The sequence below is a fragment of the Pseudophryne corroboree genome, chromosome 1 (assembly GCF_028390025.1).
Source record: "Pseudophryne corroboree isolate aPseCor3 chromosome 1, aPseCor3.hap2, whole genome shotgun sequence".
Taxonomy (NCBI): domain Eukaryota; kingdom Metazoa; phylum Chordata; class Amphibia; order Anura; family Myobatrachidae; genus Pseudophryne; species Pseudophryne corroboree.
In genome coordinates this window covers 349,499,909-349,782,267 of record NC_086444.1, presented here as the reverse complement: position 1 = coordinate 349,782,267, position 282,359 = coordinate 349,499,909, and the positions used below count along the sequence as shown (strand labels likewise).

The window sequence follows — 282,359 nt, the reverse complement described above, 5'->3', positions numbered from 1 at the left end:
TATATATAATAATAATAATAATAATAATAAAATAAGTTAAAAAAACGAGATTTATGGTAAGAACTTACCATTGTTAAATCTCTGCAAGGTACACCGGGCTCCACAGGGAATGACATTGGGGTGTAGAGTAGGATCTTGATCCGAGACACCAACAGGCTCAAAGCTTTGACTGTTCCCAGAATGCATAGCGCCGCCTCCTCTATAACCCCGCCTCCATGCACAGGAGCTCAGTTTTTGTTAACCAGTCCAATACAGTAGCAGGCAAAAGAGACGACAACTGTTAGTAGCCACATACACCACATTCTCACGACAGGAGAAAGTGTTAGCGGCTACTGCCATACCAATCCAAAGAAGCTAAGTGCATCAGGGTGGGCGCCCTGTGGAGCCCAGTGTACCTCGCAGAAAGAGATTTAACAATGGTGAGATTTATGGTAAGAACTTGTTTTCTGCTGCGGAGTACACTGGGCTACACAGGGAATGACATTGGGGATGTCCTAAAGCAGTTCCTTATGGGAGGGGTCGCACTGTAGCGGGCACAAGAACCTGGCGTCCAAAGGAAGCATCCTGGGAGACGGATGTATCGAAGGCATAGAACCTTATGAACGTGTTCACTGAGGACCATGTAGCCACCTTGCACAATTGTTCAAGGGTCGCACCACGGCGGGCTGCCCAAGAAGGTCCAACAGACCGAGTAGAATGGGCCTTAATAGTAGCAGGAGCTGGACGACCAGTCTGTACATAAGCATGTGCAATCACCATTCTAATCCATCTGGCCAAGGTCTGCTTGTGAGCAGGCCAGCCACATTTGTGAATACCAAACAGTACAAAGAGAGAATCAGACTTCCTGATAGGAGCTGTCCTCTTCACATAGATACAGAGAGCCCGTACCACATCCAAAGATTACTCTTTGGAAGACAATTCAGGAGAGGCAAAGGCCGGAACCACAATCTCCTGATTAAGGTGGAAATAAGACACCGGGGCGTGTTCTAAGAACTGCCCGGTCACAGTGAAAAATCAGATATGGTGACTTACAGGGCAAAGCACCCAAATCCAACACCCGTCTGGCAGAGGCAATAGCCAGCAGAAACAACAGCTTAAGAGAAAGCCACTTAAGGTCTGCCGATTCCAGAGGCTCAAACAGAGACCCTTGCAACGCCTCCAGAACCACCGACAAGTCCCAAGGAGGCACTGGCGGGACGTAAGGAGGTTGAATCCGCAACACACCCTGAGTAAATGTATGAACATCAGGCAAAGTTGAAATTTTTCTCTGGAACCAAACCAACAAGGCAGAAATATGAACCTTCATGGAGGCCAAACGAAGGCCCAAGTCCAGGCCCTGTTGTAGAAAGGCCAAAAGTTTGGCCATACTAAACTTGTAAGCGTCATGATTGTTAGATGCGCACCAAGCAAAGTAAGAATTCCAGACCCTATGGTAAATCCAAGCAGAAGCCGGTTTCCGGGCCTTCAACGTGGTTTGAATGACTGACTCAGAAAATCCTTTGGCCCTTAAGACGGAAGCTTCAAGAGCCACATCGTCAAAGCCAATCGGGCTAAATCCTGATATACACAGGGGCCCTGAACGAGGAGATCTGGGCGCTGCGGAAGTAGAAGGGGACGCTCTATCGAGAGACCCTGAAGGTCTGAGAACCAATGCCGTCTGGGCCATGCTGGAGTGATCATTCCAGCGCTCCTGGATCTAAATACGTGTATATAGATAAATAGATAGATAGATACACACACATACACTCCTGTACTTATGGGCGGCACTCAACAGATTTCAAAGAAGTATGCACATACGCATAAATAACTTAACGTTTCAGATGCTTTAATATTGCATCTTTAATATTGGATCTTTCCTTGAAAGATGCAACATTAAAGCATCTGAAACGTTAATAAGCTATTTCTGCATATGTGCATACTTCTTTGGAATCTGTTGAGTGCCGCCCATAAGTACAGGGGAATCTTTGGAAAGGTAAATTCCAAGAAAGGCATGTATGTTTGTATGTGTGTATGTGTGTGTGTGTGTGTGTGTGTGTATGTGTGTGTGTATGTGTATATATATATATATATATATATATATACAGCAAGCGTGGCACTCCAAGTGACTTGGTCAATAAAAGCTCTTAGACAGGCAGATGCCTGTCTAAGAGCTTTTATTGACCAAGTCACTTGGAGTGCCACGCTTGCTGTTTACGGAGGCACCCGTTATTACGGAGGCACCCGGTGCAGCTATGAGGTTACAGGAGAGCCGGATCCATGGGACTATATATATATATATATATATATATATATATATATATATATATACACACACACATCCATGGAAATAATTAGCAGAACTCAGGGACTTCCAATTATAATAACAATAATTTTATTTATATAGCGCTCTTTCTCCAATAGGATTCAAGGCGCTTAACAGATACATAGCATAATATAGTACAGAAAATAATGAAGTACAGAACAGCTTTTCATAAAATATAGAAGCATGGAGATAAAGGGGCATTTATGGGAATGCTTGAGTAAAAAGGAAAGTCTTGAGTCTATTTTTGAAGGATTCTGTAGTTGGGGCCTCTCGCACTGTGCGGGGAAGTGAGTTCCATAGAGTCGGAGCCGCATGACTAAAAGCTCGACCCCAGATGATTTACGGGAAATTCTAGATACTGCTAAAAGTCCTTCATCTACAGATCACAGTAATCGAGTGGGGCAGTATGGGGCCAGTAGCTTCTTCAGGTTACCTTGGGCCCTGGTCATGTAGTGCTTTGAAACTCAGTAAGCCAATCTTGAATATGATTCGCCATCTTACAGGCAGCCAGTGAAGGGAGTAGAGTATGGGTGTTATGTGGCTAGAACGGGGCTGGTCGGTTAACAGCCTGGCAGCTGTGTTTTGCACCAGCTGTAAGCGGTGCAATTATTTTGCTGGGAGACCAAGGTAGAGGGCATTACAGAAGTCTAATCGAGATGATACAAATGCATGGATGACTTTTGGCAGATCATCTGAGGGAATTAAGTGCTTGATTCTACTATGTTCCTCAGGTGAAAGAATGAGGATTTGATTATGGCTGATATCTGATGTTTAAGTGTCAAGCCACCATCCAGGACAACGCCAAGATTCCGTACACGATCAGTGGTTTGTAATTCTGAATCCCCGAGTGTAAGTCCAGTTGGTTGGCTATGCTGCAGTCTTGTCCTTTGATGTTGCGGTCCCATCATAAGGACCTCTGTTTTATCCGGGTTCAATCGCAGCCAACTGGCACTCATCCACTCCTGGAGTTCGCTAGACAGCCATTTAGGGTTGCTATTGGGTTATCAGTGCCAGGAGCAAAGGGCAAGTACAGTTGGGTATCATCTGCATAGCATTGGTAGACTAGCCCAATGTGAGAAATAATTTTTTTTTAAAGTGTCACATATCAAAAAGCCAACGTTTCGGGCCTCGTTGCCCCTTTGCCAAGGTTGTTCACAGCTTGACAAAGGAGCCACGAACCCCGAAATGTTGGCTTTTTTATATGTGACACTTTTTAAATAGATTATTTTTCACATTGGAAGTCCCTGGGTTCTGCTAATTATTTCCATGCATGTAAGTTCTCACTTGCAGAGGGTACTGGGGCAAAGTTGCCATTACTAAGTGAAGTGACGAACCATCTTCTATAATATATATATACACACACACACACATATATCATGCATGTGGGATGCAGTTCTTCTAGGGAGGGCACCAGAGCAAGTATGCTCCACAGGGGTGCAGTGAGTGCCAGATTCTTTGTATGGTTTATATGTAATATATATTCACCACATTACTCTTTTGGCAGCTTATTGTGGCTATTTACAGGCAGCTGACACCTCTCAGGTACTAGAAAGGCGCAGCTGCTGTAGAACCTCTCGCATGAATGACAGCCAGCTGAGGTGCGAAGCACTGACCTTAGTTGTCCCCCTGGCTAAAGCTGTGGCTCAGGATGAGTGAAGACGGGCGGCGGATGTTGCCCTTGAAGATTCACCCGTGCACGGGGCAGGCTGCCGGTCTTGGACTCCCTGATGCCGCCGTCTGTCATGGTGTGTAGATCAGCTGGAGTTTGGGAAAGCCCTTGCTGTCCCGGATGAAGTGCGGCTCCTGGTCATGGCGTCCTCTACTGACTCTGGCAGCTCCCCGACCGGCTTGCAATCCCAGCAGAGAAAGCGGATCTTCTCAAGTTCTCCCCAGTCCCCACTAGTGATCAGGTCAGGGAAAGGGCGTGAGGGAGCGAGCGATGCAGCAGGGGATGCGGGGACTGGCACCGGACAAGTGGCTCCATCCTGGCCTGGCATGGGTGAGCATGGAGCGGGAAGTGCAGCACAGATCACAGCCTTGAACCATCATTTGGTGGTTAAACTCAGCACCGCCTTTCAAGAGCCGGCACCCATAGGCAGCTGCCTAGTGGTGGCTCCAGCCCTGGGAGTAGAATGTAAAAAAGAAAGAGGATTAGAAGTTAGAAGTGATGGTGGGGGGAAGACACAGGCAAAGAAGTTGGGGGGAGAAACAACAGAGAGGCTTAGAAGTAGAGATGTGCGGCTGGCACTTTTTGTGTTTTGGATTTGGTTCTAATTCCACTTTCATGTTTTGGTTTTGGCTTGGTTTTGCCAAATCCACCCTTTCATGTTTTGGTTTTGGATCTGGATAATTTTTGAAAAAAACATAAAAACGGCTAAAATCACAGAATTTTGGGGTAATTTTGATCCTACGGTATTATTAACCTCAATAACATTCATTTCCACTCATTTCCAGTCTATTCTGAACACCTCACAATATTGTTTTTAGGCCAAAAAGTTGCACCAAGGTTGCTGGATGACTAAGCTAAGTGACACAAGTGGACAACACAAACACCTGGCCCATCTTGGAGTGGCACTGCAGTGTCAGACAGGAGGGCAGATATAAACAAAAAGGCCCCAAAGGGCACCTCATGCAAAGATGTAGAAGAGGTGCAATGAGGTAGCTGTATGACTAAGCCAAGCGACACAAACAATTGGCCCATCTAGGAGTGGCACTGCAGTGGCAGACAGGGGGGCAGATATAAATAAAAGGCCCCAAACAACACCTCATGCAAAGATGTAGAAGAGGTGCAATGAGGTAGCTGTCAGACTAAGCCAAGCGACACAAACAAATCCCAGTAGAATTATACAGCAATATTACTGGAATTATATGGCAGTACCACTGGACATATACGGCAGTATCACTGGAATTATATGGCAGTACCACTGGACATATACTGAAGTGTCAGACAGGATGGCACTTTAAAAAAAATAGTCCCCAAACAGCACATGATGCAAAGAGAAAAAGAGGTGCAAGATGGAATTGTCCTTGGGCCCTCCCACCCACCCTTATTTTGTATAAACAGGACAAGCACACTTTAACAAACCAATCACTTCAGCGACAGGGTCTGCCACACAACTGTGGCTGAAATGACTGGTTTGTTTGGGCCCCCACCAAAAAAGAAGCAATCAATCTCTCCTTGCACAAATTGTCTCTATAGAGGCAAGATGTCGACCTCATCCTCCAATTCCTCACCCCTTTCACTGTGTACATCCCCCTCCTCACAGAGTATTAATTCGTCCCCACTGGAATCCACCATCACAGGTCCCTGTGTACTTTCCAGAGACAATTGCTGGTAAAGATCTTCCTTGAGGAATTTATATTTCATTTTGATTAACATCATCTCCACATTTTGTGGAAGTAACCTCCTACACCAATCGCTGACAAGGTTACCGGCTGCACTCTAAACACTCTTTCGGAGTACACACTGGAGGGGGGGCAACTTAGGTAAAATAAAGCCAGTTTGTGCAAGGGCATCCAAATTGCATCTTTTTTTCCGGCCAGTATACGTACGGACTGTCTGACATGCCTACTTGGATGCTGTCACTCATATAATCCACCATTCTTTCAATGGTGACAGAATCATATGCAGTGACAGTAGACATGTCAGTAATCGTTGGCAGGTCCTTCAGTCTGGACCAGATGTCAGCTTTCGCTCCTGACTGCCCTGCATTACTGCCAGCGGGTGGGCTAGGAAATCTTATCCTTTTGCTTGCAGCCCCAGTGGTGGGAGAAATTGAAGGAGGAGCTGTTCACGGGTCACATTCCACTTGAGTTGACAATTTACTCACCAGCAGGTCTTTGCACCTCTGCACACTTGTGTCTGCCGGAAAGAGAGATACAACGTAGGCTTTAAACCTAGGATTGAGCATGGTGGCCAAAATGTAGTGCTCTGATTTCAACAGATTTGTTCTCCCTTGAATCCTGGCAAAGCAAATGAAGGGCTTCATCCACAAGTCCCACATACTTAGCGGAATCACTCCATCTTGGCTCCTCCTTTAATTTCTCCAGCTGCTTCTGCAAAAGCCTGATGAGGGGAATGACCTGACTCAAGCTGGCAGTGTCTGAACTGACTTCACGTGTGGCAAGTTCAAAGGGTTGGAGAATCTTGCACAAGATGGAAATCATTCTCCACTGCGCTTGAGTCAGGTGCATTCCCCCTCCTTTGCCTATATCGTGGGCGGATGTATAGGCTTTAATGGCCTTTTGCTGCTCCTCCATCATCTGAAGCATATAGAGTGTTGAATTCCACCTCGTTACCACCTCTTGCTTCAGTTGATGGCAGGGCAGGTTCAGGAGTGTTTGCTGGTGCTCCAGTCTTCGGCACATAGTGGCAAAATTTCAAAAGTGGCCCGCAATTTTTCGGGCCACCGACCGCATCTCCTGTACACCCCTGTAATTTTTCATAAAATTCTACACCACTAAATTAATTGTATGTGCAAAACATGGGACATGCTGGAATTTGCCCAGTTGTAATGCATGCACAATATTCGTGGCATTGTCCGATATCACAAATCCCCAGGAGAGTCTAAGTGGGGTAAGCCAATGCGCGATGATGTACCTCAGTTTCCGTAAGAGGTTGTCAGCAGGGTGCCTCTTACGGAAAGCAGTGATACACAGCGTAGCCTGCCTAGAAACGAGTTTGGATTTGTGAGATGCTGCTACTGGTTCCACTGCTGCTTTTGTTGCTGCTGGAGGCAATACATCTACCCAGTGGGCTGTCACAGTCATATAGTCCTTAGTCTGCCCTGTTCCACTTGTCCGTGGTTAAGTGGACAGTGGGTACAACTGCATTTTGTAGGACATGGGAGGACACTTTTTCTGACATCTCTGTACATTCTCGGTATCGCCTGCTTAGTGAAGTGGAACCTAGATGGGATTTGGTACTGGGGACACAATACCTCCATCAATTGTCTAAATCCCACTGCACTAATGGCGGATACCGGTTGCACGTCTAACACCAACATAAGTGTCAAGGCCTCAGTTATCCACTTTGCCGACTTCCCCTCTGGGATGACAATCGACTCCCAGCAGCAACAACAGCAGTGGCAGCAACAGCAGGCGTACCACTCAAGGATCCTCTGGAGGAATCCTGGTTAGGAGAGGACGCGTCAGTCTTGCCAGGGACATGGACTGCAGGACTACTGACATTCATGGCTGAGGAGGCAGTTGACGTTGAGGGAGTTGGTGGTGTGGCTTGCAGGATCTTGGGTACAAGAGGAAGAAAGGATTTAGGTGTCAGTGGACTGCTTACGCTCTTACCCAAAGTTTCACAACTTGACACTGACTTCTGATGAATGCGCTGCAGGTGACGTATAAGGGAGGATGTTCCTAGGTGGTTAACAGCCTTACCCCTACTTATTACAGATTGACAGAGGCAACACACGGCTTGACACCTGTTGTCCGGATTTGTGGAGAAATAATTCCACACCGAAGAGGTGGCTTTTTTTGGTATTTTGCCCAGGCATCACAATGGGCTTCTTCATCCCATGGACAACAGGTGTCTCCCCCGGTGCCTCATTTAAACAAACCACATCACCATCAGAATCCTCATCGTCAACGTCCTCAGCACCAGCAACACCCATATCCTCATCCTAGTGTACTTCAACAGTGACGTCTTCAATTTGAATATCAGAAACTGGACTGTGGGTGCTCCTTCCAGCACTTGCAGGGGGCGTGCAAATGGTGGAAGGAGCCACCTCTTCCCGTCCAGTGTTGGGAAGGTCAGGCATCGCAACCGCCGACACACTTGGACTCTCCTTGGGGATTTGTGATACCATCTCAGAATGCACAGTTCTTTTCTGTGCTTTTTCCAGCTTTACTCTTTTAATTTTTCTAGCGGGAGGATGAGGGCTTCCATCGTCATGCGAAGCTGAACCACTAGTCATGAACATAGGCCAGGGCCTTAGCTGTTCCTTGCCACTCCGTGTCGTAAATGGCATATTGGCAAGTTTACGTTTCTCCTCAGACCATGTTAAAAAAAAATTGGGGATCTTTTTACTGAACTTTGGCTTTTTGGATTTTACATGCCCTCTACTATCACATTGGGCATCGGCCTTGGCAGACGACGTTGATGGCATTTCATCGTCAATCTATATCATGGCTAGTGGCAGCAGCTTCAGCACTAGGATGAAGTAGTTCTTGATCTTTTCCTATTTTAACCTCCAAATTTTTGTTCTCCATTATTTTTCTGGAGTTATATAACACAATATGCATAACAGGAGCACTGGACATATGGTAGCTAAGGTTACCACTGTGACTGGTCACTGGAATGACTGATGGCTGATGCACAGGACACTACTACTGGTCTGATGCAGGACCATACAGCAACACTGTAAGGGACTTATTATTATACAGCAGCACTGGACATATGGCAGCAGAGAATACCACTGTGGCTGGTCACTGGAATGACTGATGGCTGATGCACAGGACACTACCACTGGTCTGATGCAGGACAACACAGCAACACTGTAAGGGACTTTTTTTATTATTATACAACAGCACTGGACATATGGCAGCAGAGGATACCACTGTGACTGAACACTGGAATGGCTGATGCACAGGACACTACCACTGGTCTGATGCAGGACAACACAGCAACACTGTAAGGGACTTATTTTTATTATTATTATTATTATTATTACTGTTATACAGCAGCACTGAACATATGGCAGCAGAGGATACCACTGTGACTGGTCACTGGAATGACTGATGGCTGATGCACAGGACACTACCACTGGTCTGATGCAGGACAACACAGCAACACTGTAAGGGACTTGTTATTATACAGCAGTACTGGACATATGGCAGCAGTGGATACTACTGTGACTGGTCACTGGAATGACTGATGGCTGATGCACAGGACACTACCACTGGTCTGATGCAGGACAACACAGCAACACTGTAAGGGACTTGTTATTATTATACAGCAGCACTGGACATATGGCAGCAGATGATACCACTGTGACTGGTCACTGGAATGGCTGATGCACAGGACACTACCACTGGTCTGATGCAGGACAACACAGCAACACTGTAAGGGACTTGTTATTATTATACAGCAGCACTGGACATATGGCAGTAGAGGATACCACTGTGACTGGTCACTGGAATGACTGATGGCTGATGCACAGGACACTACCAATGGACTGATGCAGCACAATACACCACCACTGAACTGATGCTGCACAACACAGCACCCTATACAGCAGCACTGGACATATGGCAGCAGAGGAGACCACCACTGTGACTGGACTGATGCAGCACAATACACCACCACTGAACTGATGCAGCACAACACAGCACCCTATACATATACAGCAGCACTGGACATATGGCAGCAAGAGGACACAACTACTGTGACTGGACAGATGCAGCACAAGACACGGACACTGAGGACACAGAGAACGGAGACACGTCCTCTCTGTACACTCCCCAATGCCGGAGTGAAAATGGCGGCGACGCTCGGCTCCTTATATGGAATCCAAACCCCGCTAGAATCCGACAGTGGGTTGATGACATTTTGCCTCGTTCTGGTTTCCGAGTCAGGTAGGAAAACCCGAGCCTGACTCGAATCCGGGCTCGGAGTGTGAAGTCCGGTAGGGTTCGGTTCTCTGGGAACCAAACCCGCTCACCTCTACTTAGAAATGGGAGGGAGACCCTAAGAGAGGCATAGAAGTGTATGGGGGAAGACACAGAGAGAGACACAGAATGAAGGAGGGGGGGGGGATCACACATAAAATAGAATCTAATTAACCGCAAATCATCGCAGCAGAGACCGCACATTATGGCAGCCCGAATTCACACAAAAGTGCTTATTGCCCCACAGGGTAGCAAGCAATTCTGTGCTAATTCAGGCAGAATCCAAGCCAGATTCGGGTACAGTTAGTGGTGTTTAAATGCCGCGGCAACATCACTTCACACTCTTCGCGGCTAATTGAATTGACCCCATAGAATGCAGGGGACGGGGGGACAGAATGTAGTGGGGAAGGCTGTTTTACACACAGTGAAAGGGATGGTGAGAGACACAGAAGAAAACATAGGAAGACACGGGGGAGGTGATGGTGTGTTGAGCGATGATGCAGGGGGAGGTGATGGTGTGCTGAGAGAAGGTGCAGGGGGAAATGATGGTGTGTTGAGAGACGACAGGGGGAGATGATCGTGTGCTGAGCAACAACGCAGGGGGTGGTGATGGTATGCTGAGTGACAACACGGGAATGTGATGGTGTGCTGAGAGAAGATGAAGGGAGAGATGATGGTGTGCTGAGAAACAATGCAGGGGGAGATGATGGTGTGCTGAGAGATGACGCAGGGGGAGGTGATGGTGTGCTGAGAGATGACGCAGGAGGAGATGATGGTATGCTGAGCAACGACACAGGGGGTGGTGATGGTGTGCTGAGCAACAACGCAGGGGGAGATCATGGTGTCCTGAGAGATGACGCAGAGGTGGTGATGGTGTCCTGAGAGATGACACAGGGGGAGGTGATGGTGTGCTGAGCAACGACGCAGGGAGTGGTGATGGTATGCTGAGCAACGACAGAGGGGAGGGTGATGGTGTGTTAAGAGAAGATGCAGGGAGAGATGATGGTGTGGTGAGAAACAATGCAGGGGGAGATGGCGCAGGAGGAGATGATGGTGTGCTGAGAGAAGACGCAGGGGGAGGTGATGGTGTGCTGAGAGATGACGCAGGAGGAGATGATGGTATGCTGAGCGATGACGCAGGGGGTGTGATGGTGTGCTGAGCAACAATGCAGGGGGAGGTGATGGTGTGCTGAGAAGACGCAGGGGGAGATCATGGTGTCCTGAGAGACGACGCAGAGGTGGTGATTGTTATGATTCCAGCACTCTGGTCTGAGGAGATCTTATTGCAAGGACCGGAGCACTGGAACGTAATGCTGGGAAAGGGGAATGGAAAGGGAATAGCCCCTGGCGCCCTATCTCCGTTGTCTCGCCCGTGCTGTCAGTACACTCTTGCGAGACTATGGTTGCTTGAGCCCATGGCAGCCGCGTTTGAAGGGCGGATTACGTCTGCCCAACTTCGATGCCCCCTCAGGTCTTAATGAGAGACAAAGAGTGTACCGAGACAGGGTGATAACAAGGGGCCCTCTTACTGAAACAACCAAAAGCCAGGGGCTACTAACTAGCCTAAAACTAAATGTATGTGCGGTTTGCCGCCAAAGGAAAAGAACAACAAAGGAAATGCTGACCACACGCCCACACAATACTTTTGTGTACCGGCGGTGACAGCATAAGCAGAACCCTCTGCAAAACACCAGTGACAGAAATAATAATGGAATACAGCGGCCTAGGCCGACGGACGCGGCAGAGCCGCTACTCACGGAACCAGTACGAATACTGGCAAACAGACAGGAACTCCCAATGCTGCTGACACAGACTCTTAGAACTGGAGGACAGGCAGAATCCCAAACGAAAGACCGGTGGACACCAAGAAGCCAGAAACTTGACCAGGCACAGGCAAAGGCACTGGACCTCAGGACAGGAACGCCTCACGGCAGGACACGGGATCAGACATAGGAATCGACACAGGGACTGACACAGGAATCGACACAGGAAGCTCAGGAACTAGCAGGAACCAAGCTCAGAACTCAAGAAGACTGGATACCCAGAAATATCACCAGCATCTGTGAATTGCAGTCAGCCAGCATATAACAGAGAGGCCTAATTAATAATCTCATGCAGCTGCCCTGTTGCATGACTCCAAACTGACAAGATGCAATTAGCAGCCAGGTGAGGCTGAACACATGGGAACAAGCTGCAATTACACAGACTCACCAGCGGCAGCAGACAAGAGTATTCTAAAACAGAGCAACAGGAAATCCTGGCATGCAAGACAACTTTATAAACATAATATAGGAATGAACCACTACCTGTGGTTCATAACAGTATCCCCTCCTTAAGGGTGAGCTCCGAGCACCCCATGACACCCACGGGGAACATGAACAGAAGTATAACATAAAATACATAACCAAAATGCAAAAATGGAAATGAGCCACAGCCGTGGCTCATAACATTACCCCCCCCTTGAGGAGGGGTCAAAGGACCCCAAAATACAGACTATCCAAAACAAGGGATACACAAAAAAAAAAACTGACACACTGGTCTAACAGACACAAAAACAGAAACAAGCTGCAACCACAGCTTGTAACAGTGCCCTCCCCCTGACGGTGGCCACTGGACACAAGATAAAGGGGGGGAAAAAAATTTTTTTTTATATCAAGGCAAGAGTCAAAAATTATTTCTTTTTCTTCTTCTTCTTTTTACAAAGCTGTTTAGGTCTGACCAAGGTAATTCCCCAAACATTGTCTGAACTGATGGTACCACCCAGCAAGGCTGCGTTCAAATCAGAGACAGGTTTCTTACCCTTGGGAGCTGAACTTTCTGGCAAAGTACTATTATTAGAAGAAGAAGAAGAAGTCAGAAAAGCACATCCTGCAGTCAAAACAACGGGCTGGGACTCTTGTGCCGAGTTTACAGTATTTGGTGGACTCTCAGCAGACAAGACGGGTGACTTAGAGGAACCTGAACCAATTTCTTTGGAACCATATCTTTTAATAATTGCATCACTGAATGCTGGGGGATCCTGAAGAATGGGATCTTCAGCTTTCATTAGGCTGGTCGCCCACTCAAAAGGCTCTCCTCTAAAAGAATAAATCAGATAAAGCACAAGGTTCTCTGAAGTGATGCCCAGAAATGGTCTAGACAACATAATAATGTAATAGTGTTTGTAAAGCGCCAGAAAATGGGCTAAGTCCCCATCAAAGATTATGGATGTTGAGATATCAGAGTCAGGATCTGTTTCCTTCCCATCTGACTGACTGGAGTGCTTTGCTAGGACCTGGTCACTATTGACCTTACTCGAGGCTGAGACTCTCTGAACTCCACCCGGGGCAGTGACTTTCTGAACCCCACCCGGGGCAGTGACTTTCTGAACCCCACCCGGGGCAATGACTTTCTGAACCCCACCCGGGGCAGTGACTTTCTGAACCCCACCCGGGGCAGTGGCCTCCGGGAACCCCGCTGGGGCAGTGGCCTCCGGGAACCCCGCTGGGGCAGTGGCCTCCGGGAACCCCGCTGGGGCAGTGGCCTCCGATTCTTTTACTGGGACCGAGCAGTCGGCCTCCCCCACTGGGACCGAGCCATCGGCCTCCCTCTCTGAGTTGATAATTATCGAAACTTCTCCCGGGACTATGACTTCCGGAACTTTTGCTGAAGCTATAACCTTCAGCACCTCCACTAATGCTACACCTCTTAAGTTCTTTCCTGGGGAAGCGACCTCTAGACCCTTCTTAGAGGTTGCGTCTCTCGAGACCCCACTTGGGGATATTACTTCAAAGATCCCTTCTGGGGTTTTGCTTCTCGAGTTCCCTTCTAGAACTATGGTTTCAGATACCCTTTCTGGGGTTGCGCTCTTCAAGTCCCTACCTGGAGTAACAGCTTCTGAGACCCCTTCTGGTATGGAAACCTGAGCTAAAATATTTGATGTCCCTCTATAAGCTAGAGCATCGGGTACCGCACCAGCACTCTGGGCATCGGGTAACGCTCCAGCACTCTGGGCATCGGGTACCGCTCCAGCACTCTGGGCATCGGGTACCGCACCAAGATCCTGAGCATCGGGCACCACTCCAGGAACCTGGGCAACGGGCACCACTCCAGGAACCTGGGCAACGGGCACCACTCCAGGAACCTGGGCAACGGGCACCACTCCAGGAACCTGGGCAACGGGCACCACTCCAGGAACCTGGGCAACGGGCACCACTCCAGGACCCTGGGCATCGGGCACCACTCCAGGACCCTGGGCATCGGGCACCACTCCAGGAACCTGGGCATCGGGCACCACTCCAGGGGCTTGCAACTCTGCTTCAACAGGAACCTCAAGAGAGGAGAGAAACATTATCTTTTGATTCCTAAATCTATAATGGGGCTCCCTTGCCCAAGGACCCCAATTATAGGACAGAGAGCTTTTTAGTGTGGGTTGTGTGACAAGAACCTCTGCCACAGTAGAGACAGGAGTAGGTCTTGTATCCTGACTCAACTTGGCCAGAGGGCAAGACTCGTCACCACACTTTGGCTTGCGCAACTCACAGGTCTGCAGATAGTGGCCTAAACCCCCACAATATAGGCATAAGTTTAAGTTTCTGCGACGCAGACGCTCCTCTTCTGAGAGCCTGGGCCGCAGAAAACTTTTAAACCTTTTCTCTTCAATTAAACCAGAGGATTCTCTTGTCACCATACTGTGAACAAGAGTCTCTTTAGAGATAGATGTACTCTCAACGACTTCTGGCAAGATTTTAGTCAGAAGGTTTTGCAGTTGCTTTAGGGATTGCTGCAAAACTTCTAGTCGCTCTGGTCTCAAAGCACTGAAAACAGAGTTCAGGGCTGCGAGAGATGCCTGCAGGGCTTGCATAGTAGACATAGGAGGATTTAAAACTAGGCAGGACTAGACAAGGCAGGACTACATTTTTGCTAAACAAAACAAGACTTTTTATTTATTTATTTTAAACACCGGACTGGATTTTTTTTTTTTTTTTAAACACCGGACTGGATTCTAAACACCGGACTGGATTCTAAACACCAGACTGGATTCTAAACACCGGACTGGATTCTAAACACCGGACTGGATTCTAGACTAGACACTGGACTGGGCCAAAAAAGAAAAAAAAGTTTTATTTATTTTTTGTGGTATGGCTGGTGATAATGTTATGATTCCAGCACTCTGGTCTGAGGAGATCTTATTGCAAGGACCAGAGCACTGGAACGTAATGCTGGGAAAGGGGAATGGAAAGGGAATAGCCCCTGGCGCCCTATCTCCGTTGTCTCGCCCGTGCTGTCAGTACACTCTTGCGAGACTATGGTTGCTTGAGCCCATGGCAGCCGCGTTTGAAGGGCGGATTACGTCTGTCCAACTTCGATGCCCCCTCAGGTCTTAATGAGAGACAGAGAGTGTACCGAGACAGGGTGATAACAAGGGGCCCTCTTACTGAAACAACCAAAAGCCAGGGGCTACTAACTAGCCTAAAACTAAATGTATGTGCGGTTTGCTGCCAAAGGAAAAGAACAACAAAGGAAATGCTGACCACACGCCCACACAATACTTTTGTGTACCGGCGGTGACAGCATAAGCAGAACCCTCTGCAAAACACCAGTGACAGAAATAATAATGGAATACAGCGGCCTAGGCCGACGGACGCGGCAGAGCCGCTACTCACGGAACCGGTACGAATACTGGCAAACGGACAGGAACTCCCAATGCTGCTGACACAGACTCTTAGAACTGGAGGACAGGCAGAATCCCAAACGAAAGACCGGTGGACACCAAGAAGCCAGAAACTTGACCAGGCACAGGCAAAGGCACTGGACCTCAGGACAGGAACGCCTCATGGCAGGACACGGGATCAGACATAGGAATCGACACAGGAATCCACACAGGAAGCTCAGGAACTAGCAGGAACCAAGCTCAGAACTCAAGAAGACTGGATACCCAGAAATATCACCAGCATCTGTGAATTGCAGTCAGCCAGCATATAACAGAGAGGCCTAATTAATAATCTCATGCAGCTGCCCTGTTGCATGACTCCAAACTGACAAGATGCAATTAGAAGCCAGGTGAGGCTGAACACATGGGAACAAGCTGCAATTACACAGACTCACCAGCGGCAGCAGACAAGAGTATTCTAAAACAGAGCAACAGGAAATCCTGGCATGCAAGACAACTTTATAAACATAAAATAGGAATGAACCACTACCTGTGGTTCATAACAGTATCCCCTCCTTAAGGGTGAGCTCCGAGCACCCCATGACACCCACGGGGAACATGAACAGAAGTATAACATAAAATACATAACCAAAATGCAAAAATGGAAATGAGCCACAGCCGTGGCTCATAACAGTGATGGTGTCCTTAGAGACAACACAGGGGGAGGTGATGGTGTCCTGAGAGACGACGCAGGGGGAGGTGATGGTGTGCTGAGCGACGATGCAGGGGAAGTGATGGTGTGCTGAGCGACGACGCAGGTGGAGGTGATGGTGTGTTGAGCGATGACGCAGGGGGAGGTGATGGGATGCTGAGCGATGATGCAGGGGGAGGTGATGGTGTGCTGAGCGATGACGCAGGGGATTTGATGGTTTGCTGAGAGATGACGCATGGGTATGTGACAGTGTACTGAGATACGCATGGAGGAGATGATGGTGTGGCTGAGAGATGCAGGGGGGAGATGATGGTGTGGCTGAGAGACACAGGGGGCAGGAGTCTGGCTGAGCCGCTGTTGTATTGGGATGACCTTATTGATATTCCTACACAAACAGGCATCTTTCAGGCAATGTGATATCCTACAGGAATATTGAGTACTGGCTGAAGACGCCCTCTTCCCAGGGAGGATACATTTCTTCAGAGGTTCCACAATGTGAGAAACCATCATATAGGTAAGCTGCATATGGAATGGAAATAAATGTTCCCAGAGTGATGAGAAATGGGTGGCGTGTCATGTCCCCATTTTCAATGGCCATGCCCCTTCACGTATGTGGCCATACCCATTTTTTGACACACGCAAATTATTTATTGTGTAAATGGTGTGTGCGGGTGTGTGTGTGTGTGGGGGGGGGGGCATTCACACGGAGTGATCGCTGCTTAAAATCTAAGCAATCTAGTCAGATTGCTTAGATTTTAAGCAGCGACCGCTCCGTGAGTACCCCCTTAGAGTTAACGAGCCATAAATAAATACATTCAGGGAAGTGCAATCTTCATGCAGTTTTAAGGGAGAGACATGCATGAGATAAAGATTGGCAAAACAAATGATTATATATTGCTAGGTAACTAAATCCCAGCACCTGCTCATTCAAGCGAATCTGTTGATTATCACCTGCTCTCTGTAGACATTAGATAATTTAATCGCTGCAGGGAAGAAATCAAGAAGGATGTTCGCAAACCTCTCCTCCTACAGCTACTTAAAATCCCCATTAAATGTTGCATTAAACATGACTTGTGACAGGTGGGGTAAAGTTACAGCCACAATTTGTCCTTTTCTTCCCTGTTCAACATTAGCACACCTGTACAGATTAGATTTATACCTTTTGTGCAATGTTAGTGTGCAACATTCGATGCAGTAGTACAGGCATAGGAGTGCATTGTTATTTTGTAGACCTGAATCAATACCCTAACAGGTCATATTTTTGTGATTCTTTTTTTTTATGCAATCAGTGTTTATTGAAACAAAACATTTAAGTACAAAAAGTCCCAAAATGCTAGCATTCCACTTTGCTGCATAAATGAGGCACAAACATAAAACAATGACAATAAAAAGATAGAAAGAGAAATATAAGGAAAGTGAAGAGATAGAAAGATCCAAGAGAGGAAGAAAGAGAGGATAGAAGACATCTGTGTTATCTAAGGGGTCATAGCAGGGGGAAAGAGTAGCTACAGCAGCATATGAAGGGATTTCTGAAGTCTTCTTAAGGCGTAGCCAAGTGTACAAGGTGGTAGTGACGTCAGAGGAGGATAATTTCGAGGAGGATGGAAGGTCTTCCATTGTCATGTATCGGTTTATTCTCTGGAACCACTGAGAAATAGGAGGCAGAGTCGAGGATCTCCAAAAGCACGTATGGTTGCCCTCGCAACATTCATCAGAAGTTGGAGCCATGATTTGTTAAACTCTGAAATGGGCATGACCATAAAATTAAGCAGCCAAAACTCTGGACTATCTGGCAAGGGAAGACCGGTGATTATCATTGATTACCTTCTCATTGTCTGCCAGGATTCGGTCAATTCTGGGTAGAGCCACCAGATATAGAGTGGAGCGCTCTGTGACTGTACCGCCAACAGACTAGATCAGGTAAGTTTGAGAACATCTGGTGAATATGCACTGGGCACCGATACCACCTGGTCAGAACTTTGTATTAAGTTTCTAAAACTTGGATGGAGGAAGAGCTAGCAAATATATATTTGAGACCAATGGTCATACGACAAGTTGCTCACTAATTCCGTATGCACGTTTTTGTTTTTTTTAACTTGAGTAATTTTTTTTATTTTCTTTTTCAAGGAAATCAAAAAGAACATATAAAAAAGAAAAAAAACACAAAAACACACAATGAATAAACATATACAATCCATGTCACAATGTCATATAGATATCAATAAAGAGTGCCATGTTTATATCAATACACAAGGGTTTTGTGGTCTTTAATCTCGCATATAGTAATATCAATCAGAGAGTTGAGCTGGAGTCGCCGTAGCTAGACGGGAGGTGTTCCACCTGTCCCACTTATTGAGATAATGGGGCAGGGTCCCTCTAGACCTATGTGTAAACCTTTCGTGTCCAGATACCTCATTTACCAGAGCCCGCCAGTTGTATAGGTTAGGAGGGGAGACAGCAAACCAGTTATGTGCTATAATCACCTTCGCTAAGGTAGTCAAGCAAAGAATATATTTATAAAGTACCGGACAGTAGGATTCCTCTAAATCTAGGGCAAACATACACAATTTAGGAGAGAAGGGGGGTAACATCGGTTCAGTAATTAGTATGTCTGACCAAATCACTTCCCAGAAAGCATACACAGTTGGGCATAACCATAATAATTGCCAGAAATTAGCTCCAGAGGCACCACACTTTGGGCAAGTATCATTAGGCCGCAGCCCCGTTTTAAAAGAGAGACTGGGGTTCTATACGACCTATGAAGAATAAAAAAGAAGACTTGTTGATATCTGATACATGGAGTAGTATACTTAAGAGAGCACACAACACCTGGAGCCACTGGTCATCTTCAAGTGGACCTATGTCCTGCTCCCATTTGAGTTTAATCGGGTCAAAAACATTCAGGCAAATGTGGTCATTAAGGCTAGCATATAAAGTGGAAACTTGATGCCTCGTACGCAGGTCCATAACCAATTCTTTAATTGGCGAATTAGAAATGGTCGGAGGCGAAACCCCAAATTGTGCCTGCACTGCATGACGGAGCTGTAGGTGACGATAAAAAGATTTATTGGATATATCAAGCTTCTCCCACGGTTGAGCAAAACATTTTAAAACACCATTATCATATAGCTGTGAAATTGTTGTAAGGCCCGCACCGATCCATATATTATCTTGTGTGAGAGGCAATAGTTCCCTATATGTGGTGTTAAACCAAAGTGGCGTATCTGAATCTGCATCCTTCCAGTCATAAACAGAGTGAGTCAGTCGCCATACAAGTAGCGACTGGCGGAGTAGAAGGGGAAGACCAGCAGTAGAAGAGGCAGAAAGAAGGAACTGAACAGGGGAGACGTGAGACCCCACACACTCGGCAAAGAATCTCTCAAACGTGGGACTATCCCTGTTTAAAATCCAATTGGACAAATGCACAAGTTGAGCAGCCAGATAATAAGTGCGCATATTAGGAAAACCCAACCCTCCATCAGATTTAGGGGGTCATACCGAGAAGATCGTAGCTCTGCTAAATTTAGCACAGCTGCGATCATTCACAATGACATGTGGGGGGACACCCAGCACAGGGCTATCCCGCTCCGCATGTCAGTACCACCCCCCCCCCCCCCCCACAGAAGTGCAAAGGCATCACACAGCGGCGATACCTTTGCACTTCATGAGTAGCTCCCGAACAGCGCAGCTTTAGCGTGCTGTCCGGGAGCTACTCGTCGCTCCCTGGCCTGCAGCGGCTGCGTGTGATGTCACTGCCGCTGCAGCCCGCCCCCCCTGTTCAGCCTGGCCACGCCTGCATTGGCTGGACCGCACCCACGAAATGGCGGCCAAACGCAGCCATTCCACACCCACCCCCCGCCCAACGACCGCCTCTGCCTGTCAATCAGGCAGAGGCGATCATAGCGTCTCGACGGCCTTCGCCCGTCTGGCATGCGCCGGTGCACATGCGCAGTTCAGACCCGATCGCACTGCTGCGATAAACTGCAGCGTGTGATCAGGTCAGAATGACCCCCCTAGGGTTGCCCTGAGATCCTTCACCAGAGCTCTCAGGGCAACCCTAGGTGTCTTGTTACCCCAAACAAATGAAGAGAGTACACTATCAATGCCAGAGAATACCTTTTTAGTGATATAAACAGGAGAATGTTGTAATAGGTAAAGAAATTTCGGTTGGATCATCATTTTAATTATATTAATGCGACCCATGACAGTAAGAGGGAGCTTCATCCATACATGGACCCGACGCTTCAAATCCTCCGTGACCTGGTCTATGTTATGATGTAGAAAAGTTGTGACATCAGGAGTGATCCAGACACCAAGATATCGGAAGCGGAGAGTCCACTGCAGTGAGCAAACAATAGGCAATAGGTCAGGGATAATACCAGATAAGGGAAGGCTATGATATTTATTCCAATTGATAGACAAGCCAGAATAGAAGCCAAATGTGTCAACAATATTCAGGAGGGAGTGCAGGGAAACGTTGGCATCAATGAGAAACAAAAGCATATCATCAGCATATAATGCGATAACATCCTCATGTCCATCAATAGTAATTCCCCTAACATCAGGGGACATCCTAAAAAAAAACTCACCAGTGGTTCTACAGCTAGGGCAATGAGGGCAGGGGACAACTGGCAGCCCTGTCTAGTACCACAATACAAAGCAAAGGGGGACGTAACAAAACCATTGACAGATAGTCGAGCCATAGGAGAGCAGTAAGGCAATTGCAACCATCGTATAAATTTGGGGCCAAAAGCAAATTTCCTAAGAACTTCCCATAAATAATCCCATTCCACGGAGTCGAAGGCCTTAGCTGCGTCCAAGGAAACCACCACGGCATCCGATCCCGATTGATCCCCCCTCTGCAGATGACAAAACAGCCGTCTCAAGTTTTGTAGGGTAGACTTGCCTGGCATAAACCCTGTCTGGTTATCATGAATAATTGATGTTATAACGGTATTAAGTCGAATTGCCAAAATTTTGGCCAAAATTTTTACCTCAGTGGATAACAAAGATTATTGGGCGGTAGGAGTCTGGGACCATAGGGTCTTTACCTGGCTTAAGGATCACTGCAATAAGTGCTTTTGACATAGAAAGGAGCAAACAACCACCTTCAAGTAGAGCATTAAAAAGATTTAGAAGATAAGGGCCAAAATATTCGCGATACTGTTTATAGACCTCAACAGGTATACCGTCATTACCTGAGGCTTTCTTATTGGGGAAGGAGGCAATAGCCGCCTAAACCTCCTCAAGAAAGTTTACCACTATCGAGAAAATCAATAGCTTGTTGTGATAATTGGGGCAAATCAATACCAGAGAGGTACTGCTGCAATTTACCTAAGGTATAAGTGCTTCTAGAAGTATATAACGAGGGGTAAAAGGACTGGAAAACTCAGGGGTAGTATAGACTATTGCGCCTTGGGGGTCACAAATCTTTTGAATGGATCCTCCAGCTCTCTCCTCCCGTGCCAGAAAAGCTAAATAACTACCGCCTGTGTCCGACTGTGAATAGAGGGCATGTTGTGAGAAAAGCAATTTACGTTTGGATTTATCTAATAAGTGGTCAGACCAGACTTCCTCGCCATATCCCACTTCCAGCAGTCTCAAAAGGTTCTGGTACAAAGATAAACAGATTCACTTTGGGAACAGGCAAGCTCCAGGCGTGATTCCTCTTCCCTGCTAGATTTTTTAACAGAAGCAATGCGTTGTATAAAAGAGCCCCTCAGTGAAGCCTTAAATGCATCGTGTTTATTAAGTAGGTCTAAACAGGTTATATTATGTGTTTCGAAGCCCGTCCACTCATGAACCAGGGTGTCATGATCAGTCAGCAATGTCAACCAAAAGGGGTTTAGCTTTCACATTTTGGCTCCACATGCAGGTATCGTATCCAGGACCACCAGCAAGGGCGAGTGGTCTGAGATCCCCCTCTGTAAATATTGGACATCAACTATTCTAGGGGTGAGATCAGGGGAACCCAAGGCCAAATCTATCCTTGAAAAGGTATGAAAACTAGCTGAGTTGCAAGAGTATTGTAACTGCAGAGGGTGTCTAAATCTCCAGACATCTATGAGCTCAAGTTCAGTAACCAACCAAAGGCATAGGGGAAGGGGAAATAGAGGGTAAAGAAGGTGGACGCTCAGACCACCTATCTAAACCTTGATAAAGCTAATTATTTATCTTGAACCTAAGCTATATACTTATTAAAGACAACATACGCAATAGGCGCACGAGGTGCCGTAATGGTACGCACTTAGCGTAGCAGACGCTAGGCCGTGGTCGAGACGCACGAGCGGCACGTTCGCTCACGGCTTACGCTTGGTATCGAGCACTCTATAGGCGGCCCGAGTACCGTAATGCTACGCTAATAGCGTAGCAGACACTGTACCGCGAGAGCGGGATACGAGCGGCGCTGACGCTCACTGATTTACACACAGACAACCTTGTTACAACACACAATAAGGGTATGCTTATACTGTAAACCTTAGTACTGTAATATTATCACAATGTAACGCTGATTAACCTTTATGATATGAAAGCTGTTTGAGCGACTGAGACGCTCAAAAACCCTTTATACTAACTAGTGAAACACACACTCATTGCTAAGGTTCCAACACCTTTACTGACGATATTTAGTACGTAAAAAGGGGAAAACAGATACAGTTCATACACTACAGACCTGACATTAATACCTAAACACAATAACTAAGCTGAAATACAAACACTAGCAAACGAATGTAAATACAAATAAACAGAAAGAGGATAAATGGCAAACACTTATAGGTTAGCTACAAAAGAACAATTGCATACATACAGAGTAACGAAATGGCCACAGAGAAAAACTTACACACTTGGGAATGAATCGCATGCGCTATCTGGAAACCAGCTCTCAGTCATCACGGGGAAAACCTTTTGGAGAGAAGTGAGGCTGGTCTGGCTATGGGGGTCTTTATATATACAACATACTGTACAATACAATGGGCCCTACAATCTCATTGTTCATTGGACACAGGAATGTCTCTCTGCACTATGACAAAAGGTCATAGGTGGATTTGAACAGGTGGGCTGTGACTATTTCAAACTGCTCAGATGGGAGGTATCTTCAAGATTCCCGCCGCATGGATAATGAACCGCAAATACAGTAAATGTCCTTAACCTACTCATAGACATAACTATACGCAGGAGCGATTAATCTCTACCTAACCAGCACCGGATTGTTTCTAATAAAATACTCTTCAGTTAGGTACCAGACACCACTGTTCAACCTTTGTCAGACCCTTTGTATCGTGAAAAGAGGAATTCCCAGGTCCCTGAACCATTTACACTAAACATACTTGCAGACATTATTAAGGGGATTAATATCTACAAAACACATTATATTGGTTAAATATGTAGCGATCGAGTCGCTCGCTAGTCGCACACAAACTCTACCGTAAATGCACATCCCCACGCGCAGGCGTCGTGGGAGCGTCCCTTACGCAACCTGAGGGGATGCGTATGCACGGGGGAGTGGGTGCATGAGCAGCGGGCATGTGCATTGGGGTTAGTACATGGCGATGAGAATAACAATATTTTTCGACTTTGACAGTTCACCCTTTGGCAGTCACCAATAACTGCCACTTCCTAAACAATTCAAACAGAAAAATATATGTCATCATGTAAATACCTTTTTATGATTGGGTAAAGGGAGGAGAGGAGAAGGTGGGAAAGATATGACCTAGTGAGATAGTAAAGCATGTGTGTATGAATCCATGTCTGAGGGGTCATGTCTCATCGTGCCGTACGTGTTTTAAAGCAAGCTTCGAGGTATTGCGAAGTATACATTTGAATCCTTCTTATCCCGTATTAAGGGTCTGTGGATGGGCTGTCAAACTCTACCGAGCTCTTTTCGGCTTTTGGTTGCAACAAATGGGGTGCACATTAGTTGATGATACATGAGGGGGGGGGGGAGTATGTGGATGCTAATATGTGAGAATCACCTGTCGACTATGTGGGATACTACCTGGAGGTTGTAGAGATGAAAATAAGAAACAAGCGTTATAAATGCAGTCATATAACTATGTGAGTTGTAGTATACAGTCGCCGATTGAGGTCTTGTTGATGTCTTGTCTGATGTACGTGTTGTCTGATGTCTCGCGGTGCTTTTGCTGTAAGTGGTGAACAAAAGCTTTTCCAGTGTCCATAAAATTACAGTCTCTAAAGTATTGGGTTTCCAGTAGATAGTTAAAGTTACTAAAAGTATTGGGTGTCTGTGACATAGTTCATCAATGGTCTGTATAAAAGAGGTTGTCATATTCTTCTTCCAAGTGGATGTCCTTGTACCTTGGAGGAAAACAAAGGAGAAACGGGTGAAAGAAACGGACCGTGGAATCACATTTTCATCACAACATTGTCTCTATCGTTGGGTCGTAAATTAAACCAACTGGTATTACAGTGTCCTCGCTCCTCAGACTCATCACTCTGGTACTACGTTTACACTTCATTAAAGTCCGAACGCATCTAAATATCAGACCAATCAATATGACGACTCCCAGAATACACAAGAGAAATTTCCCTACATCCATGATAATGCCTTGGGCCCATTCTCCTAAACCAGAGAACCAATTTCGTGGGTTCAACCATGACACCCAGCTGGTCAGTTCATTACCCACAGCAGCGAGAGTAAGATTATGCCTCCTTCGAAACTCCCACTTTAATTGCAAAATGTCATCCATCTTTTGGTCAATGACCTCGGCCGGGTCCTCAGTGCTGTTTGTAATATACGTGCAGCACTTTACACCATACTGAGTTGCTAGGGTAACACAATACCCGCCTGTCATTGCTGTGAAGTAATTGAGAATCATCCTATGCTGAACCAGCTCTGTTTTGTAGGCTCGTAGCTCTCTCCCAGTATACCTGAACGTGTCGTCATACATTTCGGTGATATTGTCTATCAGGTTCGCAAGTGCGTTTATATACCTAAAGTTTATCACTCCTCTGGCGGTACGAGTGATATCCAACGCGAGTAGGAATTGAATCCCGGTGGATTCATGGATCAGATCAGAGGCCGGATGCTCTGTCCTCTCTATCAGGTGCCTTTTAACAACGTGCTCGTAATGAGTGTGAGTATAAGGAGCTTGGGAACCGCGGTGAATGTCTTTCATTTTGTCATGGGATACAGTCATTACTTCAGGCAGTACCTTTCCAATGTAACACAATCCCTCTGAGTTTGGGGCGAGCCACTTATACGCCTTCCTCCCGCATATGAAATATGCATCATCGGGGAGAACATATGGGACGGAGTATGACATAACCATGTTACAAACTTTCCATGTGAAATCTCCTAACCCTAATTCTCCCATCTGTCTAGTGCACGTATCCGGTTGTACGATATGTGCACAGTATCCTGGTGATACTTCTCCAACTCGCATGGTCCTACTTCCTAGAGTGTACCTATACCGGAAATATTTTCCACTGTTGGCTATCTGGCGTATAAGCTCTGAATCTATGGGCATTCTATCGGCTCTATGTGAAAATGTCATGGTTTGATTACTCCATGACACTTCCCAATTTCCCGGCTTTCGGGGATTGGAAATGTTAAAGCATACTAAGGACCTATCTACATGATATTGGTGGAGCTTCAAACTAGGAGGACTAGAAATATTAAATCTCTTGTCCACCGGTCTCCCACCACTTAACTCAAGTACCTCTCCTGTCGTTAAGGGGAATGGTACTAGTCCTGAGTTGCTATGACCTTGAGGTACTTGAGAGCACACCCAGCAGTCTGTCTGGTTTAACACTTTACCCACTAATGAGTGATAGTCACTCAATGGATGCCGGTCCATATTGATATTGAAACTGGACTGACATTCCTTGATGCAACCGTCCTCAACTATGTTGTTACAATTCCTACAGATACAATTCTCTTCAGCTAACAATCCTTCACAATGTCTATTAATAACATGGCTACCAGATCGTTTTCTGATACTCACCTTTACTCGGTGATTGTGTTGCTCTTGGAATTCTACACCTCCATCCTGATCATCAGAATCCATTCCAGATCCTTTCTCGACCTCACTGGTACTCTCACCGAAACAGACTGCTCTGGTCAACAACAGGGTCAACAGGAAAATCCGGAACACAGTCTCTTGGGGCAAGTCCATCTTAGAGGAGGGAAAGGAGAGAAATAAGAAAGGGGAAGGAGAATAGGAGGGAGATGGGAACTGGAGAAAATAACAAAAGGGAAAAAGAAATCTTGGCTCGACAACTGCCTCCGATCTTATTGTTTTCAGTGCTCAGGTGCCGTCTCAACCTTCCTGAAACAGACACTCTAACGATACAATTTCCTCTACCGTCTGTTCTTTGTCACGGGACCTCTCTGGGTCAGCGACCTTCTTACAGTGAGACGAATGGACCCAAGTCTCCCTCTCAGCAACCTTCAATGCTGTTGTGCTGGTTAATAAGACTTGATATGGTCCTTCCCATCTGTCAATAAGGCAACCTGAGCGTAGAAAATTCCGTATCATTACATAATCCCCAGGTTCAATGTCATGACAATTACTGTCTGGCAGATCAGGAATCACCAACTTTAGATTATCATTCTGATTCCTCAATTGCTTACTCATCTTAACCAAATATTTTACGGTTACTTCATTGTTACACTTCAAATCATCCTGGGGGTTAATCATAACATGGGGTTGTCGACCAAACAGAATTTCAAAGGGGGACAGGTTAAGAGGGGACCTGGGAGTTGTTCTGATGCTATATAGTACAAGTGGCAAAGCTTCTGGCCATAACAATCCTGTTTCAGCCATCACTTTGCTTAACTTGTTTTTAATAGTGCTGTTTACTCTTTCCACTTTCGCACTCGCCTGGGGGGCGGTACGGAGTATGCAGCTTACTATTAATTCCCATTAACTTACACATTGCTTGAAAGACGTCACCTGTAAAATGGGTACCCCTATCACTTTCAATGATTCTAGGGATAGCATACCTGCACACAAATTCCTGCACAATTTTCTTTGCAGTAAACACAGCGGTATTTGTGGCCGCTGGAAATGCTTCAACCCAATTTGAGAACACGTCAATACAGACCAATACATACTTTAAATTTCTACAAGGTGGTAATTGTATGAAATCAATTTGTATTACCTGAAAAGGACCATCTGTAGGAGGGATATGGGATGGCTCTGTTGGTATTGCTTTTCCAATATTCTTCCTCAGGCAGGTGAGACATGTCATTGCTCTTTTACCCGCATGGGAAGAAAATCCTGGGGCGCACCAATAAGCTCTTACCAACTTACACATCCCTTCTTTGCCTAGATGAGTCAGCCCATGTGCCGCTTCCGCTAGACTTGGAAGGTATGCTCTGGGTGCCACTGGCTTACCCTGTCCATCTGTCCAGAGTCCTGAGGACTCCTGGCCATATCCTTTTGACCTCCAGACTGCCTTCTCTTGTGGTGAACACAAATGTTGCATTTCAGACAATTTCTGTGTGTTGACAGTATTGAATACCATCAGTTGTGTGATGTCTGTCTGTATGGGGGTACTGGCTGCTGATTTAGCAGCTTCGTCTGCTCGGCTGTTACCAAGTGATATCGGGTCTTGGCTATACGTGTGAGCTTTACACTTGATAACAGCCACTCTGTCGGGTTCCTGTATCGCTGTTAGGAGTCTTTTGATGTGGGCTGCATGCGCTACGGGTGTGCCAGCTGCCGTCATGAAATTTCTGAGGCGCCATAGGGCCCCGAAATCATGGACTACTCCAAAGGCATATCTAGAATCCGTGTAGATATTGGCCGCTTTACCTTTAGCCAATTCGCATGCTCTGGTTAGGGCAACCAGCTCAGCAACTTGTGCTGAGTGTGGTGGGCCTAGCGGTTCCGCTTCTATGATACCTTGGTCATCTACAACTGCGTATCCAGTACACAAGTCTCCCGAGTCCGTCTGTCTGTGACAACTACCGTCAGTGTAGAAAGTAAAATCTACATCTTCCAGTGGATTGTCACTGATGTCAGGCCTTGCCGTGAAATTTTGGGTCAAATATTCCATACAATCATGTGAGTCAGTGTCTATACTAAATCCTCCTTCGCCATCACTCTCATCCCCCACCCTTTGTGCCTGTCCAGGCACACCTGGGAGATATGTTGCAGGATTTAATGCGCTGCATCTCCTTATGTTGATGTTTACCGGGGCCATTAGTGCTAATTCCCACCTTGTAAACCGTGCGGATGAGACGTGTCTGGTTTGGGCCGAATTCAGTAAAGCTGACACTGCATGAGGTGTATGAATTGTGAGGTTGTGTCCTAGCACTACATCTTCGCTTTTACTTACTAGCAATGCTATCGCTGCAACACTTCGCAAGCATGTGGGGAGGGATCGCGCTACCGTGTCTAGCTGAGCGCTATAGTAGGCTACCGGCCTGCTGGCATCACCATGTTTCTGGGTTAAGACACCTGCCGCGCACCCAGCACTCTCTGTTCCGTACAGCTCAAAGGGTTTCCCATAATCTGGCATACCTAATGCTGGTGCCTGCGTTAGGCACTGTTTAAGTCTTTCAAATGCCATCTCAGACTCGTCTGTGTGCGAAATCCGATCTGGTTTGTTTGATGAGACCATCTCCTGCAAAGGTAGGGCTAGTATGGAAAACCCTGGGATCCAGTTACGGCAATACCCACACATTCCTAAGAATGTTCTAATCTGTTGCTGGGTTTGTGGCAGAGTAATGTCATGAATTGCTTGAATTCTATCAGCGGTGAGGTGTCTCAGTCCTTGTGTCAGACAGTGTCCCAAATATTTTACCTTGGTCTGGCATAATTGTAACTTATCTTTGGAAACCTTGTGTCCTGTGTCTGAAAGATGAAACAGAAGCTGTTTCGTATCTCTCAAGGACGATTCCAGTGAATCAGAACACAGCAGTAAGTCATCTACATACTGTATTAATACTGATCCGCTCTCAGGTTGAAAAGACTGTAAACAATCATGCAAGGCCTGCGAGAAAATACTTGGACTGTCAATGAAACCTTGTGGTAAATGAGTCCAGGTGTACTGAACTCCTCTGTATGTGAATGCGAATAAGTATTGACTGTCAGGGTGCAGAGGTACCGAGAAGAAAGCGGAGCAGAGGTCAATCACAGTGAAAAATTTGGCAGTGGGAGGGATCTGCATAAGGATGACAGCTGGATTTGGCACTACGGGGAATTGACTTTCAACTATTTTGTTGATGCCCCTTAGATCCTGCACTAGTCTGTAACCCCTCCCCCCACTCTTTTTAACAGGGAAGATGGGACTATTGGCAGTGCTGGACGTCCTTACCAGAATGCCCTGTTGTAGCAAGCGTTCTATTACAGGGTAAACTCCTAACTCCACCTCTGGCTTCAGAGGATATTGTGGGATTTTTGGAGCTATCCTACCATCTTTTACTTGAACTACTACAGGAGCTACATTTGCCATCAATCCAGTGTCTTGTCCATCCTTGGTCCAAAGTGATTCCGGTATCTGGGAAATCATTTCCTCTACCTTGGACGGACATCTATCCGTAACAGCAGTATGCGTCATTAACCTTTGTGGGGTATCTAACATATCCTGCACTTCCTGAGCGTGATTTTCAGGTATATCTAAAAACACACCTTCAGGAGTACAATATATGACACATCCCATTTTGCACAGTAAATCTCTCCCAAGTAGATTAGTCGGGGCCGATGCAGCCAGCAAAAAGGAATGCTTGGTATGCAAAGGCCCTATCGTAATCTCTGCAGGTTTGCTTAAAGGATAGTGCTGTACTACTCCTGTTACTCCCATGGCTGGAATTGTTTTACCAGTGGTTCTCATGCCCACGGTCGAATTTATCACTGACTTGGCCGCCCCCGTATCTACAAGGAAAGGTAGAGATCTACCAGCTACATCAATTGTGACCTCGGGTTCACTTCCAAGGTTCGCAATCAATTTCACTGGCTGCAAACTACAGGTGTGGCCCCACCCCTATGGTGTGTGGTGACCTCCCTGCATTGCGCTGGCAGCTATTACCTGTGGAGGGGGTAAATGGGAATTGTCAGAGACTTGCCAGTCTCTTCTTGGGGGATACCTTCTTGTTTCCCCTGCGTGTGGCTCATAACTCCATCTCTGCGGTCCTTGATCCCAATTTCGTGTGTCATGTCGTTGTCTAGGGGTTTGATATGATTTTTGTGTATTTTTCAATCTAAAGTCTCGTGCAAAATGTCCCTCTTTGTGACAGTAATAACAAGTTACCACATTTGATTTACCCACAGGGGTCTGGGGCTTATGCTGAGGTGGCCTTGTTGTAAGGGCTTGTATGCTTACTGCCATCAGCTTATCGCCCTGTGACTCCCTGTGCCTCGTGATGTTCCGATCATGATCAATAGCGGCCTCTCTCAAAGTAGCCACTGACAAACCTCGCCAACATGGTTGGGTGGTCTGTACCCTCGTCCTCAATACTTCCTTTAAACCATCCATTAACACAGAAACTGCTACTTCTCTATGATTCACATTTGTCTTAATGTCTTCTATCCCTGTATACTTAGCCATTTCCTGCAGTGCCCGATGGAAATAATCAGCAGCTGTTTCTCCCTCCTTTTGTCTTATGGAGAAAATTTTGTTCCACTTGACAACAGCTGGGAAATATGCTCCTAACTGCAGGTTTATGCGTTTTACATTCTCCTGATTGTACTCATCAGTGAGGGGCATTTCTTCATCTAACCCACAATCTGTGACAAATCTCATAGAGTCAATGTTGGGGGGCAAACATGCCCTCAACACTGTTTGCCAATCTTTGTTATTGGGTTCTGGGGAGTTACCCAGTTCTCTAATGAACTTTTGACATGCAACTAGATCTTTCCTCGGATCAGGGAATTCAGACATAATTGCTCTTAATTCTGTCCGGGAAAAGGGGCAGTGCATCGCAATGTTTCTGACGGGAGTGACTCCCGAAGCGTCAGTTTTCCCATTTGGGACCGCAATTACCCTGACAGGATTAAGTTCAATAACATCCCTCTGGGTTGATTCTACAATATGTGTTGTAACTGTTTCTGCGTAGTGTATTGTGCCGTACTTACCTGCCGACACGACCTCACCTGTCCCTCCACTAGTGGCCTTTACTACTTCTCTTACTGGTTGGGCTGTGCCCACTGTAGTCTCTGCTATGGTGGCTGCTAGAGAGAGTGCCGATATTGTGGTAGGTTCATCTTCCTGCTCGCAATCCTGAGGGAAGTTTAAAACGGGGTACAACTTGCATGTGTTAGTATTAGTATCGATACAATTGTCTACATTACTATTAACATTTATACATTTATTAAGTGCACGTTTATCATATACCAGTGTGCTATTCTCTGCAGCCATTTTCTCTCCTGTTATGTATGGTGGGGGTGCGGTGGCTATCAGTTTCCTGACAGAATTTGTACCAGCCGCTTGAGCCAATCCTCTTTGTATATCTCCTTCTTGTTGCCATAATTGTAAATAATCATAATGTCTGATCCGCTGCTTGCCAGATTTAATTAGACATATCCTTCTCCTTAAATTTTGTAACACCTCAGGACTAAAACTGCCTACTCGTGGGAACTTTTCCCCATCATGCACAGTCATTCGTTCCCACTCATTGCATAATACTTCTGAGTGTGATCCATATTTCTCACACATTATGTACCTCGCTGACCCGGCTGGGCGCGGAATATCATCAACCTGAACCTTGGTTGATCGCCCCTTACTTGAGCAACTGGCCCCCATTATTTGCAGGTGTTGCCTTCTCAGCGAACCCTTACAAAAAACCAAGTTCCCAGAGGTAAGGCGACGGTGAAAGTTTACCGAGTACCTTCACACACTCTCGCCCACGTCGACCAATATGCCCACACGCTGCCTTAGCGCTGGCGTACTCAACCCAGGGCCCCTGCAACCTGAACCTCTATTTACTGGGACGTGTGGGTGTGATCCGCAGAGCACTTACCCTTCCCAGTAAATATCAGTTGCTGGAGAATTCCTGAGTGATCAGCGAACCTCCCTTAAAATAAAAAAACCTACACAAATCACGTTAGAATGTACAAGTAGCGTTTATGATCCCACAGTAAATCTTAGTGGGTATCAAGGTAACAAACTACTGCACACACTTATGTGCGGTACAGTCGCACTGTGTATAAATAACTATTATTTATACGCCTTACGACCAGCGGAATCGATAATTGCGGCTGCGAATTCCTTTCAGCCAGAGCGTAATGGCCTATATGGGTATTGCACCAACCCTCCCGGGGTTGTGCCTCTTGACTCTATCTCTAGCGGACTTCCTAGTCTGCTGTACCTGGACCTCCTGGTCTGTATCTACAGTAGACTTCCTAGTCTGCTGTACTTCTAATGCTCTTATTTCAATATTAACAAGGGATGCCTCCCAAGCCACCACGTGCTATCACTTTCACGGATGTACCTCACGAGAACTCGACTTCCGGGGGTTCCAACCAAAATGAGAAACTTATATATATATATACACACTCTTTCACCTCATATACTCTTTACTTTTTCTGTACAGAAAATTCCTTTCACTCAGGTAACACAGGCTAGTCCCAGAGGAGTTGCAACTAGAGAAGGATTAAAATTTTGGACACTGAGATTAATTTGCGCTATTATCGCGTTGCTTCCGTATCGCCTTACTAAAACAATGCTATCGTGTGATTTGTATTAAGTGGGCGTACCTGTACGCTCCGTTGCGTAATATACGCTACGTGTGTAGGCCTTTGCGTCGCGTACACTTGTCCCGCCTTTTGTTAGGGACACGTGTACGCAGGCCAGACACGTCCGCAGTAACACAAATAACACGCTTCTATAAATGTAAACGATATTTAACTATAATCGCTTACTGCACATCACACAGTATTCCACTGTAGCAACCTTTAATTAGGCCAGGCTATGTGTGTGCCTTACAATTATTCCCTTTAAGTATTTAATCTTGCGTTTAACTAAAATAGCAACAAATTTTTCTCAGCACGTTATCAAATGCAAATGGCAAACAGGAAGGAGATATGTGAAAAATACACAAATGAAAAGTATGCAATTTGTATCAGTACAGAAATTTAAACCAGGTTTAAAATACAATAGCTTACCGTTCTTACCTTCCGGTTCCGGATTCCACCAGCATCCCAACAAACCAAGAGAATCAGACGCAGACGCTCATCTGATCAGCACTACGAGATACTACCTATTCGTCCTTTGCTGATCGATAAAGTCTGCGTGTCTTCGCCTGACTGCGGATATGAGGTGGACCGGACTAGCCCCCAATTGATAAAGCTAATTATTTATCTTGAACCTAAGCTATATACTTATTAAAGACAACATACGCAATAGGCGCACGAGGTGCCGTAATGGTACGCACTTAGCGTAGCAGACGCTAGGCCGTGGTCGAGACGCACGAGCGGCACATTCGCTCACGGCTTACGCTTGGTATTGAGCACGCTATAGGTGGCCCGAGTACCGTAATGCTACGCTAATAGCGTAGCAGACGCTGTACCGCGAGAGCGGGATACGAGCGGCGCTGACACTCACTGATTTACACACAGACAACCTTGTAACAACACACTATAAAGGTATGCTTATTTTGTAAACCTTAGTACTGTAATATTATCACAATGTAACGCTGATTAACCTTTATGATATTGTCAAAGTCGAAAAATATCGTTATTCTCGTGCCTTGTACTAACCCCATGCGCTTTCCCGCTGCACGTGCACATTCTCTCCCGTGCGTGCGCATATTCGCAGTTGCGTGACGGCGCCTCCACGGACATGCGCTCAAGCGCGTGGTATGTGCATTTACGGTAGAGTTTGTGTGCGTCTGGCGGGCGACTCAGTTGTCACATAGTTAATCCAAATAGTGTATTTTGTAGGTTATGGTCTCCTTAATAATATCAGTAAGTTTGTTTAGTGTAACTGGTTCATGGACAGAGAGATCCCTCTTTACATGATACGAAGGGTCAGACAGGTTTTGAGCAGTGGTGTTTTGTATGCAAATGTATATTATTGGTAACATTCCGGTGTTGGTTTGAAAGAGATTAATCGCTCGTGCGAATAGTTATGGTTATAAGAAGTTTATGGACATTTACTGTATTAGCAGTTCATTATCCATGCGGCGGGAATCCTGAGATTCCCTTCCACCTGAGCAGTATGAAATAGTCGCAGCCCACCTGTTTGAATCAACCTATGACCTTTTGTTATAATGTGAAGACAGATTCCTGTGTCCAATGAACAATGAGATTGTAGGCCCCTTTGTAGTGTACTGTATGCAGTGTATATAAGGCAGCCAGTTTGGGCCAGCTCAGTCTACTCTCCACAAAAGGTTTTCATCACTGACTAACTATGGAGCTGGTGACCAGGACTGCGCAGCGATCATTCCCCAGTGTGTAAGTTTTTCTCTGTAACCAACTTGTTCTCTGTTTGTATTTGCCATACTCTCTCTCTCTCTCTCTCTCTGTTATTGTTACGCTGTTGTATATTGTATATGTGTAGTTATTATGTTTAGATATTGATGTTAGTCTGTAGTGTATAAGATGATAACTGTATTTTCCCTTTTTACATAACTAAATCTCGTTAGTAAAGGTTTTGGAACCTTAGCAAGGTATTGTGTGTTTATTACATCACTGAGGGTATTCGGAGCGTCTCAATCGCTCAAGCGGCTTTTATATAATAGAGGTTAATTAGCATTGCATTGTGTTCACATTACAAAACCAAGGTTTACAGTATAGGCTCAGCCTTTCATTGTGTTGCATACAAGGTTTACTGTGTGTCATCCTGTGAGCGTCTGCGCCGCTCGTGTTCCTCTTGTGGGCACAGCGTCCGCTACGCTAGTAGCGTAGCATTACGTTACTCGGACCGCCTATAGCGTGCTCGATACCCAGCGTAAGCCGTGAGCAAACGTGCCGCTCGTGCGTCTCGACCACGGCCTAGCGTCTGCTACGAACACAAGCAGACTTTATCTGTCAGCAAAGGGCGGGAAGGCATATCCCTTTGTATCCGTGTTGGTGGTGAGGGATACGGTAGTGCTGACTAGATAAGCGTCTGCATCGCTATGCTTGAGGAGTGCTGGTGGAATCCGGAACCGGAGGGTAAGAACAGTACGCTATTGTCTTTTAAAACTGTTTTATTTCTGTTTGCTACGCATTGCGTACGCAACACACGCACACACCTGCTTTTTGTCATTTGTGTAATTTCACATCTCGCTTTCCTGTTTGCCATTTATCATTGATAACGTGCTGAGAAAGATTTGTTGCTATTGGTAGTTAAAAGTAAAATTAATACGTAAGGGAGTAATTTGTAAAACACGCACACGGCTTGCCTAAGATACAAGGAAGTTCTGTGTGGTGCTTGGTAGATGATTACAGTTAAAGATCATTTACATTGATATAAACGTGTTACTTGTGTTACTGTGGACGTGTCTGGCCTGTGTACACGTGTCCCTAACAAAGGGCGGGACAAGCGTACGCGATGCAAGGGCTGACGCATGTAGCGTATATTACGCAACGGAGCGTATGGGTACGCCCACGTAATACAAATCACACGATAGTATTGTTTTAGTAGGCGATACGGAAGCAACGCGATAATAGCGCAAGTCAATCTCAGTGTCCTAAATTTTAGCGTAAATAATCCTCTAGTTGTAACTCCTTTCGGGACTAGACTGCGATACTGAATGAAAGGGATTTCTGCGCAGAAACGAAAGTAAAGAGTATATGAGGTGAAAGAGTGTGTATACATATATATAAGTTTCTCATTTTTGGGTGGAACCACAGGAAATCGAGTTCTCTTGAGGTACATACGTGAAAGTGACAGCGCGGTGGCTTGGGAGGCATCCCTTATTAAACATATTAAAATAAGAGCATTAGAGTATAGCGGACCAGGAGGTCCAGAGACAGACCAGAAGGTCTAGGTACAGTGGACTAGGAAGTCCGCTACAGATAGAGTCAAGAAGCACAACACCAGGAGGGTTGGTGCAATACCCATATAGGCCATTAAGCTCTGGCTGAAGGAATTCGCAGCCACAATTTTCGATTCCACTGGTCGTTCCGCACACAAGATTAGTTGCTTATGTGCAGAACGATTATACCGCATGTAATTGTGTGCATTAGTTAGTAACTTGACCCAGTACCATTTGCGTACGCTAGAGGGGTCATAAACGCTATTTGTACATTCTAACGTGATTTGTGTAATTTTTTTTATTTTAAGGGAGGTTCGCTGGTCACTCAGGAATTCTCCAGCAACTGATGTTTACTGGGAAGGGTTAAGTGCTCTTCGGAACACACCCACACGTTCCAGTAAATAGAGGTTCAGGTCGCAGGGGCCCTAGGTTGAGTACGCCAGCGCTAAGGCAGTGTGTGGGCGTATTGGTCGACGTGGGCGAGTGAGTGGAGGTACTCTGTAAACTTTCACCGTCAGCCTACCCCGGACATCTTGGTTTTTGTAAGGGTTCGCTGAAGACCCTGATTTGAAGGTCAGAGGTAGTGAAAGCAACACCTGCAAAGATGGGGGCCAGTTGTTCAGGAAGGGGTGATCAACTCTGGTCCAGGTTGATTTAGTAAACCGGCCAATCGGGTCGGCAAGGTATATCATGTGTGAGAAATACGGTTCACACACAGAGGTTTTGTGCGATGAATGGGAAAGAATGACTGTGCATGATGGGGAAAAGTTCCCACGGGTAGGCAGTTTTAGCCCCGAGGTGTTGCAAAATCTAAGGAGAAGGATATGTCTCATTAAATCTGCAAAGAGACGGATCAAACATTATGATTATTTACAATTATGGCAACAGGAAGGTGAAATACAGAGAGGATTGGCTCAAGCGGCTGGATCTAACCCTATCAGAAAACTGATAGCCACCGCACCACCACCACCATACATAACGGGAGAGAAAGTGGTTACAGAGAATGGCACACTGGTGTATGATAAACATGCACTTAGTAACTGTATAGATGTTAAGAATAATGTAACTAAGATTGTTGATGCTAATACTAACTCGTGCAAGCTGTACCCTGTTTTAAACTTTCCCCAGAATTGTGACCAAGAGGATGAACCCACAACAATATCGGCACTCTCTCTAGCAGCCACCATAGCAGAAACAACAGTGGGCACGTCCCAACCAGTAAGAGCAGTATCAAAGGACCCTAGTGGAGGGACAGGTGAGATCGTATCAACTGGTAAGTACGGCACTGTACACTATGCTGAAACCATTACACCACATGTTGTAGAATCTACTCAGAATGATGTTATTGAACTTAATCCCGTTAGGGTAATTGCAGTACCAAATGGGAAAACTGACACTTCAGGAGTCACTCCTGTCAGAAACATTGCCATGCACTGCCCCTTTTCCCGAACGGAATTAAGATCAATGGTGTCTGAATTCCCTGATCCTAGGAAAGATCTAGTTGCAAGCCAGAAGTACATTAGAGAGCTAGGACATACTGTGGAGCCCAATAACAAAGATTGGCGGACATTGCTGAGGGCATGTTTACCCTCCAATGTCGACTCAGCGAGTTTTATAACTGACTGTAGACTAGACGAAGAAGTACCCCTTACTGAGGAGTACAATCAAGATAATGTGAAAAGAATTAACTTGCAGCTAGGAGTATATTTCCCAGCTGTTGCTAAATGGAACAAAATTTTCTCCATCAAGCAAAAGGAGGGAGAAACAGCTGCTGATTATTTTCATCGGGCACTACAGGAAATTTCTAAGTATACAGGGATAGAAGACATGAAGACAAATGTGAATCATAGAGAAGTAGCAGTATCTGTGTTAATGGATGGTTTAAAGGAAGTATTGAGGACGAGGGTACAGACCACCCAACCATGTTGGCGAGGTTTGTCGGTGGCTACTTTGAGAGAGGCCACTATTGATCATGATCGGAACATCACCAGACACAGGGAGTCGCAGAGTGATAAGCTGATGGCTGTAAGTATACAGGCCCTTACCACAAGGCCAACTCAGCATAAGTCTCAGACCCCTGTGGGTAAGTCAAATGTGGTAACTTGTTATTACTGTCATAAAGAGGGACATTTTGCACGAGACTGTAGATTGAAAAGTGCACCAAAATCATATCAACCCCCTAGACAATGACATGACACACGAAATTGGGATCAAGGACCGCAGAGACGGAGTTATGAGCCACACGCAGGGGAAACAAAAAGGTATCCCCCAAGAAGAGACTGGCAAGTCTCAGATAGTTCCCATTTACCCCCTTCACAGGTAATAGCTGCCAGCGCAATGCAGGGAGGTCACCACATACAATAGGGGTGGGGCCACACCTGTAGTCTGCAGCCAGTGAAATTAATTGCGAGCCTTGGAAGTGAACCCGAGGTCACAATTGATGTAGCTGGTAAATCTCTAAATTTCCTTGTAGATACGGGGGCGGCCAAGTCAGTGATAAATTCGACAGTGGGCATGAGAACCACTGGTAAAACAATTCCAGCCATGGGAGTAACAGGAGTAGTACAACACTACCCTTTAAGCAAACCTGCAGAGATTACGATAGGGCCTTTGCATACCAAGCATTCTTTTCTGCTGGCTGCATCGGCTCCGACTAATCTCCTAGGGAGAGATTTACTGTGCAAAATGGGATGTGTCATATATTGTACTCCTGAAGGTGTGTTCTTGGACATACCCAAAAACCACGCTCAGGAAGTGCAGGATATGCTAGATTCCCCAACAAGATTAATGTCACACACTGTTGTTGTAAATAGGTGTCCGTCCAAGGTAGAGGAAATGATTTCCCAGATACCAGAATCACTTTGGACCAAGGATGGACAAGACACTGGATTAATGGCAAACGTAGCCCCAGTAGTTGTACAAGTAAAAGATGGTAGGATAGCTCCAAAAATCCCACAATACCCTCTGAAGCCAGAGGTGGAGTTAGGAGTTTTCCCTGTAATAGAGCGCTTGCTTCAACAGGGCATTCTGGTAAGGACGTCCAGCACTGCCAATAGTCCCATCTTCCCTGTTAAAAAGAGTGGGGGGAGGGGTTACAGATTAGTGCAGGATCTAAGAGGGATCAACAAAATAGTTGAGAGTCAATTCCCCGTAGTGCCAAATCCAGCTGTCATCCTTATGCAAATCCCTCCCACTGCCAAATTTTTCACTGTGATTGACCTCTGCTCCGCCTTCTTCTCGGTACCTCTGCACCCTGACAGTCAATACTTATTCGCATTTACATACAGAGGAGTTCAGTACACCTGGACTCGATTACCACAAGGTTTCATTGACAGTCCAAGTATTTTCTCGCAGGCCTTGCATGATTGTTTACAGTCTTTTCAACCTGAGAGTGGATCAATATTAATACAGTACGTGGATGACCTACTGCTGTGTTCAGATTCACTGGAATCATCTCTGAGAGATACGAAACAACTCCTGTTTCATCTTTCAGACACCGGACACAAGGTTTCCAAAGACAAGTTACAATTATGCCAGACCAAGGTAAAATACTTGGGACACTGTCTGACACAAGGACTGAGACACCTCACCGCTGATAGAATTCAAGCAATTCGTGACATGACCCTGCCACAAACCCAGCAACAGATTAGAACGTTTTTAGGAATGTGTGGGTATTGCCGTAACTGGATCCCAGGTTTTTCCATACTGGCCTTGCCTTTACAGGAGATGGTCTCCTCAAACAAACCTGATCGGATTTCGCACACAGACGAGTCTGAGATGGCATTTGAGAGACTTAAACAGTGCCTAACGCAGGCACCAGCATTAGGCATGCCAGATTATGGAAAACCCTTTGAGATGTACGGAACAGAGAGTGCTGGGTGCGCGGCAGGTGTCTTAACCCAGAAGCATGGTGATGCCAGCAGGCCGGTAGCCTACTATAGCGCTCAGCTAGACACGATAGCGCAATCCCTCCCCACATGCTTGCGAAGTGTTGCAGCAATAGCATTGCTAGTAAGTAAAAGCGAAGATGTAGTGCTAGGACACAACCTCACAATTCATACACCACATGCAGTGTCAGCTTTACTGAATTCGGCCCAAACCAGACACGTCTCATCAGCACGGTTTACAAGATGGGAATTGGCGTTGATGGCCCCCGTAAACATCACCATAAGGAGATGCAGCGCACTAAATCCTGCAACATATCTCCCAGGTGTGCCTGGACAGGCACAAAGGGTGGAGGATGAGAGTGATGGTGAAGGAGGATTTAGTAAGGAAAATGACACACATGATTGTATGGAATATTTGGCCCAAAATTTCACGGCAAGGCCTGACATCAGTGACAACCCACTGGAAGATGTAGATTTTACTTTCTACACTGACGGCAGTTGTCACAGACAGACGGACTCGGGAGACTTGTGTACTGGATACGCAGTCGTAGATGACCAAGGTACCATAGAAGCGGAACCCCTAGGCCCACCACACTCAGCACAAGTTGCTGAACTGGTTGCTCTAACCAGAGCATGCGAACTGGCTAAAGGCAAGTCAGCCAATATCTACACAGATTCTAGGTACGCCTTCGGAGTAGTCCATGATTTCGGGGCCCTATGGCGTCTCAGAAATTTCATGACGGCAGCTGGCACACCCGTAGCACATGCAGCCCACATCAAAAGACTTCTAACAGCGATACAGGAACCCGACAGAGTGGCTGTTATCAAGTGTAAAGCTCACACGTATAGCCAAGACCCGGTATCACTTGGTAACAGCCGAGCAGACTAAGCTGCTAAATCAGCAGCCAGTAACCCCATACAGACAGACAGCACACAACTGATGGTATTTAATACTGTAAACACACAGAAATTATATGAAATGCAAGATTTGTGTTCACCACAAGAAAAGGCAGTTTGGAGGTCAAAAGGATATGGCCAGGAGTCCTCAGGACTCTGGACAGATGGACAGGGTAAGCCAGTGGCACCCAGAGCATACCTTCCATGTCTAGCGGAAGCGGCACATGGACTGACTCATCTAGGCAAAGAAGGAATGTGTAAGTTGGTAAGAGCTTATTAGTGCGCCCCAGGATTTTCTTCCCATGCGGGTAAAAGAGCAATGACATGTCTCACCTGCTTGAGGAAGAATATCGGAAAGGCAATACCAACAGAGCCATCCCATATCCCTCCTACAGATGGTCCTTTCCAGGTAATACAAATTGATTTCATACAATTGCCACCTTGTAGAAATTTAAAATATGTATTGGTTTGTATTGATGTGTTCTCAAATTGGGTTGAAGCATTTCCCGCGGCCACAAATACCGCTGTGTTTACTGCAAAGAAAAATGTGCAGGAATTTGTGTGTAGGTACGGTATCCCTAGAATCATTGAGAGTGATAGGGGTACCCATTTTACAGGTGAAGTTTTTCAAGCAATGTGTAAGTTGATGGGAATTAATAGTAAGCTGCACACTCCGTACCGCCCCCAGGCGAGTGCGAAAGTGGAAAGAGTAAACAGCACTATTAAAAACAAATTAAGCAAGGTAATGGCTGAAACAGGATTGTTGTGGCCCGAAGCTTTGCCAATCGTATTATACAGCATCAGAACAACTCCCAGGTCCCCTCTTAATCTGTCTCCTTTTGAAATTCTGTTTGGTCGACAACCCCATGTTATGATTAACCCCCAGGATGATTTGAAATGTAACAATGAAGTCACTGTAAAGTATTTAGTTAAGATGAGTAAGCAATTGAGGAATCAGAATGATAATCTAAAGTTGGTGATTCCTGATTTGCCAGACAGTAATTGTCATGACATTGAACCTGGGGATTATGTAATGATACGGAATTTTCTACGCTCAGGTTGCCTTATAGACAGATGGGAAGGACCATATCAAGTCTTATTGACCAGCACGACAGCATTGAAGGTTGCCGAGAGAGAGACTTGGGTCCATTCGTCTCATTGTAAAAAGGTTGCTGACCCAGAGAGGTCCCGTGATAAAGAACAGACGGTAGAGGTTGTATCACTAGAGTGTCTGTTCCGGGAAGGTTGAGACGACACCTGAGCGCTGAGAATAATAAGACCGGAGGCGTTTGTCGAGCCAGATTTCTTTTTCCCTTTTGTTATTTTCTCCAGTTCCCATCTCCCTCCTATTCTCCTTCCCCCTTCTTATTTTTCTCCTTTTCCTCCTATAAGATGGACTTGCCCCAAGAGACTGTGATCCGGATTTTCCTGTTGACCATGATGTTGACCAGAGCAGTCTGTTTCGGTGAGAGTACCATGGAGGTCGAGAAAGGATCTGGAATGGGTTCTGATGACCAGGATGGAGGCGTAGTTTTCCAAGAGCAACATAATCACCGAGTAAAGGCGAGTATCAGAAAACGATCTGGTAGCATTGACAATAGAAGGAATTGTGAAGGATTGTTAGCTGAAGAGAACTGCATCTGTAGGCATTGTGACAATATAGTTGAGGATGGGTGCATCAAGAAATGTCAGTCCAGTTTTAATGTCCACATGGACCGGCATCCATTGAGTGACTATCACTCCTTAGTGGGTAAAGTGTTAAACCAGACAGACTGTTGGGTATGCTCTCAAGTACCTCAAGGTCATAGCAAATCAGGACTAGTACCATTCCCTTTAACTGTAGGAGAGGTACTTGAGTTAAGTGGTGGGAGGCCGGTGGACAAGAGGTTTAATATCTCTAGTCCTCCTAGTTTGAAGCTCCACCAGTATCATGTGGATAAGTCCTTAGTATGCTTTAACATTTCCAATCCCCGAAAGCCGGGAAATTGGGAAGTGTCATGGAGTAATCAAACCATGACATTTTCATATAGAGCCGATAGAATGCCCATAGACACAGAGCTTATACGCCAGATCGCCAACAGTGGAAAATATTTCCGGTATAGGTATACTCTAGGAAGTAGGACCATGCGAGTTGGAGAAGTATCACCAGGATACTGTGCACATATCGTACAACCTGATACGTGTACTAGACAGATGGGAGAGTTAGGGTTAGGAGATTTCACATGGAAAATTTGTAACATGGTAATGTCATACTCCGTCCCATATGTTCTCCCCGATGATGCATATTTCATATGCGGGAGAAAGGCGTATAAGTGGCTTGACCCAAACTCAGAGGGATTGTGTTACATTGGAAAAGTACTGCCTGAAGTAATGACTGTATCCCATAACAGAATGAAAGACATTCACCGCGGTGCCCAAGCTCCTTATACTCACACTCATTACGAGCACGTCGTTAAAAGGCACCTGATAGAGAGGACAGAGCTCTCGGCCTCTGATCTGATCCATGAATCCACCGGGATTCAATTCTTACTCGCGTTAGATATCACTCGTACTGCCAGAGGAGTGATAAATTATAAATATACATCTGCGCTAGCGAACTTGTTAGACAATATCACCGAAATGTATGACGACACGTTCAGGTACACTGGGAAAGAGTTACAAGCCTACAAAACAGAACTGGTTCAGCATAGGATGATTCTCAATTATCTCACAGCAGTGACAGGCGGGTATTGCGTTACCCTAGCAACTCAATATGGTGTAAAGTGCTGCACGTATATTACAAACAGCACTGAGGACCCGGCCGAGGTCATAGACCAAAAGATGGATGACATTTTGCAATTGAAGTGGGAGTTTCGAAGGAAACACAATCTCACACTCGCTGCTGTGGGTAATGAGCTGACTAGTTGGGTGTCATGGTTGAACCCACGAAATTGGTTCTCTGGTTTAGGAGAATGGGCCCAAGGTATTATAATGGACGTAGGGAAATTTCTCTTGTGTATTCTGGGAGTCGTCATATTGGTTGGCCTGATATTTAGATGCGTTCGGGCTTTAACGAAGTGTAAAGGTAGTACCAGAGTGATGAGTCTGAGGAGCGAGGACACTGTAATAACAACAACTAATTTGATTTATGACCCAATGTTGTGATGAAAATGTGATTCCACGGTCCGTTTCTTTCACCCGTTTCTCCTTTGTTTTCCTCCAAGGTACAAAGACATCCGCTTGGAAGAAGAATTTGACAACCTCTTTTATACAGACCATTGATGAACTATGCCACAAGCCCCCCAATATCCCTAGTGACTTTAACTTTTACGATAGCCCAATACTTTAGAGACTGTAAATTTATGGACAATGGAACAGCTTTTGCTCGCTATTTATAGCAAAAGCACCGAGAGACATCAGACAACATGTACATCCGACAAGACATCAGACAAGACCTCAATTGGCGACTGTTTTTTTAAACTCACATAGTTTACGACTGCATTTATAGCGAGTGTTTCTTATCTTCAGCTCTACAACCTCCAGGTAGTATCTCATATAGTCGACAGGTGATTCTCACATATTAGCATTCACATGTTCCCCCCCTTCATGTATCATCAACTAAATGTGCTCCCCCATTTGTTGCAACCAAAAGCCGAAAAGAGCTAGGTAGAGTTTGACAGCCCATCCACAGACCCTTGATACGGGATAAGAAGGATTCAAATGTATACTTCGCAATACCTCGAAGCTTGATTTAAAACACGTACGGCACGATGATACATGACCCCTCAAACATGGATTTCATACACACATGCTTTTACTATCTCACTAGGTCATACTTTTCCTACCTTCTCCTCTCCTCCCCTTACCCAATCATAAAAAAGGTGTTTACATGATGACATATATTTTTCTGTTTTGTTTAGGAAGTGGCAGTTATTGGTGACTGCCAAAGGGTGGACTGTCAAAGTCGAAAAATATCGTTCTTCTTATGCCTTGTACTAACCCCATGCGCTTGCCCGCTGCACGTGCACATTCTCTCCCATGCGTGCGCATATTCGCAGTTGCGTGACGGCGCCTCCACGGACATGCGCTCAAGCGCGTGGTATGTGCATTTACGGTAGAGTTTGTGTGCATCTGGCGGGTGACTCAATTGTCACATAGTTAATCCAAATAGTGTATTTTGTAGGTTATGGTCTCCTTAATAATATCAGTAAGTTTGTTTAGTGTAACTGGTTCATGGACAGAGAGATCCCTCTTTACATGATACGAAGGGTCAGACAGGTTTTGAGCAGTGGTGTTTGGTATGCAACGGTAGAGTATATTATTGGTAACATTCCGGTGTTGGTTTGAAAGAGATTAATCGCTCGTGCGAATAGTTATGGTTATAAGAAGTTTATGGACATTTACTGTATTTGCAGTTCATTATCCATGCGGCGGGAATCTTGAGATTCCCTCCCACCTGAGCAGTATGAAATAGTCGCAGCCCACCTGTTTGAATCAACCTATGACCTTTTGTTATAATGTGAAGACAGATTCCTGTGTCCAATGAACAATGAGATTGTAGGCCCCTTTGTAGTGTACTGTATGCACTGTATATAAAGCAGCCAGTTTGGGCCAGCTCAGTCTACTCTCCACAAAAGGTTTTCATCACTGACTAACTTGAGATCTGGTGACCAGGACTGCGCAGCGATCATTCCCCAGTGTGTAAGTTTTTCTCTGTAACCAACTTGTTCTCTGTTTGTATTTGCCATACTCTCTCTCTCTCTCTCTCTCTCTCTCTGTTATTGTTACGCTGTTGTATATTGTATATGTGTAGTTATTATGTTTAGATATTGATGTTAGTCTGTAGTGTATAAGATGTTAACTGTATTTTCCCTTTTTACATAACTAAATCTCGTTAGTAAAGGTTTTGGAACCTTAGCAAGGTATTGTGTGTTTATTACATCACTGAGGGTATTCGGAGCGTCTCAATCGCTCAAGCGGCTTTTATATAATAGAGGTTAATTAGCATTGCATTGTGTTCACATTACAAAACCAAGGTTTACAGTATAGGCTCAGCCTTTCATTGTGTTGCATACAAGGTTTACTGTGTGTCATCCTGTGAGCGTCTGCGCCGCTCGTGTTCCTCTTGTGGGCACAGCGTCCGCTACGCTAGTAGCGTAGCATTACGGTACTCGGACCGCCTATAGCGTGCTCGATACCCAGCGTAAGCCGTGAGCGAACGTGCCGCTCGTGCGTCTCGACCACGGCCTAGCGTCTGCTACATTAAGTGCGTACCCTTACGGTACCCCGTACGCCCATTGCGTACTGAGTCTCTTACCAATATATAGTGAATGTTATAAGATAAATATTTAGCTTTATCAAATAAAGCGACTGTTTGAGCGACTGAGACGCTCAAAAACCCTTTATACTAACTAGTGAAACACACACTCCTTGCTAAGGTTCCAACACCTTTACTGACGATATTTAGTACGTAAAAAGGGGAAAACAGATACAGTTCATACACTACAGACCTGACATTAATACCTAAACACAATAAATAAGCTGAAATACAAACACTAGCAAACGATTGTAAATACAAATAAACAGAAAGAGGATAAATGGCAAACACTTATAGGTTAGCTACAAAAGAACAATTGCATACATACAGAGTAACGAAATTGCCACAGAGAAAAACTTACACACTTGGGAATGAATCGCATGCGCTATCTGGAAACCAGCTCTCAGTCATCACGGGGAAAACCTTTTGGAGAGAAGTGAGGCTGGTCTGGCTATGGGGGTCTTTATGTACACAACATACTGTACAATACAATGGGCCCTACAATCTCATTGTTCATTGGACACAGGAATGTCTCTCTGCACTATGACAAAAGGTCATAGGTGGATTTGAATAGGTGGGCTGTGACTATTTCAAACTGCTCAGATGGGAGGTATCTTCAAGATTCCCGCCGCATGGATAATGAACCGCAAATACAGTAAATGTCCTTAACCTACTCATAGACATAACTATACGCAGGAGTGATTAATCTCTACCTAACCAGCACCGGATTGTTTCTAATAAAATACTCTTCAGTTAGGTACCAGACACCACTGTTCAACCTTTGTCAGACCCTTTGTATCGTGAAAAGAGGAATTCCCAGGTCCCTGAACCATTTACACTAAACATACTTGCAGACATTATTAAGGGGATTAATATCTACAAAACACATTATATTGGTTAAATATGTAGCGATCGAGTCGCTCGCTAGTCGCACACAAACTCTACCGTAAATGCATATCCCCACTCGCAGGCGACGTGGGAGCGTCCCTTACGCAACCTGAGGGGATGCGTACGCACGGGGGAGTGGGTGCACGAGCAGCGGGCATGTGCATTGGGGTTAGTACACGGCGATGAGAATAACGATATTTTTCGACTTTGACAACCTTTATCCAAAACATTATTAAAATCACCTAAGCAGAGGATCGGCACTGAGGGAGAGGTAGCAATAAATGCCATAGCATGACAAAGTACCTCATTATTGTAGGGGGGGGGGGGGCATAGACAGCAAGTATATGGAGAAGTGTGCGATTAACATAAGCCCTGAGGAAGATATACCTACCATATTGGTCAATTTGATTATGGACCAAGTGAAAACTGACCGACTTCCTTATCAGCATTAGTGAAAAAGGTGGAATGATATGACAGACCAACCCAAGGCTTCCTGAGAACTAAGGTCCTAGTACCAAACAAATGGGTTTCAGAAAGACATATAATATCTGCTCTATACTTCTGTAACTGAGACAAAACGAGAGCATGCTTTTTGCGGTCATTCAGGCCCCTCACATTCCAGCCGAGTATGTGTATAGAGGCACACAGTAAAGAGGAACCTGTATTGGAGAAAAGGAAAAACAAAAAGGGCCCTGATGGCATCCCTCCAGCAAACAAATATAACATAGAGAAACCACAAAATATACATAGTGGAATATGGAATCACATGGCAGTTCAAGAAAAAAAAAAAAAAAATAACACAGTGATAAAGCTAAATATTTATCTTACTTAAAAACCCTTTAAGAGGCCTAAGAACACTGTACGCTATTTACGTCTGGAGTACCATAAGGGTACGCACGTTGCGTAACAATCGCTTAGCCGTAGTCGAGACGCTCAAGCGTTACGTTCGCTCACGACCAAGAGATCACAGGCAGGCACGCTATAGGCTGCCGACTAGATAAAGCCAAATATGTATCCTATATATCACACTATAAAGAGGTTAAGAAACACTGTGCGCAACTGGCGCACGAGGTACCGTAGGGGTACGCTCTTAGCGTAGCGGACGCTGTATCGGGAGCGAGCCGCTCGAGCGACACAAACGCTCGCGAGAATACGCTGTTGGTATCGGGCACACTTATAGGTGAGCGACTACCGTAATGCTACGCTATCAGCGTAGCGGACGCTCGAGACCACGAGGAGATCACGAGCGGCGCAGACGCTCACAATGTTGAACCTTTATATTTAAACCATAAACAATGTATCATACAGGAAAACCTTTGTGTAGTGATAGAGTGTAGATGCAACACAGTGTAACCTTATTAACTTAAAAGCTGTTCGAGCGTCACCGACGCTCTGAGAATACTTATCACTATAAGAAATACACCAATACCGGGCTTAGGGTCTAACGCCTTATATGAATGTTATACTTGAAAAAGAATAATACAGTACAAGTCATACACTACAATATAACATAGACTAACTAACCAGATAACTACACAGGAAATACAATACAATACAATTACGTTTTAAAGGAAAATAAGAGAGAAAGAGGAGGAGAGAGAGAGAGAGAGAGAGAGAGAGATATGGCTCACCATAACAATAAAGACAATATGATTGCGGAGAAAACTTACGCACAAAGGGGAACGATCGCATGCGCCTCTGGACATCCAGCTCCTGATTATCAGCAATGAGAACCGTTGAAGAGTTCTATTGTCTATTTATGCCCCACACACAATACAATTCAATGGTCCCTACAATCTCATTGTTCATTGGACACAGGAATTCGTCTTCGCACCATAACAAAAGGTCATAGGTTGATTCATACAGGTGGGCTGTGTCTACTTCCAACTGCTCAGGTGGGTGGGAAACTAGGTTTCCCGCCGCATGGATAAGTAAGTGCAAATAATAGTAAATGGTCATAAACTTCTTATGTCCATAACTATTCGCACGAGCGATTAATTCGCTTCAAACCAACACCGGAATATTGCTAATTAAATACTCTTCCGATGGATACTAAACACCACTGTATGACCCATGTCTGACCCTTCGTATCAAACAAAGAGGGATCCCTCTGTCCATGAACATGCTATATTAACTAAACTTTCAGAATCTATCAAGGGGACCATGATCTATAAAATACATTATATGGTGAAAATATATAACGATTGAGTCGCACGCTGAGCGCACAGAAACTCTACCGTAAATGCGCATACCGTGCGCCTGCGGGTGCCCGCAACAGCGAGTATGCGCACGCACGGGAGAGCGCACGCATGCGCAGCGCGGACCTGTATGAGGTGCAAATATGGCAGTGTGCATAGTGATATTTTTCTGACTTTGACAGTCCACCTTTTGGCAGTCAACGATAACTGCCACTTCCTAAAACATTTCAAAACGAGAAAAATATATGTCAGGTGTAAATACATTTCCATGGTTGGGTAAGGGAGGAGAGAAGAAGGTGTGAAAAGGGTATGACCTAGTGAAATAGCAGAAGCATGTGTGTATGAATCCATGTTTGGGGGGTCATGTATCATCGTGCCGTACGTGTTGTAAATCAAGCTTCGAGGTATTGCGAAGTATACATTTGAATTCCTTCTTATCCCGCAGTACGGGTCTGTGGATGGGCTGTCAAACTTTACCGAGCTCTTTTCGGATTTTGGTTGCACCAAAATGGGGGAGCACATTTTAGTTGATGATACATGAATGGGGAAATATGTGATTGCTGATATCTGTGCCTGTATTCCCTATCGACTATGTGTGTCATTACCTGAAGGTTGTAGAGATGAAGATAAAGAACACTTATGGTAAATGCAGTGGTATTCTATGTCAGGTAAATGAACATTTGTCGGTTGAAGTCTTGTTCGGTGTCTGTTGAATGCCGTCTTCTTTGTGCTTTTGCCCAAAAGGTGCAAGCAAAAAGCTTTGTCAATGTCCATAGACTTACAAAAGTGTTGGGCTAGCGTAATTTTAAAATTTCTAGGGAAACTGGGGGTCTATGGCATAGTTCATCAAATATCTGTGTATAAGGTTGTCAAAACTTCTTCTCTAATCCATCCGTTGTCTGTATACAGGATCATCAAATTTCTTGTCCAAGTGGGTCTTTTTATCTTGGGGAGAACGGAAAAACAGGTGAAAGAAACGGACCGTATAATCGCATTTTCATCACATCATTGTTTCTACCGTTGGGTCATAAATCAAATCCATTGGAATTACAATTTCCTCACTCCTTAAACTCATTACCCTAGTACTTCGTTTGCACTTCATTAAAGCCTGACCGCATCTAAATATCAAGCCAATCGTTATGACAACACCTAAGATACATAGGAGAAACTTCCCTACATCCATTATGACTCCTTGAGCCCATTCTCCTAACCCAGAGAACCAATTTCGCGGGTTCAACCATGACACCCAACCAGTCAGCTCATTACCCACAGCAGCAAGAGTGAGATTGTGTCTCCTGCGAAATTCCCACTTTAATTGAAGAATATCGTCCATCTTTTGGTCTATGACCTCGACCGGGTCCTCGGTACTATTCGTAATATATGTGCAGCATTTCACGCCGTACTGCGTTGCCAGTGTGACACAATATCCGCCTGTCACTGCCGTGAGATAATTGAGAATCATTCTATGCTGAACCAGTTCTGTTTTATAAGCTTGAAGTTCTCTTCCAGTATACCTGAACGTGTCATCATACATTTCTGTGATATTGTCTAACAAATTTGCGAGCGCAGATATGTATTTATAATTCAACACTCCTCTGGCGGTGCGAGTGATGTCTAACGCAAGCAGAAACTGAATCCCGGTGGATTCATGGATCAGATCAGAGGCCGGATGCTCTGTCCTTTCTGTCAGTTGCCTTTTAACTACGTGCTCGTAGTGGGTGTGAGTATAAGGAGCTTGGGCAACACGGTGTATATCTTTCATTTTGGCATGTGATACAGTCATTACCTCAGGCAGTACTTTTCCAATATAACACAATCCTTCAGAGTTTGGGGCAAGCCACTTATACGCCTTCCTCCCGCATATGAAATATGCATCATCGGGGAGAACATATGGGACGGAGTAGGACATAACCATATTACACATCTTCCATGTGAAATCTCCTAACCCTAATTCTCCCATCTGTCTAGTACACGTACCAGTTTGTACGATATGTGCACAGTATCCTGGTGATACCTCTCCAACTCTCATAATCCTACTTCCTAGGGTATACCTATATCGGAAAGATTTTTCTCTACTGGCTATGTGGCGTATAAGCTCTGTATCAGTCGGCATTCTATCTGCTCTATATGAAAAGGTCATGGTTTGGTTACTCCATGACACTTCCCAATTTCCCGGCTTTCGGGGATTGGTAATGTTAAAACATATTAGGGATCTATCCACATGATATTGGTGGAGCTTCAAACTAGGAGGACTGGAGATATTAAACCTCCTGTCCACCGGCCTCCCACCCTTTAGCTCAAGTACCTCCCCTACCGTTAAAGGAAATGGTACTAGCCCTGATTTGCTATGACCTTGAGGTACTTGAGAGCATACCCAACAATCTGTTTGATTTAACACACTACCCACTAAGGAGTGATAGTCACTCAATGGATGCCGGTCCATGTGGATATTAAAACTGGACTGACATTTCTTGATGCACCCATCTTCTACTACACTGTCACAGAGTCTACAGATACAGTTCTCTTTTCAGCTAACAATGTTTACAAATAACATGGCTGCTAGATCGTTTCCGGTACTCGCCTTTGCTTGGTGGTTGTGTTGCTATTGGAAATTTACACCTCCGTCTCAGTCATCGGAACCTTTCTGGATCCTTTCTCGACCTCCATGGTACTCTCACCGAAACAGACTGCTCTGGTCAACATCAGGGTCAACAGGAAAATCCATATCACAGTCTCTTGTGGCAAGTCCATCTTACAGGAGGAGAAAAGAAGAAATTTGTAATGGGGGTACAGGAAAACAGTTTGAGGGGGAGAGAAACTTGTTACGATAATAAGTTCTCTAGTCTTGTTGTTCTTCTTTTTCTGCTGTCATCTCAAAGGTGCTGTCTCTCAGTCTTCCAAACGAACATTCTGGTGATGCAATATTCCTTCCCAACCAGCGATCTTTCTGTAAGGAGCAAAAATCTTGCATTACCATTTGTCTAACTGATGTGTGACATACCATCTTTAAAACATGAAAACATGAGTGAGAAGAGAGAGAAAACAAAAAAAAACAAAGAAAGAGAGAACAATTCATATGCATATATATTACATAAATCAACCAACAATAAACAACAACAGGAAAAAAACATTTTTCAAACACTTTAAAACATTGTCAGATCATCAGGCTGTCATATCTACATGTCCAATGGTTTCCTTGCGCAGTCCCTCCCACCAGCACCTCCATACTCCACCCTCTGTATCTGGCCAGGATACATTGATGTGGGTAGGTCATGCTGGGGTTTGGTAGACTTCTGCAAAGACCAAGCAGACATGCAATGTTTGAGTCCTACCAATAATCGTCAGAGATGGGGAGAGAAAAAGAAACATTTCACAAATACATTTACAACGTTTCACCCGGTCATTCCTGTGTCTTCAGGGAATGACCTCCCAATTTGTTAACCATATCCTCAGGCTTACCATCAGTCCTAATGATCACCTTTCCTGACTATATATTATGGGTGTGGCCCAAAATTCTTCCTATATGATCCCTGATTATAATTTGGTGTGTTATAATTTTGCTCATTTCCTTGTCTAGGGGGTCTGACTTTATGTGGGCTGTTGCAGTTGCTGGCATAATGCCCTTCTCTTTTACAAAGATAACAAACCCTGGGTTTCCTCCAAGTGTCAATGAACTGAGGTCTTGGTTGATTTGATGCCTCCTCAAACGCTCGGATGCTCATCACCATCAACCGTTTTCCCTGTACTTCCCTGCTTCCTTGGATATCATGGTTTTGTTGTCTAGGGGGGCGATATGACTTTTGTATTTCTCTTGATCTACAATCTCTTGCAAAGTGTCCCTTTTTATGACAATTGTAACAGACTTCCACATTTGAATTTCTCGCAGGGGTTTGGGGCTTATGCTGGGGTGGTCTTGTGGTTAGGGCCTGTATACTTGCGGCCATTAACTTGTCACTTTGTGACTCCCTGTGTCTGGTGATATTTCGATCATGATCAATAGCGGCCTCTCTTAATGCGGCCACTGAGATATTTCTCCAGTTTGGGTTGGTGGTCTGTACCCTTGTTCTCAATACCTCCTTTAAACCATTCATTAATACCTTAACCGCTATTTCTCTATGCTGTGCGCATGTTTTGATGTCTGTGATCCCAGTGTTCCTAGCCATTACTTGCAGTGCTCGATTGAAATAATTGGAAATACTTTCCCCTTCGTTTTGTCTTATGGAGAAAATTTCATTCCACTTGACAACGGCAGGGAAATATACTTCCAACTGTCGGTTTATCTGCTTAATACATTCCTGATTGTGTTCCTTCGTTTGAGGTACTTCTGTGTCTAATTGACAATCAGTAATAAATTTCGCAGAGTCAACACCGGAGGGCAAACATGCCCTCAGCACTGTCCGCCAATCTTTGTTGGTGGGTTCTGTTGAGTTTCCTAGTTCTTTAATGAACCTTTGACATGCGACTAGATTTTTCCTAGGATCAGGAAATTCAGACATAATTGATCTCAATTCGGTCCGGGACCAGGGACAGCGCATTGCACTGTCCTGGACGGGAATGGTTCCCTGATTTGTCAGTCTTCCCATTGGGGACTGTGATCACCCTGACAGGACTAAACTCAATTACATCACCTTGTTTTGGTCTTACAATATGGGGTACATTTGTTTGTGCGTGATATAAAACATTGTACGTACCTGTGGACACAACCTCACCTGACCCTCCGTTAGGGGGTTTGATTATTGCCTTTACCGATTTGGTCGCGTCCACCTGGATGTCTTGTGTGATGGCTGCTGGAAGAGGTGCCGACATCGTGTTGGGCTCACTTTCTTGTTTGTATTCCTGAGGGAAGTTTGACATGGGGTGCGACTTGCACGGGTTAACATTTGTAATTTTTACACTTTCATTTTCATAAACATTGTTACATTTTACACTTTCATTCTTAATACTGTTACTAAGTGCATTTTTATCGTACAACATTGTGCCTTTCTCCGCAACCATAATCCTCTCCATTGCCATATCTCTCCTCCCAAGATGAGAGTCACATATGTCAGTTAACTCTCTTTGCATTTCACTTTCCTGTTGCCATAATTTTAAACAATCATAATGTTTGATCCGTCTCTTTGCTGGTTTAATAAGACCTATCCTTCTCCTTAGATTTAGTAACACTTCTGGGCTAAAGCTACCTACTCTTGGGAATTTCTCCCCTTCATGTACAGTCATTCTCTCCCATTCATCACATAAAACCTCTGTGTGTGAACCGTATTTTTCACACATTACATACCTTGCCGACCCGATTGGTCGGTTTACTAAATCAACCCGAACCGAGGTTGATCGCCCCCTACCTGAACAACTGGCCCCCATAACTTGCAGGTGTTGCTTTTCTTCAGCGAACCCTTACAAAAACCAAGATGTCCGGGGCAGGCCGGCGGCGAAGTTTACCGAGTACTCCACTCACTCCTCGCCCACGTTGGCCAGTACTGCAATCACTGTATCCAGAGCTGTTGTACCCAACCTAGGGCCCCTGTGAACCTTTATTTACTGGGGCGTGTTTCCCCAGCAAGTATCGGTTGTTGGATAGTTCCTGAGTGACCAGCGAACTTCCCTTAAAATAAAAAAATTTCACAAATCACGTTAAAATGTACAAATAGCGTTTATGACCCCTCTAGTGTACACAAATGGTACTGGGTCAAATTACTAACTAATGCACACAATTACGTGCGGTACAATCGTTCAGCACATAAGCAACTAATCTTATGTGCGGAGCGACTAGTGGAATCGAAAATTACTGCTGCGAATTCCTTCAGCCAGAGCTTTATGGCCTATATGGGTTCCGCACCAACCCTTCTTGGTGTTGTGCTACTCGTCTCTATAGCGGACTTCTTAGTCTGCTGTAACTGGACCTCCTGGTCTTGTTATAAGACCTCCTGGTCTGTTCTGGACCTCTCTTATGGTCTGTGCTACAGTATGACCTCCTGGTCTGCTATACTCTAATGCTCAAATTTTATGTTTAACCAGGGATGCCTCCCTAGCCACCATGCACGTCACTTACATGTATGTACCTCACGAGAACTCGATGATTTCTTGTGGTTCAACCTCAAAAGTTGTAGAATTTATATACTTGCAAACACTCACTCACCACATGTACACTTTTGTTTCTATGTCTATTTCTGCGCAGAAATTTTCTTTAGACCAGATGTGTTGTAAATTTGGAGAAGGATCTGTTAGTCTAAATTTCGGACACTAAAAATAGACTTGCGCTATTTATCGCGTTGCCACCTCTTCGCCTGCTAAAATATAACACTAGCGTGTGATTTGAGTTACGTGGGCGTACCCGGACGCTCCGTTGCGTAATTTACGCTGCGTGCGTCGGCCTTTGCGTACGCGAGTCTCAGCCCTTTGTTAGAGACACGTGTACACAAAGCCAATGTCCACCGTAACATAACTAACACGTTTATCAATGTAGATGATCCTCGATCATCTACCGAGCACCACACCAATCTCTCCTTGTACCTTTAGGTAGAGCTGCGTGTGCGCTTTACAATTTATCCCTTAATATATTACTTTTACACTTTAACTATGAAATAGCGACAAATCTCTTTTAGCACGTTTATCAATTATAAAATGGCAAACAGGAGAGTGATATGAAAATACACGAAAAAGAAATGCAGATATGCGTGTGTGCGTACGCAAGATAGAAATAAACAGTTTTAAAAGACACTAGCGTGTTGTTCTTACCTCCGGTTCCGGATTCCCTCAGCACCCTTTACTAAGCGAAGCAGACGCTTATCCCGTCAGCACTGCTAAGAATATGATCTCCCGCCCTTTGCTGATGGATAATGTCTGCTGAAATTACCTAGCAGAGATATGTGAAGGACGGACGAGCCGCCAATTGATAAAGCTAAATATTTATCTTACTTAAAAACCCTTTAAGAGGCCTAAGAACACTGTACGCTATTTACGTCTGGAGTACCGTAAGGGTACGCACGTTGCGTAACAATCGCTCAGCCGTAGTCGAGACGCTCAAGCGTTACGTTCGCTCACGACCAAGAGATCACAGGCAGGCACGCTATAGGCTGCCGACTAGATAAAGCCAAATATGTATCCTATATATCACACTATAAAGAGGTTAAGAAACACTGTGCGCAACTGGCGCACGAGGTACCGTAGGGGTACGCTCTTAGCGTAGCGGACGCTGTATCGGGAGCGAGCCGCTCGAGCGACACAAACGCTCGCGAGAATACGCTGTTGGTATCGGGCACACTTATAGGTGAGCGACTACCGTAATGCTACGCTATCAGCGTAGCGGACGCTCGAGACCACGAGGAGATCACGAGCGGCGCAGACGCTCACAATGTTGAACCTTTATATTTAAACCATAAACAATGTATCATACAGGAAAACCTTTGTGTAGTGATAGAGTGTAGATGCAACACAGTGTAACCTTATTAACTTAAAAGCTGTTCGAGCGTCACCGACGCTCTGAGAATACTTATCACTATAAGAAATACACCAATACCGGGCTTAGGGTCTAACGCCTTATATGAATGTTATACTTGAAAAAGAATAATACAGTACAAGTCATACACTACAATATAACATAGACTAACTAACCAGATAACTACACAGGAAATACAATACAATACAATTACGTTTTAAAGGAAAATAAGAGAGAAAGAGGAGGAGAGAGAGAGAGAGAGAGATATGGCTCACCATAACAATAAAGACAATATGATTGCGGAGAAAACTTACGCACAAAGGGGAACGATCGCATGCGCCTCTGGACATCCAGCTCCCGATTATCAGCAATGAGAACCGTTGAAGAGTGAGCTGGATGTGATCGACTTGTCTATTTATGCCCCACACACAATACAATTCAATGGTCCCTACAATCTCATTGTTCATTGGACACAGGAATTCGTCTTCGCACCATAACAAAAGGTCATAGGTTGATTCATACAGGTGGGCTGTGTCTACTTCCAACTGCTCAGGTGGGTGGGAAACTAGGTTTCCCGCCGCATGGATAAGTAAGTGCAAATAATAGTAAATGGTCATAAACTTCTTATGTCCATAACTATTCGCACGAGCGATTAATTCGCTTCAAACCAACACCGGAATATTGCTAATTAAATACTCTTCCGATGGATACTAAACACCACTGTATGACCCATGTCTGACCCTTCGTATCAAACAAAGAGGGATCCCTCTGTCCATGAACATGCTATATTAACTAAACTTTCAGAATCTATCAAGGGGACCATGATCTATAAAATACATTATATGGTGAAAATATATAACGATTGAGTCGCACGCTGGGCGCACAGAAACTCTACCGTAAATGCGCATACCGTGCGCCTGCGGGTGCCCGCAACAGCGAGTATGCGCACGCACGGGAGAGCGCACGCATGCGCAGCGCGGACCTGTATGAGGTGCAAATATGGCAGTGTGCATAGTGATATTTTTCAGACTTTGACAACAGTGACACAGGTATTAATATACAAACAAGAACAAAAATAATCACAAAACAGCCCAACCAGCCCCCACCTTGTATATCCATTACAACCTAGATACACTTGGCTCCCCAAAACAATCTTAACTAAAGCTAAAAAACTATAGCAGCCCCGGGGAATGGGTGTGGTATTTAAAGTCGACAGTAACTAGGTCGACAATGTCTAGGTCGACCACTATTGGTTGACAGTAACTAGGTCGACAGGGTGTCTAGGTCAACAGGGTCTTTAGGTCGACAGGTCAAAAGGTCGACATGAGTTTTTCATGTTATTTTGGTGTCGTTTTCTTCGTAGAGTGACCGGGAACCCCGATTAGTGCACCGCTTCGCTCGCCATGCTTCGGGCATGGTGCCTTCGCTCCGCTACCGCTTCGCTCGGCACAGATTACCGTTCCAATCGTAGTCCACGTGGATCGTTAAGTATGAAAAGGTTTAAAAAAAGAAAAAAATTGTGAAAAACTCATGTCGACCTTTTGACCTGTCGACCTAGAACATGTCGACCTAAAGACCCTGTCGACCTAGACACCCTGTCGACCTAGTTACTGTCGACCAATAGTGGTCGACCTAGTTACTGTCGACTTTCAGTCCGGATCCCCCGGGGAATAGAGACAAACGATACCTCTATAAAAAGCTATATCCTAACATTCAGCTCCAAAAACTAAAACAACATCAGTGGCGCACCCAGGGGGGGTTTCCGAGCACCCAGAAACCCCCCTCCACTAAAAAACAAACATTTTTTATTTATTTATTTTTATTAGCTGCATGAGTATTATTAATGGCTGTCTAGCGTCCTCTGCAGTCTGCTGTCTTCCTGGTGGCACTTGTAAGTGCAATAAAAGTTTACTTTATTTTAATTATAGTACATATACAGGTTGAGTATCCCATATCCAAATATTCCGAAATACGGAATATTCCGAAATACGGACTTTTTTGAGTGAGTGAGATAGTGAAATCTTTGTTTTCTGTGGCTCAATGTACTCAAACTTTGTTTAATACACAAAGTTATTAAAAATATTGTATTAAATGACCTTCAGGCTGTTTGTATAAGGTGTATATGAAACATAAATGAATTGTGTGTATGTACACACTTTGTTTAATGCACAAAGTTATTAAAAATATTGGCTAAAATTTCCTTCAGGCTGTGTGTATAAGGTGTACATGTAACATAAATGCATTCTGTGCTTAGACTTAGGTCCCATCGCCATGATATCTCATTATGGTATGCAATTATTCCAAAATACGGAAAAATCCGACATCCAAAATACCTCTGGTCCCAAGCATTTTGGATATGGGATACTCAACCTGTATATCCATGTGCATACATATATACACGTGTATGTACATACATATAAACACACACACACATATGATATATATACATGTGTATATATACGTGAACAGTATGTGTATATATATATATATATATATGCATGTTTAAGATGCTATGTATATGTGTATATGTATGAGTGTGTGTGTGTATATATATATATATATATATATATATATATACACGGTATATATATGTGTAGATATATATATACACACACACACACACACACACACACACACAGACACACTAGTTTTACGGACCCAGCATATACTGGGTCACCTCAGTCCCCACCCCCGTGATTGGCTCCACCCAGTTCTGGAAACCCCCCCATGCAAATCCTGCGTTTGCTACTGAACATCCACGCTGTATGAACAATGAAAAAAGGTACATAGCTGTGAGAAGGAACCCAACATATATTGTAACTCCTGAGAGAGAAAGCAAAGAAAAATCAACTAATCGGGGGCGTGGCCTGTCAGCCTAAGCAGCAGGACATGTTTCAGGTGGGCTCCTGCAAATCCTAACTATATACAGGATTTATTGCCCCATCCCTGCCAGGCTGTGCCTCTGTATCATCCTGGTTGCACCTGGAGAACCCCCTACACACTGCGGGTCTTCCCCTGTCCCGCCTGAGGTGACCCAGCGTGGCCTGTACATTGTGGCCTATTCAGCCTCTGGAGCCGAGGAGTGGAGTATGTGTGGCGGACGGCCGGGAGAACCAGGGACGCCGAGTAGCCTGCACTCCCGGCTTGAAGAACCCAGCTAGCTGGCTCACACCCCCTCAACAAGCATTACATGACCCTGGACGTAGGGAGCCGGAGGGCGCGAAGCAGCGGCGGGGGAAGACGCCGCCTGAGTCCTGTGTAGCGGCGATCGGGTGGATGGACAGCGCGACTTCCGGCCGGCGCTTCCCAGCGGGCGGGTGCCTTCCGCCTCTGTACGGAGGGGAACCAGTATACCTCCGCCCCGCGGCCTCAGTCTCCCCAGTGCCCTGGATCCTGCACCGGTACCTGGGACAGCCGGCCACAACAGCAGAGGAGAGGCAGTGTACATAGGAAGAGAGGTGAGAGGGGGGCTATATTTGCGGGCATTTGCTCCTACGCCAGCTGGGCCCTTCCCCCCACCTCCCACAGTACCCACTGCTATGCATCTCCGGCACCCCATACCAGCGGGGCATTCCTGTTCGGCGAGGGACGGATAGTGGAAAATTCAGGGGTGTACGATCCCACATCAGTCTTAGCTGCCACCTGGTGGATACTTTTAGTAATAACAGGAGATTTTGCCTCAACTGCATCATTATCTATACTACCCGTTGTATACGTAGGAATCTCCATCTCTACAGCTGCTGAGTTTGTGACCTTGGAAATTTCCTGCTGACTTCAACGGCTGCTGATTTTGATGTACGCAGGCTTCACCATGCAGGTGATCCGTCAACATCGTATGTGAACATTTACTACGCCCCTTCCACTCCAAAATCATATATACAGTAACATTCTGATGTAACGTCTATTGCCTATCCCCATAATTACCCACGTGTGCTTGAATACAACATAGTTCACCAGTGTGATTTGATATACACATACACTACCGGTGATAATGCCGCCCAAACGGCAGAAGGATCTGGCTGGAGTCCCTCCCGTTAATTTCTTTAAACCGCACTCTCCTCCGCGTACGAATAAGAACACTTCCTCTACCGACAAAACCCACAAGCTATCTGCTTTGAGCTCTCCCTTTGAGCCCTCTCATACAACTTCGACTACTCAGGGCGGTCTGGGAGATGATGCCCCGCTAACGATCGGATCAATGAAACAGCTGTTGGCCTACTTTAAAGCGGATATTTCAGCGGACTTCAGATCAGCGCTGCAGGTTTGCCAACAATCCATAGATGAAGTAGGTCAACGCACTGACCAGTTGGAAACCAAATTGGAAGAAGTGGTTGCATCCCACAACGGGCTTATTACCCTACACGATGATATGCAGTCAGAAATCACTAAACTCCGCGCTAAAATTGGAGACCTTGAGGATAGGTAGCGCAGGGACAATATCATAATATGGGGTATCCCGGAATCTGTTTCAGCGACTGACCTGCTTGAGTTCGTCACGGGCATATCTACCAAGTTGCTCCCGACGGTTACGATAACAGACTTTTTTTAGATCGAATTCACCGTTTCCCTAAATCCAAAAATGCCCCAAAAGATGCCCCAAGAGACACTATAATGCGGTTTCATTATTACCATATCAAAGAGGTGGTGCTGCGTGCAGCTCGCCTGTCAGACTCCTCCGAAGACATCCTAGGTGATCTCCAGCTATACGTGATTTATCCACTGCCGTGTTGGCATCCCGTCGTTCCTTTTACTGGTGACCAAGGCTTTGAGGAAGGCTGACATTCCCTATCGCTGGGGATTCCCAACCAAACTAATCATCAGGAGGAATGGGGCCACGAATGCAGTCTCCACGCCGGTGGCCGGCTCCCAATTTCTCCGTTCCTGGAATTTGGAGGACGATTCTTCTGTAAAGGCCACAGATTATAAAATCTCTCCCAATTGGACTACTAAAACTCATCCTCCGTGATGGCAGAATGCGACGTGTATTAGTGACGTTGTAGCTCAGCCCTGACATCCATTACAGTCGTATGTTTTGCTACTTTACTTCATATACTGCACATTCTACTCGCATATTTTATCTACATATGTTATGTGTTTATTTTAATTTCAATATGCTGATAGGTGTGTGATCGGCCACATGGCTGATTTACCTGTCTCTACCTATTAGGTATGTGTTCACTGGTGTTTCTTATGTTTTTTCTTTCTTGTCTTTCTGGAGTGTTCTATATTACTGTTTGCTCTATTGTTGTTTATATCAGATCCGCGGTCTAAGTTATATTGTTTAATTAATATTCAATCAGCCCGACAGGTGCGGGCGCTATAGTTATAGCCTGATTTGGACCGTGGAGTCTTTCTGATTTCGGAGTGTAGGGGGTGGCTATTCTGGCCACTACCTTCTATGTGCCGCTATGTTAGGCGGCCCCAAGTTGCGCCAGCGAGGCGCTCGACCTATTTTTCCCTTCCTTTTTCTTTTGTTTTTACCATTTTCCGTCCCCTTACGTCCCCCCCCCCCCCCCTCACATTGCAATGTGTATAGCAAATGTTTTGTTCTCAGGTCCACATATTCAAATCAGTCCTGTGTTCCAGCTTTCTCTCCTCTACCCACAAAATGGTTAATGTAATATCCCTAAATGTTAAAGGCCTTAACTCCCCAAATAAACGGTGGCTTGCTTTATGTCATTTTGCCAAACTTAAGGCACAAGTGATTGCCTTGCAGGAAACTCACTTTATGCCGTCCTCCCCCCTTCGGTTTTCGAACCACAATTTCCCAAGCTGTTACACGTCAAACAGGCCTAAGAAAAAGGCTGGAGTGGCATTTTTATTCTCCCGCTCGTGTAATTTTGTGTTGGATAAAAAATTCACTGATGCTGATGGCCGCTTCCTGATTCTTACTGGGACGTTGAATGACAAACCGGTAACATTGGCGGCGGTTTATGTCCCTAATATCAAGCAAACTACATTTATTAGGAAATTCTGTACTACCCTCCAATCTTGCCTCAGTGGAGCATTATTATTAGTGGGAGATTTTAATTTGGTCTTAGACCCACGTTTAGATAAGTCGTCTACCCGACGACCCCTTCAAACCCTTCCGACTCTGGATCATTCCCAAACATTTAGACGCATATTAGATGAGTATGGCCTGTATGACGTTTGGAGGGCATGAAATCCTAACTGTAGAGATTACACCTTCTATTCCCAAGTCCACGGATCATTCTCCAGGATTGACTTGGCGCTGTCAGACAAATGGACGTTACAACAAATAAAGCGGGCCGATATATTGCCAGACCCTTGGTCGGACCATTCAGCCTTAAAATTACGTTGGGATTTGACTTTCCATCAGTCTTCCCCTCGACCGTGGCGCCTTGGCGAGTACCTCCTCATGGATAAAGAAGCCAAATCATGTATCTCTCAAGCCTTATCCTCCTACCTAGAATGTAATGATCCAGCTGACACATCTGTGTTTAACAACTGGTGTGCACTAAAGGCGGTAGTTAGGGGCTCAGTTATCCAAGCGGCAGCTCGACACCGAAAGCTGTTGCGAAAGCAACAAGAGGACGTAGAAGCACGCTTAGCAGACCTGGAACATAGACTCAAATCCTCCCCCGATAATAAATCACTCTATTGGGAGCTACTCCACATTAGGGAAGAATGGAATATCCTAACCCTGAAAGAGGTACATAAGAACCTCTTTAGGCTGAAACAAAAATTCTATACCCACGGGGATAGGGCGGGACGAATGTTAGCCAGGAAGCTGAGAGGCAAAATGGCAACTGAGAGAGTTAAGGAGGTTTTTAATGCTAAAGGCTTGAAAGTCTCTGACCCTTCGCACATAGCCAATGCCTTCGCAGAGTACTATTCAGCCCTATATAATCTCAGCTCGGACCCTTCTACCCCGCAACCAACTAGTATTGAGATTGACGCTTTTTTTAGTAAACTGAATTTGCCCACCTTAGATCCCCAATCCCTTCAACTGATGGAACACCCCTGGACCTTAGAGGAGATTAGTCGAGTAATTGATGGCCTCCCATCAGATAAAGCCCCTGGCCCAGATGGCTTCAGGAACATTTTTTTTTCATCAATGTTTTAGAGATACCCTGGTCCCAGTCTTGAGGATGGTTTTTGATGAAGCTACGTCAACTGGCTCGTTTCCATCGGAAATGCTGGAAGCCAGAATAGTAGCTTTCCCCAAACCTGGTAAGAACTCAGTAATGCTATCTAAGTAACGCCCTATAGCTCTCTTAAATTCAGTCGTTATAATTTACGCAAAATGAATAGCTAATAGATTAAATCCGCTATTACCATCCCTTATTAACCAAGACCAAGTGGGCTTTGTTCGGAATCGCCAAGCTCCCGATAACACCAGGAGGATTATAGATCTGTTGGACGCCTTCTCCGAATCGGTGGATCCTCTTTTGTTACTTTCATTGGATGCGGAGAAGGCGTTCGACAGATTACACTGGGGCTATCTGAAAGCAGTTTTGATAAAATTTGATATTTCTGGTAGGGCCCTATCCTCAATTACTGCACTCTACTTTGTTCCTTCAGCTAGAGTATTTATAAATGGTATGCTCTCTCCCATATTTACAATTTCTAACGGTACTCGCCAGGGTTGCCCGCTATCCCCTTTGGTTTTTGTTTTGGCCGTAGAACCCTTGGCGGAGGCTATCCGCATTAATCCCAGGGTGAGGTGAGAGGTCCTGCTTTGTTTGGTCATATGTACAAGATATGTCTCTTTGCGGATGATGTCCTTCTCACCATTGCCGAACCTCACGATTCTCTCCGGGCCCTCCACGACGCCTTGCAGGCCTACTCTTTGGTCTCTTATTACAAACTCAATGCGTCTAAAACAGAAGCGCTCCAGATTAACTCCTCCGCTGCCCTTCTCGATCAATTGAAGTCTCAATATACTTATGCCTGGCAAGTGGATTGCCTGAACTACTGAGGCATCCGTATTTCCCCTAAAGTTTTGGATCTTATTGGCTGTAATTATCCCCCCCCCCCCTTTTGACTAAACTAACAATGTTAACGAAAGACTGGATGTTATATAACATATCGTGGTTGGGTCGCATAGCAGCTTTGAAGATGGTCCTGCTCCCCAAACTGCTTTATCTATTTAGGACTATCCCATCCTATTATCTAATGCCTTATTGACCAAATTTAATTCTGTATTAATCCGATATGTGTGGAGAGGCAAAAAAACAAGACTAGCTCGTAACATTTTGTCTTTACCGAAATCGAGGGGTGGTTTAGCTTTTCCCGATTTACATTTATACCAGATAGCGTGTATTTTGGCCCCATTGGGAGTGTGGAATGAGACAGATGCTCCTAAAATATGGGTCTCCTTGGAAAGGGGCCTCTTATCTCCTCTCCCTTTATCTAGTGTCTTAGGAATGCCCGTTACTGAGAGGTCGAATCTATTTTTGAGATCGGCTGTGGTGCAATCCACACGTAAATCTTGGCTGACCTTGGTAGGGTTGTTACCGGAAATCTCTCTCCCCCTGCTAGACTTTCCACTGGAAGGAGTGGTGGGTCTAGTTCCGAATTCATCATTTCGCTTGTGGGTTTCCCAGGGGGTTAGGACTCTTCAAGATGTAACGGAAGGGGGTACTTTAATGTCATATGCCCAACTGCAATCTAAGTTTTCTCTCCCCAAGGGAGATTTCTATTAATATCTTCAGCTCCGACACTGGCTGCAGAGTGTACCTATGCCACATGGCAGATTACTACCGATCCCCAAATATGTTCACTCCCTGATTGTGAGAACTAACCGCAAAAGGTACAGTCTCCAGATGGTATGCCCTTCTCAATTGCCCCCCCTCCCAGACTAAACTTAAGTCTCAGGTGAAGTGGGAATCCGACCTGAATAGTGTCCTGACAGAGGATGATTGGCATTTTATATTTGACTCCTGTTTTCATTTGTCTAAATGTGTATCACACATAGAACAGTTTTATAAATTAATACATCGCCAAAATTTCACACCGGCCTTCCTCCATTCCATATGGCCAACTACCTCTAATGATTGCTGGCGCTTATGTGGTAACGTTGGGATGCTCATGCACGTGTTTTGGTTACGCCCTTCAGTCTCGACCCTTTGGTATCATGTTTTTGACCTCATCTCTAAGATTGTGGGCTTTCCAATATCTCCCCAACCTACATTAGCCCTACTACACCTCTTTCCCAGGTATATCCCTCATCACACTAGATATGTCTTAGGCCACATTCTATCCACCACAAAGTCGCTATTGGCACGCAATTGGCGCTCCCAGGTGATACCCACGGTTTCTGCTATTGAAGCCGCTGTTCAGTCTCATTTTGAGTTAGAGATGGCGGGCGTAATTTTTACTTCAGGAAACGCCAAGCAAACCGCGAAATGGGCGGTATGGTGTGAATATAGGAAGACACAGCCGCCTTGAAACCATTTACCCTACCTCGATAGTATACTTCCAATCTGGAAGTTGTAAGTCCCTGGTCATACCATCCTTGTTTATAGTAAAATGACGCTTCGGAGAGGTCCCCTAGAGTATTTTGATTTGCCAATTTTGGGACAGTTAGCCTTTGTTACTCCCAGATAAGGTATCTCCTTTAGGAATAGATATATGTAATTTCCGCGCTCAATGTACAAAGCTGCTCCAATTATAAAAGAACTATAAAAGAAGGGGTATAGGAGCGCTAATGTCAGTTAAATGTGTATACCTGCAAAGTCAAAAATGGGTTAAAAACAATTGTATGAGCAATTTATTTGACACTACTGCACTGCAGAATGTTTACACTCTTTATAGAGTATTTGTATTGGAAACCGGGTTGCCGGTATGGAGATGTGTTAACGTCCGAGTTCCATATCCTTGCGGGCGGGAGTTGGGTGCCCTAGCTGTCTGTCCCTATCCTACCTTCCTCTCCCGCGGCACTGGTCACTCGTTCTCACAGTCTTTCTCCTTTCCTAGCGTTCTGCACGATACCAGAAGTGCTCGTTCCATGACTTCCGGTGCGGCGTGTATCCGGTTCCCAGCATCCAACGCGTTTCATGACATTGCACTTTGTCAAGAATCCTTGACAAAGTGCAGCGTCACAAAACCCGTTGGATGCTGGGAACCGGATACACGCCGCACCGGAAGTCACGGAACGAGCACTTCCGGTATCGTGCAGAACGCTAGGAAAGGAGAAAGACTGTGAGAACGAGTGACCAGTGCCACGGGAGAGGAAGGTAGGATAGGGACAGACAGCTAGGGCACCCCCCTCCCGCCCGCAAGGATATGGAACTCGGACGTTAACACATCTCCATACCGGCAACCCGGTTTCCAATACAAATACTTTATAAAGAGTGTAAACATTCTGCAGTGCAGTAGTGTCAAATAAATTGCTCATACAATGGTTTTTAACCCATTTTTTACTTTGCTGGTATACACATTTAACTGACATTAGCGCTCCTATACCCCTTCTTTTATATCTCCTTTAGGAGATGATATCCATTGTATATTGTACACAATTGCCCCTTGTGGTGTAGATTAATATGAAGTATCGAATTATTGCTAAGAACTCTATTTATCTGTATTGTCATAATGCAAAGTCTGCTCCCTTTCCCCTCCCTTTTTTATTTCTGTAATTCCCCCCCCCCCCCCAATTTATTTGAAAACTAATAAAAATTAATCTTGAAAGAAAAATCAACTAATCAAACAACCGTCCTCAATGAGGGGCACGAGGTCTGCGGTCCAGCTAGGCCTCCACTTCCTGAGGGGTGTTAAAGAAGTGTGTAGAGCCATCATGCACAACCCGTAAGTGTGCCGGAAACAACATGGAGTACTGCAGCAGTCGGTCACGAAGCTTTCTCTTCACGTGAAGAAACTGCGCACGGGACTTTTGGACATCCACAGCGAAATCTGGATAAACAGATATAACTTGGCTGTCAAACTTTAAAGGCCCCTGAGTGCGGGCCAGCCGAAGGACCGTATCCCAGTCTTTGTAGTGTAGAAAACGGGCTATGAAAGTTACGTGGAGGTGCACCCGGGGGAGGAGCCCTAGCGGGCAGACAGTGCGCTCTTTCCACAGAGAACTGAGGACTTAAGTCAACATGTTGAAACAATTGAACGAGCCATTTCTCAAGGAATGATTCCGGAGAAGAGCCTTCCGCTCTTTCCGGGAGGCCAACAAAACGCACATTATTACGGCGAAGCCTTCCTTCAATGTCAGACAGTTTCGCTTTTACTGCCGACATCTGGGTAGTGAGACTGGAAACCTATCTTTAAGAGGATTGGCGAGGTCTTCCAAATCTGAGATACGGTGCTCGGCTTCCCCCACCCGTTCACATATTTTTTTGCATATCATGTCTGATCAGGGTAATATCCACCTGCACTTGGCCTATTTTGTCCATAACTCGCTGTTCAGACGTAGATATGGCCAGAAGAATCTGTTGCGTTGACTGGGAAGTGTCATCAGCCTGAGGAGGATTCCCTTAAGGTGAAGGAGGGCACAGGGGAGCAGCACCTTGGGAAGGTCAAGAGGAGGATTGAGAATCCCTCGCAAATTTTTCAAGCTTGGAAGCCACAGCAGTATTGCCCCCATGCACCATAAGGCAGTATGAGAGTAGCAGAGTAGGCAGGTAGAAGCAGTAATAAATAAAACAGAAGTCAGGTGTTGGAACACACTCCAGTGTAGTTAGGAGGTACTTAAATCAGGGATACAGCAAAGGGGAGTACAGGGTAATACAGTCCCTAAAATAAATGGTGACCAAATGGAGAGAGAGTGTGCGCTCACCACAATCTGCATGGATCCCAGGCTTCCACTGACAAGGTAGTGCAGGGAGTGCGTCAGTACAGGCAGGCAGAGATTCCCAGCAGGCGCAGCCAATTGATTGCAGAGCCCTTTCCTGAAAGTGAGCAGCAGCTCCCAGTGTATGGCGGCCCCCGGCCCGCCGATCACAGCGTGCGGTAGTATAGAGCAGCGGAGAGCAGGAGCGGCAAAGGCAGCGGGTATCGCGCTGGAGAGAAGCTCCGGTGTAGCGCGCTGCTAGCCTCCACTCACAACCCCCAAGATGGCACCACACTTCCGGCCAGCATTACAGATCCCCAAAGTTTCCAGCGGCTGCACCAGGCTAGGTAACACGGTGGGAGACCTCTCAAAACGAGCAGGAGAGGATGCCAGGCAGGGTGAGCAGCGCCAGGGACGTCCAACAGCGGGGAGTACAGGATAAATGTAGGATGTTAGACGAAGCTCTGTCACCTAGCTCACTACAGCATGCTCGGCCAAGCCCCTGTATTCAAGGTTTTACGTAAGAGGGTAGACCAGTAGTTAGGGCCTCTAGACATAATTGGTATAATATAAACAAGATGCCTGGGGTCTCTGACAAGTACAGCTGTTCACATTTAGTTGGGGTCTTTAGGCGTGGAAAGAGAAAAAGGAATGTGGTAGTTGCAGATAGTCCCAAAACGACCAAGGTGGAATATGATAAGTCTGTTAAAGATCTGTAAAGGATCGTAATCCCGTTTTAGAATCTAAGGCCCAAATGTATTAAGACTTAAAAAGTGTGTCGAAGTCAAAAATATTACATAAAAAGAACATACAAACTACACACATTATAAGTCGCTATACTTGCAAATACGCGCAGCAAGCACAGCAATATATGGTAACACACGCATTTACACGGACATGCCACAGAGATGGATTAGACACTTATTTCATGCAGTACATAATTATAATAATATCAAGCGCCAGACATCATGATGATTTAAAATGATATAATGAAGTAATGTCATGTATGTGTATTATTTGAACGAAGCAAGATAGACCTGTCATATTTACTATTAAAGCAACCAGATTAATGTGTAGATTCATTTGATACTTGTTATTAAGTTGTAGGACATTGCAACAAATAATTATGATTAAATGTATAAAAGCTAAAATCACTTTTATTAGAACAATAGATATTCCAAACAGGTAGTGGACAGGAAGCTCAGGCCAGCCCCTTTGGACATCCCCAAGGCTGAACCTGATTAGCATATACAAAGATACTAGTGACTCATCATGAATGAGTAAGTTCCCTTCCCCAAAAACTAGATAACACATTGCTGATCACACAGGAGCACAGTTCCTGTTTTGGTCTCAGCGTAAGATGGAGGCCCAGCATGATTTTAGAGAGAGAGAGAGACATAAGCATTGAGGGAATGGTATTGTATTGCTGGCCTGTAACTGTATGTAACTGTAACTGTATGTATTAACTGCTTACTGTATGAGTTGTAACTATAGGTATACTGTACATTGTAATATATTGAATCCATATCCTTTTAATAACAAATATATACATCAATGAGCTTTGGAACTCAGATAATGTGTGGGTGTATTGTTTTCTCTTATGGGATGCAGTGTTTTGCGATGTACAGCGCACTTTTATCGTATATGGTAATAAGATGCGCCTGGCGTCTGCAATATATATTAGAGCGGGCATTTTAAATATTTGTGAGAAAGCAATTTGGCATTCACAGATGAGGGCTCTTACGGGATATCAGGGTCTTAATAATGCACTGTACATTACAAAAGCGGCTGTAATCGACCGGCTCCGATGGACGCATCGCGACGCTGATGAAAATAACATCCACGTGTATTGTTGTGATATCAGTAAGCCAATGATATGAAATTTCAAGGGACAATGCGTTTCTCATAATATTTAAGATGCTAAAATGTATTTTTATTGTTGCAAAACAAAGTTCAAATAAGTCATATTGTGTTTGATTCAGATTGGATTGTTTATCTGTTAAGTAGGGTTAAAAGTACATTTATAAGTTGCTGCATAGCCTTGATATAGTTTTTTTTTAACTCAGGCCTAAAATAACTTCTGGTGCTTGTATAATGTGTGATTTCTTTGTGACAAAGGAAGCCGCATGGTCTGTCCTCCATTTTGGACTAACCACATGGCCTGTCCACCATTTTGTGTAAACCTCATGGATGTGGAAGGGGGAGGAGCAGTGGCCATTTTAGGAAGGTCATTTTCTAAATAGCTGATTTTCAGTCTGCTCAGAAAAATCAGTTTCCTTGGTCACATCAAACACCATTTATGAGTTACCAATGCATTTATTTAACCCATGCCATAGTCAATTACAAATAGCTTCAATTGGGCCTAGTGAGAGTAAATGGTGAGATAAATGCTTGGCAAAAAAAAAAATTGCACACAGATAGAAAAAGGAAAGAAAGGGTTTTTTTTTTCTCTTTTTCCTTCCAAGACTTGTAGAATCTGCTTACTAGGGAAGATAGCCATTGAAATGCAAATTAACCTGTGTAACTGCTTTTTTTTTAGCAGTGGAAAAGCAAATAGCTTTGATATGCAAATAAGAGGTAAGGTGTCTCATAGGAGACCAGTGAATGGTACATATATATAATATTATTATAATTATGTGTATATTTATATCAGTGTATGTTCTGCAAGATAGCTATCCAATCTGAATCATATCATTTAAATTATTGATTATTGCTAGAGTCATTATAGATCTGTGTGAAATAGGATACATTTGTTGCTATATAGGTAAATTTGAAATAACAGTATTTTAAGGAAGTAAGTGTAAAGACACAAACACAGGTCTGCATAAAAGTTTATACAGAACAAGTTGTGTCTAGTGGGCAATAGTAATTAGTATTGTTCACATTTATACTTAGAACTGTGTGATTTGTTTTATTGCAGATGCAGGGTTTTGTACACGTGTCTCGGACAAAGTAAAGGACTGCAACCAATTCTGGGTAGTCCACAAGTGCTACTGATCCAGATGAAACAAAGTTCTTAATAAATTCTTTCTAGATAATTCTCTTATCCTTAAGGGTGGAGACGACACAATTGATGTCCAATTGGTGACAACCTTCTTATCGTTTGCACCTCTGAACTGACCTCCTCTTAGTGGGGGATATTCATCAAAAGGTTTCTTTTACGCAACCCTTGGTACATCTGATCCTTAAAATCTCACTCTCCCTCAGAAAGGACGCTCACCTTACATATATGCCCTATGTGTCTTGACAGGTTTCTTTCCTTTACTTTGTTCTATTCTTCATATGACACCTTGCATACATACATTTGGAGCAGACCCTCTCCCATAAGCACAACGCTCATCTTAAAATAAGGCCTTTATATGCCTTGAAAGGTTTCTTTTCTCCATGTGATTCCAGGATTCTCTTTAGGATAATTGATAATCCTCATACAATTGATGTGACGAATGCCCAAAGTTCATCAAAAAGGTATCAAACAATTTATTTCCAATGGAACATAAAACACATGCCATAAAAATCATAAAAATACATAAGTTAAAAAAATAGCCCTCATCATGGTGGCCAAGGGTTTAACCCACAATATATCCCTCAGAGACTGACAGGGAATGATATAATTTCCCTACTTAGAGCAACGGATTACAAAAATTACTCCAAAAAATCCCGGGATTTAAAACACATAGGGGTATATGCAATTTCAGGCGAATTGCGGCATTTTTTTGCCCGTTTTTAAATTCAACACAATTCAACCATCGAATTCCGGCCGGCGGGTGCAGGAATTCGACATATTCAGTAAAAAACGGATTCGACAGTCCCGCTGTCGAAAAACGGACCAATTGACGGACAAGTGTGTCCTGGATTCGACTTTTCGGACGGCACAAAAATCGTTAAAAAACCTGAAAAAAAATTGCGTGGGGTCCCCTCTCCTAAGCATAACCAGCCTCGGGCTCTTTGAGCCGGTCCTGGTTGGAAAAATACCGGGGGAAAATGAACAGGGGATCCCCCGTATTTTTAGAACCAGCACCGGGCTCTGCGTCCGGTCCTGGTGCAAAAAATACGGGGGACAAAAAGCGTAGGGGTCCCCCATATTTTTTGAACCAGCACCGGGCTCCACTAGCTGGGGAGATAATGCCACAGCCGGGGGACACTTTTATACCGGTCCCTGCGGCCGTGGCATTAAATACCCAACTAGTCACCCCTGGCCGGGGTACCCTGGAGGAGTAGGGACCCCTTAAATCAAGGGGTCCCACCTCCAGCCACCCAAGGGCCAGGGGTGAAGCCCGAGGCTGTCCTCCCCATCCAAGGGCTGCGGATGGGGGGCTGATAGCCATGTGTAAAAATGAAATAATATTGTTTTTTTGCAGAAGAACTACAAGTCCCAGCAAGCCTCCCCGCAAGCTGGTACTTGGAGAACCACAAGTACCAGCATGCAGGGGGAAACGGGCCTGCTGGTACCTGTAGTTTTTCTGCAAAAAAATACCCAAATAAAAACAGGACACGCACACCATGAAAGTACAACTTTATTACACACATGCCGACACACACATACTTACCTATGTTCACACGCCGACCTCTGTCCACTTCTCCAAGTAGAATCCGGGGTACCTGTAAATAAAATTATACTCACCTAAATCCAGTGTCCTGTTCTTTTTTTGTAATCCACGTACTTGGCAAAACAAACAAACCGCATTTACCCGATCCACACGGACTGAAAGGGGTCCCATGTTTACACATGGGACCCCTTTCCCTGAATGCTGAGACCCCCCCATGACTCCTGTCACAGAGGGTCCCTTCAGGCAATCAGGGAGCGCCACGTCGTGGCACTCTCCTGATTGCCTATGCACGTCTGAGCTGGCAGACAGCGCATCGCAAAGCCTCTCCATAATCTTCAATGGTGGGAACTTTGCGGTCAGCGGTGAGGTCACCCGCGGTCAGCGGTTGACCGCGGGTAACCTCACCGCTGACCGCAAAGTTCCCACCATTGAATATAATGGAGGGGCTGTACGATGCGCTGTCTGCCAGCTCAGACGCGCATAGGCAATCAGGAGAGTGCCACGATGTGGTGCTCCCTGATTGCCTGAAGGGACCCTCTGTGACAGGAGTCACGGGGGGTCTCAGCATTCGGGGAAAGGGGTCCCGTGTGTAAACATGGGACCCCTTTCAGTCTGTGTGGATCGGGTATGCGGTTTGTTTTTTTGCCAAGTACGTGGATTACAAAAACAGGACAGGACACACTGGATTTAGGTGAGTATAATTTTATTTTCAGGTACCCCGGATTCTACATGGAGAAGTGGACAGAGGTCGGCGTGTGAACATAGGTAAGTATGTGTGTGTCGGCATGTGTGTAATAAAGTTGTACTTTCATGGTGTGCGTGTCCTGTTTTTATTTGGGTATTTTTTTGCAGAAGAACTACAGGTACCAGCGGGCCCGTTTCCCCCCCGCATGCTGGTACTTGTGGTTCTCCAGGTACCAGATTGCGGGGGAGGCTTGCTGGGACTTGTAGTTCTGCAAAAAAACAATGGCCCTCATTCCGAGTTGATCGGTCGCAAGGCGAATTTAGCAGAGTTACACACGCTAAGCCGCCGCCTACTGGGAGTGAATCTTAGCTTCTTAAAATTGCGACCGATGTATTCGCAATAATGCGATTACTAACTACTTAGCAGTTTCAGAGTAGCTCCAGACTTACTCTGCCTGTGCGATCATTTCAGTGCTTGTCGTTCCTGGTTGACGTCACAAACACACCCAGCGTTCGCCCAGGCACTCCCACCGTTTCTCCGGCCACTCCTGCGTTTTTTCCGGAAACGGTAGCGTTTTCAGCCACACGCCCCTGAAACGCCGTGTTTCCGCCCAGTAACACCCATTTCCTGTCAATCACATTACGATCGCCGGAGCGAAGAAAAAGCCGTGAGTAAAAATACTTTCTTCATAGTAAAGTTACTTGGCGCAGTCGCAGTGCGAACATTGCGCATGCGTACTAAGCGGATTTTCACTGCGATGCGATGAAAAATACCGAGCGAACAACTCGGAATGAGGGCCAATATTCTTTCATTTTTACACATGGCTATCAGCCCCCCATCCACAGCTCTTGGATGGGGGGGGACAGCCTCGGGCTTCACCCCTGGCCCTTGGGTGGCTGGAGGGGAGGGACCCCTTGATTTATGGGGTCACCACTCCTCCAGGGTACCCCGGCCAGGGGTGACTAGTTGGGTATTTAATGCCACGGCCGCAGGGACCGGTATAAAAGTGTCCCCCGGCTGTGGCATTATCTCCCCAGCTAGTGGAGCCCGGTGCTGGTTAAAAAAATACGGGGGACCCCTACGCTTTTTGTCCCCCATATTTTTTGCACCAGGACCGGACGCAGAGCCCGGTGCTGGTTCTAAAAATACGGGGGATCCCCTGTCCATTTTTGCCCCGTACTTTTACAACCAGGTTCGGCTCAAAGAGCCCGAGGCTGGTTATGTTTAGGAGGGGGGACCCCATGCTTTTTTTTTTCCAGAATTTTAACCCATTCCCACCCCTTCCCACTGAAAACCATGCTCTCTCAATTTTAGTCAGTTAAAAAAAAAATATTTTAAAAAATATATAAATAATAGTTGAAAATCCTAATAGACAAACCAAGTACCTAATCCCTTCTAATATAAATAGATATGCTATTAGCAATAAAAAAAAACACAAAAAAAACATGTTTTAAATTTTTTTATTAGATTCCGCCAGCAAAGTGAGGCGGAATGAAATTGACGAATTTACTTTCGAAAAGCACTGTTGTTGAATCGACATTTTTCAATTGAATATACTTTTGTCGAAAAGCCACATTTTTACCATTGCAGACATGTCGAATTTCAAAAAGTCGAATCTGAAAAATCCGTTTTTTGTCGAAATGTACTGTATTGCATTGTCGAATTTTTTTTTTTTGTCGAAAATTCCCTGTTTTTCGACATTTTCGGCAATTCGACCGCAATTGCATATACCCCATAGAAGGGACCAAGGGACATATAGTAAGGAATCATAAGCCATATAGAAAACACAGATTCGGTTAATGGGAAGAACAAAATAAATGCAACATTACCCTTTGACAAAACTTGCTGGGGTTAAGATGGGGCCTCTAAACTTTTGCTTCTTTTTCCTAGCAGAAATGGCCCCTGATTAACTTAATTTTGTTAGATATGATATACATATACTATGCTCCCGCTCAGGAAGTACAAAGTATGTTAGACACCCACGAAGACTAATGTCGCATTCTACTGTTCTAGATGCATGTCCATCACAGGTAGAGGAAATTATCTCACAGATACCGGGATCCCTATGAACTTAGGATGGACACGACACTAGATTGATGGCTGGGATAGTCCCAATAGCGATACGACAAACACAGATTTTTTTTTTAAGGGGAGCAGTAGACCAAGTAGAGAATCACTTCCCTGTAGTGCCCAATCCAGTTGTCAAATTTTTATAAAATCTTCTTCACCTCTACAAACTCATCTGTCACCAACCTCTATTCTGTTTCTCTACAGTTTCCTCTTCATCTTTTGCGTTCACACAGGGTGGTACAATACATGGACCCAAGTACAGTTCAAACTCCACATGCCTAGGTCCTTCAGAGTTCTGCCCAAACCCAGTATATCTCAACAGCACGATGACACCAGTATTACTGCAGTGTGCCTTGTCATGCAAAAAGGGTGGAGAATGGGAATACTGGTGAAGGGAAATTTTGTATAGACACTGATATGCCTGTTGGTGAATGGCAAACCTGACATTTTCTTTTTCATTTTCTTCTTCTTTCTCTCCTCTAGAGATGTTTATTTTTTCTTTTTTTTTCTTTTTTTTTGAGTTATGCTCATGGTACTCTACATTGCAAACACACAATAGTAAATTAAAATGAAAAAAATTGTGTTCCCTACAGGAGAAGGCAGTCTGGAGGACAAAGGGGTATGGCCAGGAGTCCTCAGGACTGTGGACAGGTGGACACGGTAAGCCAGTAGCCCCCAGAGCATACCTTCCAAGTCTAGCTGAGGTGGCACACGGTCTGACTCATCTAGGCAAAGAGGGTATGTGCAGGCTGATGAGAGCCTACTGGTGTGCGCCAGGATTCTATTCTCATGCAGGTAAGAGAGCAATGACCTGTCTTGCTTGCTTGAGGAAGAATATTGGTAAAGCAATACCAATAGAGCCATCCCATATCCCTCCTGCAGACGGATCTTTTCAGGAAATGCAAATCGACTTCGTACAGTTAACACCCTTTAGGAATTATTGTTATGTATTGGTGTGCACTGATGTTTTCTCAAACTGGGTAGAGGAATTTCCTGCCGCCACGGATGCTGCTGTGTTTACCGCAAAGAAAAATTGTGCAGAAATTTGTGTGTAGATAATGGTACCCCTAGAAGTAGGAGCAAAGCTTGAAATTGTACTATTGTGATCATAGATACTGCCACTAGTATTATGTAGCTTCGGAACCACTCCCAGATCTTCACTTAACGAATCACCCTCTTCGAAATTTGTTTAGTTTTGGTTTTGGTATTTGTGTTTTTTTGGTTGTTTTTGGAAGACAACCTCATGTCATGATTGATCCGCACAATGATCAGAAATACACCAATGAGGTGACAGTACAGTACCTTATTGAGATGAGCCAGCATTTGAGAACTTGACAAAAGAACTTGAAACTGTTGATTGCTGGTATGCCAAATACTAACTGTCTTGATTGTGAACCAAGAGACTGTGTGATTGTTCTTACGCTCAGGTTGCCTAGTAGACAGGTGGGAAGGACAATACCAAGTTTTGTTGACAGCACTATCCCAGTGAAAGTAGCCGAGAGAGAGACTTGGGTCCGCGATTCCCATTACAGGAAAGTCGGTAGTCCGGAAGAAACTCGTAAATGGAGTGAGATCGCAAAAGTATCACCAGAGACTCTGTTCCGTGAAGACTGAGAGGCGGCACTGTTGAACACTACCTGAGCGTACTAAAGGATTGCAGAAAGACCAGTCATTGTAATTGATTTGTTATGAACAAGAGTTGTTTTGTACTATTTCTCTTTTCTCTCTTTCCCGCTGACAAACATTTTCTTTCAGGATATTCTATTTTTGCAAGGTTTTTTTTTTCTATGAGGAGTCGAGTGTGGGACTGGAACTGGTTCTGGAGGAAGGAGTGATTTCCTTATAGGATCCCAGGATTAGCCGATCAGTTTGTTAAAGTCAGAGAAAAATCAAAGTTCTAGTAGTTATGGAGTTCAGAGGTAATCAGGAACAATCAGACAATGGCTATTCACACATTGCAGATAAAGAGCTCATTAATATATGTGGAAGAAAGGTTTATGAGTGGCTCTCCCCGAACTCCGAAGGTTTATGTTATTTAGGAAGAACACTACTTATAACCCTTGTTCAATTATTAAACAGACCTAGCATACGTTCCAGAAATGGAAACAATGTTCACAAAATGATAGGAATATGTAGATCATGAAAATTTTATATGTTACTGTCACAATTTGTTTGTGTCTTCTTCATCTACCCAGCAGAGCCTCAATCGAATACAAACATCAGTGTACAAAGACGTAGGTACATGTATGTGTGAAATGTTCGTCGCAAATCAGACATTATAGGCCAAAGCACTGTCCCAGCATACTCTATAGGTTGAATGCTGTCCCACACCCAACCAGTGGTCCCGTGACCACCGAGTGCATATAGAGGATGTCTCGTCCTCCTCCCTGTCTTCCCGAAATATAGCCAAGAGTCTGATTTGTGAAATGCATACATACTTGTGTCTAGGTCACCGATTATTGTATGAAATATTTTTTTTTTTTTCTTATGTGAATAATTGATGGCAGTTATTGTTTGCTGCCAAAGGGTGGACTGTCGAAGTCAAAAATATTACATAAAAAGAACATACAAACTACACACATTATAAGTAGCTATACTTGCAAATACGCGCAGCAAGCACAGCAATATATGGTAACACACGCATTTACACGGACATGCCACAGAGATGGATTCGACACTTATTTCATGCAGTACATAATTATAATAATATCAAGCGCCAGACATCATGATGATTTAAAATTATATAATGAAGTAATGTCATGTATGTGTATTATTTGAATAAAGCAAGATAGACCTGTCATATTTACTATTAAAGCAACCAGATTAATGTGTAGATTCATTTGATACTTGTTATTAAGTTGTAGGACATTGCAACAAATAATTATGATTAAATGTATAAAAGCTAATATCACTTTTATTAGAACAATAGATATTCCAAACAGGTAGTGGATAGGAAGCTCAGGCCAGCCCCTTTGGATGTCCCCAAGGCTGAACCTGATTAGCATATACAAAGAGACTAGTGACTCATCATGAATGAGTAAGTTCCCTCCCCAAAAAACTAGATAACACATTGCTGATCACACAGGAGCTCAGTTCCTGTTTTGGTCTCAGCGTAAGATGGAGTCCCAGCATGATTTTAGAGAGAGAGAGACATAAGCATTGAGAGAATGGTATTGTATTGCTGGCCTGTAACTGTATGTAACTGTAACTGTATGTAACTGTATGTATTAACTGCTTACTGTATGAGTTGTAACTATAGGTATACTGTACATTGTAATATATTGAATCCATATCCTTTTAATAACTAATATATACATCAATGAGCTTTGGAACTCCGACAATGTGTGGGTGTATTGTTTTCTCTTATGGGATGCAGTGTTTTGCTATGTACAGCACACTTTTATCGTATATGGTAATAAGATGCACCTGGCGTCTGCAATATATATTAGAGCGGGCATTTTAAATATTTGTGAGAAAGCAATTTGGCATTCACAAGTGATAGGGTGGAGATGGATAAAGAGTGATAAATGACCAGCCAATGAGCTTCCTAACTACTATGTAGGTTGGCAGGTCATTTAACACTCTTTATCAGTCTCCACTCTATCTCTTGTTAAGGCCTAATACATTTGGGCCTTAATGAGATATGGGAGAAACACCTGCTGAGGACCAACTTAATAGGGAGGAGGTTGAGAGGCCTGGGGGAAAATCAGGATTGCCAAAGAGAGGCATGGGCTGCAAGATTCCGGGGCTAAATGAGATATGATTTCTAAACAATTGAGAGTGGAACCCGATGTGGGATGTGAAAGGCGGGGACATTTAGTAACACAGGAAAGAATAGATGGTGGGATATTAGTGGCAGGATTCACAATAAATGTCAATTGTGTAACTGCAGGCAATCTGGACATCTCAACTAGTCTAGCTACATTTACCGAATTGTAATAACTAAAAAGTGGGGAAACTGAAGGCCCCCTCTAGTATGGCTCTGGATCAAAACTGCCTGAGATAGTAAAAATCTGCCAGACCCCCAAAGAAAACGTCTTATCAGGCCTTGAAGTGTTCTAAAAAAGGAGGTTGGGATCAAAATTGGCAATGCTTCCAAGAGGTAAAGAGCCTTGAGTAAAATGTTAATTTTTATAGTATTGATCCTATCTATCCAGAAAAGCTTCAAAAGCCACCATTTGTGAAAATTTGATATAAACCTTGTAAGAGGAGGGACGAAATTGAGTTGAAATAAATAACTAGTATTCGGGCATAAAAGGACCCCCAAGTATTTAAGATGGGATGCCAAAGGAACTGAAAAGAATCGTTAAGGCCAATTACAGTACTCTCAGCGGTTGAGATGTTTAGGCAACTGATTTAGCATAGTTTATCTTAAAATTAGAGGCTGAATCTGTGAAACACATGCATAGGAGCAGGAAGAGTAGTCACAGGTTCAGAGATCGTAGCAAGGAGATCTTCAGATGCCGTGCAGCCCCACAGCAATAAGGTGGTGATAGGAGGGGGGGGGGGTGCAGCGACTGCAGTGTTCCCTTCTGCAGCCAGTCATCCAGAGGGGAAAATGATCACTTCGTGAAAAATTACTTTGCAAAAAGTCAATTTTTTTTGAGTGATAATATTAAGTTGGGGCCATAATGAGTCATGGAAAAACAGTGAGAGAATGCAATGCAATGAGAATTTAAAACTAAACATTCTAATTGCACAATTTTTTCATGATGAATATGCTCCAATGATAAAAGTTCTCTGCACCACTGAGAACAGTGTAGATATTGTGACATTCATCAAACTCCGAAAATGCTTTATTTTCGGAGTTTGAAAGTGAAACTATTCACCATGCTGAGATAGTGAACAGCCCCCGAATCTCATCACAAGCTACTGTTTACATGGCAGCTTGTGTAGCAGAGGGGGGCCACGGCTGGAGTGGACCTCTGCAGCCCCACCAATTAGAAGATGGGGGGCCCGCGGGAAATTGTGCTTACCTCTGGAGCTAGGCAGCGAGTCACAGTGCCGGCATTGGACACCAGCTGCAGCACTCACCTCTGGAACTGGGCAGCGGGAGGAGACCCTGGCTGCAGAGCTCACCTCTGGAGCTGGGCAGCGGGGGTCACAGTGCTGACAGGGGAAGTGGGAGGAGACCCTAGCTGCATTGCTCACCTGTGGAGCTGGGCAGCGGGTGTCAAAGTTCCGGCGGAGGAAATGGGAGGAGACCCCGGCGGTGGTGCTCACCTCTGGAGCTGGACAGTTGGTGTCACAGTTCCACCGGAGGAAATGGGTGGAGACCCCGGCTGTGGTGCTCACCTCTGAAGCGGGGCAGAGGGGATCACAGTGCTGGCGGGGGGAGTAAGAGGAGACCCTGGCTGCAGCGTACACCTGCAGGGGGAAACATAGGAGACACGGCTGCAGCTCTCACCTCTGGAGCTGTGCAGTGAGTCACAGTCTCACGCTTCCGAAAAATAGTTTTTCGGAAGTGATAATAAGAATTTACTTACCGATAATTCTATTTCTCGTAGTCCGTAGTGGATGCTGGGGACTCCGTCAGGACCATGGGGAATAGCGGCTACGCAGGAGACAGGGCACAAAAATAAAGCTTTAGGATTAGGTGGTGTGTACTGGCTCCTCCCCCTATGACCCTCCTCCAAGCCTCAGTTAGGATACTGTGCCCGGACGAGCGTACACAATAAGGAAGGATATTGAATCCCGGGTAAGACTCATACCAGCCACACCAATCACACCGTATAACTTGTGATCTGAACCCAGTTAACAGTATGACAAACGTAGGAGCCTCTGAACAGACGGCTCACAACAATAACAACCCGAATTTGTTTGTAACAATAACTATGTACAAGTATTGCAGACAATCCGCACTTGGGATGGGCGCCCAGCATCCACTACGGACTACGAGAAATAGAATTATCGGTAAGTAAATTCTTATTTTCTCTAACGTCCTAAGTGGATGCTGGGGACTCCGTCAGGACCATGGGGATTATACCAAAGCTCCCAAACGGGCGGGAGAGTGCGGATGACTCTACAGCACCGAATGAGAGAACTCAAGGTCCTCCTCAGCCAGGGTATCAAATTTGTAGAATTTTGCAAACGTGTTTGCCCCTGACCAAGTAGCAGCTCGGCAGAGTTGTAATGCCGAGACCCCCCGGGCAGCCGCCCAGGATGAGCCCACTTTCCTTGTGGAATGGGCCTTGACAGATTTAGGTTGTGGCAAGCCTGCCACAGAATGTGCAAGTTGAATTGTGCTACAAATCCAACGAGCAATCGTCTGCTTAGAAGCAGGAGCACCCATCTTGTTGGGTGCATACAATATAAACAGTGAGTCAGACTTTCTGACTCCCGCCGTTCTTGAAATATATATTTTCAATGCCCGGACCACGTCCAACAACTTGGAATCCTCCAAATCGTTGGTAGCCGCAGGCACCAAAATAGGCTGGTTCAGGTGAAACGCTGACACCACCTTAGGCAGAAAATGAGGACGCGTCCGCAGTTCTGCCCTGTCCGTATGGAAAATCAGATATGGGCTCTTATATGATAAAGCCGCCAATTCTGATACTCTCCTGGCTGAAGCCAGGGCCAGTAGCATGGTTACTTTCCATGTAAGATACTTCAACTCCACCGATTTGAGCGGCTCAAACCAATGGGATTTGAGAAAATCCAAGACTACATTAAGATCCCACGGTGCCACTGGGGGCACAACCGGGGGCTGTATATGTAGTACTCCTTTTACAAAAGTCTGGACTTCAGGAACTGAAGCCAATTCTTTCTGGAAGAAAATCGACAGGGCCGAAATTTGAACCTTAATGGACCCCAATTTGAGGCCCATAGACAATCCTGTTTGCAGGAAATGTAGGAATCGACCCAGTTGAAATTCCTCCGTGGGGGCCTTCCTGGCCTCACACCACGCAACATATTTTCTCCAAATGCGGTGATAATGTTGTGCAGTCACCTCCTTCCTGGCTTTTACCAGTGTAGGAATGACCTCTTCCGGAATGCCTTTTTCCCTTAGAATTCGGCGTTCAACCGCCATGCCGTCAAACGCAGCCGCGGTAAGTCTTGGAATAGACACGGTCCTTGCTGCAGCAGGTCCCGTCTTAGAGGTAGAGGCCACGGATCCTCCGTGAGCATCTCTTGAAGTTCCGGGTACCAAGTTCTTCTTGGCCAATCCGGAGCCACTAGTATCGTTCTTACTCCCTTTTGCCGTATAATTCTCAGTACTTTTGGTATGAGAGGCAGAGGAGGGAACACATACACTGACTGGAACACCCACGGTGTTACCAGAGCGTCCACAGCTATTGCCTGAGGGTCTCTTGACCTGGCGCAATACCTGTCCAGTTTTTTGTTGAGGCGGGACGCCATCATATCCACCATTGGTTTTTCCCAACGGTTCACAATCATGTGGAAGACTTCTGGATGAAGTCCCCACTCTCCCGGGTGTAGATCGTGTCTGCTGAGGAAGTCTGCTTCCCAGTTGTCTACTCCCGGAATGAATACTGCTGACAGTGCTATCACATGATCTTCCGCCCAGCGAAGAATCCTTGCAGCTTCTGCCATTGCTGTCCTGCTTCTTGTGCCGCCCTGTCTGTTTACGTGGGCGACTGCCGTGATGTTGTCCGACTGGATCAACACCGGCTGACCCTGAAGCAGGGGTTTTGCCAGACTTAGAGCATTGTAAATCGCTCTTAGCTCCAGTATATTTATGTGAAGAGACATCTCCAGGCTTGACCATACTCCCTGGAAGTTTCTTCCCTGTGTGACCGCTCCCCAGCCTCTCAGACTGGCATCCGTGGTCACCAGGACCCAGTCCTGTATGCCGAATCTGCGGCCCTCTAACAGATGAGCACTCTGCAACCACCACAGAAGAGACACCCTTGTCCGTGGCGATAAGGTTATCCGCTGATGCATCTGCAGATGTGATCCGGACCATTTGTCCAGCAGATCCCACTGAAAAGTTCGTGCGTGGAATCTGCCGAATGGAATCGCTTCGTAAGAAGCCACCATCTTTCCCAGGACTCTTGTGCATTGATGCACAGACACTTTCCCTGGTTTTAGGAGGTTCCTGACAAGTTCGGATAACTCCCTGGCTTTCTCCTCCGGAAGAAACACCTTTTTCTGAACCGTGTCCAGAATCATTCCCAGGAACAGCAGACGTGTCGTCGGGGTCAACTGAGATTTTGGAAAATTCAGAATCCACCCGTGTTGTTGCAGCACTAGTCGGGTTAGTGCTACTCCGTCCTCCAGCTGTTCTCTGGACCTTGCCCTTATCAGGAGATCGTCCAAGTAAGGGATAATTAATACGCCTCTTCTTCGCAGAAGAATCATCATTTCGGCCATTACCTTGTTAAAGACCTGAGGTGCCGTGGACAATCCAAACGGCAGCGTCTGAAACTGATAATGACAGTTTTGCACCACGAACCTGAGGTACCCTTGATGTGAAGGGCAAATTGGGACATGCAGGTAAGCATCCTTTATGTCCAGGGACACCATAAAGTCCCCTTCTTCCAGATTCGCTATCACTGCTCTGAGTGACTCCATCTTGAACTTGAATTTTTGTATGTACAGGTTCAAAGATTTCAGATTTAGAATAGGTCTTACCGAGCCGTCCGGCTTCGGTACCACAAATAGCGTGGAGTAATACCCCTTTCCCTGTTGTAGGAGGGGTACCTTGACTATCACCTGCTGAGAAAACAGCTTGTGAATGGCTTCCAATACCGTCGCCCTGTCTGAGGGAGACGTTGGCAAAGCAGACTTTAGGAACCTGCGAGGGGGAGACTTCTCGAATTCCAACCTGTAACCCTGAGATACTACCTGCAGGATCCAGGGGTCCACCTGTGAGCAAGCCCACTGTGCGCTGAAATTCTTGAGTCGACCCCCCACCGCTCCTGAGTCCGCTTGTAAGGCCCCAGCGTCATGCTGAGGGCTTTGCAGAACCCTGAGAGGGCTTCTGTTCCTGGGCAGGGGCTGCTTGCTGCCCTCTCTTACCCCTTCCTCTGCCCCGAGGCAGATATGACTGTCCTTTTGTCCGCTTGTTCTTATAGGACCGAAAGGACTGCGGCTGAAAAGACGGTGTCTTTTTCTGTTGGGAGGGGGTCTGAGGTAAAAAGGTGGATTTTCCGTCAGTTGCCGTGGCCACCAGATCCGATAGACCGACGCCAAATAATTCCTCCCCTTTATACGGCAATACTTCCATATGTCGTTTGGAATCCGCATCACCTGACCACTGTCGCGTCCATAAACTCCTTCTGGCAGATATGGACATCGCATTTACTCTCGATGCCAGAGTGCAAATATCTCTCTGAGCATCTCGCATATAAAGGAAAGCATCCTTTAATTGCTCTATAGTCAATAAAATACTGTCCCTATCCAGGGTATCAATATTTTCAGTCAGAGAATCCAACCAGACGACCCCAGCAATGCACATCCAGGCTGAGGCGATGGCTGGTCGCAGTATAACACCAGTATGTGTGTATATACTTTTTAGGGTAGTTTCCAGTCTCCTATCAGCTGGATCCCTGAGGGCGGCCGTATCAGGAGACGGTAACGCCACTTGTTTTGATAAGCGTGTGAGCGCCTTATCCACCCTAGGGGGTGTTTCCCAGCGCGCCCTAACCTCTGGCGGGAAAGGGTATAATGCTAATAACTTTTTTGAAATTAGCACTTTTCTATCTGGGTTAACCCACGCTTCATCACATACATCATTTAATTCCTCTGATTCAGGAAAAACTACAGGTAGTTTTTTCACCCCCCACATAATACCCCTTTTTGTGGTACTTGCAGTATCAGAGATATGCAAAGCCTCCTTCATTGCCGTGATCATATAACGTTTGGCCCTACTTGAAAATACGTTTGTTTCATCACCGTCGACACTAGATTCAGTGTCTGTGTCTGGGTCTGTGTCGACCGACTGAGGTAAAGGGCGCTTTACAGCCCCTGACGGTGTCTGAGACGCCTGGGCAGGTACTAACTGGTTTGCCGGCCGTCTCATGTCGTCAACTGATTTTTGTAATGTGCTGACATTATCACGTAATTCCATAAACAAAGCCATCCATTCCGGTGTCGACTCCCTGGGGGGTGACATCACCATTATCGGCAATTGCTCTGCCTCCACACCAACATCGTCCTCATACATGTCGACACACACGTACCGACACACAGCAGACACACAGGGAATGCTCTTATCGAAGACAGGACCCCACTAGCCCTTTGGGGAGACAGAGGGAGAGTTTGCCAGCACACACCCAAGCGCTATAATATATATGGGAACAACCTTATATAAGTGTTGTTCCTTATAGCAGCTTAAATATATCAAAATATCGCCAAAAAATGCCCCCCCTCTCTGTTTTACCCTGTTTCTGTAGTGCAGTGCAGGGGAGAGTCCTGGGAGCCTTCCTCACAGCGGAGCTGAGCAGGAAAATGGCGCTGTGTGCTGAGGAGAATAAGCCCCACCCCCTATTTCGGCGGGCTTTTCTCCCGGAGTTTTAGATATCTGGCATGAGTTAAATACATACATATAGCCTCAATGGCTATATGTGATGTATTCTTTTGCCATAAAGGTATTAAATATTGCTGCCCAGGGCGCCCCCAGCAGCGACCTGCACCCTCCGTGACCGCTTGGTGTGAAGTGTGTGACAACAATGGCGCACAGCTGCAGTGCTGTGCGCTACCTTCATGAAGACTGAAGAGCCTTCTGCCGCCTGTTTCCGGACCTTCAATCTTCAGCATCTGTAAGGGGGGTCGGCGGCGCGGCTCCGGGACGAACCCCAGGGTGAGACCTGTGTTCCGACTCCCTCTGGAGCTAATGGTGTCCAGTAGCCTAAGAATCCAATCCATCCTGCACGCAAGTGAGTTGAAATTCTCTCCCCTAAGTCCCTCGATGCAGTGAGCCTGTTGCCAGCAGGACTCACTGAAAATAAAAAACCTAAAAACTTTTTCTAAGCAGCTCTTTAGGAGAGCCACCTAGATTGCACCCTGCTCGGACGGGCACAAAAACCTAACTGAGGCTTGGAGGAGGGTCATAGGGGGAGGAGCCAGTACACACCACCTAATCCTAAAGCTTTATTTTTGTGCCCTGTCTCCTGCGGAGCCGCTATTCCCCATGGTCCTGACGGAGTCCCCAGCATCCACTTAGGACGTTAGAGAAAATTGTATTACGGGGGCATAATGAATTTAAAAAAAAAATGAGAAATGTTGGAATGAGAACTGAAAATTAAAGTTTCTAATTTCACAATTTTGTCAAAATGAATATGCCCCTAGAACACAGGAAATGCAGGAACAATCACGTGATGAGAGACAAGATGGCTGCACCTATGCTGTACTGGGCCTAGTCACACAGTAAAACTGGGAACAGAGGCAATGCAGTAAGTGGCATGCACAGAGTAATCCAGGAGACATGGCATGCAGACAGCATACCAGTGCATGCCAGGATGCAATATGAATGAGGTGAGCTTAACCAAGATGAGCTGAACGTAACATAAATGCACTGGGAGTATTTGTAGCATACAGTAGTGTCAGGAGGATGTTTGCCATGTAAAGCAGTAGTCACACTCCTGGCCGCGGGAGGGTTAGGGTTAGTTTACTTGCTCACTCTTGTCGGGATTTTGGCAGTCAGGATGCCGATGTCGGTATTCTGACCACCGCATCCTCACTGCCTGTATCCCATACCCAACCTGGTAAATGTAGATTTCAGCTAGGGCAATACTGGAATGCTGGGGTCATAGAGCAGTGGAAATGATTAGGGGTAAGGAGAAGTCCCAGTGGAACAGGCAATTCCAGACCCACAGGAAGAGGTACAGCCAGGGTGCAGGGCTGTAGAAAGTTGTGCCGGGCCTTGATACTTTTTGAGGGGCATGTCCTAACCATGGGTGGTGTGGCCACTCTCCCTTAGATAAAAAAAAGTAATTAGTGCGACGCTGCACGCTGAAAAGGGAAGGGGGGGGGGGGTGTTATGAGCCCCCCAGCCAGGGTAAAAGGGTGATCCGCAGGTTGCTGCTTGGCTGCTGCTGCTGCGACAGGTAAGGGAGTGGTGGCGACAGGCCCTCCCAACAACCTGATCCCGGGTAAATAATACCTGCCTTCCCCTCTCTCCAGCAGCCTTGCAAGGGGTAAGCAGGCAAAAGCCTAGGAACTCCAACCGGATTTAATGCTGGGGAAGGTGACAAGCTGACAGAAGGGTCCCACACTCCGGGAGTCACTTCCAGTGGTTGAGGATTCTGAATGCCATGGGCCACTGCAACAGACTGCCAACGTCTGGAAAACAATCCCCTTGGGTACAGGGCAGTAGCAGAGGCCAGGGAGTCCACGGAAAATTGCTATTCACTGCTACGCACACTTACCACTAGGGGCAAAAAAGTATTTTTGATGAAGGGGAACTAGCCTGTTCGTACTAAGGGGCCCATTTATCATAGATCGCATATTCAATGCGATCTGGCCAGGATCGCATTGCAATATGCAATCACATCGAACGGATGTATTAATCAGCAACCGCAGGGACAAGGGCTCCGAAAGGAGCCAGTCCCGGCAACGTACTGTGACGGCTACCAGGGTTCTGCGCATGCAGCCAGACGACACTGCACAACAGTCATTTCTCGGAGAGGGTTCCTGGAGAACCCTCTGCTGACCAGCTATGTCATTTTTAGATGGCGGTAACTGCGGGATCCCATATTGGGAATGTTTTGCATTTTGGATATTGGTTAATTGGGCCGCATTGCATCATTCAGGTTTCTATAGGGGATTCGACTGCGAGCTGCACTGTAGGGATCATAGCAGGTATCAAAGATACTACATTTAGGTCATACCTAGGGGGAATGCAAGTGGGCACAAGGTTTAGTGAGGTAAAAAACCTTGCGCCCAATTTTGGATTACAGCGGGTATGTGTGCTCCCGATACCCGTGGTATCTAATTTTAAAAAATGGTTGCAGGGTTTTCAGTGCTGAAAACTATGCTGTGTGTGAAAAAATAAAAATAAAAAGATATATATATACTCACCTATCTGGTGCTCTCTGGTGGTCTCCCCTCCATCTTGCCACTGAGGAGGGGCTTGCTGGGAATCCCAGGGGCTGCTGGGAGGCTCCATGGGTGCTGGAAATAGCTGCAAATGTGCAATAATAAATGCAGTGGCGAAACTTGTGCGTTGTGGGCCCAGGTGCAAAAATGGAATTTGGGACCCCTCCTTCACCCTAACCCAAGTTCACAATATGCCACACGGCAACGGGTGACAGGGAGAGGCAGAGTGTGACAGCAGAAGTCAGGAGGAGGCAGAGATTAACAGAGAGGCAGATGGTGACAAAGGAAGGCAGAGGGTAACACCGAAAGGCAGGGGAGGCAGAGGGTGACAGCAGAAGGTTACAGTGGAGGCAGTGGGTGACAGGGAAAAGCAGTGGGTGACAAGCACGATGTCCTGCATAATACAGAGAACAGGGGGCATGTACCTTGGTGGGTGCAGGAGCACAACAGCCTCTGCTGTTTGTGACAGGGAACCACCCCTAGTGCTTTCCTCAGTTTGGCACTCTGTTAGGCTGACTCTGACAGTGCCAGTTACATTAGTAGTGAGATACCTTTTATTCACAGACAGCAGTGAATCAGAAATAATGTACAGCTGTCTGTTAAAGGCAGTAAGTGGCTGTGAACATCAGTACAGATAGGTGGCAGGACTCCTCTATAAGTCCGGGAAGCACAAGGTCAGATATGCCTCCCTGAGGTAAGGGGCAGGTCCCTCAAGCAGTGGGCCCATCCTACTCTCTGCACTGGGCCATTCATCCGACATTGCTCAGACTGGTCTGCATGGAAAGAAGGCCAGGAGAGAAATCATTGCTGGTCTAGGCAGCAGTGGGCCCCTTAGTCCTGGTTAGTTTGTTTTCATATGCAGGACTTTGCCACTGGCTAAAAAGATCCTTACGGTGAAGAGGGAAAAACAAACAAACAAACAAACAAACAAACAAACAAACAAACAAACCTTGTTTGTCGAGAGTTGGCTAGATCCCCTTCAAACGCAGGTCCTTTAGGCAAAGGGGAAAAGCCTGATTTTTGTATACAGGTGAAACTCAGAAAATTAGAATATCGTGCAAAAGTTCATCTATTTCAGTAATTCAACTTAAAAGGTGAAACTAATATATGATATAGACTCATTACATGCATTTTTTCTCTAACGTCCTAGTGGATGCTGGGGACTCTGTAAGGACCATGGGGAATAGACGGGCTCCGCAGGAGACAGGGCACTTTAAGAAAGAATTTGGATACTGGTGTGCTCTGGCTCCTCCCTCTATGTCCCTCCTCCAGACGTCAGTTTGAATCTGTGCCCGGACGAGCTGGGTGCTACTTAGTGAGCTCTCCTGAGCTTGCTAAAAAGAAAGTATTTTGTTAGTTTTTTTTATTTTCAGAGAGATCTGCAACAGACTCTCTGCTACGTGGGACTGAGGGGAGAGAAGCAGCCCTACTCTCTGAAGATAGGTCCTGCTTCTTAGGCTACTGGACACCATTAGCTCCAGAGGGATCGTACGCAGGATCGCACCCTTGGTCGTCCGATCCCGGAGCCGCGCCGCCGCCCCCCTCGCAGAGCCGGAAGACAGAAGCCGGTGACAGAAGCAAGAAGACTTCGAAATCGGCGGCAGAAGACTCCAGTCTTCATTAGAGATGAGCGGGTTCGGTTTCTCTGAATCCGAACCCGCCAGAACTTCATGTTTTTTTTCACGGGTCCGAGCGACTCGGATCTTCCCGCCTTGCTCGGTTAACCCGAGCGCGCCCGAACGTCATCATGACGCTGTCGGATTCTCGCGAGGCTCGGATTCTATCGCGAGACTCGGATTCTATATAAGGAGCCGCGCGTCGCCGCCATTTTCACACGTGCATTGAGATTGATAGGGAGAGGACGTGGCTGGCGTCCTCTCCGTTTAGAATAGATTAGAGAGACACTTGATTTACTAATTTTGGGGAGCATTAGGAGTACTCAGTACAGTGCAGAGTTTTGCTGATAGTGACCACCAGTTTTATTTATAATCCGTTCTCTGCCTGAAAAAAGCGATACACAGCACACAGTGACTCAGTCACATACCATATCTGTGTGCACTGCTCAGGCTCAGGCCAGTGTGCTGCATCATCTATTATCTATATATAATATTATATATATCTGTCTGACTGCTCAGCTCACACAGCTTATAATTGTGGGGGAGACTGGGGAGCACTACTGCAGTGCCAGTTATAGGTTATAGCAGGAGCCAGGAGTACATAATATATTATATAGTGAGTGACCACCAGACACACAGTGCAGTTTATTTAATATATCCGTTCTCTGCCTGAAAAAAGCGATACACACAGTGACTCAGTCAGTCACATACCATATCTGTGTGCACTGCTCAGGCTCAGGCCAGTGTGCTGCATCATCTATATAATATATATTATATATCTGTCTGACTGCTCAGCTCACACAGCTTATAATTGTGGGGGAGACTGGGGAGCACTACTGCAGTGCCAGTTATAGGTTATAGCAGGAGCCAGGAGTACATAATATTATATTAAAACAGTGCACACTTTTGCTGCAGGAGTGCCACTGCCAGTGTGACTAGTGACCAGTGACCTGACCACCAGTATATATAATATTAGTAGTATACTATCTCTTTATCAACCAGTCTATATTAGCAGCAGACACAGTACAGTGCGGTAGTTCACGGCTGTGGCTACCTCTGTGTCGGCACTCGGCAGCCCGTCCATAATTGTATATACCACCTAACCGTGGTTTTTTTTTCTTTCTTTATACATACATACTAGTTACGAGTATACTATCTCTTTATCAACCAGTCTATATATTAGCAGCAGACACAGTACAGTGCGGTAGTTCACGGCTGTGGCTACCTCTGTGTCGGCACTCGGCAGCCCGTCCATAATTGTATATACCACCTAACCGTGGTTTTTTTTTCTTTCTTTATACATACATACTAGTTACGAGTATACTATCTCTTTATCAACCAGTCTATATATTAGCAGCAGACACAGTACAGTGCGGTAGTTCACGGCTGTGGCTACCTCTGTGTCGGCACTCGGCAGCCCGTCCATAATTGTATATACCACCTAACCGTGGTTTTTTTTTCTTTCTTTATACATACATACTAGTTACGAGTATACTATCTCTTTATCAACCAGTCTATATATTAGCAGCAGACACAGTACAGTGCGGTAGTTCACGGCTGTGGCTACCTCTGTGTCGGCACTCGGCAGCCCGTCCATAATTGTATATACCACCTAACCGTGGTTTTTTTTTCTTTCTTTATACATACATACTAGTTACGAGTATACTATCTCTTTATCAACCAGTCTATATATTAGCAGCAGACACAGTACAGTGCGGTAGTTTACGGCTGTGGCTACCTCTGTGTCGGCACTCGGCAGCCCGTCCATAATTGTATATACCACCTAACCGTGGTTTTTTTTTCTTTCTTTATACATACATACTAGTTACGAGTATACTATCTCTTTATCAACCAGTCTATATATTAGCAGCAGACACAGTACAGTGCGGTAGTTCACGGCTGTGGCTACCTCTGTGTCGGCACTCGGCAGCCCGTCCATAATTGTATATACCACCTAACCGTGTTTTTTTTTTCTTTCTTTATACATACATACTAGTTACGAGTATACTATCTCTTTATCAACCAGTCTATATATTAGCAGCAGACACAGTACAGTGCGGTAGTTCACGGCTGTGGCTACCTCTGTGTCGGCACTCGGCAGCCCGTCCATAATTGTATATACCACCTAACCGTGGTTTTTTTTTCTTTCTTTATACATACATACTAGTTACGAGTATACTATCTCTTTATCAACCAGTCTATATATTAGCAGCAGACACAGTACAGTGCGGTAGTTCACGGCTGTGGCTACCTCTGTGTCGGCACTCGGCAGCCCGTCCATAATTGTATATACCACCTAACCGTGGTTTTTTTTTCTTTCTTTATACATACATACTAGTTACGAGTATACTATCTCTTTATCAACCAGTCTATATATTAGCAGCAGACACAGTACAGTGCGGTAGTTCACGGCTGTGGCTACCTCTGTGCCGGCACTCGGCAGCCCGTCCATAATTGTATATACCACCTAACCGTGGTTTTTTTTTCTTTCTTTATACATACATACTAGTTACGAGTATACTATCTCTTTATCAACCAGTCTATATATTAGCAGCAGACACAGTACAGTGCGGTAGTTCACGGCTGTGGCTACCTCTGTGTCGGCACTCGGCAGCCCGTCCATAATTGTATATACCACCTAACCGTGGTTTTTTTTTCTTTCTTTATACATACATACTAGTTACGAGTATACTATCTCTTTATCAACCAGTCTATATATTAGCAGCAGACACAGTACAGTGCGGTAGTTCACGGCTGTGGCTACCTCTGTGTCGGCACTCGGCAGCCCGTCCATAATTGTATATACCACCTAACCGTGGTTTTTTTTTTCTTTCTTTATACATACATACTAGTTACGAGTATACTATCTCTTTATCAACCAGTCTATATATTAGCAGCAGACACAGTACAGTGCGGTAGTTCACGGCTGTGGCTACCTCTGTGTCGGCACTCGGCAGCCCGTCCATAATTGTATATACCACCTAACCGTGGTTTTTTTTTTCTTTCTTTATACATACATACTAGTTACGAGTATACTATCTCTTTATCAACCAGTCTATATATTAGCAGCAGACACAGTACAGTGCGGTAGTTCACGGCTGTGGCTACCTCTGTGTCGGCACTCGGCAGCCCGTCCATAATTGTATACTAGTATCCAATCCATCCATCTCCATTGTTTACCTGAGGTGCCTTTTAGTTGTGCCTATTAAAATATGGAGAACAAAAATGTTGAGGTTCCAAAATTAGGGAAAGATCAAGATCCACTTCCACCTCGTGCTGAAGCTGCTGCCACTAGTCATGGCCGAGACGATGAAATGCCAGCAACGTCGTCTGCCAAGGCCGATGCCCAATGGCATAGTACAGAGCATGTCAAAACCAAAACACCAAATATCAGTAAAAAAAGGACTCCAAAACCTAAAATAAAATTGTCGGAGGAGAAGCGTAAACTTGCCAATATGCCATTTACCACACGGAGTGGCAAGGAACGGCTGAGGCCCTGGCCTATGTTCATGGCTAGTGGTTCAGCTTCACATGAGGATGGAAGCACTCAGCCTCTCGCTAGAAAACTGAAAAGACTCAAGCTGGCAAAAGCACCGCAAAGAACTGTGCGTTCTTTGAAATCCCAAATCCACAAGGAGAGTCCAATTGTGTCGGTTGCGATGCCTGACCTTCCCAACACTGGACGTGAAGAGCATGCGCCTTCCACCATTTGCACGCCCCCTGCAAGTGCTGGAAGGAGCACCCGCAGTCCAGTTCCTGATAGTCAGATTGAAGATGTCAGTGTTGAAGTACACCAGGATGAGGAGGATATGGGTGTTGCTGGCGCTGGGGAGGAAATTGACCAGGAGGATTCTGATGGTGAGGTGGTTTGTTTAAGTCAGGCACCCGGGGAGACACCTGTTGTCCGTGGGAGGAATATGGCCGTTGACATGCCAGGTGAAAATACCAAAAAAATCAGCTCTTCGGTGTGGAGGTATTTCACCAGAAATGCGGACAACAGGTGTCAAGCCGTGTGTTCCCTTTGTCAAGCTGTAATAAGTAGGGGTAAGGACGTTAACCACCTCGGAACATCCTCCCTTATACGTCACCTGCAGCGCATTCATAATAAGTCAGTGACAAGTTCAAAAACTTTGGGTGACAGCGGAAGCAGTCCACTGACCAGTAAATCCCTTCCTCTTGTAACCAAGCTCACGCAAACCACCCCACCAACTCCCTCAGTGTCAATTTCCTCCTTCCCCAGGAATGCCAATAGTCCTGCAGGCCATGTCACTGGCAATTCTGACGAGTCCTCTCCTGCCTGGGATTCCTCCGATGCATCCTTGCGTGTAACGCCTACTGCTGCTGGCGCTGCTGTTGTTGCCGCTGGGAGTCGATGGTCATCCCAGAGGGGAAGTCGTAAGCCCACTTGTACTACTTCCAGTAAGCAATTGACTGTTCAACAGTCCTTTGCGAGGAAGATGAAATATCACAGCAGTCATCCTACTGCAAAGCGGATAACTGAGTCCTTGACAACTATGTTGGTGTTAGACGTGCGTCCGGTATCCGCCGTTAGTTCACAGGGAACTAGACAATTTATTGAGGCAGTGTGCCCCCGTTACCAAATACCATCTAGGTTCCACTTCTCTAGGCAGGCGATACCGAGAATGTACACGGACGTCAGAAAAAGACTCACCAGTGTCCTAAAAAATGCAGTTGTACCCAATGTCCACTTAACCACGGACATGTGGACAAGTGGAGCAGGGCAGGGTCAGGACTATATGACTGTGACAGCCCACTGGGTAGATGTATGGACTCCCGCCGCAAGAACAGCAGCGGCGGCACCAGTAGCAGCATCTCGCAAACGCCAACTCTTTCCTAGGCAGGCTACGCTTTGTATCACCGCTTTCCAGAATACGCACACAGCTGAAAACCTCTTACGGCAACTGAGGAAGATCATCGCGGAATGGCTTACCCCAATTGGACTCTCCTGTGGATTTGTGGCATCGGACAACGCCAGCAATATTGTGTGTGCATTAAATATGGGCAAATTCCAGCACGTCCCATGTTTTGCACATACCTTGAATTTGGTGGTGCAGAATTTTTTAAAAAACGACAGGGGCGTGCAAGAGATGCTGTCGGTGGCCAGAAGAATTGCGGGACACTTTCGGCGTACAGGCACCACGTACAGAAGACTGGAGCACCACCAAAAACTACTGAACCTGCCCTGCCATCATCTGAAGCAAGAAGTGGTAACGAGGTGGAATTCAACCCTCTATATGCTTCAGAGGTTGGAGGAGCAGCAAAAGGCCATTCAAGCCTATACAATTGAGCACGATATAGTAGGTGGAATGCACCTGTCTCAAGTGCAGTGGAGAATGATTTCAACGTTGTGCAAGGTTCTGATGCCCTTTGAACTTGCCACACGTGAAGTCAGTTCAGACACTGCCAGCCTGAGTCAGGTCATTCCCCTCATCAGGCTTTTGCAGAAGAAGCTGGAGGCATTGAAGAAGGAGCTAAAAGGGAGCGATTCCGCTAGGCATGTGGGACTTGTGGATGCAGCCCTTAATTCGCTTAACAAGGATTCACGGGTGGTCAATCTGTTGAAATCAGAGCACTACATTTTGGCCACCGTGCTCGATCCTAGATTTAAAGCCTACCTTGGATCTCTCTTTCCGGCAGACACAGGTCTGCTGGGGTTGAAAGACCTGCTGGTGACAAAATTGTCAAGTCAAGCGGAACGTGACCTGTCAACATCTCCTCCTTCACATTCTCCCGCAACTGGGGGTGCGAGGAAAAGGCTCAGAATTCCGAGCCCACCCGCTGGCGGTGATGCAGGGCAGTCTGGAGCGACTGCTGATGCTGACATCTGGTCCGGACTGAAGGACCTGACAACGATTACGGACATGTCGTCTACTGTCACTGCATATGATTCTCTCAACATTGATAGAATGGTGGAGGATTATATGAGTGACCGCATCCAAGTAGGCACGTCACACAGTCCGTACTTATACTGGCAGGAAAAAGAGGCAATTTGGAGGCCCTTGCACAAACTGGCTTTATTCTACCTAAGTTGCCCTCCCACAAGTGTGTACTCCGAAAGAGTGTTTAGTGCCGCCGCTCACCTTGTCAGCAATCGGCGTACGAGGTTACATCCAGAAAATGTGGAGAAGATGATGTTCATTAAAATGAATTATAATCAATTCCTCCGCGGAGACATTGACCAGCAGCAATTGCCTCCACAAAGTACACAGGGAGCTGAGATGGTGGATTCCAGTGGGGATGAATTGATAATCTGTGAGGAGGGGGATGTACACGGTGATATATCGGAGGGTGAAGATGAGGTGGACATCTTGCCTCTGTAGAGCCAGTTTGTGCAAGGAGAGATTAATTGCTTCTTTTTTTGGGGGGGTCCAAACCAACCCGTCATATCAGTCACAGTCGTGTGGCAGACCCTGTCACTGAAATGATGGGTTGGTTAAAGTGTGCATGTCCTGTTTTGTTTATACAACATAAGGGTGGGTGGGAGGGCCCAAGGACAATTCCATCTTGCACCTCTTTTTTCTTTTCTTTTTCTTTGCATCATGTGCTGATTGGGGAGGGTTTTTTGGAAGGGACATCCTGCGTGACACTGCAGTGACACTCCTAGATGGGCCCGGTGTTTGTGTCGGCCACTAGGGTCGCTAATCTTACTCACACAGTCAGCTACCTCATTGCGCCTCTTTTTTTCTTTGCGTCATGTGCTGTTTGGGGAGGGTTTTTTGGAAGGGCCATCCTGCGTGACACTGCAGTGCCACTCCTAGATGGGCCCGGTGTTTGTGTCGGCCACTAGGGTCGCTAATCTTACTCACACAGCTACCTCATTGCGCCTCTTTTTTTCTTTGCGTCATGTGCTGTTTGGGGAGGGTTTTTTGGAAGGGACATCCTGCGTGACACTGCAGTGCCACTCCTAGATGGGCCCGGTGTTTGTGTCGGCCACTAGGGTCGCTAATCTTACTCACACAGCTACCTCATTGCGCCTCTTTTTTTCTTTGCGTCATGTGCTGTTTGGGGAGGGTTTTTTGGAAGGGACATCCTGCGTGACACTGCAGTGCCACTCCTAGATGGGCCCGGTGTTTGTGTCGGCCACTAGGGTCGCTTATCTTACTCACACAGCGACCTCGGTGCAAATTTTAGGACTAAAAATAATATTGTGAGGTGTGAGGTATTCAGAATAGACTGAAAATGAGTGTAAATTATGGTTTTTGAGGTTAATAATACTTTGGGATCAAAATGACCCCCAAATTCTATGATTTAAGCTGTTTTTTAGTGTTTTTTGAAAAAAACACCCGAATCCAAAACACACCCGAATCCGACAAAAAAAATTCGGTGAGGTTTTGCCAAAACGCGTTCGAACCCAAAACACGGCCGCGGAACCGAACCCAAAACCAAAACACAAAACCCGAAAAATTTCAGGCGCTCATCTCTAGTCTTCATATGAGGTAGCGCACAGCACTGCAGCTGTGCGCCATTGCTCCCACACTTAACCCACATACTCCGGTCACTGTAGGGTGCAGGGGGGGGGCGCCCTGAGCAGCAATTAGAGACCTCTTGGCAAAAGTGGGCATATATACAGTTGGGCACTGTATATATGCATGGGCCCCCGCCATATTTTTACACAAAAACGCGGGACAGAAGCCCGCCACTGAGGGGGCGGGGCTTCTTCCTCAGCACTCACCAGCGCCATTTTCTCTCCACAGCTCCGCTGAGAGGAAGCTCCCCAGGCTCTCCCCTGCAGAATCACGGTAGAAGAGGGTAAAAAGAGAGGGGGGGGGGGGGGCACATAAATTTGGCGCAAAAACAGTATATACAGCAGCTACTGGGTTAACACTAAGTTACTGTGTGATTCCTGGGACATATAGCGCTGGGGTGTGTGCTGGCATACTCTCTGTCTCTCCAAAGGGCCTTGTGGGGGAACTGTCTTCAAATAGAGCATCCCCTGTGTGTGTGGTGTGTCGGTACGTGTGTGTCGACATGTCTGAGGTAAAAGGCTGCCCTAAGGAGGAGATAGAGCAAATATGTGTGTGTGAGGATGTCTCCGTCGACAACGCCGACACCTGTTTGGATATGTGTAATTAAGTGCTAAGGTGAATTTATTGCACAAAAGATTAGAGAACCGACAGGAAATCTACCCATGTCTGTCCCTATGTCGCAGAGACCTTCAGAGTCTCTCAATGCTCACTATCCAAAATAATAAACACTGATATCGACACGGAGGTTGACTCCAGTGTCGACTACGATAATGCAAAGTTACAGCCAAAATGGCAGAAAAGTATTCATTATATGATTATTGTAATAAAAGATGATTTGCATATCACTGATGACTCATCTGTCCCTGACACAAGCGTACACATGTTTAAGGGGAAGAAAGCTGAGGTAAATTTCCCTCCTCTCATGATGAAAAAGAGCGGGAATCTCCAGACAAGAGACTGCAGTTTCCCACAAAGAATTCTCAGGCAGTATCCTTTCCCCACTAGGGCCAGGAAAGGATGGGAATCTTCCCCTAGGGTGTCATGTTTGCCCAAAAGGTAGCCCTGACGTAACAGCTATTCTCAGGGATCCTGCAGATAGCGTGCACATTCTGGTACACTACTCAGACCGGCGATTGTGTCGGCATGGGTTTATAGCGCTGTGGCAGCGTGGACAGGTACCTTATCAGCAGATATTGAGACCCTAGTATGTAGATATATATATATATATATGTATATATAGAGATATATATATATTAAAGATGCTGTCTTAAGATATATATATATATATATATATATATATATAAAACATGCCCAAAGAGACATGAGTATACTGGGTCCTAGAGTCAAAGCTATGTCGATTTCTGCTTGACGTGTCCAGTAGAATATGCAATGGACAGATGATGCCGACTTAAGAGGCATATGGAAGGCTGAGGATTGTGTGGAGAAGGGTTCTCGGACCTGGTCTCCACAGCTATAGCTGGTAATTCTGATATTTTGCCTTATATTCCTGCACAACCTAGGAAAGCACGACATTATCAAATGCAGCCTTTCGAACAAAGAAACAAGAAAGTCCGAGGTGCGTCCTTTCTTGCCAGAGGCGGGGGCAGAGGAAAGAAGCTGCACAACACAGCTAGTTCCCAGGAACAGAAGTCCTCCCCGGCCTCTACAAAAATCCACCGCATGTCGCTGGGGCTCCACAGGTGGAGCTAGGCCCGGTGGGGGCACGCCTTCGTAAGTTCAGCCACAAGTGGGTTCACTCCCTGTTAGATCCCTGGGCAATAGATATTGTGTCTCAGGGATACAAGCTGGACTTTGAGAAGATGCCCCCTCACCGACGGCCCTGCCGGCTTCCCCCCACGAGAGGGAAACAGTGGTAACTGCAATTCACAAATTGTATCTTCAACAGGTGGTGGTCAAGGTTCTCCTCCTTCAACAAGGAGGGGGTTATTATTCGACCATGTGGTAGTCCCGAAACCGGACGGTTCGGTCAGACCCATATTGAATTTAAAATTCATGAACATATACCTGGAAAGGTTCAAGTTCAAGATGGAATCGCTAAGAGCGTTCATTGCAAGCCTGAAAGGGGGAGATTTTATGGTGACTCGGGACATAAAGGATGCATACCTTCATGTCCACATTTATCCACCTCATCAGGCGTACCTCAGAATTGCGGTACGGGATTGTCATTACCAATTTCAGACGTTGCCGTTTGGTCTCTCCATGGCCCCGAGAATGTTCACCAAGGTAATGGCGGAAATGATGGTGCTCCTGCGGAAGCAAGGTGTCACTATTATCACGTACTTGGACGATCTCCTCATAAAAGCGAGATCAAGAGAGCAGTGGCTGAACAGAGTATCACTTTCTCTGGAAGTGTAACGGCAACACGGCTGGATTCTATATATTCCAAAGTCGCAGTTGGTTCCTACAGCTCATCTGCCTCTCCTAGGCATGATCCTAGACACAGACCAGAAAAGGGTTTATCTCCCGATAGAGAGAGCTCGTGACACTGGTCAGGAATCTATTAAAACCAAAACAGGTGTCAGTGCATCACTGCACTCGAGTCCTGGGAAGGATGGTGGCATCATACGAGGCCATTCCCTTCGGCAGGTTCCATGCGAGGACCTTCCAATGGGACTTACTGGACAAGTGGTCCGGATCACATCTTCAGATGCATCGGTTAATCACCCTATCCCCCAGGGCCATGGTGTCTCTCCTGTGGTGGCTGTAGAGTGCTCATCTTCTCGAAGGTCGCAGATTCGGCATTCAGGACTGGGTCCTGGTCACCACGGATGCAAGCCTCCGAGGGTGGGGGGCAGTCACATAGGGAAGAAATTTCCAAGGGCTGTGGTCAAGTCAGGAGACTTGCCTTCACATCAACATCCTGGAACTAAGGGCCATATACAACGCCCTACGTCAAGCGGAGTCCCTGCTTCGCGACCAACCGGTTCTGATTCAGTCAGACAACATCACCGCAGTGGCTCATGTAAACCGCCAAGGCGGCACAAGGAGCAGGGTGGCGATGGTAGAAGCCACCAGAATTCTTCGCTGGGCGGAGAATCACGTAAGAGCACTGTCAGCAGTGTTCATTCTGGGAGTGGACAACTGGGAAGCAGACTTCCTCAGCAGGCACGACCTCCACCCGGGAGAGTGGGGACTTCATCAAGAAGTCTTCACGCAGATTGCAAGGCGGTGGGAACTGCCACAGGTGGATATGATGGCATCCCGCCTCAACAAAAAGCTACAGAGATATTGCGCCAGGTCAAGAGACCCTCAGGCGATAGCTGTAGACGCACTAGTGACACCGTGGGTGTTCCAGTCGATTTATGTATTTCCTCCTCTTCCTCTCATACCAAAGGTGCTGAGAATCATAAGGAAAAGAGGAGTGAGAACAATACTCATTGTTCCGGATTGGCCAAGAAGGACTTGGTATCCGGATCTGCAAGAAATGCTCACAGAGGACCCATGGCCTCTGCCTCTAAGACAGGACTTGTTGCAACAGGGGCCCTGTCTGTTCCAAGACTTACCGTGGCTGCGTTTGACGGCATGGCGGTTGGACGCCGGTTCCTAGAAGAAAAAGGCATTCCGGATGAGGTTATTCCTACGCTGATGAAGGCTAGGAAGGACGTGACGGCTAAACATTATCACCGTATATGGTGAAAATATGTTGCTTGGTGTGAGGCCAGGAATGCCCCTACGGAGAAATTCCAGCTGGGCCGTTTCCTTCACTTCCTACAGTCGGGAGTGACTTTGGGCCTGAAATTGGGTTCCATTAAGGTCCAGATTTCGGCTCTATCCATTTTTCTTTCAAAAAGAACTGGCTTCTCTTCCTGAAGTCCAGACGTTTGTAAAGGGAGTGCTGCATAGTCAGCCCCCTTTTGTGCCTCCTGTGGCACCTTGGGATCTTAACGTGGTGTTGAGTAGGGACGTGCGGTGAGCTAAATGGCTCAGGAGGCACTGGCTAACCCCAGAGCCAGATTTACATGCAATATATGAGCCAAAGGGTACATCTGGACATTATATACGGGTGCAGCAGTATAAACTCCTGGAAATCTGGTGAGTTTTCATTAGAGATGTGTGGAAAGGATACACAGGTGAGGCACTGCCTCACCTGCCATAGACTTTTTACTCCAGAGTTTGGGCTATAAAAATTATTAGAATAATGCAAAGAAGATATTTCAAACAAATTATCATTATTTTTCATATATTTTATTCAGTCAAAACTCTGGTTTAAACGTAAGTATGACAGGAAAGTCTCTGCCTCATCTGCCTCAACCCACCGCACGTCACTGGAACTTGAGTTTCCTGAAGTCACACTGGTTTGAGCCACTCAAAACCGTGGAGTTAAAATTTCTCACGTGGAAGGTGGTCATGCTATTAGCCTTGGCTTCAGCTAGGCGTGTGTCAGAATTAGCGGCTTTGTCACATAAAAGCCCCTATCTGGTTTTCCATATGGACAGGGCAGAATTGCGGACCCGTCCACAATTTCTGCCAAAAGTGGTGTCATCCTTTCATATGAACCAACCTATTGTGGTGCCTGTGGCTACTCGTGACTTGGAGGATTCCGAGTTACTAGATGTGGTCAGGGCTTTGAAGGTTTATGTAGCCAGAACGGCTAGGGTCAGGAAAACAAAATCTTTGTTTATCCTGTATGCTTCCAACAAGCTTGGGGCGCCTGCTTCAAAGCAAACTATTGCTCGCTGCATCTGTAACATGATTCAGCAGGCTCATTCTGCGGCTGGGTTGCCGCTGCCTTTATCAGTTAAGGCCCATTCCACAAGGAAGGGGGGCTCTTCTTGGGCGGCTTCCCGAGGGGTCTCGGCATTACAGCTTTGCCGAGCGGCTACTTGGTCAGGTTCAAACACCTTTGCAAAGTTCTACAAGTTTGATACCCTGGCTGAGGAGGACCTTGTGTTTGCTCATTAGGTGCTGCAGAGTCATCCGCACTCTCCCGCCCGTTTGGGAGCTTTGGTATAATCCCCATGGTCCTTACGGAGTCCCCAGCATCCACTAGGACGTTAGAGAAAATAAGATTTTACTTACCGGTAAATCTATTTCTCGTAGTCCGTAGTGGATGCTGGGCGCCCGTCCCAAGTGCGGACTTCTTCTGCAATACTTGTATATAGTTATTGCTTAAATAAGGGTTATGTTGGTTGCATCAGGGTTGATCTGATGCTCCGTTGTTGTTCATACTGTTAACTGGGTAAGTTTATCACGAGTTATACGGTGTGATTGGTGTGACTGGTATGAGTCTTGCCCTGGATTCCAAAATCCTTTCCTTGTACTGTCAGCTCTTCCGGGCACAGTTTCTCTAACTGAGGTCTGGAGGAGGGACATAGAGGGAAGAGCCAGAGCACACCAGTATCCAAATTCTTTCTTAAAGTGCCCTGTCTCCTGCGGAGCCCGTCTATTCCCCATGGTCCTTACGGAGTCCCCAGCATCCACTACGGACTACGAGAAATAGATTTACCGGTAAGTAAAATCTTATTTTTCTTTAGCCCAGGTAAGACGCTTCTGACGTTGTTTGTTGTTCAGGAGCGGCATGACAAGAGGAATATGACATGTGAAGCCCATGTCCAGGATCCGTCTGTGTGTGGTGGCTCTTGATGCATTAACTCTAGCCTCAGTCCATTCCTTGTGAAGCACCCCCACACTTTTAAATGGTCTTTTCCTGCCAATCCTCTCCAAGCTGCGGTCATCCCTGCTGCTTGTGCACCTTTTTCTTCCACACATTTCCCTTCCACTTAACTTTCTATTAATGTGCTTTGATACAGCACTTCGAGAACATCCAACTTATTTTGCAATTTCCTTTTGAGGCTTTCACTCCCTGTGGAGGGTGTCAGTGATGGTTTTCTGCACAACTGTCAGGTCAGCAGTCTTCCCCCATGATTGTGAATTGTACTAAACAAGACTGAGAGACCCATTTAAGGGCTCAGGCACCCTTAGCAGGTGGTTTGGATTAATTAGCCGATTAGGGTGTGACACATTGTGCCTACAATTTTGAACCTTTTCACAATACTCTAATTTTCTGAGATTTTGGATTTGGGGTTTTCTTAAGGCCAGTACTGACGGGAGAGATGTGTGCTGAGTGATTTTAACAGAGATCGCTCAGCACACATCTCCCCCCCCCCCCGCTCAGCACAGCACCACTCACTGTGATGTTAGTGTATTAAAATGCTTAATATTTGTAGACCCTTCCTTACTAATATGTGTAAGCCTGAATCTTCAGTGATGGTCCCCGGGACCAGGAGGATGCTGGGAAGTGGGTGGTCCAGTGTGCAGTGTGTCTGGAGTTGGTGATGGAACAAAACAGCACAGCAGTGAACTCACTGTGTCCTTATGACTGGATTTCCAAATATATGAACAAAACATGGTGTCAGAAGGAGTTTAACTTGGACTGCTAGTGCTCTCAGAGTGTGAAGGAATCCTGCAGAAGTCTGTAAGGCTGTGATACTCAGTGTCTGCAAAGCCTGCCGTGTGCTCCTCTCTTCAAACAGTGAGTAACCATGGATATACTATCTCCTCCAACCGGCATGCTGATGTCTGGTAACTTGTCTGAAAACTGGAAAAGATTTAAGCAAAGGTTTAATATATATCTTGCTACATGTGGAGCTGATACAGAGGCTGACAAAACTAAGGCATCCATTTTCCTCCATGTGATAGGAGAGGATGTGCTGGACATTTATAATAGTTTTCAGTTTGATGAGGGGCAGAATATGGTGCTATCTTCTATAATGCAAAAGTTTGAAGATTACTTTGTGCCAAGGAAAAATGTGACATATGAAAGACATAAGTTTTTCACATGTGATCAGAAGTCTGGAGATGGATTTGATCAGTATGTTATAGAGCTGCAATCACTCAGTAAAACCTGTGAGTTTGGTGATTTAAAGGATTCACTGATTAGAGATCGTATTGTCTGTGGAATACCTGATAATGGACTCAGAGAGAGATTGCTGAGAGAGCATGACCTAACACTAGACAAGGCAGTGACTATGTGCAGATCTGCAGAAATAACTAGATTTCAAGCTAAAAAAGTTACACAAGGAAGCTGATGCTGATGTACATGTAGTGCAGAAAACAGAGCCAAGCAAACCTCCATTCTCAAGAATGAAGCAGTCTAAGCCACAGTCTAACAAGGAAATGTGTAGTAGATGTGGAAATGCTCACAGTCCTAAAATGTGCCCTGCTTATGGTAAAACCTGCATGAAATGTGGTAGACTTAATCACTTTGCTAAATGCTGTAAAATTAAAAGTGAAACAACCATAGTGCATGCTGTTAAACAGAGGAATTATTTGTGGATTGCATTGAACTTTGCAGTGCAGATAAGAAAGAATGGATTGTCCCTTTACTGTGAACGAGATTGTCATTCCCTTTAAGCTTGATACTGGCGCGCAGGTGAATTTAATATTGTTTCAAGACGATAAGACTTTTAGAGTAAAACCTAAAATTCATCCAGCCAAAGTGAAAGTTACAGGAGTGACACTGAAATATAAGGGACAACAGTTTAAAACATCTCTACTGATTGTGGATAAAAATGTGCAACCGATTCTAGGATTAAGTTCCTGTGAGAAACTAAGCTTGCTAAAGAAAGTTTTTATGGTGACATCACAAGTAGAAGATGACTGCAAATCAATGTTTACAGAATACAGAGACTTGTTTGAAGGTCTAGGTTGTTTGCCTGGAGAGCATAAAATAAATATAGACACGCAAGTTTCTTCAGTGATACACGTAGAAAAGTGCCGTTTGCGCTGAGAGAAAAACTGAAATAAGAGTTAAATTGCATGGAAGCCTTGGGTGTGATACAGAAAGTTGATGAGCCTACTGCATGGGTAAGCTCCTTAGTAATTGTTGAAAAGAAAAATGGACTACTCAGAATATGTCTAGACCCCAGAGATTTAAACAAAGCTATTAAACGAGAACATTTCAAACTACCAACTAGAGATGAAATCATGTCGCAATTTGCGGGAGCAAAATGGTTCAGTAAATTGGACGCATCTTCAGGATTCTGGCAAATGAAGCTAGATGAGGCCAGCTCAAAGCTTTGTACATTTAATACACCAGAAGGTATCTACAGATTTCTTCGATTACCATATGGAAAATTGTCTGCTCCAGAAGTATATCACAAAAAGATACACATGATTTTTGAACATATTCCAGGTGTTGAAACAATGATGGATGACATTATTGTCTGGGGATCTACTGTCACGATCCGGGTATCTGGACGCCATTACTTACCCTTCAGAGGCCTCCTAAGGCTGGCTCAGCGTTCCAGGACCGGATCCCGCTGTTCCTGAGTTTCCACATGCAGAATGTCAGAGTGGTGATTTCATCAGCCGCGGCCTCCGCTGTGCCCGCGTGGTTAAATGTGCGCTTGTCAGTCTGGCGTCTCCTGTCTCCTGTGGCCGGCGTCGCCATTACTGTTTCAATTCTCACATGGATTACAAACCAAACTTCCCTCCAAGTGTCTGCATGGGCGCAGCCATCTTGGATTTTGTCATCTGAGCATTTCCACCAATCTGCTGTCTGTATTGTTGATTTGCATAATTGCCTAGCCAACCCCTTCCTTGCTGCAGGTATAAGTAAGCTGTGCCTGAGCAAGGAAGGCGTCAGTGCTTTGGTTGTCTAACCTAGTTCCAGTTTGTCTCTCTCCTGTGGTTGTCTTCCAGGTTCCAGCTCCTGTCTCCAGACTTCTGCTATAGAGACCCGCACCAGCATTCCATCTGCGGTGTAGCCTGACTCTCCGATCCATTCTGGACTCACCTGTTTCCAGTTACATCAATCACCTGCTTCCAGCCCAGCTTCCAGCAGTGTACAGCTTCTCTTAAAGGGCCGGTGTCCTTTCTGCAGTTTACCACTCTCCACCGGTATTATTATTTCACCGCTCTCAAACTCCAAACTTCATCAATCACCTGCTTCCAGCCCAGCTTCCAGCAGTGTACAGCTTCTCTTAAAGGGCCGGTGTCCTTTCTGCAGTTTACCACTCTCCACCGGTATTATTATTTCACCGCTCTCAAACTCCAAACTTCATTATTATTTCATCGCTCTCAAGTTCGGTTATTATTTAACTGGTTCCAGCCAGTATCCACTCCGTACCAACAACAGTCTGGTTCCAGCCAGTATCCACAGCAGCCGTTTTATCTTCAGCAACCCAGCCTTTCCTGGAACACCAGCTGGTACGATCCTGGGTTCTCTCCATTGCTACAGTCAGGCCTGGTAAGGACTTTCCAACTAGAAGATTATTAGAACTGTCTCACTCTACCAGTGCCTGTGGCCCTTGCCACCCTGTAGTACCCAGGAATTGTATTTATCCTCTGTTGACTTTTATGTTTCCTTTACTGCTGCTGTGTTACGGAGTTTGTCATAATAAACATCATTGACTTTTATCTTGGTTGTCGTGGTCACGCCTTCGGGCAGTTATTCTACATGTTACTTACATGTCTAGGGGTCTGATACAACCTCCCAGGTTCCGTTACATCTCAGCCCCTACAACTGAGGCTGCCTCCCGTCAGCTCAGGCCCTCAGTTGTGACAGTAAGCACTGACCTAATGAATCCAGCCGGAGACCAGGATCAAGCGGCCAGGCCAATGCAAGAACTGGCAGCCCGACTTGAACATCAGGAGGCTGCACAGGGCCACATCATCCGCTGTCTCCAGGATCTCTCTACACGGCTGGATGGGATTCAAACGACCCTCCGTGGACCTGGCACGTCCAGTGCGTCCACTACAGTGACACCAGCTGTAACCCCACCCACCTTACTCATTTCCAGTCCACATCTTCATCTTCCAACGCCAGCAAAATTTGATGGATCTCCAAGGTTCTGCAGGGGATTTCTCAATCAATGTGAAATCCACTTTGAGCTTCTACCTGGCAATTTCTTCAGTGACCGTACCAAAATTGCCTATATCATCTCCCTTCTCAGTGGCTCAGCCCTTGACTGGGCATCACCTTTATGGGAGAAGTCTGATCCCCTGCTATCCTCCTATACTGACTTTGTAGCTACATTCAGGCGCATCTTCGACGAGCCAGGCCGGATAACATCTGCTTCATCTGAGATTCTCCGTTTACGCCAGGGAACACGTACTGTGGGACAGTATCTTATACAGTTTAAAATCCTGGCATCCGAACTGGCATGGAACGACGAGGCCCTGTATGCTGCATTCTGGCATGGCTTATCAGAACGCATCAAGGATGAGTTAGCTACCAGAGACTTGCCCTCTAAGTTGGATGAGCTAATTTCTCTTTGCACGAAGGTTGATCTACGTTTCAGAGAGAGAGCAACTGAGCGAGGAAGATCATCTACTCCTAAATCTTCTGCTCCTCCTCCTCGTCAACCATCTCCATCCAAGGATGAGCCTATGCAAATTAGTCGTTCCCGTCTATCTCCCGCTGAGCGCCGAAGACGTCTCTCTGAGTCTCTCTGTCTCTACTGTGCAGCTCCGTCGCACACTATCAATGCCTGTCCCAAACGTCCGGGAAACTCCAGATCCTAGCTCGCCAAGGAGAGGGCCGGCTAGGAGTAATGATCTCCTCTCCATCTCCTCATGACTGTAACCTCCCAGTGTCGCTCCAAATTGCTCAACGTTACAGGAACGTCTTTGCCCTCCTTGATTCCGGAGCAGCTGGGAATTTCATAACCGAAGCTTATGTTAAACGGTGGTCCCTACCCACCGAGAGACTGTCCTCGTCCATCTCTTTGACTGCCGTGGATGGCAGCAAGATTTTTGACGCAGTCATTTCCTTAAGGACTCTTCCAGTTCGTCTGAGAGTGGGAGTTCTTCATTCTGAGTATATTTATTTTTTAGTGATTCCAAGAGCCACACATCCAGTGGTTTTAGGCCTTCCATGGCTCCGTCTCCACAACCCATCAATTGACTGGACGACTACGCAAATACTGGCATGGGGTCCCTCCTGTGCTGAGACTTGTTTAGCCAAAGTTCTTCCTGTTTGTTCTTCCTTCCCCAGGTCATCTAATGTTCCGCCTCCTCCATATCAAGACTTCACGGACGTGTTCAGTAAAGCCTCTGCTGATATCCTTCCTCCTCATAGAGAATGGGACTGCCCAATCGACCTCATTCCAGGGAAGGTTCCACCGCGAGGCCGAACTTATCCGTTGTCTCTGCCTGAGACACACTCCATGGAAGAGTACATCAAAGAGAACCTGGCGAAGGGTTTCATCCGACCATCTTCTTCTCCAGCCGGTGCAGGCTTCTTCTTCGTTAAGAAGAAAGACGGTGGTCTGCGTCCGTGCATCGACTACAGAGGTCTGAACGACATTACCGTCAAGAACCGATACCCTTTACCTCTGATTACCGAGCTCTTTGATAGAGTTAGTGGTGCAACTATTTTCACAAAGCTGGACTTGAGGGGTGCCTACAATCTCATCCGAATCCGTGAGGGTGACGAGTGGAAGACCGCCTTTAACACCCGTGACGGACATTATGAGTACCTCGTCATGCCCTTCGGATTGAGCAACGCTCCAGCAGTCTTCCAGCACTTCGTGAATGAGATTTTCAGGGACATCTTGTACCGCCATGTCGTGGTTTATCTAGACGACATCCTCATCTTTGCTAATAATCTCGAAGATCATCGTTTCTGGGTAAAAGAGGTTCTTTCCCGTCTCCGTGTCAATCACCTCTATTGTAAATTGGAGAAGTGTGTGTTTGAAGTTAAAACCATTCCGTTTCTAGGTTACATTGTGTCCGGTTCCGGACTAGAGATGGATCCTGAGAAACTCCAAGCAATCCAGAATTGGCCTATACCCTTAAGCCTCAAAGGGGTCCAGAGGTTCTTAGGGTTCGCCAATTATTATAGAAAATTTATATGAGACTTTTCCACCATTGTGGCGCCTATTACTGCATTAACCAAGAAAGGTGCTAATCCGTCCAAGTGGTCCGAGGAAGCTATACAGGCCTTTCACCTTCTGAAGCAACGGTTCATCTCTGCACCAGTTCTGAAACAGCCCGACACCGACTCTCCTTTTATCTTAGAGGTAGATGCCTCCTCCGTTGGAGTAGGAGCAGTGTTATCCCAGAGGGCCAAAGATGGACATCTACATCCTTGCAGTTTCTTCTCCCGGAAGTTCTCCCCAGCTGAGCGCAACTATGCCATTGGCGATCAGGAGTTGCTAGCCATCAAGCTCGCTCTGGAGGAGTGGAGATACCTGTTGGAGGGAGCTTCCCACTCAATCACCATACTTACCGACCACAAAAATCTTTTATATCTCAAAGGCGCACAATGTCTGAATCCTCGTCAGGCCAGATGGGCACTTTTCTTCTCTAGGTTTGACTTTAAACTCCAGTTCTGTCCGGGTTCTCAGAATCGTAAGGCCGATGCCCTTTCCCGCTCATGGGAGCAAGAAAATGAGTCCGAGTCTGCAGACAAGCATCCTATTATTAATCCGTTGGCATTCTCCACGGTAGGGATGGACTCTACGCCTCCACCAGGGAAAAGTTTTGTTAAGCCAGTTCTAAGGAAGAAGCTCATGCATTGGGCCCATGCTTCCCGTTTTGCTGGACATACAGGCATTCAGAAAACCGTTGAATTTATTTCTAGGTCCTACTGGTGGCCAACTCTAAAGAAGGACGTTATGGAATTTATTGCCTCCTGCCCAAAGTGTGCCCAACACAAAGTCTCCCGCCAGTCGCCTGCGGGGCAACTGGTTCCATTATCTGTTCCCCGTCGACCTTGGACCCATTTGTCGATGGACTTTGTTTCCGATCTACCTATCTGCAACAAGTTTAATACCATCTGGGTGGTAGTTAACCGGTTCACCAAGATGGCACATTTCATCCCTCTCACCGGTCTTCCGTCAGCTTCCAAGTTGGCTCAAGTGTTTATACAAGAGATCTTCCGACTTCACGGTCTTCCTGAAGAGATCATCTCGGATCGTGGAATACAATTTGTAGCCAAATTTTGGCGAAGTTTGTGTCAAGCCCTCCAAGTCAAGTTAAAGTTTTCCACGGCTTACCATCCTCAGACCAATGGTCAAACCGAGAGGGTGAATCAGGACTTGGAGACCTTCCTCCGTATATATGTGTCTTCCTCTCAAGATGACTGGGTTCAACTCCTTCCTTGGGCCGAGTTCAGCCACAACAATCAATACCATTCCTCATCTTCTTCTACACCATTCTTCATTAATTATGGATTCCACCCTAAAGTCCCAGAATTCCAACCGCTTCCCGCAACTTCTGTTCCAGCAGTGGATGTCACCTTGCGTCAGTTTTCAAATAACTGGAGGAACGTCCGCGCAGCCCTGCTTAAAGCCTCATTCAGGTATAAGAAGTTTGCCGATAGAAAGCGTAGAGCGGTTCCTGCTCTCAAGGTGGGTGATCGTGTGTGGCTGTCCACGAAGAATTTGAGGTTGAGAGTTCCCAGCATGAAATTTGCACCTCGCTACATCGGACCCTTCAAGATTGAACAAGTCATCAATCCTGTTGCCTACAGGTTACAGTTACCATCCTTCTTGAAAATACCCAGGACATTTCATGTTTCTTTGTTGAAACCGCTGATCCTGAATCGGTTTCATTCCGCACTTCCTCCAGCCCCCAAAGTTCAGACTCAACGGGGAGTCGAGTACGAGGTGGCCAAGATTTTGGACTCACGTTTCCGTTACGGTCAGTTACAATACCTCATTGACTGGAAGGGCTATGGTCCTGAAGAACGCTCTTGGACCAATGCCTCAGACGTCCATGCTCCTGCCTTGGTCCGAAATTTCCACGCAAAGTTTCCTTTAAAGCCTAAGAAGTGTCCTGGGGCCACTCCTAAAGGGGGGGGGGGGTGCTGTCACGATCCGGGTATCTGGACGCCATTACTTACCCTTCAGAGGCCTCCTAAGGCTGGCTCAGCATTCCAGGACCGGATCCCGCTGTTCCTGAGTTTCCACATGCAGAATGTCAGAGTGGTGATTTCATCAGCCGCGGCCTCCGCTGTGCCCGCGTGGTTAAATGTGCGCTTGTCAGTCTGGCGTCTCCTGTCTCCTGTGGCCGGCGTCGCCATTACTGTTTCAATTCTCACATGGATTACAAACCAAACTTCCCTCCAAGTGTCTGCATGGGCGCAGCCATCTTGGATTTTGTCATCTGAGCATTTCCACCAATCTGCTGTCTGTATTGTTGATTTGCATAATTGCCTAGCCAACCCCTTCCTTGCTGCAGGTATAAGTAAGCTGTGCCTGAGCAAGGAAGGCGTCAGTGCTTTGGTTGTCTAACCTAGTTCCAGTTTGTCTCTCTCCTGTGGTTGTCTTCCAGGTTCCAGCTCCTGTCTCCAGACTTCTGCTATAGAGACCCGCACCAGCATTCCATCTGCGGTGTAGCCTGACTCTCCGATCCATTCTGGACTCACCTGTTTCCAGTTACATCAATCACCTGCTTCCAGCCCAGCTTCCAGCAGTGTACAGCTTCTCTTAAAGGGCCGGTGTCCTTTCTGCAGTTTACCACTCTCCACCGGTATTATTATTTCACCGCTCTCAAACTCCAAACTTCATCAATCACCTGCTTCCAGCCCAGCTTCCAGCAGTGTACAGCTTCTCTTAAAGGGCCGGTGTCCTTTCTGCAGTTTACCACTCTCCACCGGTATTATTATTTCACCGCTCTCAAACTCCAAACTTCATTATTATTTCATCGCTCTCAAGTTCGTTTATTATTTAACTGGTTCCAGCCAGTATCCACTCCGTACCAACAACAGTCTGGTTCCAGCCAGTATCCACAGCAGCCGTTTTATCTTCAGCAACCCAGCCTTTCCTGGAACACCAGCTGGTACGATCCTGGGTTCTCTCCATTGCTACAGTCAGGCCTGGTAAGGACTTTCCAACTAGAAGATTATTAGAACTGTCTCACTCTACCAGTGCCTGTGGCCCTTGCCACCCTGTAGTACCCAGGAATTGTATTTATCCTCTGTTGACTTTTATGTTTCCTTTACTGCTGCTGTGTTACGGAGTTTGTCATAATAAACATCATTGACTTTTATCTTGGTTGTCGTGGTCACGCCTTCGGGCAGTTATTCTACATGTTACTTACATGTCTAGGGGTCTGATACAACCTCCCAGGTTCCGTTACATCTCAGCCCCTACAACTGAGGCTGCCTCCCGTCAGCTCAGGCCCTCAGTTGTGACATCTACAAAGGAAGAACATGATTCTAGATTGAGACAAGTAATGGAACTTGTCAAGAAAGTGAATCTAAAGCTAAACAAGGACAAATGTGAATTTGGCGTGAATACACTTACCTTTATGGGCGACGTGGTCTCGGATCAAGGTGTAAAACCAGACCCAAGGAAAATATCAGCCATAGTGAACATGGAATGTCCTAACAACAAAGACGATGTCAGAAGATTCCTAGCAATGATTACTTACTTAGGAAAGTTTATTTCTCAACTCTCTGAACGAACAGCCTCTCTTAGATGGTTGTTGGACAAAGATGTCGAGTGGATGTGGTCACATGAACAAGAAGAAAGTTGGCAAAACTTGAAACAGATCATTACAGAGCAACCAGTGCTAAAATTCTTTGATCCTGCGAAAAGAATAAGAATTTCAGCAGATGCTTCGCAATTTGGCTTAGGCTCAGTGTTGTTACAAGAAGATGAGGATACATGGCAACCAGTAATCTATGCATCAAGAGCACTGACAAGTGCTGAAACAAGGTATGCTCAGATAGAAAAAGAACTTCTAGCGATCACATATGCATGTGAGCGATTTCATCAATTTGTGTATGGTTAAACATTTACAGTGGAAACTGACCACAAGCCATTGGTAGCTATCATGGCTAAATCATTACATGACTGTCCCATGAGAATTCAACGAATGCTTATCAGACTTCAGAAATATGATGTACACTTGCTGTACTGTCCCGGTAAATACATGTACATTGCTGATACACTTTCTCGTGCTGTGGACAAAAGTGAAGGTTCCAAAAGTCTGATGGACTTTGTTAATTTTATCGTAGCTTCTCTACCAGTGTCTCTTGCAAGACAAGAACAGATTAGGAAAGAAACTGAGATAGATGACACAATGAAAGTGTTGAAAGATATCATTCTGAAAGGTTGGCCTGCAGAAAAAAATGTGTGCCCACTGTCTATTCATGATTATTGGATGTACTGCAGTGACCTTACAGTTGTCGATGGTATTATTTACAAAGGCAATAGGTTTGTAATACCTGCACGACTAAGAAAAACTATGCTGTGCAAGATACATGAAGGCCACTTAGGAGAAGAAAAATGTAAGCGGAGAGCACGTGAAGTAATGTATTGGCCAAGAATGAACCAAGACATAGCACAGACTATAGCTACATGTGAATTATGTCTTACGTATAGACCGAAACAAGTCGAGCCACTGAGTCCTCATGCAGTGCCAGAGAGACCGTACCAGAAAGTTGGCGCAGATTTGTTTGATTGTAATGGAAAAACGTACATTGTCGTGACTGATTATTACTTTAACTACCCTAAGGTGAAGACACTACATACAACTACTAGTAAAGCCGTAATCAATTGCTTGAAGTCAATCTTTGCAAGGCATGGTGTTCCTATGGAAGTGTTCACTGACAATGGTCCTCAGTTTTCCAGTGCTGAATTTATACAATTTGCTGATGAGTGGGAATTTGTCCATACTACGTCAAGTCCCCACTATCCACGCTCAAATGGGTTGGTGGAAAGTTCAGTAAAAACTGTAAAGAGTCTCATGAAAAAAGCTCAAGAAGGTAAAGAAGATTTCTACAAAAGTCTTTTAATCTACCGCAGTACACCTTTACAGAATGGACTTTCTCCTGCACAAATGCTGATGGGGAGGAGGATTAGAGCAAATCTCCCGATACATGATGAACTGCTTAATACACATAACTCAGCGTTGGCAGACCCTCCAACATGACCCACCCCACTAGGTACAAAATGCTCTGTTCCTGGACTTCCCTCTTAATTTATGATTTCCATCACCTCTGTTGAACTAGTTAAATGATAAGAAAGCTGTTTCTTCACAGGTGATGAAAATAATAAATTAAGAGGGAAGTCCAGAAACAGAGCATTTTGTACCTAGTGGCGCGGGTCATGTTGGAGGGTATGCGTTGGTCAGACTGAGTAAGGAACGTCAACAGGCGAAACAGAAACTGTTCCATGACAGGTGAACAAAAAGCTTGTCTGATCTAAAATCGGGTGACCAAGTCCGTCTCAGAGATCACGAGAAAGGTATTTGGGTGCAGAAAGGTATTGTGCAAGCACAAGTAGCACCAAGATCTTATACTATACGTACAGAGCATGGAACGGAAGTAAGAAGAAATCGGGTGGATTTAAGATCTCAACCTAACCATAATGAAGACAACATGACTGAAGAATACCCTTCATCTGACATGTATGATGATCCTGATAATGGTGAACAAACCACGATTCTAGAAAGGTCCAACATGGTAGAAGAAACACAGACTGTGTTTGAAAGACCCAAAAGGGAAATACGCAGACCTGAGAGACTCATTGAAACGTGTTAGATGATGTTCTTAATATGACGTTGTTAATTGTTGCATCATACCTCCCAACTGTCCCGATTTTCGCGGGACAGTCCCGTTTTTTGGGGTCTGTCCCGCTGTCCCACCCGCGGGCCGTAGTGTCCCGCGGTAGGGGGGGCAGTTGGGAGGCTCAGTCTCTCGCTGCCCTGCTTCGCAGAGCAGCGGTGAATAGACGCTGTGCGCATGTGCACAGCGTCTATTCATTGTAGACAGAGGGAGAGGGGGCATGCCAGCGGCTCACGGAGCGCTGGGCATGCCCCCTCAGTGACGAAATCGGGGGCGTGGCTCGCGATCGCGGGTCTTCCTGCAAAGCCACGCCCCTTTTCACAGACCACGCCCCTTTTCGGGAGCGCGCGGCAAAGCCGCGCATGTGTCCCTCTTTCAAGGCGGCCAAAGTTGGGAGGTATGGTTGCATTGAAGCGTACAGGGCTTATCTTTAAAGAAAAGAGGATGTGATGTTAGTGTATTAGAATGCTTAATATTTGTAGACACTCCCTTACTAATATGTGTAAGCCTGAATCTTCAGTGATGGTTCCTGGGACCAGGGGGATGCTGGGAAGTGAGTGGTCCAGTGTGCAGTGCGTCTGGAGTTGGTGATGGAATAAAACAGCACAGCAGTAAACTCACGTCTCTGTGTTCTTATGACTGGATTACCAAACATATGAACAAAACACTCACTTCACACAGCGCTAAAGTGAGCGACCCGCTAGATTGAGCCTGCATACGGGCTCAATCTAGCACCGGCGATAGCGATGGCATCGCTATCGCTGGGCGGCATACACATGACTGATCCGTGCTTAAAATCTAAGCAATCTAGTCAGATTGCTTAGATTTTAAATACGGATCTCTCCGTGTGTACCCCCCTTATAGATGTAAACCACAATCATCAAAATTATAACAAATAAAGGCTTGAACTATATCACTTTGCATGTAATGAGTCTGTATAATATATAACTTTCACCTTTTAAGTTGAATGACTGAAACAAATAAACTTTTGAACGATATTTTAATTTTCTGAGTTTCACATGTAGAGTTGGCTAGTTCCCCTTCGCTGTAAGGCCCTGACCACTAGGATTAAAAACATCCTTTCCGCGTAAGGGAAATAACCCTGTTTGTGCAAGATGTTTAATTTCTCTTCATATACAGGACCTGACCACTGGGGGCAAAAAATGTTCTTACGGTGAAGAGAAAATAGTCTGTTTATATATAAGGTGTGAAGTTCCTCCTCGTCCGAATTACCACCAGGTACTTTCGGCGAAGGGGAACAGAGCCAACCGAATGCCTCAGTGCCGCACACAGCCGCCTACCTGAGGACATTCCTCCCCGTTATACTCTGCCCGATTTGCTCTGGGGAGCCAGACGTCCCGCCTCCGTCATCTCCCTATTGGGGAAAGAGTAAGCGAGCACAATGACTTACTCTACAATCATTGGTCGAGTGACGGCGCCAGGCCCCCATTCCGCCACCCTGATTGGAGAACGGGTCGGTGCGGTTGTCTGGAGCCGGCTACTCTATGCAAGATGGCGGCGGGAATCCATCAGGACTGGAGATGGTGATAAGCGGCCGGAGCCCCCTCGTTGGAGGTGAGATTGTGGCCTGGTGGGTTGAGTGCAGGCGGGCGTCACAAGTGGTGGGATGTGTTAACGGGAGGAGGCCGCTGTCCCTGGCCAGTGTGGGCCTCTCCTCCGCCGCCACCACCATGTAACCCACAATACAGTGCTGCGCGCCCCTCTCCATGTTACCCCCGGGAGTAGTCCCTGTGGCTGCGACGCATGACTTCTCAATGCGTTACAGCCGTATAACGTGTACGTCCTGCAGCCTGTATTGCTGCGGGTGAGACCCCGATGTGCGGGCCCGGGCTGATGCTGCGACAGAACTCGCGGAGTGTGCGTGTCACTGCGGTCTGTTAGGCTTATAAAGTGCCGGCATATACTGTCAGGGTTGTTCCATTTTTGTTTTGGCAAACGAATCTGCCCACATGCCAGAGCCATGTACAAATCTGGTTTATTGCCTTAACAGCATATTAGCATGGCAAGCTATGCGGTGCTCAGTGACAGCATGTGTGGGTAAGAATATATTGCATTGACATATGATTAACGCATCAGCTTGTGCTCCATTCACGTATGTTATACCAGCCTTTAACCCTGCCATATCCATAGACATGTTCTATAGCAGCATGCACTTTTCCTGATGTAGTAGTTAGTCTTCATATATTGGAAGGGAAGCTATAGAAAGTGGTCTTCACATGAAGCTTTTAAATGGTAATTTCTCTGACGTCCTAGTGGATGCTGGGAACTCCGTAAGGACCATGGGGAATAGCGGCTCCGCAGGAGACTGGGCACAAAAGTAGAAGCTTTAGGACTACCTGGTGTGCACTGGCTCCTCCCCCCATGACCCTCCTCCAAGCCTCAGTTAGATTTTTGTGCCCGGCCGAGAAGGGTGCACACTAGGGGCTCTCCTGAGCTTCTTAGTGAAAGTTTATGCTGCATTCACACCGCAAATGCCGGGTCCTACCCGGTAAGACAAACGTGTACTTACCGGGTGGGATCCGGCATTTGCGCTCCGTTGCAGGCTTCCCGACCCGGCAATATACCGGGTCGGTTGCCATGACAACGGAGGCCGCAGCAGGGGCGGGGGTGGAGGCGGCGTCGGGAGATGAGCTCATCTCCAGCGCCGCCTCTCCCTATCTTGTGAATGGGAACCGTGTCGCATCGACACGGCTACCATTCACACCGCACCTGACCCGGTAATCAACCCGGGTAAAACCCTTCTTTTTTACCGGGTTGATTTACCGGGTCAGGCGACCCGCTAAATCGCCCAGTGTGCTTTCACATCGCACACTGACCCGGTTCGACACGGCAATATGCCGTGTCGGTACCGGGTTATTTGTGCGATGTGAAAGGGGTTTTAGGTTTTTTATTTTCAGTGAGACCTGCTGGCAACAGGCTCACTGCATCGAGGGACTAAGGGGAGAAGAAGCGAACTCACCTGCGTGCAGAGTGGATTGGGCTTCTTAGGCTACTGGACACCATTAGCTCCAGAGGGACCGAACACAGGCCCAGCCTCGGAGCTCGGTCCCAGAGCCGCGCCGCCGGCCCCCTTACAGAGCCAGAAGCAAGAAAAGGTCAGGAAAAAACGGCGGCAGAAGACATCTGTCTTCAACAAGGTAGCGCACAGCACTGCAGCTGTGCGCCATTGTTACTCAGGCACACTTCACACTCCGGTCACTGAGGGTGCAGGGCGCTAGGGGGGGGGCGCCCTGAGCAGCAATGTAAAACACCTTGGCTGGCATAAATACACCACATATAACCCCCAGGGCTATATGGATGTATTTTAACCCCTGCCAGAACTCGCCAAAAAAGCGGGAGAAAAGGCCGCCGAGAAGGGGGCGGAGCCTATCCTCAGCACACGGGCGCCATTTTCCATCACAGCTCCGCTGGAAGGACGTCTCCCTGACTCTCCCCTGCAGTCCTGCACTACAGAAAAGGGTAAAAAAGAGAGGGGGGCACTAATTTGGTGCAGTTTGATAACAACAGCAGCTATAAAGGGAAAAGCACATTTATAGTGGTATTCCTGTCTATATATAGCGCTCTGGTGTGTGCTGGCATACTCTCCCTCTGTCTCCCCAAAGGGCTAGTGGGGTCCTGTCCTCTATCAGAGCATTCCCTGTGTGTGTGCGGTGTGTCGGTACGATTGTGTCGACATGTTTGAGGAGGAAAATGAGATGGAGGCGGAGCAATTGCCTATTATACAGTTGTCACCCCCTAGGGAGTCGACACCTGAGTGGATGAGCTTATGGAAGGAATTGCGTGACAGTGTCAGCTCTTTACGACAGACAGTTGACGACATGAGACAGCCGGCTACTCAGCTTGTGCCTGTCCAGGGGTCTCAAACGCCATCAGGGGCTTTAAAACGCCCGTTACCTCAAATGGCAGACACAGACACGGATACTGACTCCAGTGTCGATGATGAGGAGACAAACGTGACTTCCACCAGGGCCACACGTTACATGATTGAAGCAATGAAAAATGTATTGCATATCTCTGATAATACAAGTACCACTAAAAAGGGTATTATGTTTGGTGAGAAAAAACTGCCTGTAGTTTTTCCTGTATCCGAGGAATTAAATGAAGTGTGTGATGAGGTGTGGGTTTCCCCCGATAAAAAACTGATAATTCCTAAAAGGTTATTTGCATCGTACCCTTTCCCGCCAGAGGATAGGGCACGTTGGGAAACACCCCCTAGGGTGGATAAAGCGCTCACACGCTCGTCTAAACAGGTAGCACTACCCTCTCCTGATACGGCCGCCCTAAAGGAACCTGCCGATAGAAAGCTGGAGAATATCCTAAAATGTATATACTCTCACACGGGTGTTATACTGCGACCAGCAATCGCCTCAGCCTGGATGTGCAGTGCGGGCCTGGCATGGTCGGATTCCCTGACTGAAAATATTGATACCCTAGATAGGGACAGTATATTACTGACTATAGAGCATTTGAAAGATGCATTTCTATATATGCGTGATGCACAGAGGGATATCTGCCGACTGGCATCAAGAGTTAGCGCGCTGTCCATTTCTGCAAGAAGAGGTTTATGGACGCGGCAGTGGTCAGGTGATGCGGATTCTAAAAGGCACATGGAAGTATTGCCTTATAAGGGGGAGGAGTTATTTGGGGTAGGTCTATCAGACCTGGTAGCCACGGCAACTGCTGGAAAATCCACATTTTTACCCCAGGTAGCTTCTCAACCTAAGAAGACGCCGTATTATCAGGCGCAGTCCTTTCGGCCCCATAAGGGCAAGCGGGCAAAAGGCGCCTCATTTCTGCCCCGTGGCAGAGGGAGAGGAAAAAGGCTGCAGCAAACAGCCAGTTCCCAGGAACAAAAGCCCTCTCCCGCCTCCGCAAAGTCCTCAGCATGACGCTGGGGCTTTACAAGCGGACTCAGGCACGGTGGGGGCCCGTCTCAAGAAGTTCAGTGCGCAGTGGGCCCACTCGCAAGTGGACCCCTGGATCCTTCAGGTGGTATCTCAGGGGTACAAATTGGAATTCGAGACGTCTCCCCCTCGCCGTTTTCTAAAGTCTGCTTTACCGACGTCTCCCTCAGACAGGGAGGCAGTATTGGAAGCCATTCACAAGCTGTATTCCCAGCAAATGATAATCAAGGTACCCCTCCTACAACAGGGAAAGGGGTACTATTCCACACTATTTGTGGTACCGAAGCCGGACGGCTCGGTGAGACCAATTTTAAACCTAAAATCCTTGAACACTTGCATACAAAGGTTCAAATTCAAGATGGAGTCACTCAGAGCAGTGATTGCAAACCTGGAAGAAGGGGACTATATGGTGTCTCTGGACATCAAAGATGTTTCAATTTACCCTTCTCACCAAGGGTACCTCAGGTTTGTGGTACAGAACTGTCACTATCAGTTTCAAACGCTGCCGTTCGGATTGTCCACGGCACCCCGGGTCTTTACCAAGGTAATGGCCGAAATGATGATACTCCTGCGAAGGAAGGGAGTTTTAGTTATCCCTTACTTGGACGATCTCCTGATAAGGGCAAGATCCAGGGAACAGTTGGAAGTCGGAGTAGCACTATCTCAGATAGTGCTACGCCAGCACGGTTGGATTCTCAATATTCCAAAATCGCAGCTGATCCCGACGACACGACTTCTATTCCTAGGGATGATCCTGGACACAGTCCAGAAAAAGGTGTTTCTCCCGGAGGAGAAAGCCAGGGAGTTATCCGAACTAGTCAGAAATCTCCTAAAACCAGGCCAAGTCTCAGTGCATCAATGCACAAGGGTCCTGGGAAAGATGGTGGCTTCTTACGAAGCAATCCCATTCGGCAGATTCCACGCAAGAACCTTCCAGTGGGATCTGCTAGACAAATGGTCCGGGTCGCATCTTCAGATGCATCAGCGGATAATCTTGTCACCAAGGACAAGGGTGTCTCTCCTGTGGTGGTTGCAGAGTGCTCATCTTCTAGAGGGCCGCAGATTCGGCATTCAGGACTGGGTCCTGGTGACCACGGATGCCAGCCTGAGAGGCTGGGGAGCAGTCACACAGGGAAAAAATTTCCAGGGCTTGTGGTCAAGCCTGGAGACATCACTTCACATAAATATCCTGGAGCTAAGGGCCATCTACAATGCTCTATGCCTAGCAAGACCTCTGCTTCAAGGTCAGCCGGTGCTGATCCAGTCAGACAACATCACGGCAGTCGCCCACGTAAACAGACAGGGCGGCACAAGAAGCAGGAGGGCAATGACAGAAGTTGCAAGGATTCTTCGCTGGGCGGAAAATCATGTGATAGCACTGTCAGCAGTGTTCATTCCGGGTGTGGACAACTGGGAAGCAGACTTCCTCAGCAGACACGACCTCCACCCGGGGGAGTGGGGACTTCACCCAGAAGTCTTCCACATGATTGTGAACCGTTGGGAAAAACCAAAGGTGGATATGATGGCGTCCCGCCTCAACAAAAAACTAGACAGGTATTGCGCCAGGTCAAGGGACCCTCAGGCAATAGCTGTGGACGCTCTGGTAACACCGTGGGTGTACCAGTCAGTGTATGTGTTCCCTCCTCTGCCTCTCATACCCAAGGTACTGAGAATCATAAGAAGGAGAGGAGTGAGGACTATACTCGTGGCTCCGGATTGGCCAAGAAGGACTTGGTATCCGGAACTTCAAGAGATGCTCACAGAGGACCCGTGGCCTCTACCTCTAAGAAAGGACCTGCTCCAGCAGGGACCCTGTCTGTTCCAAGACTTACCGCGGCTGCGTTTGACGGCATGGCGGTTGAACGCCGGATCCTGAAGGAAAAAGGCTTTCCGGATGAAGTCATCCCTACCCTGATCAAAGCCAGGAAGGATGTAACCGTGCAGCATTCTCACCGTATTTGGCGTAAATATGTTGCGTGGTGCGAGGCCAGGAAGGCCCCTACAGAGGAATTTCAACTGGGTTGTTTCCTGCATTTCCTGCAAACGGGACTGTCTATGGGCCTAAAATTAGGGTCCATTAAGGTTCAAATTTCGGCCCTGTCGATTTTCTTCCAGAAAGAACTGGCTTCAGTTCCTGAAGTTCAGACGTTTGTCAAGGGGGTGCTGCATATACAGCCTCCTTTTGTGCCTCCAGTGGCACCTTGGGATCTCAATTTTGTTTTGGGGTTCCTAAAATCACATTGGTTTGAACCACTCTCCACTGTGGACTTAAAATATCTCACATGGAAAGTGGTAATGCTGTTAGCCCTGGCTTCAGCCAGGCGTGTCTCAGAATTGGCGGCTTTATCCTATAAAAGCCCTTACCTAATTTTTCATACGGACAGGGCAGAATTGAGGACTCGTCCTCAATTTCTCCCTAAGGTGGTTTCAGCGTTTCACTTGAACCAGCCTATTGTGGTACCTGCGGCTACTAGGGACTTGGAGGACTCCAAGTTGCTGGACGTAGTCAGGGCCCTGAAAATGTTTCCAGGACGGCTGCAGTCAGAAAATCTGACTCGCTGTTTATCCTGTATGCACCCAACAAGCTGGGTGCTCCTGCTTCTAAGCAGACTATTGCTCGTTGGATTTGTAGCACAATTCAGCTTGCACATTCTGTGGCAGGCCTGCCACAGCCAAAATCTGTAAAAGCCCATTCCACAAGGAAGGTGGGCTCATCTTGGGCGGCTGCCCGAGGGGTCTCGGCTTTACAACTTTGCCGAGCAGCTACTTGGTCAGGGGCAAACACGTTTGCTAAATTCTACAAATTTGATACCCTGGCTGAGGAGGACCTGGAGTTCTCTCATTCGGTGCTGCAGAGTCATCCGCACTCTCCCGCCCGTTTGGGAGCTTTGGTATAATCCCCATGGTCCTTACGGAGTTCCCAGCATCCACTAGGACGTCAGAGAAAATAAGAATTTACTTACCGATAATTCTATTTCTCGTAGTCCGTAGTGGATGCTGGGCGCCCATCCCAAGTGCGGATTGTCTGCAATACTTGTACATAGTTATTGTTACAAAAATCGGGTTATTATTGTTGTGAGCCATCTTTTCAGAGGCTCCTCTGTTATCATGCTGTTAACTGGGTTCAGATCACAGGTTGTACGGTGTGATTGGTGTGGCTGGTATGAGTCTTACCCGGGATTCAAAATCCTTCCTTATTGTGTACGCTCGTCCGGGCACAGTATCCTAACTGAGGCTTGGAGGAGGGTCATGGGGGGAGGAGCCAGTGCACACCAGGTAGTCCTAAAGCTTTTACTTTTGTGCCCAGTCTCCTGCGGAGCCGCTATTCCCCATGGTCCTTACGGAGTTCCCAGCATCCACTACGGACTACGAGAAATAGAATTATCGGTAAGTAAATTCTTATTTTCCATATAGTATTTCTATGTTGCTGCTGTAAGTACCTATAATAGCAAAATATAATTGTCCAATACTAATCATTCCTTGCAGGCCGTAATATGCCAGCTGCAAATATCATATTCAGATAGCTGGAGTTCTTTTTTATTAGTCACTGTGCATGGGCAGATGTAGGCCCTGGAACCTTCCCTTTCCCTCTGCCATTGGCTTCAATCATAACCTTAATAGCAGCCGTATATAATACGATTTCACTAGAGCTGTGGCTGCAACATGCGCTATATACGGGCTGCAACATAGCTGCTGCGTATGCCCAGTGGCAATAGCTTTTTATAACAAGTCTGCTGGCCATACACCTAAAGATTTATCTGTCAGATCTGGCTTGTTGGAATGAAAATCCGGTAATGGATGAGGGCAAATGGGAATTGACCATTTGCTTCTAAATGTCGTAAAACTGACAAAAAGGTTGTTCAGACAATTTGGTTAAATCAAATGGATTTAACCAATTTGTCTGACCTTTTTTTTTCTGTTTTCCAGTGTTTGGGAGCAAATGGTAATTGTCTTTTGCTCTCATCCATTACCAGATTATCATTCATATATATTGGTAGATGCTCAATTAGCTTAGTGATATCATTCAGGTGCTCGAAAGGTAGGGGTATTTCTAAGCAAGAAAAAAAAGGTATTTGTTTCCCCCAGCACCCTGAATGATAACCGTAACCAGATATAAATTCCACATAATAATAGAATTCAGAGATCTTCGTTACACATATATTTGCGCAAATGTGTGAATAAGCCCCAAAGCCGCATCAAGGCGTCTCTGTATATTTGGGGTCCCTAGCGCTATATCTAGGTGCAGGGTGTGGCACCCCAAAACACCAGCATAAGACAAAGTCCAGCGTAGCATACCAGTACAAAAACTATAGTGTTAATAAATTAGTATTTAGGAAGCCAAAGCTATAGAGAAAGTGATACAAAAATGAAATGCAATTAAAATAGAGAAATAGTGTTAAAAAATTAATAAGTGAAAAGTGTTAATAGAATGTAAAGGTATGCCGCACTAAGGCCATCCAGCTCAGCCAGTCCAAATATGTGTAACGAAGATCTCTGAATTCTATTATTATGTGGAATTTATATCTGGTTACGGTTATCATTCAGGGTGCTGGGGGAAACAAATTCCTTTTCTCTAACGTCCTAGTGGATGCTGGGGACTCCGTAAGGACCATGGGGGATAGACGGGCTCCGCAGGAGACATGGGCACTTTAAGAAAGAATTTAGATTCTGGTGTGCTCTGGCTCCTCCCTCTATGTCCCTCCTCCAGACCTCAGTTTGAGACTGTGCCCGGACGAGCTGGGTGCTGTTCAGTGAGCTCTCCTGAGCTTGCTGTGAGAAAGTATTTTGTTAGGTTTTTTATTTTCAGGGAGTTCTGCTGGCAACAGACTCCCTGCATCGTGGGACAGAGGGGAGAGAAGCAGCTCTACTCTCTGAAGCTAGGTCCTGCTTGTTAGGCTACTGGACACCATTAGCTCCAGAGGGATCGTACACAGGATCTCACCCTCGTCGTCCGATCCCAGAGCCGTGCCGCCGTCCCCCTCGCAGAGCCGGAAGACAGAAGCCGGGTGAGTATGAGAAGCAAGAAGACTTCGAAATCGGCGGCAGAAGACTCCGTTCTTCACTGAGGTAACGCACAGCACTGCAGCTGTGCGCCATTGCTCCCACACACCTCACATACTCCGGTCACTGTAAGGGTGCAGGGCGCAGGGGGGGGGCGCCCTGGGCAGCATATGGACCTCTTTTGGCAAAAGTACACATATATACAGTTGGGCACTGTATATATGTATGAGCCCCCGCCAAGAAAATGTATATTTAAGCGGGACAGAAGCCCGCCGTCGAGGGGGCGGGGCTTCTTCCTCAGCACTCACCTGCGCCATTTTTTCTCCACAGCTCCGCTGAGAGGAAGCTCCCCAGGCTCTCCCCTGCAGATACACGGTAGAAGAGGGTAAAAAGAGAGGGGGGGGGGGCACATAATTAGGCGCAAAAATCTATATAAACAGCAGCTACTGGGTTAACATTAAGTTACTGTGTTATTCCTGGGTTTATAGCGCTGGGGTGTGTGCTGGCATACTCTCTCTCTGTCTCTCCAAAGGGCCTTGGGGGGGAATTGTCTTCAGATGAGCATTCCCTGAGTGTGTGGTGTGTCGGTACGTGTGTGTCGACATGTCTGAGGTAAAAGGCTCCCCTAGGAGGAGATGGAGCAAATGTGTGTGTGAGTGGTGTCTCCGTCCACAACGCCGACACCTGTTTGGATATGTGTAATTAAGTGCTAAGGTAAAATTATTGCACAAGAGATTAGAGAACAGACAGGGAATCTACCCATGTCTGTCCCTATGTCGCAGAGACCTTCAGAGTCTCTCAATGCTCACTATCCAAAATAATAGACACTGATATCGACACGGAGTCTGACTCTAGTGTCGACTACGATAATGCAAAGTTACAGCCAAAATGGCAGGAAAGTATTCAATATATGATTATTGTAATAAAATGTTTTGCATATCACTGATGACTCATCTGTCCCTGACACAAGGGTACACATGTTAAGGGGAAGAAAGCTGAGGTAAATTTCCCTCCTCTCATGAAGAAAAAGAGCGGGAATCTCCAGACAAGAGGCTGCAGTTTCCCACAAAGGGAGTATCCTTTCCCTACTAGGGCCAGGATACGATGGGAATCTTCCCCTAGGGTGTCACGTTTGCCCAAAAGGTAGCGCTGACTTAACGGCTATCCTCAGGGATCCTGCAGATAGCATGCAGTAAAAGTACTTTGAAGTCCATTTACACACATTCTGGTACTCTACTCAGACCGGCGATTGTGTCGGCATGGGTTTATAGCGCTGTAGCAGCGTGGACAGATACCTTGTCAGCAGAGATTGAGACCCTAGTGTGTGTGTGTGTGTGTGTGTGTGTGTGTGTGTGTGTATATATATATATATATATATAGATAGATAGATAGATAGATAGAGATAGAGATAGAGATAGAGATAGAGATATATATATATAGATATATATATATATATATATATATATATATATATATATATATATATATATATAAATAAACTCCAAGCAATGGTAGCACTCACATCTTCATGATATGCAAACACTGGGGTGTCCACTCAAATACCAAAGTATCCAAATTATAATTTAGATATATATATAGATATATAAAACATGCCCAAAGAGACATTAGTCTACTGGGTTCTAGAGTCAACGCTATGTCGATTTCTGCTTGACGTGTCCTGTGGAACATGCAATGGACAGGTGATGCCGACTTAAGAGGCCTATGGAAGGTTTACCTTACAAGGCTGAGGATTGTGTGGAGAAGGGATCTCGGACCTGGTCTCCAGCTATAGCTGGTAATTCTGATCTTTTGCCTTATATTCCAGCACAGCCTAGGAAAGCACGACATTATCAAATGCAGTCCTTTCGATCACAAAGAAACAAGAAAGTCCGAGATGCGTCCTTTCTTGGCAGGGGCAGAGGAAAGAAGCTGCGCAACACAGCTAGTTCCCAGGAACAGAAGTCCTCCCCGGCCTCTACAAAATCCACCTCATGTCGCTGGGGCTCCACAGGCGGAGCTAGGCCCGGTGGGGGCACGTCTTCGAAATTTCAGCCACAAGTGGGTTCACTCCCTGTTGGATCCCTGGGCAATAGATATTGTGTCTCAGGGATGCAAGCTGGACTTTGAGGAGATGCCCCCTCACCGACGGCGTTGCCGGCTTCTCCCCACGAGAGGAAAATAGTGTTAACTGCAATTCACAAATTGTATCTTTAACAGGTGGTGGTCAAGGTTCCCCTCCTTCAACAAGGAGGGGGTTATTATTCGACCATGTTGTAGTCCCGAAACCGGACGGTTCGGTCAGACCCATTTTGATTTTAAAATCCCTGAACATATACCTGAAAAGGTTCAAGTTCAAGATGGAATCGCTAAGAGCGGTCGTCGCAAGCCTGGAAGGGGGGGATTTTATGGTGTCTCTGGACATAAAGGGTGCATACCTTCATGTCCCCATTTATCCACCTCATCAGGCGTACCTCAGATTTGTGGTACAGGATTGTCATTACCAATTTCAGACGTTGCCGTTTGGTCTCTCCACGGCACCGAGAATATTTACCAAGGTAATGGCGGAAATGATGGTACTCCTGCGGAAGCAAGGGGTCGCAGTTATCCCATACTTGGACGATCTCCTCATAAAAGCGGGATCAAGAGAGCAGTTGCTGATCAGCGTAGCACTTTCTCTGGAAGTGTAACGGCAACACGGCTGGATTCTAAATATTCCAAAGTCGCAGTTGGTTCCTACGACTCGTCTGCCTTTCCTAGGCATGATTCTAGACACAGGCCAGAAAAGGGTTTATCTCCCGATAGAGAGAGCTCAGGAGCTCATGACACTGGTCAGGAACCTATTTAAAACCAAAACAGGTGTCAGTGCATCAATGCACTCGAGTCCTGGGAAGGATGGTGGCATCATACGAGGCCATTCCCTTCGGCAGGTTCCATGCCAGGACCTTTCAATGGGACTTACTTGACAAGTGGTCCGGATCACATCTTCAGATGCATCGTTTAATCACCCTATCCCCCAGGGCCAGGGTGTCTCTCCTGTGGTGGCTGCAGAGTGCTCACCTTCTCGAGGGCCGCAGATTCGGCATTCAGGACTGGGTCCTGGTGACCACGGATGCAAGCCTCCGACGGTGGGGAGCAGTCACACAGGGAAGATATTTCCATGGTCTGTGGTCAAGTCAGGAGACTTGCCTTCACATCAACATCCTGCAACTAAGGGCCGTATACAACGCCCTACGTCAAGCGGAGACCCTGCTTCGCAACCAACCGGTTCTGATTCAGTCAGACACCATCATCGCAGTGGCTCATGTGAACCGCCAAGGCGGCACAAGGAGCGGGGTAGCGATGGCGGAAGCCACCAGAGTTCTTCGCTGGGCGGAAAATCACGTAAGCGCACTGTCAACAGTGTTCATCCCGGGAGTGGACAACTGGGAAGCAGACTTCCTCAGCAGATACGACCTCCACCCGTGAGAGTGGGGACTTCATCAGGAAGTCTTCGCACAGACTGCAAGTCGGTGGGTACTGCCACAGGTGGACATGATAGCATCCCGCCTCAACAAAAAACTACAGAGGTATTGCGCCAGGTCAAGAGACCCTCAGGCGATAGCTATAGACGCCCTGGTGACACCGTGGGTGTACCAGTCGGTCTACGTATTTCCTCCTTTTCCTCTCATACCTAAGGTGCTGAGAATAATAAGAAAAAGAGGAGTGAGAACGATACTCATTGTTCCAGATTGGCCACGAAGGACTTTGTATCCAGATCTGCAAGAAATGCTCACAGAGGACCCGTGGCCTCTTCCTCTAAGACAGGTCTTGTTGCAACAGGGGCCCTGTCTGTTCCAAGACTTACCGCGGCTGCGTTTGACGGCATGGCGGTTGAACGCCGGATCCTAGCGGAGAAAGGCATTCCGGATGAGGTCATTCCTACGCTGATAAAGACTAGGAAGGACGTAACAGCTCAACATTATCACCGTATATGGCGAAAATATGTTGCTGGGTGTGAGGCCAGGAATGCCCCTACGGAGGAATTCCAGCTGGGCCGTTCCTTCACTTCCTACAGTCAGGAGTGAATTTGGGCCTAAAATTGGGTTCCATTAAGGTCCAGATTTTGTCCCTATCCATTTTCTTTCAAAAGGAGTTGACTTCTCTACCTGAAGTTCAGATGTTTGTAAAGGGAGTGCTGCATATTCAGCCCCCTTTTGTGCCTCCAGTGGCACCTTGGGATCTTAACGTGGTGTTGAGTTTCCTGAAATCCCACTGGTTTGGACCATTCAAAACGGTGGAGTTGAAATCTCACGTGGAAGGTGGTCATGCTATTAGCCTTGGCTTCGGCTAGGCGTGTGTCAGAGTTGGCGGCTTTGTCACATAAAAGCCCCTATCTGGTTTTCCATGCGGATAGAGCAGAATTGCGGACCCGTCCACAATTTCTGCCAAAAGTGGTGTCATCCTTTCATATAAACCAACCTATTGTGGTGCCTGTGGCTACTACTGACTTGGAGGATTCCGAGTTGCTTGATGTAGTCAGGGCTTTGAAGGTTTATGTAGCCAGAACGGCTAGGGTCAGGAAAACAGGGTCTTTGTTTATCCTGTATGCTTCCAACAAGCTTGGTGCTCCTGCTTCAAAGCAGACTATTGCCCGCTGGATCTGTAACACGATTCAGCAGGCTCATTCTGCGGCTGGATTGCCGCTGCCAAAATCAGTTAAGGCCCATTCCACTAGGAAGGTGGGCTCTTCTTGGGCAGCTGCCCGAGGGGTCTTGGCATTGCAGCTTTGCCGAGCGGCTACTTGGTCAGGTTCAGACACTTTTGCAAAGTTCTACAAGTTTGATACCCTGGCTGAGGAGTACCTTGTGTTTGCTCAATCGGTGCTGCAGAGTCATCCGCACTCTCCCGCCCGTTTGGGAGCTTTGGTATAATCCCCATGGTCCTTACGGAGTCCCCAGCATCCACTAGGACGTTAGAGAAAATAAGATTTTACTTACCGGTAAATCTATTTCTCGTAGTCCGTAGTGGATGCTGGGCGCCCGTCCCAAGTGCGGACTTCTTCTGCAATGCTTGTTTATAGTTATTGCTTCAATAAGGGTTATGTTATGGTTGCATCAGGGTTGGACCTGATGCTCTGTTGTTGTCATACTGTTGACTGGTTGTTATAAACTCATGTTATACGGTGTGATTGGTGTGGCTGGTATGAATCTTGCCCTGGATTACCAAAATCCTTTCCCTGTACTGTCAGCTCTTCAGGGGACAGTTTCTCTAACTGAGGTCTGGAGGAGGGACATAGAGGGAGGAGCCAGAGCACACCAGAATCTAAATTCTTTCTTAAAGTGCCCATGTCTCCTGCGGAGCCCGTCTATCCCCCATGGTCCTTACGGAGTCCCCAGCATGGTCCTTAGGGAGTCCCCAGCATCCACTACGGACTACGAGAAATAGATTTACCGGTAAGTAAAATCTTATTTTTTTTTCCAGATTATCATTCAACCAGCCAGATCTGACAGGTAAATCTTTAGGTGTAGTGTCCATCCAATGTGCTCAATCAGCACATGGGACCAGAGGGCAGCAGTCAGTATGGAGACGTATCGTACCATGACGTGGAAGACAGTGTGTTTGACCGCTCAGATCTGACTCTACTGGTTATGCTATCTATGTATGTATATTCATCATGGAATATTTAAACTTTTCCTGACCACTGTTTATAGGAGAGAGAAATAGCTTTCATAGATATTAAAAAAATAAATAAAAAAAATACATATACATACACTTTTTTTTTTTTTTTTTTAGACTCTGTCCACTACAGCCTATATACCAGGCTTTCCCAAATTCTGTCCTCAAGACATCCTGTTCAGGTTTTAAGGCATCCACCCCCTCTGCTGCCTCCACCTCACATGAGGTCATGGCTCATTACACACACCGACTGAGAGCGTTAACCTGATCAGCCACGGATCACCTAGGTTAGTGGTTCTCAAACTCTGTCCTCAAGTACTCCCAACAGTTCATGTTTTCCAGGTCACCAAGCAGTTGAACAGGTGTATCCATTACTCACTGACACATTTTGAAAGACCCACAGGTGGAGCAAATTTTCTCTTTCATCCACTAGGGGACACTGGAGTCCTATACAGTAGGGGTGTGAAGCTTGCAACCGGAGGTGTGGCACAATCTAAAATTAGCATTGTCTGCACAGCCGGCTCCTCCCCCTTCACATCCCTTCTCCCTCAGTTTTGAAAATTGTGCTAGGAGGTAGCACATGGAGCTTTGAGCTCCTGACTGAATTTTTTTTTTCTTCTTTTCTCTAACGTCCTAGTGGATGCTGGGGACTCCGAAAGGACCATGGGGAATAGCGGCTCCGCAGGAGACTGGGCACAAAAGTAAAAGCTTTAGGACTACCTGGTGTGCACTGGCTCCTCCCCCTATGACCCTCCTCCAAGCCTCAGTTAGATTTTTGTGCCTGAACGAGAAGGGTGCAGTCTAGGTGGCTCTCCTGAGCTGCTTAGAAAAAAAGTTTAGTTTTAGGTTTTTTATTTTCAGTGAGACCTGCTGGCAACAGGCTCACTGCACCGAGGGACTAAGGGGAGAAGAAGCGAACTCACCTGCGTGCAGAGTGGATTGGGCTTCTTAGGCTACTGGACATTAGCTCCAGAGGGACGATCACAGGCCCAGCCATGGATGGGTCCCAGAGCCGCGCCGCCGTCCCCCTTACAGAGCCAGAAGACTGAAGAGGTCCGGAAAATCGGCGGCAGAAGACGTCCTGTCTTCAATAAGGTAGCGCACAGCACCGCAGCTGTGCGCCATTGCTCTCAGCACACTTCACACTCCGGTCACTGAGGGTGCAGGGCGCTGGGGGGGGGCGCCCTGAGACGCAATAAAAACACCTTTTTGGGCAAAAAATACATCACATATAGCTCCTGGGCTATATGGATGCATTTAACCCCTGCCAATTTTTCCATAAAAAAGCGGGAGAAAGGCTACCGAAAAGGGGGCGGAGCCTTTCTCCTCAACACACTGGCGCCATTTTTTCCTCACAGCTCCGTTGGAGGAAGGCTCCCTGACTCTCCCCTGCAGTCCTGAACTACAGAAACAGGGATAAACAAGAGAGGGGGGGCACTAATTTGGCAGATAAATATATATTGCAGCTATATCAGGGAAAAACACTTATATAAGGTTATCTATATATATATATATATATATATATATATATATATATATATATATATATATATATATATATATATATATATATATAGCGCTCTGGTGTGTGCTGGCAAACTCTCCCTCTGTCTCCCCAAAGGGCTAGTGGGGTCCTGTCCTCTGTCAGAGCATTCCCTGTGTGTGTGCTGTGTGTCGGTACGTTGTGTCGACATGTATGAGGAGGAAAATGGTGTGGAGGCGGAGCAATTGCCTGTGTTAGTGATGTCACCCCCTAGGGAGTCGACACCTGACTGGATGGTCTTATGGAAAGAATTACGTGATAGTGTCAGCACTTTACAAAAGACTGTTGACGACATGAGACAGCCGGCAAATCAGTTAATACCTGTACAGGCGTCTCAAACACCGTCAGGGGCTCTAAAACGCCCGTTACCTCAGGTCGATACAGACACTGACACGGACACTGACTCCAGTGTCGACGGTGAGGAAACAAACGTATTTTCCAGTAGGGCCACACGTTACATGATCACGGCAATGAAGGAGGTTTTGAACATTTCTGATACTACAAGTATCACAAAAAAGGGTATTATGTGGGGTGTGAAAAAACTACCCGTAGTTTTTCCTGAATCAGATGAATTAAATGAGGTGTGTGATGAAGCGTGGGTTTCCCCCGATAAAAAAACTGCTAATTTCTAAAAAATTATTGCCATTATACCCTTTCCCGCCAGAGGTTAGGGCACGTTGGGAAACACCCCCTAGGGTAGATAAGGCGCTCACACGCTTATCAAAACAAGTGGCGTTACAGTCTCCTGATACGGCCGCCCTCAAGGAACCAGCTGATAGGAAGCTGGAAAATATCCTAAAAAGTATATACACACATACTGGTATTATACTGCGACCAGCAATCGCCTCAGCCTGGATGTGCAGTGCTGGGGTGGCTTGGTCGGATTCCCTGACTGAAAATATTGATACCCTGGACAGGGACAATATATTATTGACTATAGAGCATTTAAAGGATGCATTTCTATATATGCGAGATGCACAGAGGGATATTTGCACTCTGGCATCAAGAGTAAGTGCGATGTCCATTTCTGCCAGAAGAGGGTTATGGACGCGACAGTGGTCAGGTGATGCGGATTCCAAACGGCATATGGAAGTATTGCCGTATAAAGGGGAGGAGTTATTTGGGGTCGGTCTATCGGACCTGGTGGCCACGGCAACGGCTGGGAAATCCACCTTTTTACCCCAGGTCACCTCTCAGCAGAAAAAGATACCGTCTTTTCAGGCTCAGTCCTTTCGTCCCCATAAGGGCAAGCGGGCAAAAGGCCACTCATATCTGCCTCGGGGCAGAGGAAGGGGAAAAACTCTGCAGCAGACAGCCTCTTCCCACGAACAGAAGCCCTCCCCCGCTTCTGCCAAGTCCTCAGCATGACGCTGGGGCCTTACAAGCGGACTCGGGCACGGTGGGGGCCCGTCTCAAGAATTTCAGCGCGCAGTGGGCTCACTCGCAAGTGGACCCCTGGATCCTGCAGGTAGTATCTCAGGGGTACAAATTGGAATTCGAGACGTCTCCCCCTCGCCGGTTCCTGAAGTCTGCTTTACCAACGTCTCCCCCCGACAGGGAGGCGGTATTGGAAGCCATTCACAAGCTGTATTCCCAGCAGGTGCTAATCAAGGTACCCCTCCTACAACAGGGAAAGGGGTATTATTCCACGCTGTTTGTGGTACCGAAGCCGGACGGCTCGGTGAGACCCATTTTAAATCTGAAATCCTTGAACACTTACATAAAAAGGTTCAAGTTCAAGATGGAGTCACTCAGAGCAGTGATAGCGAACCTGGAAGAAGGGGACTATATGGTGTCTCTGGACATCAAGGATGCTTACCTCTATGTCCCAATTTGCCCTTCTCACCAAGGGTACCTCAGGTTTGTGGTACAGAACTGTCACTGTCAGTTTCAGACGCTGCCGTTTGGATTGTCCACGGCACCCCGGGTCTTTACCAAGGTAATGGCCGAAATGATGATGATTCTTCGAAGAAAAGGCGTCTTAATTATCCCTTACTTGGACGATCTCCTGATAAGGGCAAGGTCCAGAGAACAGTTAGAGGTCGGAGTAGCACTATCTCAAGTAGTACTACGACAGCACGGATGGATTCTAAATATTCCAAAATCGCAGCTGATTCCGACGACACGTCTGCTGTTCCTAGGGATGATTCTGGACACAGTACAGAAAAAGGTGTTTCTCCCGGAGGAGAAAGCCAGGGAGTTATCCGACCTAGTCAGGAACCTCCTAAGACCAGGCCAAGTGTCAGTGCATCAATGCACAAGGGTCATGGGAAAGATGGTGGCTTCTTACGAAGCGATTCCATTCGGCAGATTCCACGCAAGAACTTTTCAGTGGGATCTGCTGGACAAATGGTCCGGATCGCATCTTCAAATGCATCAGCGGATAACCCTGTCTCCAAGGACAAGGGTGTCTCTCCTGTGGTGGTTACAGAGTGCTCATCTCCTAGAGGGCCGCAGATTCGGCATTCAGGATAGGGTCCTGGTGACCACGGATGCCAGCCTGAGAGGCTGGGGAGCAGTCACACAGGGAAAAAATTTCCAGGGCTTGTGGTCAAGCATGGAAACGTCACTTCACATAAATATCCTGGAACTAAGGGCCATTTACAATGCCCTAAGTCAGGCAAGGCCTCTGCTTCAGGGTCAGCCGGTGTTGATCCAGTCGGACAACATCACGGCAGTCGCCCACGTAAACAGACAGGGCGGCACAAGAAGCAGGAGGGCAATGACGGAAGTTGCAAGGATTCTTCGCTGGGCGGAAAATCATGTGATAGCACTGTCAGCAGTGTTCATTCCGGGAGTGGACAACTGGGAAGCAGACTTCCTCAGCAGACACGATCTTCACCCGGGGGAGTGGGGACTTCACCCAGAAGTCTTCCACATGATTGTGAACCGTTGGGAAAAACCAAAGGTGGACATGAGGGCGTCCCGCCTCAACAAAAAACTGGACTGATATTGCGCCAGGTCAAGGGACCCTCAGGCAATAGCTGTGGACGCTCTGGTAACACCGTGGGTGTACCAGTCAGTATATGTGTTCCCTCCTCTGCCTCTCATACCCAAGGTACTGAGAATCATAAGAAGGAGAGGTGTAAAGACTATACTCGTGGCTCCGGATTGGCCAAGAAGGACTTGGTACCCGGAAATTCAAGAGATGCTCACGGAAGACCCGTGGCCTCTACCTCTCAGAAAGGACCTGCTCCAGCAGGGACCATGTCTGTTCCAAGACTTAACGCGGCTGCGTTTGACGGCATGGCGGTTGAACGCCGGATCCTGAAGGAAAAAGGCATTCCGGATGAAGTTATCCCTACCCTGATCAAAGCCAGGAAGGATGTAACTGTGCAACATTATCACCGTATTTGGCGTAAATATGTTGCGTGGTGTGAGGCCAGGAAGGCCCCTACAGAGGAATTTCAACTGGGTCGATTCCTGCATTTCCTGCAAACAGGACTGTCTATGGGCCTCAAATTAGGGTCCATTAAGGTTCAAATTTCGGCCCTGTCGATATTCTTCCAAAAAGAACTAGCTTCAGTTCCTGAAGTTCAGACGTTTGTCAAGGGGGTACTGCATATACAGCCTCCTTTTGTGCCTCCAGTGGCACCTTGGGATCTCAAGGTAGTTTTGGGATTCCTAAAATCACATTGGTTTGAACCACTCACCACTGTGGATTTAAAATATCTCACATGGAAAGTGGTAATGCTGTTAGCCCTGGCTTCAGCCAGGCGTGTATCAGAATTGGCGGCTTTATCCTATAAAAGCCCTTACCTAATTTTTCATACGGACAGGGCAGAATTGAGGACTCGTCCTCAATTTCTCCCTAAGGTGGTTTCAGCATTTCACTTAAACCAGCCTATTGTGGTGCCTGCGGCTACTAGGGACTTGGAGGATTCCAAGTTGCTGGACGTAGTCAGGGCCCTGAAAATATGTTTCCAGGACGGCTGGAGTCAGAAAATCTGACTCGCTGTTTATCCTGTATGCACCCAACAAGCTGGGTGCCCCTGCTTCTAAGCAGACGATTGCTCGTTGGATTTGTAGTACAATTCAGCTTGCACATTCTGTGGCAGGCCTGCCACAGCCAAAATCTGTAAAAGCCCATTCCACACGGAAAGTGGGCTCATCTTGGGCGGCTGCCCGAGGGGTCTCCGCTTTACAACTTTGCCGAGCAGCTACTTGGTCAGGGGCAAATACGTTTGCAAAATTCTACAAATTTGATACCCTGGCTGAGGAGGACCTGGAGTTCTCTCATTCGGTGCTGCAGAGTCATCCGCACTCTCCCGCCCGTTTGGGAGCTTTGGTATAATCCCCATGGTCCTTTCGGAGTCCCCAGCATCCACTAGGACGTTAGAGAAAATAAGAATTTACTTACCGATAATTCTATTTCTCATAGTCCGTAGTGGACTATAAATTCTTATTTTTTCTTGAAGGGCTGCGTCACCTTAATGAAAAGGGAGACAAAAGCCATGGATTTGTGAGAGACAAAGATCCCTATTGAAGGGACCTGCATCTCTCGACAGGAATCAGAAAACTGTTTAATAATGGATGCGGCTCCCTATGAAAAGGGAGACAAAGCCAGTGGTGTTTCAGGAGACAAAGATCCCTTGAGAAGGGACCTGCATCTCCCGACAGGAGATCCTCATCAGATCGGAGTACAGTGAGTACTGGTGGTTTGAGGGCCCTAGTTTACTTGGTAGCTTAGGCCCCCCCCCTCCCCCCCGTGTACTAATGCTGACTGAAGGCATCAGATAGAGACACAGCGCCACTAAGGGTCCGAGTGAAGTCCCGTAGCGCACGTCGGCAGGAGAAGCCGCATTAAGAGGCTGACACTCTGTGGAGTCCGGCAAGCCTTCCCGCACCTTGCCTTTCCCCCCTCCCTCCCGCCAGAATCGTTCTTCGCTGTGGGACCGGAGGAGAGAGGTCCCGCAGCGCGCTCACTGCCAGGCTGCTGCAGTTCTTCAGCCGCGGATGGGCAGGGTAGGATCACAGTGGGGGATGTTGCGCAGAGCGGAGACCAGAGCACTATGCCGCACAGTGACCAGCAACATACCCCGGCTACTGTTGCTGCAGAGTATCACTTCCTGGCCGGCAGAGCCGCCTCTAATATGCGGCGGCGGGGAGATCATTTTCAACTGCGCGGCAGCATGTGCGTCCGGCAGTACTTTTGCATAAGGGAGAAGAGCACGTTCAAGCACCACCTCAGACAATTTTATGGGATATGTGTAAAACTTAATGATCTATCCATAAACTTTCAGTGGCGGCCATCTTGATTAACAGATAGGCGCCGATCTAAGGGGCAGGGCTTAGCCCTCCCACTATTTCAGGTCATCACATAAGATTGACACCAGAACATTACATTATAGAGAGGGCTCCCTCTGCTGGTGTAAGTTGGTATAGAGGATCTCCTGAGAAATAATTCTGACTACAAATATTTATATTTTCAAAGGACTTCTATGAAAAGATCCTGTTTAAAATATCCCGGAAGCATGTTGGACAGCCCCATCAGAGTCGGCTGGTATTAAAACAACTCTACCATCGTAGCTGAGTTACAGTTAAGGGTGGAGGTTGCATGTCGTCTGGTGGTTTAATATTTTTTTTTTATTTTCCATATATATATATATATATATATATATATATATATATATATATATATATATATATATATATATATATATATATATATATATAATATAATATATATATATATATTTGTCCTGTTCTGGATTCTAGATAAAGAAGAGAACAGTAATTCCAGCCGGATCCGATAGCCTTGCTTCCGTCATCGCTCACAGCCTTTCTCTTCCTAGTTAAAAGGGTGAAAGTGCTGTGAAGTACCCTGGTAAAGGGTTTTTAACTAACATGTCAAAAGATTATGTTTATATGGCAGCTCCGGGGTGTGCGACTCCGCATAGGTCATGGCAAAACGACTTGGCAGATAGAATCTCCAAGTAGATGGCGAAATCACGCATGCAGCACTAGGAAAGGGCTGCGAGATTTAGAAAAAAAAAAAAAAAACCATGAAAGCATCCTCATCAAGTAAATACTAGAGATGAGCGCCTGAAATTTTTCGGGTTTTGGTTTTGGGTTCGGTTCCGCGGCCGTGTTTTGGGTTCGAACGCGTTTTGGCAAAACCTCACCGAATTTTTTTTGTCGGATTCGGGTGTGTTTTGGATTCGGGTGTTTTTTTTCAAAAAACACTAAAAAACAGCTTAAATCATAGAATTTGGGGGTCATTTTGATCCCAAAGTATTATTAACCTCAAAAACCATAATTTACACTCCTTTTCAGTCTATTCTGAATACCTCACACCTCACAATATAATTTTTAGTCCTAAAATTTGCACCGAGGTCGCTGTGTGAGTAAGATAAGCGACCCTAGTGGCCGACACAAACACCGGGCCCATCTAGGAGTGGCACTGCAGTGTCACGCAGGATGTCCCTTCCAAAAAACCCTCCCCAAACAGCACATGACGCAAAGAAAAAAAGAGGCGCAATGAGGTAGCTGACTGTGTGAGTAAGATTAGCGACCCTAGTGGCCGACACAAACACCGGGCCCATTTAGGAGTGGCACTGCAGTGTCACGCAGGATGTCCCTTCCAAAAAACCCTCCCCAATCAGCACATGATGCAAAGAAAAAGAAAAGAAAAAAGAGGTGCAAGATGGAATTGTCCTTGGGCCCTCCCACCCACCCTTATGTTGTATAAACAAAACAGGACATGCACACTTTAACCAACCCATCATTTCAGTGACAGGGTCTGCCACACGACTGTGACTGATATGACGGGTTGGTTTGGACCCCCCCCAAAAAAGAAGCAATTAATCTCTCCTTGCACAAACTGGCTCTACAGAGGCAAGATGTCCACCTCATCTTCACCCTCCGATATATCACCGTGTACATCCCCCTCCTCACAGATTATCAATTCGTCCCCACTGGAATCCACCATCTCAGCTCCCTGTGTACTTTGTGGAGGCAATTGCTGCTGGTCAATGTCTCCGCGGAGGAATTGATTATAATTCATTTTAATGAACATCATCTTCTCCACATTTTCTGGATGTAACCTCGTACGCCGATTGCTGACAAGGTGAGCGGCGGCACTAAACACTCTTTCGGAGTACACACTTGTGGGAGGGCAACTTAGGTAGAATAAAGCCAGTTTGTGCAAGGGCCTCCAAATTGCCTCTTTTTCCTGCCAGTATAAGTACGGACTGTGTGACGTGCCTACTTGGATGCGGTCACTCATATAATCCTCCACCATTCTATCAATGTTGAGAGAATCATATGCAGTGACAGTAGACGACATGTCCGTAATCGTTGTCAGGTCCTTCAGTCCGGACCAGATGTCAGCATCAGCAGTCGCTCCAGACTGCCCTGCATCACCGCCAGCGGGTGGGCTCGGAATTCTGAGCCTTTTCCTCGCACCCCCAGTTGCGGGAGAATGTGAAGGAGGAGATGTTGACAGGTCGCGTCCCGCTTGACTTGACAATTTTGTCACCAGCAGGTCTTTCAACCCCAGCAGACTTGTGTCTGCCGGAAAGAGAGATCCAAGGTAGGCTTTAAATCTAGGATCGAGCACGGTGGCCAAAATGTAGTGCTCTGATTTCAACAGATTGACCACCCGTGAATCCTTGTTAAGCGAATTAAGGGCTCCATCCACAAGTCCCACATGCCTAGCGGAATCGCTCCGTGTTAGCTCCTCCTTCAATGTCTCCAGCTTCTTCTGCAAAAGCCTGATGAGGGGAATGACCTGACTCAGGCTGGCAGTGTCTGAACTGACTTCACGTGTGGCAAGTTCAAAGGGCATCAGAACCTTGCACAACGTTGAAATCATTCTCCACTGCGCTTGAGACCGGTGCATTCCACCTACTATATCGTGCTCAATTGTATAGGCTTGAATGGCCTTTTGCTGCTCCTCCAACCTCTGAAGCATATAGAGCAGGCCTGGCCAACCTGTGGCTCTCCAGCTGTTGTAAAACTACAAGTCCCATCATGCTTTGCCACAGTTTTGCTATTAGGGAATGCTAAAACTGTGGCAGGGCATGCTGGGATGTGTAGTTTCACAACATCTGGAGAGCCACAGGTTGGCCAGGCCTGATATAGAGGGTTGAATTCCACCTCGTTACCACTTCTTGCTTCAGATGATGGCAGGGCAGGTTCAGTAGTTTTTGGTGGTGCTCCAGTCTTCTGTACGTGGTGCCTGTACGCCGAAAGTGTCCCGCAATTCTTCTGGCCACCGACAGCATCTCTTGCACGCCCCTGTCGTTTTTTAAAAAATTCTGCACCACCAAATTCAAGGTATGTGCAAAACATGGGACGTGCTGGAATTTGCCCATATTTAATGCACACACAATATTGCTGGCGTTGTCCGATGCCACAAATCCACAGAAGAGTCCAATTGGGGTAAGCCATTCCGCGATGATCTTCCTCAGTTGCCGTAAGAGGTTTTCAGCTGTGTGCGTATTCTGGAAACCGGTGATACAAAGCGTAGCCTGCCTAGGAAAGAGTTGGCGTTTGCGAGATGCTGCTACTGGTGCCGCCGCTGCTGTTCTTGCGGCGGGAGTCCATACATCTACCCAGTGGGCTGTCACAGTCATATAGTCCTGACCCTGCCCTGCTCCACTTGTCCACATGTCCGTGGTTAAGTGGACATTGGGTACAGCTGCATTTTTTAGGACACTGGTGACTCTTTTTCTGAGGTCTGTGTACATTTTCGGTATCGCCTGCCTAGAGAAATGGAACCTAGATGGTATTTGGTACCGGGGACACAGTACCTCCAACAAGTCTCTAGTTGGCTCTGCAGTAATGATGGATACCGGAACCACGTTTCTCACCACCCAGGATGCCAAGGCCTCAGTTATCCGCTTTGCAGTAGGATGACTGCTGTGATATTTCATCTTCCTCGCAAAGGACTGTTGAACAGTCAATTGCTTACTGGAAGTAGTACAAGTGGGCTTACGACTTTTTTTCTTTCTTCTTTATACATACATAGTTACATAGACATCTCTTTATCAACCAGTCTATATTAGCAGCAGACACAGTACAGTACGGTAGTTCACGGCTGTGGCTACCTCTGTGTCTGCACTCGGCAGGCAGTCCATAATTGTATACTAGTATCCATCTCCATTGTTTACCTGAGGTGCCTTTTAGTTGCCTTTTAGTTGTGACCATCGACTCCCAGCGGCAACAACAGCAGCGCCAGCAGCAGTAGGCGTTACACGCAAGGATGCATCGGAGGAATCCCAGGTAGGAGAGGACTCGTCAGAATTGCCAGTGACATGGCCTGCAGGACTATTGGCATTCCTGGGGAAGGAGGAAATTGACACTGAGGGAGTTGGTGGGGTGGTTTGCGTGAGCTTGGTTACAAGAGGAAGGGATTTACTGGTCAGTGGACTGCTTCCGCTGTCACCCAAAGTTTTTGAACTTGTCACTGACTTATTATGAATGCGCTGCAGGTGACGTATAAGGGAGGATGTTCCGAGGTGGTTAACGTCCTTACCCCTACTTATTACAGCTTGACAAAGGCAACACACGGCTTGACACCTGTTGTCCGCATTTCTGGTGAAATACCTCCACACCGAAGAGCTGATTTTTTTGGTATTTTCACCTGGCATGTCAACGGCCATATTCCTCCCACGGACAACAGGTGTCTCCCCGGGTGCCTGACTTAAACAAACCACCTCACCATCAGAATCCTCCTGGTCAATTTCCTCCCCAGCGCCAGCAACACCCATATCCTCCTCATCCTGGTGTACTTCAACACTGACATCTTCAATCTGACTATCAGGAACTGGACTGCGGGTGCTCCTTCCAGCACTTGCAGGGGGCGTGCAAATGGTGGAAGGCGCATGCTCTTCACGTCCAGTGTTGGGAAGGTCAGGCATCGCAACCGACACAATTGGACTCTCCTTGTGGATTTGGGATTTCGAAGAATGCACAGTTCTTTGCTGTGCTGCTTTTGCCAGCTTGAGTCTTTTCATTTTTCTAGCGAGAGGCTGAGTGCTTCCATCCTCATGTGAAGCTGAACCACTAGCCATGAACATAGGCCAGGGCCTCAGCCGTTCCTTGCCACTCCGTGTCGTAAATGGCATATTGGCAAGTTTACGCTTCTCCTCCGACAATTTTATTTTAGGTTTTGGAGTCCTTTTTTTTCTGATATTTGGTGTTTTGGATTTGACATGCTCTGTACTATGACATTGGGCATCGGCCTTGGCAGACGACGTTGCTGGCATTTCATCGTCTCGGCCATGACTAGTGGCAGCAGCTTCAGCACGAGGTGGAAGTGGATCTTGATCTTTCCCTAATTTTGGAACCTCAACATTTTTGTTCTCCATATTTTAATAGGCACAACTAAAAGGCACCTCAGGTAAACAATGGAGATGGATACTAGTATACAATTATGGACTGCCTGCCGAGTGCAGACACAGAGGTAGCCACAGCCGTGAACTACCGTACTGTACTGTGTCTGCTGCTAATATAGACTGGTTGATAAAGAGATGTCTATGTAACTATGTATGTATAAAGAAGAAAGAAAAAAAAACCACGGTTAGGTGGTATACAATTATGGACGGACTGCCTGCCGAGTGCAGACACAGAGGTAGCCACAGCCGTGAACTACCGTACTGTACTGTGTCTGCTGCTAATATAGACTGGTTGATAAAGAGATGTCTATGTAACTATGTATGTATAAAGAAGAAAGAAAAAAAAAACCACGGTTAGGTGGTATACAATTATGGACGGACTGCCTGCCGAGTGCAGACACAGAGGTAGCCACAGCCGTGAACTACCGTACTGTACTGTGTCTGCTGCTAATATAGACTGGTTGATAAAGAGATGTCGTAGTAGTATGTATGTATAAAGAAGAAAAAAAAACCACGGTTAGGTGGTATACAATTATGGACGGACTGCCTGCCGAGTGCAGACACAGAGGTAGCCACAGCCGTGAACTACCGTACTGTACTGTGTCTGCTGCTAATATAGACTGGTTGATAAAGAGATGTCTATGTAACTATGTATGTATAAAGAAGAAAGAAAAAAAAACCACGGTTAGGTGGTATACAATTATGGACGGACTGCCTGCCGAGTGCAGACACAGAGGTAGCCACAGCCGTGAACTACCGTACTGTACTGTGTCTGCTGCTAATATAGACTGGTTGATAAAGAGATGTCTATGTAACTATGTATGTATAAAGAAGAAAGAAAAAAAAACCACGGTTAGGTGGTATACAATTATGGACGGACTGCCTGCCGAGTGCAGACACAGAGGTAGCCACAGCCGTGAACTACCGTACTGTACTGTGTCTGCTGCTAATATAGACTGGTTGATAAAGAGATGTCGTAGTAGTATGTATGTATAAAGAAGAAAAAAAAACCACGGTTAGGTGGTATACAATTATGGACGGACTGCCTGCCGAGTGCAGACACAGAGGTAGCCACAGCCGTGAACTACCGTACTGTGTCTGCTGCGACTGGATGATAAATGATATAAAAAATATATATATATCACTACTGCAGCCGGACAGGTATATATTATATATTATATAATGACGGACCTGCTGGACACTGTCTGTCAGCAGAATGAGTTTTATTTTTATAGAATAAAAAAAACAACAACACACAAGTGAAGTCACACGACGAGTGTTTAACTTTTTCAGGCAATCACAATATAAGTATACTACTAACTATACTGGTGGTCAGTGTGGTCAGGTCACTGGTCAGTCACACTGGCAGTGGCACTCCTGCAGCAAAAGTGTGCACTGTTTAATTTTAATATAATATTATGTACTCCTGGCTCCTGCTATAACCTATAACTGGCACTGCAGTGCTCCCCAGTCTCCCCCACAATTATAAGCTGTGTGAGCAGTCAGACAGATATATAATATATATAGATGATGCAGCACACTGGGCTGAGCCTGAGCAGTGCACACAGATATGGTATGTGACTGAGTCACTGTGTGTATCGCTTTTTTCAGGCAGAGAACGGATATATTAAATAAACTGCACTGTCTGGTGGTCACTCACTATATAATATTATGTACTCCTGGCTCCTGCTATAACCTATAACTGGCACTGCAGTGCTCCCCAGTCTCCCCCACAATTATAAGCTGTGTGAGCTGAGCAGTCAGACAGATATATAATATATATAGATGATGCAGCACACTGGGCTGAGCCTGAGCAGTGCACACAGATATGGTATGTGACTGAGTCACTGTGTGTATCGCTTTTTTCAGGCAGAGAACGGATATATTAAATAAACTGCACTGTCTGGTGGTCACTCACTAGTAAACTCTCTGCACTCTCTACACTTCTACAGTACTCCTCCTAGTCCTAAGCTCCAGTAAATCTCTCTCTCTTATAATCTAAATGGAGAGGACGCCAGCCACGTCCTCTCACTATCAATCTCAATGCACGTGTGAAAATGGCGGCGACGCGCGGCTCCTTATATAGAATCCGAGTCTCGCGATAGAATCCGAGCCTCGCGAGAATCCGACAGCGTCATGATGACGTTCGGGCGCGCTCGGGTTAACCGAGCAAGGCGGGAAGATCCGAGTCGCTCGGACCCGTGAAAAAAAACATGAAGTTCGTGCGGGTTCGGATTCAGAGAAACCGAACCCGCTCATCTCTAGTAAATACCTCCCACAGACGGTTAAAAGACCTCTAACTATTGTACCAGTGTCAGAGGGAGGAAGGTCTTATTATTGATACAGATAATTGAATCAAACCTAAACACCGATTTTCAGGAAGAAGACACGGCAATCTCGGACATAGATTCCTTAATTGACGTGGTAACGGTGATCCTAAACTTTAAAGTTGATAAAGTTAAGGAGCCAGAGAATTTTGAATTATTCGAATCCCAAAAGAACCGCGTTCGACTGTGTTTCCCATGCCTAAGTCTCTCCGATCTCAAATGGAGGAGGCTTGGAAGCAACCTGATAAACCAGTAGGTATGTTTCCTTAGGCAGTTTGTCAAGGAGGACAATCTTACCGATACCTAATGTAACCGCTTTTAAGGATGGCTCAGATCGTAGGGTTGACTCAACCTTTAAAGTCAATTTTTTGTAGCAGCTGGTGCAGCAGAGGCCATGGGAGCATGGTCGGGACGTATTGTAGAGGCTATTGAGGAGGACAATAGCTTGTACGAAATACCCAACTGGCGGAACACTTTCGAGAATCCAGCTCGTATTTGTGTCACGCCTCACAGTATATTAGCAGAATGGCATCGCGCATCTCCGCATCGGCCATATTACCTAAAGGATTTTATGGCTCAGAGAATGTCAGAAGACGGTGGAATCCATCCCCTTTGGGTGTGAACTGCTTTTCAGTACATAGTTGGACAAGTTAATTTCACAAATTACGGCAGGGAAGTCCACTTTCCTACCTACTTCTTTTACGAGAACCACTCCACAGGTTAGGAGAGGTTATTCGGGACAAATGTTAATTCATTTATGTTACAGTCCTTTCGAGCCCAAACAAGAGGTTTCGGTTCACAAGCCCTTGGAGGCAGAGGTAGAGGCAGCTCACAGACAACAACCAGAAAGCAGGATAAACCTGCTGACAGGACAGAGACGAGGCGGCCTCCCAGCTCTCATGGGGTCCCCCTTCGGGGGCGCACGTCTGGAAGGTTTCCGGCACATCTGGACCAAAACCCCACCAGAACTTTGGATAAAGGGTGCAAACTAGATTCCCTCGGTGCACTCAGAAAGCAGAGGCATTACTGACAGCAATTCAAAATTTGCTACGGTCAGAGGTCATTGTTCCAGTTCGCGCCTCTCGTAAAGGTACGGGTTTCTATCCCAATTTTTTTTGTTGTGCCAAAGCCAGACACAGACCGATACTCACTTTCAAGGTTTTAAACCAGGTTCTAAGAGTCTACAGATTCGAGATGGAATCAATCCAGTCGGTCGTTGCAGACTTAGAAACAGGCGAGTTCATGGTATCCATGGACTTAAAGGATACAGATCTGCATATCCCAATCGGGACTCCTCACCAGGCTTACTTAGGGTTCGCACTGGTGAAGGATCACTACCAATTCAAGGGCCTTGCTGTCCAGTCTATCATCAGACCCAGGAATCCTTACGAAGATCATGGCAATCATGGTTGCAGGATTGAGACTTTTAGGGGTCACCTTTATATCTTGTCTTGACGATCCACGGATCGAGACATACTCTCGGGAACAGTTGGTCAAGGATGTTCAGACATCTCATCAATTTCTCATTCAACATGGGTGGCTTGTGAATTTCCAGAAATCCAACCTCATGCCAACTCAACGGATTCAATTCCTCGGTCTTAAAGAGAGTTTTCCTACCAGAGAACAAGGTCCAGGACCTACAGAGATTACTGGCTCGGGTACTGAGGTCACGAACGGCCCGCTGTGGGCAACTTCTCGGGAAGATGGTATCGTCTTTCGAAGCTCAACACTACGACAGAATTCATCCCCCAGTTGAACCTCATTGCTCAGGGAGCAGGGTCACACGGGCTTCTACACCGAAGAATCCGACTTCCACCGCACATACGCACCTCCTTGAATTGGTGGTCGTTGCACAGGAATCTCGCAGCAGGCAACAGATTCAGCATTGGGGATTAGGGCATCCTGACAATGGACGCCACTCTCACAGGTGGGGGTGCCGTCTTGGCAGAACATCAGTTTCAGGGCAGATGGACAATACTGGTGAGCAGCCTACCTATAAACATTCTAGTACTAAGAACAGTTTACAATGCGCTTCTCTTAGCCGAAGACCTAGGCATGGGTCAACACATAAAGATACAGTCGTACAATATCACGACGACGGCATACATGAACGGTCATGGAGGAACTAGGCGCAGAATGGCGTTAAAAGAAGCCACAAAGATCTTGTTGTGGGCAAAAAGGCGAAAACTCATCCTCTTGGCAGTGTTCATTCCAGGTGTGGAACACTGGGAAGCAGATTATTTCAGTCGCCAGGACGTGCGTCCGGTGGAGTGCTGCCTTCATCCACGGAATTGCGATATGGTGGTGAGGAGATAAGGTCTTCCTCAGGTCGACTGGGGCGTCTCGGCAAAACCATCAACTGCCCAGATATGTGTCCAGGACAAGAGATCCAGCAGAAGGAGTGGATGCATTAACACTTCCTTGGTGTTACAGGAGGTTTTACGTTTTTCCACCTTTCTCACTCATACAGGGTTTGGGAAAAGGTTGAAACAAGAACAGGTGTGGGCGATTCTTATCGCACCAGGTTGGACCCACAGGAGTTGGTACTCAGACCTGTGTGGGTTAATAGCGGGAGATCCTTGGCGGTTACCTCAGAGAGGGGACCTGCTATCTCTGGGACCTTTCCAACACAGACATACGTTTAACGGCGTAGTTATGGAAACTCGGATCTTACGACACGGACGGATACCAACGGCCAGTCCTAAGATGATTACTACTAAGACGTCGGTCAGAGCCAGGCACTACTATGGGATTTGGAGAGATACATGGACTGGTGTCCAGCACGCGGGTGGGATTCCACGAACTTCCACTACTACTTCTACTTAGACTTCTACTTTTCCTTCAGGTCGGTCTAAGGCTCTCTCAAGTTTCAAATTTTGGCTCTCTCCATCCTATTTCAACAGTGGTTAGCATCCTGGTCAGAGGTTCAAACCTTTTTACAGGGGGTTCTGAGGATCCAACCCCCTTTTCGTCCCCCCGCTGCACCATGGGACTTAAATTTAGTTTTGGAATTGTTGAGATCACCAATTTAAAAAATAAATAAAGATAAAATAAAAATATCTCTTGGAAGGTCATATTTTCGCTTGCCTTGGCTTCGGACAGGCGGGTTGCTGGCTTGGGAGCCTTATCCTGTAAGAGTGTCTTTTGTTTTTCATTTTTCATGCGGATAGTGCAGAACTCCGTACAAGAGCAGACTTCCTTCCGAAGGTGGTTTCGGGTTTTCACGTAAACCAGCCAATAGTGGTCCCATCCTTCCAGGGTCTCACTGATGAGGACGTGTCATTGGATGTTGTCCGAGCTTTACGGGTATACGTACAGGTTACGTCGTCTTTCAGAAAGTCGGACCATTTGTTTGTTCTTTATGATGGGCCAAAGAAGGGTTGGCCGGCATCTAAGCAGTCTTTGTCTAGATGGATTAGACTTGCCATTCGGCAAGCTTATATTTCCTGTGGCAAACAGGTTCCGGTTCAGACGGGTGCTCATACTACCCGATCAGTGGGTGCCTCGTGGGCGGCTGCCAGGGGTGCTTCCACTACTCAACTTTGCAGAGCGGCGACGTGGTCTTCAGCCCACACGTTCGCAAAATTTTACAAGTTTGATACTTTTGCGTCCGGAGAATCTAAGTTCGGACGTTTAGTTTTGCAGGACACCGACAGCACTCCCTCCCTGGGGGAAAACTTTGGGACGTCCCCTAATAGGACTCCAGTGTCCCCTAGTGGATGAAAGAGAAAAGAGGATTTTGGTACTTACCGATAAATCCATTTCTCTGAATCCTCTAGGGGACACTGGACGCCCGCCTCGGTGCTGTCAACCTGCTGTGTTCAAAGTTCTTGTTCAAACATTTCGTACAAACAGCGTTGGTTTTTCGTTAAGAGTTTCTTGGATGCTGTTTGATATGTTGTACGGTTCGGTTCCTCGCCATGTGCTATAATATCATGTCCTATTCTCTCAATCCAATTTTCAAAACTGAGGGAGAAGGGATGTGAAGGCGGAGGAGCCGGCTGTGCAGACAATGCTAATTTTAGATTGTGCCACACCTCCGGTTGCAAGCTTCACACCCCTACTGTATAGGACTCCAGTGTCCCCTAGAGGATTCAGAGAAATTGATTTATCGGTAAGTACCAAAATCCTCTTATTTCACTTGCAATCCTGTGAGGAGACCTGGAAAACATGAACTGTTGGGGGTACTCGAGGACCAAGTTTGGGAACCACTGACCTAGATGTTGTACACACCTTTAAGTTAAGGGAGAATAGAAATTCAGCATGTTTCCTATTAGTCTAAAGCACAGGTTCTCAAACTCGTTCCTCAGGACCCCGCACAGTGCATGTTTTGCAGATCTCCTCACAGAATCGGAAGTGAAATAATTAGCTCCACCTGTGGACCTTTTAAAATGTGTCTGTGAGTAATTAATACACCTGTGCATTTGCTGGGTTACCTGCAAAACATGCACTGTGTGGGGTCCTGAGGACCGAGTTTGAGAACCCCTGGTCTAAAGAGTGTACCCTCCTGAAATGACTTTGGGATGATGCATAAAAATGTAATACAAGCACTTTTTATTCTCACAGAATTAAAAGATCTTTGCTTTCTTTTGTCTGGTTTTATGTGTTTTTCTGCAATTTGAATAGCATACCTAACAATTTGTTTTTGTGTTTATTTCCTATCTTTCTTTGTCTTTCTATTTTCCAGGTAGAAAAAAAATCCGGAAAGCACCACAATGTCTGCCTAGCGCTCTTCTTAAGCTGAATACATTGTGATTTCCAGTAATAGAGACAGTATTTCTGAAGGCTGTCTACATTAATGAAAAGAGCAATGTAGTCAGCTTAACTGAATCATCTGTGTTGCTAATTGAGATATGCTATATCCACATTGTTGGACAGTCACCTACTAAGAGTAGTTATTTGTTAAGTACTTCTTGTGTAGTCTTTTAGTCTTTAGTTGTGCTAACTTAGTATTAAGTATGGAGCAGTGTGAGTTTGTAGCCCCTCCCCCTGACGAACATGGAAGCAAAGAGATGGAATTCACACCTGCTTGTCCCCCACCTCTGCCGCCAAATGAAGAGCCTCCACCACCTCCCCTGCAAACGTCCAGTGACGCAGAGGTAATGGACGTTGGCTCTGGTGGTGATGGACAGTCACAAACCCCAGCTGGGGACCTGCAGCTAAACTACGGAGCACAGCTACTCACTAAAGGGTCGTCTTCATACAAGAGTCATCTTTCAGTGGTAGATCCATTACTATGTGACCAAAGTCCCAGAACAGCTCGCCATGCACCAACAGTTAAGAGGTTTACTCCCGATCTCAAATTGCTTAAAGATGTTAAAATTAGTGTAAGTTTTACAGAGAGTTGCAGGAGCAAAGATAGAAAGGTTTTGTACACTGGAGCAGGGTCAGAGGCTCAGACAGCCATAGATAGCAATAAAATTGTCAATGGAGAGTTGCATGTTTGTCCTTTTGCTGATAGTAGCAATGGTAATATTGTGGGTAATAATGAAATTGCAAATAAAAGAAATGAGGAGGCGGAAACTGATCAGGAAAAGAAAGTGGAATATGCTGTTCTCGATGATCTGGAGGATTTCACTGAGAATGTGATGGATATAGACGAGGACGGATCAGAGTTTGCATCGGAATCTGTTCCTCGGAGTGATAAGATTGATGAGGAATCCCTGATGTACAACTATGAGGTACGTACGTTTGTATAGGCTGACAAAACATTTCATCCCCTACTAATAATTCTAAGCATGCCATCTTTACAGACTGCCTTTATAATGAATTGTCACGCTTTTTCATGCATCCTAACCGCTTGTCTGATCTGTGTAATGTATATTACTAATTGTTTATTTGTATTGTGTTGTCACTGCATATTGTAGACCTGTTTTTGCCATCCTCTCTAGCTCCAGATTGGAGGTACATGCTTGTGCTGAATGTAAAGGGGAATTTACCTCTCCCACCTATCGGTAGAGAGGGCTTGCCTGATAGTTTATTTTGCAGGATGACTTTGATAATGATGTGGATGCACTGCTGGAGGAAAGTCTTCATACACCCAAGAAGAGAAAACTGGAAGAAACATATGACCATGAAAGTGACCACCCTTCTGATGGAGACACCAGTGTGCAACCCATAATAACCAAAATAAAAACAGTATTAAAAAGTAAGGGAAGTTTTGCTCTTTGTGTACCAGTGTTGTATGTGTGCTATGGCTGCAAAAATACTTAAGTGTGTTAATGCATAGAATAGTGGCTCAGCCCTGTCCTTGACCAAAACTAATCAAATGTGTAATATGTAAGATATAGCTAAAATTAATTATATATTTCAGTTTAATTTGACATTAAGACATGAAGTAATAACCAGAATATAAGTTAATTATTTCAATGATGTGTTAAATAGATATTTGCTACATGTGGGGATCTTATTTTTTTTATATTTTTTATTCTATGAAGGTCGTGGTCGCCCTCCTACAGAACCCTTACCTGATGGTTGGATAATGACATTTCATAACTCCGGCATTCCTGTTTATTTACATAGAGAAACAAGAGTGGTCACCTGGTCCAGGCCTTACTTCTTGGGAACTGGAAGCATAAGAGTACGTACCCAAGGAGACTGTGTGCTGCTTGCCTGCACCTCTCACTGTGTCACTTGTGTTAAATGGCAAAACACATTTGCTTTTCTCCCTAAGTGCACCTTCTTCACTGAATGCTTTCTGGGCTTGAAAAATAAGTTCACAGCCAATTACTTTTAACAGGGTTTTCACGTTATTTATGATCGTGGGGTGTTTGGGTTTTTTTTTAGATTTATTTTTGTAAATGTGCAGCTGTTTGTTTTTTAAGTGCATATGCCTCCTGAAGGCAATGGGTGACTCTGCTAATGCTTTAGCCTAAAGGTGCATACACAGTAGGCAATATTTTAGACAATATCGCTAATTTCTCCGGCAGGGTCCACAGGATGGGATATGATGGAGCGACAGCGGATTGGCACCAAACGATCACAAGCTTTCAGTCCTCCCAGGATCCAACGGGCCCGTCCATATATCCCCGCCCACTGGCTCAGACAAATCCAGTTTTTTGTTTGGTGCGGCAGAAGCCGGACCATGGTCAGAAGGCTGCTGTTCTTGGCAGCCGTAAGCTTTCTTATTTTATTTTTATAGTATTACTATGGTTTTGAGCGATCTTTCTTAACAGCGTCTTATACGCATATTGGAAAGAGTTGCTCCAACAACTCTCCGCCGGGTCGCAACAATGCTTACCCATGTGTACAGTGCTGTCTCGACGGGCGTCTGTGTCTGATATACTAGCAGGTCCAGCAGACGTTACCAGGCTGTGACCGGAGCACGGGGAGAGGGTAAGGCATCGGTTCCACGTAGTCTGGGAATACAGACACAGCCGCACTGTATTGGGAGGAGACTACCAAACAGTAGCTGACGCGCTGCCACCACGGGTGCTCCAGCGCTAGGCCTTAGGTATCATAAGGCACCAGGATTAGTATGCGGCTGCGATCCCTAGGGTTGATGTCAGTGGTGGGGAGTTAGACGCTCTCCTGGTCACCCCCCCCCCCCCCTCAGTTCATGACCAGTTTCCGTGAGTCTCCCGCCATGAACTGTTGCCTCACTTCCGTCTCAGACGCTACCACGAAGGGTCTTGGTCGCAGCATAGGCTGCTGCGTCTGTGTTCACTAAACGCTACTGCGAGGAGACCCGGACGTAGTACAGGCGTCTGTACGACCAGTGCGTCTGTGTCCACTTAGAGTTCCCGGAGCGGCAGTGTACACTAGTAGCGTCTGGATTCACTCAGCGTTCGCTAACGTATTGATCGATCTTGGAAGTGATGTGAGTCTCCCTGTATCCCACTCTACTGAGTACGGCACTAAATTTCTATCTACTTTGTCAGTATGAATAGTTAAGTTTAAGTGCCTATTGCATATGAGTGTACATTACTGTGGTTTTCTTCGCATTGCGTCTGAATACTCTTAAGATCTGTATAAAACAGAATTCAGTAATATGTACTCCTACATACTTTACAATGTGTAGTTGATTATGTGCTCATATGATTAATATATAACATGTGACTGACTGCTAGTTTGATTGCTGACTTTATATATGTTTGTCAGTTGCTTCTTCTGGTCCTCAATGCTGGTGCATGGGTAGGGTCAGATTGATATCACTTTAGAAGGTTAAAGTGATTACAGTCACAAATTGTATAGTACAGTTAAAGTGCTATATCATGTCTAAGAGCGGCAAAGGTAACGAGGGTACACTCATAGTAACACCAACACTCATATCTTGTTTGTTTTGCAAAACTGTATTATCCTCTCAGGATCTGGTACAGGATGGTTTGTGCAAATTGTTTTGCGTTTCAGCAGATTACAAGGCAGATCCCTGTTCAACGTCAGGTACAGATAGATCCACCTTGGGCGATGTTTGCACAGACCTTGTCCAGTGTAGCTGAACGGGTAATTCCTACAGCTTCGCTATTAGCAATGGGGTACACTAATAACCCATACATGCAGCGCTCTACCTACGGCATACCATTTCCCTCACCAGCTTCTCCAAAGAGACAAGCTGAAAAACCAAGTGTAAGTAAACTTCACAGGTTACACAGGATGATTCATCGGATAATGAAAGCTCTATATACTCTACCTCGGCATACGAAGAACAGGTAGAAGGTCTCAGCTCAGTGGATATAGCTGAGTTAATTAGAGCAATAAAAGCCATTCTATCCTTAAAGGATTCAGCAGAGTCTGTGTTAAAAGCCAGGCAGCTGTATTTAAATGGCCCAAAGTAGGTAGGACTGAGTTTCCGGGGTCAGAGCAGCTAATGAAAATCGTGGCTATAGAATTCCCAAAAAATGTGATTCCAATTATCCTTTTCCAGCTGGGGACTGTTTAAAATGGGAAATCGCTCCCAAAGTAGATACGCATGTAATTCGATTAGTGCGAAAATCTATATTGCCTTTGCCATCAACGTCATTGGATGGTGTCACGGATAGAAGAGTGGATGGTTTTCTGAAAACCATATTTTCTCTGTCTGGGGCAGTCATAAGGCCAGCCACGGCTTCAGCTTGAATGGCAAAAGCAGTTGCTGCCTGGAGAGAGGTACTGGAAGACGGTCTTTCAGCACCTTCAAGGGAGCAAGAATCCTATATAGCTCATATAAAACAGGCTGCAATATTCTTGGAAGAAGCAGCTTAGATATGGGTACTATCGCCTCCAGGGCATCCGCTTCAACAATAGCTGCTCGCAGAGCAGTTTGGTTACGTACATGGAAAGCTGATTCAGAATCTAAGAAGGTTCTGGAATCTTTGCCTTTTACGGGAAGTATTCTGTTTGGTAAAGAATTGACAGATATTCTGGAGTCAGAAGCAGACTCCAAAAAGGTAAAATTTCCTTTCACATATAACCCCAAACGTAGGGGTCCCGCTTTTCGGCCCTTTGGGTCACAAGGAAAAGGTTATCGTAAGCAGCCCCAATATAATAAATTTGGTAAGGCGAAAAAGCAATGGGCTACCAGAACGCCAGCATCCAAACTAAAGAATAAGCCATCAGCCTGATGGTGCGTGCCTCCTCCTGGGGGACCCCATGGTAGGGGGCCGACTTCTTCAGTTTGCACAGATATGGCAGCAGTCTACAACAGATGCCTGGGTGCAAGAAGTGGTATCTCTAGGTTATGTTTTTTCCTTCAAGAAGCAACCTCCTCGAAAGTTCTTCTGTACCAGCCCGTCTCGGGTAGAGATGAAGGGCAGGGCTTAACAAGAAGCAGTTCAGAAATTGCTTCAGTCAGGAGTAATCATTCCAGTACCCCCTGCACAATGGGGACAGGAGTTTTACGCCAACCTGTTTTGGGTTCAGAAGCAAAATGGGTAATTCCGGCCAATTCTCAATCTCAAAATGCTGAACAAATACATTTGGGTCCCACGGTTTCACATGGAGATGTTATGCTCCATAAGTTTGGCCATGGAACCAGGGGATTATATGGTATCCCTGGATATTCAGGATGCTTACCTACATGTTCCTATAGCACTGTCCCATCAGTGATATATCAGGTTTGCTATCCTCCAGCAGCATTTTCAGTTCCAGGCATTACTGTTTGGGTTTGCTACGGCACCCAGAGTATTTACCAAAATCATGGTGGTTATGGCAGCTTATCTTCGCAAGCAGGGGATATGACTTTCTCCATACCTCGACGACCTGTTAATTCTAGCACAATCACAGGAATTGCTCTTGGACCATCTCCAACAGACAATAACATGTCTGCAGAGGCACGGATGGCTCATAAATTGGGCAAAATTGTCTCTAGTTCCGTCAGCGGATGAGTCTTGGGGGCTGTACTGGATATAAGTCTGCAGAATATATTTTTACCTCTGGACAAGATAGCCAAGGTACAGTCAAGGACTCCGTAGTTGTTACACAGTCAAACAATATCAATCCACGCAGCGATGCGACTGATGGGTTTGATGGTGTCAACATTCGACATTGTGGAGTATGCACAGTTCCACTCAAGACATCTGCAGCATCTGATTCTGGCCAGATGGAATGGAATACATCAGACAATAAAGAAACAGACTATGGTACTTTCACACAAGGTAAGAAAGTCATTAGCCTGGCGGCTACAAACCTCCCATCTAGACAAAGGGAGACCCTTTTGGATATCAGATTGGGAGATCCTGACAACAGATGCCAGTCTTCTGGGCTGGGGAGCAGTGTCCGGAAGAGTGTCCCTGGAACTGGAACCATAATGGACCACAGAAGAAAGTCGCCTGCCAATAAATCTGTTAGAACTTTGCACCATATACATGGCACTGATTCAGGCAACGGACACTCTTCAAGGAAGACCAGTCCAGATCCGCTCGGACAATGTAACGGCGGTGGCATACCTCAACCATCATGGAAGAACGCGCAGTCAAACAGCAATGAAGGAGGGGTAAGTCACATACTAAAATGGGCAGAACTCCATCTTCCAGCATTGTCCGCAGTATTCGTCGCGGGAGTCCTAAATTGGGAAGCGGACTTTCTCAGTTGACACGCCTTTCAGGCAAGCAAATTGGCTCTACACCCGGAAGTCTTTCAGACTCTAGTAGACAAGTGGTGTTTGCCAGAGATAGTTGTTCAGACGGGACACCATGAGATCTAAGTACCCTTATACGGGTCAAGAACAAAGGATCCCGGAGCGATCTTTGGGGGACGCTCTGTCAGTGAAATGGGACTTTCATCTGGCGCATGTTTCCTCCGATCATCCTACTATCCAGGGTGGTGAGGAAGATAAAAGAAGCAAAAGGTGCCGTGATTCTAATAGCTCCGGCTTGGCCCAGAAGGCATTGGTACACAGATCTGCAGACAATGTCGATGGATGCTCCACTTCTGCTTCCTCAACGTCCAGATCTACTAATGCAGGGTCCTTGTTATCACAGGCATCTGGATCGACTATCGTTGATGGCGTGGCTCTTGAAACCTCTATCCTGAAGTCAAGAGGATTCTCGCAGGTAATTCAAACAATGCTCAGAGCAAAGAAACCCTCCTCAGCTCGCATTTATCACTGAATATGGCAGGCCTATACTCCTTGGTGCAGTGGAAGAAATATGGACTTGAAATCTTTCCAAATTTCTAGGTCTTAGATTTCCTTCAGGCGGGAATGGATAAAGTTTTGAAGGTGGTTTCCTTGAGAGTACAAGTATCAGCATTGACTGTATGGTTCCAAAAGAAAATTGCCAATTTACAGGATGTGCGTACTTTCTTCCAGGGAATGCTGCGCATTTAACCTCCATTTGTTACTCCTACAGTGCCTTGGGACTTAAATTTGGTCCTGAAAGCCCTTCAAGTTGCTCCATTTGAACCACTTAATAAAGTGTATCTTAAATGGTTGACAGCTAAAGTTCTCTTTCTACGGACTATGGCATCAGCTAGAAGAGTGTCCGATTTAGTAGCGCTGTCATATCGTTCTCCTATTACGATTAAATATATATATTTTTTTTTTAATACAGATAAAGCAGTTCTTAGAACTAGGTCTGGGTATCTTCCTAAGGTTTATGTCTAAATACCAACCTTAAAGAAGAAATTGTAGTCCCGGCTTTTCAGGTATCGGGACTTTCAGCGGGAGATGCGTCGCTGGACGTAGTCCGGGCATTAATGATCTACTTGGATTGTACCAGTGCCATCAGAAAAACAGATTCTCTCTTCAGTCTCTCGATTTCACAAGAGAGGATGGCCTGCTACTAAACAGACGCTGGCAAGATGGCTTCGAATGACTATCTCAGAAGCATATTCTCGAGCTGATCTCCCTCTTCCAGCTAATGTCTCTGCTCACTCTACTCGTAAGGTAGGTCCTTCATGGGCAGCATAAAATGGTGCTTCAGCAGAACAGATATATGCAAGGCATGCACATGGTCTTCCATTAACGCATTCATTAGACCTAATGCCTTGGATACTTTTGCCTCATGACGCTGAATTCGGGCGCAAGGTTCTCCTGTCCAGTCAGGGGTGTCCCCTCCACTAAATTGTTTTGGGAAAGAGTAAAGAGTATGTGGCGTAACTGGGTATGGAGTACGACGTGCTCTCCTAGCTCCCCAGCCTAAGTTATCCTGAATGTATCCTGCTGCCCCTGTGTGAATGCCTAATTGGCCCTGTACGGCTGTTTGAACGACTGCTGACCGTTCTGGGCTTTGTTCTGGTGTGATCCTGTGCCCTGTCTCCCTGCAGTGGGCATTTGAAAGCGACGTACTGATCCCGAACTGCATGCGTCCGGCGCCATCTTGGAGAGTGTTGCCCGGGACCTGTGCCCTTCTTTTACCGCCTAGCCGGCCTGACTTATCCCGCCGCTTCTTCTGCTCTGTGACCTGGCCCCTCTCCCTGCTGGACCTGGCCCCTCTCCCTGCTGATACAAACAAAGTGGAAGAAATCCTACCGCGCCCTCTGGATTGCTGCAATGGGTCTGTAGAAGGAGATGTCACACAATCTCCAATAGAATAGAAGCAAGAAAAAGATATTCTACTACCTTAATGCGCTATCCAACACAATACATTACATAGGATAAAGGTGGAATAATATACAAAAAGACTAAGATGTCATAAATGGTAGATCAAGAGGTATTCCCAAAAAAGATATTTCTACAGTCCTGGTATGTATATAGTTCGATATGATGAGATATCAAGTGGAATATTCTTGAAAGCAGAAAAGGGGGAGGTTTTCACTGGGTACACACCGTACTCGCGTAGATGCAGGCTGTTCAAGGCTCATAAAGGTTTCTTTCTCAAGTTGAGATTTTTATTTAATGGATGTACTTGGGATGGGACCTCTTCATATCAGTGTTTGATTTCCCATATGGACCCGGAAATATAAACAGTGGAGATACTGATAGTGTAGTAAGTTTCAGCCAATGTCATGAAAATCAGTTATAATAACTGTAGACTAGGGGACAAATGGAGGATTCTCAAACGTACCCAACTTACATAGGTGCGTATTTGGATCCCCACATAAAGGTATCTTTTAACAGGTCAATAAGGCAGACAGAGCATGAAGAATATCTCTTAATAGAGCGTACCCGACTCACGTGTAGGAAGAATGAATGACGCTCATAAAGGTATCTTTCAGTTGTTTCTCCTTAGTGGATGGTTGATGATCCCAAGCCGGTGGGATGTCTTTCACTGGTGGTCCCCTCCTGATTAATTCGTGGCGTCCTGCTGCTCCACTCAGGGACAGATATGGGGGAAGAGATATTCTTCATGCTCTTTCTGTCTGCCTTATTGACCTGTTAAAAGATACCTTTATGTGGGGATCCAAATACGCACCTATGTAAGTTGGGTACGTTTGAGAATCCTCCATTTGTCCCCTAGTCTCCAGTTATTATCATAACTGATTTTCATGACATTGGCTGAAACTTACTACACTATCAGTATCTCCACTGTTTATATTTCCGGGTCCATATGGGAAATCGAACACTGATATGAAGAGGTCCCATCCCAAGGACATCCATTAAATAAAAATCTCAACTTGAGAAAGAAACCTTTATGAGCCTTGAACAGCCTGCATCTACGTGAGTACGGTGTGTACCCCGTGAAAACCTCCCCCTTTTCTGCTTTCAAGAATATTCCACTTGATATCTCATATCGAACTATATACATACCAGGACTGTAGAAATATCTTTTTTGGGAATACCTCTTGATCTACCATTTATGACATCTTAGTCTTTTTGTATATTATTCCACCTTTATCCTATGTAATGTATTGTGTTGGATAGCACATTAAGGTAGTAGAATATCTTTTTCTTCCCTCTCCCTGCTGGACCGCTTGCCGCGGCTGTGCTGGCTGCGGGGAACCGCCGGCGCCATCTTGCAGTTGGCGGGGCGCGCGGACGGAGCTCTGCCACCCGCTCCTGACTGACCTGGGCTTGATCTGAAGCTGCCTGTACACCGGCCGGAGGGACCCGCCGCTGTGTGTGCCCTGAACACTGGCCCCCCTGAGTGCTGGACCACTGACTGTGCTGTCCATGGTAATTTGCCGGGCGCCATCTTGTGGTTGGCGGCAAGCGCGGCTCTGCTCCTGCCCGCACCTCTCCTGCTGCTGGACCTGGCTGGATGCTTAACCCTGCACTGCCTGGAAGCACAGTATTGTGTGCCTGAGAGTCCTTGTGGTGGGGAGAAAATCCACAGTATCACTGCACTGTCCCCTGGGAAAATATTGGAGGTGCTGGAGTGCTGTGGGGTGGTGAGTGCTGGTGATCCCCCTTCCTCCCTCATCTTTTCTCCCCCCCCCTGTACTCCTGTGCTGCTTACCTCGCTGCTACGACTTAACACAATTTTCCCACGAGGCACCGCCACACCTGTGCCTCTCTTTTCTACTTGTCCAGAAATTTATAACATAACCCTCGCTTATTTGGTCCTGATTTGTAAACCTGATGGTCAGCAACCGGCGTGCCTCTGCTGCGGCCTGCTTAGCGCAATTCTCTCACGTGGATCGGACACCTGCTCCCTCTGTGTCCTCTTCGCCATCGTCTGCCACTTCCTCCACCTCCTCTCCCAACATGGCGGAGGTTGCTGAGGTTACCATGTCTCAACTTTTGCAAGCCATTACAGTTTCTTGCGAAACGGCTCGCGGATAGAGTGGCGGAAGTGCATATCGATATCTCACTTATACGTCAAGATATGCAGAAACTCAGGGACAGAGTTGGGGAGACTGAGAACCGCATTTCTTCGTTGGAAGACTCCTGCACCCCTATACCTGCCCGTCTCTCTTCTCTGGAAACAGAGATGTCTACGTGCAAGCTTAAATTGACGGATATTGATGGACGCCTCAGACTAAATAATGTTCGCTTTGTGGGCCTTCCTGAAAAGGCGGAGGGGTCTCAGCCAGAACAATTTCTGGAATCCTGGTTATTATCCACATTCGGCAAAGACTCGTTCACCCCGCAGTTTGCTGTTGAGAGGGCCCATCGGGTTCCTACCCGTCCCCTCCCGCCGGGCGCACAACCCAGGACCTTTATTGCGAAGATTCTTCATTACAAGTACAGGGATACTATTTTACGGCTCGCTAGGATTAAAGGCCCGCTGGAGCATTGCGGTCAGAGGGTGTGGCTGTGTTTCAGGACTTTTCTGCTGAGGTCCAGAAATCCCGTTCCCAATTTACACAGGTTAAGCAGCAGCTTTGTGCTCTTCAACTTCAATACTCTATGCTGTATCCTGCGCGACTTTGGGTGGTGTCTGGCAATCGCACACATTTCTTTGATACTCCGAGAGAAGCATCTGCCTGGATTGATCTGCAGCCTCAACATCGTGCTGCTCCGCCCTGAGGGACTTTATAAATAAAAGTCCCTCAGGGCGGAGCAGCAAGATGTTGAGGCTGCAGATCAATCCAAGCAGATGCTTCTCTCGGAGTATCAAAGAAATGTGTGCGATTGTACGTACGTGTGTGTGTGTAATATATATATATATATATATATATATATATATATATATATATATATATATATATATATATAAATATAAACAATATGTCTCCTGTTCATGTTACCTTTTTCTGGCAATTATATTCTGTTATTTGAATGTTGGATTTTTATAGGAAAGCCTTTTGTCAGGGCCGGTGACTATTTGGTATTGGCATATTATTATTATTTTTTCTGACGTTAGGCTGGGGACTTCATGTCCTCAAGGCTATGGGGTTTAGCTGCCCCACAGATAGTTAATTTAAAAAAAAAATTCTTGGTTCTCTTCTAGAATCAATATAATGTTTGGGGATAGGTGTACCTATGTTTGGGTCGGTATGCGGGGAGGGGGTGGTTGGGTTTTGTTGTTTTTCTTACTGTTTTTTGTATTTTTATATGTGGGGGGTTTTTTGTGCTGCTTTGCTCTGACAGTGCTGAATTATAATTATTTTATTCCTGTGTGGGGGGTGGTTGGTGCCGTGCTCAGGTGCCGCTGGCTTACTGTTGTCATACTGAATGTTATGTCTCATACTATGGTAAATGTTTTCTCATGGAACGTTAGGGGCCTTAATGATAAGGTTAAATGTTCCCTAGTTTTAAAATATAGTAAATCTCATAATCCTGGTTTGGTCTGTCTTATTCAGACGCATCTTATTGGTAGTAGAGTTCTTTCCCTCAAGAAACCTTGGGTGGGGTGGGTGTTTCACTCCACTTTCCATTATAATTCTAGGGGTGTTTCAATGTTGATTCATAAAAACTTGAACTTTGTACTAAAGTCCAAATTGACCCACTAGGGTGCTGTGTTCTTAGCCGGCACAATACACGGTTCCGCATTTGTGTTACTGGTCATATATATTCCTCCTCCTTATAACTGTGGAATTTTGGTAAAGGCCTGTGCCTTCATGCGGGAATTTCCTCACGCCCCAGTTATATGTATCGGTGATTTTAATGCTGTTTTAGATGAGGTTGTTGATAGGGGGAGGCTTGCTGCCCAGCATGTGGCTCCTAGACCCACTGCTTTTGCCCGTTTGATTTCTGAGTTTGGACTTGTAGATGTCTGGCGCTTGCGCAACCCCACTGTCAGTTGTTTTTCCTGCTTCTCCGGCTCATATGGAGTGTTTTCCCTTATTGATATGGCACTGCTTACACGTTCCCTACTTCCATGTGTATCTTCAGTGAGATACTTATCACGTGGGATTTCCGATCATTCCCCTATATTGTTGTCTATATGTTTTGATATACCCAGGGGGGCATCATTCTGGAAGTTTAATCCTTTTTGGTTGACCCAGATGGGTGCAGCCTCTGAACTAATTGTGCTTTGGGAGGAGTGTTTTGCTAATAACCCTGTTTGTGATAGTGCCTTGTTGGTATGGGATGCTTATAAGGCTTTTCTACGTGGTTCATTAATATCCAGAGTTGCCCAGCTGAAGATTTCTAGCAGAAAATCTGAGGGAGAGTTGGAGAGGAGGAGTGCGGAGCTTGAACGGATCTATTTGCGTAGTGGCCTCGCCGCGGATCGGGTGGAATGGCTGATTGTTCATAAGCAGTTGATGGACCTACTCTTGGATAAATCGAAGAGGAGTTTACTTTTCCGTGCTCATGATTTTTATACTCAGGGAGATCGCTCTGGAAAGTTTCTGGCCTACTTGGCAAGGCAGTAGATGCCCTCCGCCACTGTGCATAGTATCACGAGTGTGTCTGGTGTTGTGTACACGGACACCCCTTCTATAGCTTCTAGTTTTTACTCACATTTTTCAGAGGTTTACAGATCCAGGGTGCAGTATAAATACTCAACATTGTCCGATTATTTTGATAAGATAGATGTTCCTTCTCTGTCCCGAGTCCCGACAATTCTTGGATACACCCATTACGCTGGAGGAAGTTAAAAATGCTATTAGGTCCTTTCCTTGTAATAAGGCAACGGGGGTGGATGGTCTCCCTATTGAACTGTACAAAACCCATTTGGATTATTTTGCCCCCAAACTCCTGTTCATTTTTTAATTGTTCTTGCGGGGTGGCACTCCCCCCCCCATCTATGGCGCACATTAATTCGAACTTTGCCTTCTCGTTGGAGGGTCTCGGCTTCATACTCCTCCCTCCTCTCCTCTGGATTGGATGGGCTTTCCACCCTCAGAGCTAAACTAAATGGATACAAGATTTGGGTGAAATTGATGAGGAGGAATGGAAGCATATCCTGGCTTCCCCGCGTGCGGCCTCGGCGAGTGCTAGATTCCAGCAGATACCGCTATATTTCTCATACGTCCTAGAGGATGCTGGGGTCACCATTAGAACCTTGGGGTATAGATGGGATCCGCAGGAGACATGGGCACTTTAAGACTTTTCAAGGGTGTGAACTGGCTCCTCCCTCTATGCCTCTCCTCCAGACTCCAGTTTTAGAATTGTGCCCAGGCAGACTGGAATCACTCTGAGGACCTCTACTGAGTTTCTCTGAAAAAAGACTTATGTTAGGTTTTTTATTTTCAGGGAGAACTGCTGGCAACAGTCTCCCTGCTTTGTGGGACTAAGGGGAGAGAAGTATGACCTACTTCCAGTGAGTTCAAAGGCTCTGCTTCTGGCTACAGGACACCATTAGCTCCTGAGGGTTTGATCGCTAGGTACGCCTAGATGCTCGCTCCCAGAGCCGGCCGTCACGCCCTTACAGAGCCAGAAGTCAGAAGACAGGTGAGTAGAAGATGATCAAGAAGACTTCAGTGACTGCTTTCTGAGGTACCGCACAGCGATCGCACGCTGTGCGCCATGCTCCCACAAACACAGCAGCACTACAGGGCGCAGGGGGGGGGGGGGGGGGGCAGCAGAAAAGCCTCAAAATAAACTGGCAAGAGGGGACATAAATGGCTAGGCACTGTCCTAACCCCGCCAGTATAAATATATTTTTCAAAAAAGCGGGACTGAAGCGCCCCATTAAGGGGACGGAGCTTCGTCCACACAGCTCAGCGCCATTTTCCTCTACACAGGCTGCAGAGACGCTGGTCCTTCCTCATACTTCTGAATAAGTATCGGGGTGCAAAACGGAGGGGGGGCACAGAAATATTGGTGCAATATATATTTAATATAAAGCGCTGCAGGTCTGGGGCATTCTTTAGTGTTTCAGAACCGCTGGTTAAGTGCTGGGTTGTGAGCTGGCAAACTCCCTCTGTGTCTCTCTGACAGACTTTACTGTGGGTCTGTCCCCTATATACCCGGTGTGTCTGTGGGTGTTTGGTGAACGAGTGTTGACATGTCTGAGGCTGAAAGCTCTTCCCAGGAGGAGGCTGTATTAGGGACACAGATGGCTGCTGGGGTGACCCTGTTGGCACCGCCGACACCTGATTGGGTAAATGTGTTGAACGCCTTGAATGCTAATGTGGCTCTTATTAGTAAGAGGCTAGATAAGTCTGAGTCACAGACACAGGCATGGAAGAAATCTGTGGAAGATAATAAGATTTTACTTACCGGTAAATCTATTTCTCGTAGTCCGTAGAGGATGCTGGGGACTCCGTAAGGACCATGGGGATAGACGGGCTCCGCAGGAGACATGGGCACTCCAAGAAAGAATTTAGTTCCTGGTGTGCACTGGCTCCACCCTCTATGCCCCTCCTCCAGACCTCCGTTAGAGAAACTGCCCAGAGGAGATGGACAGTACAAGGAAAGGATTTTGTTAATCCAAGGGCAAGATTCATACCAGCCACACCAATCACACCGTATAACTTGTGATAACTACCCAGTTAACAGTATGAAAACAACATATCAGTGCAAGACCGATGTAACTATAACGTAACCCTTATTGAAGCAATAATTATATACAAGTATTGCAGAAGAAGTCCGCACTTGGGACGGGCGCCCAGCATCCACTACGGACTACGAGAAATAGATTTACCGGTAAGTAAAATCTTATTTTCTTTAACGTCCTAGAGGATGCTGGGGACTCCGTAAGGACCATGGGGATTATACCAAAGCTCCCAAATGGGCGGGAGAGTGCGGATGACTCTGCAGCACCGATTGAGCAAACATGAGGTCCTCCTCAGCCAGGGTATCAAACCTATAGAATTTTGCAAAAGTGTTTGAACCCGACCAAGTAGCAGCTCGACACAGCTGTAGTGCCGAGACCCCACGGGCAGCCGCCCAAGAAGAGCCCACCTTCCTAGTGGAATGGGCCTTGACCGATTTTGGTAACGGCAATCCAGCCGTAGAATGCGCTTGCTGAATCGTGTTACAAATCCAGCGAGCAATAGTTTGGTTTGAAGCAGGGGCACCAATCTTGTTGGATGCATACAGGACAAACAGCGCTTCAGTTTTCCTGACTCTAGCCGTTCTGGCCACGTAAATTTTCAAAGCCCTGACCACATCAAGTAACTCGGAATCCTCCAAGTCACGTGTAGCCACAGGCACCACAATAGGTTGGTTCATATGAAAAGATGATACCACTTTCTGCAGAAATTGTGAACGGGTCCGCAATTCTGCTCTATCCATATGGAAAACCAGATAGGGGCTTTTATGTGACAAAGCCGCTAATTCTGACACACGTCTAGCCGAAGCCAAGGCTAATAACATGACCACCTTCCACGTGAGATATTTTAACTCCGCCGTTTTGAGTGGTTCAAACCAGTGTGATTTTAGGAAGCTTAACACCACGTTAAGATCCCAAGGTGCCACCGGAGGCACAAAAGGAGGCTGAATACGCAGCACTCCTTTTACAAACGTCTGAACTTCTGGTAGAGAAGCCAACTCTTTTTGAAAGAAAATGGATAGGGCCGAAATCTGAACCTTAATGGAGCCTAAGTTTTAGGACCAAATTCACTCCAGTTTGTAGAAAGTGAAGGAAACTGCCCAGATGGAATTCTTCCATAGGAGCATTCCTGGCCTCACACCAAGAAACATATTTTCGCCATATACGGTGATAATGTTAAGATGTCACGTCCTTCCTAGCCTTTATCAGCGTAGGAATGACCTCATCCGGAATGCCTTTTTCCGCTAGGATCCGTCGTTCAACCGCCATGCCGTCAAACGCAGCCGCGGTAAGTCTTGGAACAGACATGGGCCCTGTTGCAACAGGTCCTGCCTTAGAGGAAGAGGCCACGGATTTTCTGTAAGCATTTCCTGCAGATCCGGATACCAGATCCTTCGTGGCCAATCTGGAACAATGAGGATTGTTCTCACTCCTCCTTTTTCTTATTATTCTTAACCCTTGGGTATGAGAGGAAGAGGAGGAAATACATAGACTGACTGGAACACCCACGGTGTCACTAGGGCGTCTACCGCTACTGCCTGAGGGTCTCTTGACCAGGCGCAATAACTCTGCAGCTTTTTGCTGAGGCGGAACGCCATCCTGTCTGTCTGTGGCAGTCCCCACCGAACTGCAATCTGTGCGAAGACTTCCTGATGAAGTCTCCACTCTCCAGAACGTATGTCTGGTGAGGAAGTCTGCTTCCCAGTTGTTCACTTCCGGAATGAACACTGTTGACAGTGCTCTTACATAATTCTCCGCCCAGCGAAGAATTCTGGTGGCTTTCGCCATCGCCACTCTACTCCTTGTGCCGCCTTGGCGGTTTACATGAGCTACTGCGGTGACGTTGTCTGACTGGATCAGAACCGGTTGGTCGCGAAGAAAGGTCTCTGCTTGACGTAGGGCGTTGTATATGGCCCTTAGTTCCATTATGTTGCTGTGAAGACAAGTCTCTTGACTTGACCAAAGACCTTGGAAATTTCTTCCCTGTGTGACTGCTCCCCAGCCTCGGAGGCTCGCGTCCGTGATCACCAGGATCTAGTCCTGAGTGCCGAATCTGTGGCCCTCTAGAAGGTGAGCACTCTGCAGCCACCACAGGAGAGATGCCCTGGGGGATAGGGTGATCAAGTGATGAATCTGTAGATGTGACCCGGACCACTTGTCCAGTAGGTCCCATTGGAAAGTCCTCGCATGGAACCTGCTGAAGGGAATGTTTTTCCCAGGACTCGAGTGCAGTGATGCACTGACACCTGTCTTGGTTTCAATAGGTCCCTGACTAGAGTCATGAGTTCCTGGGCCTTCTCTATCTGAAGGAAAACCCATTTCTGGTCTGTATCCAGAATCATACCCAAGAAGGGCAGACGAGTTATAGAAACCAACTGTGACCTCGGGAAATTGAGAATCCAGCCGTGTTGCTGTGACACCTTCAGCGAAAGTGACACTCTGTTCAACAACTGCTCTTTTGATCTCGCCCTTATTAGGAGATCGTCCAAGTATGGGACAACTGTGACTCCTTGCTTGTGTAGGAGCACCATTATTTCCGCCAATTACCCTGAAATTGGTCATGACAATCCTGTACCGCAATTGTCATTTACGCCTGATGGGGTGGATAAATGGGAACATGAAGGTATGAAGCCTTTATGTTTAGCTACACCATCAAATCCCCCCTTCCAAGCTGGCGAAGATTGCTCTGGGCGATTCCACTTTAAATTTGAACCTTTTCCCGTATAGGTTCAGAGATTTTAATTTTAAAAATAGGTCTGACCGAATCGTACGGTTTCGGGACTACAGCCAAGGTTGAGTCATATCGCCTTCCTTGTTGCAGGAGGGGAACCTTGAGCACCACCTGTTGCAGAAACAATGTGTGAATTGTATTTAATATTATCTCCCTTCCTGGGGGAGAAGCCGGTAGGTCCGATAAGGAAAACAGTCGAGGAGGCACCTTTCGAATTCCAGCTTGTAACCCTGAGAATTTTTTTTTTATTGCCCCGGGAACCACCTGTGAGTGAACTCAGATGTGGCTGAAGAGTCGAAGACGTGCTCCCACTGGGGCGGACTCCCTTAGCGGAGCTCCAGCGTCATGCGTTGGATGTAGTAGAGGCCGGGGAGGACTTCTGTTCCTGGGAACTAGCTGTGCCCTGTACCCTTACCTCTGGTAAGAAAGGACGCTCCTCGTACTTTCTTGTTATTCTGCGACCGAAAGGACTGCATTTGATAATGTCGTGCTTTCTTAGGCTGTGAGGGAATATAAGGCAAAAGATCAGAATTACCAGCTATAGCTGTGGAGACCAGGTCCGAGAGCCCTTCTCCACACAATTCCTCAGCCTTGTAAGGTAAACCTTCCATATGCCTCTTTTAGTCGGCATCACCTGTCTATTGCATGTTCCACAGGACACGTGTAGCAGAAATCGACATAGCGTTGACTCAAGAACCCAGTAGACTAATGTCTCTTTGGGCATGTTTTATATATATATATATATATATATATATATATATATATATGACCGCATCATATATATATATATATATATATATATATACTAGGGTCAATACCATGGTATCCTTATCTAGGGTTTCAATCTCCGCTGATAAGGTATCTGTCCACGCTGCTACAGCGCTATAAACCCATGCCGACACAATCGCCGGTCTGAGTAGTGTACCAGAATGTGTGTAAATAGACTTCAAAGTACTTTTACTGCAAGCTATCTGCAGGATCCCTGAGGATAGCTGTTAAGTCAGCGCTACCTTTTGGGTAAACGTGACAAAGCTTTGTCCACCCTAGGGGAAGATTCCCATCGTATCCTGGCCCTAGTAGGGAAAGGACTCTCCCTGAGAATTATTTTTGGGAAGCTGCAGCTTCTTGTCTGGAGATTCCTGCTCTTTTTCTTCATGAGAGGAGGGAAATTTACCTCCGCTTTCTTCCCCTTAAACATGTGTACCCTCGTGTCAGGGACAGATGAGTCATCAGTGATATGCAAAACATCTTTTATTCCAATAATCATATATTGAATACTTTTCTGCCAGTTTTGGCTGTAACTTTGCATTATCGTAGTCGACCCTGGAGTCAGACTCCGTGTCGATATCAGTGTCTATTATTTTGGATAGTGAGCTTTGTGAGACTCTGAAGGTCTCTGTGACATAGGGACAGACCTGTGTAGATTCACTGTCTGTTCTCTAATCTTTTGTGCAATAAATTTACCTCAGCACTTTATTTCACATATCCAATCAGTTGTCGGCGTTGTCGACTGAGACACCACTCACACACACATTTGCTCCATCTCCTCCTTAGGAGAGCCTTTTACCTCAGACATGTCGACACACACGTACCGACACACCGCACACTCAGGGAATGCTCATCTGAAGACAATTCCCCCACAAGGCCCTTTGGAGAGACAGAGAGAGAGTATGCCAGCACACACCCCAGCGCTATACGACCCAGGAAAAAACAAAGCAATTTAATGTTTACCCAGTAGCGCTATTATCTGCGCCGAATTATGTGCCCCCCCTCTTCTTTAAAACCCTCTCTTCTACCGTTGTATAAGCAGGGGAGAGTCCGGGGAGCTTCCTCTCAGCGGTGCTGTGGAGAAAAACATGGCGCTGGTGAGTGCTGAGGGAGAAGCCCCGCCCCCTCGACGGCGTGCTTCTGTCCCGCTAAAAGTGTAAAATTGGCGGGGGCTCATGCATATATACAGTGTCCAGCTGTATATATGCTCCTTTTGCCAAGTAAGAGGTTTATATTGCTGCCCAGGGCGCCCCCCCTGCGCCCTGCACCCTTACAGTGACCGGAGTATGTGAGGTGTGTGGGAGCAATGGCGCACAGCTGCAGTGCTGTGCGTTACCTCAGTGAAGATCATGAAGTCTTCTGCCGCCTCTGAAGTCTTCTTTTCTTTTCATACTCACCCGGCTTCTATCTTCCGGCTCTGCGAGGGGGACGGCAGGGCGCTGCTCCGGGACGGACGGTGAGGGTGAGATCCTGCGTACCAATCCCTCTGGAGCTAATGGTGTCCAGTAGCCTAAGAAGCAGGACCTAGCTTCAGAGAGTAGGGCTGCTTCTCTCCCCTCAGTCCCACGATGCAGGGAGTCTGTTGCCAGCAGAGCTCCCTGAAAATAAAAAACCTAACAAAATACTTTCTATCAGTAAACTCAGGAGAGCTCACTGAAAAGCACCCAGCTCGTCTGGGCACAGTATCAAACTGAAGTCTGGAGGAGGGGCATAGAGGGAGGAGCCAGTGCACACCAGGAACTAAATTCTTTCTTGGAGTGCCCATGTCTCCTGCGGAGCCCGTCTATCCCCATGGTCCTTACGGAGTCCTTAGCATCCTCTAGGACGTTAGAGAAATGTTATTCCAAAGTCTGTCCCCTCAGGGTCACAAAAACGTACGTTGGCCCAGTTGGCAGACACTGATACCGACACGGACACTGATTCCAGTGTCGACTATAGCGATTCCAGGTTAGACCCAACATTGGCAAAAAGCATTCAGTACATGATTGTGGCAGTTAAAGATGTGTTACATATCACTGAGGACCCAGCTATCCCTGATAAAAGGGTCTGTATGTATAAAGAAAGGAAACCTGAGATAACGTTTCCTCCCTCTCATGAACTGAACACGCTATTTGAAAAAGTTTGGGAAGGTCCTGACAAAGTTTCAGATTCCCAAAAGAATTATGGCAGTTTGTTCGTTTCCCTCGACGGATAGGGAAAAGTAGGAGTCACCCCCCCCCCCCCCCCCCCCCCCCACTGTGGACAAGGCCATGTCTCGTTTCCCTCAAAAGGTGGCTCTCCCATCACCTGACACGGCGGCCCTTAAGGATCCTGCGGATCGTAAACAAGAAACTAAGTTGAAGTCCATTTATGTGACTACGGGTACACTACTCCGACCTGTCATTGCGTCTGCGTGGGTAAGTAGTGCTATCGAAAAGTGGGGCGATAACTTGTCATCTGATATAGATACCCTAGATAGGGATAGCATCCTCTTGACGCTGGGTTATATCAAGGACGCTGCAGCATACTTTAAGGAAGCTGCGAGAGATATTGTTTTTTTGGGGTCAAAGGCCAATGCCATGGCTGTCTCAGCTAGGCGTGCGTTGTGGATTCACCAATGGAATGCTGATGCTGACTCCAAGAAAAGTATGGAATCTCTACCATATAAAGGTAAGGCCTTATTTGGAGATGGCCTTGATGATTTGGTGTCTACGGCTACCGCGGGTAAGTCATCCTTTTTACCTTATGTTCCTCCACAACAAAAGAAAACTCACCATTATCAGATGCAGTCCTTTCGGCCCAATAAATTCAGAAAGGGCCGAGGTGCTTCCTTCCTTGCTACTAGAGGAAGGGGAAGAGGTAAACTGTTTCCAGCCTTGCCAGGCTCCCAGGAGCAGAAGTCCTCCCAGGCTTCTGCCAATTCCACCGCATGACGTTGGGGCTCCTATGCGGGAGTCCGCACCGGTGGGGGCCCGTCTCAAACTCTTCAGTCAGTTTTGGGTTCGTTCGAACCTAGACCCTTGGATTTTACAAATAGTATCCCAAGGGTACAAGCTGGAGTTTCAAGACGTCCCCCCTCGATTTTTCAAATCGGCCTTACCTGCTTTTCTTCCGGACAGGGAGGTAATTTGCGTGACGCAATACAAAAATTGTGTCAAAATCAAGTTATCAAGGTTCCCCAGTCACAACAGGAGAAGGTTTTTATTTGAGCCTGTTTGTGGTCCCGAAGCTGGACGGCTCGGTCAGACCAATCCTAAACCTGAAATCCCTGAATTTCTACCTAAAGAGATTCAAATTCAAGATAGTCTCTCCGAGCAGTGATCTCCAGCCTGGAGGAAGGGGATTTTATGGTGTCGGTGGACATAAATGATGCCTACTTACATGTTCCCATTTATCCACCGTATCAGGCTTTCCTGAGATTTGCAATTCAGGCTGGTCACACAGAACTACAGAGTCTTCCTGTGGAAAAGGCTCTGGAACGTCAGAGTCTGGTCAAACAAATTCTGAAACCACCAAGAGTGTCAATCCATCAATGCATTTGGTTGCTGGGGAAGATGGTTGCGGCCTACGAGGCCATTCAGTTTGGCAGGTTCCATGCCAGAGTGTTCCAGTGGGACCTGTTGGACATGTGGTCCGGGTCCTCATCTACACATGCACCAGAGGATAATCCTGTCTTCCAAAACGAGGGTTTCACTCATGTGGTGGCTGCACAGCTCACTTCCTAGAGGGGCGCAGGTTCGGGATACAGGACTGGATCCTAGTGACCACGGATGCAAGCCTCCGAGGCTGGGGGGGCAGTCACAATGGGAGAAAACTTCCAAGGTAGATGGTCAAGTCAGGAAACTTGTCTCCACATAAATGTTCTGGAGCTAAGGGCCATTTACAATGGCCTCCTACAAGCGGAACATCTTCTTCGAGATCTGCCTGTACTGATCCAGTCGGACAATGTAACAGCAGTAGCGTACATAAACCGTCAGGGCGTAACGAAAAGCAGAGCGGCGATGGCAGAAGCCACAAGGATTTTCCGCTGGGCGGAAAAGTATACAAGCGCTCTTTTAGCAATCTTCATTCCAGGAGTGGACAACTGGGAAGCAGACTTCGTCAGCAGACACGATCTCCATCCAGGAGAGTGGGGTCAACACCAAGAAGTCTTCGCAGAGGTGACAGGTTGTTGGGGAACTCCTCAAGTAGACATGATGGCTTCTCGTCTCAACAAAAAGCTTCAGAGATATTGTTCCAGGTCAAGGGACCCTCAAGCGATTGCAGTGGATGCTCTCGTGACACAGTGGGTGTTTCAGTTAATGTATGTATTCCCTCCAGTTCCTCTTATTCCAAAAGTTTTAAAGATCATAAGAACAAAGATCCAAGCGATCCTCAATGTTCCAGACTGGCCAAGGAGGGCTTGGTATCCAGATCTTCAGGACTTACTCATCGGAGATCCCTGGCCTCTTCCTCTGCGCGAGGACCTGTTACAGCAGGGGCCGTGCGTGTATCAGGACTCACCGCGGCTACGTTTGACAGCGTGGCAGTTGAACGCAAAATCCTAGCCCGTAAGGGTATTCCCAGTTAAGTCATTCCCACACTTATTCAGGCCAGAAAAGGGGTAACGTCTAAACCTTACCACCGTATTTGGAGAAAATGTGTCTTGGTGTGAATCCAAGAAGGCTCCTACGGACGATTTCTCCATTTTCTATAAGCAGGTGTGGATGCGGGCTTAAAATTGGGCTCAATCAAGGTTCAGATTTCAGCCTTATCGATTTTCTTTCAGAAACAATTGGCCTCCCTTCCAGAAGTTCAGACTTTCATGAAGGGCGTATTGCACATCCAACCTCCAGTGGCACCATGGGATCTTAATGTGGTGTTGCAATTCCTTCAATCACATTGGTTTGAACCTTTACGGAAGGTGGAGTTGAAATTCCTCACTTGGAAAGTGGTCATCCTGTTGGCCTTGGCATCTGCAAGGCAGGTGTCTGAGTTGGCGGCCTTGTCTCACAAGAGCCCTTATTTGATCTTCCATGAAGATAGAGCTGAATTGAGGACACGTCAGCAATTTTTACTGAAGGTGGTTTCCTCTTTCCACATAAACCAATCTATCGTGGTACCTGTGGCTACTGACGCCTTCGTTGAGTCAAAATCTCTGGATGTGGTCAGAGCTTTGAAGATTTATGTCGCCAGAACGGCTCAGATCAGGAAAACAGAAGCTCTGTTTGTCCTGTATGCTCCCAACAAGGTTGGGTGTCCTGCTTCCAAGCAGACCATTGCGCGCTGGATCTGTAACACGATTCAAAAGGCCCATTCCACGGCCGGATTGCCATTACCGGAATCAGCGAAGGCCCATTCCGCTAGGAAGGCGGGCTCATCCTGGGTGCCTGCCCGGGGGGTCTCTGCATTGCAACTTTGCCGAGCAGCTACTTGGTCGGGGTGAAACACTTTTGCAAAGTTATACAAGTTTGACACCTTGGCCAATCGGTGCTGCAGAGTCGTCTGCACTCTCCCGCCCGTTCTAGAGCTTTGGTATAACCCCATGGTTCTAATGGTTACCCCAGCATCCTCTAGGACGTATGAGAAAATAGGATTTTAATACCTACCGGTAAATCCTTTTCTCTTAGTCCGTAGAGGATGCTGGGCGCCCGTCCCAGAGCGTACTGTATCTGCAGTTAATAGTTATGGTTACACACCTGTTGTGTTTTGTTTCTTGTCAGCCTGTTGCTGCAATTGTTCATGCCGTTGGCCTGTGTTCTGTTGAATGCCATGTTCTGCGGCATGGTTGAGGTGTGAGCTGGTATGAATCTCACCTTAATTTCTCTAACGTCCTAGAGGATGCTGGGGACTCCGTAAGGACCATGGGGATAGACGGGCTCCGCAGGAGACATGGGCACTTTAGGAAAGACTTTAGGTCTGGGTGTGTACTGGCTCCTCCCTCTATGCCCCTCCTCTAGACCTGAGTTTTGATACTGTGCCCAAAGGAGATGGGTGCACTTCAGGGAGCTCTCCTGAGCTTCCTGACAGAAAGTATATTTGTCAGGTTTTTTATTTTCAGGGAGCCTGCTGGCAACAGACTCCCTGCATCGAGGGACTGAGGGGGGAGAAGCAGACCTACTTCTGTGAGTTTCAAGGCTCTGCTTCTTAGGCTACTGGACACCATTAGCTCCAGAGGGATTGGTACGCAGGTCTCACCCTCGCCGTCCGTCCCAGAGCCGCGCCGCCGTCCCCCTCGCAGAGCCGGAAGATAGAAGCCGCATGAGTATGAAAAGAAAAGAAGACTTCAGAGGCGGCAGAAGACCTCATGATCTTCACTGAGGTAACGCACAGCAGTAAAGCTGTGCGCCATTGCTCCCATACACCTCACACACGGCAGTCACTGTAAGGGCGCAGGGGGGGCGCCCTGGGCAGCATATAGACCTCTTTTTTGGCACAAATAAGTATATATACAGCTGGGCACTGTATGTATATATGTGTGTGTGTGTGTGTGTGTGTGTGTATATATATATATATATATATATATATATATATGTGTGTATATGTATGTGTATATATATGTATATATATATATGTGTGTGTGTGTGTGTGTGTATATATATATATATATATATATATATATATATATACCCCGCCAAATTTCGATGTTTTAAGCGGAACAGAAGCCCGCCGCCGAGGGGGCGGGGCTTCTCCCTCAGCACTCACCAGCGCCATTTTTCTCCACAGCACCGCTGAGAGGAAGCTCCCTGGACTCTCCCCTGCTTATACCACGGTAGACAGAGGGTTTTAAAGAAGAGGGGGGGGGGGGCACAAAATTAGGCGCATATTGTATATTTAAACAGCGCTATCTGGGTAAACATAAAATTGTGTTTTTTTTCCTGGGTCATATAGCGCTGGGGTGTGTGCTGGCATACTCTGTCTCTCCAAAGGGCCTCGTGGGGAAACTGTCTTCAGATAAGAGGTTCCCTGTGTGTGTGGTGTGTCTGTACGCGTGTGTCGTCATGTCTGAGGTAGAAGGCTCACCTAGGGAGGAGGGGGAGCGTATGAATGTGAGGTCTCCGTCGGCGGTGCCGACACCTGACTGGATGGATATGTGGAATGTTTTAAGTGCTAGTGTAAACTTATTGCACAAGAGGTTAGACAAAGCTGAAGCTAAGGAACAGTCAGGGAGTGAACCCACGTCTGTCCCTATGTCGCCGGGACCTTCAGGGTCTCAGAAGCACCCACTATCCCAAATAGCAGACACTGATACCGACATGGATTCGGACTCCAGTGTCTACTACGATGATGCAAAGTTACAGCCAAAAGTGGCTAAATGTATTCGATATATGATTATTGCAATAAAAGAAGTGTTGCATATCACAGAGGAACCCCCTGTCTCTGACACAAGGGTACACATGTATAAGGGAAAGAAGCCTGAGGTAACTTTTCCCTCCTCACATGAGTTGAACGAATTATGTGAAAAAGCGTGGGAATCTCCAGACAAAAAACTGCAGATTCCCAAAAGAATTCTTATGGCGTATCCTTTCCCGCCAACGGACAGGATACGGGGGGAATCCTCCCCTAAGGTGGACAAAGCGTTGACACGCTTGTCAAAAAAGATAGCGCTGCCATCACAAGATACGGCTACCCTCAAGGATCCTGCTGACCGCAAGCAGGAGATTACCTTGAAATCCATTTACACACATTCTGGTACATTACTCAGACCGGCAATTGCGTCGGCCTGGGTTTGTAGCGCGGTAGCAGCATGGACAGATTTCTTATCGGCGGAGAGTGAGACCCTAGATAAGGATACCATTTTATTGACCCTAGGCCATCTAAAGGATGCTGTCTTATATATGAGAGATGCTCAAAGAGACATTAGTTTACTGGGTTCCAGAATAAACGCTATGTCAATCTCTGCTAGCCGAGTCCTCTGGACCCGGCAGTGGACTGGTGATGCCGACTCAAAAAGACATATGGAGGTTTTACCTTACAAGGGTGAGGAATTGTTTGGGGAAGGTCTCTCGGACCTGGTCTCCACAGCTACGGCAGGTAAATCGAATTTTTTGCCTTATGTTCCCTCACAACCTAAGAAAGCGCCACATTATCAAATGCAGTCCTTTCGTTCAAATAAAAGCAAAAGAGTGCGTGGATCGTCCTTTCTTGCCAGAGGTAAGGGCAGAGGTAAAAAGCTGCACAGCTAGTTCCCAGGAACAGAAATCCTCCCCGGCCTCTGCAAAATTCACAGCATGACGCTGGGGCTCCGCTGAGGGAGTCCGCCCCAGTGGGGGCACGTCTTCGACTTTTCAGCCACATCTGGGTTCACTCACAGGTGGATCACTGGGCAATAGAAATTGTTTCTCGGGGATACAAGCTGGAATTCGAAGAGGTGCCTCCTCGCCGGTTTTTCAAATCGACTCTACCAACTTCTCCCCTAGAAAGGGAGATAGTGTTAAATGCTATTCACAAATTGTGTCTTCAACAAGTGGTGGTCGAAGTTCCCCTGCTTCAGAGAGGGAAGGGATACTACTCCACCCTGTTTGTAGTTCTGAAACCGGACGGTTCGGTCAGACCCATATTGAATTTAAAATCCCTGAACCTATACTTAAAACGGTTCAAGTTCAAGATGGAATCGCTCAGAGCGGTCATCGCCAGCCTGGAAGGGGGGGATTTTATGGTATCCCTGGACATAAAGGATGCATACCTTCATGTTCCCATATATCCACCTCATCAGGCGTACCTGAGATTTGCGGTACAGGATTGTCATTACCAATTTCAGACGTTGCCGTTTGGGCTTTCCACGGCTCCGAGGATTTTCACCAAGGTAATGGCGGAAATGATGGTGCTCCTTTTGCAAGCAGGGTGTCACAATTATCCCGTACTTGGACGATCTCCTCATAAAAGCGAGATCAAGAGAGAAGTTACTGAACAGCGTGTCACTTTCATTGAAGGTGTTACAGCAACACGGCTGGATTCTCAATATCCCGAAGTCACAGCTGGTTCCTACGACTCGTCTGACCTTCTTGGGCATGATTCTGGATACAGACCAGAAAAAGGTTTTTCTCCCGATAGAAAAAGCTCATGACTCTAGTCAAGAACCTATTGAAGCCAAAACAAGTGTCTGTGCATCATTGCACTCAAGTCCTGGGAAAAATGGTGGCAACATACGAGGCCATTCCCTTCGGCAGGTTCCATGCAAGGACTTTCTAATGGGACCTATTGGACAAGTGGTCCGGGTCACATCTACAAATTCATCAGCGGATCACCCTGTCCCCCAGGGCCAGGGTATCTCTCCTGTGGTGACTGCAGAGTGCTCACCTTTTGGAAGGACGCGGGTTCGGCATTCAGGATTGGATCCTGGTGACCACGGACGCGAGCCTCAGAGGGTGGGGAGCAGTCACACTGGGAAGAAACTTCCAAGGACTTTGGACAAGTCAAGAGACTTGTCTTCACATCAACATCCTGGAACTGAGGGCCATATACAACGCCCTACGTCAAGCGGAGAACTTGCTTCGCGACCAACCAGTTCTGATCCAGTCAGACAACATCACCGCAGTGGCTCATATAAACTGCCAAGGCGGCACAAGGAGCAGGGTGGCAATGGCGTGAACGCCGGATCCTACTGGAAAAGGGAATTCCAGATGAGGTCATTCCTACTCTGATAAAGGCTAGGAAGGACGTGACAGCTAAACATTATCACTGTATATGGCGAAAATATGTTTCTTGGTGTGAGGCCAGGAATGCTCCTACGGAAGAATTCCATCTGGGCCGTTTCCTTCACTTTCTACAGACTGAAGTGAATTTGGGCCTAAAGTTAGGATCCATTAAGGTTCAGATTTCGGCCTTATCCATTTTCTTTCAAAAAGAATTGGCTTCTCTCCCAGAAGTACAGACTTTTGTAAAGGGAGTGCTGCATATTCAGCCTCCTTTTATACCTCCGGTGGCGCCTTGGGACCTTAACGTGGTGTTGAGTTTCCTTAAGTCGCACTGGTTTGAACCAATTCAAACGGTGGAGTTAAAATATCTCACTTGGAAGGTAGTCATGTTATTAGCCTTGGCTTCGGCTAGGCGAATGTCGGAATTGGCGGCGTTGTCTCATAAAAGCCCCTATCTGGTTTTCCATATGGATAGGGCGGAATTGCGGACTCGCCCTCAATTCTTGCCTAAGGTGGTGTCATCTCTTCATATGAACCAACCTATTGTGGTGCCTGTGGCTACACGAGATTTGGAGGATTCTGAGTCCCTTGATGTAGTCAGGGCTTTGAAAATTTATGTGGCCAGAACGGCTAGAGTCAGGAAAACGGAAGCACTGTTTGTCCTATATGCAGCCAACAAGGTTGGCGCCCCTGCTTCGAAGCAGACTATTGCTCGCTGGATCTGTAATACGATTCAGCAGGCGCATTCTACGGCTGGATTGCCGTTACCAAAATCGGTCAAGGCCCATTCCACTAGGAAGGTGGGTCGTTTTGGGCAGCTGCCCGAAGGGTCTCGGCACTACAACTGTGCCGAGCTGCTACTTGGTCTGGTTCAAACACCTTTGCAAAGTTCTATAAGTTTGATACCCTGGCTGAGGAGGAACTAAGGTTTGCTCATTCGGTGCTGCAGAGTCATCCGCACTCTCCCGCCCGTTTGGGAGCTTTGGTATAATCCCCATGGTCCTTACGGAGTCCCCAGCATCCTCTAGGACATTAGAGAATAAGATTTTAAACCTACCGGTAAATCTTTTTCTCGTAGTCCGTAGAGGATGCTGGGCGCCCGTCCCAAGTACGGACTACTTCTGCGAGACTTCTATATAGTTTTGCTTACATAAGGGTTATGTTATAGTTCCATCAGGTTGCACTGATGCTACATTATTTTTTCATACTGTTAACTGTTTAATTGATACACAAGTTATACAGTGTGATTGGTGTGGCTGGTATGAATCTTGCCCTTGGCTTAACAAAGATCCTTTCCTCGTACTGTCCATCTCCTCTGGGCACAGTTTCTCTAACTGAGGTCTAGAGGAGGGGCATAGAGGGAGGAGCCAGTGCACACCCAGACCTAAAGTCTTTCTTAAAGTGCCCATGTCTCCTGCGGAGCCTGTCTATCCCCATGGTCCTTACGGAGTCCCCAGCATCCTCTATGGACTACGAGAAAAAGATTTACCGGTAGGTCTAAAATCTTATTTTAACAATAAATCCTTTCCTCGAAATGTCCGTCTCCCTGGGCACAGTTCCTATAACTGGAGTCTGGAGGAGGGGCATAGAGGGAGGAGCCAGTTCACACCCTTTCAAAGTCTTGAAGTGCTAATGTCTCCTGCAGATCATGTCTATACCGCATGGTTCTAATGGTGACCCCAGCATCCTCTACGTACTAAGAGAAAAGGATTTACCGGTAGGTATTAAAATCCTATTATTTCTCATACGTCCTAGAGGATGCTGGGGTTCACTTCAGTACCATGGGGTATAGACGGTTCTGCAGGAGCCATGGGCACTTTAAGACTTTTCAAGGGTGTGAACTGGCTCCTCCCTCTATGCCCCTCCTCCAGACCTCAGTTTTAGAAATGTGCCCAGGCAGACTGGATGCACTCCAGAGGAGCTCTACTGAGTTTCTCTGAAAAGACTTGTTAGGTTTTTTATTTTCAGGGACAACTGCTGGCAACAGTCTCCCTGCTCCGTGGGACTGAGGGGGCAGAAGTAGGAACAAACTTCCTAAAGAGTTTCATGGCTCTGCTTCTGGCTGACAGGACACCATTAGCTCCCGAAGGGAACTGAATGCTAGCTGTGCCTAGATGCTTACTCCCACAGCATGCCGTCACCCCCCTCACAGAGCCAGAAGTAAAAAAACAGGTGAGTGAGGCGGGAGCGCAGCGCTCCATGTTGCCCACACATACACAGGCACTGGGTGGGGGGGGGGGGGGGGGTGCACCGCGCCCTGCCCTGCCCTGGGCAGCATGAAACCTATGAAAACTGGCATACAGGGGGCATAAGTTGCTGAGGCACAGTCCTACCCCCGCCAATATAAAGAATTACCTCATAAAAGCGGAGGAGAAACACGCCATTGAAGAGTGGAGCTTCCTCCTCAGTCAGCCAGCACACTGCTCAGCGCCATTTTCTCTCCTCAGGCTGCAGAGACAACGCTGGTCCTCCTCCACTACTAAACAAGTATCAGGGTGCAAAACAGGGGGGGCCACAGTAAATTTGGTGCTATATAATTGTGTGATTAGCATTATAAAAGCGCTGCGCGTCGGTGGGCATTTTGTGTTCACAGACATTGTGTTACTGGCGCTGGGTTGTGAACTGGCAAATCCTATCTGTGTTCCTATGACAGATTTTACTGTGGGTCTGTCCCCTATAAGTCCCGCAGTGTCTGGTGTGGTTGTGCACGTGTGTGACATGTCTGTGGCAGGGAACTCTTCCTCTGTGGGAGACATGTTAGAGACACAGAGGTGTAATATGACACCAAGAGCCTGACTGGGTGAAAGGTTACATGATAGTGTGAATCATATCAGTAAGAGGTTGGACTGAATCTCATACAGAAAACTAAATATAATCTGTTGAAGATGTGATTTTTAATAGTTCTGCCTTTCATCCACAGGGACCCCTCTGGGTCACATACAAATTTGCACAAGTAGTACAAACTGATACCGACACGGACTCGGATTCCTGTGTCGACACTAGTGATTCCAGGGGACTAGGTCCTAAGTTAGCAAAAAGCATTCAAAACATGTTTTAGCTATAAAGGAGGTGTTAGAAGTTACGCAGCCCCCTCTTTTACCACAAGGAGAGGGTTTTCTTTAGTTAAGAAGTAATGTAATTTTCCCTCCACCTCAGGAATTGAATAGTCTCTCTTGGAGGGAGTCTGATTTAACATGAAAAGAAATTTCAGATTCCCAAAAAGGCATTCAGGCAGCTTACCTTTTTCCAAAAGGTGGGAGTCACCCCGCATTTTAGACAGGGCCCTGTCATAAAAGAGAAAAGGTGTTTCTCCCTGCGCCTGGAATGACTTCACTTAAGGAGCCGACAGACCGCACGTGAGTGAGGTGATCTATTGATGTGGCCAATGGGACACTACTCAGGCCTACCATTGTCTGTGCGTGGGTGAGTAGTGCTATTGAAAAGTGGTCAGAAAACTTGTCATTAGACATTGACACAATAGATGGAGACGAGATACTCCTAACGTTAGGTCATATCAAAGACGCTGCTGCGTACGTACTAGAAACCATGAAATATATTGGTCTCTTGGGATCAAGAACCGCTAACATGGCAGTATCGGCTCGGAGGGCGTTGTGGATTCGCCAGTGGAATGCTGATGCAGATTCCAAAAGAAATATGGAGGCTCTCCCGTATAAAGGTGAGGTCTTGTTTGGTGATGGTCTGGACCCGTTAGTCTCGGCGGCTACCACAGGTAAGTCGACATTCTTGCCTTATGCTCCTACACCGGCGAAAAAGACACATCACTCTCACATGCAGTCCTTTCGGCCCAACAGATACAAAAAGGCCAAAGGTTCCCCCTTCTTTGCAGGTCGTGGGAGAGGAAGAGGAAAAATGTCTGCAGCGTCTCCCAGATCGCAGGAGCAGAAGTCCACCCCTGCTTCTGCCAAATCTGCAGCATGACACTGGGGCTCCCTTGCAGGAGTCCGCTCGGGTGGGAGCACGTCTGAAACTTTTCAGCCACATCTGGATTCTATCTGGCCTGGACCCATGGGTCTTACAAATAGTGTCCCATGGGTACAAACTAGAGTTTCAAGATGTCCCCCCATGCCGATTTTTCAAATCGACCTTGCCAACTTCTCTTCTAAGAAGAGAGGCAGTAACCACGGCAATTCAAAAATTATGTCAGGATCATGTCATTGTCCTGGTACCCTCGTCACAGCAAGGAGAAGGTTTTTATTCAAGCCTCTTCGTAGTTCCGAAGCCGGACGGCTCTGTCAGACCGATTTTAAACCTGAAAAATCTGAATCTCAACCTGAAAAGGTTCAAGTTCAAGATGGAATCCCTGAGGGTAGTGATTTCCAGTCTGGAGGAGGGGGACTTCATGGTGTCGGTAGACATAAAAGGATGCTTACTTACATGTTCCCATTTATCCTCCTCACCAAGCTTATCTGAGATTCGCATACAGGATTGCCATTACCAGTTCCAGACGTTGCCGTACGGACTCTCCACGGCACCGAGGGTATTCACCAAGGTGATGGCGGAGATGATTGTCCTCCTTCGTCAAAAAGGAGTCACTATAATTCCTTATCTGGACGATCTCCTGATAAAAGCGAGATCCAGGGAACAATTGGTGCAGAACATCGCACTCTCCCTGTCAATACTCCAACAACACGGTTGGATCATGAATTTTCCAAAGTCGCAGTTGGAACTGACGACAAGATTGTCCTTTTTAGGGATGATTCTGGACACAAGTACGGAGAGTATTTCTTTCAGTGGAAAATGTTCTGGAAATCCAGAGAATGGTCAAACAAATATTGAAACCAACAAGCATGGCGATCCATCAATGCATTTGGTTGTTTGGGAAAATGGTAGCGGCCTACGAGGCCTTACAGTTTGGCCGATTTCATGCCAGAGTATTTCAGTGGGACCTGTTGGATAAGTGGTCCGGATCCCACCTACACATGCACCGGATAATAATCCTGTCCCCCAAAGCCAGAATTTCGCTCCTGTGGTGGCTACACAGTTCTCACCTACTAGAGGGACGCAGGTTTGGTATTCACGACTGGGTCCTAATAACCACGGTTGCAAGTCTCCGAGGCTGGGGAGCTGTCACACAGGCGGAAAGCTTCCAAGGAAAATGGTCAAGTCAGGAAGCCTGCCTTCACATAAACGTTCTGGAATTGAGAGCCATTTACAACGGCCTTCTACAAGCGGTACATCTTCTTCAAGATCATCCCGTGCAGATCCAGTCGGACAATGTATCAGCAGTCGCGTACATAAACAGGCAAGGCGGAACGAAAAGCAGAGTGGCAATGGCAGAGGTGACAAGGATTCTCCTCTGGGCAGAAAGACATGTTAGAGCTTTGTCAGCATTTTCATTCCGGGAGTGGACAACTGGGAAGCAGACTTCCTCAGCAGACACGATCTCCATCCAGGAGAGTGGGGCCTCCACCAAGAAGTCTTCGCAGCGGTGACAAGTCTTTGGGGAGTTCCTCAAGTAGACATGATGACATCTCGTCTCAACAAGACACTTCAGATATTGTTCCAGGTCGAGAGACCTTCAAGCAATAGCTGTGGATGCTCTGGTGACCCAGTGGGTGTTTCGGTCGGTATATCTTTTCCCTCCACTTCCACTGATTCCAAAAGTTCTCAAAATAATAACAACAAGAGTTTGAGCAATCTTCATTGCCCCAGACTGGCCAAGGAGGGCTTGGTATCCAGATCTTCAGGAGTTGATCATAGAAGATCCTCGGCCTCTTCCTCCTCGAGAGGACCTACTACAGCAGGGGCCATGTGTGTATCGACTTACCGCGGTTACGTTTGACGGCATGCCTGTTAGCGTCTGATCCTAGGCCAAAAGGGTATTCACAAGGAAGTCATCCCCACACTTATTCAGGCCAGGAAAGGAGTAACGTCTAAACATTACCACCTTATTGGAGAAAATAGGGTCTAGGTGTGAATCCATGAAGGCTCCTATGGAAGAGTTTGATTTGGGACGTTTTCTCCATTTTCTGCAGGCTGGTGTGGATGCGGGCCTTAGATTGGGGTCAGTCAAGGTCCAGATTTGGGCCTTATCAGTTTTCTTTCAAAAACAATTGGCCTCCTTTCCAGAAGTTTAGACGTTCGTGAAAGGGGTTCTGCACATCCAGCCTCCATTTGTGCCTCCAGTGGCACCATGGGACCTTAATGTGGTGTTGCAGTTCCTTCAATCAGATTGGTTTGAACCTCTGCAGGAGATAGAATTGAAGTTTCTCACTTGGAAAGTGGTGATGCTTTTGGCCTTGGCATCTGCAAGGGGGGTGTCTGAGTTGGGGGCCTTGTCTTACAAGAGCCCTTACCTGATCTTCCATGAAGATAGGGTAGAGTTAAGAACTCGTCAACAATTTCTTCCAAAGGTGGTTTCGTCCTTCCACATAAACCAACCTATTGTGGTGCCAGTAGCTACTGACACTTTCACTGAGTCACAATCTCTAGATGTGGTTAAAGCTTTGAAGATTTATGTCGCAAGAACAGCTCGGTTACGGAAAACAGAGGCTGTGTTTGTCCTGTATGCTACCAGTAAGATTGGGTGTCCTGCTTCTAAGCAGACTATTGCGCGTTAGATCAGAGGGACAATTCAGCACGCTCATTCTACGGCAGACATGCTGGTGCCGAAGTCGGTGAAGGCCCATTCTACTAGGAAAGTGGGCTCATCTTGGGCGGCTGCCCGGGGCGTCTCGGCTTTACAACTTTGCCGAGCAGCTACTTGGTCAGGGTCAAACACATTTGCAAAATTTTTTAAGTTTGACACTTTGGTTGATGAGGACCACAAGTTTGGTCAGTCAGTGCTGACGGGTCATCCGCACACTCCCGCCCGTACTGGAGCTTTGGTATAACCCCATGGTATTGAAGTGGACCCCAGCATCCTCTAGGACGTATGAGAAAATAGGATTTTAATACCTACCGGTAAATCCTTTTCTCCTAGTCCGTAGAGGATGCTGGGCGCCCGTCCCAGTGCGTACTTTACCTGCAGTTTAGTTCATTAGAGTTACACATGTTGTGTTGTATTAGTTCAGCATGTTGCTGTAATTGGTTCATGCCTGTTGGCGTGTTATGTTGTTTGCCATGTTGTGCGGCCTGGTTGAGGTGTGAGCTGGTATGTATCTCACCACTAGTATTAAAGAAAATCCTTTCCTCGAAATGTCCGTCTCCCTGGGCACAGTTCCTATAACTGAGGTCTGGAGGAGGGGCATAGAGGGAGAAGCCAGTTCACACCCTTGAAAAGTCTTAAAGTGCCCATGGCTCCTGCGGAACCGTCTATACCCCATGGTACTGAAGTGGACCCCAGCATCCTCTACGGACTAGGAGAAAAGGATTTACCGGTAGGTTTTAAAATCCTATTTTTACATAGGGTCTATTGGACTCCTCATCGTCTGTTTAAATTTGGACGTTCGGCTTCTGATAAATGCCCGAAATGCTCTGCTCCAGCTGCTGGGTTCTGGCACTTGCTTTAGCAATGCCCGTGGGTGTATGCTTTTTGGGAGGATGTCACGACATCTATAGATCACACGGGTATTCGGATTCCGTTGATGACTCTGCGTATTTGCATATTCGGTCTTGATCTGAGGGACTACCTCCCACTTCACTCCTGCCTTTATGTAAATATTATTCTAGCGTTGGCCAGGGTGTGTATAGCTCGTACCTGGATGGCTCATGTTCCTCCGTCATCTGCTGAATGGGTTGCCCTTGTGAACACCACCCTCTCCCATGAACGTTTCATGTACACTAAACTAAATTCCCTATTGAAATTTGATAGGATATGGGCTCTTTGGAAGAACTCTCGATACTCTATTGATCCCTCAATTTAAATGGTGAGCGTATGTGTTGACTGTAGCGGTATACTGTTCCTGTTACGGACCGAGTTTCTTGCAAAACAATAAAAAAAACCTGATTTAAAAAATAAACAAAAAATAGCTGTGGGAAATCCCGTTTTATCCTGTGGATAACCTGTGGACCCTGCCGGAGAAAAATACGTTCTGGTAAGAACTTACCGTTGATAACGGTATTTCTCCTAAGTCCACAGGTTCCACAGGAATCCCGCCCTGGCGCACCTGATTTGAGGATCTTTCTACTCACTAAACCTCTTCCTTCTTGTACGGAAGGGTGTGCATGTGTGCTTCTCGCCTGATTAGGGATCTACATGATGCTCTTGCCTAAATGCTTTGGAATACAACTGATTTGCCTGAGCCAGTGGGCGGGGATATATGAACGAGCCTGTTGCATTCTGGGAGGACTGAAAGCTTGTGATTGTTTGGTGCCAATCCGCTGTCTCTCCATCATATCTCATTGTTATCCTGTGGAACCTGTGGACGTAGGAGAAATACCGTTATCAACGGTAAGTTCTTACCACAGGCATTCCCAACCACGGTCCTCAAGGCACACCAACAGTGCAGGTTTTAGAGATATCCAGGCTTCAGCACAGATGACTTAATTAGTAGCTCAGTTATTTTGATTTAACCATCTGTGCTGCAGCCTGGATATCACTGAAACCTGCACTGTTGGTGTGCCTTGAGGACCGTGGTTGGGAATGTCTGTCTTACCATAACGTATATTTTCAGCTTTCTGAGTGATATTATTTAAAATATCACAGTGTATATGCTGCGGATGAACGATGCATGTTTCCCCACACATTATTGTCCCCCGCTGTCTGCTGTGCATGCAGCTAAATTTGGACATATCCAAAACTGTGTGTACGAGCTGGCCGCGGCAAGCTGTCACTGTACAATATCGCTAGCAATATCAGTGTGTATGCACTAGGTCGGCCGCCTGGGAGGATAGGGGATACACTAACCGATTTCGTTCATGGAGCGTATCGTCTAGTGTGTACCCACAATAAGAGATAAAAATCAACACCAGGGTTTATATAGTGAGTTTTAGTTGATTTATATAGACCTTTTGAAATATTGTCCCTATTAGATGTCTACAAAAAAATGTTTAGAGCTTTTGGTGCTAATAAGTGTGAGGGAATGGAGTATACGTAGAGTGGGACTAGTTAGGTAGAAATTTCCCACTCTGTGCAGTCTCTGGGGAAGCCACCATACTGTGGTCACTGGGGCTCCCTTTTTATCCGGACAGGTGATCTGATGAGGCACGCGCTGTGAGGAGTCTCCTGTTGTCTGCCTATGATCACTGGTGCGCGCGTTGGGGGCACTAACCACAATGAGCAGCGGGACATTTCCCCGGTTGCTGAAGGGGATATAGGTCTGGGACGCTGCTTCCTTTTAGCTCTGCTTCAGTGTGAGCGCTTAGGTCCCCTTCCTGAAGGGGAAAGTCCAGCTGCGGCGGTGAAACAAGGGGAAGGACTGCTTCCCGCCTTGGTCTCCTGCTCAGGATTGTGCTGGGCTGCCGACCTCAGTCTGTGGGGGCGAGCTTGTGATACGGGCACCATTTTCTCCACGCTGAACTCACATTTGCAGAAGTCACAGAATTCTGGGAATCTGCTCCGAAGGTGGATGCTCCTATTACTCATTTGGCGAAGGCTACAGTAGTCCCTTCGGTACAATCAGTGACGTTGAAAGATCCAACAGATAGGAAAAGTAAGGCGATTCTTAAATCCATGTTTGCCTTATCGGGTATTTCTCTACGTCCAATCCTCGCTGGCGCTTGGGTACTTAAGGCCATAGACGACTGGCTAGCTCGGGTTGTATCTGGCATGCAATCTGACGATCCATCGGAGGCTATTCAGCTAGCTGAACAAATTTCTGAGGCTGTCACTTATGTTGGGGAGGCCTTGTTGGACTCTGCCTCGCTGCAGTCACGTGTATCTGTGTTAGCGTTCACTCTGGCTTTGAGTTTGGAATTCTGACTCCGATTCCAAACAGACGTTGACAGCCGTTCCGTTTGAGGGAGAACTTCTTTGGTCTGGAATTTACAAAAATTATCTCCAATACCACGGGGGGTAAAGAGCCCGTTTCTTCCAGTTGCTCCTCAAAAGCCGAAACCAACAAAGTTTTGGTCCTGTCGTACTCTAGGCACGGGAAGTTTTCCAGTCCTTTTGAGCCTTTTCAAGATTTCCATGCAGAGGTGCGTTCCGAGGTAGAGGATCCCAGGCACCACATAGACTGGCGGTCAAGCCTGCCGACAAGCCTACCGCATGACGCGAGCTGGTCCCCGAAAGGATCATTGGCGGTTTGGGCTCGGTTTCTACAGTTCAAGGTAGTGTGGCTTCTGTCGAAACCAGATCGGTGGGGGACGGAGTCATAACCCGAGGATATATTTTTGATCTCGAGGAGCCTGTCCCAAACCGCTTTTTCATCACTCCTCTCCCATGCGATCCCTCCAGACGACAAGCACTGATTCAAAGTTTCCAGACCACAACAGAGTCAAGAGTTTTACTCAAGTCTTTTAATCGTAAACAAACAAGACGATTTGTTTCGACCCATTTTAAATTTAAAGTGCCTGAATCCGTATCTCTCTGTGCAGAAATTCAAAATGGAATCGATTTCGTTCAATCATCGCCGCCATGGAACCAGAGGAATATTTGGAATCTATAGACCTAAAAGACACATACCTTCATGTTCCCATTTGGACAGGTCATCAACATCTTTTGAGATTTGCACTCTGTCCTTGGCATTTTCAGTTTCAGGCTCTTCCGTTCGGCCTATCCACGGTCCCTCTGGTGTTTACAAAGACAATGGCCCATGTAGTGGCGGTCCTCAGGTGTCAGGGAGTCCACATTACTCCTTACCTGAACGATTTGTTGCCGAAGGCTCCATCACAGACACTTCTTAACCAACAATTGCAGCTCATTACTACAGTAATTCAGGTGGATTGTGAATTTCAAAAAATCTTCGCTGCTTCCCTCTCAGAAGATGGTGTTTCTAGGCCTCCTTTTTAACACGAGAAGTCAGAAGGCTTTTCTGCCTCAGGACAAACTTCAGGATCTACAATCCAGAGTCCACTCTCTGTTACAGTTGCCGAGGGTTTCAATTCTCAGATGTATGCAAGTGTTGGGCAAGATGGTTGCGACCTTCGAGGCGGTTCCATATTCCATGCTCGGCTCTTTCAGGCTCTTTCTTGGCTGTTGGAATCAAACAGGACCACATCTGGACTTACAATTGTCGGCTGTTGATTCAGACTCGACAGTCTCTCCATTGGTGGCTTCACAGTCTCAATCTAACAAAGGGGGTGCCGTTCACTGTTTGATCTTGGATGATTATCACCACGGATGCCAACCTCACGGGTGTGTGGGCAGTGTTTCAATCTCGGCACTTCCAGGGACTCTGGAACGATCAAGAATCGAAGTTACCAATCAACATCTTGTAGTTCAGAGCGATTCTGTATGCTCTGCTTCAGATGCAGACCAGTGTCAGAGGTCATCCGGTACGCATTCAATCAGACTACGCTACAGTGGTCGCTTGAATAAACATGGCTCTCCAGCTGCGAGTTCCACCTTGAAGGAGGTCGCCCATATTCTCCAGTGGGCGGAGCATTGGATTCCCACCATCTCCACAGTTCACATTCCAGAAGTGGAAAACTGGGAAGCAGATTATTAAGCCCTCACACGGTCCGTCTGGGAGAATGGGAGCTTCATCAAAAAGTCTTTCTGACCTGGTATGTCTGTGGGGGACACCCGACATCGACCTCATGGTGTCTCATCTCAGCTGAAACCTATCTCCGTATGGCTCACGGACTCAAGAGCCTGAAGTAACGCTGATCGATGCCTTGACAGCTCCATGGCATTTTCAACCGGGATGTGTGTTCCCATCAATTCCCTTAATACTCCTATTTCAACGTTTCCGGAGAGGTGGTCTCGTCAGTGGTACACTCTCCTCCTCCGCATGGTAACCAAGGAACCGTTCCATCTACCTCTGAGACCTGATCTACTTCTACAAGGCCTTTGTCGCTACCACAATGTAAATTGTTTGGCTTTGACGGCATGGTTTTTGAATCCAGCATTCGAAGAGCTAAATGTTTATCACGGCCAGTGGTGAGAACCATGCTTTCAGTCTAGGAAACCAGTCACCTCACGAATTTATCACAGAGTATGGCGTATCTATATTGCTTCGTGTGAAAGGTGTGGATTGTCGCCGGACCTCTTGTGCTTGCCTCCCCTGTTGTCTTTCCTTCAGGATGGTCTGACTAAAGGACTTAGTCTTCCTTCCCTTAAAGGACAAGGCATTGTTGGTACTTATGTCATAAAAGATTCTCTCATTCCGGAGGTCCAGACGTTCCTTCAAGGGGTGCTCGGGCGGGTTTCAACCTCAGTTTGTTCCTCCGGTCCCCCCCACCCCATGGATTTAAATTTGGTTCTTCGGGCTCTCCGGAAGCCTCCGCTTTAGCCACTGGAAACTGTTGAATTCCGGTTTCTTATGCTGAAGGTTGATTTTCTTTTGGCCATTGCTTCAACCAGACGTGTTTCAGAGTTAGCGACTCTTTCTTGCAGACCACCATTGTTGGTTTTTCACGAGGATCGAGTGGTCTTGCGTATGGAGCCTTCATTTTTGCCAAAGGTTGTTTGCTTTCCATATGAATCAGGACATAGTGCTTCCAGCGTTTGTGCCAGTCTTCTGGAAATTGTCATTTGGCGTTATTAGATGTTAGGGCCTTACGCTTTTGTTTGTCCAGTACAGAGTCTATTCACCGTACAGATACCTTGTTGGTTTTGATTGACGCACCCAAGCGTGGCTGGCCGGCCTGTAAAAACACGGTAGCGCGTTGAGTATCTCAGCTATTCGGCAGGCCAATGTCTCTTCTGCATTACCTGTTCCTGACTCCCTGAGGGCTCATTTGACTAGGGCTGTTGGGGCCTCCTGGGCTGTTCGCGGCGGTGTTTCAGTTGAGCAGCTGTGTAGAGCGGCAACTTGGTCATTCATGCATACTTTCACTAAGTTTTACAGTTTTCTTTTGGTTTGGAGACTGCCTCTGTTGGGCGTCAAATTTTACAGACTGCTATGCAGTCTGTTCCTCCCTCCTGTTTAGCTTGCTTTGGGAAATCCCATCAGTAAGTGCGCAGCGTTCCCCAGATGGATGAAAGAAAAGTAGGGATTTTTGTTTACTTAACATAAAATCTTTCTCTGATTCCATCTGGTGGACACTGCGATCCCTCCCGTATTTTTGTCTGGTTTATTGGTTGTATTCTGTTCTGCCTCTTCAGGCTTTGCTAAACGTTAACTGTGGTAAGAGTTGGTCAGGCTGGAGATGGGAGGGGTTAGATGGGGGAGGAGTTAGTTTCTATAGGTTCTGTGCCAAACTACCTTCCCAAACACTCTAACCCATCAGTAAGTCCACAGCGTCCCCCAGATGGAATCAGAGATTTCTCATACGTCCTAGAGGATGTTGGGGTCCACTTCATGACCATGGGGTATAGACTGTTCCGCAGGCTCCTTCCTCTATGCCCCTCCTCCAGACCTCAGTTTTAGAAATGTGCCCAGGCAGACTGGATGCACTCCAGAGGAGCTCTACTGAGTTTCTCTGAAAAGACTTATGTTAGGTTTTTTTTATTTTCAGGGAGATCTGCTGGCAACAGACTCCCTGCTTCGAGGGACTGAGGGGGCAGAAGTAGGAACCAACTTCCTGAAGAGTTTCATGGCTCTGCTACTGGCTGACAGGACACCATTAGCTCCTGAAGGGTACTGAACGCTAGCCCTGTCTAGATGCTCACTCCCACAGCGCGCCGTCACCCCCCTCACAGAGCCAGAAGTCAGAAGACAGGTGAGTGTAAGAAGATAGATCTTCAATCAAGTAAAGTGACGGCTGAGGTACAGCATGGCTGGCGGGAGCGCAGCGCGCCATTGCTGCCCACACACACAGGCACTGCAGGGCTAAAAGGGGGCATAAGATGCCCAGGCACAGCCATACCCCCGCCAGTATAAATATTGTGTACATACTCTGAGGTAAAAATGCGCCATTGCGGGGGCGGAGCTTCTTCCTCAGGCAGCCAGCACACTGCTCAGCGCCATTTTTTCTCTCCCCTACGTCTGCAGAGACGTCGCTGGTCCTCCTCCACTTCTGACTACAAGTATCGGGGTGCATAACGGGTGGCACAAGTGATTTTGGTGCTTTACAAGTGTGTTCATACTGTGTAAATAGCGCTGCATGTCAGTGGGCATTCTGTGTTCACAGGCATTAGATACTGGTGCTGGGGTTGTGAACTGGCTGCTCCTAAACTGTGTCCCTCTGACAGATTTTACTGTGGGTCTGTCCCCTATAAGTCCCAGAGTGTCTGTGTGGGTGTTGTACACGTGTGTGAACATGTCTGAGGCAGGGAGTTCCTCCCCGGAGGAAACCATGTTAGGGACACAGAGTTGTAATGTGGTGGTTCTGCCGGCACACCAAGAACCTGCATGGGTGAAAGAAATACGTGATGGTATGCATCATATCAATAGGAGATTAGATAAGTCTGAATCTCATGCTGAATGCTGGAGAAAATCTGTGGAAGATGTGATTTTTCAGGGCTCTGTTCTTCCATCCTCAGGCGACCCCTCTGGGTCACATAAGAGACAATTTGCGAATATTGTGCATACTGAAACGGACACGGACACTGATTCTTGTGTCGAAGATAGTGACTCCAGAGAAATAGATCATAATTTGGCGAAAAATATACAATATATGATTGTAGCTATAAGGGAAGTTCTGGAAATCACTCCTGTACCTCAGGAGAAGGCTTATTTCTATAAAGAAAAGAAATCCAAGGTCACTTTCCCTCCTTCCCACGAGCTTAATACTCTCTTTGAAGGGATGTGGGTGAATCCCGAAAATAAATTTCGGATTCCCAAGAGAATTCAGATAGCTTATCCTTTCCCGATGGAGGACAGAAAAAAATGGGAGTCACCCCCTGTATTAGACAGTGCTAGGTCCAGGTTGACAAAGAAGGTAATTCTCCCTGCACCTGGCACGGCTTCACTAAAAGAGCCGGCAGACCGAAAGATGGAAACTACATTGAAATCCATTTATGTTGCAAATGGTACGCTACTCAGACCCACAATTGGTTGCGCGTGGGTTAGTCGCGCTATTGAAAAATGGTCAGAAAGCGTGTCATCAGAAACTGACACTATTGATAAAGATGAGATACTCCTTAAGTTAGGGGATATCAAAGACGCTGCCGCATACATGCTAGAAGCGATGAAAGATATTGGACTCTTGAGTTCACAAGCCGCTACCATGGCAGTATCGGCTCGGCGGGCGTTGTGGATTCGCCAGTTAACGCGGATGCAGATTCCAAAAGAAATATGGAGGCCCTCCCTTATAAAGGTGAGGCCTTATTTGGCGATGGACTGGATGCGTTAGGCTCGGCGGCTACCGCAGGTAAGTAGACATTTTTGCTCTATGCGCCGGCACCGGCAAAAAAGACATATCACCCTCACATGCAGTCCTTTCGGCCCAGTAAATACAAAAAAGCAAGAGGTTCCCCCTTCTTTGCAGGTAGGGGAAGGGGAAAGGGAAAGAAGTCCACAGTGGCTCCATGTTCCCAGGAGCAGAAGTCTACCCCTACTTCTACTTCTGCCAAATCTACAGCATGAAGCTGGGGCTCCCTTGCGGGAGGCTGCGCGGGTGGGGGCACGTCTCAAACTGTTCAGTCAGGGTTGGATTCAATCTGGCCTTGATCCCTAGGTTTTACAAATAGTGTCACAGGGGTACAAACTGGAGTTTCAAGACGTTCCCCCATGCCGATTTTTCAAATCGACCTTGCCAGCTTCTCTTCCAGAAAGAGAAGCAGTAACGACGGCAATTCAGAAATTATGTCAGGACTAGGTCATAGTCCTGTTACCTTTGCCACAACAAGGGGAGGGGTTTCTATTCAAGCCTCTTTGTAGTTCCGAAGCCGGACGGCTCGGTCAGACTGATCCTAAACCTAAAAAATCTGAATCTCTACTTGAAACGGTTCAAGATGGAATCACTCAGGGCGGTGATTTGCAGTCTGGAGGACGAGGATTACATGGTGTCGGTAGACATAAAGGATGCTTACCTGCATGTTCCCATTTATCCTCTTCACCAGGCTTATCTGAGATTCGCGGTTCAGGATTGCCATTACCAGTTCCAGACGTTGCCTTTCGGTCTCTCCACCGCGCCGAGGGTATTCATCAAGGTGATGGCGGAGATGATGGTCCTCCTTCGTCAAAAAGGAGTCAATATAATTCCCTATCTGGACGATCTGCTGATAAAGGTGAGATCCAGGGAGCAGTTGCTACAGAACATCACACTCTCCCTGTCTATACTCCAACAACACGGTTGGATCATAAATTTTCCAAAGTCACAGTTGGATCCGACGACAAGATTGTCTTTTCTCGGGATGATTCTGGACACACAAGTTCAGAGTTTTTCTTCCGGTGGAAAAAGCTCTGGAAATCCACACAATGGTAAAACAGATATTGAAACCATCAAGTGTGTCGATCCATCAGTGCATTCGGTTGTTCGGGAAAATAGTGGCGGCCTACGAGGCCATACAGTATGGCACGTTCCATGCCAGAATATTCCAGTGGGACCTGTTGGACAAGTGGTCGGGATCCCACCTACACATGCACCGGAAGATTGTCCTGTCGTCAAAAGCCAGGATTTCACTCCTGTGGTGGCTACACAGATCGCACCTACTTGAGGGACGCAGGTTTGGGATTCAGGACTGGGTCCTGGTAACCACGGATGCAAGTCTCCGAGGCTGGGGAGCTGTCACTCAGGGGGAAAACTTCCAAGAAAAATGGTGAAGTCAGGAAGCCTGCCTTCACATAAACGTGCTGGAATTGAGAGCCATTTACAATGGCCTTCAACAAGCGGTACATCTTCTTCAAGATCATCCCGTGCAGATCCAGTCGGACAATGTAACAGCAGTCGCATACATAAACAGGCAGGGCGGAACGAAAAGCAGAGCGGCAATGGCAGAGGTGGCGAAGATCCTCCTCTGGACCTTAATGTGGTGTTGCAGTTCCTTCAATCGGACTGGTTTGAGACTCTACGAGAGATAGAGTTGAAGTTTCTCACTTGGAAAGTGGTGATGCTTTTAGCATTGGCATCCGCACGGCGGGTGTCTGAATTTGGGGGCCTTGTCTCACAAGAGCCCTTACCTGATCTTCCATGAAGATAGGGCAGAGTTGAGAACTCGTCAACATTCTCTTCCAAAGGTGGTTTCATCTTTCCATATAAACCAACCTATTGTGGTGCCAGTAGTTACTGACAAGTTCATGGAATCAAAGTCTCTAGATGTGGTTAAAGCTTTGAAGATTTATGTCGCTAGAACAGCTCGAATTTGGAAAACAGAGTCTTTGTTTGTCCTGTATGCTCCCAACAAGATTGGGTGTCCTGCTTCCAAGCAGACTATTGCGCGTTGGATCAGAGGTACGATTCAGCAAGCTCATACTATGGCTGGATTGCCGTTACCGATGTCGGTGAAGGCCCATTCCACTAGGAAGGTGGGCTCATCCTGGGCTGCTGCCCGGGGGGTCTCGGCATTACAACTTTGCCGAGCAGCTACTTGGTCGGGGTCAAACACATTTGCAAAATTCTACAAGTTTGACACCTTGGCCGATGAAGACCTCAAGTTCGGTCAATCGGTGCTGCAGGGTCATCCGCACTCTCCCGCCCGTACTGGAGCTTTGGTATAAACCCCATGGTCATGAAGTGGACCCCAGCATCCTCTAGGACGTATGAGAAAACAGGATTTTAATACCTACCGGTTAATCCTTTTCCGTAGAGGATGCTGGGCGCCCGTCCCAGTGCGTACTTTACCTGCAGTTTAGTTCATTAGAGTTACACATGTTGTGTTATATTAGTTCAGCATGTTGCTGTAATTGGTTCATGCCTGTTGGCGTGTGTTATGTTGATTGCCATGTTGTGCGGCATGGTTGAGGTGTGAACTGGTATGTATCTCACCACTAGTATTAAAGTAAATCCTTTCCTCGAAATGTCCGTCTCCCTGGGCACAGTTCCTATAACTGAGGTCTGGAGGAGGGGCATAGAGGGAGGAGCCAGTTCACACCCATTGAAAAGTCTTAAAGTGCCCATGGTTCCTGCGGAACCGTCTATACCGCATGGTCATGAAGTGGCCCCCGGCATCCTCTACGGACTAGGAGAAAAGGATTTACCGGTAGGTTTTAAAATCCTGTTTTTACGGTAAGTAAACAAAAAATAAGATTTTACTTACCGGTAAATCTATTTCTCGTAGTCCGTAGTGGATGCTGGGGACTCCGTAAGGACCATGGGGAATAGACGGGCTCCGCAGGAGACATGGGCACTTTAAGAAAGAATTTAGATTCTGGTGTGCTCTGGCTCCTCCCTCTATGTCCCTCCTCCAGACCTCAGTTAGAGAAACTGTGCCCGGAAGAGCTGACAGTACAAGGAAAGGATTTTGATAATCCAGGGCAAGATACATACCAGCCACACCAATCACACCGTATAACTTGTAATAACCTTACCCAGTTAACAGTATGAACAACAAGGAGCATCAGTTCAACCCTGATGCAACTATAACATAACATAACCCTTATTTAAGCAATAATTATATACAATTATATACAAGCATTGCAGAAGAAGTCCGCACTTGGGACAGGCGCCCAGCATCCACTACGGACTACGAGAAATAGATTTACCGGTAAGTAAAATCTTATTTTCTCTAATGTCCTAGTGGATGCTGGGGACTCCGTAAGGACCATGGGGATTATACCAAAGCTCCCAAACGGGCGGGAGAGTGCGGATGACTCTGCAGCACCGATTGAGCAAACACAAGGTCCTCCTCAGCCAAGGTATCAAACTTGTAGAACTTTGCAAAAGTGTTTGAACCTGACCAAGTAGCCGCTCGGCAAAGCTGTAATGCCGAGACCCCTCGGGCAGCCGCCCAAGAAGAGCCCACCTTCCTAGTGGAATGGGCCTTAACTGATTTTGGCAGCGGCAATCCAGCCGCAGAATGAGCCTACTGAATCGTGTTACAGATCCAGCGAGCAATAGTTTGCTTTGAAGCAGGAGCACCCAGCTTGTTGGATGCATACAGGATAAACAGCGACTCAGTTTTCCTGACACTAGCCGTTCTGGCTACATAAACCTTCAAAGCCCTGACCACATCCAGTAACTCGGAATCCTCCAAGTCACGAGTAGCCACAGGCACCACAATAGGTTGGTTCATATGAAAGGATGACACCACTTTTGGCAGAAATTGTGGGCGGGTCCGCAATTCTGCTCTATCCATATGGAAAACCAGATAGGTGCTTTTATGTGACAAAGCCGCTAATTCTGACACACGCCTAGCCGAAGCCAAGGCTAATAGCATGACCACCTTCTACGTGAGATATTTTAACTCCATGGTTTTAAGTGGTTCAAACCAGTGTGATTTCAGGAAACTCAACACCACGTTTAGATCCCAAGGTGCCACTGGAGGCACAAAAGGGGGCTGAATATGTAGCACTCCTTTTACAAACGTCTGAACTTCAGGTAGAGAAGCCAGCTCTTTTTGAAAGAAAATGGACAGGGCCGAAATCTGGACCTTAATGGAACCCAATTTTAGGCCCAAAGTCACTCCCGACTGTAGGAAGTGAAGGAAACGGCCCAGCTGGAATTCCTCCGTGGCGGCATTCCTGGCCTCACACCAAGCAACATATTTTCGCCATATACGGTGATAATGTTGAGCCGTCACGTCCTTCCTAGCCTTTATCAGTTTAGGAATAACCTCATCCGGAATGCCTTTTTCTGCTAGGATCCGGCGTTCAACCGCCATGCTGTCAAACGCAGCCGCGGTAAGTCTTGGAACAGACCGGGCCCCTGTTGCAACAAGTCCTGTCTTAGAGGCAGAGGCCACGGGTCCTCTGTGAGCATTTCTTGCAGATCAGGATACCAAGTCCTTCTTGGCCAATCCGGAACAATGAGTATTGTTCTCACTCCTCTTTTTCTTATGATTCTCAGCACCTTGGGTATGAGAGGAAGAGGAGGAAATACATAGACCGACTGGAACACCCACGGTGTCACCAGTGCGTCCACAGCTATCGCCTGAGGGTCTCTTGATCTGGCGCAATACCTCTGTAGCTTTTTGTTGAGGCGGGATGCCATCATGTCCACCTGTGGCAGTTCCCACCGACTTGCAATCTGCATGAAGACTTCTTGATGAAGTCCCCACTCTCCCGGGTGGAGGTCGTGCCTGCTGAGGAAGTCTGCTTCCCAGTTGTCCACTCCCGGAATGAACACTGCTGACAGTGCTCTTACGTGATTCTCCGCCCAGCGAAGAATTCTGGTGGCTTCCACCATCGCCACCCTGCTCCTTGTGCCGCCTTGGCGGTTTACATGAGCCACTGCGGTGATGTTGTCTGACTGAATCAGAACCGGTTGGTCGCGAAGCAGGGTCTCCGCTTGACGTAGGGCGTTGTATATGGCCCTTAGTTCCAGGATGTTGATGTGAAGGTAAGTCTCCTGACTTGACCACAGACCTTGGAAATTTCTTCCCTGTGTGACTGCCCCCCACCCTCGGAGGCTTGCATCCGTGGTCACCAGGACCCAGTCCTGAATGCCGAATCTGCGGCCCTCGAGAAGGTGAGCACTCTGCAGCCACCACAGGAGAGACACCCTGGCCCTGGGGGATAGGGTGATTAACCGATGCATCTGAAGATGTGATCCGGACCATTTGTCCAGCAAGTCCCATTGAAAGGTCCTCGCATGGAACCTGCCGAAGGGAATGGCCTCGTATGATGCCACCATCTTTCCCAGGACTCGCGTGCAGTGATGCACCGACACCTGTTTTGGTTTTAATATTTTTCTGACCAGTGTCATGAGTTCCTGAGCCTTCTCCATCGGGAGATAAACCCTTTTCTGGTCTGCGTCCAGAATCATGCCCAGGAAAGGCAGACGAGTCGTAGGAATCAACTGCGACTTTGGAATATTTAGAATCCAGCCGTGTTGTCGTAACACTTCCAGAGAGCGTGCTACGCTGATCAGCAACTGCTCTCTTGACCTCGCTTTTATGAGGAGATCGTCCAAGTATGGGATAATTGTGACCCCATGCTTCCGCAGGAGTACCATCATTTCCACCATTACCTTGGTAAATATTCACGGTGCCGTGGAGAGACCAAATGGCAACGTCTGAAATTGGTAATGACAATCCTGTACCACAAACATGAGGTATGCCTGATGAGGTGGATAAATGGGGACATGAAGGTATGCATCTTTTATGTCCAGAGACACCATAAAATCCCCCCCTTCCAGGCTTGCGATGACCGCTCTGAGCGATTCCATCTTGAACTTGAACCTTTTCAGGTATATGTTCAGGGATTTTAAATTCAATATGGGTCTGACCGAACCGTCCGGTTTCGGTACTACAAACATGGTCGAATAATAACCCCTTCTTTGTTGAAGGAGGGGAACCTTGACCACCACCTGTTGAAGATACAATTTGTGAATTGCAGTTAGCACGATTTCCCTCTCGAGGGGGGAAGCTGGCAGGGCCGATTTGAGGTATCGGTGAGGGGACATCTCTTCGAATTCCAGCTTGTATCCCTGCGACACAATATCTATCGCCCAGGGATCTAACTGGGAGTGAACCCACATGTGGCTGAAATTTCGGAGACACGCCCCCACCGGGCCTAGCTCCGCCTGTGGAGCCCAGCGTCATGCGGTGGATTTTGTGGAAGCCGGGGAGGACTTCTGTTCCTGGGAACTAGCTGTGTTGTGCAGCTTCTTTCCTCTGCCCCTGGCAAGAAAGGACGCACCTCGGACTTTATTGCCGCTTTGTGATCGAAAGGACTGCATTTGGTAATACGGTGCTTTCTTAGGTTGTGAGGAAACATATGGCAAAAAATTTAACTTTCCAGCAGTAGCTGTGGAGACCAGGTCCGAGAGACCCTCCCCAAACAATTCCTCACCCTTGTAAGGCAAAACCTCCATGTGCCTTTTTGAGTCGGCATCACCTGTCCATTGCCGAGTCCACAGGACCCTTCTGGCAGAAATCGACATAGCATTTATTCTAGAGCCCAGTATACTAATGTCTCTTTGTCTTTTATATGCCCCAGGGTCATTAATATAGTATCCTTGTCTAAGGTATCAAGTTCCTCAGATAAGGTATCCGTCCATGCTGCTACAGCACTACACACCCAGGCTGACGCGATCGCTGGCCTCAGTAAAGGTACCTGAATGCGTATAAATGGACTTCAGAGTACCCTCTTGCTTTCTATCCGCAGCATCTTTGACGGTGGCCGTATCCTGTGACGGCAGGGCTACCCTCTTGGATAAGCGTGTCAAAGCTTTGTCCACCCTAGGGGAGGATTCCCAGCGTAACCTGTCCGTTGGCGGGAAAGGGTACGCCATAAGCATCCGTTTGGAAATCTGCAGTTTTTTATCTGGAGATTGCCAAGCCTTTTCACATAACTCATTTAGCTCGTGTGAAGGGGGAAAGGTTACCTCCGGCTTCTTTTCCCCATACATATGCACCCTCTTGTCAGGGACTGGGGTTTCCTCTGTGATGTGCAACACATCCTTAATTGCTATACTCATATAACGGATGGCTTTAGCCAATTTTGGCTGTATTTTTGCATCATTGTAATCGACACTGGAGTCAGAATCAATGTCGGTATCTGTGTCAACAATTTAGGATAGTGGGCGCTTCTGAGACCCTGACGGCCTCTGCGACATAGGATCAGGCACGGGCTGAGACCCTGACTGTCCTGAGGCTTCAGCTTTTTCCAACCTTTTATGCAAGGAATTTACATTATCCTTTAAAACCTTCCACATATCCATCCAATCAGGTGTCGGCGGAGACACCACATTCATTTGCTCCCGCTCTGTTTCCACATAGCCTTCCTCGTCAAACATGTCGACACAAGCGTACCGACACACCACACACACAGGCAATGCTCTTTTGAAGACAGTTCCCCCCACAAGGCCCTTTGGAGAGACAGAGAGAGAGTATGCCAGCACACACCCCAGTGCTATATAACCCAGCAATAACACAGTAACTTAATGTTAACCCAGTAGCCCCCCCCCCCCCCCTCTCTTTTTACCCTCTTTTACCGTGTATCTGCAGGGGAGAGACTGGGGAGCTTCCTCTCAGCGGAGCTGTGGAGAAAAAATGGCGCTGGTGAGTGCTGAGGAAGAAGCCCCGCCCCCTCAGCGGCGGGCTTGTGTCCCGCTTCAATGTACAATTTTTGGCGGGGGCTCATACATATATACAGTGCCCAACTGTATATATGTGTACTTTTTGCCAAAGAGGTCCCAATTGCCCCCCCCTGCGCCCTGCACCCTTACAGTGACCGGAGTATGTGAGGTGTGTGTGGGAGCAGTGGCGCACAGCTGCAGTGCTGTGCGCTACCTCAGTGAAGACTGGAGTCTTCTGCCGCCGATTTCGAAGTCTTCTTGCTTCTTATGCTCACCCGGCTTCTGTCTTCCGACTCTGCGAGGGGGACGGCGGCGCGGCTCTGGGATCGGACGACGAGGGTGAGATCCTCTGTACGATCCCTCTGGAGCTAATGGTGTCCAGTAGCCTAAGAAGCACGACCTATCTTCAGAGAGTAGGGCTGTTTCTCTCCCCTCAGTCCCACGATGCAGGGAGTCTGTTGCCAGCAGAGCTCCCTGAAAATAAAAAACCTAACAAAATACTTTCTTACAGCAAGCTCAGGAGAGCTCACTGAACAGCACCCAGCTCGTCCGGGCACAGATTCAAACTGAGGTCTGGAGGAGGGACATAGAGGGAGGAGCCAGAGCACACCAGAATCTAAATTCTTTCTTAAAGTGCCCATGTCTCCTGCGGAGCCCGTCTATTCCCCATGGTCCTTTACGGAGTCCCCAGCATCCACTAGGACGTTAGAGAAATCCCTAATTTTTTAATGCATCGCTAATGAACTTTACGTTAGCAGATCAAAGTGCACCTAGGAAAATCTAATTTCAATGAATGTTTTGCCACGTGTAAGATATTAATGCAGCCAGTTTGATTCCAGATCTGCCTGTTTGCAATGCATCAGTTATGTAATAAATACTATTACTGTTACCGTGGCACTTTCCATCAGGATGATATGGCTGATGGGGGCAGACCTGGATGCTCGTACTTTGCAAGAATGTAGTATACCCTGCACCGAAACCAAATAAATTATTTACATATTAATCAACCAGCTAACTAGTAATTTTCCCATAATAATTTGGGTTTATTTTGCTGGAGGTGCTCCAACAATCATTTATGCCTTAAAGATACACAAAAGCCGGCAGTTTGCCGGAAAAAACAGAGATTGCCTTTTTTGGAGCACTCTTTTAAATTAATTAATTTTGAATTGAAATGATTAGTACTTTAAAACATAACTTTTAATGGCACTCTTTAAAATAAAGGGGTGAAAATTTGAGTCATAGCTGTCATGTATATTGACACGCCTCCCCCGTTATGGTGACTAATATTCAGTGTGAGAAAATCTTTCTAACATAAATTGAAATATAAAACTTAAATGAGTTAATTATCTTAGTCAACAGCTTAATATTGTAATCACCTGGCTATATATTATTCTGGCATAGATAATGCTCTAGATTTCGCATCACTGTTTTAAAACAAAACAAATTATAAAACAAATTATATGGAATATGCTGCTTCAGTACCACTATTCATACAAATAGTGCTAATACAGTAACTAAACATTTAAATTGTGATTATCACAAACACTTAAATTGCTCACACAATGCCAGACATAATTGACATGTATGACTGAATTCTTTTGTCAGCAGAATTATGTTACCTGTTGTTAGCTGGAATTAACGTGATCCCAATTCACTCCGTCACACTGGTCTGTTATTATAACCTGATTGGGAATCAGCGGAGAATTGATACCGCAACCTGTAACAGTGGTTAACAATTCCTACAAGGTGCAGAGTGGTGCTGATTTTACACAGTATTCGATGATATTGCTCAAGTAATATTCTCAATTATAACCTGATTGGGAATCAGCGGAGAGTTGATACCGCGACCTGTAACAGTGGTTAACAATTCCTACAAGGTGCAGAGTGGTGTTGATTTTACACGGTATTCAATGATATTGCACAAGTAATATTCTCAAAACCTTAATGGAGTAACAAAGATAATTCAAAACCTGATTTGTGGATCCATAAACACTAACGTAGCTGTCACAATCTGATCCATATTTCTTAATTCAATTCTTAGGCATCAGAAAATATATTATCTATTAATAGCTATATTAGCATAATTACAATTCAGACTGCCATGTCAGTCTGTTATTGTGACTTAATTAGGAATCAGCTAAGAGTTAGTAACATAGCCTATAACAAGTGTCAGCCTTATCTACAGGGTACTGAGTAATAATTATCGGCAAAAATAAATGTACATTAGCCAATTACAGACACTCAGGCTGTAAACACAATATGAACACGTTAGTTAGTTCTTCTGTATTCAAGCCTATAGCTGGAAAATTCAAAGACATTAATCCTCTATTACAGAATGTGAATTCTGCGGCTCATTAGTGGCAAATATGTAACAGCTACAGTGTTTCCTTTAATGTTTTTGGAATTTCAACCCCCCAGAAACACTTTTGACACATCAGATTCAGCATATTGGATTGATACCACTTGTTACACATTCAATCCCCTGTGACTTCGCATCGCTTATAATGTTTACCAGGTTTGACTTAACGTATATTTACAGCAGTGCCTCAATAATAATAACATATATCGAGAAAAAATTGTACCATCGAATTCAACACATTAAATCAATGTCCATGCATTTTAATCCACTGTGAGTGCACATTTTATAATGTTTCTTCTGTAGATACAACATGTATTAGCAGCAGTGTCTCTATATATTAATGGAGCAGCGTTCCTTAAATAAACCTTTTTGATTGTACACATGCCTAGAGGATCCCATTCCCATGTGAATATAAGCTGCCCAAAAGGAACAGTTCAGCAATGCATGTCATATACGTCATATACCACATTAAATAGTTTTCATCAATAATTTATACTTTGAGACAATTTGTAGCGTTTCTGCATTTAACTCAGCATAATGTTTGCAACAGTATCTCTATTAAATATCAGTACAGTGTTTCTCTAAAAAGCTTTAGATTATATACATATCCACGGGATACCATTCCCATGTAAACGTGAGCTGCCCCCCCCAAAAAAGGGGAATCTAAATGTCACAGATCACATTAAAGAATTTTTTGTTATGTTTTAAAGTACTAATCATTTCAATTCAAAATTAATTAATTTAAAAGAGTGCTCCAAAAAAGGCAATCCCTGTTTTTTCTGGATGCTCGTACTCCAATATGTAATTACGCTCTCTGCAGTGTTGTAATCTGTGTAGCTAAAGATAGGTAGGCAGAAGGGGTATCGTACGGTATGCCGGCGCGATCGGACTCCCGGCGTCCAGCATACCGGCGCCGGGAGCCCGACCGCCTGCATACCGACAGCGTGGCGAGCGCAAAGGAGCCCCTTGTGGGCTTGCTGCGCTCGCCACGCTGCGGGCACGGTGGCGCGCTATGCGCGCCACACTATTTTGTTCTCCCTCCAGGGGGGTCGTGGACCCCTACGAGGGAGAATAGTTGTCGGTTTGCCGGGTGTCGGGATTCCGGCGCCGGTATATTGTGCTCCGGGATCCCGACATTCAGCATACAGAAGACCACCCGGCAGAAGATGTAGAAAATTCCTATAGAATGTTTGGCTCATCTGTTTAAGTGCTCCATTTGTCATTTCAGAAACACGATCCTCCCGTCAGTAGTATTCCTTGCTTGCATTATAAGAAAATGAAGGATAATGAAGAGGAGCAGCGAAACAATGAGATTGCTTTCGCTCGCCGTCCATTGGAATCCCCATGTGAAAAATCTTTGGAGCACCAGACTGAAGAGCCGGACTCCACTGCTGCTGACAGCTTTGCCTCAGATGACCGAGAAACTACAGGGGACATAGCACAGGGAGCACTGGGGCAGGTGAAAGCAAAAGTGGAAGTTTGCAAAGATGAGTCCGTTGGTGAGTACAGTTAAGTTTTACAAACATAATCAAAATATAATTTTATTTTGGTGACTGTGTTCAATTTAGCTCAGAAGTCCCATTCTCTGTTTTGCAAGAATACAATGCTTTCCAGCGTAGAGCTAGACATTCTGCTGTCTGCAGAAAAATGTATAGTACCAATATTAGAGGGGACTCTCAAAGGCCAAAAATGCACACCAAGCTTTGATGTGAGAGCATATGCCTAGGAGCATTGTCATTTTATGTACCACGATGATGCCTGAATTTTGAATGAAGGTGGTTATACATAAATTCATACATATCACTTGTAATTGTTTGTGTTCTTAGACGTGGAAGATTTCCGAAGCTATTTGGAAAAAAGATTTGATTTTGAGCAGATTACTGTTAAGAAATTCAGGACATGGGCGGAAAGGAGGCAGTTTAACCGTGAAGTGAAACGTAAGCAGGCTGAATCTGAGAGACCGATTTTACCTGCCAATCAGAAACTTATTACCTTGTCTGTTCAGGATGCGCCAACAAAGAAAGGTTTGTTTCACTGCAGAAATGTCAACTTTTCTGTTAGTATTTTACCGCTTATTCAAGATGCAGCTAAAATTAAACAAACTTGCATTGGTGAAACGTGTTTATGTATGTATGGAAATATATGTATGTATGTTACCAGCCTATCAAAATGGTGGAGCAACATAACAATGTTTGCGCTGGCAGCTGAATGGAGAAACACTTGACTGGCTCCATCGGTCGCCATCTAGTGCCCACTGGTGCGTGCAACACTTGATTTCCCCCATTGAGGTGAGGAGCAAATTGACACATCTAGATCTTTCTCCTTCATAAATCTCGGGGAAGCTGCGCACTTACTAAGGGGTTAGAGTGTGTGGTATAGAGTTTGGCACAGAATCTTTCTGCTGCGAGGTACACTGGGCTCCACAAGGATAACATCGGGGTGTAGAGTAGGATCTTGATCTGAGGCACCAAAAGTCTCAAAGCTTTGACTGTTCCCAAGATGCACAGCACCGCCTCCTCTATAACCCCGCCTCTGTGCACAGGAGCTCAGTTTGTATGGTGCCATGTAGTAAGCAGGCAATCAGCAGGGGGGCTGCCATTGCAGCCCATATTATAGCTTAATCAGACGTAAAGAAGAACTTTTGAAGACTTCAAGGGCTGCAGCTTTTATGCATGTCACATAAGACATCCTTAGCTGCAGCTCCATCACTCCCCCAGCGGCGCTGTATACTCCCGCGCCCTGGTTGCCGGGTTACTACAGTGGAGGCTCTGGTTTCCTTCTGTCAGTCACACACACCCGCCGCTGCCCTCCAGGATCGCGTGGCCGCAGGTACAAGGGGAGTTAAGGGGTCTCTTTGGCCCGCTGTTAACCGTGATCTGGCGCGGCTGTGGGAGGCGGGCTGCATGCTCTGGCTTGGACACTGTAAAGGGCAGCCGCTCCACTAGTCACTGGGACACAGGGCACAGGTGGGGTTTTTTCTCTCCTAAAAACCCCGTTTTAAGCAAGCCTGCAGAGCCCAGTGGGGAAGCCAGCAGGGGGATAAGGCCTAACCTGTAGCCCCTTCCCCAGTCCCAGGGCGCCATTTCAGTGAATGTTCCCACCCTGGAGCTGCATATCTCTCCCTCACTCCGTCAGCCGCCATCACAACGGAGCTGCGCTGTTCCTGGGACTGCTGGGGCAAATCCTCCTCTGTGAAGCCGCCTGCTTGCCAGCATTGTGTATTTCTCTAACGTCCTAGTGGATGCTGGGGACTCCGTCAGGACCATGGGGAATAGCGGCTCCGCAGGAGACGGGGCACAAAAGCAAGCTTTTAGGATCACATGGTGTGTACTGGCTCCTCCCCCCATGACCCTCCTCCAAGCCTCAGTTAGGTTTTTGTGCCCGGCCGAGAAGGGTGCAATCTAGGTGGCTCTCTTAAAGAGTTACTTAGAAAAAGTTTTTAGGTTCTTTATTTTCAGTGAGTCCTGCTGGCAACAGGCTCACTGCATCGAGGGACTTAGGGGAGAGATTTTCAACTCACCTGCGTGCAGGATGGATTGGATTCTTAGGCTACTGGACATAGCTCCAGAGGGAGTCGGAACACAGGGCTCGCCCTGGGGTTCGTCCCGGAGCCGCGCCGCCGACCCCCCTTGCAGACGCTGAAGATGAAGAGGTCCGGAACCAGGCGGCAGAAGACTCTCAGTCTTCATCAGGTAGCGCACAGCACTGCAGCTGTGCGCCATTGTTGTCAGCACACTTCACACAGCGGTCACGGAGGGTGCAGGGCGCTGGGGGGGGGCGCCCTGGGCAGCAATGTATAATACCTGTATGGCGAAAAATACATCACATATAGCCCTTGAGGCTATATGGATGTATTTAACCCCTGCCAGATATCTAAAACTCCGGAGAAGAAGCCCGCCGAAAAGGGGGCGGGGCCTATTCTCCTCAGCACACAGCGCCATTTTCCTTCACAGAAAGGCTGGTGGGAAGGCTCCCATGCTCTCCCCTGCACTGCACTACAGAAACAGGGTTAAAACAGAGAGGGGGGGCACTGATTTGGCGATATGTATATATATTAAAATGCTATAAGGGAGGAACACTTATATAAAGGTTGTCCCTGGATAATTATAGCGTTTTGGTGTGTGCTGGCAAACTCTCCCTCTGTCTCCCCAAAGGGCTAGTGGGTCCTGTCCTCTATCAGAGCATTCCCTATGTGTGTGCTGTATGTCGGTACGTGTGTGTCGACATGTATGAGGAAAATATTGGTGAGGAGGCGGAGCAAATTGCCTGTAATGGTGATGTCACTCTCTAGGGAGTCGACACCGGAATGGATGGCTTATTTATGGAAATTACGTGACAATGTCAACACGCTGCAAGCCGGTTGACGACATGAGAGGGCCGGCGAACAAATTAGTATCTGTCCAGGCGTCTCAAACACCGTCAGGGGCTGTAAAATGCCCATTTACCTCAGTCTGTCGACACAGACCCAGACACGGACACTGATTTCAGTGTCGACGGTGAAGAAACAAACGTATTTTCTTTTAGGGCCACACGTTAAGGGCAATGAAGGAGGTGTTACATATTTCTGATACTCCAAGTACCACAAAAAAGGGTATTATGTGTGAGGTGAAAAAACTACCTGTAGTTTTTCCTGAATCAGATAAATTAAATGAAGTGTGTGATGATGCGTGGGTTTCCCCCGATAGAAAATTATTGGCGGTATACCCTTTCCCGCCAGAAGTTAAGGCGTGGTGGGAAACACCCCTCAGGGTGGATAAGGCGCTCACACGCTTATCAGAACAAGTGGCGGTACCATCTACGGATAGGGCCGTACTTAAGGAGCCAGCTGATAGGAGGCTGAAAAATATCCTAAAAAGTATACACACACATGCTGGTGTTATACTGCGACCAGCGATCGCCTCAGCCTGGATGTTCAGAGCTGAGGTGGCTTGGTCGGATTCCCTGACTAAAAATATTGATACCTTTGACAGGGACAGTATTTTATTGACTATAGAGCATTTAAAGGATGCATTTCTATATATGCGAGATGCGCAGAGGGATATTTGCACTCTGGCATCAAGAGTAAATGCGATGTCCATATCTGCAAGAAGATGTTTATGGACACGACAGTGGTCAGGTGATGCAGATTCCAAACGGCACAAAGATGTATTGCCGTATAAAGGGGAGGAGTTATTTGGGGTCGGTCCATGGGACCTGGTGGTCAGGGCAACTGCTGGAAAATCCACCGTTTTTACCCTAAGTCACATCTCTGCAGAAAAAGACACCGTCTTTTCAGCCTCAGTCCTTTCGTCCCTATAAGAGTCATATCTGCCCAGGGATAGAGGAAAGGGAAGAAGACTGCAGCAGGCAGCCCATTCCCAGGAACAGAAGCCCTCCACCGCTTCTACCAAGTTCTCAGCATGACGCTGGGACCGTACAGGACCCCTGGATCCTACAAGTAGTATCCAAGGGGTACAGATTGGAATGTCGAGAGTTTTCCCCCCTCGCAGGTTCCTGTAGTCTGCTGTACCAATGTCTCCCTCCGACAGGGAGGCAGTATTGAAAACAATTCACAAGCTGTATTCCCAGCAGGTGATAATAAAATTACCCCTCCGACAACAAGGAAAGGGGTATTACTCCACACTATATGGTGGTACTGAAGGCTAGGTGAGACCTATTCTAAATCTGAAAAATTTGAACACTTACAAGGGTTCAAATCCAGATGGAGTCACTCAGAGCAGTGATAGCAAAGAACAAGGGGACTATATGGTGTCCCGGGACATCAGGGATGCTTACCTCCATGTCCCAAAATTTGCCTTTTCTCACCAAGGGTACCTCAGGTTCGTGGTACAGAACTGTCACTATCAGTTTCAAGACGATGCCGTTGGATTGTCCAAGGCACCCCGGGTCCTTACCAAGGTAATGACCGAAAGGAGGATTCGTCTTCAAAGAAAATGGACGACCTCCTGATAAGAACAAGGTCCAGAGAACAGTTGGAGGTCGGAGTAGCACTATCTCAAGTAGTTCTACGACAGCACGGGTGGATTCTAAATATTCCAAAACCACAGTTGTTCCGACGACACGTCTGCTGGTCCTAGGGATGATTCTGGACACAGTCCAGGAAAAGGTGTTTCTCCCAGAGGAGAAAGCCAGGGAGTTATCCGAGCTAATCGGGATCCTCCTAAAACCAGGAAAAGTGTCAGTGCATCATTGCACAAGAGTCCTGGTAAAAATGGTGGCTTATTACGAAGCGCTTCCATTCGGCAGATTTCACGCAAGAACTCTTCAGTGGGATCTGCTGGACAAATGGTCCGGATCGCATCTTCAGATGCATCAGCGGATAACCCTATATCCAAGGACAAGGGTGTCTCTCCTGTGGTGATTACAGAGTGCTCATCTTCTAGAGGGCCGCAGATTCGGCATTCAGGATTGGATGCTCGTGACCACGGAGGCCAGCCTGAGAGGCTGGGGAGCAGTCACACAAGGAGTGTGATCAAGTCTGGAGAATTCTCTCCACATAAATATACTGGAGCTAAGAGCAAATTTATAATGCTCTAAGCTTAGCAAGACCTCTGCTTCAAGGTCAGCCGGTATTGATCCAGTGGGATAACATCACGGCAGTCGCCCACGTAAACAGAAAGGGCGGCACAAGAAGCAGGAGGGCAGTGGCAAAACTGCAAGGATTTTTCGCTAGGCGGAAAATCATGTGATAGCACTGTCAGCAGTGTTCATTCCGGGAGTGGACGACTGGGAAGCAGACTTCCTCAGCAGGCACGACCTCCACCCGGGAGAGTGGGAACTTCATCGGGAAGTTTTCCGCATGATTGTGAACCGTTGGGAAAGACCAAAGGTGGACATGATGGCGTCCCGCCCGAACAAAAAATGGGACAGGTATTGCGCCAGGTCACGAGACCTTCAGGCGATAGCTGTGGACGTCCTGGTAACACCGTGGGTGTAACAGTCGGTGTATGTGTTCCCTCCTCTGCTTCTCATAACCAAGGTATTGAGAATTATAAGACATAGAGGAGTAAGAACTATACTCGTGGCTCCGGATTGGCCAAGAGGGACTTGGTAACCGGAACTTCAAGAGATGCTCACAGAGGACTAATGGCCTCGGGAGCTAAGAAGGGATTTGCTTTCAGCAAGTACCATGTCTGTTCCAAGAGGAACCGTGGCATCGGCCTTTAAGAAAGGACCTGCTCCAGCAGGGACCTTGTCTGTTCCAAGACTTACCGCGACTGCGTTTGACGGCATGGCGGTTTGAACGCCGGATCCTAAGGGAAAAGGCATTCCGGAAGAGGTCATACCTACCCTGGTCAAAGCCAGGAAGGAAGTGACCGCACAACGTTATCACCACATGTGGTAAAAATATGTTGCGTGGGTGAGGCCAGGAAGGCCCCACGAAAAAAAAAAAAATTTCAACTAGGTCGATTTCTGCACTTCCTGCAAACAGGAGTGTCTATGAGCCTCAAATTGGGGTCCATTAAGGTTCAAGTTTCGGCCCTATAGATTTTCTTCCAGAAAGAATTGGCTTCAGTTCCTGAAGTCCAGACGTTTGTCAAGGGAGTATTGCATATACAGCCCTTGTGTGCCTCCAGTGGCACCGTGGGATCTCAACGTAGTGTTGGGATTCCTCAAATCATATTGGTTTGAACCACTCAAATCTGTGGATTTGAAATATCTCACATGGAAAGTGACCATGCTGTTGGCCCTGGCCTCGGCCAGGCGATTGTCAAAATTGGCGGCTTTGTCTTACAAAAGCCCATATTTGATTTTCCATTCGGACAGGGCAGAACTGCGGACTCGTCCCCAGTTTCTTCCTAAGGTGGTGTCAGCGTTTCACCTGAAACAACCTATTGTGGTGCCTGCGGCTACTAGGGACTTGGAGGACTCCAAGTTGCTAGACGTTGTCAGGGCCCTGAAAATATATATATATATATATAATTCCAGGACGGCTGGAGTCAGAAAGTCTGACTTGCTGTTTATATTGTAGGCACCCAAAAAGCTGGGTGCTCCTGCTTCTAAGCAGACTATTGCTCGTTGGATTTGTAGTACAATTCAGCTTGCACATTCTGTGGCAGGCCTGCCACAGCCAAAATATGTAAATGCCCATTCCACAAGGAAGGTGGGCTCATCTTGGGCGGCTGCCCGAGGGGTCTCGGCTTTACAACTTTGCCGAGCAGCTACTTGGTCAGGGGCAAACACGTTTGCTAAATTCTACAAATTTGATACCCTGGCTGAGGAGGACCTGGAGTTCTCTCATTCGGTGCTGCAGAGTCATCCGCACTCTCCCGCCCGTTTGGGAGCTTTGGTATAATCCCCATGGTCCTGACGGAGTCCCCAGCATCCACTAGGACGTTAGAGAAAATAAGATTTTACTTACCGATAAATCTATTTCTCATAGTCCGTAGTGGATGCTGGGCGCCCATCCCAAGTGCGGATTGTCTGCATTACTTGTACATAGTTATTGTTACAAAAAAATCGGGTTATTATTGTTGTGAGCCATCTTTTTTAGAGGCTACTTCATTGTTATCATACTGTTAACTGGGTTCAAATCACAAGTTGTACGGTGTGATTGGTGTGGCTGGTATGAGTCTTACCCGGGATTCAAGATCGATCCTTATTGTGTACGCTCGTCCGGGCACAGTACCTAACTGAGGCTTGGAGGAGGGTCATGGGGGGAGGAGCCAGTACACACCATGTGATCCTAAAAGCTTGCTTTTGTGCCATGTCTCCTGCGGAGCCGCTATTCCCCATGGTCCTGACGGAGTCCCCAGCATCCACTACGGACTATGAGAAATAGATTTATCGGTAAGTAAAATCTTATTTTTACATGACACTTCAGTATTCTACCTGTCAAGGGACAGTGATAGTTAAGAGTGCATACATTCAGGGCTGTGTGGTACAAACACCCTGTGATATACATCCAGTATCTACTGTGCTTTGTTGTTATATCTACTGTTTACATATATAGCTATACTGAGTATTACTTTGTATTGCTAGTCCAGTGCAGTTTTATGGTGTATAATTTCTGCATGGTACGCTTGTGACTATATGTGTGTGTGTGTGCATGTAGCTGCTGCGTGGCTGCCATATCGGGTATTTCACTCAGCGTGCTACTCCTATATTATGTAACCTGAAGAGCTAAGTGTGTCAGGTTTTCTAAATAATATAGGTATTTCACAAGACATACTTGCTGTGTATTTTTCTTTGTGATTTATAGTCGCCATATATCTCTTGGATTCCCAGTTTGTGCAGACAGGAAAGTCACACTACACTGGGAGTTCTTGCTAGGTATATCGCTGTTAAGAATTGTACCAGGTTACCCAATATTGTGCTTCTTATGTCAGCTACACGAGGCAACGGAGCCGGGGCTTCTCCCACATTGCGTGGTGGTGATGCTGCGAACATTTTGGAGGAAAATTTGGCAGCAGAGAGTTCAGGTCCAGGGGGGTCTGTAGCACTGGGGGCAATAAATGACCCACCTTGGACTACCTTTTCCACGCTGTTAAACACGCTTGTAACTAAACTGGCGCCCCCTGTGGGACCACCTGTGCCAATGCAGCAGTTTATGGTCCCTGCAATTAATCCGCCATGGGCAGATCAAATCTCCACTCAGTTACAGCAATTGAACCGGTCACTGACTTAATCTAAATCTCGCACTCGCCCACCTAAGACGTCTTCTGACAGGCCATTACCTCCTCACAATCAACTGCTATCCCGGACACATCCTCTGAGGAGGATGGTGCATATACCAACCCCACAGACACTGACTCAGATGCTTCTGATGGGGAAGGGAAGTCAATGGTGGATGTCCCTGATTTGATTGAGGCTATTGGGCTCATTCTTCAGGTCTCTGATGAACCTGAGCATGCGGCTGTCTCTAAAAATCCGCAGATTTAAACGAAAGAAGGTGGTTAAACAAGTTTCTTTTTCATCCACTAGGGGTCACTGGAGTACTCTTGGGATATGGACGGCGTAGCAGAAACAAAGGCACTGAATATTTAAATTTAGAACTCTCCACCCCTCCATATCCCAGAGTACCTCAGTGTACGACCTCAGTGTTTTTTCCGTGCTCAAAGCACTAACAACGGCTTGTGGGATTCCCACACTTTGTGGAAGATTTTTATTAATTTTTCATTTTTATTTTTTAATTTTCAATTTTTACTATACATCCCTTCCCAGTTTATTGAAAAACATGGGTCCGGGATAGTGCCGCTGCAACAGCGCATGGCGTGTCGGTCCTCACAAAGAGCACCCTCACAGCCACAGGCCCACTGGCCTGCAACAGCTGGACGGAACTTACATAAAGAAGCCCCGTCACAGCCATAAAAAAGTGATCAAAGAGCTGGACGGAGCTTACAGAAAGAAGCCCCGTCACAGCCTTTAAGAGGATCAAGCAGCTGGACGGAGCTTACAGATAGAAGCCCCGTCGCAGCTACGCCCGGAAAGCTCTGAGCTTAGAATAAGGTATGCTGGGGAAAACGGGGCAGTCAGCGCAGGCGGCCGCCCCGCTGTGTGGTGTGCCGTTCACAGTGAAGGGGGAGGTCAGCTCCCGCTGCCGCCCGAGGTGTGGGGACATTGTAGCGCTTAGCGCACGCCGCTGCTCGCTCCACTTGGCGCCCGTTCCGCCGCTGGTCTCCCCACTCAGCGCCCTCCCCACACGGCCACAGTCTTCAGCACAAGACCTCCGGCCAGGCCTCCGCTGATCTGCTCTCAGAGGCCGCCGCCCGCCGCAGCTCTCTCGCTATGGGGTCCGTTACAGCCGCTCCGTACAGCGCTCCGTACAACAGGGCGCCGTCATCGCTCCCTGCAGTGAGCGTCCCAGCTCACCGCTAACAGCAGAGAGTACAAGGAGGGACGGAGACCCGCCGCACAGACAGCGGGGCTCTCACATAGAAACCCGGGCAGCTTGACTAGCAACGCGCTCCGGCCAGCCGATTTCGGCTGCTCGGGGTTATGGTCCTTCGCCTCCCTGCATTCCCAGCTCCCCGCTGAGACACAGCGCTACAGGGAGTACAGGGAAGGGGGAGGGAGTGGGGGACCTGGCAGATTACTGCATGGCTGCAGCTGCCAGATGCATGTAATAGGCTGTTGAGCCTATATATATATATTTATGTATAAAAGTTATTAATATTAACAGAAGATATTAAAGGCAGAGCTTATATTAAAGGTCATCTGCCTGTGATGTTATTGTAACCTGCATGTGCTGTGATTATCAGTGTATATTAGACTGTGATTATCATGGGCAGCAGATATTGTAATTTCTCCTATGAGTTACAATGTAAGCATGGCATGGGGGCCATTTTTAATCATGTTTCCTGTTGCTGCCATAATTCCAGAACATTCCTACACTACATCTCTTCGCCACCGGAGGCGCAGGGGTGTTAGTGGGAAAAATTTGGGTCAGGTTTCACATAGGGCATGTAAACTGTATTTAGCCATAAATATATTTATCCATAAATATATATATATATATATATATATCCCCTTGAAGAAGTCCAGGCTCTTGAACGGACGAAACGCGTTGGGACTATGCTGCTGATGCTGTAATTCCTCTTATGGACAGATAAGCGTTTGAACTTTTAAAACACCTGTACGCATGCATTTTGGCTTTTTTATGTATCGGGACAGTCTGCTGCTGAGTCCCTTTTAGATGGACAGATAAGCCTCATTATATCTTTTATCTTGTACGTTTTTAGTGTAGCCATCTGTATGTCTTGTATATTAAACTGTTGTCTTTTTACGTTTAAAATGTCTGGGCTATCAAATCTATAGAATTGGGAATAAGCATATTCCCTAAACTGATTGCTCTATATTGATATATGACATTTACTCGGTTGAAACAGTACACACTATGTTTTGTTATATTCTTTTTTACATGTGAATCCCAAAATGATCAACCACGGTTGGAAATTTGTGTAAAACCAGATAAGTAACATTGGTTTTAATTATACCCACCTCACTCTGTTCTTTCCCTTGAAAAGTTGTTACATCACTCCTAAGCGCTTATATTTCCCATTTCCTATATATATATATATATATATATATATATATATATATTACGCACTTTAAGTCTGTCCTTTGGCTATTGTGGTGTCTGTCTGTATAAGCATACAACACAGACTAAATATAAGGTTTACTATAATGTCGGTACATAAATCTACCGCAAATTCTGTTGGTTTGTACGTTTCCACTCCGGAAGCAGGGTCAGTCCCAGATCCTATGTTAAGCATAACGCCTCCACACGAGCGGTAAGATCGGAGTCTCCAAAGTTACTCCGCAAGCTCTAACAAAGGATTTTCAGTCCAGGGTATTAATTTATACTTAAAATTTAATCTGACAATTATACAAACCTCACAGCGGTACCTACCACTGACAAGGGTACATTAAACCAGCAGTCAGATAGTGCGGGGGTTTGACAACCATACATTGCTAATAACAGTGAGTCAGTGTCTCAAATTTTACAGAGATTAGGTAGACTCTAACATCTAATCTGTCGATTTTCCTAAACAACAGATTTTCAATGAGTTATTAGTTACAATATCTGACTAACAGTTAACTCTATTTACCCGTTCTAAATGGGACAATACGTCATTGGTGAATTCGTCTGTGACAAACATTATAAACATTTGGGTCACTAGACGCTCTATGTATGTAAACAATGACGATCATTGTTAATAAAAAGCTGCAGAGTATTTCTGTAAAGCTTCGGCTAACACGATTCTAGCTTTTCATCGTCGCTAGTTTCACCAAAACAAGCCTAGAACTTGTTTAATGCTAATTTGATATTCAGACAAAAGATTACCCGACGTTTAATCCCTTTAGACTTCAGTTTTTGTTTCAAGGCTGTGGTACAAAAACAGTCACGACTTGTAACGACATGCTGCTAAAGTCAACAAGCCAGTGGCTTAACGGCCTCTTAGGTCATCTAGCATTTCCAATTGTGGAAGCGCGCCGTTACACGTGACATTTGCCGGGTTTTCCAAACATCCACTCATGGATGTATCAGCTATTTACATCTGCTGGTTTCAGCTGTTTTTATTTCCACACCTGGTACACCAACAGAGTCAGGGTTACTTATTCCCCTCTGTTTGGGGTAGCGAAGCCGAAGGGCTCCGTCGCAGTATCAATCAGCAAGTCACTTACTACAGTTGGAAATGGATTTACTGCAGTTAGTACTTGCATAGTTGAAGCCACAAGATTGCATGATTATGCTTGATCTTCACAATGTGTATTTACCCATTCCGGGTTGGTCACCGCATAACAGGTTCTTGCGTTTTGCAATACGCCACAACCATTAACCATTTTAGGTTCTACCGTTTGGCCTCTTGTCAGTGCCTCGGGTATTCACCAAGGTGATGTTGGGGCAATAGCTAATTTCAGAGCCCTAGCGGTGACAATCGTTACATATTTAGACGATCTGCTCATAAGAACTCTGTCTCAACAGAAGTTCATCTTACTTGCGCTACTAATGTACACCACGGTAGCAGGTCAAGTTCGAAAACAATCGCATCTAATTCCGTCTAAACGACTTCAGTTCCTAGGTAAGATTATAAATACGGTAAATCTAAGAGATTTAACTACTACACCAGCAAGAACAAATATACCAACTAGTACAATTCGTGCAAAAGCCACGCACACTAGCGGTACATTGGTGTATTCGCCTATTAGGAACAATGATGTGTTTTCAAAGCGCTGGAACAATGATGTTTTTTCAAAGCGCTTTAGTTCGCCGGGTTTCAGGGCGAGAGTGTATATACTCTGGACGAGAGTCTCAGAGGTTCAGGAGTTGTAGTTAAAAAGATCAGCGACAGGGGTTCTAAAACGGATCACGACAGATTGCTGTCTATAAATGTCCTGGAACTCCGTGCAATTTACAATGCACTATATGCTTCGCTTTCAGTCTGTCCAAGTGCAGTCAGACAACGCAACGGGAGTTGCATACACAACAACCAGGGAGGACCGAGAAGCCGCATGGCAATGCGGCAGGTAGTTCGAATCCTCAAATTGCCCAGAACACCATTAGGTGATGTTGTCTACGGGGATCATTCCGGGAGTGGACATCTGTTAGACAGATGATCTCAACCGTCGGAATTTTTATCCATAAAACTGGGCATTTCATCCACAGGTGTTTCATATGTGAATCCACAAGTGGGGTTACCCTCAGGTATACATGATGGCATCTCGCCACAATTACAATCGCTCAGTATGTGTACAGAGCGAGAGATCACAAGAGCAGTGGCAGTGGAGGTCTCACATTCGTGTGGTCATACAGCTTCGTGTATCTGCCTCCACCATTTTCCTCTGCTCTCTTTCTATCTCTCCGTTGCTAAAACGGATCATAAGACAGTTCGTCACAGTCATACTAGTGATATCTCATGGATTTCGGAGAGCTTGCTTCTCAAAGCTCCAAAGAATACTTGCACACGATCTTGGGCCCTCATAATACGTCCAACCTGTTACAACAGGGACCGTTCGTTGACCCCTATTCACATATGTACCGCGGCTGCGGTTGACGGGGTGGGGGTTCAGACCACCCTCTTAAGGAAATACATAGGGCATTACAGTATTGGTATACCAACCATGTTATGAGCTAGGAAGCCGCTTACGGCAGCTCATTATTACACAATTTGGTGTGCCTATATAGGTGGGTGTGAGGCTCAGAAGTTTCCGACATCATCTTTCACGTTACCCGTATTCTGTTATTTACAGACGGGGTGGGATGGAGAACTGCGTTTATCTGCACTGAGGGTGCAGGTATCTGTGTGGTCAATTTATTTTCACAGACGTTTGAATCTATTGCGTAGGTACACACCTTTTTTACAAGGTGTGTCATCAAGGTGCAGCCTCCATTTATCCCACCTACAGCGCCATGCGACTTGAAGCTGGGTTCAGATTTCTTACAGTTTTCATATTTTTTGAACCCTTACAACAAATGGGTATTAAGTTTCTCAATTGGAAAACGTTTTCTTCTAGCCGTAGCTTCGGCAAGGGGTTTTGTTTTCATATTTGGGTGCCTTGTATTCCAAGCCACCGTATTTGAGTTTTATCATAACAAAGCAGAACTTCGGACCAATTCCGATTTCTTATTCTTCACAGCAATAAACCAAGAGTGGTTCCTGTGTTGACAGCACATTCTAGAATTATGAATGTGGTACATGCATTACGCGTCTATATGTCCCGAACGTCTACAGTACGTAATACGTATACGTTGTTTGTTATATATGATGCTGCCAACTGGAGTTAGCCAGTTTCTCAGCAAACATTATCCAGTTGGATAAAAATGACTACAAGTCAGGCTTACTTTAAGGCTAAGTTACAGTCGCCTACGTCAGTAATAGCTCATCCCACAGGTTCTGTGGGAATGTCATGACCAGCTGGTCGTGCAGCGTCTACGACGCGGCTACATAGCCTTCAGTGCACACGTTTGTGCGCGTTTACACGTTATAAAACGGTTGCACGTTTGTGCGCGTTTACACGTTATGAAACGGTTGCGGCATCAGCATCTAGCTTTGGCCGTCTACTGTTACAGGTGTCAAACAGCTCTCCCGCCCACGAGGGAAGCTTTGGTACGTCCCAAGAGTACTCCAGTGACCCCTAGTGGATGAAAAAGAAAGTAGGATTTTGGTACTTACCAGGTAAATCCTTTTCTTTGAATCCATAGGGGGCACTGGACGCCCACCCAGAGCAGTTTTTTACCTGGGTTGTTTGTTTTACCTGGGTTGTTTTAAGCTCAAAGGAGCTTATGATAACACATTTTACCAGGGTTGTATTAAGCTCAGAGGAGCTTATGGTAAGAAATTTTCACCGATTGGTTCAAATTATAAAGGTCTATCGGTTATGGTGTCAACTGTTTAGTTGACAGTAACGTTATGGGTCAACTTTGTTGTTGTCCGTTATGTGATAGGAATTCTCCATTGTCAACCTCTCTATAGTCTTGTTCGCTCAGTAAAAAACACTGAGGTCGTACACTGAGGTACTCTGGGATATGGAGGGGTGGAGAGTTCTAAATTTAAATATTCAGTGCCTTTGTTTCTGCTACGCCGTCCATATCCCAAGAGTACTCCAGTGCCCCCTATGGATTCAAAGAAAAGGATTTACCTGGTAAGTACCAAAATCCTACTTTTACCTCATTCTCATCACCTGGCTGACATACGTCAGGAATCTTGGGAAAATCCGGGAACGAAATTCACAACGCATAAGAGACTGTTGGCTCGCTATCCTCTCTCTGCGGAGCTTTGTAAAATTGGAAATTGCCTCCGCCTGTAGATTCTCATGTGGCACGCATGGTAGTTTCCTCTGCTGTGCCAGTAACTACCGTCGCCTCTCTGAAGGAACCGACGGATAGACGTGTGGAGGGTTGTTTGAAAGCGATTTACACCCTAACTGGTGATATGCATAGGCCAACCATTGCAGCAACTTGGGCTGCTGAAGCTGTTGAGGCGTGGGCTCAAGAGCTAGAGGCGGAACTGCCTTCCAATGCATCTGAGCATGCTCGACAATGTCTCTTATATATTGCCACGGCTTCTCTGTACCTTAAGGAGGCGGCCTCCGGTGCTGGCGGCCAAGGCTGCTACTACTTCCGTCTTGGCCAGACGTATCCTTTGGTTGAGATCCTGGTTGGTGGATATGGATTCCAAGAAAACCCTGGAGATGCATCCTTTCAAGGGAGACATCCTCTTTGAAGAAGACCTCAATAAGATTGTGGCTGATCTGGCTACTGCTAAAACAGCTTGCCTACCTAGTACGGCTCCTTCCACGCAGAAGGCTAAAAGTACTTTCCCTCGGCCCTTTCGTCCTCCAGGTAAAGCAAAAGGTCAGGCGTATCCAAAGCAAGCCTGGGCTGCCCCTCAGCCTGCTTCCAAAACTGACAAGCCTGCCGCATGACGGGGTGGGCCTCCCTCTGGGGGATCCCAGGCTGGGGGGCGACTTCTAGGTTTTGCCCAGGAATGGTTGAAGACCACTTCCGATGCCTGGGTAAGGGAAGTCGGCACTCGAGGTTGCACCGTATCCTTCAAGAATCGTCCCCCCTCATCGATTTTGCCTGACAGATGTTCCTCTGGACCCGACAAAGGCAAACACTCTGCATTCGGTGGTGCATTCCCTTCTGTCCACAGGAGTGGTAGTACAGGTGCCTCTGGCTCAGAGAGGCAAGGGGTACTATTCACCGCTGTTTCTAGTCCCGAAACTGAACGGGTCCTCGCGGCCCATTCTCAATCTGAAGTCCCTTGAACAAGTATGTGCGGGTCTCTAAGTTTCGTATGGAAACTCTTCGCTCTATTGTTCTGGCCTTGGAGTCTGGGGACTATATGGTCTCCTTGGACATACCTGCCTACCTGCATATTCCTATTGCAGTGTCTCATCAGCAGTACCTCAGGTTTGCGGTGGGCAACCATCATTACCAATTTCAGGCGTTACCCTTTGGTTTGACAACGGCTCCCCGAGTTTTCACCAAAGTAATGGCGGACATGACGGCTACACTCCGCCGTCAAGAAGTCAGAATCCTACCGTACTTGGACGATTTGTTGATCCTGGCAAATTCCCCAGAACTTCTTCTCCTGTGTCTTCTAGATCTGACTGTTCAGTTCATGACAGCCCACGGGTGGCTGATCAACTGGAAGAAATCCTCCCTGGTTCCTGCTCGGAGCATGGTACACCTGGGAGTGTTATTGGACACTCACAACCAACGGTTTTTCTTGTCTCCGGAGAAAGTCCTGAAGCTTCAGGACAGGATTCGATGCTTTCTATCTCGTCCGCAAGTGTCGATACATTCGGCAATGCAAGTGCTAGGTCTCACGGTGTCTGCTTTCGACATGGTGGAGTATGCTCAATTCCATTCTCTCCCTCTGCAGAAGTTAATTCTGACCAAGTGGGACGGCCTGCCTCACCGGATCAGATCTCGCATGATCTCCTTGTCTACGGAGGTCCGTCTGTCACTGAGCTGGTGGCTTCAGGACCAACGATTGAGCAGGGGCCGTCCCTTCTGGATATCCAACTGGGTCCTGCTGATAACAGATGCCAGTCTGAGATATTGGGGTGCGGTGTTGGAACAACACTCTCTTCAGGGTCGGTGGACCAAGGAGGAGTCTCTACTCCCGATTAAATATTATGGAACTGCAGGCAGTGTTCAATGCGTTGCCCAGCATCTAATACTTACAGAACAGACCTGTTCAAGTACAATCGGACAACGCCACCACGGTGGTGTACATCAATCATCAAGGCGGCACTCGAAGCCGCATGGCAATGAGGGAAGCATCATGGATTCTTCAGTGGGCAGAACGCCATCTGCCGGCTATATCCGCAGTGTTCATTATGGGGGTCCTAAACTGGGAAGCGGACTTTCTCAGTTATCAGGACGTACACGCCGGAGAATGGAGCCTCCATCCAGAGGGGTTTCAACTTCTCGTGGACAAGTGGGGCCTTCCAGATGTGGACCTCGGCATCTCGACACAATCACAAGGTTCCGGTCTTCGGAGCAAGGACAAGGGATCCTCACGCAGCGTTCGTGGATGCTCTGTAAATCCCATGGAGCTTTCGGCTGCCTTATGTGTCCCCCCCCCCCCCCCCCGGTGTCACTCCTGCCCAGAGAAATACGCAAGTTCAAGCGGGAAGGAGGAAACCTACTTCTGATCGCTCCAGTGTGTTGCAGACGGCACTGGTTCTCTGATCTACAGGGCCTCTCGCTAGATCGTCCCCTTCTACTTCCACAACGACCAGACCTTCTCGTTCAGCGCCCTTGTGTTATCCAGGACTTGGCCTGTCTGGCTTTGACGGCATGGCTCTTGAAGCTTCCGTCCTGAGGGCCAAGGGTTTTTCTGAGGCGGTCGTTCAAACTATGCTTGGATTTACTATAGGGTCTGGAATGCTTACTTTACTTGGTGTGCGTCGCACAATCATGGCGTTTTCAAGTTTAGCATGGCCAAACTGTTGGCCTTCCTACAACAGGGCCTGGATTTAGGCCTGCGTCTGGCCTCCCTCAAGGTTCACATTTCTGCCTTGTCGGTTTGGTTTCAGAGAAAGATTGCTGTCCTTCCTGATGATCATACATTCACTCACTCAGGGCGTGTTGCGAATTCAGCCTCCTTATGTATCTCCTGTGGCCCCTTGGGATCTGTCGGTGGTACTGGAGGCCTTGCAAGAGTCTCCATTTGAACCTCTTGCCTCTGCTGACCTTAAGTGGCTTTCCCTTTTAAGGTGCTATTTTTGCTGGCTATTGCTTCAGCTAGAAGTGTCTCGGACTTGGGTGCTTTATCCTGTAAGTCCCCCCATTTGGTTCCGGCCTTTAATTCTCCTGAGTGGTCTTCCAAAGAGCTGTCTTTGGATGTGGTACTGTCTCTCCGTATCTATGTGAAGAGAACATCTTTCATTAGGAAATCTGATTCTCTCTTTGTACTGTTTGGTTTTCACAAACGTGACTGGCCTGCTTCCAAGCAGACCCTGGCCAGATGGATTAGAATGGTGATTGCACATGATTATGTACAGGCTGGTTGTCCAGCTCCTGCTACCATCAAAGCCCATTCTACTCGGTCGGTTGGACCTTCTTGGGCTGCCCACCGTGGTGCGACCCTTGAATAATTGTGCAAGGCGGATACGTGGTCCTCAGGGAACACGTTTATAAGGTTCTATGCCTTTTGATACTTCCACCTCCCAGGATGCTTCCTTTGGACGCCGGGTTCTTGTGCCCGCTACAGTGTGTCCCCTCCCATAAGGAACTGCTATTAGGACATCCCCGGTGTTAATCCTTGTGGAGCCCAGTGTACCCCGCAGCAGAAAATTAGATTTATGGTAAGAACTTACCGTTGTTAAATCTTTCTGCGAGGTACACTGGGCTCCACAAGGCGCCCACCCTGACGCACTTGGCTTCTTTGGGTTGATGTGACATAGGCGCTGACACCCTCTCCTGTGGTGAGTGTGTGGTGTAATTGGCTACGAGCGATTGTCGTCTCTGGTACCTGCTTACTGCATTGGGCTGGTTAACAAAACTGAGCTCCTGTGCACGGAGGCGGTGTTATAGATGAGGCAGCGTTGTGCATCTTGGGAACAGTCAAAGGTTTGAGCCTGTTGGTGCCTCGGATCAAGATACTACTTTACACCCTGATGTTAATCCTTGTGGAGCCCATTGTACCTCACATAAAGCTTTAACAACGGTAAGTTCTTACCATAAATCTCATTATTTAGTGACTCCTCCCCCCTCTAACCCCTCCCATCTACATTCTCTCCACAGAACCAGCACCAGTTTTTGTTTGTTCCTTGGAGGACAGGCAAAGTTTTTCTTTGCTGATTAGTTTTTAGACAGGTTTTAGTTACATATTGGTTTTCAAGTATGCTTTGTCCCTGTTCACAGGCGACAAGCATGTTGTGAGTAAGGTTACATAAATAGATAGGCATCTGTGCGCCTTGTTTCTCACTCACCCAACCTCTAGAAAGTCACCAAGCCAGCAGCCTCTGAGCTTCTGTCACCAGACACAGCACTGAGGAGGCCACTATTACCGGTAGGACAGGTAACCTGCTCTGGCAGCGTTTGGTCATGTCCCTTTACTAATTCTCTCCCTCAAAGCGCACCAGCGTAGTTAACAGTAGCCAGGATCGCGCTACTGGGCGGGATGTCTGAGGCACACACCGCTGCTGTAAATCCTGAAAGATATTTTACGGTGATTAAAAAAATCCTCTTATCCTTTGTTTTTGCCTCCTCTCCCATATATTGAATCATTATTTTTTTTTCTGTACACCTGTATGTGTATGTGTGTGTGTGTGTGTGTGTGTGTGTGTGTATGTGTGTATATATATATATATATATATATATTTATTATGTGTGTGTGTGTATATATTATAAAAAATCTGCATTGCAAACGTGACTGTACCTGTATCTGCTATGCAATTCACTTTGGTTTATTGTATGTGTATGTATGTATATGTGTGTGTGTGTGTGTGTGTATATATATATATATATATGTATGTGTATGTATATATGTATGTGTATGTATATGTGTGTATATATATATATATATATATATATATATATATATATATATATATATATATATATATATATATATATTTTTTTAGTATTAAAATAGATCTATAATTTTACATACTCGCACACACATGGCACTCTGTGATGAATAAAAAGGTATATAACTGTTTACCTGTGTATTTCTGTGTCCAGTGCATCTTTAATAGAGTGCCTATATACATATACACATACATACACACAAAGAAATGTGTGTGCGCAAAGTACAGTTTCACAGTCTTTTATTGAAATTGAGGCTACCATCACCGTGTACCTATTCTATAATGTTGCAGACAATGGTGGGTCACTGTCAGTTCTTTGAGAATAATACATAAGGTAGGCATACTGTTATAAATCAGTGTTCATTTTTATGACAACCAACCAATGTTTTTATTTGTTAGAGTTTGTTATTAATCCCAATGGGAAGTCTGAAGTTTGCATCCTCCATGAATATATGCAGCGAGTCCTGAAAGTTCGCCCTGTTTACAACTTTTTTGAATGTGGTAAGAAATGTGAAATTCATTGCATGCTCTGCATGGCGTCATCGAGTGTTGCAGCAGTTCAGCGCATCACATAGGGAAAATGCTAAAATTCCTGGTGATAAACTTCTGAAGATGTTTTTGCTTAATAGAAATTTTACATTTTAATGAGAAATAAAATTGAAGTTTTATTATTAGTGTAGCTTACTACCTGTACTAGGATTGTCAGCATACAAATATAATAATGATTTATCTTCTGTGTTTGGGCAAGCTTGGAGGATCATATTTACGTGACCTCGTGACCATCAGATTTGGATTGGTTTATTCATACAACTCAATCACTGAAAGTTTTTGGCAAATTAAAAAAAATCATTTGTGTGGGCAATTTTTCAAGCTTTGTTTTATAACGAGGCATTGTTCTTTAAATGTCAACTAAATGTAGGCATCATCATGTACTTAGTTCTCTAATTGGAACACACTGGGAAAATGTTGGGCTAGAAAGAGGTTAGTGCTTGACTGTAGCTCCTGCCCTCTATAGCCTGCGCCTCTAAGAAATTATTTCACGTACCCTAGGGGTGTGGACCTTGATTTTAGTTTTTAATTTATGCTTTTATTTTACCACTTTTGCTTCTGGGCCATAGCTGGGTCAAAAGATTTCATAAACAGTCTCCGATACAGGTACTTTGCTAAAAACGTTTGGATGGTTGGGAATGGGATACCGGCAGTCAGGAAGCAGGCAGACAGAAAATACAGACACAGGGATTCCAGCTGCGTCATTCTGACAGCTGCTAGGATTCCGGCGCCGGTATTCTGGCTGCCCGGATGTCCACTACATCCCCACCCGGGGAGATTTGGGTCACTGCAGAGGAAGGCAGTTACTGGGTCTCCTGTACATTGACTGTCCACTGCACCACCGTGCATCAGATGGGACAGCTTGCATGTAAGTGAGCTGCCTCCTATTGCACTCTGAGATCATAAGGGGTGCAAACACCAGAATGGTAGGGGCTGTGCCAGGATATGCATATGGCTGGCAGTAAGACTCCACTAGGAACTAGTATGTCAGAAGCTGCTATCCTTTGAAACATACCATCTTTGTTCTGGTGGGAAGTGTACCTGCCATCCTCATCAGAATCGGCTTTATTGGCCAGGTGTACATACACCAACAAAATGATCTGCTACTGTCCTGTATAGTAATACAAAAAAAATAAACTAAAAAATCCCTTACTCTGTCAAAGGTATATTCTTATCAGGAGTCCCTTGTCCAAACTAAAATGGTAAATTGCTGGTGGGGCTATTAGATGCTGTTGCCATTTGTGCAGCATTGCCAGTCTGAAGATCAAGGGTTGGCTCTGCTTGGTGGTACTGCATCAAAGATGGCACAAGCAACCTGGGCCATGTCTATGGCAGATCAATTGCCTATCTTGCTCAGTTGATGTATAGCTCCTGGGAGGTCAGTGGAGCTGGTCCAGGGGCACTTGTCCCAATAATTTGGCAAGAAGCCCTTTGAGTTCTAAAGCAGTCTAAGGAGGAACTAGCTTTGATTTAGAGGTTGTACATTGTCTTTGCAGGGCTTAATTACTATTTGACTATCCCAGCTGTTTTGCATATGCTTTAAGTGTCTTCAGCGGTTTAGGGCATGGATGGGGAATCTTTGTCCATCCAGCTGTTGTTGAACTACATATCCCAACATGCCCTACAACAGTTTTAGCATGGCCAAATTGCAAAACTCTTGCAGGGCATGCTGGAATGTGTAGTTCCACAGCAGCTGGAGGGCCAAAGGTTCCCCATCCCTGGTTTAGGGAGACTCATTCGGACACTTCATCCCACAAGGATGGAAAATGGTGCTGGTGTTTGGACTTGGTTTTCTCATAGCTTGATGATGATTTCTTGGTAGTACTCCGATGTCTTGGTAAGGGTCGTATGCCATATGCTGGAAATGTTGGAAACAAAGTCCTTATGCTTCTTGGTTTATGTGTAAAGTGGAGCGTTTGGCTTATTTTACTCATCCTTTAAATTTGGAGAATCTGGTTAGCCAAGCGTGGGTAAGACTGAACTGTAAATTCCAGTACCCATGTAAATTTATGTCCAGCTATCATCTTCTTAGTGATTTTATGGCTCTATTGGGAATCTTGTCCGCTTGTGGATGCCTCCATTTCAAAGTTGTCCAGATTTACCATTATTTCCATCCCTGGTGCTGCAACCCTTAAAGATAAGCGTGTGGATTACCTCACATCCCATTTTATTTGCAGTGACTGGGGTCTCCCTTAGGCCTATTTTGTCTTCCGTGTGATTTTATTAAGGCACTAGTCAAATGGATGTTTAGAGTTTACAGTCTTAACAAGCCAAAAGCACAGTTGGTTAACTTGGTGAAACAGTCTAGACGCACCTGGTTGAGGCAGCTTTGAATTTTGGTCATAGGGCTGATTCAAGTTGGATTGCAGAATGTGATCCAACCGCAAAAATTACAAAAAAGTTTTGGGCGCAGCGCCCGTCCTGCGCCAGCATTTCCTATACTGAGAGTGGCGGAGGCGGGCAAATGGGGGTGGCGTCTTGAAAATGGGGGGTGTTGCATGGGTGTGATCGCGGCGGCAGCACGACGTCACACAAATGCCGCGATCGGAAAGATGGCGGCGGGTCTCCTGGCTGCACCGGCAGGAGGCAACCTTAATATCTGCTATCAAGCAGAAAATGCGATGTGATCGCAATTTCTGCTCGATCGATGGGGATGAGGCGGCGGTCAGCATTCTGGGCAGCCTTGCCCTTCGATGGGCGGCCCCCAGCATGCATTCACATGGATTGCAAATTCCGCTACTTAGCAGAATTTGCAATTCAACCTAAATCAGGCCCCTAGTGCACTTTTCTGTCAGCAGCCTAAACATGCTGAATTCTGAAGGCTTAATTCAGACATGGGGCCAACTGTAATGGCCTGTTGGTTGGGTTAATGGCAGAGATTTCTGTGATTTTTATCCAGGAGATTTTAAAGCGGTCATTTCTTGAAGGCAAATTTGGTTTGGCTTTGTCTTTAGGTTTGAAATAATTATTAAATTGCTGAAATCTACATTTGTATGTTTGTTGGCAGGTTGATTTCAAAACTTAAAGTGCACTAATATTCAGTGCAAAGCTGTTGCACTTAGTGACCCTTGAAATTTTGAGAACAAGCTGGCTGCTTTGTAAATTTACCACCTAGAGTAGTGATCTATAGTCAAAATGAAATATCACGTGTGAACTGGCATTTATTTAAAATCTCAAGTTCAAGTAATATGGCATTTCAGTTATTTGTGCTGTGAATACATATAGCAACTGTTACCTATAAGGCTGCAAGTTACACACTTTGCTTCTGCGCTAACCCAGTGATGCTAAAAATTAGCATTGCCCTCAAAAAATATTTTCCAATGTTCGCTTAAGTTATTGTGATGTGGAAGCTAGCATACTTGGTGTGTTTTGCAAAGAAAAAATGTTTTTAGTATGTTATTTATAAATGGTACTACGCTATTTTGCAGTAGTGCTTACTTGCTGTTAACTTCAACCTTGGAACATGCCAAAGTAATCATCTATCCCCAGTGCAGGCTATTCTAATTTTTTATTTTTTGCAAAATGTTCTGTAGAGAACCCAAGTGAGCCTTTCGGAGCATCTGTAATTATTGACGGAGTGACTTATGGTACTGGAACTGCAAGCAGCAAAAAACTGGCAAAGAATAAAGCTGGTAATGTCCATAGAATGTTACGTTACCATGTACTTTGTATGTGTTTTTAATTTAATTTAATTTTTTAATACTTTCAATTTTTTTTCTTCAGCCCGATCTACACTGGAAATCCTTATTCCGGACTTTATAAAGCAGACCTCAGATGAAAAGCCCAAAGACAGCGATGAGCTGGATGTCAGTGAAATACCTCTATAGAAAAATTATTGTTCTCATACTTTTTCCATCAATCGGCTTTATCTAATGTATATTGTATAGTGTATACTGGTTATTAAGTTTGGAGGATGTCAAAGGGCCCCCCTAAAGTCTTACTTCTGTCACCTGTCTATTTTCTTAGTATTTCAACCATATCAGTATTGAGGATTCACGAGTTTATGAGTTGACCAATAAAGCTGGACTGCTGTCGCCATACCAGATTCTTCACGAGTGCCTTAAACGGTATGTGTGTGTGTTTTCAGTATGGTAATTTCATTGAATACTCAGAGACCTATTTAAATATATTTTCTCCTTCATCCACTAGGGGACGCTGGAGAGCAGTTACAAATGGGATATAGTAGGTAGTAACTGGGAGCTGGCACTTCAAAACTTTAACAATGTGGCTAGCTCCTCCCCTACTATGTCTCTCCTTCACTTCCCCTCCCCAGGTTTCGAAAAAGGTTACTAGCTTCAGTGTTACACAACTCTGATGATGATATGCCACTATTGGAGGAGGCGGTAGTTGTACAGGATACTAATGACGATCAGGTTTATGAGGACTCAGAACCAGTGGCTCAGGGTATCGAGGCGCTTATTACAGCTATTCGCTCAGTATTACAAGTAGAGGAGACTGAACAGGATACCTTACGTCCTTCAAGGTTTGGCACCAACCAAAAGCTCCCAGTGACCTTTCCAGTTTCGGAGTTGCTGGATGCGCTCATGACTGCAGCTTTGAAACATCCGGATGCAAAATTTCAGGTATCAAACTAAATTTTGTCTTCCTATCCTTTTCCCGCAGATGGTTGGAAGCGTTATGAGACCTCTCCAATTGTAGATCCTTCGGTGTCTTGTCTGTCCAAGAAGACTGTTCTACCGGTTCCCTGAGCATCTTTGCTGAAGGAGCCATCAGATAGGAAGTTGGAGACCACCTTGAAGACTATATACTCGGCGGCGGGCATGTTACATTGCCCGGCGCAGGTAGGTTGTTGGGTCAACAAGGCTATGGAAGCTTGGGTGGAACAATTGTCCTCAGGTCTACGTGATGATTTGCCTCCGGATCAGCTGATACCGTTGGCAGAGCATATTTGCAAATCAGCCCTATTTCTTTCTGAGGCTTCCAAGGACGTCTGTATCCTCGGAGCCAGGATTTCCGCCTTGGCTATTTCGGCCCGCAGAGCTCTCTGGCTACGACAGTGGCAGGCGGATGCTGAATCCAAAAGGGCAGCAGAGGCATTGCCCTTTACGGGAGAGGTCCTATTCGGAAAGGATCTGGATGCCTGGATTTCACAAGCCACTGGGGATAAGTCAACTTATCTTCCCTCTGCTGCTCCAGCTTCTCGGAGGCCCTATACGGGTCCTTCCTTTCGTGCCCCTTACAGGTTTCGAGACCAGGGGCGGAGCTTCTGTCTTCCGTGGCCACAGGTAGAGGCAGAGGTTCCACAGCCTCAACTCAGCCAGAAGTTAAGTCTTCCACCACTCCCACCGAAGGACCGGCTTCCCTACCACCTGGGGGATCACAGGCTGGGAGCTCGTTTGTGGGATTTCAGTGAAGTCTGGGTACAATCCTGTCCAGATGCTTGAGTCAGGGAACTCATCACTTCCGGTTACAAACTCGATTTTCAGACCCAGTCGCCTTGCAGGCGGCGGTCCGGAAGCTAGGTGTTGATTCCTGTTCCCCCACATCAATGGAAACAGGGCTATTACTCAAGCCTGTTTCTCGTACCGAAGCCGGACGGCTCGGTCAGGCCAATTCTGAAGTTAAAGGATCTCAATCCATTTTTCAGGATATTCAAATTCAAGATGGAGTCCCTTCAGTCTGTTATTGCGGGGTTGGAGCAAAAGGAGCATATGGCGTCCTTGGACATCAAAGATGCATACTTACATGTTCCCGTTTGACCTCCTCATCAGGCTTTTCTCCAATTCGCAATACAGGACGCTCATTTCCAGTTCCAGCCCCTTTCGTTTGGTCGCTCTTCTGCTCCCACAGTGTTCACAAAGGTCACGGCAGTCATGATGGCCCTACTTCGGTAGCAGGGAGTGACTATTGTCCCCTATCTGGGCGATCTGCTGCTGAAGGCACACTCTGCAGACCTGTTGTTTCAGAATATACGGATAACCCAGGACCTTCTGATTCGGCACGGGTGGATCCTGAACTTCCCGAAGTCTCAATTATGCCCCTCGCAACGGTTGCTGTTCTTGGGGATGATTCTCGACACGGTCCGTCAAAGTTTTCCTTCCTCAAGACAAGATCCTCTCTATTGAGACGTTGGTGAGGTTGGTCCTTCGTCACCGCCGGGTGTCGGTGTATCTGTGTATTCGCCTTCTGGAGAAGATGGTAGCTGCGTTCGAAGCTCTTCCATACGGACGGTTCCACTCTCAACCCTTCCAGCTGTGTCTCCTTCATCAGTGGTCAGGGTCTCATCTATTTCTTCATCAGCGGGTGAAGCTATTTCCAAAAGCACGGTTGTCTCTCCTCTGGTGGCTAAATTCAACTCATCTGTTGGAAGGAAAGCGGTTCGGCGTTTGGGATTGGACTCTCCTCACCACAGACGCACGCCTGCGAGGATGGGGGCTGTGACCCGGGAACATCGGTTTCAGGGGCGCTGGTCATCTCACGAGTCCGCTCCCCATAAACATTCTCGAGTTACGGGCGGTGTACAACGCCTTACTTCAGACACACCACCTTCTCGCAGTCAGAGTTCAGTCCGACAACGCCAGGACAGTGGCATACATCAACCGTCAGGGTGGCACTCGCAGCCGTGCGGTGATGAGAGAGGTCACCAACATCCTCCACTGGGCAGAGGAAAATGCTCTGGCCTTGTCGGCAATCTTCATTACAGGGGTGGACAATTGGGAAGCCGGTTATCTCAGCCGCCAGGACATGCACCCGGGAGAGTGGTCACTCAATCCCCAGGTGTTTCGTCAGCTGGTCCGCCGGTAGGGGAGACCACAGATCGACCTCATGGCGTCCCGCCTAAACCATCACTGCCTCTTTACTACATTCAAACAAGGGACCCAGCGGCAGCAGCCACGGATGCCCTCACGGCTCCTTGGAACTTCCGGTTCGTTTATCTCTTTCCTCCATTCCCGTTGTTCCCTCGGGTTCTGCAACGCATAAGGAGGGAGAACGCGCTGGTTCTCCATGTGGCTCCAGAATGGCCCGCAGGACTTGGTACTCCATCCTGCACCTGTTGTCAGTAGCGGAGCCTTTGCCCCTGCCACTACGAGACGATCTATGACAACAGGGTCCTTTTCTTTATCCAGACTTACGCAGGCTAGGTTTGACGGCGTGCTTGGTGAGAAGGCCATCTTGAGAAGGAATGGAATTCCTTGTACGGTTATACCTACTGTTCTCCGAGCTCGGAAGTCGGTCACATCGTCTCACTACTACCGCATTTGGAAGGCTTATGTGGCCTGGTGTGAACGACTAGAGTTTTCCCCTTTGGTTTTTCACTTAGCCCGCTTTCTCAGTTTTCTGCAGGCAGGTTTCTCAGCAGGGCTAAGACTGGGTTCACTAAATGTTCAGGTCTCTCTGCTCTTTCGGTTTTCTTCCAGAAGAAATTAGTCTTGCTGCCGGAAGTTCAGACCTTCTTTCAGGGGGTTCTCTGAATGCAACCTCCCTTTCGCCCTCCTGCGGTTATAGGTTTCCAGGTTTACTTTTGTGTTATCCTGTTTTTGCATGGCTTAGCTAACCACCTCTATTTTAATGTTGGTCTCTTCCAGCTCTCCTTGGGCACAATTTTAGGTAGACTGGCTTGGAGGGGGGACATAGTAGGGGAGGAGCTAGCCACATTGTTAAAGCTTTAAAGTGCCAGCTCCCAGTTACTGCCTGCTATATCCCCATTGTAACTGCTCTCCAGTGTCCTCTGTGGAATCGGAGAAAGGGATTTATCGGTAAGCACCAAAATCCTCATCTTCCTTACCAAAAACATTTAAGTAGATCTGACGAAAACGACCTGATCCACAGAGTATTTTATTCAAAAATGTTTTATTGTGAAGTTGTTATATTGAACTCCTCCCTCAGCCCCCCCCCCCCCCCTTCCCCCCCGCCTGAACTTACGGTGAGGTCAGCCATCATTTTAAATTGTTGGAAAGCTTAGTGAATCTGTCTCCGTGTAATCTCTCTAGCATCCATAAGGGATACTGGGGTTCACTTAGTACGATGGGCTATAGACTGGGTCCAAAGGAGCCGGTACACTTTAAATTTCTTCAGCTGGGTGTACTGGCTCCTCCCCTCTATGCCCCCTCCCATGGGCAATTTAGAAAAAAGTGCCCTCAGGAGAGGATGCACACTCTGGAGCTCCAGAGAGTTTTCTTCAGTTTTATTTTAAAACTTTATTTTCTACAGCAGGGTACACTGGTATTCCACAGGGAATAACATTGGGGTGTAGAGTTGGATCTTGATCCGAGGCACCAACAAGCTAAAGCTTGGACTGTTCCCAGGATGCACTGCGCTAGGCAGCCCTGAAAAGAGCTTTTCTCTGACGTCCTAGTGGATGCTGGGAACTCCGTAAGGACCATGGGGAATAGCGGCTCCGCAGGAGACTGGGCACAAAAGTAAAAGCTTTAGGACTACCTGGTGTGCACTGGCTCCTCCCCCTATGACCCTCCTCCAAGCCTCAGATTTTTGTGCCCGAACGAGAAGGGTGCACACTAGGTGGCTCTCCTGAGCTGCTTAGTGAAAAAGCTTAAGTATAGGTTTTTTATTTTCAGTGAGTCCTGCTGGCAACAGGTTCACTGCACCGAGGGACTAAGGGGAGAAGAAGCGAACTCACCTGCGTGCGGAGTGGATTGGGCTTCTTAGGCTACTGGACATTAGCTCCAGAGGGACGATCACAGGCCCAGCCATGGATGGGTCCCAGAGCCGCGCCGCCGGGGAAATCGGCGGCAGAAGACGTCCTGTCTTCAATAAGGTAGCGCACAGCACCGCAGCTGTGCGCCATTGCTCTCAGCACACTTCACACTCCGGTCACTGAGGGTGCAGGGCGCTGGGGGGGGGGGGCGCCCTGAGACGCAATAAAAACACCTTAGATGGCGAAAAATACATCACATATAGCTCCTGGGCTATATGGATGCATTTAACCCCTGCCAGTTTTTCCTTAAAAAAGCGGGAGAAAGGCCGCCGAGAAGGGTGCGGAGCCTATCTCCTCAGCACACAAGCGCCATTTTCCCTCACAGCTCTGCTGATAGGACATCTCCCTGACTCTCCCCTGCAGTCCTGCACTACAGAAACAGGGTAAAACAAGAGAGGGGGGGCACTAATTTGGCAGATTAATCAATACAGCAGCTATATAAGGGAAAAACACTTATATAAGGTTATCCCTGTATATATATATATATATATATATATATATATATATATAGCGCTCTGGTGTGTGCTGGCAAACTCTCCCTCTGTCTCCCCAAAGGGCTAGTGGGGTCCTGTCCTCTATCAGAGCATTCCCTGTGTGTGTGCTGTGTGTCGGTACGTTGTGTCGACATGTATGAGGAGGAAAATGGTATGGAGGCGGAGCAATTGCCTGTAATAATGATGTCACCCCCTAGGGAGTCGACACCTGACTGGATGGTCTTAGGAAGGAATTACGTGATAGCGTCAGCACTTTACAAAAGACTGTTGACGACATGAGACAGCCGGCAAATCAGTTAGTACCTGTCCAGGCGTCTCAAACACCGTCAGGGGCTCTAAAGCGCCCGTTACCTCAGATGGTCGACACAGACCCAGACACGGACACTGACTCCAGTGTCGACGGTGAGGAAACAAACGTGTTTTCCAGTAGGGCCACACGTTACATGATCACGGCAATGAAGGAGGTTTTGAACATTTCTGATACTACAAGTACCACAAAAAAGGGTGTTATGTGGGGTGTGAAAAAACTACCCGTAGTTTTTCCTAAATCAGATAAATTAAATGAATACCCTTTCCCGCCAGAGGTTAGGGCGCGTTGGGAAACACCCCCTAGGGTAGATAAGGCGCTCACACGCTTATCAAAACAAGTGGCGTTACCGTCTCCTGATACGGCCGCCCTCAAGGAGCCAGCTGATAGGAAGCTGGAAAATATCCTAAAAAGTATATACACACATACTGGTGTTATACTGCGACCAGCAATCGCCTCAGCCTGGATGTGCAGTGCTGGGGTGGCTTGGTCGGATTCCCTGACTGAAAATATTGATACCCTGGACAGGGACAGTATATTATTGACTATAGAGCATTTAAAGGATGCATTTCTATATATGCGAGATGCACAGAGGGATATTTGCACTCTGGCATCAAGAGTAAGTGCGCTGTCCATTTCTGCCAGAAGAGGGTTATGGACGCGACAGTGGTCAGGTGATGCGGATTCCAAACGGCATATGGAAGTATTGCCGTATAAAGGGGAGGAGTTATTTGGGGTCGGTCTATCGGACCTGGTGGCCACGGCAACGGCTGGGAAATCCACCTTTTTACCCCAGGTCACCTCTCAGCAGAAAAAGACACCGTCTTTTCAGGCTCAGTCCTTTCGTCCCCATAAGGGCAAGCGGGCAAAAGGCCACTCATATCTGCCCCGGGGCAGAGGAAGGGGAAAAAGACTGCAGCAGGCAGCCTCTTCCCAGGAACAGAAGCCCTCCCCCGCTTCTGCCAAGTCCTCAGCATGACGCTGGGGCCTTACAAGCGGACTCAGGTACGGTGGGGGGTCGTCTCAAGAATTTCAGCGCGCAGTGGGCTCACTCGCAAGTGGACCCCTGGATCCTGCAGGTAGTATCTCAGGGGTACAAATTGGAATTCGAGACGTCTCCCCCTCGCCGGTTCCTGAAGTCTGCTTTACCAACGTCTCCCTCCGACAGGGAGGCGGTATTGGAAGCCATTCACAAGCTGTATTCCCAGCAGGTGATAATCAAGGTACCCCTCCTACAACAGGGAAAGGGGTATTATTCCACGCTGTTTGTCGTACCGAAGCCGGACGGCTCGATGAGACCTATTTTAAATCTGAAATCCTTGAACACTTACATAGAAAGGTTCAAATTCAAGATGGAGTCACTCAGAGCAGTGATAGCGAACCTGGAAGAAGGGGACTATATGGTGTCTCTGGACATCAAGGATGCTTACCTCCATGTCCCAATTTGCCCTTCTCACCAAGGGTACCTCAGGTTTGTGGTACAGAACTGTCACTATCAGTTTCAGACGCTGCCGTTTGGATTGTCCACGGCACCCCGGGTCTTTACCAAGGTAATGGCCGAAATGATGATTCTTCTTTGAAGAAAAGGCGTCTTAATTATCCCTTACTTGGACGATCTCCTGATAAGGGCAAGGTCCAGGGAACAGTTAGAGGTCGGAGTAGCACTATCTCAAGTAGTACTACGACAGCACGGGTGGATTCTAAATATTCCAAAATCGCAGCTGATTCCGACGACACGTCTGCTGTTCCTAGGGATGATTCTGGACACAGTCCAGAAAAAGGTGTTTCTCCCGGAGGAGAAAGCCAGGGAGTTATCCGAGCTAGTCAGGAACCTCCTAAAACCAGGCCAAGTGTCAGTGCATCAATGCACAAGAGTCCTGGGAAAAATGGTGGCTTCTTACGAAGCGATTCCATTCGGCAGATTCCACGCAAGAACTTTTCAGTGGAATCTGCTGGACAAATGGTCCGGATCGCATCTTCAGATGCATCCGCGGATAACCCTGTCTCCAAGGACAAGGGAGTCTCTCCTGTGGTGGTTGCAGAGTGCTCATCTTCTAGAGGGCCGCAGATTCGGCATTCAGGACTGGGTCCTGGTGACCACGGATGCCAGCCTGAGAGGCTGGGGAGCAGTCACACAGGGAAGAAATTTCCAGGGCTTGTGGTCAAGCATGGAAACGTCATTTCACATAAATATCCTGGAACTAAGGGCCATTTACAATGCCCTAAGTCAAGCAAGGCCTCTGCTTCAGGGTCAGCCGGTGTTGATCCAGTCGGACAACATCACGGCAGTCGCCCACGTAAACAGACAGGGCGGCACAAGAAGCAGGAGGGCAATGGCAGAAGTTGCAAGGATTCTTCGCTGGGCGGAAAATCATGTGATAGCACTGTCAGCAGTGTTCATTCCGGGAGTGGACAACTGGGAAGCAGACTTCCTCAGCAGACACGACCTCCACCCGGGGGAGTGGGGACTTCACCCAGAAGTCTTCCACATGATTGTGAACCGTTGGGAAAAACCAAAGGTGGACATGATGGCGTCCCGCCTCAACAAAAAACTAGACAGATATTGCGCCAGGTCAAGGGACCCTCAGGCAATAGCTGTGGACGCTCTGGTAACACCGTGGGTGTACCAGTCAGTGTATGTGTTCCCTCCTCTGCCTCTCATACCCAAGGTACTGAGAATCATAAGAAGGAGAGGAGTAAGGACTATACTCGTGGCTCCGGATTGGCCAAGAAGGACTTGGTACCCGGAACTTCAAGAGATGCTCACGGAGGACCCGTGGCCTCTACCTCTAAGAAAGGACCTGCTCCAGCAGGGACCCTGTCTGTTCCAAGACTTACCGCGGCTGCGTTTGACGGCATGGCGGTTGAACGCCGGATCCTGAAGGAAATAAGCATTCCGGATGAAGTCATCCCTACCCTGATCAAAGCCAGGAAGGATGTAACCGTGCAACATTATCACCGTATTTGGCGTAAATATGTTGCGTGGTGTGAGGCCAGGAAGGCCCCTACAGAGGAATTTCAACTGGGTCGTTTCCTGCATTTCCTGCAAACAGGACTGTCTATGGGCCTAAAATTAGGGTCCATTAAGGTTCAAATTTCGGCCCTGTCGATTTTCTTCCAGAAAGAACTGGCTTCAGTTCCTGAAGTTCAGACGTTTGTCAAGGGGGTACTGCATATACAGCCTCCTTTTGTGCCTCCAGTGGCACCTTGGGATCTCAATGTAGTTTTGGGGTTCCTAAAATCACATTGGTTTGAACCACTCACCACTGTGGACTTAAAATATCTCACATGGAAAGTGGTAATGCTGTTAGCCCTGGCTTCAGCCAGGCGTGTCTCAGAATTGGCGGCTTTATCCTATAAAAGCCCTTACCTAATTTTTCATACGGACAGGGCAGAATTGAGGACTCGTCCTCAATTTCTCCCTAAGGTGGTTTCAGCGTTTCACTTGAACCAGCCTATTGTGGTACCTGCGGCTACTAGGGACTTGGAGGACTCCAAGTTGCTGGACGTAGTCAGGGCCCTGAAAATATATGTTCCCAGGACGGCTGCAGTCAGAAAATCTGACTCGCTGTTTATCCTGTATGCACCCAACAAGCTGGGTGCTCTTGCTTCTAAGCAGACTATTGCTCGTTGGATTTGTAATACAATTCAGCTTGCACATTCTGTGGCAGGCCTGCCACAGCCAAAATCTGTAAAAGCCCATTCCACAAGGAAAGTGGGCTCATCTTGGGCGGCTGCCCGAGGGGTCTCGGCTTTACAACTTTGCCGAGCAGCAACTTGGTCAGGGGCAAACACGTTTGCTAAATTCTACAAATTTGATACCCTGGCTGAGGAGGACCTGGAGTTCTCTCATTCGGTGCTGCAGAGTCATCCGCACTCTCCCGCCCGTTTGGGAGCTTTGGTATAATCCCCATGGTCCTTACGGAGTTCCCAGCATCCACTAGGACGTCAGAGAAAATAAGAATTTACTTACCGATAATTCTATTTCTCGTAGTCCGTAGTGGATGCTGGGCGCCCATCCCAAGTGCGGATTGTCTGCAATACTTGTACATAGTTATTGTTACAAAAATCGGGTTATTATTGTTGTGAGCCATCTTTTCAGAGGCTCCTCTGTTATCATGCTGTTAACTGGGTTCAGATCACAGGTTGTACGGTGTGATTGGTGTGGCTGGTATGAGTCTTACCCGGGATTCAAAATCCTTCCTTATTGTGTACGCTCGTCCGGGCACAGTATCCTAACTGAGGCTTGGAGGAGGGTCATAGGGGGAGGAGCCAGTGCACACCAGGTAGTCCTAAAGCTTTTACTTTTGTGCCCAGTCTCCTGCGGAGCCGCTATTCCCCATGGTCCTTACGGAGTTCCCAGCATCCACTACGGACTACGAGAAATAGAATTATCGGTAAGTAAATTCTTATTTTTTTTTTATAGAAGACTTCAAGGGTCGCGGCACTTTCTGTGTCATCCTGACATGCTGTGCTGTGGCTCCATCACCTCCCTCAGTGGCGCTGCATACTCCCGCAGCCTGGTTCCCAGGTACTTGCAGCGGAGATGCACCGGTTTTTAGGCACACTGCCGCTCTCCTGGATCACGTGGCTTCACATCAGGGAGAAGGTAAGAGGGTCCCCCAGGTGGGACCCGCCGGTAAATCGCAGTCCGGTCGCGGTCTAAGGAGACGGACTGCGACGCTGGTGTGGACACTGTGGCCGTGCAGGGACCCCACTATATCCACCAGGGCATGGGAGCACAGGTCGGATACCTAAATATACATTTTAATGAGGCTCCATAGTACCAGGTGGTGAGGACCAGCATAGGGGATAAGGCGCTTGACCTGTAGCCCATCCCCCAACTCCGGCCGCCATCTACTGCTGGTGTTCCTGCTCTGGAGCTGTCTCTCCCTCACTCCCTGACTGAGATGCTGGGTACTATTTTCTAAAGTAGATGCTACTGGTCTCTGGGACTGCAGGGCAAGTGTATCTGTGCCAGAATATATTGTACGAGTATTCAGGTAGTCTCGGACTGCGCATTTATATATTTGTGTGTGTGTGTGTGTGTGTGTATATATATATATATATATATATATATAAAATATAGCAAGCTGGTGGTGCGGCACTCCAAGGATTTTGACAGTAGGTAGATAACGTTCCAATGCCGTTTATTCAAAGTGGCATTTTCATCAGGTAAATGCCACTTTGAATAAACGGCATTGAAACGTTATCTACCTATTGTCAGTGTCAAAATCCTTGGAGTGCCGCACCACCAGCTTGCTAATTGTTCATTTTCCGTGAGGGCACCCAGGTTACGACTGTAATATGTGGCTGTGCCAGATCACCACCTCTGTCTATATATATATATATATATATATATATATATATATATATATATATATATATATATATATATATATATATATATATATATATATACATACACACACACACACACACACACACACACACACACACACACACACACACACACACACACACACACACGTGTAGTCGGCACTCTCTCTCCTTCAATCGAACTCGGGCCGCGGTGCTCTTTAAAGTATATATTTCTCTTATGTCCTAGAGGATACTGGGGACTCCGTAAGGACCAAGGGGGATAGAAGGGCTCCGCTTGAGACATGGGCACTAAGAGAGAACTTTAGGTATGGGTGTGCACTGGCTCCTCCCTCTATGCCCCTCCTCCAGTCCTCAGTTTATTACGGTGCCCAGAGGAGACTGGGTGCATTACAGGGAGCTCTCCTGAGTTTCCTGGAAAGAAAGTATTTTGTTAGGTTTTTTATTTTCAGGGAGCCTGCTGGCAACAGACTCCCTGCATCGAGGGACTGAGGGGAGAGAAACAGACCTACTTTAATGTTAGGCTCTGTTTCTTAGGCTACTGGACACCATTAGCTCCAGAGGGAATGGAACGCAGGTCTCACCCTCGCCGTTCGTCTGAGCCGCGCCGCCGCCCTCCTCGCAGAGACGGAAGATAGAAGCCGGGTGAGTATGTAAAGAAAGAAGACTTCAGAGGCGGCAGAAGACTTCAGATCTTCATAGAGGTAACGCTGTGCGCCATTGCTCCCACACAGCGCGCACACAGCAGTCACTGTAAGGGTGCAGGGGGGGGCACCCTGGGCAGCAATAAGGACCTCCAAATCTGGCAATAAGCATATATACAGGCTGGGCACTGTATATAAGAGATCCCCCGCCAGTTTTTGAATTTTTCAGCGGGACCGAAGCCCGCCGCTGAGGGGGCGGGGCTTGTTCCTCAGCACTCGCTAGCGCCATTTTCTCCACAGCACAACGCTGAGAGGAAGCTCCCCGGACTCTCCCCTGCTTACCACGGTGAAAGAGGGTTTTAAAAAAGGGGGGGCACATAATTTGACGCAAATAGATAATTACAGCGCTTCCTGTGTAAACATATAGTGTGTTTTTTCCTGGGTCATTAGCGCTGGGTGTGTGCTGGCATACTCTCTCTCTGTCTCTCCAAAGGGCCTTGTGGGGGAACTGGTAGGGGAACTGTCTTCAGATAAGAGGTTTCCCTGAGTGTGTGCTGTGTCTGTACGCGTGTGTCGACATGTCTGAGGTAGAAGGCTTTCCTAGTGAGAAGGTGGAGCAAAGGAATGTGGTGTCTCCGTCGGCAACACCGACACCTGACTGGGTGGATATGTGGAATGTTTTTAAGTGCTAATGTGAATTTATTGCACAAAAGGTTGGACAAAGCTGAGTCCAGGAATTATGCAGAGAGTCAGGCCCTGCCTGCCCCTATGTCGCAGGGACCCTCGGGGTCTCAAAAGCGCCCACTATCCCAAATAGTAGACACTAATACCGACACGGATTCTGACTCCAGTGTCGACTACGATGATGCAAAGTTACAGCCAAAATTGGCTAAAAGTATTCAATATATGATTATTGCAATAAAGGATGTTTTACATATCACAGAGGAACCCCCTGTCCCTGACACGAGGGTACACATGTATAAGGAAAAGAAACCTGAGGTAACCTTTACCCCTTCTCATGAGCTGAACAAGTTATTTGAAAAGGCGTGGGAATCTCCAGACAAGAAACTGCAGATTCCCAAAAGGATTCTTATGGCGTATCCTTTCCCGGCTAAGGACAGGATGCGGTGGGAATCCTCCCCAAGGTGCTGACAAAGCGTTGACACGCTTATCCAAAAAGGTAGCACTGCCATCCCAAGATACGGCTACCCTCAGGGATCCTACTGATCGCAAGCAGGAGGCTACCTTAAAGTGCATTTACACACACTCTGGTACCTTACTCAGACCGGCGATAGCGTCGGCTTGGGTTTGTAGCGCTGTAGCAGCGTGGATAGATACCTTATCGGCGGAATTGGATACCCTGGATACGGATACCATTTTATTGACCCTGGGTCATATTAAAGATGCTGTCTTACATATGAGGGATGCTCAAAGAGACATTGGCCTACTGGGTTCTAGAGTCAACGCTATGTTGATTTCTGCTAGACGAGTCCTATGGACCCGGCAATGGACAGGTGATGCCGACTCAAAGAGGCATATGGAGGTTTTACCTTACAAGGGTGAGGAATTGTTTGGGGAAGGTCTCTCGGACCTGATCTCCACAGCTACGGCAGGTAAATCAAATTTTTTGCCTTATATTCCCTCACAGCCTAAGAAAGCGCCACATTATCAAACGCAGTCCTTTCGGTCAAATAAAAACAAGAGTACGAGGATCGTCCTTTCTTGCCAGAGGAAAAACTACAGCTAGTTCCCAGGAGCAGAAGTCCTCCCCGGCCTCTACAAAATCCACGGCATGACGCTGGGGCTCCGCTGAGGGAGTCCGCCCCAGTGGGGGCACGTCTTTGACTTTTCAGCCACATCTGGGTTCACTCACAGGTGGATCCCTGGGCAATAGAAATTATTTCCCAGGGTTACAAGCTGGAATTCGAAGAGGTGCCTCCTCGCCGGTTTTTCAAATCGGCCCTACCAGCTTCTCCCCCAGAAAGGGAGATAGTTTTAAATGCAATTCACAAATTGTGTCTTCAACAGGTGGTGGTCAAAGTTCCCCTGCTTCAACAAGGGAGGGGGTATTACTCAACCCTATTTGTAGTCCCGAAACCGGACGGTTCGGTCAGACCCATTTTACATTTAAAATCCTTGAACCTATACTTGAAAAGGTTCAAGTTCAAGATGGAATCGCTCAGAGCGGTCATCGCTAGCCTAGAAGGGGGGGATTTTATGGTATCCCTGGACATAAAGGATGCATACCTTCATGTTCCCATATATCCACCTCATCAGGCGTACCTGAGATTTGCGGTACAGGATTGTCATTACCAATTTCATACGTTGCCGTTTGGGCTTTCCACGGCCCCGTGGATTTTCACCAAGGTAATGGCGGAAATGATGGTGCTCCTGCGCAAGCAGGGTGTCACAATTTTCCCGTACTTGGACGATCTCATAAAAGCGAGATCACGAGAGCAGTTGTTGAACAGCGTGTCACTTTCACTGAAGGTGTTACAACAACACGGCTGGATTCTCAATATCCCGAAGTCACAGTTCCTACGATTCGTTTGACCTTCTTAGGCATGATTCTGGATACGGACCAGAAAAGGGTTTATCTTCCGATAGAAAAGGCCCAGGAACTCATGACTCTGGTCCGGGATCTATTGAAGCCAAAACAGGTGTCAGTGCATCACTGCACTCAAGTCCTGGGGAAGATGGTGGCATCTTACGAGGCCATTCCCTTCGGCAGGTTCCATGCGAGGACCTTCCAATGGGACCTACTGGACAAGTGGTCCAGGTCACATCTACAGATTCATCAGTTGATCACCCTGTCCCCCAGAGCAAGGGTGTCTCTCCTGCGGTATCTACAGAGTGCTCACCTTCTAGAGGGTCACAGGTTCGCCATTCAGGACTGGATTCTGGTAACCACGGACGTGAGCCTCCGAGGTTGGGGAGCAGTCACACAGGGAAGAAACTTCCAAGGTCTTTGATCAAGCCAGGAGACTTGTCTTCACATCAACGTCCTGGAGCTGAGGGCCATATACAACGCCCTTCGTCAAGCGGAGACTTGGCTTTGCGACCTACCGGTTCTGATTCAGTCAGACCACATCACCGCAGTGGCTCATGTAAACCGCCAAGGCGGCACAAGGAGCAGAGTGGCAATGGCGGAAGCCACCAGGATTCTTCGCTGGGCGGAAAATCATGTAAGCGCACTGTCAGCAGTGTTCATTCCAAGAGTGGACAACTGGGAAGCAGACTTCCTCAGCAGACACGATCTACATCCAGGAGAGTGGGGACTTCATCAGGAAGTCTTCGCACAGATTGCAAGTCAGTGGGGACTGCCCCAGATAGACATGATGGCGTCCTGCCTCAACAAAAAACTACAGGGATATTGCGCCTGGTCAAGAGACCCTCAGGCGGTGGCAGTGGACGCCCTCGTGACACCGTGGGAATTCCAGTCGGTTTGTGTTTCCTCCTCTTCCTCTCATCCCCAAGGTGTTGAGAATAATAAGAAAAAGAGGAGTACAGACAATTCTCATTGTTCCGGATTGGCCACGAAGGGCCTGGTATCCGGATCTGCAGGAAATTCTCACAGAAGATCCGTGGCCTCTTCCTCTAAGACAGCACCTGTTATAACGGGGACCCTGTCTGTTCCAAGACTTACCGCGGCTGCGTTTGAACGCCGGATCCTAGCGGAAAAGGGCATTCCGGATGAGGTAATTCCTACTCTGATAAAGGCTAGGAAGGATGTGACAGCAAAACATTATCACTGTATATGGCGAAAGTATGTTTCTTGGTGTGAGGCCAGGAATGCTCCTACGGAAGTATTCCATCTGGGCCGTTTCCTTCACTTCCTACAGACTGGAGTGAATTTGGGCCTAAAATTAGGCTCCATAAAGGTTCAGATTTCGGCCCTATCAATTTTCTTTCAGGAGGAATTGGCTTCTCTCCCAGAAGTACAGGCTTTTGTGAAGGGAGTGCTGCATTTTCAGCCTCCTTGTGTACCTCCAGTGGCACCTTGGGACCTGAACGTGGTGTTGAGTTTCCTTAAGTCACACTGGTTTGAAGCACTTAAAACGGTGGAGTTAAAATATCTCACTTGGAAAGTGGTCATGTTGTTAGCCTTGGCTTTGGCTAGGCAAGTGTCGGAGTTGGCGGCTTTGTCTCATAAAAGCCCCTATTTAGTTTTCCATATGGATAGAGCGGAATTGCGGACCCGTCCTCAATTCTTGCCAAAGGTGGTTTCGTCTTTTCATATGAACCAACCTATTGTAGTGCCTGTGGCTACGCAAGACGTGGCCAGAACGGCTAGGGTCAGGAAAACAGAAGCACTGTTTATCCTGTATGCAGCCGACAAGGTTGGCGCTCCTGCTTCCAAGCAGACTATTGCTCGCTGGATCTGTAACACGATTCAGCCGCACTGTTTGGGAGGAGACTACCAAACAGTAGCTGGCGCGCCGCCACCACGGGTGCTACAGCGCTAGGCTTTAGGGATCATAAGGCACAAGGATTAGTTTGAGGCTGCGATCCCTAGGGTTGATGTTAGCAGCGGTTAGTCAGACGCTCTCCTGGTCGCCCCTCCCCCCAGTTCATGTCCAGTTTCCGTGCGTCTCCCGCCATGAACTGATTGCCTCACTTCCGTCTCAGACGTTACCACGAGGGGACTCGGTCACAGCATAGGCCGCTCCGTCTGTATACACTAAGGTTTACCGCTAAGAGACTGAGTCGTAGACATGAGTGTCTGCATGCACTAGCGTTCACTGAGCGTCTGTGTCCACTAAAAGTTACCGGAGCGGCAGTGTACATTAGTAGCGTCTGGATCCACTCAGCATTTGCTAATGTATTGATCGATCCTGGAAGTGGGGTGAGTCTCCCTGTATCCCACTCTACAGAGTAAGGGTTATACAGCACTAAATTTCTATCTGCTTTTTGCAGTAGGTATATTACTGTGGTTTTCTTCGCAATGCGTCTGAGTACGTTAAATAAACCGTATAGAACAGAATGCAGTAGATGTACTCCTACATACTTGAAATGTGTTCGTAGTTGATAATATGCTAATATGACTAATATATGCTAATATATAACTTGTGACTGACTGCTAGTGTGATTGCTGACTTTATATATGTTTGTCAGTGTTTCTTCTGAGCCTCAATGCTGGTGCTTAGGTTAGTCAGATTGATATCACTTTTATACATGTAAAGTGATTACAGTTACAGATTGAGTAAGCTGTGGAAAGCGGATTGTTTATCATGTCTAAGAGCGGCAAAGGTGACGAGGTTACATTAACAGTAACACCAACACTCATGACATGTTTATCCTGCGAGGTGGGGTTATCAACTCAAAATCTGGCACACGATGGGTTATGTGCAAATTGTTTTGCGTTTCAGCAGATTGCAAGCCAGATCCCTGTTCAACGACAAATAGATCCACCTTGGGCTGTGTTTGCACAAACCTTATCCAGTATAGCTAATAGGTTGGTCCCTACAGCTTCAACCTCAGGAATAGGGTACACTATTAACCCATACATGCAGCTCCCATCTTATGGTATAGCCCCAACAGCTTCTATAAATCAACAAGCTGATAAAAGAAGGGTAAATAGATCATCAAATTCACAGGCTGCACAGGATGATACGTCAGATGAGGATAATTCCATATATTCTACTGCACCATATGAAGAACAAATAGAAGGTTTCAGCTCAGAGGATATAGCTAAGTTAATTGGATCAATGAAGGCTATTCTGTCTCTAGAGTATTCAGCTGAGCCAATAATAAAAACTAAAGCACCCGTGTTTAAATGTCCCAAAACAGTTAGGGTTGAATTTCCAGGGTCAGAGGAACTGATGGAAATTATGGAGGAACCTTGGGCTACGCCCAATAGGAAATATAGAATTCCCAAAAAATGGGATTCTTTCTACCCTTTTACAGCTGGGGACTGTTTAAGAAGAGAAGTATCTCCTAAGGTAGATACGCACATCATTCGATTAGTGCGAAAATGTCTTTTGCCTTTGCCATCTACATCATTAAATGATGTTACAGACAGAAGAGTGGATGGTTTTTAAAAAAAAAAAAAAAACTATTTTCTCTGTCAGTCAGGGGCAGTCATAAGGCCAGCCATGGCCTCAGCCTGGATGGCAAAAGGAGTAGTTGAATGGGCTGAAGAACTGGAAAATGGGCTCTCAGCACCTACTAGGGAGCAGGAGTCCCATATAGCCCATATGAAACAGGCTGCGCTATTCTTAGAAGAAGCAGCAATGGATATGGGTACGATTGCTTCTAAAGCATCAGCCTTAACGGTAGCTGCTCGCAGAGCAATTTGGCTACGTACATGGAAAGCTGATTCAGAATCCAAGAAGGTTCTGGAAGCTTTGCCTTTTGTTGGGAACATTCTTTTTGGGAAGGAACTGACAGATATTCTGGAGTAAGAAGCTGAATCCAAGAAGGTCAGGTTTCCTGCCAGTTATAACCCTAAGCCTAAGGGTTCGGGGTTTCAGCCATTTCGGTGGCAAGGTAAAGCAAAAGGTAAAAATGAGGCCACCAGAGGGCCAGCTTCCAAACCAGAACACAAACAATCAGCCTGATGGTGCGGGCCTCCACCTAGGGGACTCCAAGGTAGGGGGCCATCTTCTTCACTTTGCACACATATGGCAGCAGTCGACAAGAGACGCTTGGGTGCAAGAAGTGGTATCTCTGGGTTATGTTTTCCCTTTCAAGAAGCAGCCTCCTCAAAGGTTTTTTTTTTTTGCACCAGCCCATCTCATATAGAGGCTAAGGCCAGGGCCCTGCAAGAAGCAGTTCAGAAATTGCTTCAGTCTGGGGTGGTAATTCCAGTACCCCCGGCACAACGGGGGCAGAGTTTTTACTACTATCTATTTTTGGTCCAGAAGCCAAATGGGTAATTTCGTCCCATTCTCAATCTCAAGATGTTAAACAACTACATTTGAGTCCCACTGTTCCACATGGAGACATTACGCTCCATAGTTTTGGCCATGGAGCCAGGGGATTACATGGTATCTCTGGATATACAGGATGCTTACCTGCATGTGCCAATAGCATTGTCCCATCAGTGTTACCTCAGGTTCGCTATCCTCTGCAACATTTTCAATTCCAGGCATTACCCTTTGGGTTAGCAACGACCCCCAGAGTATTTACCAAGATCGTGGTGGTTATGGCAGTTTATCTCCGCAAACAGGGGATAAGGATTTTCCCATACCTCGACGATCTTTTAATCCTGGCACAATCCCAGGAATTGCTCTTGAACTATCTCCAACAGACAATAATTTGTCTACAGAAACACGGATGGCTCATAAATTGGGCAAAGTCGTCTTTGATTCCGTCACAATGGATGATTCACTTGGGGGCTGTATTGGATTCAAGTATGCAGAAAATATTTTTACCTTTAGAAAAGATATCCAAGGTGCAGCTAATGACTCAGGAATTGTTGCACAGTCCAACAATATCAATTCACGCAGCAGTGCGAGTGATGGGGTTGATGGTGTCAACATTCGACATGGTTGAATACGCACAAATCCACTCAAGACCTCTGCAACATCTGATTCTGACCAGATGGAATGGAGTACATCAGACAATAAAGAAACAAATGATGGTACTTCCAGTAAAGGTAAAAAGGTCATTAGCATGGTGGCTACAGACATCCCATCTAGACAAGGGGAGACCCTTTTGGAGATCAGATTGGGAGATCCTGACAACGGATGCCAGTCTATTTGGCTGGGGAGCAGTGTCTGGAAAATTATGGTTCCAGGGACAATGGACCATAGAAGAAAGTTGCCTGCCAATAAACCTGTTAGAAATTCGGGCCAGATACATGGCACTGATTCAGGCAAAGGACATTCTGCAAGGAAAACCAGTCCAGATCTGCTTGGACAATGCAACGGCAGTAGCGTACCTCAACCATCAGGGAGGAACTTGCAGCCAAAGAGCAATGATGGAGGTAAGTCACATACTAAAGTAGGCAGAACTCCATCTTCCAGCATTGTCCGCAGTGTTCGTTCCAGGAGTCCTAAACTGGGAAGCAGACTTTCTCAGTCGACACACCATTCGAGCAACCGAATGGGCTCTACACCCGGAAATATTTCAGACTCTAGTAGACAAGTGGGGGTTTGCCAGAGATTGATCTCATGGCATCCCGTCTGAACAACAAAGTTCCGGCATACGGGTCAAGAACAAAAGACCCCGGAGTGATCCTTGTGGACGCACTGTCAGTGAAATGGGAATTTCATCTGACATGTCTGTTTCCTCCAATCTCCCTACTACCCAGGGTAGTCAGGAAAATAAAGCAAGCAAAGGGTTCCGTGATTCTAATAGCTCCGGCTTGGCCCAGAAGGCATTGGTACATAGATCTGCAGAGAATGTCGATGGATGCTCCAATTCTGCTCCTTCAACATCTAGATCTACTAATGCAGAGTCCTTGTTATCACAGGCATCTGGATCGGCTATCTTTGACGGCGTGGCTGTTGAAACCTCTATCCTGAAGTCGAGGTTTTTCACAACAGGTAATTCAAACTATGCTCAGAGCAAGGAAACCCTCCTCAGCTCGCACTTATCACTGAATATGGCAAACCTATATTCATTGGTGCAGTGAAAGAAGTATGGATCCCAGATCTTTCAGAGTATCCAGAATCTTAGATTTCCTTCAGGCAGGAATGGATAAGGGTTTGAAGGTGGCTTCCTTGAGAGTTCAAGTATCAGCATTGACTGTATGGTTTCAAAAGAAAATTGCCACTTTACAATGTGCGTACTTTTTTCCAGGGGAAGCTGCGCATTCAACCACCTTTTGTTCCTCCTGCAGTACTTTGGGATTTAAGTTTGGTTCTCAAAGCCCTTCAAGGGGCTCCGTTTGAACCACTTAAGAAAGTGGATCTTAAATGGTTGACAGCTAAAGTACTCTTTCTACGGACTATGGCATCAGCTAGAAGAGTGTCAGATTTAAGAGCGCTGTCATGTAAGTCTCCTTTTCTGATTTTCTATCCAGATAAAGCAGTTCTCAGAACTAAGTCTGGTTATCTTCCGAAGGTGGTCTCGAAGTTTCACTTTAAACGAAGAAATTGTAGTCCCGGCTTTTCAGGTATCTGGACTTTCTGCGGGAGAAGTGTCGCTGGACGTAGTCCGTGCATTAAGAATCTACGTAGATCGTACCAGTGCCATCAGAAAGACAGATTCGCTCTTCATTCTCTACGGATTTCACAAGAGGGGATGGCCTGCTACTAAACAGATCCTAGCAAGATGGCTTCGAATGGCGATTTCAGAAGCATATTCTCAAGCTGGGCAGCATGAACCTACTCAAAACTGGCTAACAAGGGGACATAAGATGCTGAGGCACAGTCCTACTCCCGCCAGTATAAAAAATAGTATTGAAAAAGTCTGAGGGGAAACGCGCCGTTATGGGGGCGGGGCTTCCCCTTCAGTCAGCCAGCACACTACTCAGTGCCATTTTTTCTCCTAGCAAGCTGCAGAGTAGAACGCTGGTCCTCCTCCACTTCTGTACCAAGTATCCGGGTGCACAGTATAATTTAGTGCTGTATGGTGAATTTATCATTCTAAAAGCGCTACAGGTCTGTGGGCATTTTGTGTTACACAGGGATTATATCAATAGCGCTGAGTTGTGAACTGGCAAATCCTTTCTGTATCCTTCTGACAGATTTTACTGTGGGTCTGTCCCCTATAAGTCCCGGAGTGTCTGTGGTGTGGTTGTGCACGTGTGTGACATGTCTGAGGCAGGGAGCTCTTCCCCTGAGGGAGCCATTTTAGGGACACAGAGTTGTAATGTGGTGGCGCTGCCGGCACACCACGAGCCTGAATGGGTGAAAGAATTACGTGATAGTGTGAATCATATCAGTAAGAGATTGGATAAGTCTGAGTCTCATGCAGAAAACTAGAGAAAATCAGTGGAAGATGTGATTTTTCATAGTTCTGCCTTTTCATCCACAGGGGATCCGTCTGGGTTACATAAGAGGCCATTTGCACAAATAGTACAAACTGATACCGACCCGGACTCTGATTCCTGTGTCGACACTAGTGATTCCAGGAAAATAGATCCTAAATAGGCAAAAAGCATTCAATATGATTGTTGCTATAAAGGAGGTCTTAGAAGTTACGGAAGCCCCTCCTTTACCTCAGGAGAAGACTTATTTTTATAAGGAAAATTAAAGTAACTTTCCCTCATTCTAACGAGCTAAATACTCTCTTTGAGGGAGTTTGGGCAAACCCTGAAAAAAATTTTTTTCAGATTCCCAAAAGAATTCAGGTTGCTTATCCTTTCCTGGCAGAGGACAGGAAAAGGTGGGAGTCGCCCCCAGTTTTAGACAGTGCCCTGTCACGATTAACTAAAAAGGTGATTCTCCCTGCGCCTGGGACTGCTTCACTAAAAAAGCCGGCAGACCGCAAGTTGGAGACTACGTTAAAATCTATTTATGTGGCCAATGGTACGCTACTCAGACCCACCATTGCTTGTGCGTGGGTGAGTAGTGCTATTGAAAAATGGTCAGATAACTTGTCATCTGAAAATGACACGATAGATGGAGACGAGATACTCCTAACGTTAGGTCATATCAAAGACGCTGCTGCATAAATACTAGAAGCCATGAAAGATATTGGGCTCTTAGGTTCAAAAGCCGCTACCATGGCAGTCTCAGCTCAGAGGGCGTTGTGGATTCGCCAATGGAATGCTGACGCAAATTCTAAAAGAAATAGGCAGGTGAGGCCTTGTTTGGAGATGGGCTGGATGCGTTAGTCTCTACGGCGACCGCTGGTAAGTCGATATTCTTGCCTCATGCCCCTGCGCCGGCGAAAGAGAGACATCACTCTCAGATACAGTCCTTTCGGCCCAACAGATACAAAAAGGGTAAAGGTTCCCCTCTCTTTGCAGGTAGAGGGAGGGGAAGAGGAAAAAAGTCCACAGCGTCCCCAGGATCACAGGAGCAGAAATCAACCCCTGCTTCTGCCAAATCTGCAGCATGACGCTGGGGCTCCCTGACGGGAGTCTGCTCGGGTGGGAGCATGTCTGAAACTTTTCAGTCAGATCTGGATTCAATCTGGCCTGGACCCATGGGTCTTGCAAATAGTGTCCCATGGATACAAACTGGAGTTTCAAGATGTCCCCCATGCCGATTTTTCATATCGACCTTACCAGCTTCTCTACCGGACAGAGAAGTAGTAACAGCTGCAATTCAAAAATTATGTCAGGATCAAGTCATTGTCCTGGTGCCTTTGTCACAACAGGTAGAAGGTTTTTATTCAAGCCTCTTCGTAGTTCCGAAGCCGGACGGCTCGGTCGAACCAATTTTAAACCTGAAATCTCTGAATCTCTACCTGAAAAGGTTCAAGTTCAAGATGGAATCTCTGAGGGCAGTGATTTCCAGTCTGGAGGAAGGGGACTTCATGGTGTCAGTGGACAGAAAAGATGCCTACTTACATGTCCCCATTTATCCTCCTCATCAAGCTTATCTGAGATTTGCAATACAGGATTGCCATTACCAGTTCCAGACGTTGCTGTTCGGACTCTCAACGGCACCGAGGGTATTCACCAAGGTGATGGCAGAGATGATGGTCCTCCTTCGACAGCAAGGAGTCCAATATAATTCCTTACCTGGACGATCTCCTGATAAAAGCAAGATCCAGGGAACGTTGGTGCAGAACATTGCACTCTCCCTGTCCATACTCCAAAAACACTGTTGGATCATGAATTTTCCAAAGTTGCAGTTGGAACCGACGACAAGATTGTCCTTTCTGGGGATGATACTTGACACAGAAGTACAGAGGGTATTTCTTCCAGTAGAAAAGGCTCTGTAAATCCAGAGAATTGTCAAACAAATTTTAACCAACAAGAGTGTCGATCCATCAATGCATTTGGTTGTTATGAAAGATGGTAGCAGCCTACGAGGCCATACAGTTTGGCCGATTTCATGCCAGAGTAGTCCAGTGGGACCTCTTGGACAAGTGGTCCAGATCCCACCTACATATGCACCAGAAGATAATCCTGTCTTCCAGAGCCAGGATTTCACTCCTGTGGTAGCTACACATTTCTCATCTACTAGAGGGACGCAGGTTCGGGATTCAGGACTGGGTCCTAGTAACCACGGATGCAAGTCTCCGAGGTTGGGGAGCAGTCACACAGGGACAAAGCTTCCAAGGAAAATGGTCGTCAGGAAACCTGTCTTCACATAAACGTTCTGGAATTGAGAGCCATTTACAACGGTCTTCTACAAGCGGTACATCATCTTCAAGATCAACCCGTGCAGATCCAGTCGGACAATGTAACAGCAGTTGCGTACATAAACCGTCAGGGCGGAACGAAAAGCAGAGCAGAGCAGCGATGGCAGAGGTGACAAAGATCCTCCCCTGGGCAGAAAGACATGCAAAAGCTCTGTCTGCAATTTTCATTCCGGGAGCGGACAACCGGGAAGCAGACTTCCTCAGCAGACACGATCTCCATCCAGGAGAGTGGGGCCTCCATCAAGAAGTCTTCGCAGAGGTGACAAGTCTTTGGGGAGTTCCTCAAGTAGACATGATGGCATCTTTTCTCAACAAGAAACTTCAGAGATATTGCTCCAGGTCGAGAGACCCTCAAGCAATAGCAGTGGATGCACTGGTGTCACAGTGGGTGTTTCGGTCGGTGTATGTCTTCCCTCCACTTCCACTAATACCAAAAGTTCTCAAGCTCATAAGAAGAACAAGAGTTCGAGCGATCCTCATTGTCCCAGACTGGCCAAGGAGGGCGTGGTATCCAGATCTTCAGGAGTTGCTCATAGAAGATCCTCGGCCTCTTCCTCTTTGCGAGGACCTGCTGCAGCAGGAGCCGTGCGTGTATCAAGACTTACCGCGGCTACGTTTGACTGCATGGCTGTTGAGCGTAGGATCTAGGATCTTAGCCCGAAAGGGTATTCCCGAAGAAGTCACCCCCACTCTTATTCAGGCCAGGAAAGGAGTAACGTCTGGACATTACCACCGTATTTGGAGAAAGTATGTGTTTTGGTGTGAATCCAAGAAGGCTCCTACAGAAGAGTTTCAGTTGGGACGTTTTATCCATTTTCTGCAGGCGGGTGTGGATGCGGGCCTAAAATTGGGTTCAATCAAGGTCCAGATTTCGGCCTTATCTGTTTTCTTTCAAAAACAATTGTCCTCTCTTCCAGAAGTTCAGACGCTCGTTTAAAGGAGTGCTGCACATCCAACCTCCATTTGTGCCTCCGGTGGCACCATGGGACCTTGATGTGGTGTTGCAGTTCCTTCAGTCGGATTGGTTTGAACCTCTACAGGAGGTGGAATTGAAGTTTCTCACTTGGAAAGTGGTCATGCTGTTGGCCTTGGCATCGCAAGGGGGATGTCTGAGTTGGGGGCCTTGTCTCACAAGAGCCCTTACCTGATCTTCCATGAAGATAGGGCGGAGTTGAGAACTCGTCAGCAATTTCTTCCGAAGGTGGTTTCGTCTTTCCATATAAACCAACCTATTGTGGTGCCAGTGGCTACTGACACCTTCACTGTGTCAAAGTCTCTTGATGTGGTCAGAGCTTTGAAAGTTTGTCGCTAGAACAGCTCGGATACGGAAAACAGAGGCTCTGTTTGTCCTGTATGCTCCCAACAAGATTGGGTGTCCCGCTTCTAAGCAGACCATTGCGCGCTGGATCAGAGGGATGATTCAGCACGCTCATTCCACGGCAGGATTACCGATACCGAATTCTGTAACTGTCCATTCTACTAGAAAGGTGGGCTCATCCTGGGCGGCTGCCCGGGGGGTCTCGGCGTTACAACTTTGCCAAGCAGCTACTTGGTCAGGGGCAAACACGTTTGCAAAGTTTTACAAGTTTAACACCTTGGCCGATGAGGACCTCAAGTTTGGTCAATCGGTGCTGCAGGGTCATCCGCACTCTCCCGCCTGTACTGGAGCTTTGGTATAACCCCATGGTACTGAAGTGGACCCCAGCATCCTCTAGGACATATGAGAAAACAGGATTTTAATATCTACTGGTAAATCCTTTTCTCCTAGTCCGTAGAGTTTGCTGGGCACCCATCCCAGTGCGTACTTTACCTGCAGTGGTTAGTTTTATAGTTACACAAGTGTTGTTACAATTATTTTTGCAATTGTTCATGCATGTTGGCATGGGTTATGTTGAATGCCATGTTGTGCGGCATGGTTGAGGTGTGAGCTGGTTTGAATCTCACCGTTAAATTAAATGTAAATCCTTTCCTCGAAATGTCCGTCTCCCTGGGCACAGTTACTATACTGAGGTCTGGAGGAGGGGCATAGAGGGAGGAGCCAGTTCACACTCTGAAAAATTCTTAACGTGCCCATGGTACTGTAGTGGACCCCAGCATCCTCTACAGACTAGGAGAAAAGGATTTACCGGTAGGTATTAAAATCCTGTTATACATGTCACACCTTTTTCACTTATATTAATTCACCCCATAACACTTTTTTCTCACCTATACCTTAATCCTTCTCACTACACAATTATTCCATGTGATGCCCTGGGTTTGCTTGGTGGTGGTGGTTTGGGGGGTCCCGTGCCCTATGTTTGAACCCCTATAGTGTTAGGTACTGCAGCAGAGTGTAGTCCCTTGCCTTGGGGCTGCAGCTACGTGCATTGATCAATACATAACCAAACTCCACTATTTATTATATGTTAAGCTGTATGATGTCAGTAATGCTAGAGAGAGTGCACCTACAACACCCCCCCCCTGTCTCTGTAGAACTACAAGTCTCAGTAGGTAGCATCTCACATTACTGGCAGCTATAGGTGTGCAGTATGGTGGCCAATCTCGGGATCGGCGGGATCCCGGGATTTAGGCCCAAAAATGGCCGGAATTCAATCCCGGGATTGGAAGCGTCAATCCCGGGGATTCAGGGATCAGCGTTGAGCGTCCACAGGACGCTCAGACGCTGCCCGGCTTCCTCTTTCCGGGTCCCCAGCGCAGCGTGAGAGGTCACGCTGCGCTGTCAGCGGCACCCAGCAGCGATCAACGAATGTTCTCTTCCCGCCCGCCCTCGGTGTATGGTAAATTATATGTGCGGGGCGAGGGGGCGGCCAGCTAGATAAAAGCCAATCCCGCATTTTTACCCGGGATTGAAAAAATGGCCCGGGATTGGCTTCCCTAGTGTGCAGTCTAAGGCCCCTCCCTAGTAATACGGAAGTTCAAGCAAGCAGGAGGAATACTACTTCTAGTCGCTCCAGCGTGGCCCAGACGGCATTGGTTCTCACACCTGCAGGGTCTCTCGATAGAGCGTCCTCTTCTACTTCCTCAACGCCCAGACCTCCTCGTTCAGGGCCCTTGTGTCTACCCGGACCTGGCCAGACTGGCTTTGACGGCGTGGCTCTTGAAGCATCTCTCCTGAAAGCAAAAGGGTTCTCTGAGGCGGTCATTCAAACTATGTTGAAAGCTCGTAAACCAGCTTATGCTCGGATTTATTACAGGGTCTGGAATTCTTACTTTACCTGGTGTGCGGTTAAGAATTATGATGCATATACTTTCAAAACTTCCAGACTATTGGCTTTTCTACAACAGGGCCTAGACTTGGGCCTTCATCTGGTCCATATATCTGCCTTGTCGGTGTGGTTTCAGAGAAATATTGCGTCTCTTCCTGACGTTCACACTTTCACTCAAGGTGTTCTACGGATTCAGCCTCCCTTTGTCCCTCCTTGTGGCACCGTGGGATCTGTCTGTTCTGAATGCCCTACAAGATTCTCCAATTGAACCTCTTGAGTCTGTTGACCTTAAATGACTTGCGCTTATGGTCGTGTTTCTGTTGGCTATTGCCTCTGGTAGGAGAGTGTCGGACTTAGGCGCTTTGTCCTGTCGTCTAACCGTTCTGATTTTTCGCCGTGTCCGGGCAGTTCTGCAAACTCGCCCTGGTTATTTGCCTAAGGTGGTATCATCTTTTCACCTTAACCAGGAGATCGTGGTTCCGGCCTTAATCTCTTCTGGAGTGTCGTCCAAAGAGATCTTTGTATAGGATACAGGCTCTCTGTATTTGCGTGGAAAGGTCTGCCTCTATCAGGAGATCAGATTACCTTTTTGTACTTTTCGGTTTTCACAAACGTGGCTGGCCTGCGAATAAGCAAACCTTGGCCAGATGGATTAGAATGGTGATTGTACAGGCTTATGCGCAGGCTGGGCTCCCAGCTCCTGCTGCTATTAAAGCCCATTCTACTCTGTCTGTTGGACCTTCTGGGTCGTCCCGCCGTGGCACGTCCGCAGAACAATTGTGCAAGGCGGCTACGTGGTCCTCAGTGAACACGTCCATCAGGTTCTATGCCTTTGATTCTTCCACCTCCGAGGATGCTTCCTTTGGGCACCGTGTTCTTGTACCCGCTACAGTGCATCCCCTCCCATGAGGAACTGCTTTAGGACATTCCCGATGCTATTCCCTGTGAAATACCAGTGTACCCCGCTGGAGAAAAGGAGATTTATGGTAGACTTACCATAGTTAAATCTTTCTGCGAGGTACACTGGTTTCCACAGGGCGCCCTCCCTGACGCACTTAGCTTCTTGGCTTTGTATGGCATTAGCCGCTAGTCCCTTCTGTCTTGAGAACGTGGGTCTATGTGACTAACATCTACCGTTTCTCTTACCTGCTACTGCATTGGACTGGTTAACAAAACTGAGCTCCAGTGTCTGGAGGCGGTGCAGTGCATCCTGGGAACAGTCAAAGCTTTAGCCTGTTGGTGCCTCGGATCAAGATCCAACTCTACACCCCGATGTTATTCTGTGTGGAAACCAGTGTACCTCGCAGAAAGATTTAACTATGGTAAGTCTACCATAAATCTCCTTATTTTCTGTATGCTGTTTGGGCAGCAGCATACCTGCACTGTTGGAGTTAAGGGGGGGGGGGGGGGGGCGGTTACCGGTCTCTTCAGGCGTCAGAGCCACTTCCCCGCTGCAGGATCACCGTCCTGAGAGGTTGTTGTACAGCAGGGCACTACGCCTTAGCTGTCGCAATAGCAGCACGCCACACACCCCTAACAGATGCCTGAAGGTGAGGAGTGGCGAGTACAAACCGGGGGCCCCGCTAGGGGGGTCCCTCTGTTCTTGGTGCGGCGCAAACGCAGGGGCAGCATATGGAGCCCTCCCTGGGGGATCTGCTATAGCCCCCTGGGTACACTGGCCAGCGGTAGTGAAAACAGGTATCTTTCCTTAGTTTTACACTCTGTGGGAGACATTGCCAGTATAAAAATCTACATAGCTCCGGAGCCATTAGGGGGGGCGAAGCTTCCTTCAGAGTGGGACCAGCAGCATTGAGGCGCCTTCATCTGCTTACAGCTGCAGCAGCAGGCACACACAGCTCCCCCAGACACTCAGGATACGCAGGGAAACTGGTACAGGGGTGTAGCAAAGGGGGAGAGCCGCTATTGTACACCATCTGTATCCTGAAAAGGACAAAAATTCCGGTGTTACACCTTGATAAAACAGCTTGCAGTCTCACTGGGGCTGCTTAGCTTGGGTGTCCTGTTCCTTCCTCTGTGTCTCCCTCTTACCTACTGTAAGGGAAGGCTTACTTGTCTTGTCTGTGTGTATATGTGTTGTCTACTGTAAACATGGTGAAACACCAATTATGCAGTGCATGTCGCACCAGATTCTCCCCCTCTACATCTGGGCCCTCATTCCGAGTTGTTCGCTCGCAAGCGGATTTTAGCAGATTTGCTCATGCTAAGCCGCCGCCTACTGGGAGTGAATCTTAGCATCTTAAAATTGCGAACGAAGTAATCGCAATATTGCGATTACACACTTCGTAGCAGTTTCTGAGTAACTTCAACCTTACTCGGCATCTGCGATCATTTCAGTGCTTGTCGTTCCTGGTTTGACGTCACAAACACACCCAGCGTTCGCCCAGACACTCCTCCGTTTCTCCAGCCACTCCTGCGTTTTTTCCGGAAACGGTAGCGTTTTTTCCCACACGCCCATAAAACGGCCTGTTTCCGCCCAGTAACACCCATTTCCTGTCAATCACATTACGATCGCCAGAACGATGAAAAAGCCGTGAGTAAAATTCCTAACTGCATAGCAAATTTACTTGTCGCAGTGTGGACATTGCGCATGCGCATTAAGCGGAAAATCGCTGCGATGCGAAGATTTTTACCGAGCGAACAACTGGGAATGAGGGCCCTGGTTCCATATCCTGTGAACAATGCAGGCAGTCCTAACAACTCAGTGAGGGGGCTGGGGGGAGGGTCAAGAGCCTTCCTTGCTAGGTGGCATAAAATCCATGATGTCAGATAGGTAATCTCAGCTCACTGCTAATACTCAAAAGACTCAACAACTGCAGCAGGTTGTTGCAGACCTAGCTGCAAGGGTAGATGTTCAACGGCCCCCCCTTTTTAGATCGGGCCCACTAAAGTGTCGGTTACCTGCTTTACGCTCAGAATCTGATGAGATACAGGAGGAGGAATTGGATCTTGTTACTGTTCCCCTTCTGCACAGGGTATTGAGGCCCTCATACTTGCTATACATGACGTGTTAAAACTCCCTCTAGAGGACTTCTTAACAGAGAACAAACTCTGTGTCACTTTCCATGATTCTGCAGAACTAGATGATCTGTTTTAAATTAGCCTGGAAAAATTCACATAAGAAATACCAAGTGAGAAAACTATTTTTGCACACTTTTTCCTATTTGCTCCTGAAGGCAGGAAAATCTGGGAAGAACCCCCGGCCGTAGACTTCAGTCTCTCACCTATCTAAAAAGGCGGTACTACCAGCTCTGGGCTCCTTTACCATAAAGGACCCTGGGGATAGGAAAATGGAGACTACATTGAAGTCTGTTTACACATCGGCTGGTATATCGCAAAGACCGATCATAGCGGGTTTCTGGATGACTCGTGGGCTACTCAAATTAAAGAGGGCCTCTCGAGGGATATGTCCCTGGTTACTACGGTGACTCTTCTAAAACACATTCAAGACACTGCACGCGTCCTGTGTGACTCTCTCTCAAGGAGATAGGCAATATTAATGCTAGGACCGCTGTGTCGGCGCGCAGAGCTTTGTGGCTGCGTCAGTGGATAGCGGATGCGGAGTCCAATCGCAGTGTAGAGTCTCTTCCTTTTTCAGGGGATCGGCTCTTAGGGGTTGAGTTGGATACTTGGATTTCCAAGGATACTGCGGGAAAGTCCATGTTCCTCCCCACTGGGGCCCCGCCGCCTAGGCGTTCCTACCTGTGGCCGCCTACTCGGTCCTTTCAATCTGCCAGATTCAGATCAAGAGCCAGAGGTGCCTTCACTGCGGCGAGAGGCACCAGAGGTAGGGCAAGGAAACCAGCCGCCACAGGTTCTCAGGAATAAAGCACCAGAACAGCGTCCACAAAGGCCTCAGCATGACTGTACCTCCCCACCCCGAGGGGATGTCGAGGTGGGAGCTCGACTGCGTCACTTTAGCAGAGTCTGGGAAAGCTCCTGCCAGGATGCCTGGGTAAGAGATCTCATTTCTCAGGGCTACAAGCTAGAGTTCAATGGTGCTCCTCACCAACGATTTTTCAAATCAAGCTTACGCGTTTTGGGAGATTTACGAGTTACGCTGAAACAGGCCATCCAAAAGTTGGTCCAGTCCCAAGTCATTGTGCCAGTTCCACTACAAGAACCGGGAAAGGGTTACTACTCCAACCTGTTTGTGGTACCGAAACTGGACGGTTCGGTAAGACCCATTTTGAATCTAAAATCCTTGAACCCTTACCTAAAGGTTTTCAGGTTCAAGATATAATCCTTGCGAGCAGTGATTGCGGGTCTGGAAGAACAGGAGTTCATGATGTCGCTGGATATAAAGGACACTATCTCCTCATTCCAATTTGGGCGCCGCCTCCCCTAGCTTACCTGCGGTTCGCCCTGCTGAATGATCACTACTAGTTCCAGGTTCTACCCTTCGGACTGTCCACAGCTCCGAGGGTCTTCATGAAGGTAATGGCGGAAATATTGTTCCAGCTCTGAGTCCCGGATGTAAACATTGTCCCTTACCTGGACGATCTCTTGATAAAAGTGAGATCCCAGGAGCTTCTATTGCTCAGTATAGACCGCACTATTCTGCTTCTGTCACAACATGGGTGGATTCTCAATTTGCAGAAGACCCACCTGGAGCCTACTCAGCGACTCCTGTTTCTGGGAATGTTTCTGGACACAGTAGCTCAGAAAGTATTCCTCCCAGGGGACAAAGCCAGAATGCTTTAGTAAATGTTCAGAACGGTCCTACGGCCGACTCGGATATCCATCTATCTTTGCATACGATTGTTGGGAAAGATGGTAGCCTCATACGAGGCGATCCAGTACGGAAGCTTCCATGCCAGAACATTTCAATGGGACCTCCTAAGCAAGTGGTTCGGATCGCACTTGCAGATGCATCGAATTATACGGTTATCACCTCAGGCCATGATTTCCCTCCTGTGACGGCTACAGTCCTCAAACCTACTGGAAAGTCGGAGTTTCGGGATTCAGGATTGGATCCTCCTCACGACAAATGCGAGTCTGAGGGGATTGGGAGCTGTCAATCAAGGGGCTCAGTTTCAGGGCAGGTGGTCAGCCCACAAAGCCCTACTTCTGATCAACATTCTGGAACTTCGGGCGATCTACAACGCTCTGCTTCAGGCCTCTCCTCTGCTCTGGGATCAAGCTGTTCATGTCCAGTCGGACAACGCTGTGGCTTATATCAATCAACAAGGAGGGACAAAAAGCAGATCCTGCATGCGAGAGTTGTCAAGGATACTCCTCTGGGCGGAAAGAAATGCAAGAGCAATGTCGCACATCTTCATTCTGGGGATGGACAACTGGGAGATAGATTTTCCTCAGTCGTCATGATCTCTTGACCCGGGGGAGTGGGTCCTACACCAGCAGGTGTTTCAACAGATCATCAATCTGTGGGGCTGTCCACAGATAGACATGATGGCATCTCGACTCAACAAGAAGCTTCCATGGTATTTTTCGAGAACCAGGAACCCTCAGGGGAGGGCAGTAGATGCACTGACGACGCCTTGGCCTTACCGGCTGGTCTACCTGTTTCCTCCGATTCCTCTGCTCCCGAGGGTGCTAAAGTGAATCCGGAATCAGTCCAGGCAACTGATTACCCCAGATTGGCCTCGAAGGGCGTGGTACGCGGACCTTCTGGACATGTCTGTAAAAGTAATAAAAAAATAACAAAGCGCTTACTAACAATTAAAACAGACAGGTGTAAATGTAAAAGCAATTATTGAAAAACTTAATAAAAATATACACTTTTAAAAAGAGAGTAACCTCTACCTCAAATTAATAACAATCATTCAGTTGAATATTGTATAGGAGCTTATGAAGAGTCCTTGATAAATGTGGGACTGAGGACAGGTCACCATTTAATCCAGTGGTAGGTGGACTTTTAATGCAAATAGCCTTTCGCTGTAGGGACTGTAACTTCCATATAATTACCAGTCCTGGAGTGTCAATAATGAATGCCCATAGGTGATGGTCCAGTTGGCAGTGGCTCCAGCACACAATAGTAGGGTTTCTGATGGATACTCCTTTTATAACAGCAAACTCCTTTTAGGAGTACAACTGGGACCTGTGGACATTCACCTACATCCAGATTCTTTGCACCGTGGATGGACTATACCGGAGCCTTGGTGTTTGCAGCCTGGGACGTTTCTTACGTTTCCTGCAGTCTGTGGATATGGGCTTACGTCTGGGCTCCCTTAAGGTCCAGATTTCAGCCCTCTGTTTTCTTCCAAAAGAAGTTTGCTGTGTTGCCATAGGTTCAGACCTTCTTGCAAGGAGTGCTTCACATACAGCCTCACTTTGTGCCACCAACAGCACCCTGGTATTTGAATGTGTTTTTGGATTTTCTACAATCCTCCTGGTTTGAACCGCTGTAGACGTCAAGTACCTCACATGGAAGACAGTGATGTTATTGGCCCTGGCTTCTGCTAGACGTGTCTCTGAAGTGGGAGACTTATTGTGTAAAAGTCCTTACTTGGTCTTTTATGAGGACAGAGCAGAGCTCAGGACTCGGCAGCAGTTCCTGCCAAAAGTTGTCTCTGCATTCCATTTAAACCAACCTATTGTGTTTCTGGCTCTTCTGCTCCTCCAAAGACTTTGGATGCTGTGTGAGCCTTGAAGATCTACATCAAGAGGACGGCTCGGGTCAGAAAGACGGATTCCCTGTTTGTGCTGTATGATGCATAGAAAATGGGTTGCCCTGCTTCTAAGCAGTCCTTTGCTCATTGGCCTAAGTTGACTATCCAACAGGCCTATGTGTTGGCGGCCTTACCTGTGCCACATTCTCTGAAGGCCCACTCTACAAGATCAGCGGGGTCTTCCTGGGCGGCTGCCCGTGGTGTCTCGGCTTTGCAACTATGCCGAGCTGCTACCTGGTTGGGGAAGAACGCCTTTGTGAAGTTCTGTAAGTTTGATACCCTGGCCAAAGAGGATACCCAGTTTGGGCAGGCGGTGCTGCAGATGTCTCCGCACATTCAAGCCCGTTCTGGAAGCTTTGGGATGTCCCCAGTATCCCTTATGGATGCTAGATAAAATAGGATTTTAAATACCTACCGGTAAATCCTTTTCTCGTAGTCCATAAGGGATACTGGGCGCCCGTCTCAATGCGTTTACTTTTCGGCAGGTTGTTTCTTCTATATGTTTACCTGTTCAGCTGTTGCTGTTTGGTTGCCAGCTGTTGCTGGTCAGTTTGTTGTGGTGTGCTAGTGTGAATCTCACTACTCATTGTTATGTTCCTCCTCTCAAGTATGTCCATTCTCCTAAAGGCACTATTTTACCTATAACTGCCTGTGGTAGGGGGCATAGAGGAGACGAGCCAGCCCACCCAGTTGAAGAAATTTAAAGTGCACCGGCTCCTTTGGACCCTGTCTATACCCCATCGTACTAAGTGAACCCCAGTATCCCTTATGTACTACGAGAAAAGGATTTACCGATTGGTATTTAATATCCTATTTTCTGCACCATACTATTGGCAAATGAGATGGATACAATTGTTTTACAGCTAAAGATATAGCAAAAACTTGCATTGGAAAAATGATTTCATATTAAATTTTTGCTTACTGGGTGTATTTGTAAGCATTAAAACTGCCTTTTTTTTCCCGTATACCATATATACATGATCCTGTTTTTTATTTTTGAGGAGGTAAAGGTGTTTCACTTTAGATGACTAGTGACAAAATGCTTAGTCTAGATAAGGTTTTATACAATATCTGAGTCTGTAGCTGTATGTCTCTTCAGTGATGTTCACTAATGGCTTATAAACTGCTTAAATCTGTCATCACCCAGTAAACAGTACTAGTTAAGCCTTTTACTCTTATTACTCCTATGCTAATAATGGCATTTTTGGGGTTGTTTGTATTCTATATTATGTTGCCAAAAACACTCAACACTCAAAACCTTCCAAATGGGTTTTTGACATTCCTCTGTAAAATTACAACTTAAATCAACCTCTCAGTTGGTAGTACATATATGGGTGTCACTCAGGTAAGTGTTTCCTGCACCTTCTAATTATGCATAAACTCAGTGCCAAGGATCTAAAATCTCACATTGTTGCACTCAGCCACACTAAGGCAGATACCAATGCCAGCCCATATGTCACCTCAAAGCCTGTCTGCCTCTACCGAGCTTATGGAGCAGATTCAATCAGCAGCAGACAGTGTCTGGAGCTTTTCATTTACAGGCCTGTGAGCGGCCCTATGGTAGCAGTTACCGCTCATTTCTCTTCACACATTCGGGGGGACAAACGGGAAACAACTTTGGGCTAATTTAATTTGACCTTATACAGTATGTGATCCTATTAGAAATCACATCTTCAGGTATATGCTGCTAAAACTCGCAACTTGCATAAGATTGGCAGATTGTGAAGATTTCTCTCTTATTCCATCTTACTGAAGTTTAATTTACTTTTACTCTATTTAGAAACCATGGAATGGGCGACACATCAATCAAGTTTGAAGTGATTCCTGGAAAGAACCAGAAGAGTGAATATGTGATGACTTGCGGAAAGCACACTGTCAGGGGCTGGTGTAAGTTCCCGGGAGTGGTGTTTTTCTTCATCATGGTTACTGGGATGTTTTCTTGTTTGTGTCGTATTTTATACAGGACTCTAGTCTGGCAGAAGTGAAGCAAATAAACAATGTGCATAAATATGTTCTTTAGTACACAGGGCGTCACCTTCTTCCCAAACTTTTAACAAATCTACAAAGTGTGTCAATCTTGGGGCTTATGTTGTAATATACACTGCTCAAAAAAATAAAGGGAACACTAAAATAGCACATCCTAGATCTGAATGAATGAAATATTCTTATTAAATACTTTGTTCTTTACATAGTTGAATGTGCTGACAACAAAATCACACATATCAATGGAAATCAAATTTATTAACCCATGGAGGTCTGGATTTGGAGTCACACTCAAAATTAAAGTGGAAAAACACACTACATGCTGATCCAACTTAGATGTAATGTCCTTAAAACAAGTCAAAATGAGGCTCAGTAGTGTGTGTAGCCTCCACGTGCCTGTATGACCTCCCTACAATGCCTGGGCATGCTCCTGATGAGGTGGCGGATGGTCTCCTGAGGGATCTCCTCCCAGACCTGGATTAAAGCATCCGCCAACTCCTGGACAGTCTGTGGTGCAACGTGGCATTGGTGGATGGAGCGAGACATGATGTCCCAGATGTGCTCAATTGGATTCAGGTCTGGGGAACGGGCGGGCCAGTCCATAGCATCAATGCCTTCGTTTTGCAGGAACTGCTGACACACTCCAGCCACATGAGGTCTAGCATTGTCTTGCATTAGGAGGAACCCAGGGCCAACCGCACCAGCATATGGTCTCACAAGGGGTCTGAGGATCTCATCTCGGTACGTAATGGCAGTCAGGCTACCTCTGGCGAGCACATGGAGGGCTGTGCGGCCCCCCGAAGAAATGCCACCCCACACCATTACTGACCCACTGCCAAACCGGTCATGTTGGAGGATGTTGCAGGCAGGGCCGTAACTACGTGTGTGCCAAGTGGGCTTGGCACACAGCGCAGTTGCCCTGAGGGCGCACGGCCAGCGGCATGTAATGAGTCAAATTGACTCATTACATGCCTCTAAAGTCTGCGCCGTGCGCCACCGCCACGCTGTGGAGGAGAGCTACAGCGCCGGGCAGGTGAGAAGGAGGAGGGGGGAGGGGGACTGGAGCCGCAGCAGCGCTATTTCATTGGTAGTAAGCGCCGCTGCAGCATCCCCCTCTCCTTCCGTATTGGCTGCCCGGCGTTGCTGTGGATGCTGGGATGCGGTTCCTCCATCCCAGCATCCACAGCAGCGCCGGGCAGCCAATACGGAAGGAGAGGGGGATGCTGCAGCGGCGCTTACTACCAATGAAATAGCGCTGCTGCGGCTCCAGTCCCCCTCCCTCCTCCTTCTCACCTGCCTGCACCGAGGGAGCTGCACGAGGAGCCTGTCAGCGGGGAGATGGTAAGTATGTATCTCTCTCTCTCTCAGGGGGACACCGTCTGCCATAATGTGTAAAAAGGGGGCCTGGCTGCCGCAATGTGTAAAAAGGGGGACTGGCTGCCGCAATGTGTTAAAAGGGAGACTGTCTGCTGTAATGTGTAAAAAGGGGTACGCTGTCTGCTGTAATGTATAAAAGGGGCTCTACCTGGTGTAGTGGCGCTACTGTGCAGCGTAATTTGAATAATGTAGACTACTGCACCGTAATATGAATTGCTATTATTTTGTGGCCACGCCCCTTCCCCGTGAAGCCACGCCCCTATATATTTTTCGCACGCCTATGGCGCGCACTGCCCCTATCTTACATGGGGGGGGGGGGGGGGGGGGCGGCAATGTCGTTTCTTGCACACAGCGCTAAAATGCCTAGTTACGGCACTGGTTGCAGGCAGCAGAACGTTCTCCTTGGCGTCTCCAGACTCTGTCACGTCTGTCACATGTGCTCAGTGAGAACCTGCTTTCATCTGTGAAGAGCACAGGGCGCCAGTGGCGAATTTGCCAATCTTGGTGTTCTCTGGCAAATGCTAAACGTCCTGCACGGTGTTGGGCTGTAAGCACAACCCCCACCTGTGGACGTCGGGCCCTCATGGAGTCTGTTTCTGATCGTTTGAGTAGACACATGCACATTTGTGGCTTGCTGGAGGTCATTTTGCAGGGCTCTGGCAGTGCTCCTCCTGTTCCTCCTTGCACAAAGGCGGAGGTTGCAGTCCTGCTGCTGGGTTGTTGCCCTCCTACGGCCTCCTCCACGTCTCCTGATGTACTGGCCTGTCTCCTGGAAGCGCCTCCATGCTCTGGACACTACGCTGACAGACACAGCAAAACTTCTTGCCACAGCTCGCATTGATGTGCCATCCTAGATGAGTTGCACTACCTGAGCCACTTGTGTGGGTTGTAGACTCCGTCTCATGCTACCACGAGAGTGAAAGCACAGCCAGCTTTCAAAAGTGACCAAAACATCAGCCAGAAAGCATAGGAGCTGAGAAGTGGTCTGTGGTCACCACCTGCAGAACAACTCCTTTATTGGGGGTGTCTTGCTATTTGCCTAGAATTTCCACCTGTTGTCTATTCCATTTGCACAACAGCATGTGAAATTGATTGTCAATCAGTGTTGCTTCCTAAGTGGACAGTTTGATTTCACAGAAGTGTGATTGACTTGGAGTTACATGGTGTTGTTTAAGTGTTCCCTTTATTTTTTAAAGCAGTGTGAAAAGGTCCATATAACAAAATCCTTACAAATAAATCTGTCTGAGTGATACACCCAGTAGCAGTTCTTCCTCTGGGACTGCTGTGTTGAGTGCTCAAAGAAAAATAGAACTAATACAGTGTAAATCCCTATTTGCAGCGAGGTCTTGCACTTACTCAGTGTATTTGACAGGTGAATTTAAGACCGAAAAATATGTATTTTCTGAATCCTCTGGCATTAAGTGTAAGCAGACAGGCTATTCCTTACCTGCCTTTTAAAGTTCTTAATATTGATCATTTAGTTCTGTCTAACTTCCATCAAAGGCATTTACAGCCATACATTTCTGTGATTAGAGAGGGTTTGTATTATAGCTTAAACTATGTTCTATTTTAGGCAAAAACAAGAGGGTAGGGAAGCAGTTGGCCTCACAAAAAATTCTTCAACTCCTTCATCCTCATGTGAAAAACTGGGGCTCCCTACTGCGTATGTATGGACGAGAGAGTACCAAAATGGTGAAACAGGTGAGTACTTAACGTCCTCCAGTAGGTGTCTAATAGAGGCCTCCTATTTTATTTGCCCATGAAATATGTTACCAATGATAGTCATGATGTGAGGGAAACCTTGGTATATTATTGACTGTTTATTTCTTTATCAGGAAACCTCAGATAAAAGTGTGATAGAATTACAGCAGTATGCCAAAAAAAACAAGCCAAATCTCCATATCCTGAATAAGCTGCAGGAAGAGATGAAACGGCTGGCTGAGGAGAGGGTGAGTGCTGCTTTAGGAGGCCAGTTATGTTCTCTGCTCATTTGGAGAATTGCCTATTCAGGTCAAGAAATCTTAATAGTCCATGCAAAGCAACATACCCACTTGGCCCATTATGTTAGGATAACATTTTAGATTAATTTAATTTTTCAGTTGGTTAATAATGAAAAGAGTTTACATATGTGGGAGACTGATATGGAGGTCAGTAACCTGACCAGGTTCTGGAATTGGTCGTCACACAGTGAAATTATTATATGTGATTATTTTTATTAAGATGTTGTAGCAAGCCATGTACAGGGCCATGAGTCTTGGGGTATGTGGAATTGAATGGGGTTTTAAAGGTTTTGGAACATATGTTCTTTCTTTTTCATCCACTAGGGGTCACTGGAGTACTCTTGGGATATGGACGTGCGTAGCAGGGAAGGCATATTTAAATATTTAAATGTGTAACCCTCCCCTTCCCTCCTCCATACTCCCAAGATCCTCAGTGTTTTTTATGTGCCTCAGGGAAGCACATCATGGGCTCACGAGCCCGATTTTGATTTTACTTATTCATTTTGATTTTACTTTTAATTTATTTTTCTCTACAGTCAATCCCTTCCCCACTTACTAAGAAGTGTGGGTCCGGAATTGCACTACCTCCAGCCGCTGCTGACACGTGAGCGCTTGTAGGAAAAGCACGGCCGTGTCAGCCAGGCAGCATACCATCCCTTCCCCACTTACAGATAAGTGAGGGTCCGGGATTGAGCGGCCATCTCCTCCACATGAGACTCCAGAGAACGCTGGGTGGAGGAGATTTTAGAGGAGTCATTTTTTCTAACTGGCGCTTCCAGCGCTGCTGCCGCCAGGAGAGTGATGCATACGGTAGCTTCTACAGCTACCGCAAGGTCAGTGGTACCGCACGCTCCCAGCAAGCACAGGTGCAGGGAGCGTGGTCTTTGGAGGATTCTGCCGCTGCCCGCCCGCTCGATACCCGCTGGCCGCCCGACTCCCTAATCACCGCAGATGAGATCCTTCCTCAACCGCGCTGGCGCCCGAGGTCACTGGCCGCCAATGCTCGGTCCGCTGGCCGCCAATGAAGCCCTGCAGGCCGGACGCCGTTCTATATACAGCGGTCGCACACTGATCAGTGCGCTCCCGCTGGCCAATTTCTCAGCCCAGCCGCAGACAGCCAGGCTGCCGCTGCTGGGCTTCTGTTCCGTTCCTCACTGCTCTCCGGCTCCCTGCTAGCTGTAATCAGCGGGAGAGGAGGGAGCACTGCACAGGGGGAGATTGCAGGAGACAAGGGGGGAGGATTATACTCAGCACAACAAGGAATCTCGTTATGAGATAGACACAGAGAGTTTATTACATGTACTTTTTCATGTAATATATGTAATAGGAGGAATATATTACATATGGGTATATTGCGTATATATGTTGTAATATATAATGTATGCAATGTATACAGGATCTGTTGTGATTAACATTACTGTAATTTAATTTTTTTCTTCTCTCTCTCTTATGCTTGAGATATGGTGTAAGCACATGGCTGGCCACCATTTTAACTCAACTTCCTGTTTCTTTGTCCCGGAAGTTTCGACGGTCCTACAACACTTCCCCACTAGAGGAGCCGGGGTGGTGTTAGGTATTTGGTCACACAGTGTGTGTCAGCTGCAATACTCTTCGAGGTTATGCACATTTTACTTAACATAAGAGAATCCACATGCAGTGGGAATACCAGTCTGCATACGGACATCTACCCTGATCCTATTTTGGCGGCTACATCTAAGGTAAATGTTCCCTGTAAAGCGCGGCGAAATGGGTGTGCGCTATATAAATAATACGTAAACAGTAACCATCAGGGGTTGCATGCTAACAGTTCAGCTGTGTTGAAGTCAGATAATTCAATGCCAGACCTTATACTTATCACACGGCCACGAGTCACATAGGGAATATTCCTAGCCAGCCAGTCATAACCTCATCAGTCCAGCGCAAGGTGCTGAATTTTAAGGACACTATGGAACCTTTTTTAATCCTTGCGTTTTTATTGGTTAGAACACAGCGAGAACCTGTGCGGGTCTGGGTTTTTCATTGTTATAATTCTATAATTAAGCTTTACACCAGAGTCTATGACAGCATTTCTTTGTGTCAAGCCTTTCTAGGCCCACCTGAAACTACTCTTACTGACCCGTCAGAGTGGACATTCATGCTCTGCTGTAAAGGCAAGGTATATGCTTTAGTTGGGGTTTGGGTTACCGGCGTGATAGTGGCATAGGCAATGTAGTTGGTAGCCACATCTAGACTCAGAACAGTTTCTAAAGTTTCTTACGATCAGCTGAGGAGTTACACATGACTGCTATACATGTCAGTCAGGTTAGTTCTCTGAGGTCGGCGTCAAGCTTGTTGTTAACGTAGACTTGGCCTACACAGGGGCAGAGTCCGTATAAACATTACTGACGCATCAATATGTTATTTACTCCTAATTAGGAAGATTAAGTTCTCACGCTTCGGCGTGAAGGGCTGTTTACGGCCATTGCCACACCAGTTCTTACACTACACTTTCGAGGCAGTCCTACAACTCACTACAACGTGGTTGAGGACGTGGTTTTCAATAAACCACTAACTGTCGTTCTGACAAGATTGCTGACAAGCCGATGGCATGGCGCGCTGTTAATTGTCTCGTTTCTTCTTTTGGGTGAGCAAATCTTCTGATGTTTTATGGTCTGCTATGGCCTAACTAGAACAGCGGCCGCCTGCTATGCTTGAAAAACCGGGTTTGATACGGAGTTCGGCACCCATTTATTATTTGGTCGTTATTACGGAAATCCACAGATCGGTGGATGCACAATTTAGTCGTCAAAACACAGAGTTCTATTGTCTACCACCTTTGCGGTGGTTGGTCAAGACAAGATTCATATTAAGCCTCGCTGTGTCAGAGGACACAAAGGCAATTCTGTAGACCGATGCTCAGTCTCTCGTACATTCAAGGTTATTACTCTCTTTTTGTAGTACCACAGCCGGACGGCTCGGTCATAATCCATATTGATCCTAAAGAGGCTCAATCAGTACGTACTTACTACTTATTTAAGATGGAATTCATGCAGTCGGTGATTGCAGGTTTACAACCTCAGACATCGGATTCTCACTGAAGCTCAAGGATGTGTACTTCACTTTTTAGCCACTACATCAGGCATACTTAAACGGTTGCAGGACAACAAAACCATTATTACTTTCAAACACTACTGTTTGGCCCCTCTCAGCGCCTCGGGTAGTCACAAGGGTGATGTCTGTGATAATCGTTGTTCTCAGATCCCGGGTAGTGATAATGGTTCTGTACTTAGATGACCTGCTCATCAAAGCTCCGGCTCAACAACTGCTCCTTCAAAATACATTACTAACGTACAATGTGCTAGTACAGCAAGTTTGCATTGACAACTTTCCAAATCAAGCCGGGTTTCGTGTCAAAGAATTCAATCCCTAAGAAACAAATAGCACAGAGTATTAGTTCTCTAGTACATTTTAGACTCCATCCACAGGAAGTCTTGGTGCACTTGTGCATGTGACTGTTAGGGAACATAGGGCCGTCTTTACGAGTACTCTACTTCGTAAGTGGCATTTACTATCTCTTACAATTATTCTTCTCGCACAGTGATCAGACCTTTGGCTACCGATTCGGTAAATAGTGCGCTTATATCTAAGGGCCAGAGTATCTCTATTCTCGTTGCACCACATAAGCTATCTCAACGTGGGGAGATTGGTCCGAGTCTGGACTTATCTAATTCAGTTGCCGGATGCAAGTCTGAGTTTGGGGGGCTGGTAATCCTATTTAGTCTTTCACACCTGGAAGGATTACTGACAATAAATGTCCTGGAACTCAAGTCCATGTACAATACACGGTGACAGGAAGTTCACATGCTCCAGTCTCAGGTGATTCACGTCCAGTCAGCATCGCGATGGCAGTCGCATAAATCACCACACAAGCTGCGGGAAAGGTTTGCACCCTAATTTGTGACGAGCCTCATCATGTGAAATTGTCGGCAGAGTTTCATTCCAGAAGTCGACTACTCAAATACAGTTTCTCATTCTTCAGGATTTTCATCCACAGGGATGGCCATAAACTCAGAGATGTTGTAGATATTAGTCCAGAGGTGCAGTTACCCACAAATAGATCTAATGGCTTCTCAACAACATCATCAAACAACTAGATCTAATGGCTTCTCGACAACATCATCAAACACTCGATAGATGTTCACATAAAACAATCCAAAGGCACTGCCAGTGGATGATCTCACCATAGCATGGCACATACGGGTATCTGTTCCACTGTTTAAACCGATTCTTTGCTGGAGAATGCGGATCAAACGACCGTCCACACCAGTCATGCTAGTTGTACCTTATGGGCTTTACAAGCGGGGTTTCGGTTTTCCGCGGTTTACTCTCAGCCCATCTATGGTCGCTGCGCTATGGCCAGACCAAATACAACAGGGTCAGTTCCTTTAACCTGTTGGACAGGGTGGCGGTGAAAACCGTCTCTCTCTTAAGTCAAAAGGGCATTTCAAAATCGGTATTGCCACCCATGTTAAGCTCTAGAAAACCAGTTACAGCAGCTCATTGTCGGTATTTGGCAAGCTTATATAGGCTGGTGTGAAGTTCAGAAGTGGCTGACTTCCTTCAGGGTTTCTCGTCTTTTGCTGTTGTTAAAGACTAGGTAAGATGGAGGACTACATTTACCTAAATTAAGATGCAGTTTTCTTTCAAAGGTATTTGTTTTTTGCCAACAGTTTACTCTTTTCTGCAAGGTATTGTTCCTCCATTTACACCTCCTACAGCGCCATGAAATTTCAATCTGTTGTTAAAATTTTGCACAGTTCTAATTATGAACCCTTACAACACGGGATTGTTGAATTTCTACCTTAGGAAACAGTATTTCGCCTAGCTGTAGCTTCAGCAAGGAGTGTTTCACAATTGGGTGCCTTGTTTTGCAAGCCACCGTCTTTAAGATTTCATGATTCTAGAGCGGAATTTTTGCAACTTCCGTTTTTCTTACCTTTAGTATCTTCCAATCGTAGTTCAGGTATTATCTGAACGTACAGGAACTCCACCTACTTTGCATGTGGTACGCGCACTACGCGTTTATGTAAGCCGAACAACAACAGTTCGTAAAACGCAGGCATTGTTTCTCTAAGAGGAAGGCAAGATGTGTTGGACAGCTTCCAAGCAGACCTTGGCCAGATGGAGTAAGCTGACCATACGTCAGGCTTATCTTTATGCTAGGCTACAACAGCCTACATCAGTTCAGTTTACTCCACAGGTTCTGTGGGAACTTCATCGGTAGCAAGTCGTGGAGCTTCTACGATACCGTACGGCTACATGGTCATCAGTGCACAGGTTGTGCGCTTTTACAAGTTTGATACATTGGCGGCATCAGCTTCTAGCTTTGCCCGTCTAGTGTTACAGGTGCCAAACAGCTCTCCCGCCCAAGGGGGAAACTTTGGTACGTCCCAAGAGTACTCCAGTGACCCCCTAGTGGATGAAAAAGAAAATAGGATTTTGGTACTTACCAGGTAAATCCTTTTCTTTGAATCCATAGGGGGCACTGGACGCCCACCCAGAGCAGTTTTTCACTAGCTTGTGGTAAGTTCAGGAAACCTTATGGTAACACGTTAAAACCATCTAATTCTGATGTTATAGAGATTTTCCATTATCGTGTCAACTTTCTAGTTGTCCGTTATGTTAGGTGTCAACTTTAGTGTTGACCGTTATATTATAATGTTATATGTAATTCTCCATTGTTCACCTCTCTGTCGCTCCTATTCGGCTCAGTAAAAAACACTGAGGATCCTGGGAGTATGGAGGAGGGAAGGGGAGGGTTACACAATTTAAATATTTAAATGTGCCTTCCCTGCTATGCACGTCCATATCCCAAGAGAGTACTCCAGTGCCCCCTATGGATTCAAAGAAAAGGATTTACCTGGTAAGTACCAAAATCCTATTTTTACTAATATCTGAAGTTCAATAAGAAAATTATTTTGTGAAGAAGTCTTGACAGATTGATAGCACTAGTTTCATTATGTTCCTCATCCAGAAGTTGGCTGCTGGGAGGCTCATGTACCTGTTTTTCCCCAGTGCCCTGATGCTTCTGTAGTACAGAACTAGTCAATCAATGAGACTACCCATCTTCTAGCGGAGAATGTTTGTTGTAGGAACAATCATTGTGACCTTAGCGTCCTGCTTACCCCCCTGCCCTTTATGTTTCTGGTTTGGACTGTGAAATCTGCGCTGCCTAGAATAGTCCATGGATCCAGTTATGGGAGGGTGCATATTGGGAAAATATTTTCCTAGTTAGTGGTATTTAAGTTATTGAATGAGAATGTAGGACATACATTGACTTATAAATATACAGCAGCAGTCAAGTTTCACTTGTCTCAGAGTTCAGTTTGTATGTTTTATTTTCATGAAAACATAAAAAGTGGGTAATAAAGGTTTTTAACAGGAGGAAACCCGGAAGAAACCCAAGATGACGATTGTCGAGTCTGCACAGCCTGGCAATGAACCTCTGTGTACTGTGGATGTCTGACCCTGTACTCTAAAGGGAGCAATAAGAAACTCTGGAGGCTTTCTTCAATAAACTGTCCAACTGATTGTGATGAGAGTGATGTGTTAACAGGGCTGCTTCCTTATGCATTGTCCATTCTGCGTCATTTGGACAACACTATAGAAATATTACCTCCTTTATAAAACATGCTGTTTTGGTCTCATTTCAGTTCCTCTTATGTCCACCAAAAAAAAGCAATGCTGCGATGTGCAAATCTTAAAGGCATAAGCATTATATTTAGGACATCAAGCACTTTCCCTCCTAGGGACGCTTCTGGTAGTTTGTGTGTGTTATGTATGTTTTCCGTAAACTATTTTATTTGAATTTTTTTTGTTTGTTAAACTGGACCTCTAAAATATTCTGAGCAGTTTTATTTCACAAATGTTTTGTTTCAGTATGTACTGAATGCACTGATTAGATGGTTATTGAGTCTTAAGATCCGAAGAGCCAGCAACATAACAGATATGGAAGCTTCAGACTAGGGTAACCACTGCAATAGGATTTCTTGTGGTTACTGCCCTATGTGCACAGACAAACTGTAAATATAACCCTGAAATGAGTTTCTTGCATTGATCTTTACAATTGGTGTAAGAGGGACACAGCACAATTTCCAGCACATATCTAAACATTTGGTTTTGCACATGTCTCAGCTGCTTGTTATATCCTAAACACAATGTTGCTCTGTCACATCTACTGTACGGCCTCCTTTAACCTGAGTGGTGTGTGCTGCAGATGTGCCTTCTACTGCCAAGTTCAGAGCAATCAACTGCTGTAGTCTCTTTTGTGTAAAGGATGTGGACTCAAGACATCTTGTAAGCACAGCCTGTATGCAAATTGAATGAATGCTGTTTTCCTATGCCCTTTAATAGCTGCATCAGTCTGCAATGCAAATACTACTTCTGTATGTGACACACAACACACAGTGTGCGCAATATATGGAGCCTGTGTGATCACACTGCCTTGTATTCTAGAGGTCACGTCAGCAGGAAGTTTTACAGAGGGCGCTCAAGCTGTCCTGATAAATTGACTAAGCACACAAAGGGGTGTCAGGCTCTTTTTAAGTTGTTGTGGAGCCTTTGTTGGTTTATGTAGAGTGTCAGTAGGTTGCTTGCTAATGTCCCTCAATAGAGGCATGAAGTATTAGCTGTAAGCTGGATTCTCTTGCATCTGATGGATTTTGTACTTTTCAGTAAAATGTATTTTTAGTGAATTAGCGCAGGCTTCTTTTTGTTATGTTACGGAGTTATATTTAAAAAAATCATGTAAATGTTTTTACCAGATTTGAAGAATAATCAATAAATATATGTAGGATCCTATTGATGTTACAAATGCTTTTTTTTATTTAATTTTTTCTTTAATATTGGTATGTTTCTGATTTATTTACAGCACGATTATATGTCTTGTAAAGCCTTACATGAGCTGGGGGCCATGGTTTCAAAGCGTGAGATAGGGTGTGGTTAAAAGTGCAGGGTAAATTTTGTTTTCTTTTGTTTTTTTTCTCCGTAAACAGGGAATGATCTAGACTTTTTTTTTGTTAATGCTTTCTCCTTTTTCCCTTCTATTATATGTAAATCACTGAACACGTGAGTTTCCTCACAACCTATGGGTGAAGCTCTTTTGTACAAAACACTTGTTCACATAATCCTTTTAACTGGGTGACTAATAAATGATGAAAGACATGACACTGCAGTCTAGTATCTGTTGCAGTAGTCCGGAGAATAGATTAGTTATATCTGTCTATCTGCAAGTTTCCATGTATAAACAAAAATACAGCCAGTGCAATGTACAATATACTGTAATGTAGGGAGCGATGTGAGACAATAATTGCAACCTAATACAGCTTTAAAACAAGTATAACAGCTGGCATGACAGAGAAGCTGCCCAATACATAAAAGGAACGGGAAAGAGTGGATGAAGGTCTGGTGGGGTTTGGGGGGCTTATGGAGGGGTAGGAGACCATGCTGCCCAGGGTAATGACCATGCACTGAAATGTGAGTACAATGAGAGGAAAGTATCTTATTGAAATTTCTATTGTGGGTGTGAGATTTTAATTAACTGAGCCGGTCATTGAAATTACCATGTTGACTACCTGGCCATACATTTTATCTTTTATTTTTTTATTATCTTTTGGTGAGGACAAATGGTACATTTGCTCATATAACTGAATCACCAACAGCTCACTTATTTGCAGCTCTTCTGTCCTGGTTATTCACAAGTATGCTATGTTTTAAATACAAAGTCAATTATATAACTACTTAAAACTGCAAACAGTAGTAGTACGGTGTGCTTTTTGTATATAAAGAATTACACCGTGTACGCACAATTACATGCAGGATAGACCCTTTGGGGAAAAAAGTGGCACTGCAGATATTACTACATTCAAAATAAAAGTATATAAAGAATATTATAGCCAGGATATGCAGTAATGTAGAAAATACTTACAGATCATAAACATACTGAGGAGTAATAGCAACCTACCATACGAGATGTGCCATTTGAGTCTTTCCATGCTAAGGCAACCACAAAAGTTAAGTAATGTAACCCAAATTACATTTTTGATGACTTTTTAGACATGCACAACCATAGCAGATAGAAAACTGCCAAATTAAAAAAAATTTTTTTTTGTTCTAATGGCTTAGTTAGACATCAAACTGCAAAAACTATCAATTGAGTGTCTGTTTTATGTTTCATAACTGCTCTGAAACACAATAAAAAAGCTAACAATTGTTTTACTCATGCCTCTTCACGAGGAATTAAGAAAAAGTATATTGATGTGGGAATTAGTTACTCATTGAACTATGTTTATTAGCATTGTTTTATCTTAAAATAATTTAACAGTGAAAATCACTGCTATTCCGCCGATCCACGTGCTTTTCGACTTGTCGAATACTTTTGGGTTAGATTGAATAGGTCTGAATCCCATTCCGACCTAAAAAAGTCAAAAACTGCATCCACCGCCATTGCAAAACATGCTATGCCGTCACTACCGTAAATGGCCAGTATGTGCGCAGCTGAGCATCACATCACTTTGAATTTAATATGACCCAATGTGAGGGTGAATACTTAATGGAAATCTGGATAAGAAATTCATAGTCTGCGTTAAATGCATTAAGACTGCTTCTTTGTGTTTTTGTTTTTCTCAATGTACAAAACAGGTGATTTGGCCACTCTTAAAGTTACTGCTATCTCTGTGGCGTATTATTTTGTTTTTCAGCCTAAGAATAGCCTATTTTACTTTGAGAGCTCCTTTGACTGTATGTTGTGGGTTTACAGCAATAGCTTGCAAATGCGACACTTGGGGCGATACTAATTAGTTGCGGTAAATTACCAATGGATTTGTGGGGGGCTATCCAAATAGCCCCTTATACCCGGCATTTATCAGGGATTATGCAAATCATAATCTGCGTTAAACTGCCCACAGATCCATGATAACACATGGATCTGGGAATTTATCCCGGATCCCCTGTGTTATCACCCAAAACCTGGACCCTTTCCTACTTTAAAAAAATGGGCAGTTATTGGATAGCCCGATAATGACCATCAGTCATTATCGCGCTATCAACCCGTTTTGTTTGTGTTGCCGAAAAAGCATCAGGGCTAATTGGGTACCCTTCTTGGAATCTACTCCAGACCTTTTGCCTGCTTAATTGACCTAGATAATGAAGCAAGTTTTGATCCAATTGTCCAATTACTTTTGGTCCCTTGAAGAAAGAATATATTAAGGAGCTATAATTCCTAAACCCTTCCTCCAATATGGATGGGAATACCCTCAAATTAAAGTCGATAATCTACACTTTAAAACCATATTCATTGTATAACTGTGACTTGAATATGTTTTGGTACACGGTTAAAACAATACATTTGCATTAGTGTCAAAATGTATATGGAACTGTTATGTGCTACCCCATTAAAAGATTGTACCCATTTATCTGTAATGCCCCCCATGTTTGTCTTTTTGAGAGATGCCCTACACTTGTGGTGGAAATGTAATGAGCAGTGATTAGTCTGACAAATCTCTGTTCATTGCATTTACTGCTTTATGTATAAATTCCATTTCAACTTAATCTGTAATCTGCCGTGAAAAGGGCTCTGTGCATTTACAGCCTGCAAGGTTTTTCTTACACAGTTGGCCATTAGGTTACATAGAAACATAGAATTTGACGGCAGATAAGAACCACTTGGCCCATCTAGTCTGCCCATTTTTTTTATCCTTTAGGTAATCGCAACCCTCTTTGAACCTTAATTCCTTGTAAGGATATTCACATGCCTATCCCAAACATGTTTAAACTGCTCCACAGTCTTAGCCTCTACCACCTCTGATGGGAGGCTATTCCACTTATCAACTACCCTTCCTGTGAAATAATTTTTCCTTAAATTTCCCCTGAACCTGCCTCCCTCCAGTTTCAGTGTATGTCCTCGAGTTTTAATACTTCTCTTCCTTTGAAAAATGTTTCCCTCCTGAACTTTGTTAAAACCTTTGGTATATTTATATTATCGCCTTTTTAGTCACTACAGTATTGCCCTTACAGCAAACAGCTTTTAATGCCAGTTTTATTCGTTACCTGGAACTTTCGGTAGTGATCAGCAGATGGTCCCTAAATAAGCACAAAATGGACTCGCCCATGAAAAAGATGTGCTTTCGTGTATTGACAATGCAATGATTTCTCATTGATGTTGTTTGGCTTGGTGGGTGGTTCTGGCTCTCGCCAGATTAGGACAACAGTGTAAATTTCGATTTAATGCTTGCTGCCTGCCATTTTTTTTGTTGTGTGTACCCTTAGGGGTGTTTTGGAGTACTTCAGCTTGTTTACTATATTACAGAAAAATATATAGCATTTATCAGAGGAGATATTTTGTAAATGTATTGACAGGATTATGTGGTAAATTTACTGTGTATTTGTAAAACGTTTACAGAAATGAGTCGCTACGAGATAGGAGTGTTGAGAATTCCAGAATAAAGGGCAGTGATGTTGGTAATATGCACTGGATGAATGTAACAAAATAGCAACTGCTGTACATAATATGCATCTTCCTTACAGTAATCAGATGTAGGAAATAAGCCTCAAAACAGTATGGTAAAACATATGAGGGTTGTTCTGGTGAGCATTACCTTTTGATTGTATACAGTTTTATGAGCTTTGCTTAGAAAGCCCATAGTCTATGGAAAACGTAATGCAAATACATAGTTTCCCATTGTTCAGTACAATTACCAGGTAGCAAAGGTTCTGAGCATCAAATAATTAAAGTTTAATTCAACAGCCAAACTCTCCCTGTAAACTATTATAGAACAGCCTTCAAAATCTGTTACTACATTTTAATCATAGGTCCTGCTTTTAAAATGTGTTTTTATTTAAATCTTAGCTTGCTATGCTACCTATCCGTTTATAAGCAACCACAGTTTAAAAGATAAGTGAATTAAGTGTGGACCCACTCAACGTTGTTAATGAATTTAATTGACGTATTCTACATATTAGAGATTGGATCTATACATAGTCTAATATATTGCAAATCAGGGTGAAGCTTATTATCCTAAATGTATTTGTTCAAAAATTCACTGCCCATTGCCGTAGTTCTGTGAAAGTTCATCCCACCTCCATAGTTTCAGCCTTGGATCAATATTTTGCACACATTTCTTCCTTTTCTTTTTTTTGCAAATCAACATTGCACTTAATAATGGACAATCAGACCTGATAGCTTTTCTCACAATTTTTCTATATCATTACATATTGTTCACTATCCACAGCTTGTGACATTTGTCAATGAACGCTGTAATAATTGTTGTGAGATGGGCTGTACTGCCCATTTATCATTTATTCCACATATAAAAGTACCTAATAATATATGCACTTTTATTTTTTGGGATCTTTATCCCTGTTAAGGGACATTTTCTACCATATAAATAACTTGTGATCATTTTATACACATCCTATTCTTTAATGGAAGTATACCTGTGTTTTTTTTGTTTTGTTTTTGTCAGTATTATTTCTTTTCCACACTGTAGAATGGCTGTTACAGAATGACCTGAAGGCAATAGATAATAAGGGGTCCTACACTAAACAGCTTGTTTGTAGCAGGAAGTACTTTTCTATATACTCTTCATTCTGACATTAACACAAATCTGCATTTTATGTCACCACGCATAGTGTGTTGCTGTACTTGAGTCACTGATACAATCTGGGTCAAACATTTTAGCTTCAAATGTCTTTATATTGAAGTTTACAAACCAAAGCTTTTAATTCAGAGTGGAATTTTAGATTTCATATCAGTCTGTATTGTAGAAAAGTAATGCAATAACTATATCCTCTAGTGTGCATGGATGGTCTTGTGTTTGCAAAGTATGCATTTACGTAGGTTTATAATTTAGAAGGTCTGCAGTCTTTATCCTTTAAAGAATTTGGTTTTTGACCCATTTTTTCTTCTTCAATTGATGCTTGATTATAAATGAAACAATGTTGTATAAAAATATTTTACAACTTTTTTTGTTTGAAATGTTCTGAGTAGGGAGCAAAAATGTCTTCACTTGTGTTTTGAGCTCTCCTACGTTTTTTAGTTTTCCCATAAAGCATTCCGATGCAGGTTCCTTCTGTAGGGCACTCAGTGATTTGCAATGGAGTCTGGGAGATTGTTTTAAACAATGATGTTCTGTATTTGGTACATGGAAGTATTGTGCACTATGGAATGATTTGGTTGGATTAAAGCTTGATTTTGGGGCTTAAGCTGGATCCACAGTGCTATAATAATGTGACTGTGGGATTTACTGTGATAACTCTGCTATAGGGGTGTGGGGGGAATTAACTAAGGTGGACTATTCTTGAATGTGCTATAGTCCCTTTAACTGCTATAATCTGTACTGTCTGATCCATATAACATACTTCCTTCGTTGTCACACTTGAAACTGTTAATTCATTATTTTACACTTTGACCTACAAACAAAATTGTATGTGCATACTTGTTGCTGATGTGTTCTGCAATAGCGACACCTCGTTTTGGTGCATGAAGTTCTGAAGCTGGTTTTAGCTTATTTTTTAGAGGAATGTGTGTGATACTGCTCCAGCATTTGTGATCCTTTCAGTGTTTAGAGTGTTATGAACTTGCCTAGATTCTTTGTCTTATTTGAAACGCTTGAAAGTGGTAACCGCTCTTGTGCTGGAGCTACCCACAACGTATCATGCAGCTAAAGGTACATGACTGGTACACACATGCCATTACAGTATATGGGTTATTTGTGCCCGTCTCTGCCTGTACATTTTAGTAAGAAGCTGGTGGCTTTATGAGCTTTTACTGTAAGCCATTCATAAACGTTCTGTGCTTTATCTTTTGATGTTGCCCTGTGCTGTATGTATATATAAATGCTGATATCCAGGCTAAGCTATCAAAAAAATAATCTGTATAGTCGTTAGTTATTTGGATATGTTTCTGTACAAGGCACTGTTCCTAAAAAATAAATATTTTGTGTAGCCACTAGTGAGATAAATGATTTGTTAATCTCTAGGTGGTTTTAGTAACCAGCGTAAGTATTGTCTGCACGGTGAAAACTTGTGGTCTTATTAATGGTTGCTGTATGAATTGTGCTGAGTGACTGTCAGATAAGTGATTTGTAATACTTGTCACCTGTCTAAAATGGGTTTCTGCTTTTCAATATTAATGTAAATTGTGCATTTGACCCTGAGTATTGTGTTTAAAAAAAAAAAAAAAAAAAAAATTTTGTTTATTAGTTTTAAGCAATAAAGTTTGATATTACAATAAAACTGTCTGGTTAATTTTTTTTTTTTTTTTAAGTAATAAAAATGGAGAACACCAGCGGCTTGCTGAAAATGTAAATTTACAGATTATTATATTCAATAATTTTAAAATGGGGATTGGTTCTAGTGTGAATTTTTATTTTTTTTGTAGCCTTTGATCAAGGATTTATGGTCCTCATTCCGAGTTGTTCGCTCGCAAGCTGCTTTTAGCAGCTTTGCACACGCTAAGCCGCCGCCTACTGGGAGTGAATCTTCGCATAGTAGATTTGCGAATAGACCGTTCTTAGCAGTTTGAGTAGCTCGAGACTTACTCTGCCACTGCGATCAGTCCAGTCAGTTTCGTTCCTGGTTTGACGTCACAAACACACCCAGCGTTCGCCCAGACACTACCTCGTTTCTTCAGCCACT

At 46.4% G+C, this 282,359-nt stretch overlaps 1 protein-coding gene across 2 annotated transcripts; it reads left to right on the top strand.

The window, feature by feature from the left end:
• Positions 1–116,775: 116,775 nt before the first annotated feature.
• DGCR8 (DGCR8 microprocessor complex subunit) lies at positions 116,776–275,525 on the top strand. Of its 2 annotated transcripts, XM_063964723.1 has the most exons (15): positions 116,776–116,944; positions 130,756–130,933; positions 149,851–150,844; positions 151,152–151,311; positions 151,601–151,743; positions 204,484–204,754; positions 205,082–205,279; positions 224,649–224,750; positions 228,332–228,430; positions 228,522–228,604; positions 228,765–228,865; positions 264,107–264,213; positions 267,260–267,387; positions 267,522–267,635; positions 274,108–275,525. In XM_063964723.1, exons 3-15 carry the CDS (start codon positions 150,122–150,124, stop codon positions 274,189–274,191), a joined length of 2,313 nt encoding a protein of 770 aa, XP_063820793.1. In that variant the 5' UTR covers positions 116,776–116,944; positions 130,756–130,933; positions 149,851–150,121; the 3' UTR covers positions 274,192–275,525. The 2 variants fall into 2 exon arrangements, with proteins under 2 accessions (XP_063820793.1, XP_063820792.1); XM_063964722.1 differs by lacking the exon at positions 130,756–130,933.
• The last annotated feature ends 6,834 nt before the right edge of the window (positions 275,526–282,359 follow it).

Excerpts from the sequence above, each read along its gene's own strand:
- DGCR8 (XM_063964722.1), top strand. The coding sequence starts at position 150,122 with ATGGAGCAGTGTGAGTTTGTAGCCCCTCCCCCTGACGAACATGGAAGC. Across the intron at positions 151,312-151,600 it reads AATAAAAACAGTATTAAAAA|GTCGTGGTCGCCCTCCTACA; the intron begins GTAAGGGAAGTT and ends TATTCTATGAAG. Across the intron at positions 228,431-228,521 it reads ACTGGCAAAGAATAAAGCTG|CCCGATCTACACTGGAAATC; the intron begins GTAATGTCCATA and ends TTTTTTCTTCAG.